The following is a 288,358-nucleotide window of genomic DNA, read 5'->3' as shown; positions in this document are numbered from 1 at the left end:
CAAATAGTCATGGCCTCTAAACCGTCAAGGTGCATACTGGCCCCTATTCCAACTCAGTGGTTTAAAGAACTACTTCCTGTGCTTGGCCCTCAAATGTTGAACATAATGGATGGCTCCCTATCCTCCGTATATGTACCAAACTCTCTAAAAGTGGCAGTAATAAAGCATCTCTTGAAAAAACAAAACATTGACCCGGCCGATTTTGAATATCCTATTCCTCGAACAGCAACAAAAAATAATACTATTGCCCAGCATCTCTCTGCCTTCCTGAAGACAAATAATGTATATGAAATGCTTCAGTCTGGTTTAAGACCCCATCATAACACTGAGACTGCACTCCTGAAGGTGGTAAATGACCTTTTAATGGCGTCAGACCAAGGCTCTGCATCTGTCCTTGTGCTCCCAGACCGGATTTTGACACCACCGATCACCACAATTTTGGGGAGAAATAGGAATCCCTAATTGGTCTACACGGACAAGTTCTTGCCTGGTTTAGATCTTATCTGTCGGAAAGATATCAGTTCATCTCTGTGGAAGGTTTGTCCTCTGACAAATCAATTGTAAGTTTTGGTGTGCCTCAAGGTTCCATTTTAGGACCACTATTGTTTTCACTATATATTCTACCTCTTTCACTGCTATGCGCACGACACACAGCTGTACATTTCGATGAAACATGGTGAAGCCCCAAAATGTCCTACCCTGGAAGCCTGTGTTTCAGACATAAGGAAGTGGATGGCGGCAAATGTTTTACTTTTGAACTCGGACAAAACAGAGATGCTAGTTCTAGGTCCCAAGAAACAAAGAGATCTTCTGTTGGATCTGACAATTCATCTTGATGGTTGTACAGTCGTCTCAAATAAAACTGTGAAGGACCTCGGCATTACTCTGGACCCTGATCTCTCTTTTGACAAACATATCAATAATATTTCAAGGACAACTTTTTTCCATCTTTGTAACATTGCAAAAATCAGTAATCTTTTGTCCAAAAATGATGTAGAAAAGCTAATCCGAGTTTTTGTTACTTCTAGATTAGACTACTGAAATGCTTGACTCTCCAGCTACCTGGATAAAGCACTAAATAAACTTCAGTTAGTGCTAAACACGGCTGCTAGAATCTTGACTAGAACCCCAAAATTGTATCAAATTACTCCAGTGCTAGCCTCTCTATACTGGCTTCCTGTTAAGGCTAGGGCTGATATCAAGGTTTTACTGCTAACCTACAAAGCAATACATAGGCTTGCTCCTACCTATCTCTCCAATTTGGTCCTGCCGTACCTACACGTACGCTATGATCGCAAGACGCAGGTCTCCTTATTGTCCCTAGAATTTCTAAGCAAACAGCTGGAGGCAGGGCGTTCTCCAATAGACCTCCATTGTTATGGAATGGTCTGCCTATCCATGTGAGAGACGCAGACTCTGCCTCGACCTTTAAGTCTTTACTTTAGACTCATCTCTTCAGTAGGTCCTATGATTGAGTGTAGTCTGGCCCAGGGGTGCGAAGTTGAACGGCAAGACACTGGAGCGTCAAACCGCCTTTGCTCTCTCTGCCTGGCCGGCTCCCCTCTCTCCACAGGGATTCTCTGCCTCTGACCCTATTACGGGGGTTGAGTCACTGGCTTACTAGTCCTCTTCATGCCTTCCCTAGGAGTGGTGCGTCACTTGAGTGGGTTGAGTCACTAACATGATCTTCCTGTCCGGTTTTGCGCCCCTTCTGGCTCGTGCAGTGGAGGAGATCTTTGTGAGCTATACTCAGCCTCCCCCCCCCCCCCCCCCCCCACCACTCTAGTCAGTTTGTTATATCTGGTGTAATTCTCCTGTCTTATCTGGTGTCCTGTGTGGATTTAAGTATGCTCCCTCTAATACTCTCTCCCTCCCCTCCCGGAGGACCTGAGCCCTAGGACCATGTCTCAGGACTACCTCGCCTGATGACTCCTGACTGTCCCCAGTCCACCTGGCCGTACTGCTGCTCCAGTTTAAACTGTTCTGCCTGCGGCTATGGAACCCTGACCTGTTCACCGGACATGCTACCTTGTAGCTACAAATAGGATTTGTAGTTCCTAAAAGTTACCTATCAACCAATTTCTCAAGTGACCCCCATGGAACCCTAGCATCACTTGCAGCTCATTGGTGGACTCGATAAGGAAGGCTGTGGTCAGCTAAGTCCAGGAGCCTGAGGATGATTTCACCAGAGTTGCTGCACTCTGATTGGCTGATTTGATTGTCATCTTCCACCTCGGCCTTCCAAGATTGGTCCACACTGCAGCCCTCTGAGATACAAAATAACCTACCTATTTGTAGTTCCATGTACAGCCCACCTATTTCACCCACCCATTTACTGACCTCCTTCTTCAGTATATAGGCAACATCACTGGAAGGGAACTAGCTCAGAATTTCACTCTTTGACATTTCATGTACGTCAAATATTGGAGTTAAATTCTTAGCTAGATGGGACCCAGAGCACTCAAATCAATCAAATGAGAGAGTCGAAAACAGCAGGTGCGGAACAAGGTGCTTTTCGGCAGGATAGAACAGGCGCCTCTGGTAAGACAAGGGGTGGCGGTCTATGTATATTTGTAAACAACAGCTGGTGCACGAAATCTAAGGAAGTCTCAAGTTTTTGCTCGCCTGAGGTTGAGTTTCTCATGATAAGCTGTAGACCACACTATTTACCAAGAGAGATTTCGTCTATTTTCTTGGCAGCTGTCTATTTACCACCACAAACCAATGCTGGCACTAAGATCGCACTCAATAAGCTGAATACGGCCATAAGCAAACAGGAAAACGCTCATCCAGAGGCGGCACTCCTAGTGGCCGGGGACTTTAATGCAGGGAAACTTAAGTCCGTTTTACATCATTCCCACAAACATGTTAAATGTGCAACCAGAGGGGAAAAAAACTCTATACCACCTTTACTTCACACACAGAGACAAGTACAAAGCTCTCCCTCGCCCTCCATTTGGCAAATCTGACCATAATTCTATCCTCCTGATTCCTGCTTACAAGTGAAAACTAAAGCAGAAAGCACCAGTGACTCGGTCAATAAAAAAGTGGTCAGATGAAGCAGATGCTAAGCTACAGGACTGTTTTGCTAACACAGACTGGAGTATATTCTGGGATTCTTCCGATGGCATTGGGGAATACACCACATCAGTCACTGGCTTCATCAATAAGTGCATCGACAACGTCGTTCCCACAGTGACTGTACGTACATACCCCAACCAGAAGCCATGGATTACAGGCAACATCCGCACTGAGCTAAAGGGTAGAGCTGCCGCTTTCAAGGAACGAGACTCTAAGCTCGTTCCTTGAAATCTCGCTATGCCCTCTGACGAACCATCAAACAGGCAAAATGTCAATACAGGACTAAGATCGAATCGTACTACACCGGCTCTGACGCTCGTCAGATGTGGCAGGGCTTGCAAACTATTACAGACAACAAAGGGAAGCACAGCCAAGAGCTGCCCAGTGACACGAGCCTATCAGACGAGCTAAATTACTTCTATGCTCGCTTCGAGGCGAGTAACACTGAAACATGCATGAGTACATCAGCTGTTCCGGACGAGTGTGTGATCACGCTCTCCGTAGCCGATGTGCATAAGACCAATCATATTGCAGTCTGCTGCCTTACAATTGTACATTGATTCAACTTTTTTTATAGTGCAGGGAGACAAAATACACCTCTCAACTCAATCAACTCAAAGTGCAATGTAGCCTAGTTTAATTTCAATACAGTTGTATAGCGAGATAAAGTCAAGTTGAATTTGAAATGTGTTGATTGATCCATACACTTGTATTACAATGACGAGACTGCTTATCATTTTTCTAAGGAGTCGAGGAGGCCTTGCTTATCAAAACAGATCAATGATCACTCACACCGCCAAAGTAGAAGAAGAGAGGATGAGAAGGGGAGCACAATAAAGTTGACCATTGCTATGTAGATTAGTTGCCCTTGGCTGGGAAGCTGATCCTAGATCTGTGCCTACAGGCAAGTAGCAGGGAAGATATGAGGGGGAGGGGTTCTCAATTGTAGACACCTTTAGTTAGTTAATGAGTGCAGGGCTGGATAGATGAGGGTATAAAGACAAGCAGGGAGCTGTGGTTGTCTCTACTGTCACTGCCTTATAGTCACCATGTCTTTCTCAGGAAAATACCAGATGGAGACACATGAGAACTTTGAGTCTTTCATGGAGGCTATTGGTAAGTTTTGCTGTTGGGTTGTACGTTTGATTAGACTTTGGGTGTTAATTTTAGAAGTCGTAGTCCTTTCAGTAATGATGTTCAATGGTGATTGCGAATGAAATGGTTACTTCTGAGGCGTAAACCCAGGTAGCACACTAGTTTCCTTGGATGTTCTGAGAATGGAAGTGAGATGTAGAAATGTTTTTTTATTTTAATTTTTTTTAGGTTCCAGGGAGGTTCTGAGAACATCTTACTATCTTCTCCTGGGAGGTGTTAGTTCTTTTAACAACAAATTATAGGTTATTTTCTGTTTTTAATAACTTTCACTGAATGTTTAATTTAAGACTAAACATTTTGTTTGGGCTAACTATTTTGAGCTTCCAGCACAGATGGGTTTGTTTGAAAATGATTTGTTTAGGCTTAATCATTTATTGTGTCAGTGAGCTTAAACCTATGCTCTTCTGTCCTCTCTCCATTGAATTAATCCACTGTGCTTCCAGGATGGAGTTGTCATGCATTAGTTTTGTAACTCATTGAAAGTGGATAAAAGTAGTCTATTCAAACACTATTTCAACAGGAACGAGCACTCATTAAGATCAGGTGTGGCCAACTACTGTGGTCAACACACTTAACAGATGATGGTGATTGTTGAAGCTGAAAACCGAATGCGTGTTTCAGTAATTCATTTTGTTTTCATATGGCAAGTTTTTAGTGTTCTGAGGACTTGACTTTAACTGGAACTGAGAACCTAAAGAACATTATGCTGAAGTACTGAAATTCCCACAGGAGAACATTTAGTCAGCTGAACAACTTGAGAACATTCCCAATGTAAAATTCCTAATGTTCCTAGAACTTTACCTTCAATTAAATGTTTGAACTTTCAGGAAATATTCTGATCAAATAATGAAATGCCAAGAAAATAACATTTTGTTGAATTCCTTAATGAGAATGTTCCAAAGCCAAGCAACTGTCCTGCACCATTGCCAGAATGTGGTATGCAAAATAACCAAGCCCTAAAACGTATGGTCCTCAGAACGTTATGTGCTAGCTGGGAATGCATTCAATGTTTGCATTCAGTTCATTGTTGCCATATTATAGTGCATCAGAGCTTTACTTCAGCTGTAATAATTCAGTGTTCATGTCCCACTTCATTAAGTTTTTGTAATACTAAAAAGCGCAGTGTATATGACTCTCTCGCTGCCGCAAACTTGTAGGTCTCCCTGATGAGCTTATCCAGGAGGGCAAAGACATCAAGAGCATCTCTGAGATTGAGCAGACTGGAGACCACTTCAAGATGACTGTCACCACGGGGACAAGGATCCTCACCAACTCCTTCACCATTGGCCAGGAGACGGAGCTCGAGTCGCCGACCGGGGAGAAAGTCACTGTGGGTGGCGCATGTCACAACCCAACCATGAGTTTCATACATGTAGCCTGGATATATCCATCTCCCTACATATACAGCCAGTATCTAACTAAACTATAAGTTGAGCTGATGTGGGGTCACTATGGTTAGTTCAGGTCCCAGTGATGTTGTGGGAGGACTGACTTTCTTTGGCAGAGAATCTCCTCTGCTCTCCAGGGACTGGGCTCACAGTTGCAAAATTATAGCAGTTTACGTCTCATAACCAACTCACACACCTGATGCACACTGTCACCCTTTTTTTTCTCCATATATGGCCATCCAACTTGGGCTTGTTAAATTGGTGCTAGTTGACCCTAGTTGGTGACCACTGCTTTCAGATCTAACCATTGACCTCTCCTGTGTTTCAGTCTGTGGTGATGAGGGAAGGTAACAAGCTGACGTCCTTAATTAATGGGATCGAATACGTCACAGAACTTATAGACACAAACATCCTCGTCAACGTGAGTCCGGGGCATATGGCTGGGGGTTCACGAAGCGACACTATTTCAGGGTTAATTTATGCCATTAACAAAATGGGTAGTCTTTAACAGTGTCGTGAATGCAATTCAACAGTTTGCTGCCACCAATGTTCTAATTACATGCTGACCCCACCGCTCGCGTCGCAAAATAAATGTACACCCACACTGCTCGCGCACCTCAGCAAGCGTCTGCGTGGCCAGGTGCTAAAATAGAAATTGGTTTTATTTGTGATGCTCAACGTGCTGCAAGTCTGGCCTCTCCCATCTCCTCAATGGTTTCTAGGAGCATATACCCATGTGTGTGATTGAAAGATTGACTTTGAGGTCCACACTGGTCAGTTGTGGTAAAGTTGGTTGTCAACCGCCATATAAAGAAGGGAGGCGAGGACGATAAACAAATTGGGTTCACTGTTTTCTGTGGATTAATTGTCAGAGTAGACCTTGTGCATTTCAGGTAAAATAACAACCCAATGTTTGTATACCAGGACAAATTAGCTAACTAAATGCTTTTTGCCCCCAAATGAATAACTGTTTTTATATTTCAACCTGCATGTCCTGACCACTTGTGTGGGTGAACAAAATCAATGTGCGAATGAGCGTGTTTGGTCAGCATAGTGTACTGGCATGGATTTATTGAGTGTAATGATTAATGATGCTTTCTCTTTTCAGACCATGACTCTGGCTGGCATCTCATACAAGAGGACCAGCAAACGAATATGAAGATCTACTGCACTCTGGATTAATAAAATGTGAACCCAGCATTGTAGAAATGAAGGCTTTGGTTGTTCCATCTAGTGTGTTGCAATATGGGTCAGAATCCTACCACCATTGGGTGCGTCAGTTTTAAAAGCAGATTCCTCAATTTCCAGTTACTTTTGAAAATCAAGTTTCAGGCATTCTAGTGGCTGTGCTTTTGGACATTGCTTTCACTAGTTCCACCCCAGTGTAGCTGACAAAGGGCTAAAGGTGCACCATTTGAGGGTGACTGGTTTCCCAGCTACAGTGTGGTTGGGAAAGCTAAGGACCCGGGGACTAAACACATCCCTCTGCAACTGGATCCTGCACTTCCTGACTGGCTGCCCACAGGTGGTAAGGTTAGGCAACAACACATCTGCCACACTGATCCTCAACACTGGGGCCCCTCCTGTACTCCCTGTTCACCCACGATGGCGTGGCCACAACTGCGTGGTAAAACACAACTCTCACACCAAGTTTGAGGTGCACCACAACACCAGTGGTAGGCCTGATCACCGACAATGATGAGACCGTCTATAAAGAGGTCAGACCTGGCAGTGTGGTGCAAGGATAACCTCAATGTGAGCAAGACAAAGGAGCTGATCATGGACTACAGGAAAAGGCGAGCTAAACAAGTCCCCATTAACATCGACAGAGCAGATCGCGAGTTTCAAGTTCCTTAGTTCGTTGGTAATGTGGACACCATGGTCCAAACAAACCACGACAGTTGTGAAGAGGGCACAACGTCTTTCCTCCACCCCCTCTGTTGTACACTGCTGCTATTCGATGCATAGTCACTTCACATATGTACAAATTACCTCAACTAACCTGTACCCCTGCACATTGACTCGGTACCGATAGCCTGGTCATTGCTTTTTAAATTTATCTTCTTGAACTGCACTTTTGGGTAAGGGCTTGTAAGTAAGCATTTCACGGTAAGGTCTACACTTGTTGTATTTGGCGCTTGTGACAAAGTTTGATTTGATGTGTCATGGACGTAGGAATCGAAGGGTTGATTTGTCTGACATATTTGTATAATAATGTGAGGTCACTACTACTGCTGGCTGTTGGTTTCTTGACACCTGCCGCCATAGGTTCGTTCATGCTTATTGGCTAGTCCTTCAGGGCCCCGTGTGTGTGTAGAAAATATTACTCATTCTACTTAAACATCCTTTACTCCAACTGTCTTCAGAACCTAGGTGGGGTCATAAAGATGCATTTTAATCTTGCAGATCATCCTGTGTGGTTCATGTCTTACCGCAAGGTCTTTGTGTGGGTTCTCTGCAGGATGGCGTAGGCCTTACACATCATGCAGTGTCCCACCTATCTTCCCTGCCTGCACTGGGGCACCCCTGCCTTCATTGTTACCATCCCCAGAGCAGTGATAGAATGGTATAGTTTACTGTCAAAGTAATACTGAGCCATTTATACTGCACAAATATAAACGCATTGTGTCTAGTCTTTTCATGTGCTGAAAAAAAGGATCCCAGAAATGTTCTCAAAGTGCACAAATTTGTATACATCCTTGTTAGTGAGCATTTCTCATTTTAATAAGATAATCCATTCACCTGACACGTGTGGCATATCAGGACAATAAAAGGCCACTAAAATGTGCAGTTTTGTCACAATGCCACATATCTCAAGTTGAGGGAGTGTGCAATTAGCATGCTGACTGCAGGACTGTCCACCAGAGCTGTTGCCAGAGAATGAAATGCTCATTTCTCTACCATAAGTCGCATCCAACGTCATTTTAGAGAATTTGGCAGTACGTCCAACCGGCCTCACAACCGCAGACCACGTGTAACCACACCAGCCTAGGACCTCGACATCCGGCTTCTTCACCTGCAGGATGGTCTGAGACCAGCCACCTGGACAGCTGATTAAACTGTATTTATGTCTGTAATAAAGCCCTTTTGTGGGGATTGACTCATTCTGATTGGCTGGGCCTTGCTCCCGAGTGGGTAGTACTGGCTCCCAAGTGGGTGGGCCTATGCCCTACCAGGCCCACCCTTGGCTGCGCCCCAGCCCAGTCATGTTAAATCCATAGATTAGGGCCTAATTAATTGACTGAATTCCTTATATGAACTGTAACTCATTCCCCACATCAGGGCTTTTTAGGATTTATGCTGGGGGGCTTCGGGAATGCAAACGTGGTATGTAAGGGACAGGTGGAGTATTATGCACTCGTGGTTAGAGAAGTGAAAGTGCATTTCAGGGAGGGAGTTGACTTGTGTGTCCTGCTCCATCCTTTATTTTGTATCTCAGAGGGCTGCAGTGTGGACCAATCTTGGAAGGCCGAGGTGGAAGGTGACAATCAAATCAGCCAATCAGAGGGCAGCAGCTCTGGTGACATCATCCTCAGGCTCCTGGACTTAGCTGACCACAGCCTTCCTTATCGAGTCCACCAATGAGCTGCAAGTGATGCTAGGGTTCCATGGGGGTCACTTGAGAAATTGGTTGATAGGATTTGTAGTTCCTAAAAGTTACATATTTGTAGTTCCTTGTACAGCCCACTTATTTCACCCACCCATTTACTGACCTCCTTCTTCAGTATATAGGCAACATTACTGGAAGGGAACTAGCTCAGAATTTCACTCTTTGACATTTCATGTATGTCAAATATTGGAGTTAAATTCTTAGCTAGATGGGACCCTGAGCACTCAAATCAATCAAATGAGAGAGTCGAAAACAGCAGGTGCGGGACAAGGTGGCATGTCCGGTGAACAGGTCAGGGTTCCATAGCCGCAGGCAGAACAGTTGAAACTGGAGCTGCAGTACGACCAGGTGGACTGGGGACAGTCGGGAGTCATCAGGCGAGGTAGTCCTGAGACATGGTCCTAGGGCTCAGGTCCTCCGGGAGGGGAGGGAGAGAGTATTAGAGGGAGCATACTTAAAACTTCTTATGGCTGCAGGGGCAGTATTGAGTAGCTTGGATGAAAGGTGCACAGAGGTGCCCATATTAAACGGCCTGCTCCTCAGTCCCAGTTGCTAATATATGCATATTATTATTCATATTTGATAGAAAATACTCTGAAGTTTCTAAAACTGTTTGAATTATGTCTGTGAGTATAACAGAACTCATATGGCAGGCAAAAACCTGAGAAGTTCCACTTCCTGTTTGAATTTTTTCTGAGGTGGCAGATTTTCAACCAAGCTCTCAATGAAATTACAGCGAGATATGGATGAGTTTTCACTTCCTACGGCTTCCACTAGATGTCAACAGTCAACAGAACTTTGTCTGATGACTCTAATGTGAAGGGCCGAAGGAGACAGGAATGAGTAATCACTGCCACGAGCTGATCACGCATTCACCATGCGCCTTCACATGAGGAGGACGTCCGTTCCACCGCTCTTCTGAAGTCAATCTAATTCTCCGGTTGGAACGTTTTTCAAGATGTATGTTAACAACATTCTAAAGATTGATTCAGTACATCGTTTGACATGTTTCTACTGACTGTTACGGAACTTTTGGACATTTCGTCACGTTATAGTGGAGGCGCTTTGTGACTTTGGAATTGTTTACCAAAGATGCTAACCAAAGTAGCTAATTGGACATAAATAACGGACATTATCGAAGAAAAAGCATTTATTGTGGACCTGGGATTCCTAGGACTGCATTCTGATGAAGTTCATCAAAGGTAAGGAAACATTTATCATGTATTTTCTGGTTTCTGTTGACACCAACATGGCCGCTAATTTGGCTATTATTCTGAGCTCCGTCTCAGATTATTGCATGATTTGCTTTTTCCGTAAAGTTTTTTTGAAATCTGACACAGCGGTTGCATTAAGGAGAGGTATATCTATAATTCCATGTGTATAATTTGTATTATCATCTACATTTATGATGAGTATTCCTGTTGAAACGATGTGGCTATGCAAAATCACTTGATGTTTTTGGAACTAGTGAATGTAACGCGCCAATGTAAACTCAGATTTTTTGTTATAAATATGAACTTTATCAAACAAAACATGCATGTATTGTGTAACATGAAGTCCTATGAGTGTCATCTGATGAAGATAATCAAAGATTAGTGGTTAATTTTATCTCTATTTCTGCTTTTTCTGACTGCTATCTTTTGCTGGAAAAATGGCTGTGCTTATTGTGGTTTGATGGTGACCTAACATAATCGTTTGTAGTGCTTTCGCTGAAAAGCATATTTGAAATCGGACACTTTGGTGGGATTAACAACAAGAATAGCTTTAAAATGATATAAGACACATGTATGTTTGAGCAATTTTAATTATGAGATTTCTGTTGTTTGAATTTGGCGCCCTGCACTTTCTCTGGCTGCTGTCATATCGATCCCGGTAGCGGGATGCAGCCATAAGAAGTTAAATCCACACAGGACACCAGATAAGACAGGAGAATTACACCAGGTATAACAAACTGACTAGAGTGGTGGGGGGGGGGGGGGCAAGGCTAAGTATAGCTCAGTCAAGCATTTCAGTAGTCTAATCTAGAAGTAACAAGAACTCGGATTAGTTTTTCTACATCATTTTTGGACAAAAGATTACTGATTTTTGCAATGTTACAAAGATGGAAAAAAGTTGTCCTTGAAATATTCTTGATATGTTTGTCAAAAGAGAGATCAGGGTCCAGAGTAATGCCGAGGTCCTTCACAGTTTTATTTGAGACAACTGTACAACCATCAAGATGAATTGTCAGATCCAACAGAAGATCTCTTTGTTTCTTGGGACCTAGAACTAGCATCTCTGTTTTGTCCGAGTTCAAAAGTAAAACATTTGCCGCCATCCACTTCCTTATGTCTGAAACACAGGCTTCCAGGGTAGGACATTTTGGGGCTTCACCATGTTTCATCGAAATGTACAGCTGTGTGTCGTCCGCATAGCAGTGAAAGAGGTAGAATATATAGTGAAAACAATAGTGGTCCTAAAACGGAACCTTGAGGCACACCAAAACTTACAATTGATTTGTCAGAGGACAAACCTTCCACAGAGATGAACTGATATCTTTCCGACAGATAAGATCTAAACCAGGCAAGAACTTGTCCGTGTAGACCAATTAGGGATTCCTATTTCTCCCCAAAATTGTGGTGATCGGTGGTGTCAAAATCCGGTCTGGGAGCACGAGGACAGCACGAGGACAGCCTTGGTCTGACGCCATTAAAAGGTCATTTACCACCTTCAGGAGTGCAGTCTCAGTGCTATGATGGGGTCTTAAAACAGACTGAAGCATTTCATATACATTATTTGTCTTCAGGAAGGCAGAGAGATGCTGGGCAATAGTATTATTTTTTGTTGTTGTTCGAGGAATAGGATATTCAAAATCGGCCGGGTCAATGTTTTGTTTTTTCAAGAGATGCTTTATTACTGCCACTTTTAGAGAGTTTAGTACATATACGGAGGATAGGGAGCCATCCATTATGTTCAACATTTGAGGGCCAAGCACAGGAAGTAGCTCTTTAAACCACTGAGTTGGAATAGGGGCCAGTATGCACCTTGACGGTTTAGAGGCCATGACTATTTGCATGTGTCAAGAGATACAGGATTAAAAAACTTGAGTGTCTCCATTGATCCTAAGTCCTGGCAGTTCTGTGCAGACTCAGGACAACTGAGCTTTTGAGAAATACGCAGATTCAAAGAGGAGTCCGTAATTTGCTTTCTAATGATCATGATCTTTTTGTCGTAGAAGTTCAGGAATTCATCACTGCTGATGTGAAATACATCCTCTCTTGGGGAATGCTGCTTTTTAGTTAGCTTTACGACAGTATCAAAAATACATTTAGGATTGTTCTTATTCTCCTCAATTAGGTTGGAAAAATAGGATGATCGCGCAGCAGTGAGGGCTCTTCGATATTGCACAGTACTGTCTTTTCCAAGACTTCCAGTTCGGTGAAGCGCCATTTCCGTTAACATTTTCTGGAACCTTGCTTCAGGGCTTTGATATTTTCTGTATACAAGGGAGATAATTTCTTGTGACAAATGTATTTTGTTTTTTGGGGTGCGACTGCATCTAGGGTATTATGCTAGGTTAAATTTAGATCCTCAGTTAGGTGGTTAACCGATTTTTGAACTCCGACATCCTTGGGTAGGTGGAGAGAGTCTGGAAGGGCATCTAGGAATTGTTGGGTTGCCCGAGAATTTATAGCATGGCTTTTGATGATCCCTGGTTGGGGTCTGAGCAGATTATTTGTTGCAATTGCAAACGTAATAAGATGGTGGTCTGATAGTCCAGGATTATGAGGAACAACATTTAGATCCACAATATTTATTCCACGGGACAAAACTAGATCCAGGGTATAACTGTGGGTATAACACCGCCATGTTTAGTTTTGCCCAACCTAGATCGAGGCACAGACACGATCTCAATGGGAATAACTGAGCTGACTACACTGACAGTGCTAGTGGCAGACTCCACTAAGCTGGCAGGCTGGCTAACAGCCTGCTGCCTGGCCTGCCCTCTATCTCATTGTGGAGCTAGAGGAGTTAGCGCCCTGCCTATGTGATAGATACGATGAGAGCACCCCTCCAGCTAGGATGGAGTCCATCAATCCTCAGCTGGCCAGGCTTACCAAGAGAATTTTTGTCTATATTCTTCGTAGCTGTCTATTTACCACCACAAACCAATGCTGGCACTAAGATCGCACTCAATGAGCTGTATACGGCCATAAGCAAACAGGAAAACGCTCATCCAGGGGCGGCACTCCTAGTGGCCGGGGACATTAATGCAGGGAAACTTAAGTCCGTTTTACCTCATTCCCACAAGCATGTTAAATGTGCAACCAGAGGGGGAAAAAACTCTATACCACCTTTACTTCATACACAGAGACAAGTACAAAGCTCTCCCTCACCCTCCATTTGGAAAATCTGACCATAATTCTATCCTCCTGATTCCTGCTTACAAGTGAAAACTAAAGCAGAAAGCACCAGTGACTCGGTCAATAAAAAAGTGTTCAGATGAAGCAGATGCTAAGCTACAGGACTGTTTTGCTAACACATACTGGAATATGTTCTGGGATTCTTCCGATGGCATTGAGGAGTACACCACATCAGTCACTGGCTTCATCACTAAGTGCATCGACGACGTCGTTCCCACAGTGACTGTACGTACATACCCCAACCAGAAGCCATGGATTACAGGCAACATCCGCACTGAGCTAAAGGGTAGAGCTGCCGCTTTCAAGGAACGAGACTCTAACCCGGAAGCTTACAAGAAATCTCGCTATGCCCTCTGACGAACCATCAAACAGGCAAAACGTCAATACAGGACTAAGATTGAATCGAACTACACCGGCTCTGACGCTCGTCGGATGTGGCAGGGCTTGCAAACTATTACAGACAACAAAGGGAAGTACAGCCAAGAGCTGCCCAGTGACACGAGCCTACCAGACGAGCTAAATTACTTCTATGCTCGCTTCGAGGCGAGTAACACTGAAACATGCATGAGAGCATCAGCTGTTCCGGACGAGTGTGTGATCACGCTCTCCGTAGCCGATGTGCGTAAGACCTTTAAACAGGTCAACATTCACAAGGCCGCAGGACGAGAAGGATTACCAGGACGTGTACTCCGAGCATGCGCTGAACAACTGGCAAGTGTGTTCACTTAACCTGTTGAGGACAGAGGGCGGGGGAACTTTGGGGGAAAATCGTGCCCAATTTAAACGGCCTCGTACTCAATTCTTGCTCGTACAATATGCATATTATTATTACTATTGGATAGAAAACACTCTCTAGTTTCTAAAACCGTTTGAATTATATCTGTGAGTAAAACAGAACTCCTTTTGCAGCAAACTTCCTGACAGGAAGTGGAAAATCTGAAATCGATGCACTGTTCTAGGGCCTGCCTATTAATGTCCTTGATATTTATTAGAATAGATGCACTTCATACGTCTTCCACTAGATGTCGACAGGCAGTGAGAGAAGAAATGGAGTGTGTAACTTGATCTGGGGTCGAATAATAGCTCTCGGCATGACGTGTCACCAGTTTCCTGTTTTCTGGAGAGCGAGTGAAGGGACCTGGATTTGCCTTCTGATAAGCTGTCGTTATGGACGACTAATATCTCTGGCTTTGATTTTATTTGATACATGTGACAATATCATCGTAAAGTATGTTTTTTCAATATAGTTTTATTAGATTATTGAAATTTATTCGGGACGTTAGGCGTGTTGCGTTGTGTGCCTTTGTTCAGGAAGGAGAGCTTAGCGCCACTTTGCTAGCTTTCCGTGCTAATTGACTGGAGAAGAGGACATTCTAAATCCAAACAACGATTGTTCCCGACAAAGGACCCCTTGTACAACATTCTGATGAAAGATCATCAAAAGTAGGACCCATTTTATGATGCTATTTCATATATCTGTCGAACATGTTGTACTAGTCGCTTGCGCCCAGATTTTGGGTACTCTCTCGCTATACCTAAGCTGGATGTCGTAATGAAGTTATTTTTAGAATTCTAACACGGCGATTGCATTAAGAACTAGTGTATCTATCATTTCCTATACAACATGTATTTTCTAGTAACGTTTATGAATAGTTATTTGGTCAGAATAGTTGGAGTGTCATAAAAATATCCGCACATTCTGGGAAAAAGATGCTACGTTAGCACAATGTATAACCACTGATTTCAGCTCTAAATATGCACATTTTTGAACAAAACATAAGTGTATGTATAACCTGATGTTATAGGACTGTCATCTGATGAAGGTTTATGAAGGTTAGTGAAAATTAATATCGTTTGCTGGTTTATTCCCTATCGCTAACGTGCCTATTGCTATCGCTAACGTGCCTTGATGAATGAATGCGGTAGTGTGGTAGGCTATTGTAGTAAGCTAATATAATGCTATATTGTGTTTTCGCTGTAAAACACTTAAAAAATCGGAAATATTGGCTGGATTCACAAGATGTTTGTCTTTAATTTGCTGTACACCATCGATTTTTCAGAAATGTTTTATGATGAGTATTTAGGTATTTGACGTTGGTGTCTGTAATTACTCTGGCTGCTTCGGTTCTATTTCTGACTGTAGCTGTGATGGTAGCTGCAATGTAAAACTGATTTATACCTCAAATATGCACATTTTTCGAACAAAACATAGATTTATTGTATAACATGTTATAAGACTGTCATCTGATGAAGTTGTTTCTTGGTTAGTTTGGTTGGTTCTTGGTTAGTTAGGTTGGCTTTGTGCATGCTACCTGTGCTGTGAAAAATGTCTGTCCTTTTTTGTATTTGGTGGTGAGCTAACATAAATATATGTGGTGTTTTCGCTGTAAAACATTTTAAAAATCGGACATGTTGACTGGATTCACAAGATGTGTATCTTTCATTTGCTGCATTGGACTTGTTAATGTGTGAAAGTTAAATATTTCTAAAAAATATCTTTTGAATTTCGCGCTCTGCCTTTTCAGTGGAATGTGGGAGGAGTTCCGCTAGCGGAACACCAGAGCCAGACAGGTTAACCAATTGATTAATAATCAGTGTTATTCTCTGAGTTTGTTGGACTTCAGAAGGAAAATAAATGTAGCTAATGGGTGAACGTTTGTTCACTCAACAAACTTTGCTCACAGTGAGCTGAATGTATAAAAACCTGTTGAGTCTAATTACAATTTCATGTTTGTTTTTGGAAGTCAACACTGTATGTTGGTTCAGGTATATTCCCAGATGTGGAGCAAACTCACAACCCTATTGCAGCTGGTTGCCTTACAATTGTACGTTGAATTGTTTTTTTTAAGACCTGTGCTTTTGCATGTACATTGATTGGTTGATTATCCTTTCTAGCCCAGGGGTTCCGCTAGCGGAACACCCACGACATTCCGCTAGCGGAACACCCACAACATTCCGCTGAAAAGGCAGCGCACGAAATTCAAAAGTATTTTTTTGAAATATGTAACTTTCATACATTAACAAGTCCAATACAGCAAATGAAAGATAAACATCTTGTTAATCTACCCATCGTGTCCAATTTTTAAAATGTTTTACAGCGAAAACACAACATATATTTGTTAGATCACCACCAAATCCAAAAAACACACAGCCATTTCCACCAGCCAAAGATAGAGTCACAAAAGCAGAAATAGAGATAAAATTAATCACTAACCTTTGATAATCTTCATCAGATGACACTCATAGGACATCATGTTACCCAATACATTTATGTTTTGTTCGATAATGTGCATATTTATATCCACAAATCTCGGTTAACATTGGCACCATGTTCAGAATTGCCTCCAAAATATCCGGAGTAATTACAGAGAGCCACGTCAAATAACAGAAATACTCATCATAAACTTTGATGAAAGATACATGTTTTACATATAATTAAAGATACACTGGTTCTTAATGCAACCGCTGTGTCAGATTTTTTTTTAACTTTAGGAAAAAGTATACCATACAATAATCTGAGACGGCGCTCAGAAATACACAACATTTCTCCGCCATGTTGGAGTCAACAGAAATACGAAATTACGTCATAAATATTCCCTTACCTTTGATGATCTTTCATCAGAATGCAGTGCCAGGAATCCTAGTTCCACAATAAATCGTTGTTTTGTTCGATAATGTCCATTACTAGATTCCAATTAGCTACTTTTGCTACGGTCCAGGCAAACTCGGACAAAAACTTCAAAAAGTTATATTCCAGGTCGAATAAACTGGTCAAATTAAGTAGAGAATCAATCTTCAGGATGTTGTTATCATATATATCCAATAACGTTCCAACCGGAGCATTCGTTTTGTCTACAGAGTAATGGAACACATGGTCATATCATGACTAGCGCGCGTGACCAGGAACTAGCATTCTGCCAGACCACTGACTCAAATAGCTGCCATCCGGCCCCACATCACACTAGAGGCTTCATTCCACGTTCTACTGACTGTTGACATCTAGTGGAAGGCGTAGGAAGTGCGAACAGATCCATATCTTACTGGGAATTGAATAGGCGATGAGTTTAACATCAACCAGCCCCAGAATTTCCACTTCCTGTTTGGAAGTTTGCCTGCCATATGAGTTCTGTTATACTCACAGACATAATTCAAACAGTTTTAGAAACTTCCGAGTGTTTTCTATCCAATAGTAATAATAATATGCATATATTTGCATCTGGGACAGAGTAGGAGGCAGTTCACTATGGGCACGCGATTCATCCAAAGTGAAAATGCTGCCCCCTATCCCAAACAGGATTTATCTTATGCTACACCAACATAAGTAACATACATTTTTCTAAAGTAATCCAATCTGTTATTAGTTGGACTTTTTGCATCTCTTACTGAGATGGCTGTTCCAGTTATTATTGAGACTACCTAAATCAAATAGAAGTATTTCCTGCCAGTCATTGTCAGTGCAGGTTGGGGGTGATTAACGTTCTCTGGCTGGATTCCAATTTTTCAAGTTGAATTGTATATTCACTCAACGTAAAATGAAAAGTTGAGTGAACATTAAAATTCAACTTGAGAATGTATGTTGGTTCAGCTATATGCCAAACATTTTTGCAAACTCACAATCCTATTGCAGTCTGCTGCCTTACAATTGTACGTTGAATAGTTTTTTTTTTAAGACATGTGCTAGTTGGACTTTTTGCATCTGTTACTGAGATGGCTGTTCCGGGTATTATTGAGACTACCTAAATCAAATAGAAGTATTTCCTGGCAGTCATTGTCAGTGCAGGTTGGGGGTGATTAACGTTCTCTGGCTGGATTCCAAATTTTCAAGTTGAATTGTATGTTCACTCTATGTAAAATGAAAAGTTGAGTGAACATTATGTTGGTTCAGCTATATGCCAAACATTTTTGAAAACTCACAATCATATTGCAGTCTGCTGCCTTACAATTGTACATTGATTCAACTTTTTTATAGTGCAGGTAGACAAAATACACCTCTCAACTCAATCACCTCAAAGTGCAATGTAGCCTAGTTTAATTTCAATACAGGTGTATAGCGAGATAAAGTCAAGTTGAATTTGAAATGTGTTGATTGATCCATACACTTGTATTACAATGACGAGACTGCTTATCATTTTTCTAAGGAGTCGAGGAGGCCTTGCTTATCAAAACAGATCAATGATCACTCACACCGCCAAAGTAGAAGAAGAGAGGATGAGAAGGGGAGCACAATAAAGTTGACCATTGCTATGTAGATTAGTTGCCCTTGGCTGGGAAGCTGATCCTAGATCTGTGCCTACAGGCAAGTAGCAGGGAAGATATGAGGGGGAGGGGTTCTCAATTGTAGACACCTTTAGTTAGTTAATGAGTGCAGGGCTGGATAGATGAGGGTATAAAGACAAGCAGGGAGCTGTGGTTGTCTCTACTGTCACTGCCTTATAGTCACCATGTCTTTCTCAGGAAAATACCAGATGGAGACACATGAGAACTTTGAGTCTTTCATGGAGGCTATTGGTAAGTTTTGCTGTTGGGTTGTACGTTTGATTAGACTTTGGGTGTTAATTTTAGAAGTCGTAGTCCTTTCAGTAATGATGTTCAATGGTGATTGCGAATGAAATGGTTACTTCTGAGGCGTAAACCCAGGTAGCACACTAGTTTCCTTGGATGTTCTGAGAATGGAAGTGAGATGTAGAAATGTTTTTTTATTTTAATTTTTTTTAGGTTCCAGGGAGGTTCTGAGAACATCTTACTATCTTCTCCTGGGAGGTGTTAGTTCTTTTAACAACAAATTATAGGTTATTTTCTGTTTTTAATAACTTTCACTGAATGTTTAATTTAAGACTAAACATTTTGTTTGGGCTAACTATTTTGAGCTTCCAGCACAGATGGGTTTGTTTGAAAATGATTTGTTTAGGCTTAATCATTTATTGTGTCAGTGAGCTTAAACCTATGCTCTTCTGTCCTCTCTCCATTGAATTAATCCACTGTGCTTCCAGGATGGAGTTGTCATGCATTAGTTTTGTAACTCATTGAAAGTGGATAAAAGTAGTCTATTCAAACACTATTTCAACAGGAACGAGCACTCATTAAGATCAGGTGTGGCCAACTACTGTGGTCAACACACTTAACAGATGATGGTGATTGTTGAAGCTGAAAACCGAATGCGTGTTTCAGTAATTCATTTTGTTTTCATATGGCAAGTTTTTAGTGTTCTGAGGACTTGACTTTAACTGGAACTGAGAACCTAAAGAACATTATGCTGAAGTACTGAAATTCCCACAGGAGAACATTTAGTCAGCTGAACAACTTGAGAACATTCCCAATGTAAAATTCCTAATGTTCCTAGAACTTTACCTTCAATTAAATGTTTGAACTTTCAGGAAATATTCTGATCAAATAATGAAATGCCAAGAAAATAACATTTTGTTGAATTCCTTAATGAGAATGTTCCAAAGCCAAGCAACTGTCCTGCACCATTGCCAGAATGTGGTATGCAAAATAACCAAGCCCTAAAACGTATGGTCCTCAGAACGTTATGTGCTAGCTGGGAATGCATTCAATGTTTGCATTCAGTTCATTGTTGCCATATTATAGTGCATCAGAGCTTTACTTCAGCTGTAATAATTCAGTGTTCATGTCCCACTTCATTAAGTTTTTGTAATACTAAAAAGCGCAGTGTATATGACTCTCTCGCTGCCGCAAACTTGTAGGTCTCCCTGATGAGCTTATCCAGGAGGGCAAAGACATCAAGAGCATCTCTGAGATTGAGCAGACTGGAGACCACTTCAAGATGACTGTCACCACGGGGACAAGGATCCTCACCAACTCCTTCACCATTGGCCAGGAGACGGAGCTCGAGTCGCCGACCGGGGAGAAAGTCACTGTGGGTGGCGCATGTCACAACCCAACCATGAGTTTCATACATGTAGCCTGGATATATCCATCTCCCTACATATACAGCCAGTATCTAACTAAACTATAAGTTGAGCTGATGTGGGGTCACTATGGTTAGTTCAGGTCCCAGTGATGTTGTGGGAGGACTGACTTTCTTTGGCAGAGAATCTCCTCTGCTCTCCAGGGACTGGGCTCACAGTTGCAAAATTATAGCAGTTTACGTCTCATAACCAACTCACACACCTGATGCACACTGTCACCCTTTTTTTTCTCCATATATGGCCATCCAACTTGGGCTTGTTAAATTGGTGCTAGTTGACCCTAGTTGGTGACCACTGCTTTCAGATCTAACCATTGACCTCTCCTGTGTTTCAGTCTGTGGTGATGAGGGAAGGTAACAAGCTGACGTCCTTAATTAATGGGATCGAATACGTCACAGAACTTATAGACACAAACATCCTCGTCAACGTGAGTCCGGGGCATATGGCTGGGGGTTCACGAAGCGACACTATTTCAGGGTTAATTTATGCCATTAACAAAATGGGTAGTCTTTAACAGTGTCGCAAATGCAATTCAACAGTTTGCTGCCACCAATGTTCTAATTACATGCTGACCCCACCGCTCGCGTCGCAAAATAAATGTACACCCACACTGCTCGCGCACCTCAGCAAGCGTTTGCGTGGCCAGGTGCTCAAATAGAAATTGGTTTTATTTGATGCTCAACGTGCTGCAAGTCTGGCCTCTCCCATCTCCTCAATGGTTTCTAGGAGCATATACCCATGTGTGTGATTGAAAGATTGACTTTGAGGTCCACACTGGTCAGTTGTGGTAAAGTTGGTTGTCAACCGCCATATAAAGAAGGGAGGCGAGGACGATAAACAAATTCGGTTTTCTGTGGATTAATTGTCAGTGGACCTTGTGGATTTCAGGTAAAATAACAACCCAATGTTTGTCAGGACAAATTAGCTAGCTAGCTAAATTGTCATAAATGCTTTTTGCCCCAATGAATGTAACTGTTTTGATATTTCAACCTGCATGTCCTGATCACTTGTGTGGGTGAACAAAATCAATGTGCGAACGAGCGCGTCCGGTTTGGTCAGCATAGTGTTCTGGCATGGATTTATTGAGTGTAATGATTAATGATGCTTTCTCTTTTCAGACCATGACTCTGGCTGGCATATCATACAAGAGGACCAGCAAACGAATATGAAGATCTACTGCTCTCTTTGGATTAATAAAATGTGAATGGCATGGAATGGTCTGGTCTCATTATTTCATATCAATGGATAGAACTTCAGGGAAAATTGAGGTTTGAGTTGGATGAGTGACGACCTCAGTGGGATTCAGTAGAAAGGCGTAGTTCCGTAAACAGTACACAATGGCCAAGATGGATTTTCTACATTTGCTATAAAGCAGTCACATTAAAATGTGACCCCAGCATTGTAGAAATGAAGGCTTTGGTAATTCCATCTAGTGTTTTGCAATATGGGTCAGAATCCTACCACATTGGGTGCGTCAGTTTTAAAAGCAGATTCCTCAATTTCCAGTTACTTTTGAAAATCAAGTTTCAGGCATTCTAGTGGCTGTGCTTTTGGACATTGCTTTCACTAGTTCCACCCCAGTGTAGCTGACAAAGGGCTAAAGGTGCACCATTTGAGGGTGACTGGTTTCCCAGCTACAGTGTGGTTGGGAAAGCTAAGGACCCGGGGACTAAACACATCCCTCTGCAACTGGATCCTGCACTTCCTGACTGGCTGCCCACAGGTGGTAAGGTTAGGCAACAACACATCTGCCACACTGATCCTCAACACTGGGGACCCTCAGGGGTCTCTACTTAGTCCCCTCCTGTACTCCCTGTTCACCCACGATGGCGTGGCCACAACTGCGTGGTAAAACACAACTCCAACACCAAGTTTGAGGTGCACCACAACACCAGTGGTAGGCCTGATCACCGACAATGATGAGACGTCTATAAAGAGGTCAACAACCTCAATGTGAGCAAGACAAAGGAGCTGAACGTGGACTATAGGAAAAGGCGAACCGAACAAGCCCCCATTAACATCGACAGAGCGGCTCGCTAGTTTGCTGGTAATGTTGGACACCAAGGAACTACCATGGTCCTAACACACAAAGGCAGTTGTGAAGAGGGCAGAACACCTTTCCCCCACCCCCTCTGTTTTGTACACTGCTGCTACGTGCTGTATCTATGCATAGTCACCTCACATATGTACAAATTACCTCAAATAACCTGTACCCCTGCACACTGACTCGGTACCGATTGCCTCGTTATTTGGTAAATATTTTATCTTGAACTGCACTGTTGGGTAAGGGCTTGTAAGTAAGCATTTCACGGGAAGGTCTACACTTGTTTTTGGCGCTTGTGACAAATTTTGAATTGACGTGTCATGGACGTAGGAATTGAAGGGTTGATTTGTCTGACATATTTGAATAATAATGTGAGGTCACTACTGCTAGCTGTTGGTTTCTTGACACCTGCCGCCATAGGTTTGTTCATGCTTATTGGCTAGTCCTTCAGGGCCCCCTGTGTGTGTGTAGAAAATGATAGTTTCAACTGTTCTGCCTGCGGTTATGGAACCCCAACCTGTCCCAGACCTGCTGTTTTCAACTCTTAATGATCGGCTATGAAAAGCCAACACATTTATTCCTGATTATTATTTGACCATGCTTGTCACTTATGAACATTTTGAACATCTTGGCCATGGACTGGCCACCCCTCATAGCCTGGTTCCTCTCTAGGTTTCTTCCTAGGTTTTGGCCTTTCTAGGGAGTTTTTCCTAGCCACCGTGCTTCTACACCTGCATTGCTTGCTGTTTGGGGTTTTAGGCTGGGTTTCTGTACAGCACTTCGAGATATTAGCTGATGTACGAAGGGCTATATAAAATAAACTTGATTTGATTTGATACTCATTCTACTTAAACATCCTTTACTCCAACTGTCTTCAGAACCTAGGTGGGGTCATATAGATGCATTTTAATCTTGCAGATTATCCTGTGTGGTTCATGTCTTACCGCAAGGTCTTTGTGTGGGTTCTCTGCAGGATGGCGTAGGCCTTACACATCATGCAGTGTTCCACCTATCTTCCCTGCCTGCCAAGATGGTCTGAGACCAGCCACCTGGACAGCTGATTAAACAGGAGTATTTATGTCTGTAATAAAGCCCTTTTGTGGGGAATGACTCATTCTGATTGGCTGGGCCTGGCTCCCGAGTGGGTAAGACTGGCTCCCAAGTGGGTGTGCCTATGCCCTACCAGGCCCACCCTTGGCTGCACCCCTGCCCAGTCATGTTAAATCCATAGATTAGGGCCTAATTAATTGATTTCAATTGACTGAATTCCTTATATGAACTCAGTTAAATTGTCACGTGTTAATTTTATATTTTTCTTCAGTATAGTTATTTGCCTCTTTATTGCTATTGACCACTCCTATGAACTAAAATCGGCTATCTTGTCTATAATGACTAAAGAGTAGACTCACTCCCCACATCAGGGCTTTTTAGGTTTTATGGTGGGGGGCTTCCGGAATGCAAACGTGGTATGTAAGGGACAGGTGGAGTATTATGCACTCGTGGTTAGGAAAGTGAAGGTGCATTTCAAGGAGGGAGTTGACTTGTGTGTCCTGCTCCATCCTTTATTTTGTAACTCAGAGGGCTGCAGTGTTGACCAATCTTGGAAGGCCGAGGTGGAAGGTGACAATCAAATCAGCCAATCAGAGGGCAGCAACTCTGGTGACATCATCCTCTGACTCCTGGACTTAGCTGACCACAGCCTTCCTTATAGATTCCACCAATGAGCTGCAAGCGATTCCTTGGTTCCATGGGGGTCACTTGGTTGATAGGATTTGTAGTTCGGAGCTACCTATTTGTAGTTCCTTGTACAGCCCACCTATTTAACCCACCAATTTACTGACCTCCTACTTCAGTACAATATATAAGCAACCTCACTGAATTGGACCTAGCTAAGATTTTAACTGACATTTAATTGCACAACAACATCCACATCTGAAACATGAAATGAGTGGCTAAGTGCTGTGTGTCAAAAAGTCATCATATTCACTGTGCTGTAACATTCAGCCCAGTGCTGGTAAGTCACTACAATGGACTATGATTTTTTTTGTAATTTTTAAAGCGGTGTGTCTGTTCTACTACTAATTCAATGGACTTTAATCTCCTTCACTGGCTGTCATTATTATGGTCTCATATCACACAAACCTTTGAGCGGATCACCAATAGGTCATTTAGAGTTTTTAATGTCCAATGATGAACCATAAACATAAAATGTAAATGCTGATTGTGATATAATAACTAAATAGGTTGTATCTATAGGCATCTGGTGCGTTTGTAAATTGCCTCCAGTGTGTCAGGGTGCGCTCTGTGTCACTTGTAAATTCAGAGCGTTGTCAGATTGTCTGTTCATAAATTCAGAGTGTTTCGCTCTCGGGGGGCGTTTAGATTGCACAGTGGACGCTCTGGCCGAGGAGTAGGGTTGATAAGAGCATTCTGACCTCACAACAGCAGTCAAGCACCCAAGCTAACTGGCTAAAGTTGGCAAGCTTGCTAGCTACTTCCAGACACAAATGAGAGAACACCTCACTCTGACCATTTTACTCAACCTAGCAGAGCTGGTTAGGCTGTTTTCATGTTATCCAGAGCGTTAGTAAATGTAAATGTGCTGCTGGAAACAATTGAATTATGTTTTTTTGCCAACGTTTACTGATATCAGTCATGCATAGTGAACATTTAAGTAGGAAGCACCAGTGACTCGGTCAATAAAAAAGTGGTCAGATGAAGCAGATGCTAAGCTACATGACTGTTTTGCTAGCACAGACTGGAATATGTTCCGCGATTCTTCCGATGGAATTGAGGAGTACACCACATCAGTCACTGGCTTCATAAGCACATCGATGACGTCGTTCCCACAGTGACTGTACGTACATACCCCAACCAGAAGCCATGGATTACAGGAAACATCCGCACTGAGCTAAAGGGTAGAGCTGCCGCTTTCAAGGAACGAGACTCTAACCCGGAAGCTTACAAGAAATCTCGCTATGCCCTCCGACGAACCATCAAACAGGAAAAACGTCAATACAGGACTAAGATCGAATCGTACTACACCGGCTCTAACGCTCGTCAGATGTGGCAGGGCTTGCAAACTATTACAGACAACAAAGGGAAGCACAGCCAAGAGCTGCCCAGTGACACGAGCCTACCAGACAAGCTAAATTTCTTCTATGCTCGCTTCGAGGCAAGTAACACTGAAACATGCATGAGAGCATCAGCTGCTCCGGACGAGTGTGTGATCACGCTCTCCGTAGCCGATGTGCGTAAGACCTTTAAACAGGTCAACATTCACAAGGCCGCAGGGCTAGAAGGATTACCAGGACGTGTATTCCGAGCATGCGCTGACCAATTTGCAAGTGTCTTCACTGACATTTTCAACCTCTCCCTATCTGAGTCTGTAATTCCGACATGTTTTATGCAGACCACCATAGTCTCTGTGCCCAAGAACACTAAGGTAATCTGCCTAAATGACTACTGACCCGTAGCACTCACGTCTGTTGCCATGAAGTGTTTTCAAAGCCTGGTCATGGCTCACATCAACACCAATATCCCAGAAACCCTAGACCCACTCCAATTTGCAAACCGCCCCAACAGATCCACAGATGATATTGCACTCCACACTGCCTTTTCACACCTGGACAAAAGAAATACCTATGTGAAAATGCATTGACTACAGCTCAGCGTTCAACACCATAGTACCCTCAAAGATCATCACTAAGCTAAGGATCCTGGCACTAAACACCTCCCTCTGCAGCTGGATCCTGGACTTCCTGACAGGCCGTCCCCAGGTGGTAAGGGTAGGTAACAAAACACGAGGGCCCCTCAGGGGTGCGTGCTCAGTTCCCTCCTGTACTCCCTGTTCACTCATGACTGCATGGCCAGGCATGACTCCAACACCTGCATTAAGTTTGCAGATGACACAACAGTGGTAAGCCTGATCACCGACAACAATGAGACCTGACCGTGTGGTGCAAGAACATCAACCTCTCCCTCAACATGATCAAGACAAAGGAGATGATTGTGGACTACATGTCACAACCTGATCTGTTTCCCCTGTCTTTATGCTTGTCTCCACCCCCCTCCAGGTGTCGCCCATCTTCCCCATTATCCCCTGTGTATTTATACCTGTGTTCTGTTCTCCTGTTTTCTTATCCTTCCCGGTTTTGACCCTTCTGCCTGCCCTGACCCTGAGTCTGCCTGCCGTTCTGTACCTTACCCCACCTTACTGGATTATTGACCGCTGCGTGCCCTGATCCTGAGAATGCCTGCCGTTCTGGACCCTTTGCACCCTCTCTGGATTATTGACCCATGCCTGCCTTTGACCTGTCGGTTGCTTGTCACTGTTTTAGAAATAAACGTTTGTTTCTTCGGCACTGTCTGCATCTGGGTCATACCTGAAACGTGATAGTAGGAACTGGCCATGACTGACCCAGCAGACTCGGACCAGCTCCGCAATGCCCTCTCCTCCCAAGCAGCCACCATTGGAAGGCACGAGGAGTTGCTTTGTGGTCTTATGGAAGGGTTCCAGACCTTGGCCTTAACATCACAACCAAGCATTGAACACATTGCTGGAGCAATTCCGTGGGTTGTCTACTATGCAGCCTACCACGACTGTAAACTCCCAACCCCTCAGTAACCCGGCTGTTAGCAGCACCGTCGCCGTGGTTTCCCGGGAACCCCGCTTACCTCCCCCGGAGCGCTTTGATGGAGACTCGGGCACCTGTCGGGCATTTCTCGCTCAGTGTTCACTCATCATCGAGCTGCAGCCCTCCTCCGTCCCCTCGGACCACTCGAAGATAGCGTACCTCATCACGCTAATGTCTGGGAAGGCTCTCACCTGGGCTACGGCAGTATGAGAACAACAGTCTGGAGGAGTTCATGGCAGAGGTAAAGAAGGTTTTCGATGTTCCATTGCCCGGGAGAGAGGCTGCACAGAAGTTACTCCAGCTTCAGCAAGGCTTCCGCGGTGTGGCAGACTAAGCAGTGGATTTCCGCACGTTGGCAGCTGAGAGTGCCTGGATCCCGGAAGCACTGTTTGACATGTTGCTGCATGGAGTTTCGGAGGAAGTGAAGGACAAGCTTGCTGCCCGGGAACTACCGACGGATCTCGACTCGCTCATTGCCTTGACCATTCGGATCGATGGGCAACTATGGGAACCTTGGAAGAAGAGGAGAATCGATTTCACTCGTCCGTCCAAGGATTCCACCTCGCCTCCGAGGTATCCCGTAAGTCCCCGACGGCTCCGTTGCCGAGAGAACCCGAGGCTACCTGAGTTTCCCAGAGAGTCTCCTATGGCTGCCAATTCACCTCTTCCCGAGCCCATGCAACTAGGCAGAGCTAGGCTGCCTCCAGCTGAACGGCTTTACAGTCTTCACACTAAGAGCTATCTGTATTGCGAGACTACTGGTTATTTAATCTCCACCTGTCCACTAAAAAACCAGGCTCACCTGTAGGAGCGAGTATTCTGGTGGGCCATACGAAGAACTTTTCCTCTCCCCTTACTCGCATCCCTTTTCATGCCATGTTGCTGTGGGGGAACCAGTCGAAATCTCTCTGGGTCCTCATCGACTCTGAGAGCTTTATGGATGCTGCCCTGGCTTCCGAGCTGGTTATCCCCACTCAGCCCCTCTCCATTCCCATGGAGAGACATAGTAACCATAGACATCATGTTACATAGTAACCATAGACATCATGTTACATAGTAACCATAGACATCATGTTGCATAGTAACCATAGACATCATGTTGCATAGTAACCATAGACATCATGTTGCATAGTAACCATAGACATCATGTTGCATAGTAACCATAGACATCATGTTGCATAGTAACCATAGACATCATGTTGCATAGTAACCATAGACATCATGTTACATAGTTACCATAGACATCATGTTACTGTCAGGACCCGGTTACGAACTCGGGTCTCCGGTGTGAGAAACAGTCACTTAGCAAACTGAGCCACTGATAGTCGGCAGAACCCAGAAGATGAGGCAGACACAGCAGTACTTGAGACGGTGTTTTAATAAAGTAAAAAGGAAAGTTCTTCAGGCAAAAATATAAATCCACAACGTCAAAAGTAATTCCAAGAGAAAAAGGTAATCCTCCAAGTCAAAAGGTAAATCCACAAGGTAGTAGGTACAGCAGGAAAAAGCCTCAAAAGATAATCAAAAATAAATAAACGAGAACAAAAACAGAGTACCACAAGAGAGTCCAACTGGAGCAACAAATGTTCACAGCATCGCTAGGGCTGGGTGCTAACATTCAAACACAGAGCAAAGAACTGAGGAAAACGAAGGGTTTAAATACATTCAAGGGAAACGAGGCACAGGTGCAAATAATAACTGGAAACAAGGGAAAACAAAAGGGTCAAAAAAGCACAATGGGGGCATCTAGTGGCCAAAACCGGAACAATCCTGGCCAAATCCTGACAGTTACAGAGTAACCATAGATATCACGTCATATAGTAGCCATAGACATCATGTTACATAGTAACCATAGACATCATGTTACATAGTAACCATAGACATCACATTACATAATTAGTAATTATGTAATTCTATAGCGAGGTATAGAGTATAACATCTAATCAGGGAATATATTAAAATGTTCCACTAAGAGGAGAAAAAAGGAGCATAATTTAGATGCAATGATATACTGATATGCTTTAATGTTTTGTGCATCAGCTTTTAATCTTATTTTTATTTATTTATTTTTTTACATCCTGCAACTGGTGTAGTGTCCTTAAGTCTGACCCACCAGCTGGATCTCTCACTGTCTACCATGCAGTAGCAGTAAGCCTGGCCCTGGGATAGTGACCTTGGGTTTTAGATAAAAACCTTGATAAAACATTTTATCATTACTACATTGGTGTAGATATATAATATTGATATAACCTGGTCAGAATCATAGAAATATAATTAATAGACCTATAGAACTAAATTCAGAAGTAATGTCTACTCATAAGTCTTAATGTCAATTATACCATGCATTAGTCAAGTCTCTGAATAACCTCCACAAGGTTCAACCATGTCCATTCTGCTTTGTGTATTTCTATGTTAAACCAGTCTTTAACATAGAGAGGAAGAGTCCATGTTCTCAGGACTACAGGAGCTCTTATTGGTTCAGTCTCAGCACACGCATCCCGCAAAGGCAAAGGTGTTGCTAACATTTACGATAGCAAATTTCAATACATTTTTTTTTTTTTTTTTTTACGTCTGCGTTCTCGTCTTTTGAGCTTCTAGTCATGAAATCTATGCAGCCTACTCAATCACTTTTTATAGGTACTTTTTATAGGTACTGAGTTCCCTGAATTCCTATCGGACCTTGTAGTCATGGCAGATAATATTACAATTTTAGTGACTTTAATATTCACATGGAAAAGTCTACAGACCCACTCCAAAAGGCTTTCGGAGCCATCATCGACTTTGTGTGTTTTGTCCAACATGTCTCCGGACCTACTCACTGCCACAGTCATACTCTGGACCTAGTTTTGTCCCATGGAATAAATGTTGTGGATCTTAATGTTTTTCCTCATAATCCTGGACTATCGGACCACCAAATCAAATCAAATGTATTTATATAGCCCTTCTTACATCAGCTGATATCTCAAAGTGCTGTACAGAAACCCAGCCTAAAACCCCAAACCGCAAGCAATGCAGGTGTAGAAGCACGGTGGTCAGGAAAAACTCCCTAGAAAGGCCAAAACCTAGGAAGAAACCTAGAGAGGAACCAGGCTATGAGGGGTGCCAGTCCTCTTCTGGCTGTGCCTGGTGGAGATTATAATAGAACATGGCCAAGATGTTCAAATGTTCATAAATGACCAGCATGGTCAAATAATAATAATCACAGTAGTTGTCGAGGGTGCAACAAGTCAGAACCTCAGGAGTAAATGTCAGTTGGCTTTTCATAGCCGATCATTGAGAGTATCTCTACCGCTCCTGCTGTCTCTAGAGATTTGAAAACAGCAGGTCTGGGACAGGTAGCATGTCCGGTAAACAGGTCAGGGTTCCATAGCCGAAGGCAGAACAGTTGAAACTGGAGCAGCAGCATAGCCAGGTGGACTGGGGACAGCAAGGAGTCATCATGGCAGGTAGTCCTGATGCATGGTCCTAGGGCTCAGGTCCTCCGAGAGAGAGAAAGAGAGAAAGAGAGAATTACTTAAATTCACACAGGACACCGTATAAGACAGGAGAAATACTCCAGATATAACAGACTGACCCTAGCCCCCCGACACATAAACTACTGCAGCATAAATACTGGAGGCTGAGACAGGAGGGGTCAGGAGACACTGTGGCCCCATCCGATGATACCCCCGGACAGGGCCAAACAGGCAGGATATAACCCCACCCACTTTGCCAAAGCACAGCCCCCACACCACTAGAGGGATATCTTCAATCATCAACTTACCATCCTGAGACAAGGCCGAGCGTAGCCCACAAAGATCTCCGCCACGGCACAACCCAAGGGGGGGCAATTAAGTTTGCAATCGCAACAAATAATCTGCTCAGACCCCAACCAAGGATCATCAAAAGCCGTGCAATAAATTCTCGGACAACCCAAAGATTCCTAGATGCCCTTACAGACTTCTTCCACCTACCCAAGGACGCCAGAGTACAAAAATCAGTTAACCACCTAACTGAGGAACTCAATTTAACATTGTGTAATACACTAGATGCAGTCGCACCCCTAAAAACAAAAAACATTTGTCATAAGAAACTAGCTCCCTGGTATACAGAAAATACCCGAGCTCTGAAGCAAGCTTCCAGAAAATTGGAACGGAAATGGCACTACACCAAACTGGAAGTCTTCCAACTAGCTTGGAAAGACAGTACCGTACATTATCGAAGAGCCCTCACTGCTGCTCAATCCTCCTATTTTTCCAACTTAATTGAGGAAAATAAGAATTATTCAAAATGTATTTTTGATATTGTCGCAAAGCTAACTAAATAGCAGCATTCCCCAAGAGAGGATGGCTTTCACTTCAGCAGTGATAAATTCCTGAACTTCTTTGACGGAAAGATCATGATCATTGGAAAGCATATTTTGGACTCCTCTTTGAATCTGCGTATTCCTCCAAAGCTCAGTTGTACTGAGTCTGCAAAACAGTGCCAGGACCTAGGATCAAGGCAGACACTCAAGTTTTTTAATACTATATCTCTTGACACATTGATGAAAATAATCTCGGCCTCTAAATCTTCAAGCTGCATACTGGACCCTATTCCAATTAAACTACTGAAAGAGCTGCTTCCTGTGCTTGGCCCTTCTATGTTGAACATAATAAACGGCTCTCTATCCACCGGATGTGTACCAAACTCAATAAAAATGGCAGTAATAAAGCCTCTCTTGAAAAAGTCAAACCTTGACCCAGAAAATATAAAATACTATCGGCCTATATTGAATCTCCCATTCCTCTCAAAAAAAAATCTAAAGTTGTTGCGCAGCAACACACTGCCTTCCTGAAGACAAACAATGTACACAAAACGCTTCAGTCTGGTTTTAGACCCCATCATAGCACTGAGACTGCACTTGTGAAGGTGGTAAATTACCTTTTAATGGCGTCAGACCAAGGCTCTGCATCTGTCCTCGTGCTCCTAGACCTTAGTGCTGCTTTTGATACCACAGATCACCACAATCCTTTGGCGAGATTGGAAACCCAAATTGGTCTACACGGACAAATTCTGGCCTGGTTTAGATCTTATCTGACTGTCACGCCCTGACCTTAGAGATCCTTTTTATGTCTCTATTTTGGTTGGTTAGGGCGTGAGTTGGGGTGGGCATTCTATGTTTTTGTTCTATGTTGTCTATTTCTATGTGTTTGGCCGGGTGTGGTTCTCAATCAGAGGCAGCTGTCTATCGTTGTCTCTGATTGAGAACCATACTTAGGTAGCCTTTTCCCACCTATGTTTTGTGGGTAGTTCTGTTTTGTTTCTGCACCAGACAGAACTGTTTCGGTTTCGTTCGTCTCTTTGTTGTTTTTGTTATTTAGTGTTCAGTTTTAATAACGAAAGCATGAACATTTACCACGCTGCGCTTTGGTCCACTGCCTCTTCTTCAGACGGTCGTAACACTGACGTAAAGATACAGTTTGTCTCTGTAGATGGTTTGTCCACTGACAAATCAACTGTAAATTTCGGTGTTCCTCAAGGTACTGTTTTTGGACCACTATTGTTTCACTATATATTTTACCTCTTTCACTGCTATGCGGACGACACACAACTGTACATTTCGATGAAACATGGTGAAGCCCCAAAATGTCCTACCCTGGAAGCCTGTTTCAGACATAAGGAAGTGGATGGCGGCAAATGTTTTACCTTAAACTCGGACAAAACAGAGATACTAGTTCTAGGTCCCAAGAAACAAAGAGATCTTCTGTTGGATCTGACAATTTTTTTTATTTTTTTTATTTCACCTTTATTTAACCAGGTAGGCTAGTTGAGAACAAGTTCTCATTTGCAACTGCGACCTGGCCAAGATAAAGCATAGCAGTGTGAACAGACAACAACACAGAGTTACACATGGAGTAAACAATAAACAAGTCAATAACATGGTAGAAAAAAGAGAATCTATATACAATGTGTGCAAAAGGCATGAGGAGGTAGGCAATAAATCGAATAATTACAATTTAGCAGATTAACACTGGAGTGATAAATCATCAGATGATCATGTGCAAGTAGAGATACTGGTGTGCAAAAGAGCAGAAAAGTAAATAAATAAAAACAGTATGGGGATGAGGTAGGTAAATTGGGTGGGCTATATACCGATGGACTATGTACAGCTGCAGCGATCGGTTAGCTGCTCAGATAGCAGATGTTTAAAGTTGTTGAGGGAGATAAAAGTCTCCAACTTCAGAGATTTTTGCAATTCGTTCCAGTTGCAGGCAGCAGAGAACTGGAAGGAAAGGCGGCCAAATGAGGTTTTGGCTTTAGGGATGATCAGTGAGATACACCTGCTGGAGCGCGTGCTACGGGTGGGTGTAGCCATCGTGACCAGTGAACTGAGATAAGGCGGCACTTTACCTAGCATAGCCTTGTAGATGACCTGGAGCCAGTGGGTCTGACGACGAACATGTAGCGAGGGCCAGCCGACTAGGGCATACAGGTCGCAGTGGTGGGTCGTATAAGGTGCTTTAGTAACAAAACGGATGGCACTGTGATAAACTGCATCCAGTTTGCTGAGTAGAGTATTGGAAACTATTTTGTAGATGACATCGCCGAAGTCGAGGATCGGTAGGATAGTCAGTTTTACTAGGGTAAGTTTGGCGGCGTGAGTGAAGGAGGCTTTGTTGCGAAATAGAAAGCCGACTCTAGATTTGATTTTGGAATGGAGTTGTTTGATATGAGTCTGGAAGGAGAGTTTGCAGTCTAGCCAGACACCTAGGTACTTATAGATGTCCACATATTCTAAGTCAGAACCGTCCAGAGTAGTGATGCTAGTCGGGCGTGCGGGTGCAGGCAGCGAACGGTTGAAAAGCATGCATTTGGTTTTACTAGCGTTTAAGAGCAGTTGGAGGCCACGGAAGGAGTGTTGTATGGCATTGAAGCTCGTTTGGAGGTTAGATAGCACAGTGTCCAAGGAAGGGCCAGAAGTATACAGAATGGTGTCGTCTGCGTAGAGGTGGATCAGGGAATCGCCCGCAGCAAGAGCAACATCATTGATATATACAGAGAAAAGAGTCGGCCCGAGAATTGAACCCTGTGGTACCCCCATAGAGACTGCCAGAGGACCGGACAACATGCCCTCCGATTTGACACACTGAACTCTGTCTGCAAAGTAGTTGGTGAACCAGGCAAGGCAGTCATTAGAAAAATCGAGGCTACTGAGTCTGCCGATAAGAATATGGTGATTGACAGAGTCGAAAGCCTTGGCCAGGTCGATGAAGACGGCTGCACAGTACTGTCTTTTATCGATGGCGGTTATGATATCGTTTAGTACCTTGAGCGTGGCTGAGGTGCACCCGTGACCGGCTCGGAAACCGGATTGCACAGCGGAGAAGGTACGGTGGGATTCGAGATGGTCAGTGATCTGTTTGTTGACTTGGCTTTCGAAGACCTTAGATAGGCAGGGCAGGATGGATATAGGTCTGTAACAGTTTTGGTCCAGGGTGTCTCCCCCTTTGAAGAGGGGGATGACCGCGGCAGCTTTCCAATCCTTGGGGATCTCAGATGATACGAAGGAGAGGTTGAACAGGCTGGTAATAGGGGGTGCGACAATGGCGGCGGACAGTTTCAGAAAAAGGGGGTCCAGATTGTCAAGCCCAGCTGATTTGTATGGGTCCAGGTTTTGCAGCTCTTTCAGAACATCTGCTATCTGGATTTGGGTAAAGGAGAAGCTGGGGAGGCTTGGGCGAGTAGCAGCGGGGGGGGCGGAGCTGTTGGCCAAGGTTGGAGTCGCCAGGAGGAAGGCATGGCCAGCCGTTGAGAAATGCTTGTTGAAGTTTTCGATTATCACGGATTTATCGGTGGTGACCGTGTTACCTAGCCTCAGTGCAGTGGGCAGCTGGGAGAAGGTGCTCTTGTTCTCCATGGACTTTACAGTATCCCAGAACTTTTTGGAGTTAGCAATTCATCTTGATGGTTGTACAGTCGTCTCAAATAAAACTGTGAAGGACCTCGGCGTTACTAGGGAGTTTTTCCTAGCCACCGTGCTTCTACACCTGCATTGCTTGCTGTTTGGGGTTTTAGGCTGGGTTTCTGTACAGCACTTCGAGATATTAGCTGATGTACGAAGGGCTATATAAAATAAATTTGATTTGATTTGATTTACTCTGGACTCTGATCTCTCTTTTTACGAACATATCAAGACTGTTTCAAGGACAGCTTTTTTCCATCTACGTAACATTGGAGAAATCTGAAACTTTTTGTCCAAAAATGATGCAGAAAAATATATCCATGCTTCTGTCACTCCTAGGTTAGACTACTGCAATGCTCTACTTTCCGGCTACCCGTGCTCAACACGGCTGCTAGAATCTTGACTGGAACCAAAAAATGTGATCATATTACTCCAGTGCTAGACTCTCTACACTGGCTTCCTGTTAAGGCTAGGGCTGATATCAAGGTTTTACTGCTAACCTACAAAGCATTACATGGGCTTGCTCCTACCTATCTTTCCAATTTGGTCCTGCCATGCATACCTACACGTACGCTATGGTTACAAGACGCAGGCCTCTTTACTGTCGCTAGAATTTCTAAGCAAACAGCTGGAGGCATGGCTTTCTCCTACAGAGCTCCATTTTTATGGAATGGTCTGCCTATCCATATGAGGGACACAGACTTGCTCTCAACATTTAAGTCTTTATTGAAGACTAATCTCTTCAGTAGGTCCTATGATTGAGCGTAGTCTGGCCCAGGAGTGTGAAGGTGAACGGAAAGGCACTGGAGCAACGAACCACCCTTGCTGTCTCTGCCTGGCCGGTTCCCCTCTCTCCGCTGGGACTCTCTGCCTCTGATCCTATTACGGGGGCTGAGTCACTGGCTTCATGCCGTCCCTAAGAGGGGCGCGTCACTTGAGTGGGTTGAGTCACTGACGTGATCTTCATGTCCGGGTTGGCGCCCCCCCTTGGGTTCGTGCCGTGGGGGAGATCTTTGTGGGCTATACTCGGCCTTGTCTCGGGATAGTACATTGGTTGTTGAAGATATGCCTCTTGTGGTGTGGGGGCTGTGCTTTGGCAACGTGGGTGGGGTTATATCCTGCCTGTTTGGCCCTGTCCGGGGGTATCGTCGGACGGGGCCACAGTGTCTCCCGACCCCTCCTGTCTCAGCCTCCAGTATTTATGCTGCAATAGTTTGTGTTGGGGGGCTAGGGTCAGTCTGTTATATCTGGAGTATTTCTCCTGTCTTATTCGGGGTCCTGTGTGAATTTAAGTATGCTCTCTCTAATTCTCTCTCTCTTTCTCTCTGAGTACCTGATCCCTAGGACCATGCTTCAGGACTACCTGGCCTGATGACTCCTTGCTGTCCCCAGTCCACCTGCTCGTGCTGCTGCTCCAGTTTCAACTGTTCTGCCTGCGGCTATGGAACCCTGACCTGTTCACCAGGCGTTCTACTTTGTCCCAGACCTGCTGTTTTCAACTCTCTAGAGACAGCGGGAGCGGTAGAGATACTCTGAATGATCGGCTATGAAAAGCCAACTGACATTTACTCCTGAGGTGCTGACCTGTTGCACCCTCGACAACCACTGTGATTATTATTATTTGACCCTGCTGGTCATCTATGAATATTTGAACATCTTGGCCATGTTCTGTTATAATCTCCACCCGGCACAGCCAGAAGAGGACTGGCCACCCCTCATAGCCTGGTTCTTCTCTAGGTTTCTTCTTACGTTCCGTCCTTTCTAGGGAGTTTTTCCTGACCACCGTGCTTCTACACCTGCATTGCTTGCTGTTTGGGGATTTAGGCTGGGTTTCTGTACAGCATTTTGTGCCATCAGCTGACGTAAGAAGGGCTTTATAAATAAATGTGATTGATTGACTCAGGGCTGTAATCACTGCCAAAGGTTCTTCAACAAAGAACTGAGTAAAGGGTCTGAATACTTATGTACATGTGATATTTCAGTTTTTTATTTTTAATACATTTTCAAAGATTTCTAAATACGTCTTTTTCCTTTGTCATTTTGGGGTATTGTGTGTAGATTGATGGAAAAAGTCAAGGGGTCTGAATACTTTCCGAATGCACTGTATATTTTGCAGTAAATGCAACCATAGTACAGTAGTAGCAGATACTGTAACTAATAAATCAATATGGTGATCAAACAATTTGTATTATTACAGTATAATTACAATAGTTTGTCCTTAACTTTAACCCATTACCCACTTTCTCCTTTCCTCCACCATGTTCTGGCACTTTCTCTCTCTATCGCTCTTTCATGTTCTCTCTCTTTCTCTCTCTGACTCTCTGACTAGGTGGGGTGTCAAGTAGGATGGCATAAGGCCAGGTCAGCAGCTGTCCCTGTGCATTCATGGAGGTCCAGTACAGACGCAGATGCACATCCCCTGAGCCCCGCCATGCCTCCGCCTGCATATCCATGTCCAGAGGACCTGCGGGAACACACAGTAGCAGAGGGATTTGGGTAGGTTCAAATGGAATCAGATGATATCTCTGGAATCAATAATTAGAATTGCAGCTAATTCTGACAGATTATTATTATTAACACCCAACATTAGCTGCCAGTCATTGCTTTGTAATGTCTATTGCTTTGTAATGTCTATTCCACTAACTTTTAATTCTATAGTTGTGTCCCTGTGCTATCACCTGGAGCATAATTGAGCACCCTGAGACCTTGTTCCTCCTCAGCCAAGTCTCTGAACATCATCTCTCAGGCAGCCTTCCCTGTACAGTACAGCACCAATGGAGGCAGGCCTGCACGGAGAACAGAGATGAGTTACCCCAATATCCATGCAAATCTCCTGTAAATCTCCTGTGTAAGATTTGTGTGATAGTTCAAGTTGCATGTGAATTTCTGTAGTTCGTGTTCAACACTAATTGATTATAACCACTCTCTCACCAGCAATCAGCAGCAGAGAGTAGAAACAGGAAGAGAGCAAGAAGGCATCTCACCAGTGTTGATGAGCGGCACATGATCGATATCGAGTGACCTCTTCCCGGACAACCCAATCTCCTCCACCCCCTCTCTCCTGCTCAGGTCTGCAGGAACACAGCGGACCACCAGCCCCCCCCTGAACCACCACAGATCCTCCCTCAGCATCCTTAGCTGGTCCCCAGACCGAGCCACCAGGAGAAAGACAGAGCCAGGCTGGAGCCTCGCACACCACCTGGTAGATCAAATACATCGGGAAGTATTTATAGTTACTGTACATTTCTGACAATGGTCTGGTTTCTCCACAGATGGATTGACGAACAGACAGAAACAAAGAAAGAACTCACCTGCATGGTCATTATGCGGCCAAAGCCCTGCTCCTAGAGTCAGAAAAGAGGAGGTTGGACATCAGATCAGCTTGCATCCTCGGACTAGAAAGGAACAAGGAGAAAGAGAGATTAGCGCTGATGAGAGGAGAATATGCATTGAGAGGGATTGTGGGTTTTGCCAATGAGAGATGAATGTCTTTTATGATGGAATGAGCATTACACTCAGGAAGAACTAACGCTATCTCGTGTGAATGCTATATTTTGCACGACTAAATGTCTTAAGATCCATCCTGAGATATAGATTAGATGTTGATAGTTGGCCAATTAATGTTGTGTCACAGAATATGTTAAGTGTCATGGTCATGGAATGGGAAAACATGATGATTATTTTTATCAATGACAAACAAATTGACAAACAATATTTTTCATTTTGTGAATGTGTTAAAAGGACTCAGACTTGAAGGAAATTGACAGTATATGACATATTTAAAGGTATCATTAACATATTGTATGACCTATATGGGCAATTCCACAGTAACAGGGGGATGCTGAGACTGTTTTTTTACTTTCACGTGCCATCTCCACACTTTCCTCTTGTCCCATAACCCTTGCTTCATGTACTCTAACAGCAGAGCTGCCAGCTATAGAGGGCACTGACACGACCAGTGCAAACCATGAGGCACATCAACTTCAAACTTCCAAAAAATAACCTATGTAGTTAGACTGTAACACGCTAGTAAACATATCAAGTTAATTATGGGATTTCAAGTTAATTATTTTTTTTTGACAGCCTGTGTTTACTGTAGGCTACGTATATAACAATGTTGACCTCACAATATGTTTTTTATAGCAGAACATTAACTTGGCTCTGTTCTTATCCATAACCACATCCTAGGATGCCTTAGTCACCATGCAGATTGCAGCCTCCACACATGGTGCAGTCAGACAATGCATTATTTCTGGGATTCAGGTTATCACTCATCTCTCTGTTTCCTGTCAACTTATGACACCTGTTATGTCACATTTCAGTGCCACCTTCATTTCTGATTACATAAAAGATATCGAGGTCTTTAGGGATCGAGATAAAACTGGGCAATACGTTTTTCTTCACATACACACTCTCTTCCCTCTCCTCTTCCTTGCTGCATTGCAACCCCTTCCTCATCTCCTTGACATGATCACAGAGCAGATGAAGCATGTTTCCATGGCAACTCCAACGTGTTGGTATCATTTGAGAGAGAGAGAGAGATTGTCATCTTTGGGGCTCCATTAATCTCTGTTACCCTGAAGTACAATTCTCCAGAAAGTTTGTCACGGCCTGTTTTACACGCAGAATCTGTCCAAGAGCAATTAGGGCTCCATAGAGTTATCAGAATGTTCTGCTACATTAGGCTACATCCACAAGGTTTCCAGCATGCTTCTAATTAGCATGATGTCCTTTAATAACAAAATTTGCCCTTGCACTCCTAAACAACGCAATTTTTTGAGCATTTGGCAAAGGTTAAAGTCTACAAAACTTAGTCCACTCTGTTTGTAACATATTCTAGTTTTGTAATTTTTTATTTTGTATTTAACCTTTTTTAACTATCTAGTCAGTTAAGAACAAATTCTTATTTACAATGACGGCCTGGAAACAGAAAACTGTATTCACTGATGAGAAAATTTGCAGAATGTCGGCCAAAATCCATCTCACTCCATCTTCTACCACTTCCAGCCACTGGGCTTCCTCTCACCACCATATTTGGTAGTGAGTGGAAACGCCAACCGAATGCTTCATCTGGTGAAATAGCTGTCTCATTGTTCTATCTGTGGCGAAACTGTCCCTCATGCGCTCAGCTTCTGGTTATCCATCCATATGCTGCGTTCATAAGTTGGAAACTCAGAAAATATTACTGTAAACTGGCAACGAGTAACGAGTTGTGTGCGTTCATGTGCTTTGAACCCGTTGAGAACGGCTTTAGGCTAATGGCAATAGCTATCATGCTCGTAAACAAATTATAGTGTTCAAAAAATATATTAATAGATTGTTTTTTATAAATAATGTTTTGTTGTTGCATATAACTGCTGAAAATGATGTTCCCTTAGTATGTGATATCTGAGTTCAGCATGTGAGAGTCGGAGCCATAGAGATATATAGAGGACTCTTTATTTATTTTTATTTTTTATTATTTTCACCTTTATTTAACCAGGTAGGCCAGTTGAGAACAAGTTCTCATTTGCAACTGCGACCTAGCCAAGATAAAGCAAAGCAGTTCTGGGTATGAGGTAGTTGGATGGGCTATTTACAGATGGGCTATGTACAGGTGCAATGATCTGTAAGCTGCTCTGACAGCTGATGCTTAAAGTTAGTGAGGGAGATGTGAGTCTCCAGCTTCAGTGATTTTTGCAATTCATTCCAGTCATTGGCAGCAGAGAACTGTAAGGAAAGGCGGCCAAAGCAGGAATTGGCTTTGGGGGTGACCAGTGAAATATACCTGCTGGAGCGGGTGCTACGGGTGGGTGCTGCTATGGTGACCAATGAGCTGAGATAAGGCGGGGCTTTACCTAGCAAAGACTTATAGATGACCTGGAGCCAGTAGTGGGTTTGGTGACGAATATGAAGCGAGGGCCAGCCAACGAGAGCATACAGGTCGCAGTGGTGGGCAGTATATTGGGCTTTGGTGACAAAACGGATGGCACTGTGATAGTGCCATCCAATTTGCTGAGTAGAGTGTTGGAGGCTATTTTGTAGATGACATTGCCAAAGTCAAGCATCGGTAGGATAGTCAGTTTTACGAGGGTATGTTTGGCAGCATGAGTGAAGGATGCTTTGTTGCAGAATAGGAATCCGATTCTAGATTTCATTTTGGATTGGAGATGCTTAATGTGAGTCTGGAAGGAGAGTGTACAGTCTAACCAGACACCTAGGTATTTGTAGTTGTCCACATATTCTAAGTCAGAACCATCCAGAGTAGTGATGCTAGACGGACGGGCAGGTGCGGGCAGCGATCGGTTGAAGAGCATGCATTTAGTTTTACTTGCATTTAAGAGCAGTTGGAGGCCACGCAAGGAGAGTTGTAATGGAGGTTAGTTAACACAGTGTCCAAAGAAGGGCCAGAAGAATACAGAATGGTGTCGTCTGAGTAGAGGTGGATCAGAGAATCACCAGCAGCAAGAGCGACATCATTGATGTATACAGAGAAAAGAGTCGGCCCGAGAATTGAACCCTGTGGCACCCCCATAGAGACTGCCAGAGGTCCGGACAACAGGCCCCCCGATTTGACACACTGAACTCTGTCTGAGAATTAGTTAGTGAACCAGGCGAGGCAGTCATTAGAGAAACCAAGCCTGTAGAGTCTGCCGATAAGAATGTGGTGATTGACAGAGTCGAAAGCCTTGGCCAGGTCGATGAAGACAGCTGCACATTATTGTCTTTTATCGATGGCGGTTATGATATCGTTTAGGACCTTGAGTGTGGCTGAGGTGCACCCATGACCAGCTCGGAAACCAGATTGCATAGCAGAGAAGGTACGGTGGGATTCGAAATGGTCGGTGATCTGTTTGTTAACTTGGCTTTCGAAGACCTTAGAAAGGGTAGGATAGATATAGGTCTGTAACAGTTTGGGTCTAGAGTGTCTCCCCTTTTGAAGAGGGGGATGACCTTGACAGCTTTCCAATCTTTGGTAATCTCAGACGATACGAAAGAGAGGTTGAACAGGCTAGTAATAAGGGTTGCAACAATTGCAGCGGATAATTTTAGAAAGAGAAGGTCCAGATTGTCTTGCCCAGCTGATTTGTAGGGGTCCAGATTTTGCAGCTCTTTCAGAACATCAGCTATCTGGATTTGGGTGAAGGAGAAATGGGGGAGGCTTGGGCAAGTTGTGTGCATTATATCATCTGTGACTGCATGGGCAGCGCATGGAGGCTACAACTCATAGAAATCCCTCCCCAGTTCACTACTAAAATGTCGGAAGCATGGTGGAAGCCCTCAGTGGCACTGCCCATGCTAAAATTGCATTTTTGCCACTAGAGGCCTCTATCATTCTCTATGGGTGGGGCTCAGCGATGGCACGAATTTCCCATTACTTTCTAGTTGGAGGGGCCTTCAAGTGGATTATTCCCAGTGGTATGCTGGTATTTGTACATTTACGAGGTGTTATGAACACAGCAATAAACCTCTCAACCGTGTAGCAGTATGGACAGCCTCTTAACGGCCATGACATCTTGATGAACACTGTCCATGTCTCAGTCTGAGTGTTGACTTGAGTTTCTCTCTTGACTTTCTCTGACTTTCTCTCTTCAACATACTGTTACACCACAAATTACTTTATGCACCTAGAGTCAATAATACTGGTAGACTGCGCCATCCCAGACAAATTGTATATATAGGACTATAGGTGGTCGAAAATATGATTACAGCTATTTCCAATACTTTTGATTGATAGATGATGACAGTAGCCTATATCCTTTGCTCCTGTATGGTTGAGTGGCGCAAAAAGGGGCGTTTCTGTCGTGCAGAAGAAGGGGCGTGTCTGGGTTGTTTGGTTACAGCTGATAGTCGCGTCTTCCGCTGCCTCCATCATCAATACGACACCGACTGCGACTATTATCGGGGGAAAAACATCCACTGACAACATTTCATTATCCTTCAGAACCGACCGGAACGGAGCCAAGGGTATGTTTAACGGATAAACGGCTGTTACGATCGTCGTGTCTCGAAACCAACGGTGGTGGTGAAAACAGTGAGTAGGCTATGTTATAGACAGGGCATACGGATGTAATGATTCGATACGGTATCCCAGGCTACATCAAAGCGTCTCAGACAATGACAAATACGTGTTATTTGACTTCAACTATAATCATTTCAATCTAATAATAACTGTTCATGTTTCAGGAAACGCAGTTGTGCGATTCGAATCCTGATATAGTCACGTTGGGATGGAGAGAGAAGGTGGGAGGGATGAGAGATGTGGATAGAATCATGGGTGAGAGTAGAGGAGACCATGTCAGTAGAGAGACAGTGTGTTAGTTAGGCTGCTACTATAGCTTACCCGAGTGGAATTAAATAGTGTAGAAGGACATGGAGTGGGGGTTATAGCCTATCTGGCAGGAGCGACTCATTCTTTCTCTCTCTCTCTCTCTCTCTCTCTCTCTCTCTCTCTCTCTCTCTCTCTCTCTCTCTCTCTCTCTCTCTCTCTCTCTCTCTTTCTTCTCTTCTTCTCTTCCTCTGTCATGTCAATGCATTGAGGGTACTGTTGAATACTGTATACCGTCACACATTACTGTCTGTAATGTCTTGACGACAGGGGAGAGTTAGTGAGAAGAAAAGGCTATATAGGCCTATACTCCTACACCCTTTTGCAGCAATCGCGCCATCTAAATTTCATTGCAGATTGAAAGGTGCAAGAGTAGCCAGATGTAACCTGATGTAGCTGTCAACAATTGTGTACCTACACACACACAACCACACTTCATAACAGCACATACCTCTTTGCCGCCCTCTCACTCACTGCCTTGTAGGCAGGGCCTAATCGCCCACTCAAGCTGCACAAACATACGCGCGCACACACACACACACACACACACACCCATTCACACACACACACACATGTTGCACACGTAAGTCATTTATAAGTTCAGAAACAACCTGAATAGTAACTGAATGTTTGCTTTTCTGCACAGTTTATTGCTCAATCTTGGTCAGGTCGTTATTGTAAAAGAGAATGTGTTCTCAATGTCTTACCTGGTTAAATAAAGGCAAAATAAACATAGGACGTTGCAAACCGTGGTTGCTCCACTAAAATATTTGCGATTATGCTGCGGTACTTAGAGGTAATTTATGGTTTAGTACGGTACCCTGCGTCACCACTTCATTGTTCCAGACCAGCACAATGGGGAGTTAGAGCACTGATTATGCTTTTGGGGCCTACTGTCTCTCTAACTGACAATGAATGGGTGACATAAACCTAAATAGAAACTGATAATTGTGCACGACTTCAGTATTACTTACTAAAACTGTAGTTACACTAAGGTTTTTATTATTTTATTTTATTAGAATTATTTTGCTCTTACTGTAGTAGTGTAGCCCACTCCCGACCGGTCACGTTGTACAGCACCTGAGTGGCGCAACGGTCTAAGACACTGCATAACAGTGCAAGCTGTGTTGATGCTGGTTCAATACCCGTGCCGGCCTTGACTGGGAGACTCATGAGACGACTGTAGGTTTTCGGTTTCTCTCCCTCTAAAAACAGAAATTGTCACACCCTTATCTGTTTCGCCTTTTTTGGATTGTCTCCACCCCCCTCCAGGTGTCGCCCATCTTCCCCATTATCCCCTGTGTATTTATACCTGTGTTCTCTGTTTGTCTGTTGCCAGTTCGTTTTGTTTCGTCAAGCCTACCAGCGTTTTCCCCTCTGTTCCTATCTCTCGATTGTTCCTGTTTTCAAGTTTTCTGCCTGCCCAGACCCTGAGCCTGCCTGCCGTCCTGTACCTTTGCCACACCTATCTGGATTACTGCGCCCCTGCCTGCCTTGACCTGTCTTTTGCCTGCCCCTGTTGGATTAATAAACTGTTGTTAATTCGACATTGTCTGCATCTGGGTCTTACCTGAAACGTGATATAAATAAATAATTCTAAATAGCAAACTGGCTTTATTTACAAATTAGTAACAATGTCACCCGATGTTCAAGAATGGCTTTTTTTCTCACTCATTTTACGTTATATGAAATAATCTCCAAAATATTGTTATTTTTTAAATAAAGCGATTATTATTCATTTTGAATTATATAAAAGCCCCTTGGATATTCTCATTGATATATTATTAATCCTGTTATTAGCAGGACAATATATATTGGTCATATTGGTCATGGCTCCCGAGTGACGCACAATGGGATTGCCTTGCATTTCTCCAGCTGTATCTACTGAAAGCACGCAAGGTTCAAGGCACGAGGGCAGGGGGCATGGGACGGGCCGCAGTGCCGCGCACAGAAGATGGACCTAGCCCATGGGGAAGGGAGGGGGGGGTGGGGGTGGATCCCCACCCAGCCACACTGGGTAGCACAGAGCAACACTGTAAGGGTCACTGTAATGGAGCTGACTAGGGAAACGTTCCCGCTGTTCTTAGTGCCAGTCTGTTCTTAGTCAAACTAAAACACTGTAACTAATAATGGCATCTTTATGCTTTCGTTAATTAAATAATGATCAAAAATACTCTTTCAGAAGCCGATGTTTATTTAGTTATGGATCCATAATGAATTACTATGGGAATAAATATCACTGAATTACAGAAATATTGGAACAGAGTTGTCTAATAAAGGTAAACAAATGGTTGATTACTGGAAAATACTTTTTCAAACACACACGGTCACGTACTACAGTGCCATTATGACTATTAGCAAGTAGTTGGACAATAGACCTGCCTAGAAGGAGGGTAGGGGGAGAATTCTATCGTCAAATGTATTTCTTAGTTAGGTTGGCTGTATCACAACCGGCCGTGATTGGTTGCAATTTCAGTTTAATCTACCAGAAAAGACCAAACAAATAATACAACAAAATGTATTATTATTATGTATCACATCCAATCGTCCAGTCCCATAGGGCAGCGCACAATTGGCCCAGCGTTTCTCTCCCTCTAAAAACAGAAATAAATGTTTTTGCCTTTACAAATATTATTTTGGCCATTATTCAGATTACAATCGCTCACTTTAGTTTTTTTGAAAACAAAATTACCTCCAAAATATTGTTATATATTATCAAGTTGATGGCACAGTCATTTAAAAAAAATATATATATATTTCACCTTTATTTAACCAGGTAGGCCAGTTGAGAACAAGTTCTCATTTACAACTGCGACCTGGCCAAGATAAAGCAAAGCAGTGCGACACAAACAACAACACAGAGTTACACATGGAATAAACAAACGTACACACAATAGAAAAAAAAGTCTATATACAGTATGTGCAAATGGCGTGAGGAGGTAAGGTAATAAATAGGCCATAGTAGCGAAGTAATTACAATTTAGCAAATTAACACTGGAGTGATAGATGTGCAGATGATGATGTGCAAGTAGAAATACTTGTGTGCAAAAGAGCAAAAAAGTACATATAAACAATATGGGGATGAGGTAGGTAGATTGGGTGGGTTATTTACAGATGGGCTGTGTACAGCTGCAGCGATCGGTTAGCTGCTCAGATAGCTGATGTTTAAAGTTAGTGAGGGAGATAAAAGTCTCCAACTTCAGAGATTTTTGCAATTTGTTCCAGTCATTGGCAGCAGAGAAATGAAAGGAAAGGCGGCCAAAGGAGGTGTTAACTTTGGGGATGAATAGTGAGATATACCTGCTGGAGCGCGTGCTACATGTGGGTGTTGTTATCGTGACCAGTGAGTTGAGATAAGGCAGAGCTTTACCTAGCAAAGACTTATAGATGACCTGGAGCCAGTGGGTCTGGCGACGAGAGCATACAGTGGTAGGTGGTATATGGGGCTTTGTTGACAAAACGGATGGCAATGTGATAGACTGCATCCAGTTTGCTGAGTAGAGTGTTGGAGGCTATTTTGTAAATGACATCGCCGAAGTCAAAGATCGGTAGGATAGTCAGTTTTACGAGGGTATGTTTGGCGGCGTGAGTGAAGGAGGCTTTGTTGCGAAATAGGAAGGCGATTCTAGATTTAATTTTGGATTGGAGATGTTTAATATGAGTCTGGAAGGAGAGTTTACAGTCTAGCCAGACACCTAGGTATTTGTAGTTGTCCACATATTCTAAGTCAGAACCGTCCAGAGTAGTGATGCTGGTCGGGCGGGCGGGTGCGGGCAGCGATCGGTTGAAAAGCATGCATTTAGTTTTACTAGCGTTTAAGAGCAGTTGGAGGCCACAGAAGGAGTGTTGTATGGCATTGAAGCTTATTTGGAGGTTTGTTAACACAGTGTCCAAAGAAGGGCCAGATGTATACAGAATGGTGTCGTCTGCGTAGAGGTGGATCAGGGAATCACCCGCAGCAAGAACGACATCGTTGATATATACAGAGAAAAGAGTCGGCCCGAGAATTGAACCCTGTGGTACCCCCATAGAGACTGCCAGAGGTCCGGACAACAGGCCCTCCGATTTGATACACTGAACTCTATCTGAGAAGTAGTTGGTGAACCAGGCGAGGCAGTCATTAGAGAAACCAAGGCTGTTGAGTCTGCCGATAAGAATACAGTGATTGACAGAGTCGAAAGCCTTGGCCAGGTTGATGAAGACGGCTGCACAGTACTGTCTTTTATCGATGGCGGTTATGATATCGTTTAGTACCTTGAGCGTGGCTGAGGTGCACCCGTGACCAGCTCGGAAACCGGATTGCACAGCGGAGAAGGTACGGTGGGATTCGAAATGGTCAGTGATCTGTTTATTAACTTGGCGGCACCTACATATAGTGGCACCTACATGAAGCTGAGTGACTCGCTCATTCATGGCTTTGGATCAAAATAAATAAGTACCAACATTCTTTCTGATAGTCTATAACAAAGAAATGTTTTGGTTATCCTGACCTGGACACCATGTACAGTATTATAATAACCCATTTTGGGCTATTAGCATGACAATATACCTTGACCAACACCTCTCTGTATTTTGATACTTTGTGAATGGGGCCTCCCCAGTGGCGCATCTGTCTAAGTCACCGCATCGCAATGCAAAATGCTTTGCTACAGATACCCGTGCCGGCCGCCACCAGGAGACCCATGAAGCAGCTTTTGGTTTTAATTTAGAATCCTCCAATCCTCTATGTAATTATTGGCAGGGAGTCACGTCATATTTTTCGATATACTGTAGGCCTACCGTAGGCGACATGAGTCTCACTAGTGTTGAGTAATGTGCTGTTAAAAGTGGTGTAGGTCTTATTTATTTAAAGAGCATATTGAAGTTAGAAGCAATAGGACTTGAAGCAATAGCCTACAACTATTTTAGCACCGTTTCGCGCTGCTCTGAGACAAGCATGGGGACTGGTCTTGATAAATCAATGAGATTTTTATTTTCACTGAATCTCCGTTTGGGTATTGGTTAGACTAGAATTATAAAATTAGGGTGTAGAAATGTTATGCTCTTAGTGTAACCTTTATTTAACTAGGCAACTCAGTTAAGAACAAATTCTTATTTACAAGGACAGCCTACTCCTTCCTCCCTGTTGGGGAATTGAACCCCAGTCTCCCACATGCCCGCACAACACAGGGATTCTTTAGCTAAATAGCCAAGTACTGTAGCCTACTCCCGACCGTCACATTGTACAGGGCCATATTTTCCATTCCATCCTAACGGAAACCCAGAGGTTTTTTCGTTTTTCTTGGAATAGAAACACCATAATATTAAGCAAATTAATTAAGCAACATTTGTTAAAATCACTCCCATATACTATGTTCTTACAAAAAAAGGTTTTAAATTCTCTAGTACAGCCACTATTGAAGGCTATCAAATGCATCTCAAAGATGCCCTCTTGTGGTCAAACTAGCACTAACTAGTGGTACCAGTGGTTGGCACTTAAATAACCTGCCATAGAATTCTGAGGCACCACGCAAGCTATGCTGCAGTAGGCTGCAACTTTTAAAGGACGAACCAATGTACTACAACACCATTTGACCGGAACTGTTATATTTTTACACCTTGTATTTCACTGTGTAGTATAATTGTTTAGACAGATGATCCAACCTCTTTCATAGACGTCAATGTAAATATTACTGCCTCTGCCTTCTGCTACCATCTGGAGGAACAGTCTATTTGCATGAGGGTACTTATGAAGAGCACATTATTAACTTCTCTCTCTCTCTCTCTCTTCCTCCTCCTCCGCCTCAGTGTGTGTGCCTCCAGTGCCTCCTTTAGCCCTTGATGACCCACACTGCTTCCCAGTGTGTGAGGCTGAGTGACTCTCTGTCCCCTCTAACCCCTCACCCCTGACCCCTCGTCATGGGCAGTGTGGGTAGTGGAGTGGCAGGGGAACAGGAGTTTGCCATGAAGTCCGTGGGCACTAGGACCACCCTGCCTCGCGCTCCGCCCCTGTCTCGCCGTTGCCCCGCCGACCGTAGCTGCAGCGCCGAACGACTCCCCCCACCCCCAGCGACAGCCTCCGAGGGAACTGCGTCTAGTGAAGAACGAGGAAGTATTAGTATTGGGACCGCAACTGGGAAAGACCGGCCCCCGGACTCTGACACGGACCGTACCGCTATAACTGCATCCAACTGTGACCGGGGGGATACAGGGGTGGGATACAGAAACGGAGCAGGAAGGAGGGAGCGGGAGAGTGGAGGGAGGGAAAGAGAGAGTAGAGAGGATAGGGAGAGTAGAGAGTGGGAGAAAGAGAGGGAAAGGGAGAGGGCAGAGAGGGAGAGAGAAAGGGAGTGGGAGAGGGAAAGAGAAAAGGAGAGGACAGAGAGGGATAGAGACAGGGTAGAGAGGGAGAGGGATAGAGAGCGGGAGAGAGAGAGGGTAGAGAGGACGAGAGAGAGGGTTGAGAGAGAGAGGGAAAGAGAGCCACGAGGAGGGGTTGTGAGTCTGGATGTATGCAGTAACTTGGTGGGACTGGGGGGGAATGATATTGGTACTGGGATGACCCCCCACCAACAAAGAGACACTGGAGGGACCAATACAGACAATCACAACAACCCTCCAAACCACAACCCACCCAAAATCCTGCCTGTCTCTGGCAAACTAGAGCAGGTATGTTCCTTTTCTCAAACAAGTATGTTTGTAGCTAGGGTCATGTGGCGTATTGGTATAGTGAGTTAGTTCACAATTAGATTACAGCAAAACCAGGGTTGTGTGGGTTTGATTCCTGCATGGGACACACATACTCTGCTGTATCCTTATATCATTGCAGTTACATAAAGACTTTATAATTACACTGTTGTATAATTACTTGACTATCTTATAACAGCTGATGAAATAGAATTTGACTTGGTGAAAAGGTCTTACAAATATATATTGCCATAGTACTTCATAATGATTTCTAGTGTTTACTGATTTAAGACATTGACGTAAAGGCTTTAAAGGAGAATAACGGCACATTTCGAAAATCAAAGTGCACACCTCGGTCACTCGGAGAAAACGCTCACTTCAGCTCTAGATAGAACTTAGTTCTGTCACAGGGAAAATACTCCATTCGGCAAGTCCAGTCTATTGTGAGATATGGCATATACATTTTATGTCATAATTTGGGTCAATGGTTCACTATTTTACCTTTTCTGAGATCTCTGCCAAGCAAGGCGGTAACAGCAGCCAACTCATGCAACAACACACGCACGAGGGGGCTCCTCATAAACACAACACCGGCAGTTTTCAAAATAGCCTAAATCAGACTTTAGCACATCACCCGACCCAACACAACACCCCTCAGTAGTAGCCTATTTAATTTGTCTTTTTCAATGCTTTGGAAACCAATCAGAAAATGCTGTGCACTAAAGATGGTATTGTAGCCACACAAACACAATAGAAGACAATTGTCGATCTCATCAGAAACACTGATCACAACCTTTATCTCCTAAATTATGTTGCTGGTGTATTTTGTTAGAATTTTGGAATATATAAGGTTTTTACCAGTTCCGAGTCTATCCAGGCTCGAGTCCCGTAAGCGAAACCACACAGCTGAAGCAAAGTTTCACCCAAATTTGTATTTATTCTTTTAATATATTTTTTGTAATTTACCTCATTTTTTTCTCCCCAATTTCCCAATATTACGATCTTGTCTCATCACTGCAACTCCCTAACAGGCTCGGGAGAGGCGAAGGTCAAGTCATGCATCCTGCCGAACATGACCCGCCAAACCGTGCTTCTTAACACCCGCTCGCTTAACCCGGAAGTCAGCCGCACCAATGTGTCGGAGAAAACACAGTTCAACTGACGACTGAAGTCAGCCTGCAGGCGCCCGGCCCGCCACAAGGAGTCGCTAGAGCGCAATGAGCCAAGTAAAGCCTCCCCGGCCAAACCCTCCCCTAACCCGGATGACGCTGGACCAATTGTGTGCCGCCCTATGGGACTCCCGATCCCGGCCGGTTGTGACACAGTCTGGGATCAAACTCCAGGCTGTAGTGGTGGCGCAACACTGCAATGCAGTGCCTTAGACCGCTGTGCCACTTGGGAGGCGTTTCACCCACATTTTAGATAAGAAAATATCCACCTAGCTTTCTGTCATGTCAACCATCCATCCAAATCAAATAATTCCATGTGTCTGCCTTTTGTCTTTATAAACTTGTACATAGCCTATTCCATGATATGGGGTAATCCAATGAGCAACACTGCAGCTGTTGATTTGCAGTGATCATTATTCATCACATATGCTATAAATAAACAATGCACGACTTTGAAGGAGTAGGGTATTTGATGCATGTTTGATGCAAACATAGGCTGTAAGAATACTTTTTCATTTTATAAAATTAGCCTACATTTTCACATTCTCTTGCTCGCTCGAGGAAGGCAATTTGTCCCTGTTTGCAAACGGAATCTCCTGCATAATTTTTGTCAATTATTGTCATTATTCTACCAATTTGTAAATGTAGGCTCATAATAAATGTAAATAAATCATATTTGATCTACACCAATGAGCATCAATCACATATTGTATCTACTGTATCTATTATATCTGCACAATTTTTTTCTCCCAATGATATATTTGCTGTCAGCTGGCTACTGTAGAAAAGTTACAATGTAATTAAGCATTTGTTACATAAATGAGCCTTTTAGCCCATATGTGTCATCCTAGGAAGTGGACGTTATGTTGCACACTCAGTAGTCTTTCCCGCTCATTTTAGTAAATATACTTTGCTGTAATGATCTGATCACACCATGCAACGAGGGATGTGGCCTACAGTCAAAGAGGGAAGATGGACAATGTTGACAGGCAGGTTAAATTATGTCCAATGGAGTTGCAAGCTTAAAGTGTGAGGCGGGATTAGGTCGGCCCCTTTCCTCTTTGCTTGGCAGAGATCTCAGAAAAGGTACAATTGTGAACCAGCGACCCAAATGTATCACATAAAACATATATGACATATCTCACAATCGATTGGACTTCCCAAATGTACTATTTTTGCCTTGACAGAACGTTTATATTTTTCGTAGATTTGCGTTATTCCACAAAGTTTTCTCTAGCGCTGCAGTGAGTGGGGGCTGTATAACCCTGTGACATTGCTCTGTCTCTACCTCGCTCTCTCTGAGTGAGAGAGGTTCGCACTTTGACAGACAGTCCAACAACGAGGGGGGTTTAGGAACATAGAAATTTGCTGTTATTCCCCTTTAATGTGTTGTTTTGCTAACAGTTTCCTCTCCTGTTTCTTTATAACCATCTCTACCCGTATCGCTCTTTACCCAAATCTCTCTCTCCTTCCTCCCCCTTTCCCTTCAACTCTCTAGAACAACTCCGGGCTGGTTCGTCCTTCTGCCTTCAAACCAGTGGTTCCCAAAAGCTTTCACTCCATGCAGAACCTCATAGGCCAAACCACTAGTGGTGAGGGTAGGGGTGCGGGGGGGCGTAGAGAAGGAGGAGCAGGGGGAGGAGAACCAGGGGCAGTTCCAGAGGCCCTCATTCTAGACCAGGACAGCCCAGGAAGAGGCAGCTGCCGGGCAGAGGGAGCAGGAGGGGGTGAGGGAGCAGGAGGGGTCCAGGGGGGGATGTCAGATTCGGGGAGAAACTCCTTGACCAGCCTGCCCACCTACACAGGCTCTGGGTCGGGCTATGTGCCCCCATCGGCCCTGGGTACTCTCAGTGCTTCTACCAGCCATATCAACAGACTGGGGACCACCGCTGGAGCTGCAGCTGCTCAGGACAAGCTGGAGAAACCAGGCTACCAGGTGGGTAGGCTCTTTTGAACATAATTACAGACACTGCAGTCGACTCCGAATGAGTTCACATTTGATAAGCGTTAACATACTTTTAGCGTAGTGCGGTTTACCAGCAGCAATTCATATACATTGTTTTTACTTGCTCTGGGTATCTGCACCTATCCAGTTTGGAACCAGTCCAGTGTGGACTGTATATAAATCTATGTGAGACTATTCCAGAATGGGCTGAGTGCCTCGGACAGTGGCCACTCCTCTTCAGGAAAGAGCTCCTCATCCTATCAGAGGCTGAGCCACCTGGGGGACACCCCAGCACCCCTTCGCCCCTCGCCTTCCTCTGATGACGTCATCCAAGACCTGGAGGACCGGCTCTGGGAGAAGGAGCAAGAGGTGAGAGGTGAAAGGTCATTTTGTGGTCAAGGGGGATTTATTTGAGTAGATTTCATGGATGTAGCAATTATCATCGCTTCGGTCATTGCCAACAATCCTTCCCTCCTCTCCTGAGCTCTCTCTCTTCTCCTCCCCTCTCCCAGGTGCAGCACATGCATCGTAACTTGGACCAGAGCGAGGCAGCCATCATCCAGGTTTTTGAGGAGAAGCAGCGCGTGTGGGAGAGACAGATGGAAGAGCTGCGACAGAACTATGCCTCCCGCCTGCAGCAGGTGACCACACATTCCACAGCGGCATTAACCAATAAGAATCCACCAAATGTTGTTCATCTCTTCCTCTGTGTACAGGTGACGCGCCGCGCCCAGCGCTCCCAGAATGCCCTGCAGGCCCAGATCACCCGTCTGTCGCAGGACAAGCGGCGCCTGCAGGAGGAGATGCCTGCCTTGCTGGCCCAGAGAGAAGAGCTGGAGAGGAAGTGTCTGGACTTCAGGAAGGAACAGGCCGACATACTGCCACGCCTGGAGGAGACCAAGTGGGAGGTGTGTGTCGGGTGGTGGTGTGTGTGTGTGTGTGTATGTGTGTGTTTGTGCATGGTGCATCGGTATGAACAGCCCCATAACACTGCAGCTCTACCTTACTATACTATATGCTTTCCCTGCTGTGTGGTCCAGGTATGTCAGAAAGCGGGGGAGATCTCCCTGCTGAAGCAGCAGCTGAGGGAGAGCCAGGTGGAGGTGACCCAGCGGGCGGGAGAGATGGTGGCCCTCAGGGGTCAGCTGAAAGAGGCCAACGCTCAGCTGAGAGACCGGGAGGAGGTCATGCTGGGCCTCAAGGACTCCTACACCAACAAGAGCCTGGAGCTGGAGCGCTGCCAGGGAGAGCTGAGGAGGACGCTGACTGAGGTAGCTATACACATACAAACCTGTAAGTCACATTTCTGATGACACAAATACGTGACACTAGATGGGATATCCTGTTGTTTTAGAGTTAGTGTTCAAAATGAAACCGGACCACACATACAGTATATGCACACTAGTGCTGAGTGATTAAACAACTAATTGACCGACGTCAGTTCAATTATTTGAATTCCATTTATTTATTTATTTTTCTGTGAGCTCAATGTGCACATGGCACAGTTCCTTTAGTGACAAATGAGATCCAAACTTAACAGTGTGATGTAGTAGGGAGTTGTTGTTTCCAACAGGACAATATTCTACATAGTTTAGTGCATAAAACGTCGTAATTATTTACAATAACCATAATCCATTGCGCATCTACTTGTCCGGTCTGCGTTTCATTTACGCCTACTAAATTAGGTCCGTGTGGTGCAGACACGGAGAGGGACAGAAGAATGTGTGATCGTGAGGTGATATATAGAGCAGCTGTTGCTTCGCGAAGTGTCTGTACCTGAAAATACATGCTCTAAGTGATTGATAGTTGGTATTCAGCAGTCTTAAAAGTATGCCTTATTCACTTTGAAGAACTACAAAACAGTGATTTTGTCAGACAGAATAGGCAGCAGCTCTATAGAGATGAGATGATGAATTGGAATGATATAATAAAGTCAACGAATAAAACAAATGTACTATACACAACAATTTTATTTAAGTAAAACTGAATAAATGATGGTAGTAACCAGTAATGGGCAGTCACTACTAGGGTTGCACATTTTGGGGAATATTCAGAGGTGGAAACTTTCCGTGGGAATTAACGGGAATATATGGGAATTAACGGAAATATATGCAAATTAATATTAATACCATTTAAATATAGATGTTTTTTGCATTGGATATATTTACCATATCATATGGAGACAGAAACATAAACATTTTACCTTCTCATAAGTAGACATAATTGCAAATGATTAAATCTTTCCGATATAAATTTTAAAAACTATTTAGTTACGAATTTAACTTTAATTAAATCAGTTGACTCTTCACATGGGATGATTTCACTGAACAACAAAAGAAAGGGAATATTGAATGATCCCCAATGATCCATCGCATCACCCAAAAACGTTTTCAACATACATCTGTAAAATGATAGTCTAGAAACTAAAGCTTGGGTTGTCTGCCTCTCAGGCTTCCATGTCTTCTCCCTGGACCTCCTCAATGTCCACCTCTTGAACATCAGACTCTGAAGCCTCATCTTCACTGTCACTTTCCAACCTTGTTGAGGATGGCTCATTGTCAGGCTCAAAAAGCCTCAAATTTGCCCGGGTGGCCACCAATTTTTCAACACTTGTATTGGTCAGCCTGTTGCTTGCTTTGGTGTGTGTGTTCCCAAACAAGGACCAGATGCGCTCGGGGGCAGCTGATGTTGGTGGGATTTGGAGGATGATGGAGGCAACAGGAGAAAGAACCTCAGATTCACAAAGTCCCTTCCACCAGGTGGCTGATGAGATATGTTGGCACGACTGCCATATTGCATCTCCATCCCCAAAGCCCTTGCTTGGAAGTGTACTTCGCCAGACTGCCAAGAACCTTGCCCTCATCCAGGCCAAGGTGGCGAGACACAGTAGTGATGACACCATAGGCCTTGTTGATCTCTGCAACAGACCGGATGCTCTTGCCAGCATACTTGGGGTCCAACATGTACACTGCGGTGTGTATGGGCTTCAGGCATAAGTCTTCACGCTTTTTTATGTATTTCAGAACTGCAGTTTCCTCTGCTTAGAGCAACAGTGACGTGGGCATGGCAGTACGGATTTCTTCTCTTACATCTGCAAGCAGAGTCTGAACATCAGACAGGATGGCATTGTCTCCCTCAAGTCGTGCAATGGCTACTGCTATAGGTTTCAGGAGTTTCGGGCTGCTTACCACTATCTTCCAAAATACATCATCCAGGAGGATCCTCTTGATGGGGCTGTCCATATCGGCAGACTGTGATATGGCCATTTCTTGGAGAGACTCCTTCCCCTCCAGGAGACTGTCAAACATGATGACAACACCACCCCAACTGGTGTTGCTGGGCAGCTTCAATGTGATGCTCTTATTCTTCTCACTTTGCTTGGTGAGGTAGATTGCTGCTATAACTTGATGACCCTTCACATACCTAACCATTTCCTTGGCTCTCTTGTAGAGTGTATCCATTGTTTTCAATGCCATGATGTCCTTGAGCAGATTCAATCCATGAGCAGCACAGCCAATGGGTGTGATGTGAGGATAGGACTCCTCCACTTTAGACCAATCAGCCTTCATGTTTGTAGCATTGTCTTTCACCAGTGCAAATATCTTCTGTGGTCCAAGGTCATTGATGACTGCCTTCAGCTCATCTGCAATGTAGAGACTGGTGTGTCTGTTGTCCCTTGTGTCTGTGCTCTTGTAGAATACTGGTTGAGTGGTGGAGATGATGTAGTTAATTATTCCTTGCCAACGAACAATCGGCCACCCATCAGAGATGATTGTAATAGTCTGCTTTCTCTATGATTTGCTTGACCTTCACTTGAACTCTGTTGAACTCTGCACCCAGCAAATGAGTAGATAAAGCATGTCTGGTTGGAGTGGTGTATGCTGGGCGAAGAACATTCAGAAATCTCTTCCAGTACACATTGCCTGTGAGCATCAGAGTTGCATAGTTGCATACACAGCTCGAGCAAGACATTTATCAGCATTTCTCTGACTACGTTCCTCCAGTGAGTCAAAAAAACTTCTAATTCCAGGAGGACCATGAACTATTGCTATCGATAAGGTCATCATTTTCACCTCAAATAGAAGTAGAGGGACTTTTGTCAGAGGTTGCTTGTTGTGAGCGCTGAGGGAACTTTATGCATTTATGCATCTTTGTTGCATTCTTCACATATGATTTGGCACTGTATTTGCAAATGTACACAGCTTTTCCTTCAACATTAGCTGCAGTGAAATGTCTCCACACATCAAATAGTGCCCGTTGAATTTTCCTGTAAAGATTAGGGAAAAAATGGTAATAAAAAACAAATACAATTCCATGTACAGATAAATAGTTAAACAGTAAGATTAAACAACTCCTTTGTAAGATAAATGTTTTAAAATGAAACATGTATGGAAACAGGTGAATTAACACTCCTCAGTTAGCAGGCTCAAGCAAGCTAAAACCCACATGGTAGCAAAAACTAACTAGCAGAAATTGTTAACAAGTTAGAAATGATTTAAACACACTTTTCTGTATTCTACTATTTACTAGTTAATAAATAATCATGTATGTCATATAAAATATATTCACCCCACCCAGTATTGTAATCAAAATTTATCAGAAAGCATGTAGTCCTTGACTCAGACAGTGTAGTAGTGTGGGCTCAATAGCATCTCATTAGTGTGCAAGATCTTGAGAATCAGCTGTACATGTGATGGAAGAGTGCACTGTGCATGCAGGGGGTTGCAATTCCATTGAATTGGGGATAGTTTAACCAAAATATGCCACAAAACCTAGAATTGCCCGGGCTTAACTTCCCATGGACAATTTCTGGAAAAATTCAAGGAAATTTACCAGAAAGTTTCCAACATTTTGAAACCCAGTCACTACCATCATTGGACTTGTATTAATTGTTTTATTCTGTGTTGTTACAGTATTCAACCCAAAAAATTTAACCAAAATTGAAAACCGGGATTATTTTAAAATGTTTAAATATTTTTTTATACCGAACCAACCTCAAAAAGCACGAATCTCTCAGCACTACTCTATAGAGATGAGATGATGACTTGGAATCAAATAAAACAAATGTAATATGCACAACAACTGTTTTTTTTTTTAAGTACTATGAATAAATTATGGTTAATATGTGATATGCAGTAATACCATCATGGGACTTTTACGAATTGTTTTATTGTGTGTTACAGCATTCAAGCCAAATAATCAAAATTGAAAACAGTGAACCAACCACAAAAAGCTCAGAGACAGCACTAATGCACACTAAATCCTCCTTCTCTTTGTCAGGTGTCTATCCTGAGGGAGAAGCTGGGTGTGTTTGAGGCTGAGGTTCTGGGTCTTAAACGAACTCTGGGGGAGCTGGGCGGAGCGGTTGATCCTGCAATAACACAAACCCTAGCAGCAGGAGGGCTACTCCCCCCCTGGGGGGCTCTCTACTGCCTCCGCACCCCCACTGAGCCCTCATCCACCCCCCTTACCCACACCTCAGATGCCCTGCTCAGCTTTCAGAGTGATGAGGCAAAAGCCCAGAGGCAAGAGACACAGAGACAGGAGAGGCAGCAGCGTGAAGAGGCCCAGTGGTGTGACATGCAGCCACGCCAGGAGGCCCATCTCCGTCAAGAGGCTCATCTCCACCAGGAATCCCAACTGCGTAAGGAAGCTCAACTTCGTCAGGAAGCCTACTTGCATCAGGAGGCCCAGCAGCAGCAGCAGCGCCAGGAGGCCCAGTGGGAGGAATCAGGGAACCTGCGTGAGCAGCTGGAACAGCTCCAGGGAGCCTTACGTCTAGAACGTCAGCAGAGAGAGCTCCAAGCCCACAGTTTTGACCAGGAGCGACACACCTGGATTGACGAGAAGGAGCGTGTGCTGAAATACCAGGCGCAGCTTCAGGTCAGCTATGTGGAGACTCTACAGAAAAACCAGGCTCTAGAGCAACAGGTGGGACAGCTGGGGACCAAACTTACCCCCTCCCCCTCATCTTCCAGCTCCCCTCCCCCACCACCAGCCCTGTCAACCCTCCCTCTCCTGCCCTCCGTCTCTCTCCCTGCCCCCATTGCACTCACCCTCTCACCCCCGCACTGTGAGGACCAGAAAGGCCCCCCTTCCCTCCTCCAGCTGCCCCCACACTGGGCAGGGCCCTCACGCCTGGAGAGGATAGAGTCCACTGAGATTTAGAGAGGCTCCATTCTACTGAATATCAACTTGATTACAAACAACAAAAGACATATTAAACTACAAAACAGAACTGCAACGCAAACTGTACCATTGCATATTGTACAGTTAAAACAACCAATGCAAACTGAACAGCAGAGAACAATACAATAGAGTTTAGACTATGAACACAAACTATAATTGAATACGATACAGTATTAAAGAAAACAACAGAAAAACAAACTGAAAGGCTACATTATAGAATGCAATATAAACTACATTACAAGCAAAGTACACTATATCTGAATATTAAAACTAAACTACTCAATCCTGTCAATGATAAAGTATCCATTGCTTACCAGGCATTCTTGGTGGGAAGCAGTGACACTCAGATGGAAGCAAGATTGGCACCAAAAGTTCCAAGATGAGAACATTCTAGTTTGAATGCAAATAACCATGTTATTGTTCTGGAAGGCTCGGTACCAACCTGGAGGGTAGTTTGCCAAACTGCATGTCTATGATAATGGGACATGAAGCCGGGGAAAACAGAATCATATTTTAGAGGATAATCAGGGGCGATGTTTTGCAGAATGTGCTTGTCTTTTCCATTTCTGGGCCGATGTTTCTCTCAGAAGGTGTGTGAGAGGATTGTGATGAGAAAGTGTCGGAAAGTGAAAATTGTGGATGAAAAATCCAAAGTGGTTTTTAATAGGAGGAAATTAGGAGAATAGTAGTATAGTTGATTGGTAGTTGTTTGGTTGGTTCCATTTCAGCTCATTTCCTGAAGTGGCTTGAGATGAAATGTAGTCGAACTCTGAATGATTCTTCATGTAGATTCAGGGATATTGGAGAACCTCCCACTAGGCACAGATGTCATTTCAACGTCTCTTCGACATTGGTTCTTCGTCATTTCATTGAAACGATGTGGAAACGACATTGATTAAACCAGTATGTGCCCAGTGGGCTGGCTCTCTGGCACTACAAACTGTCCACGGTGACTAAAGATGAACACAAGGGGTCCGCATTGAGCTGTGTCAGACCTCCCCACCAGCAGAGAAAATTACTTGAAAATGACTGTTTATTCCGGGGTCTGCGAAAGAGACACGGGAAACACACTGGCTTTACTCGGATATTGTCATTATTTATATTTTCAGATCATGCTTTTTTGACCCAAGAGTGGGAGGAGAGGAGAAGACCAAGTGACAAGAGTGAGCAGAAAGAATGAGGTGAAAAAAGTGAGGACAGAGCTGAAACTGACTTCATATGTAAAAATAGGAGGCAAGTGAGAGTACAGTAGTGAAAGAATGAGAGGCTTGGGCCAGAGAAAGGCTGAAATAACTTTCACCCACCCAGCCCTTTCAAATCAGCAAGGGTGCCAGTTTTCAAAATGGGATGCATCCCAAAGAGTTAGAGAGCCAGACAAAGGAAGACATTGCCTTCCCTAGGTAGGGTTCAGACTTACTGCACTATGTCCTATTGAGGAGATCAGACCGAAAGTAGACTCGATTAGATGTGAATAGTTTGGCTTTTATGTGTTCATGTTTATTCCAGCATACCAAGATACTGCGTGTGAATATTTAAAGAAATCAAATTATTACTATTACAATTGTTATTATTATTCTTGTGAATCGGACAAGTATTATAAGCTTTTCTTGAATGTTTCTTAACTGTATGAATGCTAGTTTAGATCTACTACATGGTTCAACCATATTGTAAGAATATGTCGAAAATCAACTACTAACAATATCAACTATATCCAAAGCCGTTGTTAGTTTCTTTTTTTGTTGTTGGTGATGTCAATGTAATTACTGTATTGTTTTAGAGGGGAAATTGCCACCAATGTTTTTGTACTTATTTTAACGGTTTGTATTTATGTTACTGTAATGGCTTGATGAAGATCACTCCTGGGTAAAATCAAACTGAATCAATAAAGATGCAAGTAAATAAACATGACTTAATTTCCAATAAGGTTATTATACACAGTGTACAAAACATTAGGAACACCTTCCTAATATTAAGTTACACGCTCTTTGCCCTCAGAACAGCCTCAATTCGTCAGGGCATGGCCTGACTCTACAAGGTGTCGAAAGCGTTCCACAGGGATGTTGACTCCAATGCTTCCAACAGTTGTGTCAAGTTGGCTGGATGTCCTTTGAGTGGTGGACCAACAGTTGTGTCAAGTTGGCTGGATGGTGGACCATTCTTGATGCAAAAGGTAGTGTGAAAAACCCAGCAGCGTTGCAGTTCTTGACACCTTCAAACCAGTGCACCTGGCACCTACTACAATATGATCTTGTTGCCATCTGATATACATTCAGATGTCATAAATCAGCACTGCAGAGTTCTCCCTGTACTAAGCCGTGCCTTGATTGTATTACTGTTGATGATATCTGGAAATGTGCATGTACACCCTGGCCCATCTACTGTTGCTAGCCCCAATTCTGACTTGTGCTCTGATATCTGCTTCACTGATTTCTGCTCTCATAAAAGCCTGGGTTTTCTGCACACTAACACTAGAAGCTTATTACCTCAAATGGATCAATTGAAATTGTGGGTTCACAGCTTCAATCCAGATGTGTTGGCCATTACTGAGACGTGGTTCAGAAAAAGTGTTTTGAATACTGATGTTAACCTTTCTGGTTATAACCTTTCTCGGCAAGACAGATCTTCCAAAGGTGGGGGATTGGCAATCTTTACCAAGGATCACATTCAGTGTTCGGTTGTCTCTACCAAGTCTGTCCCCAAACAATTTGATTTGCTGGTTTTAAGCAATAAACTTTCAAATAACTCTTTGTTGACTGTTGCTGGGTGCTATATTCCTCCATCAGCACCGGCCTGTACCCTACCTGCCCTAAGTTCTCTCCTGGCCCCTTACACTAAGTCTGAATTTGTCCTGCTAGGTTACCTAAACTGGGACATGCTTAAACCACCTGAGTCCTAAAGCAATGGGACTCCCTAAATCTTTCTCAGATGATCACCAATCCACAAGGTACGACTCCAAACACCCAGAAAAGGCTACTCTCCTCGATGTTATCCTCACAAATAATCCTGATAGGTATTAGTCTGGTGTTTTCTGTAATGACCTTAATGATCACTGTTTTACAGCCTGTGTTCGTAATGGCTGCTCAGTGAAACGACCTGTCCTGATTTGTCATAGACGCTTGCTAAAAAACTTTAATGAGCAAGCCTTCCTTCATGACCTGGCCTCTGTGTAGTGGTATAGAATCAGCTTGATCCCCTCTGTCGAAGACACTTGAACCTTCTTTTTTTATATTTTCAGTGGTATTGTTAACAAACACGCCCCCATTAAGAAAAGGAGAATTAAAAGCAGGTTCAACCCCTGGTTCGACCGTGATCTTGCAGAGTTACTCCACCTCAAGAATTGCATTTGGCGAAAGGCTCGGCACACGCATACTCAAGCTGACTTGCTATCGTTCAGGCAAATGAGAAATAAAGTGCACTCAGGCTATCCGGAAGGCCAAAGTTAGTTACTTTAAGGAGCAGTTCTCTCTCTGTGGGTCTAACCCCAAGAAGTTCTGGAAAACGGTTAAAGACCTGGAGAATAAACCCTCCTCCTCACAGCTGCCCATGTCCCTTAATGTTGATGATGTGGTTATTACTGACAAGAAGAACATGGCTGAGCTCTTTAATCACCATTTCATTAAGTCAGGATTCCTATTTGACTCAGCCATTCCTCCTTGCCCGTCCAACATTTCCTCATCTCCCACCCCTTCTAATGCGACTATCCCCGATGCTATTCCATCATTTCCCCCTGCCCCGCAACAAGGTTTCTCCCTGCAGTCACTGAGTCTGAGGTGCTAAAGGAGCTCCTTAAACTTGACCCCAAAAAAACATCTGGGTCAGATGGTTTAGACCCTTTCTTCTTCAAGGTTGCTGCCCCTATCATCGCCAAGCCTATCTCCAACCTTTTTAACATGTCTCTCCTTTCTGGGGAGGTTCCCATTGCTTGGAAGGAAGCCACAGTTCATTCTTTATTTAAAGGGGGAGATCAAGCTGATCCTAACTGTTATAGGCTTATTTCTATGTTGCCCTGTTTATCAAAAGTGTTGGAAAAACAGTCAATAATCAACTGACTGGCTTTCTTGATGTCTATAGTATTCTCTCGGGTATGCAATCTGGTTTCCGCTCAGGTTATGGATGTGTCACTGCAACCTTAAAGGTCCTGAATGATGTCACCATTGCCCTTGATTCTAAGCAATATTGTGCTGCTATTTTTATTGACTTGGCCAAAGCTTTTGATACGGTAGACCATTCCATTCTTGTGGGCCGGCTAAGGAGTATTGGTGTCTCTGAAGGGTCTTTGGCCTGGTTTGCTAACTACCTCTCTCAAAGAGTGCAGTGTATAACGTCAGAAAATCTGCTGCCTCAGCCACTGCCTGTCACCAAGGGAGTACCCCAAGGCTCAACCCTAGGCCCCACGCTCTTCCCAATTTACATCAACAACATAGCTCAGGCAGTAGGAAGCTCTCTCATCCATTTATATGCAGATGATACAGTCTTATACTCAGCTGGCCCCTCCCCGGATTTTGTGTTAAATGCTCTTCAACAAAGCTTTCTTAGTGTCCAACAAGCTATCTCTACCCTTAACCTTGTTCTGAACACCTTCAAAACAAAAGGTCATGTGGTTTGGTAAGAAGAATGCCCCTCTTCCCACAGGTGTTATTACTCTGAACCAACCTCTGATGGTTTAGAGCTTGAGGTAGTCACCTCATACAAGTACTTGGGAGTATGGCTAGATGGTGCACTGTCCTTCTCTCAGCACATATCAAAGATGCAGGCTAAAGTTAAATCTATACTTGGTTTCCTCCATTGTAATCACTCCTCTTTCACCCCAGCTGCCAAACTAAACCTGATTCAGATGACAATCCTACCCATGCTAGATTACGGAGACATAATTTATAGATCGGCTGGTAAGGGTGCTCTCGAGCGGCTAATGTTCTTTACCATTCGGCCATCAGATTTGCCACCAATGCTCCTTATAGGACACATCACTGCACTCTATACTCCTCTGTAATCTGGTCATCTCTGTATACCCGTCGCAAGACCCACTGGTTGATGCTTATTTATAAAACCCTCTTCGGCCTCTCTCCCCCCTATCTGAGATATCTACTGCAGCCCACATCCTCCACATACAACACCTGTTCTGCCAGTCACATTATGTTAAAGGTCCCCAAAGCACACATATCCCTGGGTCACTCCTCTTTTCAGTTCGCTGCAGCTAGCCACTGGAACGAGCTGCAACAAACACTCAAACTGGACAGTTTTATTTCAATCTCTCCATTCAAAGACTCAATCATGGACACTTACTGACAGTTGTGGCTGCTTTGTGTGATGTATTGTTGTCTCTACCTTCTTGACCTTTGTGCTGTTGACTGTGCCCAATAATGTTTGTACCATGATTTGTGCTGCTACCATGTTGTGTTGCTACCATGTTGTTGTCATGTTGTGTTGCTACCATGCTGTTGTCATGTGTTGCTGCCTTGCTATGTTGTTGTCTCAGGTCTCTCTTTATGTAGTGTTGTGTTGTCTCTAATGTTGTGATGTGTGTTTTGTCCTATTTTTACATTGTATTTATTTATTTATTTTAAGCCCAGGCCCCCGTCCCCGAAGGAAGCCTTTTGCCTTTTGGTAGGCCGTCATTGTAAATAAGAATTTGTTCTTAACTGACTTGCCTAGTTAAATAAAGGTTAAATAAATACTACCATACCCCGTTCAAAGGCACATAAATCTTGTGTCTTGCCCATTCACCCTCTGAATGGCATACATACACAATCCATGTCTCATGGCTTAACAATCCTTCTCTAACCTGTGTCCTCCCCTTCATCTACACTGATTGAAGCGAATTTAACAAGTGACATCAATAAGGGATCATATTCACCTGGATTCACCTGGTCAGTCTGTCATGGAAAGAGCAAGTGTTCCTAGTGTTTTGTATACTCAGTGTAGTTTTGTGGTTTTATATTTGTTATTATTTCTATTTGTTTTTTTATTTTAAATTCAGTTTAGTTTCAGTTTTTAGGCCTGATTTGCTGGTTTTTATTTTGTTTTAGTTCTATACAAATACATCTTTAGTTGTTATAATATTTTTGGTTTTAGTGTTAGGGACAGAAAGCATGTGTCGGAGCATAGGAGGGGCCATTTGTGTTATATACTGTAGTTATGTGTGATTTTTGGGATGCCTCTTCTTGCCACTGGGGGCCGGGGGACAGGTGGGGGGTCAGGTCATAGGTTACTTTAGGTTAGGTTTAAATTATAAAGTCAATCTCGATGTGACTTGGATTTAAAAGAAAGGTTTACACCAATCCAATGCTTTAAAAACAATATATATACATAAGAGTGGAGGCTGCTTAGGGGAGGACGACTCATAATAAAACCATGTGTTTGATGTATTTGATACCATTCCAACTATTCTGCTCCAGCCATTACCACGAGCCGGTCCTCCCCAATGAAGGTGCCACCAACCTCCTGTGATACATGAATACATATATACAGTACATACAGTTGAAGTCGGAAATTTACATACACTTAGGTTGGAGTCATTAACTCGTTTTTCAACCACTCCACAAATTTCTTGTTAACAAACTATAGTTTTGGCAAGTACAACAATTGTTTACAGACAGATTATTTCACTTATAATTCACTGTATCACAATTCCAGTGGGTCAGAAGTTACCATACACTAAGTTGACTGTGCCTTTAAACAGCTTGGAAAATTCCAGAAAATGATGTCATGGCTTTAGAAGCTTCTGATAGGCTAATTGACATAATTTGAGTCCTGTGGATGTATTTCAAGGCCTACCTTCAAACTCAGTGCCTCTTTGCTTGACATCATGGGAAAATCAAAAGAAATCAACCAAGACCTCCACAAATCTGGTTCATCCTTGGGAGCAATTTCCAAACGCCTGAAGGTACCGCATTCATCTGTACAAACAATAGTACGCAAGTATAAACACCATGGGACCACGCAGCCGTCATACCGCTCAGGAAGGAGAGGCATTCTGTCTCCTAGAGATGAACATACTTTGGTGCAAAAAATGCAAATCAATCCCAGAACAACAGCAAAGGACCTTGTGAAGATGCTTGAGGAAACAGGTATCTATATCCACAGTAAAACGAGTCCTATATCGACATAACCTGAAAGGCCGCTCAGCAAGGAAGAAGCCACTGCTCCAAAACCGCCATAGAAAAGCCAGACTATGGTTTGCAACTGCACATGGGGACAAAGATCGTACTTTTTGGAGAATTGTCCTCTGGTCTGATGAAACAAAAATAGAACTGTTTGGCCATAATGACCATCGTTATGTTTGGAGGAAAAAGTGGGAGGCTTGCAAGCTGACAAACACCATCCCAACCGTGAAGCACTGGGGTGGCAGCATCATGTTGTGGGGGTGCTTTGCTGCAGGAGAGACTGGTGCACTTCACAAAATAGATGGCCTCATGAGGGAGGAAAATTATGTGGATATATTGAAGCAACATCTCAAGACATCAGTCAGGAAGTTTAAAGATTGGTCGCAAATGAGTCTTCCAAATGGACAATGACCCCAATCATACTTCCAAAGTTGTGGCAAAATGGCTTAAGGACAACAAAGTCAAGGTATTGGAGAGGCCATCACAAAGCCCCGACCTAAATCCTATAGAACACTTGTGGGCAGAACTGAAAAAGTGTGTGCGAGCAAGGAGCCCTACAAACCTGACTCAGTTACACCAGCTCTGTCAGGAGGAATGGGCCAAAATTCACCCAACTTATTGTGGGAAGCTTGTGGAAGGCTACCCGAAACGTTTGACCCAAGTTAAACAATTTAAAGGCAATGCTACCAAATACTAATTGAGTGTATGTAAACTTCTGATCCACTGGGAATGTGATGAAAGAAATAAAAGCTGAAATAAATCATTCTCTCTACTATTATTCTGACATTTCACATTCTTAAAATATAGTGGTGATCCTAACTGACCTACGACAGGGAACTTTAACTAGGATTAAATTTCAGGAATTGTGAAAAACTGAGTTTAAATGTATTTGGCTAAGGTGTATGTAAACTTCCGTCAACTGTACATGCATACCAATGGAGGCTGGTGGTGGGAGCTATAGGAGGACGGGCTCATTGTAATGGCTGGAATGGAATAATTGGAACGGTATCAAACATACAGAAACCACATTTGACTCCATTCCATTTATTCCAGTCCAGCCATTACAATAAGCCTGTTCTCCTATAGCTACCCCCACCAGCCTCCACTGATACATACATACAGTACATACATACTGTACATACAGTGGCAAGAAAAAGTATGTGAACCCTTTGTAATTAAATGGATTTCTGCATAAATTTGACCAAAAATTTGATCTTCATCTAAGTCACAACAATAGACAAACAATGTGCTTAAACTAATAACACACAAATTATTGTGTTTTTCTTGTCTACTTTGAATACATAATTTAAACATTCACAGCGTAGGTTGGAAAAAGTATGTGAACCCCTAGGCTAATGACTTCTGCAAAAGCTAATTGGAGTCAGGAGTCAACTAACCTGGAGTTGAATCAATGAGACGAGATTGGAGATTTTGGTTAGAGCTGCCCTACCCCATGAAAAACTCACAAAATTTGAGTTTGCTATTCACAAGAAGCGTTACCTGATGTGAACCATGCCTCAAACAAAAGAGATCTCAGAAGACCTACGATTAAGAATTGTTGCCTTGCATGAAGCTGGAAAGGGTTACAAAAGTATCTCTAAAAGTCAGTCTACGGCAAGACAAATTGTCTATAAATGGAGAAATTTCAGCACTGTTGCTACTCTCCCTAGGAGTGGCCGTCCTGCAAAGATGACTGCAAGAGCACAGCGCAGAATGCTCAATGAGGTTAAGAAGAATCCTAGAGTGTCAGCTAAAGACTTACAGAAATCTCTGGAAGATGCTAACATCTCTGTTGACGAGTATACAACACGTAAAACACTAATCAAGAATGGTGTTCTTGGGAGGACACCATGGAAGAAGCCTCTGCTGTCCAAAAAAACCCATTGCTGCACATCTGAAGTTTGCAAAAGAGCACATGGATGTTCCACAGCGCTACTGGCAAAATATTCTGTGGACAGATTAAACTAAAGTTGAGTTGTAAGGAAGTAACACACAACACTATGTGTGGAGAGAAAAAAAAGGCACAGCACACCAACATCAAAACCTCATCCCAACTGTAAAGTATGGTGGAGGGAGCATCATGGTTTGGGGCTGCCTCAGGGCCTGGACAGCTTGCTATCATCGACGGAAAAATGAATTCCCAAGTTTATCAAGACATTTTTCAGGAGAATTTAAGGCTACCTGTCTGCCAATTGAAGCTCAACCGAAGTTAGGTGATGCAACTGGACAACGACCCAAAGACAGAAGTAATTCAACAACAGAATGGCTTGAACAGAAGAAAATACATCTTCTGGAGTGGCCCAGTCAGTTCTGACCTCAACCCGATTGAGATGCTGTAGCTTGACCTCCAGAGAGCAGTTCACACCGGACATCCCAAGAGTATTGTGGAACTGAAACAGTTTTGTAAAGAGGAATAGTCCAAAATTCCTCCTGAACATTGTGCAGGTCTGATCCGCAACTACAGAAAACATTTGGTTAAGGTTGTTGCTGCCAAAGGAGGGTCAACCTGTAATTAAATCCAAGGGTTCACATACTTTTTCCAACCTGCGCTGTGAATGTTTACAACGTGTGTTCAATAAAGACATGAAAATTTTTAATTGTTTGCATGTTATTAGTTTAAGCAGACTGTGTTTGTCTATTGTTGTGACTTAGATGAAGATCAGATAACATTTTATGACCAATTTATGCAGAAATCCAGGTAATTGTATAGGGTTCACATACTTTTTCTTCCCGCTGTACATACATATACCATACAGGCTTACACTACAGACTTGTGTTCTGACCTGACAGTAAGAAAAATCGAGTTAGCTACCTAGCTTTTTCCCCTGCTGTTAGCTAGTGATAGCTAGTGAAAAAAAACTAAAACTGAATATAATTAATGATGATTTTATTTTTGAAGTCAAAGATAATAGTTTCAGTATAGTTTCGTTAATAATTTTATTTCAGTTTACTAAAAATATAAGAATTGAAGCTTACCAGTCAAGGCCATGTCAATATCAGCAGTTTTCTGTCAGGAAAACCAGCATTCACCTTTATAATATATGCCATTTAGAAGAGGCTTTTTTACATTTTAGTCACTTAGCAGACGCTCTTATCCAGAACGACTTACCTTTGGAATCAAGCACAACCCTGGCCTTGCAAGTGCCATGCTCTACCAACTGCGCCACATGGGACCCAAAGCAACTTACAGTCATGCCTGCATTTATTTTAAGTAGGGGAGAGTGGGGTAAATTGAGCCATTTTTTACATTCAGCATAACTCGGTCAATCATTCAATCAAATGTATTTATAAACCCCAAACAGCAAGCAATGCAGGCGTAGAAGCACGGTGGCTAGGAAAAACTCCCTAGAAAGGCCAGAACCTAGGAAGAAACCTAGAGAGGAACCAGGCTATGAGGGGTGGCCAGTCCTCTTCTGGCTGTGCCGAGTGGAGATTATAACAGAACATAGCCAAGATGTTCAAATGTTCATAGATGACCAGCAGGGTCAAATAATAATAATCACAGTGGTTGTCGAGGGTGCAACAGGTCAGCACCTCAGGAGTAAATGTCAGTTGGCTTTTCATAGCCGATCATTCAGAGTATCTCTACCGCTCCTGCTGTCTCTAGAGAGTTGAAAACAGCAGGTCTGGGACAGGTAGCACGTCCGGTGAACAGGTCAGGGTACCATAGCCGCAGGCAGAACAGTTGAAACTGGCGCAGCAGCACGGCCAGGTGGACTGGGGACAGCAAGGAGTCATCAGGCCAGGTAGTCCTGAGGCATGGTCCTAGGGCTCAGGTCCTCCGAGAGAGAGAGAGAAAGAAAGAAAAAAAGAGAGAAAGCGAGAAAAAAAGAGAGAAAAAGAGAGAGAGAATACTTAAATTCACACTGGACACCGGATAAGACAGGAGAAATACTCCAGATATAACAGACTGACCCTAGCCCCCCGACACATAAACTACTGCAGCATAAATACTGGAGGCTGAGACAGGATGGGTCGGGAGACACAGTCAAGGGCAGTAGCTGTGCGTGGGTAAAATCACCAGGGAAGCTAAGCTCCCCCCCCCCCTAAAAAGCCATATTACAACCTATGTGGTGTGATAATTGCGTTGTTTGCTCTATAACCTGTTAGTTCATATGCCTTGCCACCATGATATATAGGCCTAAGGCCAAGACAATGAGAAGACACAGTGGCAGAATAAATTCAACCACACCTTTGTTTCATCACAAAACCTGAAAGCAACATCTGTCCGGTGAAGTCCACAAACCATATTGCATGTAACAAACAGTTACATGACCTACAGCATGGTCAAGCAAGTTAATGTTTCAGACATTTTCGGAGTACTAAACAACTGTTGATTTAGAACCACGGAGAGTTACCGCAAGTCGCAAAGAAAACAGGAGCTGCCTCCACTATTCCAGCACCATTTCAATATCATCCAATCCCCTTTGCTTAGTCTAATACAGTGACAACTAAAAGATACCAAAAACGATTTGGTCCAATCAACCAAACCTAAATATGATGTGGCTGTCCATGGTTCTGATTTCTCTCTCTGTGTGTGTGTGTGTGTGTGTGTGCGTGTGTGTGTGTGTGTGTGTGTGTGTGTGTGTGTGTGTGTGTGTGTGTGTGTGTGTGTGTGTGTGTGTGTGTGTGTGTGTGTGTGTGTGCAAGTATAATTTTTTTGGGACTCACCCTACTTGTAGAGAAATGCCAATGCCATCCTCCACTCTTTCATGTTGACGAAACGGTCTATGACTGTCATATAATGCATGCTTTAAGTTTTTGTTGTCCTAGGCTACCTGGTTAAAATGCTTGCTCACTAGCCTAACTTCCTTTCATGGGTGACGATAAGCCAGCTGGTTAACATTAGCCTACTACATCTAGTCCAAATCCCTATCTCCATCCATGGCTAATTTAGGAAAGGGCCCATTTTAGCTAGCTAGCCACCAGAGGACAACGACACAACGAGATGCAACAATTCAAGTTTTTTTTTGTCGTTTTGCTTTTGATGTGATTGGTGTGAAGCCAAATCCAAACTGGCTTCCCAGTTGAGCTCACTCAGTTTAGCTCAAAGCTGATTGGCTATTATTTTATATTGTTTTTTATCAAGGGAGGCCAAATGCTCTCTGGCGTTCAATGCTACGGCGGCAACAATTTCATACCCTTTTTGACCATACAGCCATACAAAAGTGGTTTCTTAGCATAACTTACCCCGGGTATGGGTTAACTTGAGCCATGGGACAGAGTAAATTAAGCTGCCTACACATTTTTTTACTTAATGAAATATTGCCATTACCTTTTAAAACCATTTCCCAAACACAATTCAACGCAATCACAATGATTTTTTGCCTTTAATATTTTTAAGCAACTTTTAACACAGGCTTAACAAATAACAAACCCTTTGAACTTTTTTGGAAACACTTACTGTACCCCAGTCATAATTAATTTGACTTGGTGAAAATCTGTTTGTTTTTTTACCTAATTTGCTTACCACTTTTTCCATGTGGATTCTTACTTCACAGACTCCATGAAATGATTACCTTTTCCTAAATATTTATTAAAATCATTAATTTTGTGATTGATTTCCTAGAAACAATGGTGGCTCAACTTACCCCACTCTCCCCTAGGTGCCATAATCTAATAAATCTGTCAAGGTACTGCTGCTATTCTGATGTAAACCTCTCTTGCCACATCGAAACAATTAACCATTTCGAATTAAGAAAAATACTTTAATTCATAGCAGAGAAGCTGTAAGAACAGCTTTAACATTGTAGGCCTATCTGCTTTTGGCATCATAGTGCTATATTCAGAGCCAATTCATTAGAACTGTCACAAGGTAGTAGCAATCGTGAAAACAGTTGACGCCGTGAAATTTGTTCCTCTTCTCTTTCCTTACATTAGCTAGCTAGCTGGTAGTCAGTGTTTTGGTTAAATGCATGCAAAAGTGGTCCCTCCAGAGAAAAGCTCAAGTGATTGTATCTTCATATATTTCAGACAGTTCGTGTGAGCTCTTCTACAAGAACATTAGCAGGAAGCACGGTAAACTCAGATAGCTTGCTAGCCAACTTTTTGCAAGAAGTTAACGTTAGACCGGTTTCTGTAAACAAAACCTAGCTAGCTAGCGAACGTTCGCTAGCAATTAAGCAACTAACGTTAGCCAGAGAGACCCCATCGTCGGGTCTCTGGCTAGGAAACAACCAAAGAAGTACTACCTAGCTAGTTGGTTATCTTTAGAGATGAAAGGGCCAACATAAATTACAGAATACTGTCATTAGTCGACCGTTTGTGTGTAGAATAGGCTATAATGTGTTCAAATGCTATTATGTAGCTAGCATATGCCTCTAGCGTTATCTAGCTAGCTAACTTGTTGTGTTGTGGAGGAATAGCTAGGCTAACTGAACATGACTGTATAACTCCAGATAGGCTACTGAATGGCATAGTCGTATTTTTTTTCTTTACTGCCATGTCCTTTTTCTTTGTGTTCAATTATAATGTAGTGTGTCATCCTCCTTACGATTTATTGGATGTAGTGCTATGAGTTATATATTGCTTCCCAATATATTGTTTCTTTGAATCAAGTAGGCAATCGTTGTAAATTAACGTGAAACTAAATAAGTGACCCTTTCTAGGACAAGGTCATCTGACCGCTCACAGTGGAGAGAGGTCAAGGGTTATTGCAATTCTGAAGGTAAACAATTTCGTTCAGTCTATAGCTATTACTGCCTGTATAGAACTTCATTGTGTGTTTATGATTCACAACACACTGGCCTTACTCTTCCCCTTGTCACTGTAAGAAATATTTGCTATATGTAGATGTATGTCTTTTTTTACACTGAACAAGAATTGACCTTTAAGGGACAATAAAGATCTAGGCAATTGAATGGAATTATTCAGCATCTCTGTCATACATTCACAGACGTGCTGCCCTATGTGATCAGTAGGGTTGACACTTGTTTTGCTACGCCTGGTTTAGACTGTTGTCTGAAGGATTTTCATAATTCCACCGAGTAAGTTGGTAACCGTAATGAGGAGAGCAATGAAAAGTGTAGATGTTAACACTGATTTTAGTTTATTATTATTTTTTTCAGCAAGTGTGAAGACCATGGTGGTGAATCTCTGCCTGCCACATTTCAAGACCACCATCCAGTGTGACAAGGTACAAAACATTTTACATTGCGTTAGGATTGTATGGACCGGAGCTGACATTATCCCCCCTTCCATGGGTGGTTTTCTAGCGTTGGTTCAATGTGTCGGCTAACAATCTGAACAAAGGTTGTATCCTTTAAAAAAAAAAAATCTAAATATAATTTAACCTTTAACTAGGCATGTCAGTTAAGAACAAATTCTTATTTACAATGACGGCCTACCCCGGCCAAACCCTAACGATGCTGGGCCAATTGTGCGCCGCCCTATGGTTATGCTATGGTTATGCTCAGCCAGTCAATGCAAATGGGGGGGATGCTTCTAATTAAAACATCTAAAATGAGCATTCTTATTGGAAAAGTTCAGATACTCGCTTTCCTCCTCCTGAGTGTGAACCTGGCATCCAGCTGACAAAGCCACTTTTTCTTTTTGTCTCGTCTCACCCTCTTGTCCTTCTTTAATACATCTGTGGTCATGTTCTGTCTTCTGGGTTTTATGGAGAGGAGGAGGAAAAAGAGCTAGGGTGAGAGATGTGCGCTAGAATGAGAGGAAGAGATTGGAAGGAGAGGGGCAAGTGTGGGAGGTTGAATCACAGTTGACCTTGCTCTGTTCCTCGCTTTGTATTATAGGCTGAATGAAACTCTCTTGGCTAGTCCTTATTATTGTTCTGGGAGTGACTCTTCATCCTTTTCACTCTCCTCTTTTACCTCTCCCTCTCTCCTTTCATTCTCCACCTCTCCTTTTTGCCCTTCCTGTCTCCTCTTTCCCTTATCTCACTTTACCCCTCATAACTTCTCTCTTTGACCCTACCTCTCTCTCTCTCCTCCTCCTTTCCATCCCTCTCCCCTTCCTCACTCTTCACCCCTCTCTCTCCTCTCTTCTTTTCCCGCTCTCCCTCATCTAGCTGTGTGCAGATGGGTATGACGTCACCAACCTCCTATCGGCTGACCCAGCAGTCCGGAGGCGGGGTTTTAAGCTGGAGTACTTCCTTCGGCCACCCGTTCAGGTGAGCTGACGCTCTAGAATATTTAGAGATTAATCTTATGACATCACTGTCCCATTCTTCATCTCGTTCTAGAGAAGTGATCATTTTGGGTGTGTGTCTGTCTAATCTTCCCTTTATCTGACCCTAGGTGACACTGCAGTTTGGTTTCCAGGTGGAAGTGTGTCGGGTGGATGTGGAGCTGTGGCCCTGGGGGATGGACCGTGGACAGGCCTGCAAGAGGCTGGAGATCAGCACCAGCTCTGATCCCCCACTCCCTCACAACCACAGCCTAGAGCAGGGCCAAAGTCAGGTCCAACAAGGCCAAGAGAAGGGCCAGCAATGGGACCAAGCCAAGGCCCAATTCAAAGGCCACCAATGGAGCCTCCAGGCCCAACAATGGAGCCAACAAGGCCAGGAGAAGAGCCAGCAATGGGCCCAACGTGGCCAAACTCAGAGTCACACAGACACCAGCCAGGGGGATTTCCGCCTAGTGGGACGCTGTGAACTAAGAGAAGAGACCCATGTCAGTTTCTCCCATCCCTGTTTCCGCCCGCGCCCTCCCTTCCCCTCCCTGCCACCGCCCCCCCGAGAGGGGTGTAGACAAGAGGAGCTGTGGAGCAGGGGGCCGCTCTCACTAGGCTCTGTGAAGCAACTCCGTGTGTCAGTGCCGTATGGTGCGGGTGCCTCCGCGATGGGGCTCAAGGCACTGGCAGTGTGGGGGCTGCCTTCTCGCTGCTGTCCTCCAGAGGAGGCGGAGAGGGTGAGAATAGCACATGAGAATGCTACCCTGAGACCAGCGCCACAGCTTAGCCACTTGGCATCAGCACAGCCTTCACCTGTCGTTCAACCACAGCCGACAACAGCAACTAGGTAAAGTGTGTATTAAATGCTGACTGTTTTCAACACAATATATGATGCAAGGTGAATTGTAATTCTGGTCCTCAAGCCAAAGGCAAGATCTCTGGGACGATAATAATGTTCTGTATTTTTCTCGGTCCAACCCCCCTCCCAGCCTCCTGCAGGTCCCTGAGGATTTCCTGGACCCCCTGACCCAGGAAGTGATGCTGCTCCCTATGCTGCTGCCCAGCGGAGTGTCTGTGGACAGCTCCACTCTGGAAGAGTACCAGAGGAGGGAGGCTACCTGGGGTCGTGTCCCCAACGACCCCTTCACCGGTGTCCCCTTCATCCCTGAGGCACAGGCCCTCCCCAACCCCCACCTGAAGAGCCGCATCGACCGCTTCCTGCTTCAGACAGGGTTAGAGGTCAGGGAGGGGATGGTGGGGAGGCAGGTCCAGGGGGAGAGTCCGCACACCTCCAGGCTCATACCCCCACAGAGGACTGGGGACAGTGGGGACTCTGCTGTCACTACTGCTGCTGCTGCTATAGAGTCAGCCAACCACCAGGGTGCACTTAGCAGGAACAGTGGGACTCTCACACAGACTACCCAAAAACGTGCAGAAAGTGTAAATACTGAGAGGAGCCACTCTACACAGCACAGGGGAACCGGAGCTTTTAACAACAGGGTGAAGAATGGGAATGGGAAGGACCGGTGTGCTGGTAAAGTTGGTTGTAAAGAAGGGGTAGTGGATAGAGTGAGTCCCCAGGATGGAGGGCCAGATTTGGGGAGTAGGAGGAAGAGAGAGCTGGAGGTTTGGGCCACTCTGATCCGCTCTAAGGGAAAGGGTGAGCCCCCCGCGGCCAAAGCAGCCTCTGCTAGTGCTGGTCACGCCAAGGAGCTACTTCCTGACTCGAAAAGACTAAGAACAGACACAAACTCCACTATTTCCACAGGTAAGTGGTAAACTGGTGTAGACAATTCAAAAAGCGTGAGAGCAAAACATCAAGGCATTCATTCTCTTGCTAGTTCAAAGGCCTTTATTGAAGGTTGGATCTATCAAATATTTGAATGTGTCACTCATGAGTGTTGCTGTGTTATTCCTTTTGTTCCAGCCACCATTCCCAGCGGTAGCTCCCATGAGCATTGTTCGTCTGCCAGTCTAGACCATGAGCAGCGTTTGTCTGCCAGTCTAGACCAGGCCCTTCTCTCAGCCCTGCAGGGCCGACCCTCCTTTACCTCCTACACCTCCCAAACCCCCCAGGTCCAACACAAACACACAGACACACCCGCTGACACCCCAACAGGTAGGAGCAGTGGCTAGTGGCTGGTATGAATATGGCTAAGATGTATCTTTTCCTCTGAGTAATCACTGATCTGACAAGGAAAAACAATTCAGTGGAATCCTGTTTTTTCTCTTCTCCAATCCCGTTCAGAAAAGTGATTACTTCAATTAAAATAGAATGGCTGTAATGCTTTTATAAGGTTTTCCATCAACTTCGGGGTTGAGAGTACGAATGAATGACGGGGAAAAGTATTGAGTTGACTAGTCATTAGTTGAACGAGTTAGATGGTTAAGTAGTGGGATGTTGCCTAGTTACCAGGGAGAAAGACACTTAAAACATAGAGAGGCAGTGCAACGGCAGGCTTTTCAGGCCTACTACACTACCAAGGTCTTTCAGTTTGTTATTTTCACCTACAGTATGTGTGCAGAGATGGGTCAAGATGGGTCTTTCTTTATACTGGATCCTCTGCGACTTGCCATAAAAGCGTTATTTCCATTGCTGTAATTCCTGTAGTTTGTTGTTAGCCTTTTTTCAATAATGTTTCAGTTGTTGGAGAGTGAATACAGTGGTCTGTGAGAGAGAAAATAAAAACTGAACAGATACTCATTCAAGGTTATATGTACTGCTCAATACATGTTCTCTTTCTCTCCTTCACCCTCTATAGCTTTTCCTATTTCTCTCCTTCCCCCCCTTCTCTCTCCCCTTCCCTTTCTCTCTCTCCCAGGTGAGAACAGGTGTGGTTCGTGTTCCTGCTCTCTGTCCGTCTACTCGACCTCTCCGTCAGCATACCGCCTGCCCTGTGGTCACTTCCTGTGCCGCCCCTGCCTACACAGGAAGTCCCGCCCACTTGTCACCACAGCAATGCCCAATCACATCCTATGTCCCACCTGCAATATCCCTGCCTCTTCCAGTAACATAACGCGCGTGCATCACTGAATGAAAAAATGTGTGGCATTAACCACTGAACAACCCTACTCACTGAAAACATGTGTGTTGTTAACCACCACCGGACTCCCACTCACTGTACATGCCTGTGCTCTTCACTGCAACTGTGAGGGGTGGACATTGGACGAAACAGATTGCAATGGGACTCTTTATTATCCCTTGGGCCTTGATAAACAAATCCACCTGTCTTGTGCTGCCCCTCTACCCCACTCCCCAACAGAAGTCATTAAAACGTTTACAGACTAAACTGCTTAAATGTATGTTTTTTTGTTTGGTTTATTAATTGTGGCGATGTGGGTCGTACTTGCACCCAAGTGTCATAACTTAAGGAGAGTGTGTCTCTGTTTCTGCTTTATCTAACTTGTCTTGCTAAACAAGGCAATAGTGTAGCGTCACAGCAAGGGCCGCAGCCTTTTGTCAGCTGCCGTTGTATAGATTGATCAGAGAGGAATAGAAAAGTGTGTTGAGTCACAAAGAAAGGTTGGGGGAGATGGAGAATGAGAGAGAACAGAGTGGTCCAAGGTTGCTGTATCTGAGTGGCCAGTACAGAAAAACCTCTTTGCTGATCCTGCCCCCACCCCCCCTGTTTTCAAGATTCAAAATATACTATTCTCCCTCTCATTCTCTTCTCTTCGGCCTTTTCACATTTGGGCAAAAGTCCGTCCTCTCCTCCGTGACCCGGAAGCCGAAAAGTGGTCGAGGAGAATTTCAATACGATGGGAGAGTGTCTTCCCCCCCCCCCCTCGATAACCACCTTTCATCGAGGATAGTCGTGTATCCTACCCGAGTCCTTCGTAGAAGAGTTTTGAAATCTGCCACATCCCGTTTGAATAAGCTATTGTTTTGTAAGAGAAGGACATGTAAATGTTAAAAATTATAAGTAGCATGTTTTTATCTAGAAAATGTAGTGCGCAACTAACTTTGTTTTTATAATTTTACACAGTTATTTTGGGATCCACCCTGTAAAAGTAATTTGCTTGATGACGCACGAGTGGAGGAGAGTCTCATTTCATATTTTCGTCCACTTTCTCTCGATTTACCTTTTTCAAATGTGAGAGAGGACGGAGCAGAGGACGCATGAGTTCAGCTAATCCAGTTGAGAGAAAGGCCCTTGCCTTCTCTATTCCTCTCATCCGTCTCATTGTAAGGACCCTTGAGTTGGTTGCTGAAGGCTAAAACACTTCAAATCTCCAGGCAATCGATGAAGAGTGAGAGGTAGAGAAAGAGTGACAGTGAACAGAGTGGTCCCAAGGCTGACGTGTCATTGTGAGGGAACAAAGCAGAACCATGTGCTGAACTGACCACTGGAGGCCTGCACTAGATCAACATCCCTCTGCTCCCTCTCCTCCTTTCTACCATCTCAACTGACAGAAGGAGGCCAGTACAACATGGAACTTCTCTACACCTGTTTATTCAATCCAATTCAGTTGTATACTTTATTTATTCTACAAGGGCCAATTGTGTTATACAAATCTGAGAAGAAAGCACTGGACATTTTGTGATCCTGAGGCGAAAGAAACGCACACCTATTTAGGCGAGGTGCTGGCTAGCGGAGTAGAACACTTAAAAAAATAAAGGAGAACCGCACACTCTCGGAGCTCAGATGCAAAAATATTTATGCCCAACGTTTTGAAAGACAAGCTGTCTTCATCAGGTTATAATGACAAACACTCCGAGATGACTCATTTGTATAGTGTCAAAAGACACACACAGGTGTCTGTAATCATAGCCAGTTGTGGCCTGATATCATTGGTTAATTATCATATATTAAAATAGCATACAAAAAACATAAATGGATAGCGTACGATCATAGATACAATTTGGCTACATAAGCCTACAAACATTTACAATAGCAAAATCACAAGAATGGCTTCAGATCAAAGTTTACGTTGAGACCATTTTGTGATCCCCACACCGCAATCCTTACAAAGTATAGGAGTTAGGAAGTTGAGGTTGCAAGGGCAACGTAAAGCTGGACAAGTGTCTTGTCCCTGGTTCTCTGTAATGAGTGGCTTGGTAGACAGCAATGCTGGTGTTCTTTCTCTCTCTCTCACTGACACTCATTTTGGGGTTACATGGGCAGAATTGGAGATTGTTTATTTACTAAACATTGAGATCTTAAGGTCTATGCAGACAGACGCCAGTCAAACTAATCTTCAACAGTACACAAATTATGTGTACTGCTGTTATGAGGCTGATAGGCTACAATATATATATATATTTTTTAAACATGCTCTCACATGTAAACATTCCTTTGAACCACCTCAACCACATACTCTTGAAAGTATAGCAGAATGAGGTACTGTACTTATAATGTATAGACCTGTTTTTACGAAGGTATCTTGAAGTGATTTTCTACTTATCAGAGGACCAGCCTCAACTCCCTATCACTCTCGGGAAGATAACAAGAACACAGTTACCCTCCTACTAAGCATCGTTTGCCCTTTTGTATTTCTGAACAATCTGCCTGCTTAATTTCATTTGCTATTTACAAGTTAATCAGCAACATAATGACAGTTTATAAGGAGAACACAAACCTAAGCATGCATCAAGACACTCATCTAGAATACAATAATTAATCTGATCATTTAAATGTCAGTTTGAGATGCAAATCTATATTGGCAGACATGGTTTGCTTCTTCAGTCATCAATAAATAGAAACACATCTCGAAGGGAAACTTATTTGTCACATTGTCCATGGAACACAGTCGCTGTGGTATCATGTTTAAGTCTGTTTTACCTCTTGGACTTTTCTTTCCACATCATGTAAAGTAGTTTATTAAGGAAAACTTTAGAAATATGCCATATAAATACCTAAACAATGATTATGCAATGATATTTTGTTGAAATAAAACCATACTTTTTCCCCCCACTGGGCACAGACGTTAATTCAACGTCTATTCCACATTGCTTCAAATGACGAGGAAACAACATTGATTCAACCAGTGTATGCCCAGTGGGTTGCTTTCATGCCACCTAGCTACCACATACAGGTAACTTCCAACATAAAGGAAACCTCAACATCAAGTGTCTTAATATGGCATTGGCTCACCACGAGCCAGAACAGCTTCAATGCACCTTGGCATAGATTCTACAAGTGTCTAGAACTCTATTGGAGGGTTGTCACTAGTTACCACAGCCACAAAGTCATAACCCTGCCTATTTCTACAATAGATGTTCTATTGTAGATGTGATTTTAAACCTAAACTTAATCACACTGCTGACCTTATGCCTAACCTTAAATTAAGACCAAAAAGCTAATGTTTGTTTTCATGAACTTTTACGATAGCCCATTTTGACTGTGTGGCTGTGGTAACTAGATGTGACACTCAATGAATGGCCAAAGCCATCGATGACGTTTTTCCGTTCATATGTTAAGACTCAATAGCGCAAGAGAGGAAGAAGCGAAGCGAGAGGTTGTACATAGGCCAAAATCTGTCCACAAAAATAAGCCCACGAAGTGAGGAAATTTTGTATGGAGGTCAATGAGAGTGTCGAATTTGGTCAACGAAAAATATACTTACTAATTTGCTACGTGGGGGTTATTTCGTAATGGTTAGGGTGTTACGAATGCACTGATAAACTGGACGCACGTGGCATTTCGGCAACTTTGAAAAAAATACTTTATATCGGAGGTGTGCCTGTTGTCATAGAGCTAGATAGAGGACTCATCAGGGATATAACCCATTTTAGCATGGACATTGCCATTGAGAGATTGCACCATTTTAAAGTAGTCAACTGGGCGGGAATGAAGAAGAAAATTGACTACTTCAAAATGGAGATAGCCTTAATGGCGCTGTCAATGCTGTCACAGACACTATAATGGCAGATACAAAGATATCTCTATTACCCCTTGTTCACACACGTATCTGTCCTCTCATTGGCTAGAACAGCCTTTCTTAAAGTATGGGTCGTCGTGGACCTGTTAATGGTGGGTCGCGACGTGTTAGAGTAAATGTATAATTATTTAATGAATTACTTGAATATTTTTTGACCAAGAGCATCAGCGCACTGTGTTCAGTGCGCTCTCTGCTTAGCGGTGTCAGTTTGGCAGCTACGCGAGTGGGAGGGAGATACCCGTGTGCTTCGCAGTTCACTAGATATTTTTTCTGCAGTTTTCTTGAAGATCACTCCGCGATCCGAACGCTGCAGCGCTGTCGTCCAGCCAATGACTTGTCATTCCCACTCGCCGCTGCCTAAATTTTGACTGGGCTCAGTCACCGTGAAACGCAAATACAGCGATGAGTTTCTCTCTGTTCGTTTCATACAAACTTTGAGAAGTAACGAGGAGCGCCCACAATGTGTTTTGTGTTGGGAAGTGCTTAGTAATGAGTCTCTCAAAACGAACAAATTAAAACGACACGTCCTGACCAAACATCCACAGCATGACCAGGGTTGCCATGTTTATGGGTTTCTCGCAAATTGGACACTTTGAAAACAATGTCGTGGTTGAAAATTGCACCGCGCCCGCCATTGCATTTCTCTTAAATATATATATTTAAAAAATATATATATATATATATATATATTAACTATAACCTGCTGCTGCTGACTATCAGGCAGTGAGCAGGTTGTTACTGAGTGAGAGAATGAATGAAGGGTGAGGAGGGAGGGCCAGAGTGGTGTGTGTGCGTTGAGAGAGTTCTGCAGCAGAGGCAGCTGTGTCAAGGAGTAGTTGCAGCACATCGTGACAACGTTTTACCATTTGTAGCTAGGCTATTTAGGTTTGTTATTATGGATTTGTTATTTTTTCCGTATAACATTAACGCGCTAGAACCGATAACGGCGACAAATCATTGGGAAATGACTTTTGGCGCACAAGAGCTCTTTAGATAAATTCGCTCTGAAATAACATGTTGGCCTTTTCAGGGGCTATAGGCTACCTGCATCTAGCTCAGCAAACCATGGCAAAGTTGACTTACAATTTTAAACCCAGATGTTAGTCAGTATGCCTAGCCTATGCCTATTGAAATAACTCAATCTCGCAAATAGGCCATTAATAACGGTTTGATGTCTTAACATCTGGCACAATTGCCAGAAAAGCTTGGGTCCCAGGAAAACACAGAATTTCTCATTTGGGTCCCAGGCTGAAAAGGCTGAAAAGGGCTAGAATGGTCCCACCAGATCTCACCTAGGCCCGCTTGCCTTCCATTTGTGACTACAGGTATTTCCATGGTTAAGCCTTGTTCACACTGCAGGCCTAAATGCTCAAATCAGTTTTGTTTTTCAAATCCGTTTTGGAATACTGACTGTCCAAACAGCAAGTTACAAGTGACTGTGTTCAGACAGCCGTCATTTGCTGATATGGCTACGCTAATTGTCATTGTAACGACGGGTGTGTGTGCAGTAGTTTACGCTGATTGGTAGGTGCTCGTGCTTCCTATCACTCAGAAGTTATGTAGCAAGCTAAGGTGACAATGCCTGCCATAGACGTTTCCCAGTTCCTTTGCATGTTCAAAATCATAGTGTAAGAACACTTAAGGGGCCTCACGAGTGGCACAACGGTCTAAAGAAGTGCTTGAGGCGTCAATACAGACCCGTGTTCGACCCCAGGCTGTGTCACAGCCAGCCGTGACCGGGAGACCCATGAGGCGGCGCAAAATTGGTCCAGCGTCGTCCAGGTTAGAGGAGGGTTTGGGTTTTGGAATTCCTTGTCCTATAGCGCTCTAGCGACTCCTTGTGGCGGGTCGGGCGCCTGCAAGCTGACTTCGCCAGCAGGACGGTGTTTCCTCCGACACATTGGTGCAGCTGGCTTCCGGGTTAGCGAGCAGTGTGTCAAGAAGCAGTGCGGCTTGGCAGGGTTGTGATTCGGAGGACGTATGGCTCTCGACCTTCGCCTCTCCCGAGTCCGTAGGGGAGTTGCAGCGATGGCACAAGACCAGTTGGTGAGAAAAAGGGGTAAAAGTACAAAAAATAATTATACACTTCTAAAGCCTCAGGATAAGATGATCCAACTTTCAAAATAAGTCATTTTTGGTGAGCCACAGCAGACTACTAGCTTCTTAGGTAGCTGTTTACCTTCCTAGCACATTCACTAATTTGCTTCTAAACAATTAACAAGCTAGTTAGCTACCACATGTTCTTGTCAAACTGTATGCCAAATATATGCAAAATAACATTCTAAAAGCCACTTGAGGGCAATTGAATCAGATTTGACTATCCAGGAATCAGATTTGTATCTGACTTCAAACCACCTACAAAGGTGGTTTGAAATGTGGCTTGAAATATCCGATTGCATGTGCTTTTTGGCTCTTCAGACTGAAGGAAAAAGAATAGATTTGAATTGGATATGCCATAAAATAGGATTTGAGTCACTTCAAACTGCCAATGTGAACACGGCTTTACTCAAGTTGAAGACCGCCCAGGGTACTGCAGGCTGCCATTAGCAACTAAATTAGGCCTATCCTTATAAATTCTTCTGTGTGCGATTGTAAATTAATCAGTTCAATAACATACACAACCCCCACGCAATGGAAGGCATCTACCATCGTCCCCATTCCCAAAAAGTCTCCCCCGACTGAGTTCAACCATTACCGACCTGTTCCTCTCACATCACTGATCATGAAATGCTTGGAAAGACTGGTTCTTAACATCTTACTGGCCACTGTTCACTCCTCCCTTGATCCCTACCAGTTTGTTTACAAACCTCAGGTGAGCGCATCAGTAGTGGCTGTACTGCGGCCCACCTCCAGGAGACGGCGCGGTCGGTCCACTTGATCCGGCTGATCCCTCACAAGTTAAAAGTAAAATAATGGAATTAAGGAATATATAAGTATTAGGATGAGCAATGTCAGAGTGGCATCACTGCGCGTTTCGGGAGGAGTTTCATCCCGGGGGGTATCACCATAGTGAAAAATTCCATGTAATTTCTCAGATTTATGCCTTTTGTCTGTTTCTTCTGCGTTTCATATTTGTTTTATCAATTCATGTGTGAGCTGTGCCAAGAGTTTCCTCTTGAAGGACAATAAATGTGATTCTGATTCTACATCTGGTGTATTAGAAGCAATTATTGGTACCATGGTTGTGTTCAAAAACATTTTTTTATTTACACTAAGATTGACCACGAAGATTAAAATGTTATATTCACTATAGTGGGGGATCCTGTTTTCTGCTAATAATGCCTGCAGTACAGCTGTCGGCCTTGAACTTCCATGCAGTCGTTCTCCCCTGGCGCGACACCATTCTTCCACAAGAAATTCCATAATTTTGTGTTTTGTTGATGGTGGTGGAAAACACTGTCTCAGGCGCCGCTCCAGAAGTGTTCAATTGGGTTGAGATCTGGTGACTGAAACTGCCATGTCACATGGTTAACATCGTTTTCATGCTCATCAAACCATTCAATGACCATAGACCAATAGTGGCCTGCCCAGCCTTTTTATACATGACCCTAAGCATAATGGGATGTTAATTGCTTAATTAACTCAGGAACCACACCTGTGTGGAAGCACCTTCTTTCAATATAGGCAACTTTATCCCTCATTTTTTCACGTGTTTCCATTATTTTGGCAGTTACGTGTACATGAATAATTCATAAAAATTAAACCAGATTAGTATACATGCAGTTTTGAATACAGACTAGATGTTTTCTTCTGCCAGGTTCAAAGCTCTCTTTTGTTGCTCAGATAATTTAGAATTTTGGATGCAAAGACAGACGCTGTGTGACGTCTCTTTCTTTTCCCTCTCCCTTTCCCTCTCATTCCCTTGTTCTCTCTTTCTATTAACTTCAACCCTCTCCAAGCTCTGTGGTGTCCTGAAAACAAGTGACCACCTCCATCCTTCTATTCGTAGGGTCATACAGTCAAGGCCATTATGTGCCAGTTGTATAGACTACCTTGGCCAGGCAGTGCCTATACATCCCACCCCTGCACTGAGTGTTCTGTTATCTAGCTATTGGTTATCTTTGGCTCTGTCCAGAAACATTGAAACAACCTCTAGCCCCTAGCCCCTAACCCCCAGGCCCTTGTGCATGGCTTTGACTTATGCCGATCTAAAAAGGATTGGATAGGTACAGTGTTTCCCCTAGGATGTTCTTCAGCAGCAGTGGCAGAGGTAGCGGGGAATTTTTGGGGTTAACGACTGTGAGACGGTCACTTGTGGTGGGACATTCTACACCAAAATGCATGAAAATGTTGTTTTCTTCCTTTGAAAATCGAGGACAATTTCATTTTATCTATTGATCTCAATGACATCACCAGACAATTCTATGTTAACCCCAAAAATGATTTAGCTAGTGTAACTTTACTGTATCTTAGCTAACAATTATTACAGCAATGTGGAGCTACAGGTGGCCTATAGGCTACATGAAGTTCCGGGGATACGTGTTGTTTCCAAACAGGGCACTGTCTGTCTGCCTAACATTATTGAACAAATTGTTTATTTCTGTTTTATACAACGGGTGGATCTAATCCTGAGTGGTCTTTACCTTTCTCCTTCCTTCTAAATGTGGGCAACCTACAACTCTCAAAGAACATGCAACAACACCATCCTAAAATCAGAGGCAAAACAGAAAAGGAATAGGAAAAACTCAATTGAAAGGACATCATGGTGGCTAGGTTATGCCACACGGGAAGGACAAAGACAAAAAGTCTAACTGAATTGAGAAGCAAAATAGAATGTGGTATGGCTTAGGCTAATGTTAATTTGTAGGGTACTAGGGGGTAACTAGCCCCCCCCCCCTAAGATCGATGTCTAATTGCAAACACAAAACAGCAACGCTTGGGGAAAAAATGGTATGTGGATGAAGGTCATGCTTAGGCAAATTAACAATAAAGAGAAATAAATGGCTACAGTTTACACTTTTTTTTAAGGTATTTCATGAAATGTTGTTTTTAGAAATGGGGTGTTTTTTAAAAGTACCGGGGGTAACTTAGCCAGTACCGGGTTGCCAGTAACCCCTGTAGAAGATTATGGCATAGGGTTTCACACAAGTGTGTTAAAATCCATTTTATGGGTGGGGTTTAAATTCTTTAGTATGTAATACTTAAAAGCTAAGTCTAGTTGTCTAATTTGAATTATTTTTTATAAAATATGGGGGGGAAATGGTGTTGCACATGTCACCATTAAAATCCGCAGTATAAGGAGATTTTATGTAAAGTTCCTCTTTTTAACTCACCTGCACATTCATTTTATTTGTTCTTTCTCCTTTCTTCCTTTTCCATACAGTCCATTATGTACAATTGCACTAAATATTATTTGAATAATGCAAGATTTTAAATCCCAGCCATCTTTAAAATTACATTCAGGAGCAAAAGGTTTTCAATAGTTGTTTTTAATTAATGTAAAAAAAGATTAAATGTAATATTGGAATGGATTATACAGTTCCTTGGGAAAGTATTCAGACCCCTTGACATTGACGTTACAGCCTTATTCTAAAAATGATTAAATCGTTTTTTCCCCTAATCAATCTGCACACAATATCCCATTATGACAAAGCAAAACCAGAATTTTTTACATTTTTGCCAATTTATAAAAGAAATGTAATATGAAATATCATAATTTACATAAGTATTTACACCCTTTACTCAGTACTTTGTTGAAGCACCTTTGGAAGCGATTACAGTCATGAGTCTTCTTGGGTATGATGCTACAAGCTTGACACGCCTACAGTTGAAGTCGGAAGTTTACATACACCTTAGCCAAATACATTTAAACTCAGTTTTTCACAATTCCTGACATTTAATCCTAGTAAAAATTCCCTGTCGTAGGTCAGTTAGGATCACCACTTTATTTTAAGAATGTGAAATGTCAGAATAATAGTAGAGAGAATGATTTATTTCAGCTTTTATTTCTTTCATCACATTCCCAGTGGGTCAGAAGTTTGTATACACTCATTTAGTATTTGGTAGCATTGCCTTTAAATTGTTTAACATGGGTCAAACGTTTCGGGTAGCCATCCACAAGCTTCCCACAATAAGTTGGGTGAATTTTGGCCCATTCCTCCTGACAGAGCTGGTGTAACTGAGTCAGATTTGTAGACCTCCTTGCTCGCACACGCTTTTTCAGTTCTGCCCACAAATGTTCTATAGGATTTAGGTCAGGGCTTTGTGATGCCCACTCCAATACCTTGACTTTGTTGTCCTTAAGACATTTTGCCACAACTTTGGAAGTATGCTTGGGGTCATTGTCCATTTGGAACACCCATTTGCGACCAAGCTTTAACTTCCCAACTGATGTCTTGAGATGTTGCTTCAATATATCCTCAATATATCCACATAATTTTCCTCCCTCATGAGGCCATCTATTTTGTGAAGTGCACCAGTCTCTCCTGCAGCAAAGCACCCCCACAACATGATGCTGCCACCCCAGTGCTTCACAGTTGGGATGGTGTTCGTCAGCTTGCAAGCCTCCCCCTTTTTCCTCCAAACATAACGATGGTCATTATGGCCAAACAGTTCTATTTTTGTTTCATCAGACCAGAGGACATTTCTCCAAAAAGTACGATCTTTGTCCCCATGTGCAGTTGCAAACCATAGTCTGGCTTTTTTGGGGCGGTTTTGGAGCAGTGGCTTCTTCCTTGCTGAGCGGCCTTTCAGGTTATGTCGATATAGGACTCGTTTTACTGTGGATATAGATACTTCTGTACCTGTTTCCTCCAGCATCTTCACAAGGTCATTTGCTGTTGTTCTGGGATTGATTTGCACTTTTCGCACCAAAGTACGTTCCATTCTAGGAGACAGAACTCATCTCCTTCCTGAGCGGTATGACGGCTGCGTGGTCCCATGGTGTTTATACTTGCGTACTATTGTTTGTACAGATGACGTGGTACCTTCAGGCGTTTGGAAATTGCTCCCAAGGATGAACCAGACTTGTGGAGGTCTACAATTTTTTTCTGAGGTCTGATTTCTTTTGATTTTCCCCTGATGTCAAGCAAAGAGGCACTGAGTTTGAAGGTAGACCTTGAAATACATCCACAGGTACACCTCCAATTGACTCAAATGATGTCAGTTAGCCTATCAGAAGCTTCTAAAGCCATGACATAATTTTCTGTAATTTTCCAAGCTGTTTAAAGGCACAGTCAACTTAGTGTATGTAAACTTCTGACCCACTGGAATTGAGATACAGTGAATTATAAGTGAAATAATCTGTCTGTAAACAATTGTTGGAAAAATGACTTGAGTTTTTCCCATTCTTCTATACAGATCCTCTCAAGCTCTGTCAAGTTGGATTGGGAGCGTTGCTGCACAGCTATTTTCAGGTCTCTGCAGAGATGTTTGATCGGGTTCAAGACCGAGCTCTGGCTGGCTGGGCCACTCTGGCTGGGCCGTTCATCTTTCCCTCAATCCTGACTAGTCTCCCAGTCCCTGCCGCTGAAAAACCTCCCCACAGCATAATGCTGCCACCACCATGCTAACAAAATGTGGAAAAAGTCAAGGGGTTTGAATACTTTCCGAAGGCACTGTAACTAATAACATTATATAATATTGGAATATAACATTTAATAACAATAACTCATAACTGAGTTACTGAGTCATAACTCATTCATTAAATGTAACATTGTGGCAACTCTTGTTCTCTGCTATTGTATGACTCTAATTTGTAAATCGGTCACAAATAAAGCTATCCCCAGTAAAATTGGAGCACAACTCATGAGCCTGCTCACTTCACTTCACTTCACTTCACTTCACTTCACTTCACTGCTCACACCTAATCCAGTCCCCACCTGTGACTGATAACAGGAGGAGAGATTTGAAAAGCTCTCTCTGAAAACCTGCCCAGGGACTTCAGTTGAAAATTAGCCGACTGGCTAAAACCGGCACTGTTAATGAAATGTTGATTAATAAAAATTAACAAGAAACTCAAAAACGTAGCTAGCTATCTAGCTATATGACATAAAAAGCTATGTAAAATAGCTAAAAGGCTATAAAGTAGCATTTAGTGTAAAACTGTCAGTCATAAGTGGAAACATTTACAACTGCAATTAAGTTACTTTATCTTTTTTTAATGTATTTTCCCTCAGACGATCTGGTAGTAATATTGCTAGCTAGCACTCCTAGCAGCTTATGCTAACTAGCTAGCTGGCTAGCATTTACTGCTAGTGAAGTTGCTAGCTAGAAAGTTAGCATAAAGTAGGCGAGTTGCCCCCAACACACTCATCCAACATCCTGCTTTACAAAAAAATGATCTACATTTTCCTGGATTATTTATGTTAAGGCTTTCCTACTTGCACATTTATAAATATATATATAGATCTAACTTCATTGGACTATAACTACAACTTTTTAAGATTTTTTTTTTTTTAAATCAACTTACCACAAAATAATTTTGTTGAAATATCTCCAAAAGTTGTGATGACACAGAGGACATTTTTTGTTGAGCAAGAGCAGTGGCAGCCAGGGAAAGTGTTGGGGAAATAATTTGGTGACATCTTGTGGTCTTAATGTGAATTACAGGGGGGGTGGCAGTTACCCCTGGGGGCTAGTTACCCCCTAGTACCCTAACTCCATCACTAGAGGCAAATGTAAGAAAAAACTCTGACGTCAAACAACTTTGAATAACAAACCCATCCCATATAAGTAACGGATAGCATCGAATATCTGTCAGTCATCAGTGAAGCAGCAAGAGGAATATAGGCGCGCTTTTTCTGCACAATTGCAATGCCACATTCCACGCTTCTACTGTGCGTCATCGGACTCCTAGCGTTCTCCTCTGCGTGCTACATCCAGAACTGTCCCAGAGGCGGGAAGCGCGCGTTACAGGACACCGGCACCAGACAGGTAGGCCTACGTTACAGACTGTTCTATTTTCCGAGTCCTCTTTTTAGGCTATATAGGCTATGCTTCAAAGGTAATTACTTTGTGCTGTCCCCCCCCCCCCCCCCCCCCCCCCCCCCCCACCAGAGTAGATAGACTAGGCTACCATCTTTCCATTACGCACCGCACAACTTTATTATAATCCATAGGCCTAAAGGTTTGGAAAATGACCATTTGAAAATTACCGGGTGCAGTAATTTATTTTTCCTAATGCATTTTAGTTAGGTTTTTTCTAATGGTCATACTGTTATGTTGACAACTCATCAATATAGAGCCTCTTTTTTTATACAATTCGGTATTTACACGGTCATAATAAATGCGGAATGGAATTTAGATTGAACCGACATAATTGTAGGCAATTTTTTTTCTTCTTGGTGTTCATCTGTGCTTCCAGTGCTCCTTAAAACACACATAGGCCTACAACAATGAAAACATTTAAAACATTTTTTATGGATAATTGTATTTCCAATACCAACTATTATCAATAATGAAATCATAAACAAATGACACATTGAGGTTCATAGCATAAAAACAATAGAAAGCCTGCTAACTGGCCTCTCCCCCTGAAGTGCATGACATGTGGACCAGGGGACCAGGGCCGCTGCTTTGGCCCCAGTATCTGCTGTGGGGAGGGGCTGGGCTGCTGGATGGGCTCCTCAGAGACAGCACGCTGCTTTGAGGAGAATTACCTGCCCACCCCCTGCCAGACAGGAGGGAGACCTTGTGGATCTGATTCAGGGCACTGCGCTGCACCAGGAGTTTGCTGTGACTCAGGTACAGTAGGTGTCATTGTTTATTTCTGTCTATTGTGTTTCGTCTGTGTGTGTGGTTGTGCGTTTACCCGTTTGTCTGTCTGTCTGTCATCTGCCTCTGTATGTCTGTCTGTTTCTGTCTGTGCAAACCGGTGTATACTTGCACAATAAATGCTATGTTTATATCGCTTTCTAACTCTCATCGTTGTATGTATGTCGACAGAGAGCTGTGTTCTAGATCAAGACTGTTTGGGGGAGAGTCGGTACCACTCTCCTGCGGATCACAGCGCTGGAGCCACAAGTGACTCACCGGAGGAACTGCTGCTGCGCCTGCTACACTTTGCCACCAGGGGGCAAAGTGAATACTAAGAGTAACAATCTCACTCCAGAGATTCGCTTACATGTTGCCTAATTCCAAATCAACCCTTACTAGCATTTGACACTTCTCGTAGATCGGAAAAGATTGAAATGAATTACTTTATTTTTTCAGAAGGAACTTCAAGTAATTGGATAGGTTTTAGCAATATGGTAATTGTTCCACCTTGCCTAGTGGTGGCGATTTCGCCATATTGTTGACCACTACTATCAAAATCTTTTACATCTATACAATACTTAGGCTAGGGGCCCGCGGTCGATTTGGAATCAGGCAAAATGGTTAAACCTCTGACAGAAATAACAGGATAAAATGGATACGAGTTATGAACTGTCAAAGAAAGAGTGTTTTTTCCACCTAACAACGTATATACACATACATACATTGCATATATACGTTTTAAGTTCTACAAGACATTGTTTTTCCTAATGCCTCAATATAAATAGGTCATGTATACACCACAGAAATACAGACATTTAAATATGTAGGAAATAAATCGTTTTCTTGCAGTGTTATAGAATGATCAGATTAATGTTCAACAATCATTGTTGTTAGTATGTGAAGTGCTTGTAGATCACTACATTAATGCAGTGCATTACAGATATTACTATTATGAATCACCATAATACTGAGAATCTCTGCTGTTGTATAATTGAATTAAAGATATCAAGAAATACCTACCAACCAAACTTGTCGGTTGTCTTTTGTACCCAGTTCCAAGCCAGGTTCTGTACTTCTGAAGAGTAATTATACCTGTCTCATAGCTTTGATTTACTGAAAGAAACGGATGCGTCTTGACTGGTTCTACCGTGTGTGTGTGTGTGTGTGTGTGTGTGTGTGTGTGTGTGTGTGTGTGTGTGTGTGTGTGTGTGTGTGTGTGTGTGTGTGTGTGTGTGTGTGTGTGTGTGTGTGTGTGTGTGTGTGTGTGCGTGCGTGCGTGCGTGCGTGCGTGTGTGCGTGCGTGCGTGTGTGCGTGTGTGCGTAGTTTTTCTAGGATGGTATGTGCAGCCAATACCTGGATATTTAATTATAAAGTGCATTGATGGTTAAATGACACCTGGTCTGAGGAGGTTTGAGAAGACACCTATGTGTCACGAACCGGCTCGTAGCCCGTAACAAAGAGGGAGACAACGCAGAGATAACGGAATAACAAAAAGATATTTATTAAATAAAGTAAACTATATACAATTAACAATGGTGTGTGTGTGTAGGCAGTAATCAGTAGTGTAAGTGAGTGGTTGCGTGCATAGGTAGTGATAATGTGGGGTGTTGAGCGGTGCCAAAATAAACAAGCCACAAAATGCCACAACCAAAAATACAGTGTGTCTGCATGGAGAGAGTCTCTCTAATGAATGGGGGAAAGGTGTATTTATCCCTGGGACACACCCGAGCCCAGGTGTGTTCCATTTCACTGACTACCCATCTTATTAAGGAAAACAATAGCAAAGAGAAAGAATTCGGAAGACAGAGTGGGAGGGTCGTCACATGTGATTTTGCAAAAAGGCAATTGCAAATTGCTTTGTGGTGAGTGAGAGTGTGAGAGAGGGGGGTGGAACATATGCAAGTCATTAGCAGTTTACTACTGTCAAACCAGTGTTGAGATGATTTAGCAGGTCTGTCATCGTGCTAAACAAACACTCTTCGTCTATGTTTTGATAGCTCTGCTCTTATTGAGCATGTTTTCCTGGACAAACCAATCAACTACTCACTGTATCACACCATAAAATTCCCCAGGGGGAATTCTACCATGTGAAGATGTCTGGAACTAGTATAGAGTTGGAGTATAGAACTCTTCAATTTATCAGCAAATAGATTTATTAGCAATTTCACTGAGGGGTGTTTTCATACTTTTTTGATGGAACAACAAAATACATACTGAAAAAGATATGAGTTCTATCAACGCCTGTTGACAACACAGCTCAACCTTAAATTGCATTATTTGCGCTATATTGACAGTATAGCCCCCTTTATTTCCTGTGTTGGTTTGGTATGCACTGCCCCCACTTTTACCCTGGCTTTTACCAGGCTGCTCCACCTAGATCTCTGTTTTTGGTTTGCCACCTATATTCTATTATCCATTCTACCATTCTACATGATGTCTCTCGCAAAGCATTGTGAGGTTGTTGTAGTCTTTCATTAAGTTAAATGTAGTAGTAATCGAACCTGTTAAAACCTGCCAGACCAATACCAACAACCCACAGCGATAGGAGGGGGGAGGAATTCGGTATAAATTCTGATGGGTTTCACTTGCTCTCTCACTCCCGCTGTCACCATGGATCTTAGAGTGATGGTGATGCTGCTCTTTCTGTGTGCTCTGGCCGTCACAACCACTGAAGGTAAGGAAGACACTATAATACAGGTCTATTCAACTATATTCTTAGGGGGGGCAGATGTACAAAAGGTAAATTGCAGAGGGGCCGGACATTTTCCACATGCGATTATTCTTTGGAAGAACTATATAAGAAAGCAACGCAACCACCAATAAAGCACTTTTCTTCAAATTTAATGTTGCTAAAACGAGGTAGGAAACAAGTGGAGGGTGCTCAACCAATGAGGTGCAACCAAATCATTTGATCATCATTGAAAAGATAAAGGTGCAAAGCTTGCTCACCATTTTTTTGTTCAAAAGCCTCTTAAAAGTAATGAGGTCCTTTTAAAATGATCTGAAAACTAAGAATCTCAATAAATAACACAAATCGGGTAATGCCAAATTCCACTCTGAAGGAAGTACAGTATGCTTTGAATTAATTTCCCTCAGTCATTAGATTCGTTTTTTGTCACACTCCCTTCTAACAGAGTCCTTGTGAGTATCAGAGATGGAAACAGAAAGCACGTAGGTGTTCCTTAGAGTCGTAGCTTTCGGGAATGTGGTCATGATCTTTTGTAGCTTAAACCATACAAATGCTAGAGCCAAATTCATATGCAGAATATTTGATTAATGTATAGAATTGATCAAAGGGACCATTATAAATTAATAAATGTTCAGGATCTGGCCCCCTGCCACTCTAATTTCTATCATCAGAACATTTTGCAGTAGTTCTTGCTTGAAAAACAAATATTGATATTTGACAAATCAGAACAGCAGTGGCCTAGTAAACAATGACTTTTATCTATTGGTCAGTCATCAAACCATCACTCCTTTGCATAGAACTCAATGAGTAGCTAGCTGCCTTGAATGTTCATTATTTGGGGCTGTGTGAGAGTGGAGACACGAGCTCAGTGGAAATGCTGAAGCTTGTGATGTGTGTGTGTGTGTGTGTGTGTGTGTGTGTGTGTGTGTGTGTGTGTGTGTGTGTGTGTGTGTGTGTGTGTGTGTGTGTGTGTGTGTGTGTGTGTGTGTGTGTGTGTGTGTGTGTGTGTGTGTGTGTACATGCGATTAAGAGAAAGAGAAAGAGAGAATGAGAGAGAGAGAGATTGGCAGTTACTATCATATGGCAGTTATGTTCCCTGAATGGTATTGCCCAGAAGTGTTTATTTGGTGGCACAGGCAGGATTATAATTGTTGGGTTTTATCTGTTGTGATCAGCTTACTTTCAGTTGATACTCATCAACCACTAGGTTGTCATTCAACTGTCATTCTATAGTCACAGTTTAAAACAACACAGGTCACTTGAGTTTAAGGAGAATTTACTAGTCTGTGGTTCTTGGAGCAACCTAAACTACTACTTCAGCTACCTCTCCAACTCCTTGTTCTTTGAAAAAACACTCTACTACCTGTACTACTACAACTATTACTACTATTATTATTACTTTATTATTTTATTACCATGCCTACTGAAGCCACTACTACAGATGTATGATCTTGATTTGAGCCAGTTTGCTACAGCAGGAAAATAATCCTGCAGCAACAGGTAATGTTAATTATTATGTGGATTATACAGTAATTAATGGACATTTGTTTGTAGGGGTTGATACATTACTAAAATTACCAACTATTGAAGCCTTTTTAAACCTTGAATATACTACAGGTTTGCATTTCCTGCTGTGTGGGGAAATTCTCAGCAACACCATAGTGATCATATTAAGATCCTACATCTGTACACCAATACAACTTCCACTACTGCAACTACCACTACCATCACTTAGGCCACTATTACTGCAACTCTTACAACTGATGGTAAACATTGCAGGTGGCATTCCTAAATGCTGTGTGACGACATCTATGGACATTCCCCCCAATGTGCTGAGGAAGGTGGAGAGAGCAGAGATGCAGAGAAGCAATGGTGCCTGTGAGATCAACGCACTCGTGTGAGTTCATCACAGTACTGACTAGAGTAGACTAACTGTAGTATCCCAATTACACATTTACTATCATTGAAAACTGTCATGACATACTAGTGTTAGTGTTCCACTGTCTGATATAAATTATGTTAAAGGTCAGAACAGTCAAAATCATGTTTTTCATGAAATTGGATGATATTTGAAGGTATGATGATCAAATTATGAAAAATGACTGTCACTTCTACATTGATAACATTTTATCATAAAGTTACTGGTCCCCTCCCCCCATGTCAAACACTTAGCTTCATCATTAAGGGGACAAGGTGACATCACCTTAATTCTCATGTTAATACACCAATGGAAACATGATACTCTCGTATCTCTTACCGCCTTGTTTCCCCTTTCACCTGTGTCTGGTGTTAGCTAGCTTCTGGCTAGCTAGGTCTTCACCTAGCATGGAACAAAAAGGGGGGGGTCGTTCAAAACTGACGCAGTTGTCAAGTCAACACACCCGTCAGTGCTGCTGTGAATCGCATCACAAATGACATGCCAAACAGGAGATGTGTATTACATTTGTTTATATCATTTGATGCAATTTCAATGTTATTTGAGTTGCTTTGTGTCTCAACAAATTTGCCGGGGGTAATTTTACTGCAACGCTACTCACTGCATCCAAGTTACTTGACAAAGGCGTTTCAAAAAGCTGTCAGTAAAGACGAGGTCATGAATATAAGCTCCCTGCTCACTCAGCCGGTCTTTTCATACTTCCTGGTAGTTAGCCATGAAAGAAAATGTATTTTTCAGAATGACTGTTCAGGGCCTTTAATAAAGACTCTCTATGTCAGATGGTGACCTGAGACAATGACTGTCTTTTCCCCTCCATTTCCATAGACTGCACGTGAAAGGGAAGAAGCTCTGTGCCCACCCAAAGGTAAAGAGAAAGCTGAAGAGGATGCAGAGAAAAAAGGGCGGAAAACAGAAAAAGCATTAGTGCTCTGTGGAGTGAGGGAACTTTTTAATGTGTGGCTAATCCCTTGTGGACAGACTACGTAAACATAACTGGCACCTGACCAATTTATGCAACACTTTACTTCTAGGTTAACTGAGATTAATGTGCAGCAGCTTGACTTTTCTTTCATGTCTTTTTAGACATTTTCCTTGGTTATCATTATGTGTTTTGGAGGAGTTTTGTAAATGCATTACTATGTGTGTGAGGCAGAAACCTGTGGTGTGTGTAATAAAAGTCGAATACATTTCTGCATGTAATCCACCAACTAATCTATAGCATTCGCAAAACTGTTTTCTACTTATACTTTGTATAAATAATCAAGGGCTGTGATATCTGAAATAAAATCCATACTTATCCCAAAACATTCTTGTGTTGTTGATTTTAGTATGAGCTGCAATATATTCCCTTATAGAAAAACCACATGAATTTCACATGTGATCTAGTGTTTTACATAACATGTGACAGCATGTAAAAGCAACATTTGATAACATGAAACTACACATGTGAAAACATTTGAGATGCAACATTTAAACATGTGATACCAGGAAACTACACGTGACAACATTTGAACGTTTTTTACATGTGAAAGTGAAAATTCGATTGTCATGTGAAAATGTTTTTTACGTGAAAGTGCAAATTTGATTTTCACATCTGAGAGTTAGATTTTCAGAGAAAATTTTCATATGTGAAAATGCTCATTTTAGCTCACATGCAATTTCACAAGTGAAAGTTGAAAACATGTTATTCTACTTACATGTGAGAAAGTGCTGTTAACATGTGAACTCTATATTGAATACATATGATTTTACATGTGAACAACTGACCTCACATGTGTGTCTTTTGTTTTCCCATGTGAACATTTCAATTCAACATGTTCAATATGACCATACCTGGGATTTGAACTCACTATTTGGGATACTTTGATCTTTCTGTAGTGCCACAAAGTTTGAAGCATTCTCAGATGTCCCTGTCACACCCTGACCGTAGAGATCCTTTCATTTCTCTACTTGGTTATGTCAGGATGTTATTAGGGTGGGCATTCTAGTTTTTCATTTCTATGTTGGCCTGGTATGGTTCCCAATCAGAGGCAGCTGTCTATCGTTGTCTCTGATTGGGGATCATATTTAGGCAGCCTTTTCCCACCTGTTGTTTGTGGGATCTTGTTTTTGTGTAGTGCCTGTGAACACTCCATTACTTCACGTTTCGTTTGTTTCTGTATTTGTTTTGGTGAGTTTCATTTATTAAAACATGTGGAACTCTACACACGCAGCGCCTTGGTCCATTTATTCCAACGATCGTGACAGTCCCCTACACATTCATTACCTATAATATATCTCTGCACTTAGCAAAAGAGTACCATCAATTTGAGGATTTTCTGTATAGTGTTCTAATGTTGTTGGAGCATATTATTCTGTTTTAACGCTACTCCTGAATCACTATGATAAATATAATAGTTTTTCTTGAGCGTGTTATACAAAGCTGAGATTTACTTTGAAGGCCAAAGTGTAGGAATACAGATGAAATCAGTGATTGACACAGACATGGTGGCATAGCAGGAATATTGGAATGCTGTGAACCAAGAGGTGGTGAGTTCAAATCCCAGGTGAGGACACCTTGAATAATAATTCATGTATAAACATACACAATGTAGTCAAATATGTGAATTGAAAACACTGTGGCTATTTCGTTATGTTCCGGAGACATCCTAACAACTCATTTTTGTTTGCAGGGCATCATGTGAAAATATTAATCCACATGTGAAAGGTTATGTGAAATATCATCACATTTAAAGTGTTCCAAACCACATGTTTTCACATGATTTCACATCTGAAATTTCACATCTGAAATATAATTGTACATGGGCAAAACCTGTGATTTGTCACGTGTGAAATCATGCAGTCTTTTCGTAAGGGTTGCGTTGCGATCACTGTCAGTCACGCTCATTCTGAAGAGGTGTGCAGGCTTTTGCTATAGCCCTGCACTAACCCACCTGATTCAACTAATTTAGGTTTTTGATCATTTGTTGAGTAGCTGATGTGTTAGTGCTGGACTGAGACAAACACCCAACAATCTCTCTCTCCAGGACCTGGGTTGGTGACCACTGCTTTACAACCTAGCAACAGCAATTAAACCAAGACCACACACAATCATTCTGCTAACACACCAGCTCTGGTGTACAACAGAGGCACGTACAGAGACCAGTACGGACCAGAGGCACGTACAGAGACATATATACAGAGAAAACATCAATGAGCACACATATGAATAAACACAACTGATGTGTGTATCTGGAACACACAGAGGAGTGACGTTTGGTTGTGGTATTAGTCTGTGGGTTACTATGACCTGTGAAAATGCTGAGGAGGTCCAGGAAGGTGACCTTCATAGCGAAGCCAGCTGCTTGTGAGTAAAATGACTTCCCTTACTTAACAGAACTCATTCGCAACTTTGCCAAAGCACATAGATTTCTTGCTAGGGGTGGAGGAGAAAGACCGGATAAACGAGACAAGTAACCTCTGCTTTGGAGGGATTACTCTACACATGTGAAGGAGGAGAACAAAGGTCTACTAATTAGGAAGATACTTTACCTCCAGGACCAAAATGACAAAAGTTTAGCAGCAACAAAACAATATATTAAATGACAAAAAATGCCTCCTCTCCTTCATCTGCAATGATCATAAAACATGTGAAAGCAATATGGTAGATGGATACCCAGGTGTCCCTGTCTTTCACATCAATCTAGACGGAGAGGAGAGGAAGTCACTATTTAGACCCACCTTGGTATTCCATCCTTTCTTCCAGGGAGAGAGATGTGGAGGCTGTGCTTAAGTCTGTGAGGCTGGAGAAGCAGGAAGTAGACAAAGAGAGGAGAAACCACGGCTGGCTCTAGCCTTTAGGAGGCCCTAAGAGATTTGGTTGGGTGGCCCTGCACCAAGCAGGCAATAGTAGTTGTGCCCCCCCCCCCCCCCCCCCCCTTAGTTAATTTCCTGCATTTCTACACATTTTGCCATTGGGCATAGAGAAAATGTTGCCGTTTTAAAGCGAATGTCCTGCAATTCTACACATTTTGCCATGACTTATGCCATATTAATGATATCTCAGTGAGCGTGACTAGCAAAATCAATGCAGGTCCCCTGGCTGATGCACAACCAAATTTCAAACTTACACCTTACGTATTCTACTATTCTAAATCTCAACAGTAAGTTGAGACACCGAATGAGTTCCAATTTTTTAAATAAATTGAAAAAAGTTTATGACGCTTATGCCTGGAGTCGGCCCTGGGAGAGATACTGAGGAGAGGAAAACACAGCCTCTTAGTATAAAAGCTCAGGTCAACTCACTTATCTATCGCCTGCCTACAAACCTGTGTAGACTCAAATGGACTCAGAAAAACATTTTGAGATTTTGTAAAAAAAAATTGAAAAAGCAGCCAAGTATGCTAATATTATGGGAAATGCTGTGATCGTATTATTCAGTTCTATTCACTGAATTTCCATTTCACTTCCGGGTGAATATTGAGATTCATTGCAGCACAGTCCAATCCTTCTTTATCTCATTCTAGATCTTCAAGAGAAAATACAAGTGTGGACTCAGACACAGATAGAAAGAGATTAGGGAGGGGACAAACACTTTTGACTCCCAAGCTCTCTGCCAGCCTGCAGCCTACAGGTTGATCTAACCTGGGACCAGATCAGATATCCCATTTGGGACCAGACCAGACCAGATATCTGGTCCCAGGCTACAAAAAGAGAGGTGCAAAGTTACTGGCTGCAAGAGTAGCATTATAAAACAAAATGACACAATGGCGTCCCCTAAAGGAATTAACAACCACTTGCCTTCATTTTGAAGATGAATCATGACAGTGAGAATTTTACAGCTGGAACAGGTAATAAATCGTGAACTACTGTGTTATGGTGCAATAAAATAATCATAGCAATCCCCGTATTCAGATCCCCTTTCCCTTTCCCTTGATTTATTATATTTACATAAATCCTTATCTGTGTGACTGTGTGTGTGTTATAGTTAGTCGTACTTCAGGCAGTCATTGAAATTCCATGTCATTTTACTTAAAAAAATTTAAAAAATTGACCATGCATGGAAATGAATTGTGAATAATCAAACATGATTCCGGCAAAATGGCATAACGTCTATATTTGGCACTAAACGTATATCTCCTCCCTTCTATGCAAAAAGTAAAAGTAAAGATATTGTTTATAATCTTCCAGAATTATGTAATTCCCTTCGCAAATTTTTGCCTGTTTGAACAGTCCCAGCCCACTCTAATTAACGTCCTCCCCTTTTACCAAATGATCGCGACAAAGCCTAAGTGAAAGCAACCGAGATCATTATATATATTTTTGCGATAACAACTATTCTTGAACTAATGTCTGCCATGTCTACCTCAGCTAATTTACCAGAATCCGAACATTCCGTACGGTTAAAGTTTTTATCTGCTGCGTTCTACGCTGTCAGTTCTTTTTTGATCATTGTTGTGAACAAAACGATTCTCACAAACTACAGGTAAGGTCGTTTCGTCACTGCAATTATTGTGTACAGAGGTTCAACAAATAACATGCTAAATTAACATGACAATTTGAGGCTCAAACAGGCAGCCAGTTATCATGGGTTACCTTCTGCATTGTATTGTTTATAGGCTACATCTTGACATCTTGATTATCCAATAACATTTATTTCCTTGCTTTTAGATTTCCCTCCTACATGTTTCTAGGAATTGGCCAGGTAGGCTATTCTGTATCTCAATTCAGGATTCTTGAGGTAGAAGTTGCACCGCAGATGTAGGATCAGGTTACCTTCCCGTATCATAACCAAATCAAACTGTTGATGAAATAAGAACTGACCATTATCAGTAGCGTAACATCAACTACATCATTGAGTGTGGAATTGCCATCTATTCATAAATATTGATCCCCCCTTCTTTTTTTTCTTCTTTTTTTCAGATGACTACTACAATCCTCATTCTCTATTTTGCTAAAATGAACCAAACAGTTCACTTCCAAGACTTTGACAGAAGCGTTTTCGTCAAAGTAAGTGATTTCCCTTTATTTTCATATTCTGTCTGTCACAGATACATACAACAAAAGGTGAACCACAATGAGCCACAAAAGAAGCCAATGTTAAAAAAAAAATTTGGTGGGGCCATTTGCCAACATGTCAATGTAATAATCTTGATTTAATTAATTTAATACATTCTGGACATACAGATCTTCCCACTACCTTTGCTGTATGTTGGAAACCACATAACAGGACTGGCTAGTACAAAGAAGTTAAGGTACAATGGAGTCTAAATGCATGAGTGAAACGTAATGCATTCGTTTCAGATATCATCTCAATTACAGTCTGTACAATTTAAACAACACTCCCTACTCATAGGAACTTAGGCCTGGGCGCCAAGCACTTTGTGACAAATGCATTTATAAAAAAGCAGATCAAATATTAATGATTGATTGATTGATCCTTGTACAGCTTACCCATGTTCACAGTATTAAGGAAGTTCACCATATTGATGACAATGATCATGGAAGCAAGGCTATTGAGGTTTGTGGCCATTTTCCCACATGTCTACTGCACTGTAATAACTGCTCATCTTTTACAGTTCAGCCTTAAAGTTTACAGTTCAGCCTTGAAGTATTAACATGTTCATTCACATTTCCTCTCCAGAAAAACATTCCCTAATCGTCTTATCTACAGTGTTCTGGCCATAGTTTTTGGAGCTTTGGTGGCTGCCAGGTAGGTCCAATAGATTGCCAACCCTGATATGCTACTAATACACTTTCACACTGTTAACATACTCCTGTCCGGTGAGCTACCCTCCTTCAGATATTACCTCTGAAAACATCTATAGTTCTTCAAAGGAATCACTGATTATCTTAATTACCATTATGAATAAAATGTACTACTTATTTTCTCCAATAGCTCTGACTTGGCCTTTGATGCAGAGGCCTACACGTTCATTCTGCTTAATGATGTCTTCACTGCTGCCAGTGGTGTGTACACCAAGAAGAAGCTGGGAACTGAGGTGGGACACATTGTAGCCACACTATATGTCCTCCATCTGTTTTCCCTATCAACATGTAGACCAGGGCAATTAAGAAGGGATAAAGAATTGATTTCAGCGCGTAAACATACCTTTTTTACCCGCCGTCAAATAAATAATCGCAGAATGGTTCTGGGTATTGTGACAATACCAAGCACCTGGACTACATTCTCCTTACAGGTAGATACTTCCAGTTTTTAGATTTAAGAGATTCTTAAAGAGGCACAGGAGAATACATACATATTTATACGGCAGGTTGAATGAATCTAGTCTTTAGTTTTGCAACAATCGATACATTTACATCCTGCATGTTTACATTCCAGCCAAGTGAGGAAAGGTGAAGTGAGGTGTTGCTGAAAGAGTCACCTGTGTTCTATTGCTTACAATGTATAGGGTCTGAATTTGCAGGATAATGACTCACCTAAACGTGGCCAGGCTACGTGACGTTGATTCATTTGTTTGGATGCCCACCCTTAAAGTAAACACTGCAAAATGCGTAACCTGCCTCTACTGTGGATCACTGGATCTTTAAGCTCCAGCAACACTCTCCTCTTATGGTTGAACATTTGAGGAGTTGAAAAGCGAAGTGTTTTGCGTAATTCGGGATTCACATGAAATAAAGTTTTCTATTTCTTTAAAGGGTCTTGGAAAATATGGGATCTTATTTTACAATGCATTCATCATCGTCATCCCAACTCTTCTGGCAAGTGCATTTACTGGGGATTTACACAAGGTAAATGGATTTCTTGTTTTCTCAGGATAAGCATTGCTTTTAGCCACAGATCTAGGATCAGTTCATTCCCGTCTGTCTGTCTGTCTGACCCGCTGTCTGTGTGTTTGTTTTCCATTGACAGGCCATCACATATGAACACTGGTTGAATGCCCCCTTTGTTTCCTGCTTCCTTATTTCCTGCCTCATGGGGTAAGTCAGTGTACAAATGACTCAAAAAGAAACCGGCAGCGTATCCCTTTTTACATGGCTGTTAAAGGGGGATTATTCCACTTCTGTAATTTGATATGTTGTGGTTCAACATTGTAAGAGCAAGATGTGTCTCAAGGAAGTGTAGTCTCCATGAGGATATCCTTCCTCAACAACCGGAGGCGGAGCAGAACACTGAGACACGTCCCACCTTAGCCATGATGTTGTCCCATTGGGCTCAATCGTTGCCGACACAACTTCCCCTAACAAATCTTAGAACATATTAAGAAAAGTAATGCAAAAGGCCCCTACTACCATTCATTGTAGAGCAATATTTCATAAACATATTAGAAGGGCAAATAGCAGCCAGAAAAGAGGTGTCTCAGTTACATAAAAGGTTTCAAATGACCACTTCTGAACACACGTGGGATGTAAAAGGAAAATGTGAACTAGAAATGAATGTGGTGGTGGAAGATGAATCATGGGAGAGAATTTGTGAAAGTAGTCACAAATGCAATAGTAGCCCAGCGTGGAGGGATTTTGACTGGTAAGTGAAGATGAGATACTTTAAAACACCTTTGTTGATATCGAACATTTGATCAAACAGCTTCAGCACTGTTGGAGTCGCTGTGTTGAAAAATATGAGACCACACACACATCTTCTGGTACTGTCCAAAGTTACAAGGGTTCTGGAAGAGCATTAAAAAAAGTAAGAAGTGAAGACAATCCTAGACATTGAGTTACCACTGGAACCAATGTTCATTTTATTAGGGGTATAATACCTTGTAACCTGGAAGATAAAAAAAACAACTGTACATATTAAGGTCACTGTTAGTGATTGCACAGAAAATGATTATGTTCAATTGGCTTAAACCACAGCCGCCAACTGTAAGTCAACGGGAAAAAATGGTCAATTATGGAAAATATGACAGCCAGGTTGCAACTAAAGATGGATACTTTTCTGTCGAAATGGACTCCCAACAGATTGTACCTTGCCCAATAACTGTATAGACAAAAAGAGGGACATATGTTTGTAGAATAATTCCCTTCATTTAATGACACTGAAATAAACTCCTGTAATTATTAGTATTATTACTTATTTTGGTCCTTTTACGGATGTTTTATTTTTAAACTTAATTTTTTGAATTTCTATTCTTCTTTATTTTGTTTATTTTTATGTCTCTTTCTCTTTTCTTCCAAAAAGTATGATCGTTCACATGGTGTTCTATAATGTATATTTGAACTTGAAAAATAAATCTATGTTTAAAAAAACAAAAGGCCCCTACTAGGGGGTGGTGGTCTAATAATAATAATAATAATAATAAATAATAATCATAAAAATCATATGAAATGTAAGTATACCATGATAAAAATGTTGCGCCTCTGTTTAAGGTTTGTGCTGATGTATTCCATAGTGCTGTGTAGCCACTACAACTCTGCACTGACCACCACGGTGGTGGGAGCAATTAAGGTAAGAAGAGCACATGTGGACCAGTAACATGTGGGTCAATATGTTTGTTCCTAACATTTCGGGGCTGTATTGACACAGCTGGGTCAGGTTCAGTGAGCACAAAATGGGGGGGAACAAAATGTTTTTAAATGCACAATCCTCTTCTGATCATGTCCTTCTCACGAGTCCACATATCCATGAATATCATGCCAAGGCAACTAGTGTATCAAGATCAATTGTTTTCCGCAGAACGTTGCTGTGGCCTACATCGGCATGTTTTTAGGTGGAGACTACCTGTTTTCATGGACAAACTTCCTGGGGTTGAATATTTGGTAAGAGCGGATGAGTTTCCAAGTCGTGACACATTAGCTCAAGAACACTGTTGCTATGCCATTCTGTTGAAGTTATTGCCAATGTCCAACTCTATAGTTCTCTCTTCTCGTCAGTATATCAGGGGGACTTGTGTATTCCTACCTGACGTTCCACAGCAGCAGCAAACCATCCCAAAGCGATGAAAGCGGAATACAAGGAAACAAGGATCAGCTGATCATTCCCATGATGGACGATTCCATAGACAGACTCCCTGTGAAATAAGTGAATAAACCTGTGATGAACCAGGTGAGACATGATGCCGTAGTCTCTTTTTCTGTACTGTAAGCAGTAAACACTGCCTTCATAGTGGAGCAAAAGTTATAACATTTTGTAGACTTAAATTATCATTATGTTAAATTATAATCATATTTTTGACCAATGTTCATTATTTTGTGTTGCAAGTTGAAACCGGCAATTCAATTGTCTTGTCAAGGGTTTAGCTATACTATACGTGTTATTACACACGTAAATAACAATACTATATGTATTATTACACATGTAAATAGCAATACTATATGTATTATTACACACGCATATAGCAATACTATATGTATTATTACACATGTAAATAGCAATACTATATGTATTATTAAACATCCATATAGCAATACTATATGTATTATTACACATGTAAATAGCAATGGCCACTAGTAGTTACTAACCACCTCTTGAAACCAATGTGTGTGACTGAAAGACATACTGTAAGTGTAGTGTATAGAGTTGTATGTTCAATGAGAACATAAACTAGTTTAGTGATGCAGCTCTTACCAATCAATGAACCTAACTATAAACGTGAAGAAATGAAACTAGCTCCTAGATCATGATCAACGATGATGTTTATTGAAGACCAACAAGTACCAACAGTGGACTGCCTATAAAGAGAATCTCTGCTTTAAACACCAACAATGTCATCTCCACAGAGCAAGTCAGAACATTTCCTATCAAGGCCTAAAACACACCAATTCTGACTATGGTCTGTTTAACACGGTGGGAGAGAAAGTGAATTTCACAATCATCTACACATGAACTTCAAGCTCTTGTACTGTAGATCGTGTGCAGTCATTTTTCCCCTTCTCTTTTTCTAACAAACAAGTTAGGGAATATATTAACCAACGAAACATTTTGAAACCAAATAATAAACAAAGAGTTAGAAAAACAAGATATATACATTATACATAATTTGGTGCTTTGACTATCAAATAATAACTGTCGTCCAGTTGAACCTGTACTCTATTAAAAGATTTATAGGACATGTTATCCCACTGGACAGTGTGGTCCATTCAAAGTCTAGTTTTATTTACATTTGTTTGAATTGTAAAGTAAAGTGAATTCAAAGGGAAATCTTTTTTTTTTTTTTTACCATGTCATTGGTTAAAAGTTGGCTGAAAAAAATACAAACCAAAATTCCTTAATGTTAATGACTTTTGGTAAATCCAATCAGTTTTCCAAATTGATTTAACGTCATAACGTTGCATTTTTGTTGTTGTTGAAATGCTGTGGAAACAACATTGATTCAACCAGTTTGTGTCCCAGTGGGATACAACATATTTAATCACATATGGCCAATAAAGGATCTGGGTATTGCGAGAAGCACAAACCTAATCAAACAACCGAAACATAAATTTAAAAACAATTGACCATTGATCATAAAACCTTTACACAATGTTAAAAGATGTAGTGTTGCTAACAAATAATAAAACATCGCCAACGCCAAGCAATCATTACATCCTCTAGACATTTCTCTAGACCGGTCTAATAAGTGGAAACGTTACACTGCAAACTTAATCAATAAAGGCAAAACTTAATAGCAGATAGATACAAGTTCTGCTGCAAAGGTGAGTGACATTCTAATTGCTATTAGTTGACATGGATAGATACTAAATCACTGAGGAAGGACATGATCAATAAACTCTTCAGTGGAATTACTCAGTATGTCCGTACTCGGAGAAAGCTTGTGATAGCAAATCGTTGTCATCAATAATGTCAAATAAACATGATGAAATAAATACCTATGAAGCGTTGATTGCAGAGAAGACTTGTTCATACACCCCCAATGGCGCTACCATGTCCGTATCTCCAATCAGCTAGCATCTTTTAATATAAAAGATGGCAGCACTTCTGACTTTACATACCCTGGCTCTGCATGTCTTCCTCTTCCTTCTGTCCGGCGATGTGATTTGGTTAGAGCAGGGACGGTCAACGCCTGCACAGCCATAGCTCTAACACACCCGGGTCGACTGGTCTAAATGGCCATGATAAGATCACCATTTGAATCGGGTTTGTTAAGAGCTGAGATGGAGCTAAATCTGCTCACTCTGCGGCTCTCCGGGACCCGAGTTGTCCCTCCCCTGGGTTAGAGCTACAGGTCTGGGTGGGATTCGTTTGACAGGTGAAGGTGTCAGAGCTTGGATTCATGTGAAAGCTTGTGCCTAGCTACTACTCTAGATTGGACTTGCAATGGCCACCTCTTCTTCTAACAGTGGGTTGCATCCCAATCGTCTCTACAGTGACTTCCTCCCCTCATCTACTCTCCTTCATCTGCACTGATCTGAAAGAACTAGACAGGTGGAAGCAAGATCCCCTGATAGGCTTCCACCGCATTGCTTTTCCACCTACTGTATCCTGTCACAGTCCAGATCAGAGCATTTAGATACACCTAAGTTATCCTACGTCTGAACGCACCCTGTACCACTCCTTCCATCTGAGCCGAATCCACATATACATCCATTATACGAATACGCACACAATCACAAGCACACAATATGCTTCACACAATCACAAGCACACAATATGCTTCACACAATCACAAGCACACAATATGCTTAAGTTCCCGAAGTAAAAGACGGCAAATAACTCGTTACCACCAAAGTGCAAACAAAACAACAGCAAAAACATTCAAAGTTCCTCTCTCCTCTTTTCTTTAGAAGGCAGAGGAGAGTAAAAACATTCATCAAATAATGACATCTACAATCATAGCAGCCCAATAAGGTAACATTGGAAGCTGGATAAGGTGCTTTAAGCTTGTGCCTGCCCCACACTGCAGGTGGAGGTTCCCTCCACATACTAATCTAAGGTCAGCTTAGCGTCCCCCCCCCCCCCCCATTAATGGTTAAGTATTTGGGGAGGGTAAGCTTATCCTAGATGTTTTTCCCTACAGGCAAACTTCTATCCCAAGCATACTGCGTAGGGAGGCAGAAGGGGATTGACTGGGGAAGATTTCAGGACTGGGATGTGGGCGGGGATTTAGGCAGACAGGTTATTAGCCAGCTCAATGAGCGCCAGGGCACCATGAAGACGCTCCCGTTGCTCTTGGAGACGCCGCCTAGCAGCCCCGCCCCCGTTGCCCTTCTCTTCCTCCATTGGATCCTCCTCTTCTTCCTCGTCTGATTGGAGAAACTCCCGGGGGTCCTGCTGCTCCTGGTCCTCCACCCCACCCGTGCCCTGGGGTTTCCCCTTGGTGGGCACAGGGGCACGCTGCTCACGGGTCTGCCAGTACCTGCCACAACACAGAGACAAGGGGGGGATATGGTGAGTATTGGGGTGTGCAGAACAGGGTGAGATCGCTTGATTTGTTTACTAGTTTTTACTATCCATCTGATCTGCCTGTCCTCCCTCCCTCCAGAGCCACCCACTTTGCCAGCCACTCTGCCACAGCCTTATTGTCCACAGACTGGGCCTTGCCTGGTCCCTTTTTGGGGTCCTCTCTCTTCAAACGGGCATACGGGTGCTTTGGGCAGTGCCGGTTAGCGTGGGTAAAGCGACTGCCACAGGCTGCGGAGGTAACAGTAACATCCGAGTTAGTGTCAATGCTTTTCCATTTGGTAGATTCTGCACCCCATCTATATGAAAGGTCTCAAGGTACCACCTATGTAAAGGGACAAAAGTGACGATCTAGTTGTGTGCTCACCTTTCTTAGAGCAGACAAAGGGCTTCTCTCCAGTGTGCAGACGCTGGTGGGTCTTTAGCTGGCCACTCTGGACAAAAGCCTTGCTACAGTCAGGGTAGTCACACAGGTATGGCCTCTCCCCTGAGAGAGAACACAGATGGGGAGTTGAACTAAAACCACATGCTATTTGTCACATGCTTCGTAAACAACAGGTGTAGACTAACAGTGAAATGCTTACTTACGGGCCCTTCCCTACAATGCAGACAGAAACATTTAGAAATAATAGAAACATTTTAACACGAAGAATAAATACACAATGAGTAACGGTAACTTGGTTATATACACGGGGTACCAGTACCGAGTCGATGTGCAGGGTCAATGCAGATAGTCCGGGTAGCTATTTGGTTAACTATTTAACTAACTAATTAGCAGTCTTATGGCTTGGGGATAGAAGCTGTTCAGGGTCCTGTTTGTTCCAGACTTGGTGCATCGGTACCGCTTGCCGGGTGGTAGCCAAAGGAACAGTCGATGACCTGGGTGGCGGGAGTCTTGGTGTTCCGCCAAATGCAGGTTGCAACACAGGGAACAGCATAGTGTCCTGGTACCTCCCGGGTGGCGCAGTGGTCTAGGGCACTGCATCGCAGTGCTAGCTGCGCCACCAGAGTCTCTGGGTTCGCGCTCAGGCTGGGCTGGGTTCGCGCCCAGGCTGGGCTGGGTTCGCGGCCAGGCTCTGTCGCAGCCGGCCGCAACCGGGAGGTCCGTGGGGCGACGCACAATTGGCATAGCGTCGTCCGGGTTAGGGAGGGTTTGGCCGGTAGGGATATCCTTGTCTCAGTATGTAAAAATGTAATAAAATGTATGCACTCTACTGTAAGTCGCTTTGGATAAGAGCGTCTGCTAAATGACTAAAATGTAGGCTGGCTGTCTGTGTGTCAGGGCCATCTGTGCTCTGCTCTCACCTGTGTGTGTTCTCTTATGGGCCTGTAGGGACTTCTCTCTGGGGAACACACGATTGCAGATGTTGCAGCGGATGCGACTGGAGGAGCTCTCCCCCTCATTGATCAACTCGCGGACAGTGTCAGCACGCGGGCGGCCACGCCGAATACCGTCCTGAAAACAAAGAGGAAACAAAGTTAACTACAGTTTAAATTAATAAATGCATCCTTCTTTACTCTCTGAATACTTAATGTAGACTTACAACCTCATACTTTCAGTTTGGAATGCTGCATTATTCCCCTAGCAATGTTTGTTTTACTAAAACAGTAACTAGTTGTTATGTCGTCTTATACTGATGCTTTATGAACGGCTTCATTCAAAGCAAAAGTTCCCTCAATTTCTAATTCCAACTTCAAATCATTGCTGCCACACATTATATAAATCAACTTGATGATCATTGTCAAATAGGGATATTTGTTTGTTTGGTACAAATGAATGGTGCCAGGGCCACAAGCAGTTAAACATTGTAGCAAGGTGCATGTATTCATCATTCCATGCACATCCGGTTAAAAAATTTTTTGCCGCGCGAGGTGACATCACGTGTGACAGATGTTACTGTAGGAAGTGACTGGGGTTTTAAAATTCATCATGTCACACCGTGCGCGCGGGCGTTTTTCTAAAACACTTTTCCTAGTTGCCGTTTCATTAAAAAAAACGACAATGATTTAGATTACATTTCTCTTTTTGCGTCATTCAATGATTCAGTGTAGCCTAAAGTTAATTTGTATCTGGCCTTTCCGATGAATGTAACATGATCATCTATATTGTAAAGTTGAAACAATGTAACCTATCATTCATTGCAAAAATATTAAATACAAAAAACAACTGAAAGTTACATGCAAATATGCTCATGCATTTATTACGGTATACTAACAGACACATAATTAATGCAAAGTCTAAGTAGGCTATTTGTATAGGCTACTTTCTAGTCAGTAAAACTATCCTAGCCTACTAGATATGATTTCAACTTCAACGCAACGTTATTAGGGTAAACAACTTGAACAACAACCTCCAACTTATCCTACCTTAAACTGGTCAGAGAAGGCAGCCAGGTCAGCCTCGCTGGCGGTGTTGGTCCCCGTAGGTGAGGCAGCCCCGTTCACCGAGCCAGGGCTCAGACTCACATTATGGGCGTTCTCCCCCCACCCACACGGGTATCCCATGAAGTCGCTGAATCCAGGGCTGGTCGGCATCAGGGACGCGCACTTCCTGGGCTTGATCGGGGTGGTCTTGATCACAGACACCAGAACCCTCTTTGGGGAGTCGTTGCAAAAAATTACTTGAGGGTGCTTGTTCTCGGCCATCGCTGAGATGAAGACCGATTTGTTCAAAACTGATAACATCTCAAATTGTATCACAATGGTGTTCAGGAATCACTTTGTCATCTAAAGATAGGCTAAACGCGTTTTTATCAAGTAGCTTAACGTTAGCAAAATAGCCTTCTAACAGAAGTTGGGTTAGGCAGCTATACGTCTGAAAGTGTCCCACCAAATTCAGCTACTCAATCAGGAGTGAAAATATTCTTCATTTCCAGCGACGTAGACAACCGCGCCACAATTCCGTATTAAAAATTGCACAAATATTCATTAATTTACAAAAATAGAAAGTCCGATGTTCACAAGGTCAATGTGGATACAGCTCCTACTTCTGGAAGTCTTTCCCGCGTTGCAAATCGCGCCTGGGCGGTTCATTTGACAAATCAGTTGAAGGTAAATTAAATCCTCCTACCACATGTATGGGAAATAACCTATTACAAGGGTCAAAGCATGAGGTAAATCCGAACGAGAGCAACACAGTAACCAATGGTCATCATCGGAACGTTCAAAGTACGCTCATTGGTTGCTACTTTTTATCCAATGAATGTTTTAAACGTTCTAGAGCGCGCCTTTACAGATTGACAGCAGATTGAACCAATGTGCATAACGCATAAAACCGCTCCAGACACTGAGATGCTTAAACCAATAGCAATGAAGGGCGGTTCATTTTTACAGTGGACTGGGATTGGACCGCTGCGGATCAGAAGCCTCTCCCACGCATAAAGTAGCCTATGTTTGTTTATATTATTACATTTTTGGAACGATTTAAAGGGAACGGGTGAGTCAAAGGCGCCAAAGTTACGTAGGTAGGCCAACAGACCAATTTTGTTGCTAGATTTAGCAATTTTTCAGACTACCCTGGCAACTTTTTTTTCAAATAGCATCTAGCAACAAATGTAGCTACTTTTAAAAATGTATTTGGAACTTTTAGCAACTTTTGAAAAGTTATTCAAACGCTAAAATGCACGCATTTTCCCTCTAAATGACACAAAAACGATTTTCTCTGTCACACACACTCAGTCACAACACACGTCACTGGCTGCAAAAGTGCATTGTGAGTGACGTCAGCAGCAGGCGCTCAGCTCGTGCACAGGCAGCAGCAATTTCAGCAAATTGCAAATCATTGTTGGCTGACTGCAACAGCAGTCAGTCAGTCGACGAGCCTAACCCAATGAATATAGTTGGTCACGAATGTTTGATCTTGAACATAACTTACATCAATTAACATGTCTCAATCAAAATTGTACAGCCAGAAGTACAGAAAAGAGTGGAAGTCTGTACCTGAACAAATGTCAAATCATATTCTTTGCCGAGATGGCCAGTCAATTTGAGTAACGTTATTGTGTAACGTCATTTCGCAACTTTTAGCAACAAATCAACCTGCCTCTAGCAACTTACCCTGAAAATGAGTTGGCAACACTGGGTAGGCCTAATCAAGCCACCAGAGAGGAAATGAAACTGAAAATAAGGTTGCAGTCAGTCATTTAAAACCTATGCCTAGTAGAATAATCCTACACTATACAAGTATTTGCCTATTACATTAGGCCTAGTAAATTAAATTAACCTGTTGTTTATCAGAGGACTGTTTGTAATGTAAGACTGGCATTGTAACGTTTTTAAAAAGATAATGAAAACAGATTCATTACTTTACTTTACTGGTTGTATGTGCACATGGCTCTTATGGGATATTTGCGGACATGTAGGCCTACATGTGTAAAGGAAATAAAGTTCAACAGACAGTGTGTGTTGCCTCCTTTTCCCCCTTCTGGTTGGTGTGCCTCCTCACATCGGATCCCATGCATAATATGTTTTTCTGTGATGAAATATGAGCAAAATGTAAGCATAAATTGTGAACGGAGGTTGTATGGCAAATATTTTAATAGCAACTCTTTCTGAAACAGGTGAGATTGTGTCAGGGCTTTCTAAACAGGTGCAATTGTGTCAGGGCTTTCTAAACAGATGAGATTGTGTCAGGGCTTTCTAAACAGGTGAGATTGTGTCAGGGCTTTCTAAACAGGTGAGATTGTGTCAGGGCTCTCTAAACAGGTGAGATTGTGTCAGAGATTTCTAAACAGGTGAGATTGTGTCAGGGCTTTCTAAACAGGTGAGATTGTGTCAGGGCTTTCTAAACAGGTGAGATTGTGTCAGGGCTTTTCACCCGCTTGGTGGGAGCCCCCCCCCCCACCACGTGGTCACATTTTTTTTTTGTGGCACCCCCTTGACAGCTGAGAGAAAAATGTCAGTTTTAAAGTACATTTTCAGCATAGAGAACATTTTGCAGTTTTAAAGGAAGTTTGCTGCAGCACCCCACCAAAAAAAAATTATCCACAAAAGTAGACGACTGCACCAATAGTTCCTCTGTAAATATAACATGTGCTGTTCTAATTTCCTCTTGAACATGACACTACAGTAGTTTTTCTGCAGTGCAAGTGTGGCCTCCATATAGCCTATGTAGGCTAGGCTAAGCATACTATGCCCCCCCCCCTCCAAATAAATAAATAATAATAATACATTTGGAACTCAGTCCAACTTTAAACTTACTCTTGAAAGTTGTAATAGTAGAATGCACAAAGTGCAATTTTAAAATTGGTGATGGATGATTTAGCATGGTTATTCTCTCCACTGTAGTGATGTAGGGATGTGGTGATGTAGGAATGTAGTGATGTAGGGATGGACGTGACTCCTGATGCAGGAGGAATCCCACCTGAGGCGGAGTCACCACACACCACAAACACACACACATTTGTTTCACTATCCTTGTGGGTACCAAAACATTTCATCCCATTCAAAATCCTATTTTCCCTAAACCTAATCTTAACCCCAAACCCTAAAACTAAATTTAACCCTTACTCCTAACCCTAAATCTAACTCCTAAACTTAATTGTAACCCTAACCCTAATTGTAAGCCTAACCCTAAACCTAACCCATAAGCCTTAAATAGACTTTTTCCTTGTGGGGACCGGAGAAATGTTTCCACTTTTCCAAAATGTCCTTGTTTTACCATCCTTGTGAGGGCTTTTGGTCCCCACAGGGATAGCAAAACCAAACCAAACCACACACACACACATTATGTTCTTGTATCCTCATGGGGACCGACAATTAATTTGTATTTAAAATCCTATTTCCCTAACCCTAAAACTTACCATAACCTTAACCCGTAACCCTAACCACTAACCCCTTATCCTAATTCTAACCCTAATTGTAACACTAAACCTAACCCCTAAACTTAAAATAGTCTTTGAAATGTCCCCATGAGGGAGAGTTTTCCTTGTTTGACTATCTTTGTGGGGACAATTGGGGATTTTAGTTCCCCACGAGGATAGGATAACCAACACACACACACACACAATAGATGGGGGGAACCAGTGAATACAACACATGCACTCAACAATTTCTGGAGGTAATAACATTGATTGATACTGGGAAGATGCATAGTGCAACAGGTGTATAGTTATATTTTTAGTAGTGGTAATGTGTTTATTATACATCCCTCCCATTCATCACAGACCATCAGAGTCAGAGGGAGAAGTGTCTCTGGATGAGTGGAAGGCCCTGCAGAAGCTGAGTCGCCCCAAGGCGGAGTTTAACCTCTGTAAGCTGGACAGCAAGGTGCCGTCCAAGGCATAAAGTCCAAACGCATTGAGGTGAGTGATTCAGATTAGTGCTGCAGAGATTGATCTTTGGCAGGACCATAAATGGATAAACAATTAGGCATTTATTTGTGTTTAAGTTCATGTGTTTCTATTGTTGCTCATATTTGGCATTTCTTCCACTAGAACACAAAGGCGGAGTCTGTTGAGGAAGAGGACAGCCACTTCTCCAGTCTGTGCAGGTCTGCCAGTGATATCACTTCCCGTCTGAAGTTCAACTTTGGCAGCCTGCAGCGCCCCAGTCGAAGGGGGAGAAAGGGGGGACGACTAGTCACCCTGAGAGAGCAGAGAAGACTCAGAGGGTAGGTATCCTATCCTTTAGAAAATATGCTGGAAACCAACTACATATGGGCAGAGGCTTTTTATATTAGTTTTATACAGAGCAGAGCAGTTCTATTAAGTGAACACCAAAGGCAAGGGTTTTTGAAAATGTCTCGGTAAAAAACAGACAAAATTATTTTTAGACAACCATAACACATTTTGTGAGGTGAAGAAACTTCTTTCTAGGAGCATGAAAAGTACTGTACATGTATTATGTATGTGCCTCCCGGGTGGCGCAGTGGTCTAGGGCACTGCATCGCAGTGCTAGCTGCGCCACCAGAGTCTCTGGGTTCGCGCCCAGGCTGGGCTGGGTTCGCGCCCAGGCTCTGTCGCAGCCGGCCGCAACCGGGAGGTCCGTGGGGCGACGCACAATTGGCATAGCGTCGTCCGGGTTAGGGAGGGTTTGGCCGGTAGGGATATCCTTGTCTCAGTATGTAAAATGTAATAAAATGTATGCACTCTACTGTAAGTCGCTCTGGATAAGAGCGTCTGCTAAATGACTAAAATGTAAAAAATGTATTATAATCCTATCCCCTAACACCACTCATGTTCATATGTCCTGTTGTGCTTCTCTCCAGGCTTATGTCCTAGCCCCAAACCCAGATCACCCTGAGGACTTCCCTGCCTTAGCTGTGGGGAGATTAATTATTTTACCAAGACTACAAAGGAATTCCTTTTGTTTGCATTTGGCTCCTGGTGAAATGGGTTGCACTTACATTAAAGAAAAATCTATTCTAACACATTTGGGTGTTATTTGTCCTCCTGCCTTGTGTTCCTATGGAAGCACTGAAGGCAATGTTCAATAAGTCCTGTGACAATAGATGTACTGTTGCAGATGGCTTGTCTTGTCTTACTTTGTTCCTCTGAAGGACACAACAGACCAACACAGGCCTTGCACAGTGGATGCGCATCCTCAGAATATTGGCAGTAATTTTCTGATTCTACAATCGCCACCGTTCGACGACACCCAGCAGGTGATCTACTGCACACCACTGATGTCGGTGTTGGTCTCTTGTTCTTTACACACTTAGTCTAACCAGTTAGTTAGCGGCTTTCTACATTATATGTCCCCCAGTGGTGAGTTTGTAGATACACAGCTGCAGACTGAACATTCAGATAATTCACCACAGCACACACTATGAATATGAATAATTGACTATCCTGTGGTCATCAATCACCATCAATATCCTGTTCTCAATGGCTCTAATGTAGCACAAAGTATACAAGATTAAAAGTACAAAGCTTGAAAATGGTGAGTAGTGAATGGTGCTTGCCAGGGGTGTCCATGAACTGAAAATGTATTTGGTTGCTGTGGTAGCACATGAGCAGGATGTCACCAAAAATGATCAAAGACAATGGTCAGTATAATTGGTGGCATTTTATTTTAGAAAGCTGGTATACTCCATGTGCTCCAAGCAGATATATAATGCACGATAATCACGAATGAGATGAGGCCCCTTTAGGACCATTTTGTATGTAAGACTGATTACAATTGATAGCATGGTTGATCATAACAAGTACAAAAATATTTACAAAGTACAAATACATTTTTCAGTATATCAAAATGTTGACTTATTTACAGTTTAAGTACAGCAGCTCAACAACAAAAAAGACAACCGACTGGAAGCGTCACTGGAGAATGAAAGAAAGCTGGAGCATATTAAGGGTGCTATTCAGTCTGCGTCGCTGAAGAGCTAGAAATGTAAAGATCATTTCTGATTGAACGGACATATGCAGAGTTTACCGTGAACGCAGTCTCCGCTAACGCGGGAACGTTGCCATTCAATTTCAATCGAGCAGGAACGTTGAACATCCGCAATACGGATTGAATAGAGCCAAGTGAAATACAACAAGCGAAATTAGGATTTACAACTCTGGACAAACCATCGATTATTGAAAAGAGGGTGGCATTGTATTACTTCTGTGCATGACATATCTGTCTATAACATTCTGAAAGATGCTCCCCAAAGAGCATACCCCCTAGAGTAGACATGGTGCATGTTCAAGAGGGCCGACATGAGCTTTTCACAAATGATTTCATCTACAAAACACCTCAACTTCCAAACAGCTGGACATGACCTGACCTAGATCATACAAAAGGTTAAGAAAAGTGGATGGTGACTACCTCTGGAGGACCTTCACCAACAAGCAGATTGACAGTCTGATGGTTCAGGATCAGTCTGGATTGCTATGGCAACCCTCTACTAGTATGTAAACAAGCAGGCAACGAATGTGTGAAATGGAACACTATTTCCACTACTTATGGCCAGGACTAGTGTATAGAGAACAGGGTTTCATTTTAAGATGCACACAACCTTTTTTAAATTTTGTTCCATAATAAACAGTGAAATATATAATAAAAGACGTGCCTTTTGATAAAGAGAGTTGGCAAATTAATTCCAAACCAACCAAACATGGTTTACATCTTCAATCATATCTGATAACTCGTTCTTCCCATTCACAATCAGATGCATCATTTCCTCATCGAACATCATCCCTTTATCAAAAATCGACTGGACTGGTTCAAGAAAAATACACCCAGTCCCTTTTAAGAAATGAAAACAAAATCTAAATTTTCAGGAGCTGTGGGGTAGACTGGACTCCTGTAGAACTCTTTTAGAATTCCGTGACCCCAGGCTCAGCGCAGTAGAGGAGCTCTAGCTTTTGGTATGGAGTGACTGAAGGGAGAAAAAGCACACAATTACACCCAGGCAGAGAGAAATGGGACATTCAGATAATACACCGCAAATTCTCAACGATACTACAATGTCTTCTATTCATTAAAGACCCTAAAGAGGGGTTACAAAAACACAATATTCAAGACTTTACTATGCATGCAGTCTGTCTATTCTAATCTTATAAAGGACTTAGAGATGTGGGCAATTAAGAGTGCAGGTTGTCTAGAGACACACAACAGCATAGCAGAGCAATGAGCCATACAAAAAGGGATAGAAAAGGGAAATGGATACCATAGTCTCGTTAAGCGCATTGATTGTAAAGAGCATTGAGTTCTCCGTCTTCTGGACACAGTGCGTCTGTTAGGAGTGAAATTAAAAAGTAAAAAAGGGTGAAAGAAAAATGAAAGGGTTATATGATTGATTCCCCAATGACTTCTCAGCAGAATCGCCAACAGCCAACAAAAGGTTGTCGGGGTCTGAAAGCAAGGAGACAGTGTGAGCAGTAAAAGTCCAGAGAAGTGATAGCCAGTCATCCTCCTGCATCATCCATTCCAGTAGGACATGCAAAAAGACGTAGGGAGTGTAAAAAGCTGGAGAGACTGTTCAATTGCTTGAGCCGGAGTGTCGGAAGCCTAGAGTACAAACAGATATAGAAGGCGTTTGCTCATATGAAATGTAAAGTTAAGCAGACCCTTGGTGTGTGGGGGACCCGCAGAGTAGGAGAGAGTGAGGTTGAGCCCAGAGAAAAGGTTGAGGGGCTTGCCTTCCGAGGGGCCTGCAGCATGTTTATGTTGGGCAGGTTGACTGTGTCTCTACGGCAGCCACTGGGCTCACGGCACACTGGCTCTCTGTCACTGGCCACTACCTGCATGCTGTCTAGAGACCTGGCTAGTCTGGAGTGGCACAGGGAGCTGACGGAGGAGGGAAGGGGTTCATCGAGTCATCATAAACCATGTATGGCTACAGCTCATTCTGTCCAGTTTACTTCACACACTTGTGTCAACTCTTTTCTGTATGACTGAGTAAATATAACCTTCAAACATTTTACAGAATATTCGGCTAACAAATATGAGAAATAGAATAAACTAGATTAGCATTACCTCTGACAAATCCTAACTTGAGTTACCCACACCGTATACAGACTTTCACATTAATATTGCACTGCTGTCGATGAAAGTACTAGTTGGAATTCAATAGCACGGCTTATTGGAGACCTTGACACTAACCTGCCCCCCACACTATTGGCAGGCAGTGAGGTTCTGGTTCTCTTCCTTTTCTCAGAGGCATCAGGGAGATGGGAGGGGTTCACCACAGCTTTATAGCTCTGCCCACTGGACTGAAGGAGAATCCTGGAGCAGAGAGAGATCACATACTTAGAGAACGGACAGACTGGTAGGATTGTCAAGCGCCTGCCGGCCGAGAGTACTTAGCCCCTCTGAACAGAGTGCCGGCCGTAATTTGCAAACCGATGCTACACGTAGAAACGGGCGAACATGATGGCCTTCAGTTGCCAACGGTGGGGGGTCCCTTTAACACACCACGCCGACAGCAAGTGAACAAACGGCCCCATACTGTGCAGCCGGACAATCGGTCTAGTTGAGTTCTCAATCAGGAAGCGTTTAAGTACCTTAAAGACTGCGATGACCTGCTGTGGATGTTTTTTTCTTCTTGTCTGTAAACACACAAACACACCATATTTCAACATCAACAGCAAGGGAGGGAGAAAGACAGACAGGAGGAGATTGAGACCACACAGCTTGGAGATGCAGAGACAGAGAGAGAGAGAGAGAGAGAGAGCAAACAGGCAGCAGCCGCAGAATAATCCAGAACATTCTAAGATGTTGAGCATTAATTTACTCATGGCTCAGAGGAACTTTGGCTCAGAGTTTGATGCAAAGTTGAATGTGAGGCAATATAAGCACTTTGTTGGTTATTCAGGTGCTGGAGGCTTGCCAGAGGTCAAATATAAGCTGGTTGTAGCACTTAAATTAGTAATTGGATCAATATCTGTTTTCACTGACTGCTTTAAGCGCACTATTCAGTTGGGGTGGGAGTGATTTGCATTGGCTTTGCTGATATGCAGCTACAGGTAAAATTATTCCAAAACAGAGATTCAAGGAGTGAAATATATAAGCAGGAAGCGGTTATTACTGGCAGTGCTTGAAGTTAAAAAGCAAAAAAAGGCATTTCCAAAACTTTCCAAGACTGACAAAGGCTCCCTAAGGATCCCTACTCTCCTCGTTTGCAAAAAAAAGTCAGTTGCAGCCAGGGTGTGACAAAACTTGTACCAGAACTCTGAAGGATATTTAGAAGTGTAAAGAAAGGTGAGGATGGTGGACGAGATGGTGGACAGGGGGGGGAGGGGCCCGGCACAAACTCTTGAGGGGGTTATTAAGGTGAGGGGGCACACTTACAGCATTCTCAGTTAGACTCCGGAAGGGGGAAGAGTTTAGGGGACGGGCGGACAGGAGAGCTCAGTGAAATCCTAACCCGTCTATACAGAAATGCAGGATGGAAGAAGGGAAGCCATACACAATCCACCACAGGGCAAGGCTACACAGGGACGAGAGCAGCATGGCTATCAACCATCTAAAGGAGGAGGGGGAAAACATCCAAACAGAACAGAAACAAAAACATGACAGAAAGAAGGATAGACAGAGAGACATCCAGAGGAGAGAATCTCACTCGTTCTTTTTTCCACTGGAACTGGGTCAGGCATAGCCAACAGCAACGCCCGTCCTGAGTCCTACTGTACATATCCACTAGCCTGTAGCCTGGGCGCCAGACCCTTTCCACTTCAGCCAACTGGTTGTTATCTTGATTGACAAGGCAGCAAAGTGGCATTATTAAATGCTGAAACAGTTAGGCACCCAGGCTACAAAATAAAATAAAAAGTAAAGTAGTCTTTTCACCATAGCAGAAAAGGTACCTGCTAAGGTCACCAATTCAAGTCTCACCACCTCCCAAGTTCTTGCATTGATTTTACACAACTTGTTTTCCGCAGCATGCTAAAACTGTTTCCCAAATGGTGGTCTAGTGGCGCATTTCAGAGTCTACCATCTCCGGTGTTTGAGCAGTTATAATCCTAAGTATGGTTCAACATTGAGAGTCAGTAAGGAAACACCAAAGCTTGCGTCGGGTTTACTCTAAAAGACTGACTTCAATGGAGAAGGCAATCAAGGACACGCTGCAAGAACAAAGGCACCTCCACAGCCCTAGACAACTGAAGAAAAGCTTCACACAATGTGGGTTTGACTGTGTAAATACATCACCTAAAAATAACTGGGCTTATACACCTCTTATTCCAGAAGCCCAAATGTCGTCTCGACGAGTGTTCTCACAGTGAACACCCAGGGCATTTGACAATCATGTGCAGGATACACTCTGGAATCTAGAACATAATCTGAGTCTAACTGTGCCTGTGGAAGATACTGGCGGAAAGAAACTTGAAAATACTTGAAAATAATCATTCTCAAGACATGAATACAATAGGCTGATGAAAGTGGCCTATGGTGATTGGACCCTTACTACGACAAGAGTCAATGAGGGATTCTTGCAAGATAAATGTGGGTTTGGTTCAGTAGAGAAGAGGATTTTTAGGCAGGAAGAAGCAAGGCTCGGACAGTGGGCAGGCACTGACCCAGTCACTAACACAATGGAAAAAGAACAGCCATTTTACATTCAACCTGGCCCAACACTTACAACATATTAGGTACAATACAGAGGCCATGCATGTTCAAAAGGTTAAATCGTGCTTTTTTGTTGTTGTCATGCATAGGAGGTAAAAATAGATCACACGTGCCCACAGTCAATGTTGCATTATCCATTTCAGTCCCTTTCACAGAGAAAAACTAAATGGTAGCTAGACTATGCTGGAGTTAAATAATAGGAGGGCAAGGTTTGGGCTTCCATGAACGGCCAATCTCAGAGCATATCGCTGTATCCGTGACGATGGAGAAACCACATTCTGTTGAGCAGCTGTCTCAATCAATAGTATGAGCAGTCCTCGGGAATCCCTGTCTACTGGAGATTCCCAGTTCTCACCCTTGCTAGCCTGTGCATATCAAAGCAGCACGTGCCCGAGCAGGTGACCAAAATCATTCATCACATTATCCACCCACAGGATACCTTATCGTACCGCAGTCACTCAAAAGCCATACATCCATTGGCATGGCGACCATTTAAACAGGAAGAGGAAGCTAGTCAGACAAGAAGTGACATGCACTTACCTCCATGATACAAAACCTCACTTCCTCTCTCAGTTTTTCTCTCAGTTTTTTCCCCCCTCTCTGTCTTGCTCTCTCTGCTACATTTTGAAAGGCAGACAATCCAGACAGCATTCTGGCCACACGGTGCCTAAGAGGCTCCAGCAGTATACTACCGCCTGCCTGCCACGGGATAACAAAACCCACAGCCATAGGTGTTCACAGAGGTCTACAAACTGTCCTCCATGTTGGCACCAAATGTTCCACAACCATAACATTCGCATTTGGATTCTCAGTGGAACATGGCGCCAATTAAAATAGTAAATCTGGCGCTCGTTAAAATAGCGCAGTGTGCCCAGCCCATATGGGCTTGTAAGACACTACTTTCAGTCATTCTACATAGACAATTTTCTCAACATCAACAATAGTCAATCAGTGTTAGAATCATGAATTGCAGCTACTATATAGTTTTGAGGCAGACAATGAAAAATAAACCATGATGACTACAAGACCAAATGCATGGCACCAACAGAACAACAAGTGGACTGTTATTTCAACCCAAAACCTGTATTACAACCCATAGTACATATACCTATATTGGGCCAACTATCATTAGGCTAAAATCAAATCCTTGCCACCCAAGAATGAATGGGGGAGCATGAAATGACATCCAAAAAGGAAACTACAATACCAAATGATCTCAAGTTAGAATCCTAATGAAACCTCAACTTTCTCTGAACATCAATACAATGGATGACTTGGATAACATGACTACAAAGCCTGTTCCTACTCCCCTCCCCTAATTACAATTCTATGAACTTTAAGGACAAAATAAACCCAATTAATCAATTTGATAACTCAACCAAATGCAGGGAATTGGGGGGGGGGGGTTCACTTATTTCAGTATCCTGAAACAAGTCAGTGTGATGCATGATGGGAGTTGAAGGTAGATGGGATACTTACGATAGGGAGCCTGTGGATGCTCTGGCCTGTCTCTTGCTTTTCAGGGCTCGCAGTTTATCACCCTGCGTGATGCCGTTCATCTCCTCATCATCATTATACTGAGGGAGATGAATGACAAATGGTAAGAAAATGAGGTACACAGACAGAGGAATCCATTAACTCACTGTTCCCTCCTTCCTTTCTTGACATTAAGGTTTATTCAATTTCTTGACATCAAAGTAACCTGACAGGATCTCCAAAACTCTTACCAGTTCCGCCTCTTCTTTCTTGGACATCTTGTTCTTGTTGCTGCCGTTGATGGTGATGTCATCAACCCCCGACAGGATCCTGGTGACCGCCAGCTTGCCGTTTTCCTGCTCGTTCATTTTCTCCCGGAACACGTCGCCCTCGGACCACAGACTGCTCTGCTTACTGCAGCATAACGGGATAACAGCATTGAAGTTGTACAACTCCCTACAAAACATCTTTGATACTGATTCAACAATTGATACTCAATCCAAGATGTCCCAGAACTGAAAAACTTAGTTGAATTGGGTGCGTTAGTGCTGGGTTGGAGCTAGTCTGCCTGTGGCTCTCCAGGACTAGAGCTGGTGACCACTGATCTATACAGCAAAAGCCTTCACAACAATGGATTGAATCTAGAGAAAATCAGACACATACTCTTCCACAAAGTTTTGTTGTGGTCCGATGACTGATCCGGGCCGGCAGATACGCATCCAGGCGATGGCCTCAGCCGCAGTCAGGCGGTAGTGCTTCATCATGTAGCAGCCTATCAGGGTGCCTGTTCGACCCAGACCAGCTGAAAAACATTAGGATCAGTGGGATATGTAGTGTTTGATCAGAGTTACGCTGCCAATCTTTCCCATTCATTTGGGACTGAGGCGTGAATGTAATGAAGTAATGTACCTTTGCAGTGAACAGCGATAGCTCCGTCTGCGTTCTCACAGATGTTGAGGAACTTCCTGACAATGGAGTCGTTTGGCGTGCTCCCGTCCACGAAGAAGAGGTCGTGGTGCTCGAAGCCCATGTCGGTGAAACGCTTTGCGTCATACATCTTCTTGTTGAGACGGACGATGGTTGTGATATTGTGTTTCGTGAAGTAAGGAAAGTAGGCCTCGGGGGCATGAAGAGGGTAACCTGGAGAGAACAAAATGTTTTTGTAGAAATTGTTTTACTTCTGCACACCTGAAGTCACATATATTTGTAAACGGCATGTAGGGGGGAAGTGTACGCTTCTCCCCTACAAAATTATCATTCATTTCATAACGTTCTGTGACTGAAATGCGGCATGTTTTCGATGTCCACTTTGCAAGTGTAGCCTACACAGTGTAAGGGAGTTAATTTGCCAGTCATTCTTAGTGGGGAAAAGATCAATGTGGCAGCGTGTTCCACATTGGTATTAAAACATAAAAAATGCAAACATGTCCTTACAGCTCAGATTGAAGAAAGCTAATCTGGAGGGTTTCGACCTACCGTTCTCCATTTTGCTTTTTGGATGAGGACCGCTGAACGCTAGGAATTTTCCAGGAATTATCCAGTTGAAATCTCCATTTTCTGCTCTCTGCAACATAGAAACACAGACAGACAATTACAAATCCTTTGTGTTTACCCAAGTTGCATTCTGAAGTACGATAGCGATAAACTTACCTCGTAATGTTCGTATTCCTCCACATCAAACTGGGAGAAATCAAGCCAGCCAAACTGCAAAGCCTGGAGATACATTTTATGGGAGTACATTTCATTTGGAGCACGGAACACCATGCAAAATGTTTTACATTTCATAAAATGTGCAGCTGCAGATTAACTTGTTAGACTAACATCGGACTGACTGAAGCGTTGTACCTTGTATACGGCGCACAGGCAGTCTAGAATGTTCAGATTGTACATGCAGGTTCCAAAAGAGGCATCTCTGTTCAAAACAGACAAAACAATTACATTTAGAAACTATTCAAATCCATCTGCATAAAGCATTCATACCACATTTATAAGGACTAAATAAAGATCAATTGTGATTGGCACTACTTTCTAATGTGTGCTCTTGAGGAGCTTCTCTCTCTAGAAGTTCTGTGTTTGTATATGTATGTATGCATTTGTGTGTGTGTGTTTACCTGAAGGGTAAGTAGGTAGAGTTCCTGGACACCAGTAGACTGTAGGCTTCCTCTGGCGTCTTCTGAAGATGCATCACCTTCAAACAAACACAGGCCAGCATTACGGAGGACCTACTAATGGGGAACAGCAGCAACATTAAAATGAAGATTCACAAGCACTTTTATTACCCGGTAACATACAATCAATCATTGGTTCAGGGCTATCAATCAGTATGACTTCTCTGCTGGGTGAGAAATACTTACTGCATATGAACCAATAAGATAAGCAGCGTTGGCTTGTTTCTTTTGATCTCCACAGGTGTAGAAGACTATCTTCTTCTTCGCTAGTGTGCATGACTGCTCCAGATGACAACAAAATAACAATTAGCCAATTACATTTAAGTCATTTTGCCGACGCTCTGATCTAGAGTGACTTACAGTTGCAATATGTAACTTGTTGGGCGACCCGACCAAATTCACATAGAAATGTGTGTTATAGATCTGTCATTCTCATTGAAAACATGTCTGCGAAGCGGTAGATCTGTATGTGCGCTATTTTATGTTTTCCGTTCTTACGTTTCTTTTTTGCGTCTTTTACTTTCGGGTTTGTACACCAGCTTCAAAAAGCTGGAAGTATAATATTTTTCGCTATGGAAAATATATTTCACAGCGGTTTAGACTGTACAATGATTCTCTACACTATACTTGATTGTTTTGTCACAAACTGAAATGAGGCGAACTATTAGAATTTTAGTGACTAGGAAATGGCGGAGTGATTTCTGCATAGTGCATCTTTAAGTGCCTTGCTCAAGGGCACAGAGATTTTTCACCTATTCAGCTCGGGGATTTGAACCAGCAACCTTTCGGTTACTGGCCCAATGCTTTTACCTACTACCTGACGCTGCCCATACTGCACATCCCTACACAAAACAATCCTGATCCCTGACTACGACAAAGTACAAAAAAGTATGAATGTATGTACTTGTAAGTCGCTCTGGATAAGAGCGTCTGCTAAATGACTTAAATGTTAAATGTACGACAGACTAACAACATAGCAAGTTGACAACATACAGAACAGTAATAAATTGAAAGGTTTTTCTTTTGTCACAACCTTTCCATATGAGCTTGTCTTACACCAATAGGCCTAGGCCTCCTATAAGTCAGACTATCATTGAGTGTCCAGGACTGGATTAGGAGATCTCTGAACTCAATGCTCTTAGTCTCTCTAGACATCCCGAGTTCCTCCCAAAATTGTATAATATTCCAGTTTAACAATAGAACTTCAGTTTGGCATAGAGGAACTGCGTCACTACCTTATTCGCTTGAATAAAATACTAAATAGTAGCTAGCAAGACGGAGATCACAGAGGTTATTTTTAATGAGTGCATTTCGCAAGTGGCTAGTTTGAATCAACTACCTTCACTAAATCCACTGCAAAAGGTTTTGCCTGCAAACTTTGGTTTCAAATCCCGACGTTCTGGCATGTCTGCCTCGAGATTTGTTGGGAGAGTTGTGTGTCTGAAGAGTACCCACCCCAAATTTTTTCTTCCCTTTATTAAAGTTGCCGAAAGACTCTGGGTTTACCAGACTACAATGCTCTAAAAATCATGAGTTCTAATACCCTGCCATCATTCTCTTCAATAATCTACAAACATTACCCATTTCTGACTAGTGTGACATAACTTCTGTTTGGTTAGGCTGAGAAAACAGTTGACTATCAATTGACCAAGTCCTCTGTCCGTGTGTGTGTGTGTGTAAGGTTACAGAGTTCCTTTACCTTGAGCTTTTTAGTGAGCTTGCAACAGAAGTGATAAAACATGGCCAGGTTGAGCGGGCCAAAGTCTGCATAGAAGCTGGAGAAGAGAGAACACAAGGCACAGGCAGGTTGACTGTTAAAGCGAAGTTTCTTTAGAGTGACCTGCAATGTTCTGAACAATCAATAAATCAGCTCTCCTAAATAGGCCTAAGCCTCTGATGAAGACCTAATGGGTGGAGACAAGCTCGGAAATATGAATATTGTGACATATGTTACACTGTGTGTGAACTATCCTCTTTGCTGATGAACATTCATACTTGGACATCCACATCTGCTATTCATTAATGTTCAACACTTACAGTGCATTCAGAAAGTATTCAGACGCATTTTGTTACGTTACAGCCTTACTCTAAAATTTATTTAAAAAAAAATTTTGTCCCTCAATCTACACACAATACCCCATAATGACAAAGTGAACAGGATTTTAGAAATTTTTGCACATTACAAATAAAAAACAGAAATACCTTATTTACATAATAAGGATTCAGACCTTTTGCTAAGAGACTCGAAATTGAGCTCAAGTGCATCCTGTTTCCATTGATCATCCTTGAGATGTTTCTACAACAAAGTCCACCTGTGGTAAATTCAATTGATTGGACATGATTTGGAAGGGCACTGTCATGACGTTGGCCTGTTGGTCAGGTTTATGACCCCCATAAATACCTTCCCCCCCCTTTCCTCTCTCTCTCTACAGAGTTACTATTGGAAAGCCCTTTGTTAACATAGAGAGCCTGAAAACATCAAAAGGGTGGGGACCAGAACCATATTTCAGTAATCCAACCAGTTGAAAATATGCGTTGGTACTTAAAGAATATGATATCAGATCAGTTGTCATCTGAGACATTATTACTGATGATAGGATGACAAACTGTATCTTGGAAAGTCTACACATTCAAGTTATCAGATTCACATGGAATTGTTGTGCAATTTAAATGTTTAAATATGAAACTATTTGTGAAAAGATTAAATGTAATTTTAGCTTCTAAATGAGAGAATTGGTTTTCATAAGTGAACTAGGCTCAACTCAGTGGCCCCGCCCATGCGAACAGACATTGTTTGTAAACTATGAAACACGCCCTTCTCTCCACCACTATATAAGCCCTTTACGTAAATGTAACATTTGTGTTCCCGAGGACGACGGTCCATACTTTAAAAGGGCTAATCTACAGAACTAAACCAACTTCAGCGTGAGCTTAAAGTATGGCAACTTGGTATGAACTTTGAACTCTTATTCACTAAAGAAGTGATACCTCCTAGCCGTTGAGTGGGCAGCAGCAGCTGTAAACGTGGGGTAGGAAGGGACGGACAAAGTATCTCTTCTACCAAACACAAGACGTTACTACAACGCATCCGTTCTACCATACATTCTTCAGAGGACAGGAAGATCTCTGTTGGGCAACACGGCCTTCCATCTACGACCAACCTATTGAAGCACAGCTCAGAGTAAATATTCCTTGCATTTTCCTTTTCCAAAAGGGTGGTTATTTACAATGCATAAGATTCTGTAGTTACGATAGCATAGCTTTACAAGGTCCGATCAGAGACCAAATTCCTTTGTTCCCCAGTCTTCCCGCGCTTTCATTCAAAACCCAACCACCTTTCTATGTGTAACCAGCCATCATATCTGTTCCGTCCGCTAGGGACGTTTTCTTTTATGACATAATTAGTCATCAATGTATGACCCATCCTGCGTATGTGTAATTCTGTGTGATTGTTTAGGTATTTAGTAAATTAATAATTAAACCAAATTTTGTATTGCTGATTCAACTTGTTAGCCAGGGTTTGTGAAGATAACCAAGAATTCCACGACTTCAGATGAGACTGAATAAGGTGACGATTAAGAATTGACCGCTATTGATGTAAAAGATTACCAGGTCTTTAAGAGTTTATTCGGAAGATAACAGCTCTATAAACATTCTTTCGTGGAGGCCCGACTTTCTAGTTAATTACATTTACATGATTAGTTCAATCAGGTAATATTAATTACAGAGAAATGATTTTATAGAATAGCATGTCATATCACTTAATCCGGCATAGCAAAGCCACGACAGCACACACCTATCTATTGTGGCGTACAGCAGGTAAGCCACCAGGGGGAGACTCGTCGAGGCCTGGTGACAGACGGAGTATACATCACGAGGCGATGGCTCCATCTGCTGGACATACCAGGTCTCGATGGGCTCTCCGGCCAGGACTAATTGGAGCTGATTGGGGATTGGTGAGTAATCAAGGGCTGATTGCTCACCAGCTGTACAAGTCCCATAAACTTGCCAGAAGGGCAGAACACAGAGGAGAGGACTCCTGTATAGTTGGGGACGGTACCAGAGGTAACAGGAGGGAGTTCAGTTTTTGATCCCCACAGGATACAGCAAGACCCAGAAGACGGTATCCCGGAGAGGGTCTCTTGGGGGAGACCCGTTCTTTTCTTTCGGACTATTATTTTAATAAACACTTTTGAAACTGAGCTAATCCTACTCTGTCTGTGTCTGATCTGTGTAAACATTTTGACCCAACCCCCTGGTCTGCCACAAGTGGTGGAGAATGCGGGCATTCTGATAACGTGGTCAGATCAGGGTTGATGTTTATGCAGCATGAGCATGGACGAGTTGATAGCTCAGTTCATCTGGGCCCAACATGCGGCTCAGGAACGAGGAACAGCGGCTACAAAACGTCCGCCTCATTGAGGAAATCAGGAAGCTACAAGGAGGAGCGTCTCCTGAATCACATCCAAATAAGTTTTCAATCAAGCTAACAGAATGACGACATCGAAACCTACCTCTGTACGTTTGAACGGGCAGCACTACGGGAAGGATGGCCAAGGCAGAAGTGGGCCAGTCTGCTGGCCCCGTTCCTCTCTGGGAATGCCCAAAAGGCATATTGGGACCTGAACAATGAACAGGCGGCTAACTGCGACGGACTCAAAATGGGAGATACTCAGCCGCTACGGGTACAGCCTGGCCCATCGGGCTCAACTATTCCACGACTGGAGGTTCGTAGCCGACGCATCCCCCAGATGAGCGACCTACTGCGCGTCACCAGGGGATGGCTCCTAACCGACGTATCCACCCTCTCTATCCTAGACAAAGTGGTCCTGGATCGCTTCCTACGGGCACAACCCCACGACATGAAGAGGGCAGCGAGTCTACGCGCGCCCCAGACCTTGGAGGGCCTCCTGGAAGCAGTGGAGACGCATCAGAACACTCAGGCCCTGCTGAGTGGGAGCCGGGCCGGCGACCCGTTTGAGGAGTCGGAAGGACAGCCCCACTGCGGTGTACCCCGAACCGACAGTCGGCAGGGCCGAAGGACCGCAAACCCGTGGAGAGGCGGCTGGGGTAGGGCCGACCCGCAACCGACGACCCCAGGTAGATGGAGACCAAAGGAGGTGTTTTGAGTGTGGCGCCCGGGGGCACATTGCCTGGAATTGCCTGGCTCGAGAGGAGTCGATGCCATCAGCAAGCCCGGAGGCGAGGTGGGTCACGCAGTGAACTACATCACCTCCTGTTGGGCACACCACAAATCAACTGCACCTATGATCCCGGTGAAGGTTGACGGACACAACACGGAAGCTCTATTAGACTCCGGAAGTATGGTTACCCTCGTAACCACGAGCCTGCTGAACCAGGATACCTAACGTGGTAGGGAGATGTCCATTTCCTGTGTTCACGGGGTAACAAAACGGTATCCAACCATATGGGCCAACATCGTGACGCCACAAGGGAAATGCCAGATGATGGTGGGTGCAGTACCCGAGTTGCCGGTACCTCTCCTAGTGGGACGAGATTGTCCGCTGTTCGCGGCCCTGTGGGGGCACGAGCTGAGGAAGAAGGTACGAGCCGGCCGAAGATGAGAGCGAGGACGACCCATCGCCTGTGCGGCCCGGAAGCAAACGGTTGATTAATCTGTATCTACGGGTCCGGAGTCGGAGGGGGTGCCGGAACTCAACCCCCTTGAGGAACCACAGGAGGAAGAGCCCAGCCTCCTCAATTTCGAGGGGCCAGTCGAGACACCCCCTGGGGGCCAACTGAGGGGACAATTCCGGACGGCCCAGTGGGAGGATCCTAACTTGAAAGCCGCCGCAGCCCAAGTGATAGCGGTGGATGGACAGCTACTTCCGGGGGTGAGTGACTGGCGATACCCCCATTTCCAAATCAAGAATAACCTTCTGTATCAGATGTCACGCCAACATTGGGAACTTCGAGAGGTATTGTTGCTGCCCCAACGGTACGTGGGAACCGTTCTTCAGCTGGCCCACACCCACCTGTTGGGTGCACACCTGGGAATGGAGAAGACCCGGGAACGGATCGCCGCCCGGTTCCACTGGCCGTGGAAGATTACTGTCGAAGCTGCCCGGAGTGTCAAATGACTGCCCCAAAGGCACACTTCCGAAACCCACTGGTCCCCCTACCGATCATCAGGGTGCCCTTTGAACGCATTGCCATGGATATAGTGGGACCCCTGGTAAAAACAGCTCGAGGACACCGGTACATCCTGGTAATAGTGGACTATGCCACCCGGTATCCCGAGGCCATTCCCCTTACGGGCGGCGGTATCCAAGGGAATCGCCCGGGAGCTGTTCCACCTCTTTAGCCGGGTGGGCATCCCGAACTAGATCCTGACAGACCAAGGTACTGAGTTTATGTCCCATCTAATGAAAGATTTGTGTGCTCTCCTGCAGATCCGGACCTCCGTCTTCCACCTGGCAGACGGATGGGCTCGTCGAGCGGTTCAATAAAACGCTCAAACAAATGCTGTGGAAGGTCATCGAGCAGGACGGAAAGAACTGTGACCAGCTACTACCCCACCTAATGTTCTCAATCCGAGAAGTACCCCAGTCCTCCACTGGGTTTTCCCCTTTCGAACTCCTCTACGAGAGGAGGCCACGAGGCCTACTGGACCTCGCCAAGGAGGTGTGGGGAGCCCAACCGACCCCAATACGCAGCGTGGTAGAGCACGTGGAGATGATGAGGGAGCGGATGACAGCCATATGGCCAGTCGTGAGGGAACATATGGAGAAGGCCCAACGCACCCAAGCTTACAATCGGGGAGCCCAGCCCCGAGAATTCCAGGTGGGAGACAGGGTGCTGGTCTTAATCCCCACGGCCGAAAGTAAGTTCCTGGCAACATGGCACGTGCCATACGAGGTGATCGAGAAGCTGGGACCTGTCAATTACCGCTTACGGCAGCCGGGGGAGATGGAAACCCCAACAGATTTACCACGTGAACCTGTTGAAGAAATGGCACGAGAGGACAGCCTAGGTCGTGTTATGGTCAGGACCCAGGACGCCAACGGTACCAGTGGTGGTCCCGAGCAATGAGGACCTCGACCAAGCCCAGAAGCAAGAGCTCAGGGAGCTCGTCGATCAGAACACGGCGGTGTTCCCCCGAGATGCCGGGCCGCATGACCCTCATTGAACACCACATCCGTACCTGGGGAAACGGTACAAAAGAGGCCATATCGGATTCTGGAGGCCCGAAGGAAGGCCGTGAAACAGGAAGTGGAGGCTATGCTAAGGATGGGGGGGGGGGGGTTAAGAGTCTCACAGTGCATGGGGCAGCCCCATCGTGTTGGTGCCCAAACCCGACGGTAGCCTGCACTTCTGTAATGATTTCCGGGGTGTGAACGACAAGCTTGTTCAACGCCTACCTCATGCCGAGAGTGGACGAGCTCATCGACCGATTGGGAAAGGACGGTACATCAGCACTTTTGACCTGACCAAAGGATATTGGCAGGTACGGTTGGCAGCCTCCTCCTGGGAGAAGACGGCGTTTGACACCAGACGGATTGTATCAGTACTGGGTGCTCCCGTTCGGTCTCCACAGAGCCCCGCCCAGATTCCAGCAACTGATGAACAAAGTACTTCGACCCCACCAGCAGTACGCAGCGGCCTATTTGGATGATATCATCATCCACAGCCAAGGTTGGGAAGAGCACCTGACGCGCCTCCAGGCGGTGCTGGACGCGCTCAGACAAGCCGGGTTGACCGCGAACCCCAAGAAATGCAAACTAGGGTTCGAGGAGGTGGATTAGCTGGGGTATTTGATCGGACGGGGGAACGTCAAGCCCCAGGAGAGGAAGGGTCACACGGTACATGACTGGCCCGTTCCACGCACCAAGAAACAGGTCAAGTCCTTCCTGGGACTGGCAGGATACTATAGCCGGTTTATCCCCAACTTTGCGGCTATAGCTTCCCCCCTCATCAACCTAACCAGGGCCCGCCTCCCAAAAACAGTGAAATGGACAGACGAGACAGAAGCGGCGTTCAGCCGCTTGAAGGAAGCGCTGTGCTCCCATCTGATTCTCGTAACGCCCGATTTCCAGGTGCCGATGTTGGTCCAGACGGATGCATGTAATACGGGACTAGGGGCCGTTCTGTCCCAGATACACGATGGGGAGGAGCACCCCATGTACATCAGCCAAAAGCTGATACCGAGAGAAAAAAATACTCTATTGTTGAGAAAGAGTGTCTAGCGGTGAAGTGGGACACTCAATTATTACCTGTTAGGTACCCACTTCACCCTGGTCACGGGCCATGCTCCCCTGGTCTGGATGGCCAGGGGAATGGACACAAACGATCGGGTCACCAGGGGGTTCTTGTCCCTTCAATGCTTCTCTTTTTCTGTTGTGCACAGGTCAGGGGCGAAGCATGGAAACGCGGATGCCTTATCGAGAAGGGAGACATACGTCGCACTGATGACAGTCCCCTCCCCGACCAGAGCTAAGGGGGAGACGTACAGCAGGTAAGCCACCAGGGGGAGACTCGTCGAGGCCTGGTGACAGACCGAGTATACATCGAGGCGATGGCTCCATCTGCTGGACGTGCCAGGTCTCTCCGGCCAGAGCTGATTGGGGATTGGTGAGTAATCAAGGGCTGATTGCTCACCAGCTGTACAAGTCCCATAAAGCTGCCAGAAGGGCAGCACACAGAGGAGAGACTGGGGGGGGAAAGGACTCCTGTATAGTTGGGGACAGTACCAGAGGTAACAGTAGGGAGTTCAGTTTTTGATCTCCACAGGATACAGCAAGACCTAGAAGACGGTATCCCGGCGAGGGTCTCTTGGGGGAGACCCATTATTTTCTTTTGAACTTATTTTAATAAACACCTTTTGAAACTGAGCTAATCCTACTCTGTCCGTGTCTGATCTGTCTAAACGTTTTGACCCAACCCACTGGTCTGCCACACTATATAAGGTCCCACAGTTCACAAGTGCATGTCAGAGCAAAAACCAAGCCATGAGGTCAAAGCTCCGAGACAGGATTGTGTCGAGGCACAGATCTGGGGAAGGGTACCAAAACAATTCTGTAGCATTAAAAGGTCCCCAAGAACATAGTGGCCTCCATCATTCTTAAAATGATGAAGATGCAGAGTGTGCAAAGCTGTCATCAAGGCAAAGAATAATTTGAAGAATCTAAAATGTATTTTGATTTAACACTTTTTTGGTTACTACATGATTCCATATGTGTTATTTCATAGTTTTGATATCTTCACTATTATTCTACAATTTTGAAAATAGTAAAAATAAAGAAAAACCCTTGAATGAGTAGGTGTGTCCAAACTTGACTGGTACTGTATATCAGATAGCACATTAGATTAAATGCCATCCTCTTTCACATTTCATTCTGTAGACTTGGCATATACTGTATGTAAACATTTATTTTCTCAAATGTAAAAGTATATAATTTGTATGGTTTAAGACCGGAACAGTCATATACGCTCGCAGACACCTCCACAATAAACATATCCTCAGCTCCTCTCTCTCTCGTGACACACAGGTGTTTATTTTGACTGGTAGTGTGTGTGTACACACACAGACATATGTGTGTTTCAATATTCATAAACGAATGTAAAAAAATAAAAAATAATAAAAAGAGCAAGCAGTAAAGCTTCATATTACATAATTGCTTTGTAGCACCTACAAATGAAACATTATGGAGTCATACACAGGAGGCCTGGGTAAGGCCAAAATGTCAAATATACCAACATTTATTTATTATTTCTCAATTATGCTTTTACATACATTACATTAAATATATACATTACATTAAATATATGTTAAGCTGCAAAGTCAAAATTGTCTATATTGTAAAAATTCATGAAACCACAAATATGCTTTTTGGTCTTAATTTAAGATTAGGCTTAGCAGTGTGGTTAAGATTTAAAACCTGATTTCATGACTTTGTGGCCGTGCCAGCTATGGTGACCACTTTGCAGCGCTCCAATACATGAGTAATCTCAAATCCAACCAGGGTTTCCCAAAAGCATCGTAGATCATCTTCATTCCATTGAAACTAAATGGACGCAAGATGATCCTTAGTGCTACGAATCTTTTTGGAAAACTCAGCCTGCTTTTTTTTGTCCTGGGGTATAATCATTACTCCAAACAGTTGCAAAACGTTCAGTTCTGCAACCAAAACGATTGTTTCTATTAGACAGATTTGGGTAGGTCCGGCCTGTTTGCTGAACCTTTCCAATAGAAACGCTAGTTTTTGTTGCAAAACAATATGTTTTGCAAATGTTTGGAGAAATGACTACACACCTGGTTTCGTGAGGAATCACTCATATGCCTATGAACGTCCTGTAAGACAAAGCACTTACTTTTCATATGACAGCTCATCATCTATGCAGAAGCAATGTCTGTCAGCTGTGCTTTTTATCTTCTGCTGCAGTACTGCGAAATACAGTTGATCTGAACAATAGAAGAGGGTTTTAAAAGCTTTTTTTGGCACACAGTCGTGGTCTTGGGGGGGGGGGGGGGGGCGTTCAGTGATCAAGATAACTATTTTGCATTATATTCTGTTTGAGTTTCATCATGGATTTGATTTGATTATGGACAGTCAAACAAACATACAATGTACCGTTAGCTACAAATGAATGCGTGTTAATTGTGCCACACTTTGCGGGCAAAACAAATAGCACATGCCAGTTTGAATTTGAATTTCCTTGCCCCCGGAAATGTTTCGACCGACGGATATCAATAGTGCAACAATTTACAGTAGGCAAGGTATGGTTTGCTTTCAGAACAGCACTTACCTTTAATGATTTCAATACTTTTCGTGACATTGTCCTCGGTCATTCTGATAGCGACTTTAGCCAACAATTAGTTACAAGTCAAGCTGAACGGCTTGTTTTCACTGCAGTCTTACTATAAACGCGCCTAAATAATAACGAAAACGTCTGAAAAACATTCCAGCACAATGGCCTACACACGCATTAAAGAAAATCTATTTTCTTTATCCCATTAAACTAAAACGCCCCACAGAAGCGAACAGCAAAATATGGTATTTTCTACCACTCAAAAACCAATAGAAAGTGCAGCAAATATTTTTCTAAAGTAGCATAATGCTTTGCTGTGCAAGGTCTATAAATGTGTCTGTCTCCGTTGAAAAAATATACTGATATGACAAATAAAGCCTCAACTTGCTTAGCGACGAAAAATAACACGCCGCATAGACAGGCTACGTACTCTGCTCAAAAATAGTTTGAAATAGAATCAGAAGCACCACCCACTGCAACAATGTAATGCTCTCGCGCAACGTTATTGGTTCAAGGAAACGGTGAACGCTACACTGTTGCAGGGTTGGCATGCCAATCATTCTACTTCTATGAATGCAGGACTGGGCGGATTCTATTATGTTGAACCACGGGGCACCATACCATGGCCCGTGACGTAAACGGCAAATGCATTGAGGCAGGAGCGCCCTTCTCAAATCTCACAGTAATCTGAGCCACTCGGTCATGTTGTCAACAATGCAACATGGCGAACCGTCCAGAAACATACATTTATTTTCCATCAAATAGCTTATATCTTTGAATTGTCGAACTAGAACTAATGCAGATAATACGTTTTTATCAAAAGCAATCACTTTTGCATGTGAAAACACAGAATCCTACTCGTTACTTATCGTGCTTAATTACGTCCCTTTTGTTTTGAGCTGACTTTGCCGTGGACTTTGAACGGGGCACCTGGTTCACGCCCGGGTGGTTGCCCCGTTCCAAAACGAATGCAATCAACTTTCACCCTGTTAAAACACGCGTATCGGGTGCCCGGGCTATATTAATCGAATTCCCTCATTTTTTAAAGTTCTGCTTGGGAAGACATTCGAGATTCTAATTGGAACGATGCCAAGCCGTTGCTATGAGAATAGATTCGCGTGGCCAATAGAAATGCATCTTCTACTTAGACGGAACACTTCCACTGTAGTCCTCAAGTGAGGGATAGTTAGAATAAGCGATAAGGTTTGAATTGATTGCAAACATTTTCTTACCAAGTTATTACAAAACGACACATGTTTGGTTGGTTATACAAGGCTGTAGGCTAGCCTATCATGCAGGCCTAATATGCATTATGAGGTAGCCTGACAAATAGCCTACAGTAGACCCATTGTTTGTGTGCAAAAAGCGCGCCCATTCTCAATTTAAAATAACAAGTGAGACAATTTCCTTAAGTGTGGTTTGGTTTATAAAAACAGCCACATTATCAGCCTTTTGAATCAGGCAAAATGCATGTATTGTACCCTATCCTCATTTTTGGGGTAAACAGGAATTCTGCATCCTCTGACGCACATGGTAATGATATAAATACACTGTAGTGCACCGTGGCTCCCGAGTGGCGCAGCGGTCTAAGGCACTGCATTTCAGTTTTAAAGGTGTCACTACAGACGACAATGTTTGGTTGGTTATACAAGGCTGTAGGCTAGCCTATCATGCCTATCGAACCGATCCTGGTTCGAATCCAGGCAGTATCACAACCGGCCGTGATTGTCCCATAGGGCGGCGCACAATTGGCCCAGCGTCCTCCGGGTTTGGCCGTTATTGTAAATAAGAATTTGTTCTTAACTGACGTGCGCCGCCCTAGTATGAAAATGCATAAACTGGGGTAGCTGACAACGCATATGTAGCATAGTCAATACTGTAGCTTATGATTAGGAAACGATGTTGTCGCCATTTTAGATAAAAAGCTGCAGGGAAGTCTAATAATCAGCTAAATCATAAAATCTGCATTCAGACACTGCAAGGCCAGCGTAGCCTACGGTCTATGCTCCAAACTCGCTCAATGCAAGCTACGAAGGGTTCATCCGCAGTTTCTTACCTGATACACTAATGTGAATATCTGACTTTAGCTCCGCCTCCTCTTTCTGAGCTGCACGGCGCTTTTTCATCGACTCAGGTCGCCTCTTTTCGCTTTTGCGCTTCATTCTTGCTTTTATGCATGCACTGCGAGCATCTCCAAATGGCACAGTGAGCTCGTCTGCCCTGCGGTTGTTTTAGTTTTCGGTGCTTTATTATGTTGATCCTTGCTCTCCAGCTAGGGTGTCATCCGAAGCGCAGTTGTTTGCTCTTGCTCAGTTTTTCCTTTGGTGACGTTTGTGAACGGGGCAAGCTTATGAATCCCTTTCTCTGACGTAAGACGTTGCCTGCCCTCAGTAGTTACTGTTATTATTATTATGCTGCATTTCGACTGTTTATTTTATTTTATTTATTTAACCTTTATTTAACCAGGTAGGCCGGTTGAGAACAAGTTCTCATTTACAACTGCGACCTGGCCAAGATAAAGCAACGCAGTGCGACAAACAACAACACAGAGTTACACATGGAATAAACAAAACATACAGTCAAGAACACAATAGAAAAAAAAGTATATATACAGTTTGTGCAAATGGGGTAAGATAAGGGAGGTAAGGCAATAAATAGGCCATAGTGGCGAAATAAATACAATTGAGCAATTCAACACTGGAGTGAGAAACTGGAGTGATAGATGTGCAGAAGATGAATGTGCAAGTAGAGATATTGGGGTGCAAAGGAGAAAAAAATATATAATGAGGTAGTTGGATGGGCTATTTACAGATGGGCTATATACAGGTGCAGTGATCTGTGAGCTGCTCTGCCAGCTGGTGCTTAATGTTAGTGAGGGAGATATGAGTCTCCAGCTTCAGTGATTTTTGCAATTCGTTCCAGTCATTGGCAGTAGAGAACTGGAAGGAAAAGCGACCAAAGGAGGAATTGGCTTTGGGGGTGACCAGTGAAATATACCTGCTGGAGCGCGTGCTACGGGTGGGTGCTGCTATGGTGACCAGTGAGCTGAGATAAGGCGGGGCTTTACCTAGCAAAGACTTATAGATGACCTGGAGCCAGTGGGTTTGGTGACGAATATGAAGTGAGGGCCAGCAAACGAGAGCATACAGGTCGCAGTGGTGGGTAGTATATGGGGCTTTGGTGACAAAACGGATGGCACTGTGATAGATTGCATCCAATTTGCTGAGTAGAGTGTTGGAGGTTATTTTGTAAATGACATCGCCAAAGTCAAGGATCGGTAGGATAATCAGTTTTACGAAGGTATGTTTGGCAGCATGAGTGAAGGATGCTTTGTTGCGAAATAGGAAGCCGATTCTAGATTTAATTTTGAATTGGAGACGCTTAATGTGATATAACACTGTAACACCAGTGTTATACTAGACTAGCGTATACACCCGTATGATATATTAGGATAATTGTGTTTCCATAGCCAGGGCTACAGTTTATAAAAGGCCACAATTTCCCGGACCCTAGACTACAAACTTTCCCCCCCATGTGTGCAACTTCTGCAGTCACCTCTGCTCTACGGCTCTATGCCAGTGTGCAAAAGATGACAATGCATGCAATTATGGAACTCCATTTTGGTCTTTGCGTGTCAAAAAAGATACATGTCAAATAACACAATTTGACGTGTCAAATACCACTATTTGACGTGTCAAATTAGCTTGTTGACCAATCAGGACCTGAATATGACTGCACGTCACATAATAATTTAACGCATTCATACATTTTTTTACGTAGTTATTACACATTGATTACACTAACATTCTTATTTTATATGTCACAACCTTGTTTAACATTATCTAGTCTAAATATGGCATGATTCCACCAATTGTAACCTCTGCATAACTTTCAAAGAGGTCCTTTTACTTTGAAGGCAAACAGCAAATTCCACTATTGTGCCTAATCCTTATTGTGGCTGGCTTCACAACACATAACCCGGTCCGGTCGAGCCTCACTAGCCTGATAAAGCTAGCTGGCTGCTTATAACGTTAGCTTTGGGCAACAGGGTTAAGTAGCTGGCTAGCTATTTATTTTCATGAACTGAAGTTCAATTTCAATAGGCGAACAACAAGTGGCGACCTAGCTAATACTTACTCACAATGATTCCTAAATCATTGCTAAGAATAATGAAAATGACTGCAGTTTCTACTGGTCATTGTTTTCAGGCTGGTTGTATTGGTGCTAGCTAGGTACCAAGCTAAAGCTAGCTACCTCAGAAGTTGCAGTCGAACAAATAATGCAATGCTTTATTATAACGTTTTTTTTTTCATGCGTTCGGGTACCTCAGAGCGCCCCAGGTCACCCCATGGTATTTCATGATAATTATTAGGTGGAGGTCGCTAGTTACAATGGTATCTTCAACCTAGCCTAGTTTTTAGCTAGCTGCAGTGCAAGCTAGCTTGACTTGCTATAAAGTTAGATAAACAAGTTGAGGAAAAAGTAACTCAACAAAACAGGTTTTATTATCACCTGGAACAATATATTTATCCTGTCTTGAATGAAAAGGTCATATTTTGCTATCTCCCAAAATATATGCAATCTGAAGAGAGACAGGCTCTCCTCCATCTTGTGTTACAAACACTACACGTCTAAACCCAGATTCTTATTTACAATTATGGCCAAACCCAGACCAATTGTGCTCCACCATATGGAACTCGCAATCACAGCCAGATGTGATACAGCCTGGATTCGAACCAGGGACTGAGAGATACAGTGCCTTAGACCGTTGCGCCCCTCGGGAGTCCAACATCGCGAAACTTCTTGGAATGCTTGCGAAATAGATCAAACAGACCAGGCCAGGGTCAAGTCAATGAGAGAAGTGAAAAATTCTTCCTTGGTTGTTAATTTTCTCAAATCTAAAGGCACAACCTTGATTCGAGCCAATGTCTTAAGTAGTTGAACATGTTATTAATCCAACCTAGTGGTGTAAAGTACTTATGTAAAAATACTTTAAAGTACTACTTAAGTAGTGTTTTGGGATATCTGTACTTTACTATTAATATGCTTGACAACTTTTATTTTCACTCCACTACATTCATAAAGAAAATAATGTACTTTTTACAACATACATTCTCCCTGACACCCAAAAGTACTTATTAGGCTAAGTATATTTAAAACCAAACACTTTTAGACTTTACTAAATCAGTATTTTGGGTGACTTTTACTTGAGTTATTTTCTATTAAGGTATCTTTACTTTTACTCAAGTATGCCAACTCGGACCTTTTTCCACCACTGCTCCAACCTCATAAAAGTGACAAACTGAAACGTTTTCATTTTTGTCAAAAAACAACTTAATATCGAAGGAGTGCCTTTGATTTGACCTGCACACCCACAGTTCGGTGCAAGACGACCATTAGCCATTTTTTGGGACCAAATTCGACACTTTGACCTCCATACAAAAACTCCTTGATCGATGGGCGAAACAACAAAAAACGCCACCTGCTGGAGGGAAACAGATTTTCAGCCGAGTTGGGCCTCTTCCACTTTTGTTCTTCCATTCATAGCCCAATTGGATTCCTATGTCTTCCTTTAACTAATATCTCTGATGGGGCTGAAGGTGGAGACACACATATTGTACAATATGAGGAGGAAATTATAGTCCTAAAAAAGCTTTCCAGTTTCACTGATTCACCACTCACCCACTGGAGATGACTGATGCCATTGTGTCAAAAGCCTCTTGCTTGTTTTACATTGTAAAACAAGGCTGTTCGCTTAACAGGCCTATTTGGAAGTTGATAACATATTTGGTAGCCAACAAGCAGATTAGTATTCTCTTTTTTCAGCAGGAGCCATTTGCGTTCCCGCGATTGTGGTGAATGAAGAAAAAGTTAAGTCTATGTGTTATAAAAGTGATGAACATGTGACAGACACATCTTTCGAATGCCCCACAAGTGTGAAAGAGAATAAGGTGGCCAAAGTCAGGGCTATCCAGAGCATATCATATGCAGCAGCTATTAAAAGGGTTGAGGGTTTGGTGGTGGATAGGCCTTCACTGCAGGCTGCAGTGGTTGCCTTTCACCAGCAGGATCCTGACATTTTAAAGGTGAAGAAGGTGTACTTTGTGGCCTTTATAGCTATGGTGATAAATAGCTCTGCCAAGGTGGAAAGAAGTTCCAGGAAGATAGAAATCATTGTGGAAGCGGAGGAGCAGTTCCTGGGGCAGAAAGATTTCTCGGTGAAGGAGTTTCATGGAATATTGTCACAAGCTGTACAACCCTCTCAGGCCCTGGAGCCTGAGAAGGGAGCTATAAAGAGTTGAAAGAAGGAAGTGGGAGTTTTGTTTTGTCAATGTACTATTTTTATTTGTGTGGATTAAGTTAGTTTCCCTATCGCGTATGGATTTTCTTTTTACCTTGTTTTGGTTTCAACCCATCCAGTTGGGGGCGGCAATACACCTTTTTGGGTTGTAGTCCGGCATAAAACCCACAGAAGAAGAATAATGACAGATTTGCAGTGTGTTCCCAACTAATCCACATCTAGACTATTAAAAAAAAAAAAAGCTATTGATCCACTGTGGCTAAATTATAGGCCTACTCCTGGTGTAGTCTTCTGAATCATTTCATTTCTTTCTGAACAGACAGCAGTACTTCTATAACTTTGGCAAATGTATTTCAATTTATCAGGGGTGCTGCGGCATCTCTAGCACCTTCCCCGCATCTATGATTTTTTTAAATTTAACATTTATTTAACTAGGCAAGTCAGTTAAGAACAAATTCTTATTTACGAAGACGGCCTACCCAGGCCAAACATGGACAACGCTGGGCCAATTGTGCCCCGCCCTATGGGACTCCTGATCACAGCCAGTTGTGATATAGTCCGGGATCAAACCAGGGTCTTTAGTGACGCCTCTAGTGCCTTAGACAGCTGCTCCACTCGGGAGCCCTTCTATAAGTGCAAACGCTGGAGAGATGAAAGTTGGATAATCTATCAGAGCAGAGATCATAGAAAGTGAATAGTGAATGTCATTCTAGTTATGTGAGAGATACAGGCGTGATTCTCTCTCTCACCACAGCAATGGTCATGCATTGGTCTATAGGCTACAATGTTGCGCAAACCATAAACTGGGCAGGCCCAACGCCTCTATGCGCAAAATATTACTCAGCATAATCTGGATATGTGTGCAACAAAAGTTCAACATTCACCTTCTGCCACCATTTATGTCAAGCAGTTTACGCATACAGTTTGATGCATATGTTCGATAAATCCAAAGTATGCACAACACAAAATGCACTGCAACTGCCTCTGCAACGCAATGCTGTAAGGCAAACGCAGCGTTCCATTGAAAATTAATGTATTTCTGGTGTACCAAAACGCAATAATCCTGTCTGTGTAATCGAGGCGTTACACGAATCAATTCATAGAATATCAGGCAAGTTTTCACCTTACTCTTTTTAGGTGTCAGGAGAATTACAGAGGAGGCAACTTGAATTAACTATTTTTATTCAAATGTTTTACATTACAAATGGTGACAATAATTTTTCATGCCAAGAGAGGTATCGAATCCTGGAAAATGGGTTGCGGAACGAAACAGTCCAAAACTGAGAGGTGCGGATCCAGCTGAAATTAAGCACCGATTGCAACTACTTTCCACTACATGACTATTTTATTTCCAATTGTCATTAGCTACCTACCCCCTTTTCTACCCATTGGAGTCCAACGTTGACTACATCCTGGATTGGTCACACTGGGCAAAGACTGACATTTGGCTCCACCAATAACAGATTGTAAATCGTGCTTGTCGTCTTCCTCTCCTTGCATTTATTTAGTCCGGAAGTGTTTTCTTTGGAGACCAAAACATCATAAAGAATATTTTACCTGAATTGTTGCCAATTTCACATGATTGTGTCCTGAAATTTTAACGCTATACTCGTCCGTGTGTTGCACGCGCGGATTATGAGAGCACCATTCGGAGGGGGGAGCACAGCGTGAACTGGTGAGCAGCAATACAATGTAGCTAGAAGCTAGCTATGCATCCTCAGCTAGTATCCATGTTGCTAACTAGCTAGCTATCTAAAACACAGCTGATCTAGCCACTGTTTTACTACTAGCTACTATCCTGTAGTCTTACCATGTAGCCTATTGCTGGATATGTGTTATTTAACAAGTTCTTTTTCATTTTCTATAAAGTAATAGTAATAGCTTGCTTGCTATTCTTCCATTTTAAACCCCCAGGCTAAGTGTTTTACATGACAAGTCAGTAGTAAAGGCAGGCACTGTCTAATGATACACATTGTTGCAAAAAAGCATACGAATCCAAAACCTGCTTGCGCCATGCCAATGATAATGCAAATAAACTCACAATGGATATAATTGATTAAGGTATATCGCAATATATATATACCAATGATTTAAGGCTGAGGGAAGGTAAAGTTTATTCTGATTAATTCGTTTACAAGTCTTGCGTGCTACGTTACAATTTAATCTCTGCTCTCGCTAAAGTTGTATTTACAATGTAGCCTCCTAGCTAGTGAAACCAATAATTGCAGAAATCATCTTACTCACTCACTGTCTATTGGGCAGTATCATCACTGTACAAACACTAGCTAACTACCTTAAGAATAATCAAATGCGTTGTAGGAAACATTAACTAGCTGCTTGCCTTAATACACAAACAGCGATATTCTAGAGACCTACACTGCCCACTATTGTCACTGTCTGTGCTTGACCAATAATAGCAGCTGCTAAATGCATATACAGGAAACACTGTTGTGAGTCGAGATGGACCTTACAGTAGCGTTCTATTTAGAGGAACTGACCACCAGCTGTTCCATTATATTTAGGCACAGATAGTGTCATAGTTGTGTTTGACCATGACTTGTGATGAAAGACCACACACATTATAGAATAGCAGGGGGAAAGATTGTGTTACTGTCACTTTTTGAAGTTCTTGAAATTCATGTAATGGCATATTTTCCTATTATGGTGAAATAGTGCAGATGTTATGTTACAGTGTTGGCTTGAATGAGATCTAATGCAGGACAGTGGAACAGTGGAATGTTTTGGAACTTGACTTGCTGTGATCATAGAGTGGCAGCTCGGTCTTGTCTAGTGCCTTAAGGCTGTCGATTGCTTTATTTCATTTGAAAGGCAAACATTTTGGTTCAGCAGCCTTCAAGAGTTTTGGTAACACTTTCGTAACAGCTTTTATACCTATGTGGCACTACCCTAATTATCCTACACTAGTAACAACATTTGTAGTAATATGTTGTTACATAGGCTAGTACTTTGTGCATTTTGATTAAGCTAATGGACTCACTCTGTGTCCAATAAGTGTTTTAACATGATTTTTCTATGACTACCTCATCTCTGTACCCCACACATACAATTATCTGTAAGGTCCCTCAGTTGAGCAGTGAATTTCAAACACCAATTCAACCACAAAGACAAGGGAGATTTTACAATGCCTCGCAAAGAAGGGCATCCATTGTTAGATGGGTAAAAAGAAGACATTGAATATCCCTTTGAGCATGGTGAAGTTATGAATTACTCTATGGTTGGTTTATTAATACACCCAGTCACTACAAGATACAGGCGTCCTTCGTAACTCATTTGCCGGAGAGGAAGGAAACCGCTCAGGAATTTCACCATGACGTCAATGGTGATTTTAAAACAGGTATAGAGCTTAACGGCTGTGATAGGAGAAAACTGAGGATGGATCAACAACATTGTAGTTACTCCACATTACTAACCTAGTGTGAAAAGAAGGAAGCCTGTACAGGATAAAAATATTCAAAAACATGCATCCTGTTTGCAATAAGGCACTGAAGTACTACTGCAAAATGTGGCAAAGCAATTTAACTTTTTGTCCTGAATAAAAAGTTATGTTTGGGGCAAATACAACACATTACTGAGTACCAATCTCCATATTTTCAAGCATAGTGGTGGCTGCGTCATGTTATGGGTATGCTTGTAATCGTTAAAGACAGGATAAAAAAGAAAGAGAATGGTGCTAAGCACATGCAAAATCCTAGAGGAAAACCTGGTTCAGTCTGCTTTCCACCAGACACTGGGAGATGAGTTCACCTTTCAGCAGGACAATAACCTAAAAAACAAGGTCAAATCTACACTGGAGTTGCTTACCAAGAAGAAAGTGACTTCCTGAGTAGATGAGTTACAGTTTTGACTTAAATCTACCTGAAAATATATGGAAAGACTTGAAAATGGTTGTCTAGCAATGATAAACAACTAATTTGACAGCTTGAAGAATTTTGAAAAGAAGAATGGGCAGATATAGCACAATCCAGGTGTACAAAGCTCTTAGATTTACCCAGAAAGACCGCTGTAATCGCTGCCAAAGGTGCTTTTACAAAGTATTAACTCATGAGTGTGAATACTTATGTAAATGAGATATATCTGTATTTCATTTTCAGTACATTTGCTAAAATGTCTAAAAACATGTTTTCACTTTGTCATTATGGGGTATTGTGTGTAGATGGGTGAGGAAAAACAATCTATTTAATCCATTTTGAATTCAGGCTGTAACACAACAAAATGTGGAATAAGTCAAGGGGTAGGAGTACTTTCTGAAGGCATTATGTGTTGTTTTCTGCATTATTTAGTTTTTAGCTCTTAATCAATGCAAGACATATCTGGTATTTTAACTGTCATGGGCAATTCCATGGTAATGGAATTGCGCTGAGACTCAGATTTTATAATTAAAATCTATGCCTAACAAAAACCATTGATTTCATCGATTAACAAACCATACAGCTTTATGCACAATGAGCACTTTAAAAAAAATACATGGACAATTTGATAAAAACACATTTACTGGAAGAACTGTGCAGATGCAAGGTTTGGTCAAATTAATCAGTATAATCTCCCTCAGTTTGTGACCACGTTTTCCAAAAACGCAGTTAAATATCTGTTACGAATTAAGATTCAAAGATGTCTGCAGAAAGAATGGGGTGTCAGCTCTGACATGACACCTTGAGATAGAAAAATATATATTTTGGTTCTTGAAGTGGATTTACACCTGGTAACAGAATTTCTTCATGGGTTCCTGATCTGTACTACACACATGCATAATTATGGATATGAATGTCATTCTCTTCATGGTGATGTGTCCTAAATAGGTACACAAAGTTAGAAATATGCAATATCCTTTGCATATTTAGGTATTATTCTACACACTTGCTATTATTTTAACGGACTCCGCCACCAAACAAGAACAAATGTGGTTGGACCGGACTAAATCTGAACCAATCATAGACATCTATGTTTTACAAGTTTTGATATCAAAGTACAGCGCACTAGAGCTCAGTATAGTTCAGTACAGTACATTATAGTGTGCTCAAGCTCTACTGTGTACTGTACTTAACTCTACTCCACTCTATATTACTGTACAGTACAGGACTGTACTGAATTATAATGTACTTTTCTTAACTGTACTGTACTTTGTTGTCCAAAGTTGTGAAACCTAGACCTGACCAGACCAAATCTAAACCAATCATGGACGTCTAGATGTTTGGGCCAAATGAAGGCCTGTCCAGATATCTCTGCACGTTGAAATCAAGACAAGGGCGGACTGACCAAATTTCAACTACTTTTCAACGTCCATGGACGTCCGGTGTCGGTCGGTGCTCAGTGGGTGAGGATGCCGGTTACAGTAAATGGAAAGACGGGGCTCATGGGTAGGTGTCAATACGAGCTGGGAGAGGAGACGTTAATTGAAGAGAGAGAGAGAGCGAGCGAGAGAGAGGGGGACGGGTTGTCCAGACTTTTCACGTTCTTGCTTTGACCACCAGACGACAAAAAGGTAAAGAAAAGTTATGATCTGAACATAACAGTATGCCAGTGGAAGGGAGGACAGTACCAGGAGACCCTATGAGCTAAACATAACAGTATGCCAGTGGAAGGGAGGACAGTAGCAGGAGACCCTATGAGCTGAACATAACAGTATGTCAGTGGAAGAGAGGACAGTAGCAGGAGACCCTATGAGCTGAACATAACAGTATATCAGTGGAAGAGAGGACAGTAGCAGGAGACCCAACTGGTTTGTGACTACTAGGATTTCCCATTGTAGCCAATTCAATTGCAGAAATTCCGTTACTGATTTGGTAACAGAATTTCAAGTTTGAATCACTTAATAATTCATAAACAAAATTAATATCAGTAAAAACATAACAAATTTATAGAACTACCAATACCTGTGCACTTACCGGCGCACTTTCATTATCCTCCCTCCTGATGAGGGAGAGAATTGTGAAAATATCTTAGATAAGTGGGTTTGTAGTAACGGAATTTCAAGACATAAGGCAATGTTTCTTAAAGTTACAGAAGGCATAACAAAAATCTAAACGGAATATATATTATATTATTAGCTGGCAGGGGTCTTTACTTCAACATTATTGTGTTTTCATGTATTTCTAATACTTTTTAAGACTTTTCTGGTAGATGTTTTTTAAGAACGGCTTTCCATCTGTTTGACAAGAAATCAAAGTCTGCTTAATTCCTAATTTCTAGGATGGAAAATGTTTGAAGAATGTCTATATGCCTTAATTTCTCAAACATAGACTCTTAGCTTTCATTTTTACACCCAATTTGACATGCTCCTATGGACTTCACATTGGTGCTCATGGGTCCATTTACATGGAAATGACATGTGTTATTCTGTTCTTTTATGTCCTTCTTTCTTCCCTTACCCAGAGTCTCCGTGAGTCATCTATATGGGCCATCTTCTCTCGAAAAATGGTTACCGCCTGAACAAGAGGACACGCAAGCTGCACCACAGGAAGAAGAAGAAGAGGAACTGCTTCCTGCAGGGGCCCTGCATGCTCTGCTTCATCGTCCACGGCAACAGCGGGGGCCTCGACGACGACAACAGCGACCAATTGGAGACCGGTGTCAACGGCGGAGGCAGAGGACGTTGTCACATCAACACAGGTGGTACCGGAATCGGAAGCGCCTCAAAGCTCGCTGGGCGGTACGCTGCTCTCACTTCCCCTGAGGACTGTGCCAAGTTCCTGCTGTCGCCAAGGGAACTAGCCATCTGGGAGGGCCAAGGGAGGAGTCTACTGTCGGCCGTGCCGGCTAAGCTGATTCCACCGCCAGCGCTGTTCCGGAGTGCAGGGATTCCAGTGCCCATAGCTGTGGCTGTTTCTGTGCCTGGTAGTGCCAGTGACTACGCTGAGATGGTGAGAAACTAGAAAGGGTTTATTCCTAGTGCTGCTGAGTTAATTGTTTAATTCATGTAATTGATTGGCCAGAGTCCACTCACTTGATGTCCCAGGTTTGAGTCAGTCCCTGATTTCAGAAGGGAAGGATGAAAATCAACAGACACTATCTGAACAGTTTGCTCTCGTACCGTACACTTCCTGGTATCTCTTCTGATGTCATCTCTGTCGAATCCCTTTCCACGTGGTTCTCTGTGATCTGTGTCTGATCCTTGTTTCTTTCCTCCAAGGTGTGTAAGAGGAAGTGTGCGGAGGTGCAGAGGTGCACACCCTGTAAGCAGCCGCGATGTGCCTTCCCTGTCCCTGAGGGAGGTGTGGAGGATGGAGGAGGAGGAGGAAGTGGGGATGCCTCCTCTAACTCCGGGACTGGCCACTGCCACCTCTGCCCCCTGCCCTCATCCTCTTCCTCCTCATCTTCGTCTGTCGAGGGCTGCTGTGGGATGGCTCTCCATGGCGATTCGCTGCCCCAGAGTTCTGACTCCTCCCCCTGCTGTCCGCATCACCATGACGACTGCCAGGGGAGAGGCAGTGACGTGATTGACACATCCAGCATCAACCGCCTCCCCTCCTCCATCCTGCTTAAGGTCAGAGGTCACCACTAGAGTGCAGTTAATTTGGGAGGCCTGATTGGACGCTTTTATTCTAACTGAAACTAACTGAAATGGGCTGGATGTAGCCTGGGTACCGGTCTGTTTAGCTCCACTGCTTGTACTCTGTGTCATTGCCAAACAACAGGCTGGATGTGGGTGGATACACAACCTGTTAATGTGTTTTCTGTTCCTCTCAGGTGTTCTCCCACCTTTCGGTGAAAGAGCGCTGTCTGTGTGCCTCGCTGGTCTGTAAGTACTGGAGGGACCTCTGCTTAGACTTCCAGTTCTGGAAGCAAATTGACCTCAGTGGCCTACAACAAGTGAGTACAACATTTGAGACATTTTATAGTAACATTTTAATTAAAAATATAAACGCAACATGCAACAATTTCAAAGATTTGACTGAGTTACAGTTCATAGAAGGAAATCAGTCAATTGAAATTCATTCATTAGGCCCTAATCTATGGATTTCATATGACTGGGCAGGGGTGCAGCCATGATTGGGCCTGGGAGGGCATAGGCCTACCCACTGTGGAGTCAGGCCCAGCCAATCAGAATGAGTTTTTCCCCACAAAAGGGCTTTATTACAGACAGAATATGGAACATTTCTGGGATATTTCATTTAATCTCATGAAAAATGGGACCAGCACTTTACATGTTGTGTGTATATATTTTTTGTATTGTTCATGTATTTTAAAGTGTTTATTATGTGACTTTGTTTATCACAGACCACTTTCTCATCAAACTTTACCTTGAGCGTTAATCTCTCTCGCTCTCTCGCTCTCTCGCTCCCTCCCTCTCTCTCTCTGTGTGTGTGTGTGTGTTCTCTCTCTCTCTCTCTCTGTGTTCTCTCTGCACTCACTCACTCTCACCCACCCACACCCCCCTCAGGTAAATGATGACCTCCTGGTGAAGATAGCGTCTCGGAGGCAGAATGTGACGGAGTTAAACATCTCCGACTGTCGTGGCGTGCAGGACCACGGTGTGTGTTCCCTGGCGGCCCACTGCCCGGGCCTTCAGAGGTACACAGCCTACCGCTGTAAACAGCTGAGTGACCTGTCCCTCAGCTCCCTGGCCTTACACTGTCCTCTGCTGGCCAAGGTCCATGTTGGCAACCAGGACAAACTGACAGACGACGCACTCAAAAAGGTTCTCCATCTCTCTCTCCATCTCTCTCTCCATCTCTCTCTCTCTCTGTCCCTCCATCTCTCTCTCTGTCCCTCCATCTCTCTCTCTGTCCCTCCATCTCTCTCTCTGTCCCTCCATCTCTCTCTCTCTCTCTCTCTGTCTCTCTCTCTGTCTCTCTCTCTGTCTCTCTCTCTGTCTCTCTCTCTCTCTCTCTCTCTCTGTCTCTCTCTCTATTTCTCTGTCTCTCTCTCTCTCTCTCTCCATCTCTCTCTGTCTCTCCATCTCTCTCTGTCTCTCCATCTCTCTCCTTCTCTCTGTCTCTCTCTCTGTCTCTCTCTCTGTCTCTCTCTCTGTCTCCCCTTAATCCATCAGTCGATCAATCTGATGCATTAACACTTTGTACAATGCATTTATAACATGTTTATCAGGCTTAACCCTTCTCTTCCCCTCTCTCTTGTGTCCCTAGTTAGGAGAACACAGTTCAGAGTTGAAGGACATCCACCTGGGCCAGTGCTACAGTATTACTGATGAGGGGATGGTGGCTCTGTCCAAGGGATGTCCCAAGCTGCAGAGAATCTACATGCAGGAGAACAAACTGGTGAGTACCCTACCCAGTTTTTAGGCTACAACACAATGTTCCCATTGACACCGGTTGGACTGCAAAACAAGGTAGAGGGCCCGCCCTGTCTCTGTAGTGTTAGGGGAAACGCTGCCTACATGTTTGACTTTAAATCTAGGGAAGGGGCAGGGAAGGGGGAAAAAAGTGTGGATCACACACACTCTGTCTGTCTGGGGCCCTGAAGGCTACTAGAGAACCGTTGAGTGGCGTCTCTGTGATGTGTAATGTGAAACAGCCTAGGTGGGTGATGTTTGTGTGCGTTTACTGTGTGTGTGTGTGTGTTGGATAGAGGGGTTGTGGTGTATTTTTTTGCTGTTGGCATCGAAGGATCGTGATCCCATCTGTTTCAAATGAAAGGCAAATCCCAAACTCCAAGTCAAATCTGTTGAAAACATGCGAAGAGGCATAGACTGAAGGAGAGGACTGCATGCATTTTTGGTTGTGTAGGTTTGATTGCCCTAAGTATGCTTGTTGTGTGTCTGCTGGTGGTGTCGGGGTGTTTTGGGGACAGTCCCTGTTAGAGTGCAGTGTGAGGATGCGCCAAGTCCTTTAACACAGGGGGTCTGCACTTGCACAACAAAATAAAGATGGATATTCTGCACCCCTTGGTTTGTGTGCCAGCTGGCAATACAAGCTATATTATTAATACTCCCTGGACACACACACACACACACACACACACACACACACACACACACACACACACACACACACACACACACACGACACACACATTGGCTGAGGTCCCTGAGCTAGCTTCATGTGGAGGATTCCCAGATTTCCAGCTCATTCCCTCTTGATTCCAGGAATCTCCCAACCAGGTATTCTGTAAAAACCTGAGAATTTGGGTAAAAATCTCGGAACTTTGCATTTCTGGTTGTGGTGGAATCTTGTTCATTTTAGTTGGCTGTCTGTGTTGTACCAGTAGTCACTGGCTCTGACAGCGGCCTGCTAACACTAGAACCCTGCAGTGAGACATCTCGTCGGCGGTTGAACACAGATTTTGGCTTGTGTTCATGTTCTGCAGGGGATTTGGACATCCTGACAACCTGGTTCTCTGGCTTTGAAAGCCTGTTGGATATTTCAAGTGTGTCCACTCCTTTCCTAATGTAGCTTATCAAAAAGCCTCAGAGACCAGAATACTTGATGACTGTCTATTGTATAAGGGCAATTCCATGGTAACGGAATTACGCAAAAACAGATTTGTTCACTTTTAAAATGTATCCAAAACAAAAACCATTGATTTCAAAGTTGAACAAACCATAGAACTTTACGCAAAACAGTGGAGGCTGCTGAAGGGAGGATGGTTCATAGTAATGGCTGGAATGGAGTCACTGGAATGGCATCAACCAATGGAATCCACATGTTTGATACCATTCCATTGACTCCATTCCAGCCATTATGAGCCCCCCTCCCCTACTTTTAACAATTTCCACTGAAAAGTTTACAGAAACACATTCATAGGAAGAACTGTGCAGATACAAAGTTTGGTAACTAAGGTAAAACTAAGGGAGATTTTACCCAAATTCTCTTACCGAACTTGGCATCAGCACAGTTTTTCCAGTACATTGTATTTAATTTTTTTTTTACTGTGTAAATTATTGAAAGTAGTAATTGTGCATAGAGTTGTATGGTTTGTTAAACTTTTTGAAATCAATGCTTTTTGTTTGTCATACATTTTAAAGTGCGAAATCGGAGTCTCCGCGTAATTCCACTGCCGTGGAATTGCCCATAACCCACCCAGTTTGACATGTGTCCCCAGTGATGCACTTATTCCCCAGTGTGAATGTTGAACGATCCCTGACAGTGCCTTCCCTTCACCACTAGAGGTCAGTGGTACTTCACTATTGAACGTGGCCAGCCAAGGTTGCCGTAGCTAGATAAAGTGTGTTCTTTTAACAAAGCCACAGAGGCTGGCTAGAATCCTCTACATTTGTCACTTCCATGAAAAGCTTCTCTGGATATGTATGCATTGAGATGTGCAAAGGAGTTCTGTTTCCAAGTGTATTGAATAGCATTTCATCATAATCCGCCCTCTTTATTCTCGAGCCTAATGGCTTGGTCTTCCTTTCCTCAAAATATTTCTCTCTCCTCTGAGTGATTATGCTCCTGATGAATTAGTCCACTTAAAGTTATTAACAATAGCTCAGTCTGTTAAAATCCCGTTCATCATCTTAATAGTTATGAAAATAGCGATTATAGCGAGGCGAGATATTAATTTAGGTGCTAATGATATTTCAACGGGCAGTATCAATTTCAGACAGTCATTTTTCAGATGTGAGATTGCGTGAAGTTTTCTGGCTTCCTCTTCATATCATGCCGTCGGAAAAAATGGATTGTGAATATTTTTAGGAGTTATGTCTAGCCGCTCTCATTGCTTTGGCCTGATATTGTCATTAAGTTTGCCTGTTATTAAGAAGGACAGGAACACTTTCCGCCCTCTCTCCTCTCCGTAGAGGATTCTCATTCTCTCACAGCGTTGCCTGCTAGAGTTTCTCTCCCCAACTGTTTTGAGGAATCAAATGCAATAGCTCGATAAGTAATTCCCTTTTCTAATTGGACATTTTGGACCAGATTAAAGAATTGATTTAATCTCCGTAAGAAGGAAAGTGGGCAAAATTGTGATTTGTTTACAGTTGTCTTGTAGGCCTAAGGATACATCTCTATATCTCTGGATCCAAATGTGGCTGCTGGTTTTCATGGTTTCTCCTGTGTTTAGCTCGAAAACATAAATGAACTATTTTACATTTACAGACTTTTTTTTTTAAGTGTGAGACTGAGGATCAACATATTTTGACTGAGTCATAGGTGCCCTATGGAATCTAGCCTATGAAGTGTTTTGATGAGAGGATTTAGTTGACTGCGTAAAAACAAGTCTTGTTTCCTAGTGAAATGTTTCTTATCTGCTGTGTGTAGCAGTGCAGGCCTCCTCTATGAGAATAGGACATGTTCGGTGTCTCTTTATCCTTCTCCCTTTCTCTCACCTCATTTTTCACTGGACAAATTCATCTTCCTCTGAGGTCATAGTTTAGAAAGCATTGTCAGTTCTTCTCTCTCTTATCCCTGGTCTTCTGCCCTCTCCCTTCTCTCTCTTTCTCTGTCCGTCTGCGGGAGATGCGTGTACAGTTCCCTCTGTCCTGTGGGGTTAGGAGGCCAGGCACCGGCAGGTCTACTCTGACATCTGAAGCCTTTACGAAACATCTTTTATCACAACGGCCCCCAATTCACTCACTGACAGGTCCCTCTCTCTTTCTCTTTCTCTCGCTCTCCTGCCTCATCTTTCCCACTGCCTCCCTTCTCTTTTCCTGTCCACCCCCCCCCCCCTTCCCCTAATGTAATGTAACAGGATCCTGTCCCTTTCAATCAGTGAGGAATGGAGATGATCCATCGACTCTGGTGTTCTGTCCTTTTTCCTTTCCTCCTCCTCCCCTCCTTTCTGGCCTTCTTCTAATTGAATAATTAAAAAAGCCGGAGTACTTTTCTGTGCTCTCTCTCTCTCGCTCGCTCGACTCTCTTTGGCTCGAGGCTTCCTGCTCTCATCAACATACAGTATCTAGTCTGGAAGTCTTTAACAGTTTAGGAAAAAAAAGTGAATCCTTTCACGAAGGGAGTCTGTCACACTAAGCTGATGAAGTATACAATTCTCTTTCTAGCTAGCCTATTTAAAAAAAACACAAAAAAACCCTACATTGAGTGTTGTAAGGAGGACTATTCTTCCGTGTGTAGAAGTCGAGGAATAATGACTTCTATGGCCTGTGTGACTGGCTAGAGTCACTGCTCTCACCTTCCGTTTCCCTGTCAGATCTCAGCTAGTTAGCCTGGTCTGGCTGGCTGTGGGTGTTGGCCAGTGGAGTCTGTACAGACGCAGAGAATTACTATTTTTGGGCTCCTGTGATTTCTCAGGTGAAGCTCTGATGGTTGGGTCTTGATCTCTTTTTTTATTTTTTGCTCTCTATTTCTCTCTCGCTCTCTTTCCCCCACCCACTCTCTCTCTCCCTTTCTCTCCCCATCTCCCTGACAGCTCTCTGTGTCCACACAGTACTTAGGTGAAATGGCTGATTTGAACCGCTGAATGTTTCTCTCTGCTTAGGCTGCCGTGTGGGAGGAGGAATAGAGAGAACTTTCCAGAAGAAGTTTGTCGGACTAGAAAAGTGTTTTGTTTTTAAAATGGGATCACCTCACCTGTGTAAGTAAAGAATAAAGTGGTGTGTGTTCATACTCTATTTATCTTGTCCATATTTACTGAATCTCTGCCATTGTAGGGATTGTTTCAGTCTGTTTTCAGACGTTTTTTTTGAGCTCTTGTTGTTTTGCCTTTCATATTCTGTTTTGTCTCTGTCTGCCTCAGAGGACAAAGACTTATATAATACCAAACTCCTCCTCTTCTCATATTAATGTGTCCTTGGCTAGGAGAGAGACGTCCCCGGAAGTTGAGCTGAGAGTTTTGTCAATACAGACAAAGTATTGTGTAGGCTTATCAGCTCAACAGATCGCACCCATTCTTCTACATGAATAATTATATTCCATTAGTTCCTTACAATTGCACAGGAGTATCGCAATTTTAGAAACGTTTAGCCACATTTTTTTATCCCTCTTCCTTTGCTTCTCCTTCCTCTCCTTTCCTGGTGGAATAAAAGCGCGTTTCTTTAATTCTCCAGCGAAAATCACTGATTTGCAAAGTTTAACAAACCATCCAACTCGATGCACAATGACTACTTTTAAAAATTGACACAGAAAATATGACAAAAACACGTTTACTCAAAGAACAGTGCAGATATAGTTTGGTAACAGAATGACGGTAAAATCTCCCTCATTTTATGTGACCACGTTTAAAAAAAAAATCTGTTAAATATATATATATATATATGTACTCCGAATTAAGATTGAAAGATATCTGCAGAAAGAATGGGGTGTCAGTTATGATATGACACCTTGAGTTTGAAAAACATCTAATTTGGTTATTGAACTGCAGCTGAGTGATTCCTCACAAAACTATACCATTTTTTTGTTGTGATTTTCGAGTGTAATCCATAGAATAGTCATTTGGAGGAAGGATTGTTGACATATATTTGACATTTGTATGTAAAAGTAATATAATGAAATGTGCCAAATAATTTTTTAAATATATTTTCTATATGCATGTGTATTTTATTATATTCATACATTTATGTCGAAAAATAGATGGAAACATACAACTCATATTACACAGCAAGCGGTAAAGCTTCATATGACACCAATATTTGCTTTGTAGCACCTACAGATGAACCATTATGGAGTCTGAAAGGGGGCCTGGGTGAGGCCAAAATGGCGCAAATATGCCAACTTTAATTATTTCAAAAATTATGTTTTTAGATACAAATGTCAACAATTCTACCTCCAAAGGACTAGTCGTCTATGGATTGCATTTAGTAAAAATCCACAAAATCATGGCCTTTTTTTGTCTGGGTATCATGAGGAATCACTTAGTAAGTGACGTGGATTAACACCCGGTAACAGGATAATAGTAACAGAATGACATCATGGGTCCCTGATCTGTACTATACAGAAATTCATATTTATTAACGTCATTCTGTTCATGGTGATCCATAATGAATAGGTACATGCAAAAGTAGAAAAATTTAATATCATAAATGTCTTTCACAAGATTGGACAGTACAGCACAGTAGAGTACTGTGCTGTAGAGTTTATTACAGTGCAGTAGAGTACACTAGAGTGGAGTACAGTATAATTGACTGTGTTGTGCTTTCCAGACTTGTGAAACAGACGTCTATGATTGGCTTAGATTTGGACTGACCAAATTTCCACTACTTTACGACATCCGTGGACTTCCGGTGTCGGTCGGTCTTCAATGAGCGAGAGGGCTGGTTACAGTCAATGGAAAGAGAGGGGCTTATGGGTAGGTGTCAGTGCCGGGAGAGGTGACATTAACTGCACAGAGAGAAGAGTGGGAGGGGTTGTACTGACTTTAAAACTAACAAAAAATATGTGACCACCACGCGATAGAAATAGAAAGAAAACAGTTATGAGCTGAACATAACAGTATGCCAGTGGAAGGGAGGACAGAAGCATGTGACCCAACTGTGGTTTGTGAATATTATGAATTTCGAATGTAGCCAATTCAGCTGTTACTGATTTTTCTTTTTGGGGGGGGGTCATTCTGCTACCAATCTGGTAACAGAATGACAGTTTCTAATCACTTAATAAATCATAAATCAAATTGTTATCATTAAAAACACTATAACTAATTATTAGGTCTACCTTTTTGCTTCTTACTGCTTCTGTGAACTTTCATTATCCTACCCCCTCACGAGGGAGAGAAATGAACAAATATCTTAAAGTTATGTGGTTTTTAATAACCGAATTATGACACTAGGCAATATTTCTTTAACTTACAGAAGGCAAATATTGTCTGCAAAACTCAATAGAAATGCTGATATTATATAGTTGAAGAGGTCTTCAACATGATTGTGTTTTGAAGTATTTCTAATACCTTTTTTAAGACCTTTTTCTGCTCAATGTTTTCCAAGACCCCCCTTTCCATCTGTTTGACCAGAAATCAAGGCTTTGCTTATTCTTGCTTATTCTTTGCTTATTTTTTAGGATGGAATATGGTCGCACATTTGATGTACTGCATACCTTATTTTATCAAAAATATAGAACTCTTCGCTTTCATTTGACATCAAATGTGATGTGCTCCTATGAACTTGAACTTCACATGTTTGTGCTCATGGGGCTTTTTCCATGAAAATTCCCCATAGGAACTGTCTGTCTTGGACTCGCTCCTGGGAATATGTGTCTGTCTGTTATTTTTATATATATAAATATAATACAGCTATAACCGTATGTGTGTATAGATATATACACACACACACACGGTTTTGATTAACCGGTTTTAATTAGCTTACATGTGTGTATGTGTAATTGGAATTGGAGATGACCTGCAATAGATTACCATGTGCCCTCAATTTAGCTCTAATTACTTGCATATATCCCTTTTTTTCTCCTTCATATATCCTCTCCTTTTCCCCTGAAATCTGTCCATCTTGGCTAATCCTCGTCGCCTGGGAGAGGGTGGCGTGTGACGGCTGTGTTTGTGTGAACAGAACTCCGAACAGGGACCACGGAACACTCAGGGTGACGTGGTGTCACTGTGACTGGCGTCTGTTTAGCCATTGGTCAGTCACATACACCTCATATCCCTCCCTGATAGGTTGACGGCTTGTGAACATTACAGGGTAATTAAAGCCAGAGAAGTGTTTGAGGTCATCACGGTTCAATAACAGTCCAGTGCAGGATGATTAGTCAGTGATCTGTGTATTTATGCTACATCAGATTTAACTAGCTCGAACAAAGGGAGAACCGGGGAACAGGAAGTGGTAACAAGTGCTGTCAGTTATGGGGGACCTGTTCTGACATGACACCCCCCTGGCTAGTTTAAACACTGAGAGACACATGGGAAATATTGGGCAAGCCAGACGGATTTTTCTCCCTCGCTGAGAAGTTGTCCCGGGAAGTATTTTGGATTGATTAGAGATAAGTAGAAACATCCCAACCTGCGGATGGGAGGAACGCTCTCCACAGCCATCTTCCCTCCCAGAGGAAACAATCCAGTGGCGTTCTGTGTGACATGGAGGATCCGTCTACTTTGGCTTGAGCATGACGGGATGACACGACACGCTACTGGACCTGAAGTATTACTAAGGACAGGAAGTGACCTGTTGGATGTGGGGTCACAATGGGCGGGGGTCTCCTACCCGCGTGAATGGCTGAGTTCACCAGCGGGCCAGCTTGTGTCGGGACCCTGCCGTTCAGATTGAGAGCGGGTCTAAGATGACACAATCATGTTGACGTCATACAAAATCATTATACCAATCAATAATGTCGTTTCATACAAATGATATACATAATGAGAAACTGCTGTCAATTTTATCTTGACTCCAACTTCACCTTTATAATATTATTGACTTATTTATTTCTTGGTCTTGAAATTTCGTCACAGCTGTTGCATATATAGGAGGGCTGTATTTAGATTTTTTTGTCAGAATGAAATTGTGATCTGAAAGGAAGGTTTAGAAATGTGCCTTTTGAGTCAGTAGGAGGAGAGAGAACCGTGTCGTCGTGTTTACGAGTGGTGTTTTTTTGTTGTTGTTCGGTTAGTGTGATGTGTTGTCCATTTTTTACATTATCCACATGCGTCCATTCCAGACCATAGATGAGATGACCGTAACCTTCTCCCATATAGACGTTACGTGATTTGTGCTGCTATGTGCCCAGTCCCTCTGTTCTTCGTCTCTTGTCGCTCTTTCTTTCGCTCTTTCTTTCTTCTGCCCCTGTCTCCCCCACCCTCTCGCTGTGATTGTCCATCTGTGAGGTAACCACCAGTTAGAGCTGCTGTGTTTCTGAGCTGTAGGGATGCTGGTCCCTGTAATGATGACTATCAGGCAACACAGGGGACCAGGCTATCAAACGTCCCCCCACTCCCCAGGTGCTCGAGGTGGAAATTGCCACTATTTTCTCTCTCTCGCTCTCCTCCCACATCCCTTTTTTCCCCCTCCACTTGCTCTACCTTTACTTCTCGCCCTCTTTCGTATACCCTCGCTGCTACACTTTCTCCTATCCATGTCTCTCCTTCACCTCATCTTATTTCTCATTCTGCCTCTCTCTCCCCCCTCTGTAGTCTTTGACGTCTAGCTATGTATCCCTCAGAAAGCATGTGAAAGCCGTGTCCTGTGGTTATGAGTGAGGACCATGTTTGAGGGACATCCAGTTGATCATCTCTCAGGTTCACAAGTCATCAGGTCCATTTATTGAATGTTTGCTGTGCTTCCATTGACGGCCTGGCTGGCTGGATCCAGACACGCTGCTGTCGATATGTTCACCTCGCCGTCTGGCCTTCAACAACAAAAAAACGCCGGAACAGGAGAGGACAGAAGCAATGGAGAGACGCCAGGCGAGGAGTTTTGTAAATGTCAGATCTGGCCTCTAGATATGAGTGTCTGTGGAGTGAACTTTCCCTTAAAAGATGTTCAGGGGATTACACGGTGACCGTCCTTCTCAGACAAAGACCCTGGTTGGAAGAAAGGACCGTGGTTTAAAAAGGTTCCTTTGTGGCGACAGGAGATGGCCTAGTGCGGTTCTTCAGGTTAAGGTTTGGTGTTTGTTATGTAGCTGGTGGACTCTTTCTAAGCACAGATCAGACAAGGCTGTGCTGTTTTTCTCTTTGTTACAGAACAAACATGGACCCAGCTCGCTAAGTTGCTTTTGAACGATGAAACACCAAGGTTTTCTATCACCGTGCACCTTTGCCAGGTCTTCTGTGAACCTCTGTCTCTGTTAAGTGGTTGACACCTCTTTATTCGCGATACCCGTCTCAGTCACTTGAGTGATTTGTCTTGTGCCCTGTCAATAATGTAAAGCAGAAATACCTCAATTCACTAAACATCACCGACCGTGATCGATGATATCTTTCAATCCAACATCTTGTGTCCACTTGAGCCTGTTTGTTATAGCTGTATTTAAACTCTTATATAGCTGATAGGCCTATTTGTTTACAGGTGGGCCTACAGTTAAAATCTGGGTAAAGGGTTGCTGGGAGCTCAAAAGAAAGGAATCAAGTTGAGAGTCTGTTCATCCACTGCAGCTGAGGCTGTTGTATCATACCTTGACCTGCAGATGGTGCCGTAAGAATGGTTCTGAACAGGATATCAGTGTTGCTTCGATGACTACAGAGAGTAGTCATTTCAGTATATGAAGACTGGAAACATGCCTAAAATAAGCATCCATTTGGCCTTAAGTTCATCTTTTGGCTTTTTAGCAGCACAAAGTGGAACCGAAGCACATTTTTCAACATCTCCAACATAAATAATGGGGAGGAAATTCTCTGGGACAGTGGACCGACTCAACCCTGAGGATGAACAGATCGTGTGCTGTATCACTGGTTGCTGCAGCATAGCCTGCTAACTAGGATATACAGTATTCTAGGAGTATCACTGTAGTATTCTAGGAGTATCACTGTAGTATTCTAGGAGTATCACTGTAGTAGTGTCACTGTAGTAGTATAGGAGTATCCCTGTAGAAGTATCACTGTAGTAGTTTAGGAGTATCACTGTAGGAGCATCACTGTAGTAGTGTAGGAGTATCACTGTAGTAGTATAGGAGTATCACAGTAGGAGTATTACTGTAAGTAGTATGGGAGCATCACTGTAGTAGTATAGGAGTATCACAGTAGTAGTATCACTGTAGTAGTATAGGAGTATCACTGTAGTAGTATAGGAGTATCACTGTAGTAGTATAGGAGTATCACTGTAGTAGTATAGGAGTATCACTGTAGTAGTATAGGAGTATCACTGTAGTAGTATAGGAGTATCACTGTAGGAATATCACTGTAGGAGTATCACTGTAGTATTCTAGGAGTATCACTGTAGTAGTATAGGAGTATCACTGTAGTAGTATAGGAGAATCGCTGTAGTAGTATCACTGTAGTAGTATAGGAGTATCACTGTAGTAGTGTAGGAGTATCAGTGTAGTAGTATCACTGTAGTAGTATAGGAGTATCATTGGAGTAGTATAGGAGTTTCACAGTAGAAGTATCACTGTAGTAGTATCACTGTAGTAGTATAGGAGTATCACTAGTAGTATCACTGTAGTAGTATAGGAGTATCACTGTAGTAGTATAGGAGTATCACTGTAGTAGTATAGGAGTATCACTGTAGTAGTATAGGAGTATCACTGTAGTAGTATAGGAGTATCACTGCAGGAGTATCGCTGTAGTAGTATCACTGTAGTAGTATAGGAGTATCAACGTAGTAGTATAGGAGTTTCACAGTAGGAGTATCACTGTAGTAGTATAGGAGTATCACTGTAGGAGAATCACTGTAGTAGTATAGGAGCGTCACTGTAGTAGTATAGGAGTATCACTGTAGGAGAATCACTGTAGTAGTATAGGAGCGTCACTGTAGTAGTATAGGAGTATCACTGTAGGAGCTTCACTGTAGTAGTATAGGAGTATCACTGTAGGAGCATCACTGTAGTAGTATAGGAGTATCACTGTAGGAGTATCACTGTAGTAGTATAGGAGTATCACTGTAGTAGTATAGGAGGATTACTGTAGGAGCATCACTGTAGTAGTATAGGAGTATCACTGTAGGAGTATCACTGTAGGAGAATCACTGTAGTAGTATAGGAGCGTCACTGTAGTAGTATAGGAGTATCAGTGTAGGAGCTTCACTGTTGTAGTATAGGAGTATCACTGTAGGAGCATCACTGTAGTAGTATAGGAGTATCACTGTAGTAGTATAGGAGGATCACTGTAGGAGCATCACTGTAGTAGTATAGGAGTATCACTGTAGGAGTATCACTGTAGTAGTATCACTGTAGTAGTATAAGAGTATCACTTTAGTAGTATAGGAGTATCACTGTAGTAGTATAGGAGTATCACTGTAGGAGTATCACTGTAGTAGTATAGGAGTATCACTGTAGCATTATAGGAGTATCACTGTGGGAGTATCAGTGTAGTAGTGTAGTAGTATCAGTGTAGTAGTATAGGAGTATCACTGTAGTAGTATAGGATTATCACTGTAGGAGTATCGCTGTATTAGTATAGGGGTATCACTGTAGTAGTATCACTGTAGTAGTACAGGAGTATCACTGTAGGAGTATCACTGTAGTAGTATAGGAGTATCACTGTAGCAGTATAGGAGTATCACTGTGGGAGTATCACCGCAGTAGTATAGGAGTATCACCGTAGTAGTGTAGTAGTATCACTGTAGTAGTGTAGTGGTATCACTGTAGTAGTATAGGAGTATCACTGTAGTAGTTTAGGAGTATCACTGTAGTAGTTTAGGAGTATCACTGTAGTAGTATAGGAGTATCATTGTAGTAGTATAGGAGTATCACTGTAGGAGCATCACTGTAGTAGTATAGGAGTATCACTGTAGGAGTATCACTGTAGTAGTATCAGTGTAGTAGTATAGGAGAATCACTGTAGTAGTATAGGAGTATCACTGTAGTAGTTTCACTGTAGGAGTATCGCTGTAGGAGTATCGAAGTATCACAGTATCGAGTATTACTGTAGTTGTATGGGAGTATCGCTGTAGGAGTATAGGAGTATCACAGTAGTAGTATCACTGTAGTAGTATAGGAGTATCACTGTAGTAGTATAGGAGCATCACTGTAGGAATATCACTGTAGTAGTATAGGAGTATCACTGTAGGAATATCACTGTAGTAGTATCACTATAGGAGTATCACTGTGGTATTCTAGGAGTATCACTGTGGTATTCTAGGAGTATCACTGTAGTAGAATAGGAGAATCACTGTAGTAGTATCACTGTAGTAGTATCACCGTAGTAGTATAGGAGTATCACCGTAGTAGTATAGGAGTATCACCATAGTAGTATAGGAGTATCACCGTAGTAGTATAGGAGTATCACAGTAGTAGTATAGGAGTATCACAGTAGGAGTATCACTGTAGTAGTATAGGAGTATCACTGTAGGAGCATCACTGTGGTAGTATAGGAGTATCGCGGTAGTAGTATAGGAGTATCACTGTAGGAGTATCACTGTAGTAGCATAGGAGTATCACTGTAGGAGCATAGGAGTATCACTGTAGGAGCATCACTGTGGTAGTATAGGAGTATCGCGGTAGTAGTATAGGAGTATCACTGTAGGAGTATCACTGTAGTAGTATCACTGTAGTAGTATAGGAGTATCACTGTAGTAGCATAGGAGTATCACTGTAGTAGCATAGAAGTATCACTGTAGGAGCATAGGAGTATCACTGTAGGAGTATCACAGGAGTATCACTGTAGCTATATCACTGTAGTAGTATAGGAGTATCACTGTAGTAGTATCACTGTAGTAGTATAGGAGTATCACTGTAGTAGCATACGAGTATCACTGTAGGAGCATAGGAGTATCACTGTAGGAGTATCACTGTAGGAGTATCACTGTAGGAGTATCGAAGTATCACAGTAGGAGTATTACTGTAGTAGTATGGGAGTATCACTGTAGTAGTATCACTGTAGTAGCATAGGAGTATCTCTGTAGGAGCATAGGAGTATCACTGTAGGAGCATCACTGTGGTAGTATAGGAGTATCGCGGTAGTAGTATAGGAGTATCACTGTAGGAGTATCACTGTAGTAGTATAGGAGTATCACTGTAGTAGCATAGGAGTATCACTGTAGTAGCATAGGAGTATCACTGTAGGAGCATAGGAGTATCACTGTAGGAGTATCACAGGAGTATCACTGTAGCTATATCACTGTAGTAGTATAGGAGTATCACTGTAGTAGTATCACTGTAGTAGTATAGGAGTATCACTGTAGTAGCATAGGAGTATCACAGTAGGAGCATAGGAGTATCACTGTAGGAGTATCACTGTAGGAGTATCACTGTAGCTATATCACTGTAGTAGTATCGAAGTATCACAGTAGGAGTATTACTGTAGTAGTATGGGAGTATCACTGTAGTAGTATAGGAGTATCACAGTAGTAGTATCACTGTAGTAGTATAGGAGTATCACTGTAGGAGTATCACTGTAGGAGTATCACTGTAGGAGTATCACTGTAGGAGTATCACTGTAGTATTCTAGGAGTATCACTGTAGTAATATAGGAGAATCACTGTAGGAGTATCACAGGAGTATCACTGTAGCTATATCACTGTAGTAGTATAGGAGTATCACTGTAGTAGTATCACTGTAGTAGTATAGGAGTATCACTGTAGTAGTATAGGAGCATCACTGTAGGAATATCACTGTAGTAGTATAGGAGTATCACTGTAGTAGTATCACCGTAGTAGTATAGGAGTATCGCCGTAGTAGTATGGGAGTATCGCCGTAGTAGTATGGGAGTATCGCTGTAGTAGTATAGGAGTATCACTGTAGTAGTATAGGAGTATCACTGTAGGAGCATCACTGTAGTAGTATAGGAGCGTCACTGTTGTAGTATAGTAGTATCACTGTGGTAGTATAGGAGTATCACTGTAGTAGTATAGGAGTATCACTGTAGGAGCATCACTGTGGTAGTATAGGAGTATCACAGTAGGAGTATCACTGTGGTAGTATAGGAGTATCACTGTAGGAGTATCACTGTAGGAGCATCACTGTAGTAGTATAGGAGCATCACTGTTGTAGTATAGTAGTATCACTGTGGTAGTATAGGAGTATCACTGCAGTAGTATAGGAGTATCACTGTAGGAGCATCACTGTAGTAGTATAGGAGTATCACTGTAGTAGTATAGGAGTATCACTGTAGTAGTATAGGAGCATCACTGTTGTAGTATAGTAGTATCACTGTGGTAGTATAGGAGTATCACTGTAGTAGTATAGGAGTATCACTGTAGGAGCATCACTGTAGTAGTATAGGAGTATCACTGTAGTAGTATAGGAGCGTCACTGTTGTAGTATAGTAGTATCACTGTGGTAGTATAGGAGTATCACAGTAGGAGTATCACTGTAGTAGTATAGGAGTATCACTGTAGGAGCATCACTGTGGTAGTATAGGAGTATCACAGTAGGAGTATCACTGTAGTAGTATAGGAGTATCACTGTAGGAGCATCACTGTGGTAGTATAGGAGTATCACTGTAGGAGTATCACTGTAGTAGTATAGGAGCATCACTGTAGTAGTATAGGAGTATCACTGTAGTAGTATAGGAGCGTCACTGTTGTAGTATAGTAGTATCACTGTGGTAGTATAGGAGTATCACTGTAGGAGCATCACTGTAGTAGTATAGGAGTATCACTGTAGGAGTATCGAAGTATCACAGTAGGAGTATTACTGTAGTAGTATGGGAGTATCACTGTAGTAGTATCACTGTAGTAGTATAGGAGTATCACTGTAGTAGTATAGGAGCATCACTGTAGGAATATCACTGTAGTAGTATAGGAGTATCACTGTAGGAGTATCACTGTAGGAGTATCACTGTAGTATTCTAGGAGTATCACTGTGGTATTCTAGGAGTATCACTGTAGTAATAGAGGAGAATCACTGTAGTAGTATCACCGTAGTAGTATAGGAGTATCACTGTAGTAGTATAGGAGCGTCACTGTTGTAGTATAGTAGTATCACTGTGGTAGTATAGGAGTATCACTGTAGTAGTATAGGAGTATCACTGTAGGAGCATCACTGTAGTAGTATAGGAGTATCACTGTAGTAGTATAGGAGTATCACAGTAGGAGTATTACTGTAGTAGTATGGGAGTAACTCCTATACTACTACAGTGATACTCCCATACTACTACAGTGAATCACAGTAGTAGTATCACTGTAGTAGTATAGGAGTATCACTGTAGTAGTATAGGAGCATCACTGTAGGAATATCACTGTAGTAGTATAGGAGTATCACTGTAGGATTATCACTGTAGGAGTATCACTGTAGGAGTATCACTGTAGTATTCTAGGAGTATCACTGTGGTATTCTAGGAGTATCACTGTAGTAATATAGGAGAATCACTGTAGTAGAATCACCGTAGTAGTATAGGAGTATCGCCGTAGTAGTATGGGAGTATCGCCATAGGAGTATCACTGTAGTAGTATAGGAGTATCACTGTAGTAGTATAGGAGTATCACTGTGGTAGTATAGGAGTATCACAGTAGGAGTATCACTGTAGTAGTATAGGAGTATCACTGTAGGAGCATCACTGTGGTAGTATAGGAGTATCACTGTAGGAGTATCACTGTAGGAGCATCACTGTAGTAGTATAGGAGCATCACTGTTGTAGTATAGTAGTATCACTGTGGTAGTATAGGAGTATCACTGTAGTAGTATAGGAGTATCACTGTAGTAGTATAGGAGCGTCTCTGTTGTAGTATAGTAGTATCGCTGTGGTAGTATAGGAGTATCACTGTAGTAGTATAGGAGTGTCACTGTAGGAGCATCACTGTAGTAGTATAGGAGTATCACTGTAGTAGTATAGGAGTATAACTGTATTAGTATAGGAGTATCACTATAGGAGTATCACTGTATTAGTATAGGGGTATTACTGTAGGAGTATCACTGTATTAGTATAGGGGTATCACTGTAGGAGTATCACTGTAGTAGTATAGGAGTATCACTAGTAGTATCACTGTAGTAGTATAGGAGCATCACTGTAGTAGTATAGGAGCATCACTGTAGTAGTATAGGAGTATCGCGGTAGTAGTGTAGGAGTATCACTGTAGGAGCATCACTGTAGTGGTATAGGTGTATCACTGTAGGAGCATCACTGTAGTGGTATAGGAGTATCACAGTATGAGTATCACTGTAGTAGTGTAGGGGTATCACTGTAGGAGCATCACTGTAGTAGTATAGGAGTATCACTGTAGTAGTATAGGAGTATCACTGTAGTAGTATAGGAGTATCACTGTAGTAGTATAGGAGTATCACTGTAGTAGTATAGGAGTATCACTGTAGTAGTATAGGAGTATCACTGTAGTAGTATAGGAGTATCACTGTAGTAGTATCACTGTAGTAGTATAGGAGTATCACTGTAGTAGTATCACTATAGGAGTATCACTGTAGTAGTATCACTATAGTGGTATAGGAGTATCACTGTAGTAGTATAGGAGTATCACTGTAGTAGTATCACTGTAGTAGTATAGGAGTATCACTGTAGTAGTATCACTGTAGTAGTATAGGAGTATCGCGGTAGTAGTGTAGGAGTATCACAGTAGGAGTATCACTGTAGTAGTATAGTAGTATCACTTTAGTAGTATAGGAGCATCACTGTTGTAGTATAGTAGTATCACTGTGGTAGTATAGGAGTATCACTGTAGTAGTATAGGAGCGTCTCTGTTGTAGTATAGTAGTATCACTGTGGTAGTATAGGAGTATCACTGTAGTAGTATAGGAGTATCACTGTAGGAGCATCACTGTAGTAGTATAGGAGTATCACTGTAGGAGCATCACTGTAGTAGTATAGGAGTATCACTGTAGGAGTATAGGAGTATCACTGTAGTAGTATAGGAGTATCACTGTAGGAGTATCACTGTAGTAGTATAGGAGTATCACTGTAGTAGTATCACTATAGTAGTATAGGTGTATCACTGTAGTAGTATCACTGTAGTAGTATAGGAGTATCACTGTAGTAGTATAGGAGTATCACTGTAGTAGTATAGGGGTATCATTGTAGTAGTATAAGAGTATCACTGTAGTAGTATCACTGTAGTAGTATAGGAGTATCACTGTAGTAGTATCACTGTAGTAGTATAGGAGTATCACTGTAGTAGTATAAGAGTATCACTGTAGTAGTATCACTGAAGTAGTATCACTGTAGTAGTATAGGAGTATCGCGGTAGTAGTGTAGGAGTATCACAGTAGGAGTATCACTGTAGTAGTATAGAAGTATCACTGTAGGGGCATCACTGTAGTAGTATATGAGTATCACTGTAGTAGTATAGGGGTATCATTGTAGTAGTATAAGAGTATCACTGTAGTAGTATCACTGTAGTAGTATCACTGTAGTAGTATCACTGTAGTAGTATAGGAGTATCGCGGTAGTAGTGTAGGAGTATCACAGTAGGAGTATCACTGTAGTAGTATAGGAGTATCACTGTAGGAGCATCACTGTAGTGGTATAGGTGTATCACTGTAGGGAGCATCACTGTAGTGGTATAGGAGTATCACAGTAGGAGTATCACTGTAGTAGTATAGGAGTATCACTGTAGGAGCATCACTGTAGTAGTATAGGAGTATCACTGTAGTAGTATAGGAGTATCACTGTAGTAGTATAGGAGTTTCACTGTAGGAGCATCACTGTAGTAGTATAGGAGTATCACTGTAGTAGTATATGAGTATCGCTGTAGGAGCATCACTGTACTAGTATAGGAGTATCACTGTAGGAGCATCACTGTAGTAGTATAGGAGTATCACTAGTAGTATCACTGTAGTAGTATAGGAGCATCACTGTAGTAGTATAGGAGTATCACTGTAGTAGTATAGGAGTATCACTGTAGTAGTATAGGAGTATCACTGTAGTAGTATAGGAGTATCACTGTAGTAGTATCACTGTAGTAGTATAGGAGTATCACTGTAGTAGTATCACTATAGTAGTATAGGACTATCACTGTAGTAGTATAGGAGTATCACTGTAGTAGTATCACTATAGTGGTATAGGAGTATCACTGTAGTAGTATAGGAGTATCACTGTAGTAGTATCACTGTAGTAGTATAGGAGTATCACTGTAGTAGTATAGGGGTATCACTGTAGTAGTATAAGAGTATCACTGTAGTAGTATCACTGTAGTAGTATAGGAGTATTGCGGTAGTAGTGTAGGAGTATCACAGTAGGAGTATCACTGTAGTAGTATAGTAGTATCACTGTAGTAGTATAGGAGTTTCACAGTAGGAGTATCACTGTAGTGGTATAGGAGTATCACTGTAGGAGTATCACTGTAGTAGTATAGGAGTATCACTGTAGTAGTATAGGAGTTTCACTGTAGGAGCATCACTGTAGGTGTATAGGAGTATCACTGTAGTAGTATAGGGGTATCACTGTAGGAGCATCACTGTAGTAGTATAGGAGTATCACTGTAGTAGTATAGGAGTATCACTGTAGTAGTATAGGAGTTTCACTGTAGGAGCATCACTGTAGTAGTATAGGAGTATCACTGTAGTAGTATATGAGTATCGCTGTAGGAGCATCACTGTAGTAGTATAGGAGTATCACTGTAGGAGCATCACTGTAGTAGTATAGGAGTATCACTAGTAGTATCACTGTAGTAGTATAGGAGCATCACTGTAGTAGTATAGGAGTATCACTGTAGTAGTATAGGAGTATCACTGTAGTAGTATAGGAGTATCACTGTAGTAGTATAGGAGTATCACTGTAGTAGTATCACTGTAGTAGTATAGGAGTATCACTGTAGTAGTATCACTATAGTAGTATAGGACTATCACTGTAGTAGTATAGGAGTATCACTGTAGTAGTATCACTATAGTGGTATAGGAGTATCACTGTAGTAGTATAGGAGTATCACTGTAGTAGTATCACTGTAGTAGTATAGGAGTATCACTGTAGTAGTATAGGGGTATCATTGTAGTAGTATAAGAGTATCACTGTAGTAGTATCACTGTAGTAGTATAGGAGTATTGCGGTAGTAGTGTAGGAGTATCACAGTAGGAGTATCACTGTAGTAGTATAGTAGTATCACTGTAGTAGTATAGGAGTTTCACAGTAGGAGTATCACTGTAGTGGTATAGGAGTATCACTGTAGGAGCATCACTGTAGTAGTATAGGAGTATCACAGTAGGAGTATCACTGTAGTAGTATAGGAGTATCACTGTAGGAGCATCACTGTAGTAGTATAGGAGTATCACTGTAGTAGTATAGGGGTATCACTGTAGGAGCATGACTGTAGTAGTATAGGAGTTTCACTGTAGTAGTATAGGAGTATCACTGTAGTAGTATAGGAGTTTCACTGTAGGAGCGTCACTGTAGTAGTATAGGAGTATCACTGTAGTAGTATATGAGTATCGCTGTAGGAGCATCACTGTAGTAGTATAGGAGTATCACTGTAGGAGCATCACTGTAGTAGTGTATGAGTATCACTGTAGTAGTATATGAGTATCACTATGGTAGTATAGGAGTATCACTGTAGTAATATCACTGTAGCAGTATAGGAGTACCACTGTAGTAGTATAGGAGTATCACTAGTAGTATCACTGTAGTATTATAGGAGTAAAACACATTTTCATCCAAAACTACTATCAACATAAATGCATGATTCAAAGGAAAGTTGGTTACATCCAAGCATTTATGGAATGGATTAGGATTCAAGTTTGACTTAGTTACAGTTGTGTCTTTGCTTGGTAGTTCTGAGTCATTCCGGGCCTCCCATCTCTCCTCCGGCCGGCAGATAGTCACGGGGTCCTGACCCTGTGCCAGGGGGGTATCCAAATGATTAATGGGCTAGGCCCCTCCCCACACTTTACCCCATCCCTCACCCACGTATCCACCCTATGATGGGTTTTCCTTTTGTTTTACAATGGCAGCTCTGATGACATCATCATCTAAAGCCGGAGTTGGGAGCGCCCTTAGCCTGGCGGTGAGATGGAAGTCTTTAGTGCTCTGGGATGTGATGGTCGGTGATAAATGGCTCTGGGTAAACTGGAATCTGTAGAGTCATGGGAGAGGAGAAAGGAGGAGGTAAAGAGACGTGAAAAGACTGCTCTCCTTTCACCCCGTCTTCCCTCTCTGTCTCCTTTCTCTCTTCGGTACTTCTCCGGCTCTTTCCTCCTCTCTCTTTCTCTCTCCTGTCTGTCTGCTGATTGAGAGGCCAGAGTGGCTCTAACCACTGGCTTCATTACTAATGATAGATGTGAAGTAGAGGTGTGTGCCTGTCTGAGTGAGTGTGTGTTGTCTTCCTCTGCCTCCTCATCCCCTTTCGTCTTCCTCCTCCTTCCCTACCCTCCGTATCTCCACCGTCTCCAACAGTGAACGTGGGAACACCCCCTTCTGCTAATGTGTTTGGTTCTGTGCGGGCGCCTGGTATTGGTTCGATCTGGGCTGTAATGAATGTGTTTAATAAGCTGTGTGGGTCGATGGGCTTAATGAAGGTGTGACAGACGACTGGCCAGGAGAGCGCTAACATGTTAACGAGACGCTAACGAGCCAGAGGGGTTAACGAGGTCACGGTAATCGGTCTCTCTCTCTCTCTCTGTCCCGTTTTTTTGTCTTTTCGTGTCTCTTGCTCTCTCACAGTAACATATAAGATAGGCTATCTTTTGAAAGAGAACTTGGCTTCAGAAACCTTTTTTTTTTTTTTTTTTTTCCAAGGACCCTGCTTCTGAGAAGAGACGTATTTTCAAGGTCCCTACAATGTTTTAAATGGCTGGACTGTGGAGGGTTGGCTGTCTGTAGGCCTTCTTTTCTACCAACCAGGGATTGACAGCAAGGAAAGTTTGGCCCACGGTTGCTGTCAAATATGAAATGTAATGTAGAATGTTTGGAACACACTGTTCTCAGATATTCTGACACGGAACTCTGAGGAATCCATGGTCACTCATTTATACAATTGTCACTTCGGGGATGTCTACCTATACTGTATTGTCCGTAGGTTACATTCTGTGCATTGCAAGGGAGGTGAGGCGGTTGTCATCGTCCATTGGTCCCCCATATTGACCTACGTAGGACTGCCCGTCTACCCATACTCCTTTGCTCCCACCAAGGACCAGTAACTCACCAGAGACAGTGTGACTTCCTGAGCCTCATATTTCTCTGGCGAGTGTAACACCCGTTATGAGGTATAGCATCTGGACAACCAATCGATTAATGGAGCACTTAGCCAGGCTAATTAACAGCTGTGTAGGACTGGGGGGGGTCAGAGAGAGGGAGAGTGAACCTAGATAACCCTGTAGCATATCTCTTACAGGAACCCTTCCAGCCGGGCCTCTAGTCCCTAGGCGCTGTTGGCTTTATAGACGCTGTAGTATGCCGAGTTGTGATTTACTGCCTGCCTGCCTTTTTTCTACAAGGTAATCATCATGACAGTGACCACCACCAACGTTTTATGTGAACCAGTGGTGTAGTGGAGGGTAAACGCACGTTTTGCAGGAAAATGCATTGGAAATATAGGGAGCGCTACTTTACTCCGGGCGAAAGTCTTCTTTTTTTTTTTGCGTTTACCCACCTATTTCGTTTTTTTTTTTTACCGCTACGTCACTGACGTGAACGTAAAGCTGTTCCGTGGCAGTGGTAAGCTACAGGGCGTGCCAGCCCTGCGCTTTCTTTGACGCTGTTCTTCTTTTGCCAACTTTATTTCTCTCGCCTTTATTCACCTCGTCTTTCCTTTCAAATGGTTCCTCTGAGAGACGGGGGGGTGCTCCACTCCTCCCCTCAGCCCGTCTCTTACCTACGGCGGGTTATTTTGGGTTAAGCTGAATCAGTTCCCTCAATTAAAAGTGCATTTGGTTATAGTGAATTTGCTCCATAGGGCACAGATGAAAGAGAGCTGGGCGCATTTTGTGTGGATTGTGGGCGTGGTGTGCGTGTGTGTGTGTGTGTGTGTCGCGGTCTGAAAGCAGCTGATTTACATGTAGATAAATCTCCATAGATATGATGTTGTCATCGAGATGCAGGTGGCTAAATCCTCGGCCCCCACCCACGCCCCATTACCTGCAGGAGATGGCCTACTTTCACAGACAGTCAGGGAAGGAAATATGAACCATGACTGCTTAAATAGTGTGTGTGTGTGTGTGTGTGTTTGCATCAGCTTGTTGGACAGCCACAGCGGTCAGATGATCTGAAAATGCCATAAATATGAACCAGTGGCAGGTGAAGGTCTGTGTTTGTGTTAGCTCTACTGTTGGGAATTAACGATGGCAGCAGTTCTAGCTGAGAGACCGGCGGAGACCAGTACACAGACAGGGCTATCTTTTATACAACTACTGTACCTCTCTCCTTTGATTCAATTAGAGAATAAGGTACTATAGCGTCAGTACTATGCCCACTACCATATGAACCAGTGGCAGGTGAAGGTCTGTGTTTGTGTTAGCTCTACTGTTGGGAATTAACGATGGCAGCAGTTCTAGCTGAGAGACCGGCGGAGACCAGTACACAGACAGGGCTATCTTTTATACAACTACTGTACCTCTCTCCTTTGATTCAATTAGAGAATAAGGTACTATAGCGTCAGTACTATGCCCACTACCATAATGCTGTAGTTTTTAATAGGCCTAAGGCTACTGGATTCTCTCTCTTCTCTCTCTCTTTCTCCTGTACCGCTCTGCATTGATCTCCTCTCTTCCTCGGTATATCCCTCCTGTGTATAATCCACACTGTGCTCCTGTCCCTGTAAAGCAAATGCACCCTCTGCCTATTTCCCCCTTTCTTGTCATCTCTCTGAAAAGCTGGATATACCAGCTCCCGAGTGGCGCAGCGGTCTAAGGCACTGCATCTCAGTGCTTGAGGCGTCACTACAGACACCCTGGTTCGAATCCAGGCTCTATCACAACCGGCCGTGATTGGGAGTCCCATAGAGGGGCGCACAATTGGCCCAGCCTCGCCCGGGTTTGGCCGGTGTAGGCCGTCATTGTAAATAAGAATTTGTTCTTAACTGACTTAAATAAATACAAATATACCAGAGGAGTGTAGGATTGCCACATCGACAGCATGCAGATAACACACATGGACACACACACACACTAGGGATGTGACAAATGGGGCATTTTGTTTTCTTCTGGCTTTCTGTTAAAACAAACAAGTTTATTCAATTCAATGCGAATTGACAGTGCAGATGGTCTCCATCATGCTTCGCGGGTAGAGAATTGTATACATTTATACTGCTACAAAGCTTGAATTTGCGAGAAGCTAACCACAGGTAGATGGCTAACTAGCTACTAAATTAGCGAACCGAATGCACAACTGCAAAGCATTTGGAACAATTCAGACCGTTAGGTTGTAAGATATCTAGCCGGCAAACATTTTAAGTTGTGAATTCCATACTGTAAGCAGATCACCTGGCGCGTGCTGCACAACAGTGAGTGACTGACAAGGCTCCGGTCTCACGTCGTTGTGTGCTTGTAAACAAACACCACGTGACTGGGGACTATCGGTAAGCTTCATAATGAAGAATTATGGGGACCGTTGAAATGAAGAATGCGAACAACCCGAAATGACTCACAGCTGTGTTGGCTGTCAAAGGTACTTCCATTAAGTATTCACTTTGGGTTGTGAAGACCGTATTTATAAAAAAATAAATATATATTTTAAAAAACGTAACCTTTATTTAAACTAGGCAAGTCGGTTAAGAACAAATTCTTATTTACAATGAAGGCCTACCCCGGACAAACCCGGACGAATCTTGGCCAATTGTGCAATCAACACATCTTTATTTTAAGTGTTTTTTAAAAATCATTTGGATGATTTTCCACAACAATCAATCACTTTGAATTTGTGGAGCAGCTTGTGTAGATCCCAATTGAATCCCCTTTTTTCAATGTTATTTAAAGGAAGCAAAATGTGATGACTGCAAGGGGCGTGGAGACTTTCACAAGCGACTTTGTAAGAAGAGATCGTGCCTACTTCTCTAGGGCACGGGGGGAAGTGAAGCTGATTAGGCTAGAGTCTTGTATTGCAACAAACTCAAACCTCATGGCCATCTAACGCCTAGTGTCTTCTCTGTGTGGTTACTTTACACCCACTTGATTACTCTCTATTAGTTGACTTAACACCAGCACAGAGACAGACAGAGAGAGAGAGAGTGATGGATAGTGACAGAAAATAACATAACACAGTGTAAGACTACGTGAGATGGAGAGAGCGAGAGTGTGAATGAAGAGAGAGAGAGAGAAACAAAGAGAGAGTTGCAGAGAAAGTCAGACACAGGGAATGAGCTCGAGAGAGCGACAGAAAGAGGAAATTAGGTTGGACAAAGACAGGAGAGGGTGAGCGAGAGAGAGGGCGAGGGAGGGAGCTGGAGGAGTGAAGGCAGCAGGCCGCTCATCCCTGTTGGTCTCGTTATCCTTTCGGAGTGACACAGGTATCATCAGAGAGAGAACAGCAGCGTGCCTCTGCAGGGGAACACACACACACACACACACACTGCTAAGCGTCATCTGTAAATTGATGCAGCTACCGGAACCAAGGAGTGGTGAACACACTAATTGAACCTTTCCTTCATGATCAGAGAGGGAGAAAGAGAAGGAGCGAGACTATAGAGGAAGGACTTGCTTTCCTCCTGTCAGGTTGGAAACCTCTCTCTCTCTCGTCAGCCGTGTGCATATTAGTGAGCAGGAATCAGTGAGGTTTGCTGACAGGAGGAATTAAGAAGCTCATTTATTAGAGTTCTTCACTGCCGGGGCTGTTACTGCACGACCCTGGGAGGCTGTCTGTGCATGTTTCCCTCTCTCTCAATAAAAGTATTATGATAATGACAAATTCAACACACCCCATTTTTTTTTCTCCCTCTCTCACTGGCCCGCTCTCTGCCTCTCCGCTCTTTCTCTCTGTCTTCTCATGGCCTCTCTCTCTCCCCCCCGTCTCTGAGCAATAAAGCCGATTATTTATTTCCCTCTCGTCCCTCTGCAACTCTCAGGTCTCTTTAAGGGAGTCTGGGACAGAGAGCTGATATTACTGTATGTGTGTCGGCGTCGTCTTTCCCAAACGTCCTGTTACGGGTTCTTACCCGCTCGCACTCCGATTGAAACTTGCTGATTCTGAACCAGAGGGACTAATAGAAGGTTGTAGCTGGGATGTGATTGAGCTGTGAGTGGAGAGGAGTGGGGAGGCCGAGGAGAGGAGTGGGGAGGCCGAGGAGAGGAGTGGGGAGGCCGAGGAGAGGAGTGGGGAGGCCGAGGAGAGGAGTGGGGAGGCCGAGGAGAGGAGTGGGGAGGCCGAGGAGAGGAGTGGGGAGGCGAGGGGGGAGAGGAAAGACAACTCTGAAAAGTTTGGAGATTGAATTACCTGCCAGTGCAAAGTGTGTAGTCTGTTTGCATTGCAGATACTCTGTGGCAGGTCTCAGTGCAACCTAGCAAATGTATGACTCTCAGGGTGATGGTAGAACTAGACTAGACAGAGTGTAGGTCGATAAAAAGAGCTCTTCAGTTCATCCCATAAGAACACATGATGAGAATCTGAATGGTTAGAAAGTGTCCAGTCAGCCCATTCAGTTCACTGCCCACCGTTGGCCCACTGTCTCCAAATGAATAGAAGAGGAATCGGTATGGCGTACTGTCTCGTCTACTCTACCAGCTTCCAAGGGTTTCTGCCTCCGGGCAAGTTAATGGAATTACTCTTCGACTCCGATTTTTCACTTTATAATGTATGCCAAACCAAAAAAAACATTGTTTTAAAAGTTTATCAAACCATACAACTCTTTGCACAAGGGCTACTTTAAGCAATTTTATATAGCATTTCACAAAAAAACACATTTACTGGAAAACCTGTTGCCGATGCAAAGTTTGGTAAGAGAAGAACAGTAAAATCTCCCTCAGTTTTTTTTAATGTGGCCAGGTTTTTTTTAAAAGTCTGTTAAATTTATACTCTGAATTAAGATTCAAAGATGTCTGCAGGAAGAACAGGTACGTTTTTGGGGGGATTATTGAACTACAGTAGGTGAAGTGGATTTACATCTGATAACGGAATGACATCATGGGTCCCATGATGTACTATACATCTATATATCTGTACTATACAGAAATGCATAATTATGGATATGAATATCATTCACTTCATGGTGATGTATCCTGAAAAGTTATGCAAAGGTAGAAATATGCAAATATCCTTCTTTTGCATAATTGGGTGTTATTCCACACAGTCTGTTTATTGTAACGAGCTCCGCCCCCAAACAAAGTCCAGACCAGGCCAAATCTGAACCAATCATAGACGTCTATGTTTCAGAAGTTTGGACATGACAGTACAGCAGAGTACAATAAAGTAGGTATGTACATTATACTATACTGTACTGAACACTACTGTACTGTGCTGTCTATGATTGGTTCATATTTGCTCTGGACAGGGCGGACTGACCAAATTTAAACTACTTTTCAACTTCCGTGTGGGCCGGTGCTCAGTGGGTGAGGATGCTTGTTACAGTAAATGGAAAGAGGGTAGGTGTCATGGTGGGTGTCAGTAAGAGCCGGGAGAGGTGACATTAACGGGAGATTGAGAGGGAGGGGTTGTCCAGACTGTTTTCAGTCTTGCTTTGACCACCTGACGACAGAAAGAGAAAAAACTCTGTTATGAGCTGAACATAACAGTATGCCAGTGGAAGGGAGGACAGTTAGCAGGATACCCTATGAGCTGAACATAACAGTATGCCAGTGGAAGGGAGGACAATAGCAGGAGACCCTATGAGCTAAACATAACAGTATGCCAGTGGAAGGGAGGACAATAGCAGGAGACCCTATGAGCTGAACATAACAGTATGTCAGTGGAAGGGAGGACAGTACCAGGAGACCCTATGAGCTGAACATAACAGTATATCAGTGGAAGGGAGGACAGTAGCAGGAGACCCTATGAGCTAAACATAACAGTATATCAGTGGAAGGGAGGACAGTAGCAGGAGACCCAACTGTGGTCTGTGAATACTATGATTTCCTTTTGGAGCCAATTCAATTGCAGTCATTTTTTTGTTAATGAGTTAATGAGGGATCAAAATGAGAAAATAGGCCTATTTTTAAGATATGTGGATTTTTAAAAGCGGAATTACAAGGAATGTTTCTTAAACTTACAGAAAGCAAATACGTTCTTCAAATCTAAATCTAGGTGTTCATATTAGTTGGAAGAGGTCTTTACTTTTGATGTATTTCTTTTTTTTTTGTGTGTTTTTTTTACCCGTTTTTCTCCCCCATTTCGTGGTATACAATTGGTAGTTACAGTCTTGTCTCATCGCTGCAACTCCCGTACGGACTCGGAAGAGGTGAAGGTCGAGAGCCGTGCGTCCTCCGAAACACGACCCAACGAAACCTCACTGCTTCTTGACACAATGCCCACTTAACTAGGAAGCCAGCCGCACCAATGTGTTGGAGGAAACACCGTACACCTGGCGACCGTGTCAGCGTGCACTGCACCCGGCCTGCCACAGGAGTCGCTAGTGCGCGATGGGACAAGGACATCCCTGCCCGGCCAAACCCTCCCCTAACCCGGACGACGCTGGGCCAATTGTGCGCCGCCCCATGGGTCTCCCTGTCACGGCCGGCTGCGACATAGCCTGGACTCGAAACCAGAATCTCTAGTGGCACAGCTACTAGACCACTGTGCCACTCGGGAGCCCGTTTTGATGTATTTCTAAAACCTTTTAAGACTTTTTCTGGTAGATGTTTTCTAAGACCCTTTTTCGTCAAAGTCACTTGAAATCATAGCCTTTGCTTATTCCTAATTTTTTGTTTGGAAAATGGTTAAACTGTATACAGTGCATTCTGAATGTATTCAGACCCCTTCACATTTTGTTACGTTAGTCTTATTTTAAAATAGATTGAATGCATGTTTTCCCTCATCAATCTACACATAATACCCCGTAATGACAAAGCGAAAACAGGTTTTAGAAATGTTTGCAAAAAATAAACAGAAATACCTTATTTACATAAGTATTCAAACACTTTGCTATGAGACTTGAAATTGAGCTCAGGGGCATCCTGTTTCCATTGATCATCCTTGATGTTTCTACAGCTAGATTGGAGTCCACCTGTGGTAAATTCAATTGATTGGATGTGATTTGGGTAGGTGCACACCTGTCTATATATTGTCCCACAATTGACTGCATGTCAGAGCAAAAACCAAGCCATGAGGTTGAAGGAATTTTCCGTAGAGCTCAGAGACAGGTTTGTGTCAAGGCACAGATCTGGGGAAGGGTACCAAAACATATCTGCAGCATTGAAGGTCCCCAAGAACACGGTGGTCTCCATCATTCTTAAATGGAAGAAGTTTGGAACCACCAACACTCTTCCTAGTTATGGTCGCCCGGCCAAGCTGAGCAATCGGGGGAGAAGGGCCTTGGTCAGGGAGGTGACCAAGAACACGGGGGTCACTCTGACAGAGCTCCAGAGTTCTTCTGTGGCGATGGGTGAAACTTCTAGAAGGACAACCATCTCTGCAGCACTCCACCGATCAGGACTTTTATGGTAGTGGCCAGACAGAAGCCACTCCTCAGTAAAAGGCACATGACAGCTCGCTTGGAGTTTGGTTAAAGGTACTTAAAGGACTTTCGGAACTTGAGAAACAAGATTCTCTGGTCTGATGAAACCAAGGTTGAACTCTTTGGCCTGAATGCCAAGCGTTACGTCTGGAGGAAAGCTGGCACCATCCCTACGGTGAAGCATGGTGGTGGCAGCATCATGCGGTGGAGATGTTTTTCACAGGCAGGGACCGGGAGACTAGTCAGGATCAAGGGAAAGATGAACGGAGCAAAGTGCAGAGATATCCTTGATGAAAACCTGCTCCAGAGAGCTCAGGACCTCAGACTGGGGTAAATGTTTACCTTCCAACAGGACAACGACCCTAAGCACACAGCCAAGACAACGCAGGAGTGGCTTCGGGACAAGTCTCTGAATGTCCTTGAGTGGCCCAGCCAGAGCCCAGACTTGAACACAATCGAACATCTCTGGAGAGACCTGAAAATAGCTGTGCACCATCCAACCTGACAGAGCTTGAGAGGATCTGCAGAGAAGAATGGGAGAAACTCCCCAAATACAGGTGTACCAAGCTTGTAGCGTCATACCCAAGAAGACTTGAGGCTGTAATCGCTGCCAAAGGTGCTTCAACGAAGTACTGAGTAAAGGGTCTGAATACTTATGTAAATGTGATATTTCAAAAAAATACATTTGAATACATTTGCTAAAAAATCTAAAAACCAGTTTGTGCTCTGTCATTATGGGGTATTGTGTGTAGATTGAGGGGGAGGGGGACAATTTAATCCATTTTAGAATAAGGCTGTAACGTAACTGGAAAAAGTCAAGGTCTGAATACCTTCCCGACTGTGCTGTATTTGCATTAATTTCTCAAATATAGTCTCTTAGCTTTCATTTGACACCCAATTTTGACATGCTCATTTGAACTTCACATGTTGGTTCCTTTAAGATGGAAATGCCCCTTACTGAAAGGCTCATGGTGGGTGTCTAATGTAATAGTCATGTTTTTTGAACATGTGGGCCTTTTGTAACAGTACTGTAGGTAGAACAGAATAGATGTTAAGAGTTATTTACAGAGTGCTCAGAATGAGACTGGTGCCAGATGAAACCTTTCCTCATCAGTACCTATTTCAGAGGTCTACATATTTAGTTTGTTTCATTTTAAGGATTCACTCTGATTTGAATTCATGGATTTCTGTGAATGAACAGATTATCTATGAAAGTTCTGTCTGTGCCTAATTTGTCATACAGATGAAACTCAAGACGTAAATGTGTCAGTAGGCCTTGTAGTCTCCTTCTCGTTAAAACAGCCTCGACACACACTCACATTTGTCTGCGGCGTTCAGTGAGCTCTGTAGTGGTCCAACGGAGCAGTGTTGACAGTCTGCACTTTGAACATGATTTATGACTGAGTAGAGGGATGGAAAAACTTTTTATCAAATGTTCTACTTAGAATAGATATGGGTCCTCACCGTCTTGGATGATGGTGGTTTTGAGTAACACCCCCTCGCTCAGAGGGAAGTGTGCGCAGTATATATACACTGCTCAAAAAAATAAAGGGAACACTTAAACAACACAATATAACTCCAAGTCAATCACACTTCTGTGAAATCAAACTGTCCACTTAGGAAGCAACACTGATTGACAATAAATTTCACATGCTGTTGTGCAAATGGAATAGACAAAAGGTGGAAATTATAGGCAATTAGCAAGACACCCCCAATAAAGGAATGGTTCTGCAGGTGGTGACCACAGACCACTTCTCAGTTCCTATGCTTCCTGGCTGATGTTTTGGTCACTTTTGAATGCTGGCGGTGCTTTCACTCTAGTGGTAGCATGAGACGGAGTCTACAACCCACACAAGTGGCTCAGGTAGTGCAGTTCATCCAGGATGGCACATCAATGCGAGCTGTGGCAAGAAGGTTTGCTGTGTCTGTCAGCGTAGTGTCCAGAGCATGGAGGCGCTACCAGGAGACAGGCCAGTACATCAGGAGACGTGGAGGAGGCCGTAGGAGGGCAACAACCCAGCAGCAGGACCGCTACCTCCGCCTTTGTGCAAGGAGGAGCACTGCCAGAGCCCTGCAAAATGACCTCCAGCAGGCCACAAATGTGCATGTGTCAGCATATGGTCTCACGAGGGGTCTGAGGATCTCATCTCGGTACCTAATGGCAGTCAGGCTACCTCTGGCGAGCACATGGAGGGCTGTGCGGCCCCACAAAGAAATGCCACCCCACACCATGACTGACCCACCGCCAAACCGGTCATGCTGGAGGATGTTGCAGGCAGCAGAACGTTCTCCACGGCGTCTCCAGACTCTGTCACGTCTGTCACATTTGCTCATGTGCTCAGTGTGAACCTGCTTTCATCTGTGAAGAGCACAGGGCGCCAGTGGCGAATTTGCCAATCTTGGTGTTCTCTGGCAAATGCCAAACGTCCTGCACGGTGTTGGGCTGTAAGCACAACCCCCACCTGTGGACGTCGAGCCCTCATACCACCCTCATGGAGTCTGTTTCTGACCGTTTGAGCAGACACATGCACATTTGTGGCCTGCTGGAGGTCATTTTGCAGGGCTCTGGCAGTGCACCTCCTTGCACAAAGGCGGAGGTAGCGGTTCTGCTGCTGGGTTGTTGCCCTCCTACGGCCTCCTCCACGTCTCCTGATGTACTGGCCTGTCTCCTGGTAGCGCCTCCATGCTCTGGATACTACGCTGACAGACACAGCAAACCTTTTTGCCACAGCTCGCATTGATGTGGCATCCTGGATGAACTGCACTACCTGAGCCACTTGTGTGGGTTGTAGACTCCGTCTCATGCTACCACTAGAGTGAAAGCACCGCCAGCATTCAAAAGTGACCAAAACATCAGCCAGGAAGCATAGGAGCTGAGAAGTGGTCTGTGGTCACCACCTGCAGAACCATTCCTTTATTGGGGGTGTCTTGCTAATTGCCTATAATTTCCACCTTTTGTCTATTCCATTTGCACAACAGCATGTGAAATTTATTGTCAATCAGTGTTGCTTCCTAAGTGGACAGTTTGATTTCACAGAAGTGTGATTGACTTGGAGTTACATTGTGTTGTTTAAGTGTTCCCTTTATTTTTTTGAGCAGTGTATTTTTTTGCTAGGGACGCACGCACACACATACTTGCAGCCAACTATACCTAAACACCGCTGTCTTTCAGAGAGCTCAGCGACTGTAGATTCTCCCTCTAACAGATCTGATGTTTGTTTTTATTTAAAGCCTATAAGCCTAACATTTTCATGCCTATCAATTCCTATTAGTAATTTCCCCAGACAGACACCGGCTGGGTGGCACTAGGACGGGTTCATCTGGAGTTGTACCACACACCTGACATGAGGCTGCGCTGTAGTCTCCCTTAAGGCTTATCTGTTCCATGTCTGTGACCCCTATGTGGTTCGCCCGTGTGTGTGTGTGTGTGTGTGTGTGTGTGTGTGTGTGTGTGTGTGTGTGTGTGTGTGTGTGTGTGTGTGTGTGAGAGTGTGCGTGCTTTATATTGTTTTGTTTTTTCGACATACAGAGCATGTCATCAAAGTCACACTCCAGATCATATATATGCATGTCATGTGTGTTTGTGTGTATTAGAGCTGGATGATATGGACAGATCCATGTCACGTAAGTTGACTGAATTATCACAATTACGGTAAATTGAATGATACGTTTCTAACATTAATGTGCATCACAGTATTTTTGGAAATATTAGCCTTAAAACTACTACTGCTACTTTGAATGTTGTAGCTATCAGTAGTTCCATTAACAATCACCCATATTAGCACACTTATTTCATTTCAAACTTCATAGTCCTCTAGCAGGACCCTATAGGTTATTTATCGTAATGAACGATATCAGCATCCGTGCCTTGCGTTTACGATGCTCCACCGCTGGTTCTTGTGTTGCGCTAACAATGCTACCTGCCTTACGTAAGTGCCACTATCATGCTACAATGTGGCGGCATTTACCTTCTCTAGGCCTACTTGTTACTGGAATTTGGGTTCACACATTCTCGTCAACACAATGCAATCTCGTCGCAGTGAGGCGGCATTGTATTTTCAATTTGCATAGAATACTAACACGGAACCCAAACCGGCTGCACGCGTGCGTCATCGTGCATAAATTTATTTTGTTCCCCCACAACAAACGCGATCATGACACGCAGGTTAAAATATCAAAACAAACTCTGAACCAATTACATTAATTTGGGACAGCTCAAAAAGCATTAAACATGTATGGCAATTTAGCTAGCTAGCTTGCACATGCTAGCTAATTTGTCCTATTTAGCTAGCTTGCTGTTGCTAGCTAATTTGTCCTGGGATATAAATATTGAGTTGTTATTTTACCTGAAATGCACATGGTCCTCTACTCCGACAATTAATCCACACATAAAACGGTCAACCGAATCGTTTCTAGTAATCTCTCCTCCTTCCAGGCTTTTTCATCTTTGCACTTATATGGTGTTTGGCATCTAAACTTTCATAGTATTACCACGACGACCGGCAAAACAGTTAGTCTTTCAATCACCCACGTGGGTATAACCAATGAGGAGATGGCACGTGGGTACCTGCATCTATAAACCAATGAGGAGATGGCACGTGGGTACCTGCTTCTATAAACCAATGAGGAAATGGGAGAGGCAGGACTTTCAGCGCGATCTGCGTCAGAAATAGGAATGACTTCTATTTTAGCCCTTGGCAACGCAGATGCTCGTTGGCACACGCGAGCAGTGTGGGTGCAATAATTCAATAACATGGATTTCAAAATTTATTTTGCAACTCTCGCGCACGCGACGTGTCCGGTCTGGTCAGCATGTAAGGGCACTTATTCAAGCTGAAGCATTACAGATTCCGGAGTAGAAATTTAAAGGTCATTTCTGATTGAGACGGTTTTTATGTGCAGCAGTTACCGTGAATGCAGTCTCCGCCAAAGCGGGAACAATGCTGCTACTCGCTGTTTATTATCTATGCATAGTCACTTCACCCCTACCTACATGTACAAATTACCTCTAACCTGTACCCCTGCACACTGACTCGGTACCGGTACCCCTTGTATATAGCCTCGATATTGTGTTACTTTTTATCATTTTTTACTTTAGTTTATTTGGTAAATATTTTCTTAACTCTACTTGAACTGCACTGTTTGTAAGTAAGCATTTCACGGTAAGGTTGTAAGTAAGCATTTCACGGTAAGGTCTACACTTGTTGTATTTGGCACATGTGACAAATAAAGTTTGATTTTATATAAATTGGCTAACATGCATATGCAGCTGTCATTTTTAAACCTACAATCTAGCATACACCTTTCTATCTACACACAAAAAATATATATAAACGCCACATGCAACAATTTCAAAGATTTCACTGAGTTACAGTTCATATAAGGAAATCCGTCGATTTTAAATAAATTCATTCTGCCCTAATCTATGGATTTCACATGACTGGGAATACGGACATGCATCTGTTGGTCACAGATAACTTAAAAGAAAAGTAGTGGCGTGGATCAGAAAACCAGTCCGTGTCTGGTGTGACCACCATTTGCCTCATGCAGTGCGATACATCTCCTTCACATAGAGTTGATCAGGCTGTTGATTGTGCTCCCGAGTGATGCAGCGGTCTAAGGCACTGCATCTCCGTGCAAGAGGCATCACTGGAGTCCCTGGTTTGAATCCAGGCTGCATCACATCCGGCCGTGATTGGGAATCCCATAGGGCGGCGCACAATTGGCCCAGCGTCGTCCGGGTTTGGCCGAGGAAGGCCGTCATTGTAAATAAGAATTTGTTCTTAACTAACTTGCCTAGTTAAATAAAATAAAATAAATTGTGGCCTGTGGAATGTTGTCCCAATGCTCTTCAATGGCTGTGTGAAGTTTGCTGGATATTGGCAGGAACTGGAACACGCTGTCATACATGTTGATCCAGAGCATCCCAAACATGGTCGATGGGTGACATGTCTGGTGAGTATGCAGGCCATGGAAGAACCGGGCAGATGGTAGACAGCCCAGTACAGTTGAAACCGGGATTCATCTGTGAAGAGAACACTTCTCCAGCATGCCAGTGACCATTGAAGGTGAGCATTTGCCCACTGAATTCAGTTACGACGCCAAACTGCAGTCATGTCAAATCCCTGGTGAGGACGACAAGCACCCAGATGAGCTTCTTTGAGACGGTTTCTGACAGTTTGTGCAGAAATTCTTCGGTTGTGCAAACCCACAATCTCATCAGCTGTCCAGTTGGCTGAAATGCTCATGAACACGGATGTAAACACATTTGTGCACCAAATTTGAGAGTCAGCTTTTTGTGCGTATGGAACATTTCTGAGGTCTTTTATTTCAGCTCATGAAACATGGGACCAAGACTTTTACATGTTGTGTTTTATATTTTTGTTCACTGTACATGCTTTTATTTGGGTTCTTTCTCAAATTATATAATTGATTGTTTATTTTAAGCCTGCAGATAGTTACTTCAAATGAGACAAATCACATTTTATTTGCTACATACACGTTTAGCAGATGTTATTGCAGGTGTAGTGAAATGCTTGTGTTTCTAGCTCCGACAATGCAGTAATATCTAACAATTAACAACAATACACACAACCTAAAAGTAAAAAGAATGGAATTAAGGAATATATAAATATTAGGATGAACAATGAGATAAGAGATGAGTAAAGCAAAAATATGAAAACATTATTAAAGTGACTAGTGTTCCATTATTAAGTGGCCAGTGATTTCAAGTCTATGTATATGGGGCAGCAGCCTCTTAACGTGCAGGGTTAAAACATTGAATTGACTGACAGAGGGAGCTAATGAAACACTAGCTTCCTGAGCAGGCACATTGATTTTTACAGTATTAGCTGGCTAGTCGACTGTAACGTTGGCTAGCTTTCAATAGATTGTCTAAATGGTCCACGGAGTTACCACTTGCTATGTACAAGACCATTCATAATGCATGCTGCATATTTCAAGTGCACTCAAACAGATATTTATCTTATTTCAGTCTTTGGTCGCTAACGTTAGTTCCTCTTAACACTCTGACAGCAGATCAGAGGCTGTGTTTACATCTTAGATAGAAGCAGGCCATTGGCTGCTTTCATCACCAGGGGTACAGGAGTTCTGAAAGTGTGCAACAATTGAAGGTGCTGACACATTTTACAATCATATACAAAAATCAGTTCCTTCTTCGACGTAGGTCGATCTTTCACTGTTTTCGGCATTGGCCCACCACCTATGGGGGTCTAATGTGTGGATAATGTCCTTGAAGGCCTTTTTCCACCGTGTTGAACGAAACCATTTTCTTTTGCTGTCTTTGGATATGGCGTCCATGCGCTTCTTCTACCCGGCGATGTGCTTTTTGTAAGTTTAGTAGTCGGCTTTGATGGGGTTGGTGATGAGGGCCCTGCCCCAGCGCTCGTGGTCACCAGCCGTGCATAGGTGAGAGGGTGGTGTACCCAGGTGTGGGAGCGCAGAATTTATGTATTGCCTGCTTTTGCTGTTATAGCAAATCTAGCAAATTACCTCAGTTAATCTTTGGGTTCCCCTTTATCGTTGGGTCCGTTTGTCCAAATAATCTGCCATTCTCACTCCTTTTCTTCTCCGTCTCTCTTATCGAACTAAAAAGTGGAAGAGGTCACATGTTACCACCCCAAAAGTTAGTAGGCTATATGACCCCTCCCTCTCATGTCAAGAGAAGTGTAATTGTATCTCTTCACCTCACTCGCATTGTGGTTAAGCAAACAGTGCACATTTAAAAAACGAAAAAAGAGATTAGATCGTTATAGAGTACAAACGGTTCTAACGGTATTGACAAATCTGACCGACGGTACCGTCAAATATCCCATTTTACGGTGTATATGGTACATCGCCCGAGCCTGGTTCCGAGCGATGTGATTGGCCAGACAGGGATGAAAGGGTGATTCCACAGGTGGAGATCCTGCTGTTCTGGAAAGGTGGATTTAAAAGGAGACTTTTCACCTGTATGATAAAGACGTGGGTGCATACGCACGCACACACACACACACACACACACACCCTCAGGCTAGGATGAAGAATCCAGGATGTGGACCTAATGCTAATTTGCTAGCGTATACTTCTTAGTGTTCTCATGCCTAAGGGCTCTTCTCCTGAACATCAGACACTGCACACTTCATAGTAGCTGGTAACTAGCAATAGATAATCCACTAGATCAGAGGAGGAATTAGAAATGGGGCCATGAATCTGATCTCTTTTGTTGCCCCCGTTGTATGTGTGTCTAAAGAATAAGAGTGCTAAGTAGCCAAGAAATAGCCTGTCTTAAGTAGCTTGAAAAAGCCCTTACTTTTCAGCTAACAATGTGCAGAACTTGGTAGTAAATTGGAGACGGCTTTCTTCCATTCTATCAGCCTTCTGACCTAAACACAGCAGATACAAAGACTGTTCTCGCTCTTTCTGTCTCGCTTTCTTGCCCTCATTTTCTCTGCCCCCTCTTTCCTGTCTGTCTCTGTTTTTCTCTTCAGACAGAGCTGGTTGTTTCACTATCTCTCTCTCTTGCTCTCTCTCTCTCCTTTCTCCTCCAGTGTCTGTCCACTGGCGTTAAGCCCATTAGTGTCCGTGTCGGAGCCCTGTGAGAGCCTGCCTAGCTCTCTGTTCACGCCCTGACCCCACAAGCCCCTGGTCTGAGCAGAAAGCCCTGTGTGACCCGCCACGGACACACAATCACACAAACACAGTACAATACATTACAAGACACCTCCTCTCATCTCAGACCAGGACCTGGAAATCGCTTTCTTACCTCGTTGGTTGTCTGGACGTTCCTGTGAAACGTTAGCGGTTTCTTTTGTCCGGTCAGATGAAAGGAGGAGAAGGAGCGGTTAATATATGCGCAGGCCAGGCGACACGCCTGCTTGTTGTTCTCCATCCCTCCCTCTTTCCATCTTGCCCTCCCTCTGTGCCATTCTTTTGTATCGAGGTGAGGAGAGGATGCTGGGGTCGGCATGTCGGGTGAACTCTCTCTCCCGCCCCTTTTTTCTGTTGTTCTTTTGTTCTGGGGTGAGGAGAGAGGATGTGGGGTGAACTCTCCGCTCTAATCCTTCTAGCCGCCAAGCGTTTGTCCCGGTCGTCATCTTCAACAATGGCTGTCTGGACGGGAAAAGCTGGGAGCCAACATCCATACCTAGCCTCCCCCAGCTGTACTCTACTCTACCCAAGCCCTGTGCTCCCTCCACCTGCCTCCCAAGGCCTCGCCCGGCCCTCCTCTGCCTCCCTATGCATTATCAAGACTCCTTCCGCTGAACCCAACCACCCCTTGCCTTAACTAGCCTAACCCCATGAACCCCTTACTTCCCTTAGCCTCCCCTACCTCTCTACCCCTTACCCCAGCATGTATCTCCCTTAGCTTTCTACCCCTTACCCCAGCATGTATCTCCCTTAGCTTTCTACCCCTTACCCCAGCGTGTATCTCCCTTAGCTTTCTACCCCTTACCCCAGCATGTATCTCCCTTAGCTTTCTACCCCTTACCCCAGCATGTATCTCCCTTAGCTTTCTACCCCTTACCCCAGCATGTATCTCCCTTAGCTTTCTACCCCTTACCCCAGCATGTATCTCCCTTAGCTTTCTACCCCTTACCCCAGCATGTATCTCCCTTAGCTTTCTACCCCTTACCCCAGCATGTATCTCCCTTAGCTTTCTACCCCTTACCCCAGCATGTATCTCCCTTAGCTTTCTACCCCTTACCCCAGCATGTATCTCCCTTAGCTTTCTACCCCTTACCCCAGCATGTATCTCCCTTAGCTTTCTACCCCTTACCCCAGCATGTATCTCCCTTAGCTTTCTACCCCTTACCCCAGCATGTATCTCCCTTAGCTTTCTACCCCTTACCCCAGCATGTATCTCCCTTAGCTTTCTACCCCTTACCCCAGCATGCATCTCCCCTACCTCTCTACCCCTTACCCCAGCATGTATCTCCCCTACCTCTCTACCCCTTACTCCAGCATGTATCTCCCTTAGCTTTCTACCCCTTACCCCAGCATGTATCTCCCTTAGCTTTCTACCCCTTACCCCAGCATGTATCTCCCTTAGCTTTCTACCCCTTACCCCAGCATGCATCTCCCCGACTTCACCCCCCCCCGCCGTACCCCAGCATGCATCTCCTCTTTTAAATTATCTTTAAATATTGCACTCAAAAAGATGGGTATTTCAAATGTTATATTATCAGCTATGTACAGAGTTTTGGCAATGTGCAAATAGTTGTAGTACGAATAGTAAGGGAAGATAAATAAACCGATACATATTGGTGGTATTTACAATGTTTGTGCTCCACCCTTTTCTCTTGCCCTTGTCTCGTGCTGCTGTGATTGCACAATTTCGCCTAACAGATATGGGAGATATATCCATTTTTGATTTGTTTTCAAATTCTTTATGGGTCTGTGTGATCTGTGGGAAATATGCATCTCTAACTCTCTTTCTTAATTTTGGGTCAGTTACAGTGGTCAGGTATTTTGCCACTGTACTCTTTGTTTAAGGCCAGGTGGCGTTCCCGATTTGTGCCGTTTTTTTGGGTTGATTCCCTCCAGTGTGTCTAATAGGTTATCTCTTTGCTTTCACAAAAATGCGTTGGGTCTAATTGTGTTGCAGTCCTAGGGATCTGTTTCTGTGGGGTCTGTTTGTGAACAGAGCCCCAGAATCAGCTGGCTGAGGGGACTCTTCTCTAGGTTAATCACTCTAGCTGTGGGCTTTGGGGTGAAATGTGTGGACGTTTGCTTCCTTTTAGGTGGTTGTAGAATTGAACAGCTCTTTTCTGTATGTTGATAACTAGCGGATATAGTCCTAATTCTCCTGTTACATGCGTTGTTAGGGGTTTTGTGCTGTACAGACACAGATTCCATGGTAGCAATTGGGGTCAAATTTGGTTTATTTGTGGATTGGGGTGATCAGTCCTTGGGGAGTTGGGGAAGATGCCTGAGCCGAGGAAGATGTTAAAGAGTTTTAAGTATAGCCATTTGGAATTTGTGATCTGTATGTTTTATCATTTCATTTAGGATACCATCAATATCAACAGGCCTCTTTTGGGGTTGGAGGGTTTTGTATTTTGTCCTGTAGTTCATTCAATGTAATTGAAGAATCCATTGACTTCTGGTCGTCTTTAATAGCTGTGTGGTTGGTCATGTATATGTTTTTGTACTTTGTTACAGTGTCAACGCGTCTAATCAACTGGCTACTCAGACTATTTGCATTGCCCCCCCCCCCCCCCCCCCCCCTGTCTTTTACACTGCTGCTACCCTCTGTTGTTATCATCTATGCATAGTCACTTTAATAACTCTACCTACATGTACATATTACCTCAACTAACCGGTGCCCCCGCTCATTGACTCTGTACCGGTACCCCCCTGTATATAGTCTCACTATTATTATTTTACTTCTTACTTTTATTTCTTATTCTTATCTGTATTTTTTTAAACTGCATCGTTGGTTAGGGGCTCGTAAGTAAGCGTTTCACCTGTTGTATTCTGCTCATGTGTTTTAATAAAATTTGATTTGAAAAAGATTTTGAGAAGTGGTTTATCTATCTCCATTTTGGATATGTAGCTCTTCGTGTTGTTGTTGGTTTAGTGTGTTCCACTTTTCCTAGAAGTGGTTATATTCTATGCATTCTTCAATTACATTGAGCTGATTTCTGACGTGCTCTTCCTTATTATTTTTTTGTTAGTGTGTTTATGTATTGTTTTAGTGTTTCACCATGGGGAAGGTGTAGGGTCAGGGTTTCTGGGTTTTTGGTTGGATATGTTTCTCAATTTCTTTCTCAGGGTTTTGCATTCTTCATCAAACCATTTGTCATTGTTGTTCATTTTCTTTTGGTTGTCTGCTTGACATTTTTAGATTTGATAGGGAAGCTGAGAGGTCAAATATACTGTTTAGGCTTTCTACTGCCAAGTTTACACTTTCACAATTTCAGTGAAACATTTCAGGAAGTCGTCTAAAAGGTATCGGATTTGTTGTTGCCTGATGGTTCTTTTGGCAGGTTTCTACACTACTTTCCATCTATAGTTTCCTAATAAATAGCATGCGGTTTGTTCGGCTTTGATGCCTCATGATTGAGTATTGCTCTGTTCAAGTAGGCTGTGATTTTGCCGTGATATGATAGGGGTGTCAGTGAGCTGATTGAACGCTCTGAGAGACTCTGGGTTGAGGTCTGTGATAAAGTAATCTACAGTAGTACTGCCAAGGAATGAGCTGTTGGTGTACCTACCATAGGAGTCCCCTCGACGCCTACCATCGACTATGTACAGACCCAGCGTGCGACAGAGCTGCAAGAGTTGCGACCCATTTTTGTTGGTTGTTTTGTCCTAGTTGTGTCTACGAGGTATATTTGGAGAGGAATGCTGTCACCTTCAGGTAGGTGTTTGTCCCCATGTGTGCTGAGAATAACAGGTTCTTGTCCATTGCTGGTGTTTAGGTCACCACAGACTAGTATGTGTCCCTGAGCCTGAAAATGATTTACCTCTTACTCTAGGATGGAGAAGCTGTCTTCATTAAGGTATGGGGATTCTAGTGGGGGGATATGGGTAGCACACAGGAGGACAATTTTCTCTGCGATAATTTCTTTTAGAATTTCTAGCCAAATGTAAAATGTTCCTGTTTTGATTAATTTAATAGAGTGGATTAAGTCTGATCTATACCAAATTAGCATACTCCCTGAATATCTTCCCTGTGTAACATCTGGTAGTTTAGTGGATGGGACTACCAGCTCTCTGTACCATAGGGCAACAAGTGGGTCCATCTCCTCTATACCATGTTCCTTGCAGGATGACAATGTCTGTATTTTTTTATTTATTTGGGGAAGTCTGGGTTCCTGCTCTTTAGGACAAACCTCAGACCTTGTATATTCCAGGAAGAGATGGTAAAATCTCTCTCTTGCTCTCTCGCTTGCTGTCTCGCTCATGGCCTTTATACTAATTGACAGGTCTAGGGTCAGTAGATACAAGGAGGAGGGGGGCGGAAGGCATTTCAAGAAAATGTGTGCGTGTTTGCTTGTGAGAGAGTTTCTAGCTGTGTCTGTTTGTGTGTTAAAGTATATTTCTCTGTGTGTGAACTTTTGTATGTTTGCATACAAACCCACTGACCCATAGTATGTGTGTGTCAATGAGGGTATGCAAAGTGGAAGTGACCTCCCGTTCTGTGACAATGACCCAGAGCAGGGCAAGGGTTTCAGCTGAGTTCAGCTCAGGTCAGTGGTGTCAGATCAGACGTGTCCCTGATCAGAACAGAGACTCATGCCAGGGGGTCACTCCTTGTTCTGGGGGTTTATGCCCTCCTGCTGGTCCTTGGTGCCCCTTCCCTCACCCTGGCTTGTCACAGACATGCTCTGACATGGAGTGACACTGAACCCCTGGACCCTGACGTCTGGGAACTGTCTGGGGCATGTCTGGGCCCCGTCAAGGCCTGGGCTCAGCAATAAATAATCTGCCACTCTTGGAGGACAATGGAAGTTCAGTAGAATAGAAAATGTTCCTTTTTATTATGAAAAAACTGTACTTTGTGTGAATGCTTTTAATGCAGTACTTTTCACAATAAAGAATAACTTTTCTATTGAATTTCCATTGTCCTCAGTGTGACAGGATCAGCAAACACTCCTGCTTTGTCATTCCCGTCTCATTCTTTTCATTCTTTTATTGTCATCTTGTTTTTTATTGTGAAATCTGATGGGATTTTGTCGTTTGGTAAAACAAGGTAACACCTATTGCTGGTCCCCAACCATATATTGTCTCTCTCTAACCTTGGTCTGTGCAAGGTGAATGCACAATATCGTTCCATACAAATAGATTTTGAGGAAACTGTATGGTGTACAATGGTAATTATTAGACCTGGGTTCAAATACATGTCTATTTAAGTATTTGTGTTTGAGTATTTTCAAGTAATGTGGCCCGAATCAACTACTTCTATTGAAACTATTTGAAATGATTTTCAAATTATTTCATATACAGTTGAAGTCGGAAGTTTAAATACACTTAGGTTGGAGTCATTAAAACTCATTTTTCAACCACTCCACAAATTTCTTGTTAACAAACTATAGTTTTGGCAAGTCGGTTAGGACATCTACTTTGTGCATGACACAAGTCATTTTTCCAACAATTGTTTACAGACAGATTATTTCACTTATAATTCACAATTCCAGTGGGTCAGAAGTTTATATACACTAAGTTGACTGTGCCTTTAAATTGCTTAGAAAAGTCCAGAAAATGATGTCATGGCTTTCGAAGCTTCTGATAGGCTAATTGACATCATTTGGGTCAATTGGAGTTGTACCTGTGGATGTATTTCAAGGCCTACCTTCAAACTCAGTGCCTCTTTGCTTGACATCATGGGAAAATCAAAAGAAATCATCCAAGACCTCAGAAAAACAATTGTAGACCTCCACAAGTCTGGTTCATCGTTGGAAGCAATTTCCAAATGCCTGAAGGTACCATGTTCATCTGTACAAACAATAGTTTGCAAGTATAAACAGCATGGGACCATGCAGCCGTCATACCGCTCAGGAAGGAGACGCGTTCTGTCTCCTAGATATGAACGTACTTTGGTGCGAAAAGTGGAAATCAATCCCAGAACAACAGCAAAGGACCTTGTGAAGATGCTGGAGGAAACGGGTACAAAAGTATCTAAATCCACAGTAAAATTAGTCCTATATCGACATAACCTGAAAGGCCGCTCAGCAAGGAAGAAGCCACTGTTCCAAAACCGCCATAAAAAAGCCAGACTATGGTTTGCAACTGCACATGGGGATAAAGATTGTACTTTTTGGAGAAATGTTCTCTGGTCTGATGAAACAAAAATATAACTATTTGACCATAATGACCATTGTTATGTTTGGAGGAAAAAGGGGGAGGCTTGCAAGCCGAAGAACACCATCCCAACCGTGAAGCATGGGGGTGGCAGCAGCATGTTGTGGGGGTGCTTTGCTGCAGGAGGGACTGGTGCACTTCACAAAATAGATGGTATCATGAGGCAGGAAAATGATGTGGATATATTGAAGCAACATCTCAAGACATCAGTCAGGAAGTTAAAGCTTGGTCGCAAATGGGTCTTCCAAATGGACAATGACCCCAAGCATACTTCCTAAGTTGTGGCAAAATGTCTTAAGGACAACAAAGTCAAGGTATTGGAGTGGCCATCACAAAGCCCTGACCTCAACCCTGTGGGCAGAACTGAAAAAGCGTGTGCGAGCATGGAGGCCTACAAACCTGTCTCTGTTACACCAGCTCTGTCCGTAGGAATGGGCCAAAATTCACCCAACTTATTGTTGGAAGCTTGTGGAAGGCTACCCAAAACGTTTGACCCAAGTTAAACAATTTAAAGGCAATGCTACCAAATACTAATTGAGTGCATGTAAACTTCTGACCCACTGGGAATGTGATGAAATAAATAAAATCTGAAATAAAGCATTCATTATTCTGACATTTCATATTCTTAAAATAAAGTGGTGATCCTAACTGACCTAAAACAGGGATTTATTTTACTAGGATTAAATCTCAGTAATTGTGAAAAACTGAGTTTAAATGTATTTGTCTAAGGTGTATTTAAACTTCCGACTTCAACTGTAAATAGCCTAATATTTGAAAGTATTTTCAAATACCTGTGTTAAATGCATGGGATTCTATTTGAGTCGGTGTATTTGAGCATTTATTTCCTTATCCATAAAAATATTCAACTGCTTGTCTTTTCATCAACATTTTTTTTTAAATACTTACTTCCAAATGTCTTTGAAAGTAATTAAATGACCTTGTATAGTATTTGATCTCAGGTCTGATAAATATTGAAGGACAGCAATGCCATGAAAAGCCAAGCACCTGGCCCGGCCTCAGCATTAGACTTTGTGGTGATATGAATTGGGAGGAAAGAGGATCTTTAGAAACAGGACTGTTTGACGTGTGACTAAATAATGTGAGGTGAGAGCATAGAGACTAGAGGTACTGTAGGCCTTGGGTTTGTCTGAGAAACTGCAAGACTTCTGTTAAACCAACAAAAGATAGTGTGAATGAAAGTAGACTGGCTGAGGGAAATGCATTCTTCTCGCTCGCTCGCTCGCTCTCTCTCTCTCTCTCTCTTTCACGCTCTCTTTCTTTGCATCTGTCTGCTTAACTTTCACAATCACGACACTCATTTCTAGAGAGAAACCAAGTATCTTTCACAGTGAATATTGACGTTGCTTATTGCTCCACAACATGTTATGGCGTAGCCTGCTACAATGCAAGGTAAGACACATGGTGTATTTGTAGTAGTGTTCTCTGTAGCTGTGTAGCCTGTGTGAGTGTACAACACAGCCTCTGCCAGTCCAATGCTGTAGTAGTGTTCTCTGTAGCTGTTTAGTCAGTGTGAGTGGACAATACAGGCTATGCCAGTCCAATTGGGCTGCAAAGCAAGACTAATGACTCTGGGTAACTCTGCCTCTGAAGGATGGAGCTGTCCCATTTCACAGACTGTGTGTGTGTGTGAGAGAGTGTCAGTTTGTGTGTGTGGCGATCTATTGATGAACCCAGGAGAGTTGTGAGGATGACAAGCAGATACCAGATGTGCGTCCACCCATAACGTGCCCACCCTCTCCCCCTAAATGAAGACGTACCACCTTTGAGCCACCTCATAGCCGCACACCTGCCCACACTCCTGTAGAGGGATGGAGGAGAGGGGGGAAGAAAATGGATTCCTATAATTGCCACCCTATTTAATGAGCTAATTAGGCACAGTGTTGCAACCTGAGGCGTTATTGAAATGACTCGGTCACAGTTCAGTAAAGCTTCTAATAGAGAGAGAAAGGGGAGGAGAGAGAGGGAGGATAGGGGGACAAGTGAGTCCAGGCTGGATCAGTTGTGTACAACAAGCTCCCCACTGTACCCTCATCAGTCTTGAGTTCTAGAGCTGGACAGACAGACTGAACGCTTGGAAGTGTGAAGCTGCAAACTGACCACCGTGCTCTGATTTCAGGCCCTCTGGGCTGCCAGGTCTGGACTGTGATAGAGAAGTAGAACCAGAGTTTACAGCAGTCATTCTGGGTTCAACCAAAAATGCATTATGGTCTTTGAACAACATTACACTAAATTAGACAATATAAAACGCATTGTTTGTCTCTGGGCAGCAACATGGTGTCCAACTCTATAATTTGTGTATGTATGCAGGTGCTAGCCTGTTTTAAACACTTCAAGCTATAGTTCGGTGTGACAGTCTTTTCCCTCCACTCAGCAGTAGCTGTGTCTGGAATATCCCGTGAACTCACAACCTCTCTCGTTAGGAAACATTAAAATGACATCTGATCGCCCGTTGCTTTTCAGAATTGAATTGTGTGTTTCCAGAATCCTCCGGTGTATCATACTGTAGGAAAATGGTGGTGGAGTGGAAAACCGGGAGGGGAGACTGAGCTGACCATGTCTCTCTGACTTATTTGGTTTGGTGAGACGTTTCACACTGCAGTCAAAGCCACTGTTAGTAAGGGTTGTGAAAGTGCTCAGCTGTTAGGGGGGGGGGGGGGATTCCAACCCGAGTTAAGCATGTGCAAATGGAACTTAATTTTTTCGGCACATTTCTCTCTACCAATGCCATTCACCCTCTATTCGTTTGGGCTGGAGATCAGAGACATTAAGTTGTGGCAGAGTTGTGTCTAAAGAAGTGTCTGAACTTGGTTTAATTCCCTCGTAATTCCCTCACCTTTTACGCGCAATGAAATGACGAATAAGGTTGAGCAACCTGACGGTTCCAAGTGGAAAAGCATCTAGTTAGTTTTTCCGGAGAGAAATAACACCGTACTCCATGCAATGTAATTGAACAAACTGGTAAGAGTTATTGATAAGAGCTCGATAACTGAGTAAGTCGTTTGGATAAGGGGATTGTAAATGGAAATGACAATTGTTTTAGATTTCCATTTTAGAGCGCTGGAGACAAATGTGAAACCAGTCACATGGCAGCAAACTGAGGCATATCAAAATAGCAGCTTTTCCACAGTGAGATTTATGAAATGCTGGTCTTATAACTTGCATATATGCAATGGAGAGACCCAAGCTATAGCCTTCTGTAGCCATGCACAAATGACAGTATAGCACCAACCTGCCAAGTTGATTTTATGATTTCTAGAATGTTTTAATTACAGTACCAGTCAAAAGTTTGGACACACCTACTTATTGAAGGGTTTTTCTTTATTTCTCCTATTTTTTACATTGTAGAATCATACTGAAGACATCAAAACTATGAAATAACACATATGGAATCATGCAGTAACCAAAAAAGTGTTAAACAAATCAAAATATATTTTATGAGATTCTTCAACGTAGCCACCCTTTGCCTTGATGACAGCTTTGCACACTCTTGCATTCTCTCAACCAGCTTCAATTGGAATGCTTTTCCAACAGTCTTGAAGGAGTTCCCACATATGCTGAGCATTTGTTGGCTGCTTTTCCTTCACTCTGCGGTCCAACTCATCCCAATTGGGTTGAGGTCGGGGGATTATGGAGGCCAGGTCATCTGATGCAGCACTCATCACTCTCCTTCTTGGTCAAATAGCCCTTACACAGCCTGGAGGTGTGTTGGGTCATTGTCCTGTTAAAAAACTAATTATAGTCCCACTAAGCACAAACCAGACAGGATGGCGTATCGCTGCAGAATGCTGTGGTAGCCATGCTGGTTTAGTGTGCCTTGAATTCTAAATAAATCACAGACAGTGTCACCAGCAAAGCAACATCACACCACCTCCTCCATGCTTCACGGTGGGAACCACACATGTGGAGATCATCCGTTCACCTACTCTGCATCTCACAAAGACACGGCAGTTGGAACCAAAAATCTTAAATTTGGTCTCGTCAGACCAAAGGAGAAATTTCCACCAGTCTAATGTAATTTGCTCGTGTTTCTTGGCCCAAGCAAGTTTCTGCTTCTTATTGGTGTCCTTTAGTAGTGGTTTCTTTGCAGCAATTCGACCATAAAGGCCTGATTCACACAGTCTCCTCTGAACAGTTGATGTGAGAGATGTGTCTGTTCTTGAAATTTTCCGCATTGACTGACCTTGTCTTAAAGCTTATTTGAGCTGTTTTTGCCATAATATGGACTTGGTCTTTTACCAAATAGGGCTATCTTCTGTATACCACCCCTACCCTGTCATAACACAACTGATTGGCTCAAACGCATTAAGAAGGAAGAAATTCAACAAATTAACTTTTAACAAGGCACACCTGTTAATTGAAATGCATTCCAGGTGACTACCTCATGAAGCTGGTTGAGGGAATGCCAAGTGTGCAAAGCTGTGGCTACTTTGAAGAATCTCAAATATAAAACATATTTGATTTGTTTAACACTTTGTTTTGGTTACTACAAGATTCCATATGTGTTATTTCATAGTTTTGATGTCTTCACTATTATTCTACATTGTAGAAAATAGTCCAAATAAATAAAAACCATTGAATAAGTAGGTGTGTCCAAACTTTTGACTGGTACTGTATATGCCCAAGCTTTTCACTGTATTTATATATATATTTTTTACAATTTGTGTCGTGTTAAATATTAATAGTAGTAGTCACTGTCAGTTATACCTACTGTACATACATTCATAACTGTCACTTTAGTGTTAGTCTGCTTTTACATTTGTCATCATTCTATCACATTGTTAGATTACCTTTTTTTTCTTCTGTCACACATTTGTGTGGTTGTTCTTGAGGATCGCTAGCAATAGTGGATCATATTAGGCTAACGTATTACACATTGTGCAATATTTGAATCATTATGGAAGGCAGACCACATGTAGCAGTTTAAACCTGGAGCCTGGCGCACGGTTCACGACGACTGGACCGTTGTCATCACAGTTCCATGATTTGTAAATGGTTATCGGGGTAGATTTGTAGGACACCTTTCTCACCTGCCAATATTTCATGGATTAAACAATTGAATATGGCAACTTTCAGGATGACTCAAACCAATGTATTTTTTATTCAACAAGTGGGAGTGTTTTCAGTCGTAGAATTAAATGTATTCAACGCGTGCAAGGAAGCTACGCCTGCAAAGCGATTACGCACCTGCATAAGGTAAGTCAATACCAACTACTGAGAAGTGCTTAGGAAGGGTGTACATTTCCTAAGTCTGAATCGGGCCCTTTGTTAGTAAAGCTGTAGAGGAGATTGGTTTTGATCATGTTTGGGTTTAGCAAAAATTAGCATGACATTTCCTCTGTGTGATCATTTCCATCTCTAATGCTGTCGCTAATTTGTCAAACATCTGGTTTTAAAGACCGTAACAGACTAGACTAGTTTCGTTTACATGTTGGCTCATTATTAAGGGATATTTCACTTCAAAAGAAAGGTTTGATGTTTTCATGCCTGCAAATGTAGAGCTCGACTATAGACCACTTTTGAAGTATAAGAAGGCCTCTCAAACTTTGATTTTGTAGTTATTTTAAGAGTTGGTAGTTTAGTAACTTCATGGACTGTGACTGAGCTGTTGTTTTAATGGGGAATTAAAAAAAATCTCCCCTTAATTTGACCCGGGAGGGAGAGGTAAATTAGATCTGACCCACCTGTTAGTGAACCCATGGCGTTGATATTTCCACTCACTTTTAACCCCTCCCCTAAAAAGTAAAGAAAATACGAGAAGAAAACACTTGAATAGAATTTTAATTTGTTCCCTTAAGTTATGTAAATAACTCAGCAGCTGTTTGAATTTGAGCGTTAAATTGCTTACCCAAGCATTACAGTGTAGGCTGTATGTAAATGCAGGTGTGCACAAATTGAAATTCAATAGCCTTCTCGTCAGCAATGGATGCCTGACCCCACTACTGCTCTCCCCCTCTCCTCCTCCCCTGCCTCTGCCCTCCAACCACCCCTAAGTGGGTCTTTAATTTAAAAGTAAGCGCATTAACTTTTCAAACACCGGCGAGATAAAGTGCCTCTTCCCAACAAATGAATAAATAGCTAAATAAATAAACCAGGGAGCGAGCGACGATTCTCTCACACACACACACACACACACGCAGATCAATAAACAGGGCTATTGAGATATCTCCTGAGGTCTGCGTCTAGCTCTGTGGAAGTCCTGTGACATTTTTATTTATTTATTTTTTCCAAGAGGCGGTAAATCACAGTTCACCCCCAGGCTGTTAGGCTGCTCTGTGCAGGTAGTTAACTTAGCGTGTGCGTTGTGTTGTTGCCGCTGCTGTGTTTTATTAAGGCTTTCTGAACAGTAAACATGATTGGGTGTTTGTATGCAGTTGGTATTGCAGAGCGGTTTATTCTGGCTAATTACTTGCCTGTGGAGGAGAAGAGGATGGAAATGAAAGCGGGATTGAGATGAGGGCTAACCTTCTCCAAGGGCTCTCTCAGGAGCCGACGGGCTCTGTCGTCCACCGCTCTCCTTCAACTGTTATTGCCCTAAGACAAGAACCACAGCTGTCCTCCCCAACGGCACCTCTGAACACAAAGAATTCAACATAACGTTCGCCTTCCACTTGTTGCCGTCGTTAGTACAGTCATGTTCATACAACATACAGAATAAAAGACCCAACTCGACCGATGTGACATGCATTACAACACACCCACCTGTCCTAACATCCAAAATATGTGTTGTGTTTTAGATATTCAAGTTTCAACCACTGCACTGACCGCAGGTCTCACCTCAGAGACTTAAAAATATTTTGGGTTTACTTCGTTTGCTCAGCTTTTGAAATGAGAGGCAGCAATTATTTTCAACTTTTGAATTGTTTTCCCTCTCCTACCCCCTTTTTTGTGTCGTTACCTTTCTGTTTCGGCTCGCTTAAAGGCTCATAAATACCTTATCAATACTTACGGAGTGAAATTTAAGACTAGAAGGTATTGGATAATTTAGTGGTATTTGATATATAAGAAGTTATATTGAGCAGTGTAGCCTATGTGGTTAGAGCGTTGGGCCAGTAACCGAAAGGTTGCTGGATTGAATCCCCGAGCTGACGAGGTAAAAATCTGCCGTTCTGCCCCTGAACAAGGCAGTTAACCCACTGTTCCCCGTTAGGCCGTCATTGAAAAAATGAAATTGTTCTGAACTGACTTGCCTAGTTAAATAAAGGTTACATTTGATTAAAAGAAGGTATATTCCATAATGTTGTGGTATTTGATTATAAGGAGGCATTGGGTGGTGTAGTGGTATACAGTAATGCAGGTAGTTGCTGATGGACAGGTATTGGCCTGCAGTGATATCGACTGACTTATGCTCAGTCTTAGCCTCGATACTAATGGGAAGAACAGCATTTTGCGTCTCTGGAGGGATTTGATTCAAGCGAGGCAGCGACTACATGTTTTTGTCCATTTTAAACATGTAACCATGCTGCTGTTTTCGAAACGTTACGATAAGACGTTTCATTTGATTGTTTCTTTTTTTCCCTTTTAGTTTCCAAACTGCCCCTGATCCCAGCCCTGTTCACTCTTAATGGCTTTCCCTGTGGAAATAATATCTGTTCATTTTATGGGTTAGGATCAGGCTTTTTAAGTATCTTCTAAATTGGAGGACTGCTTTAATGCCGTCTCAACATTCTGTTTAGATGCTCAATTAGATTTGTAATTGCTCCTGGGGCGTGATTACGTTTATATTGGCTTAGCTCATTAATGCACAGCGTTTCTACTCTGCGGTCAGCAACACCGTAAAAATGAAATTAAACTCTTCATACGCTGGGCCTTGGCTGGGCAGGGAGTACATCACTAAAGGGCAAAGAGACGCTGTAAAATCGCAGCTTCAACCTTTAGGAAGGAAGGATTTACAACCATATCTACAGTGATTTTCTTCTGGGCTCTTTTTCAGGCTGAATTCAGCTTAAAGATCATATTCAATTACTAAATGAGTTGTAATATGTAATTCTACGCAATTCAGGTACTTTGTCATGTCGTCATTTAGGATCAGTTACAAAGGACAGTGTAAGTGTACGCCATAAAGGGTTAACGACTTTTAGACCATAATATGTTGGAGTCTACTGGCCATGCATGCAGACTAGTCTCCCATGACAAAGAGTGTCATTATTGGAAGCGCAGACAATGAGTTGGTGGGAAAAAAGGAGAACAGTAAAAAAGAGAGAGGGGGTGCAAAAGAAGATAATGAAGAGCTTAGTAAAGAGGAAAATCCTCTCCAGTCATTCAGAAACAGTTATGAGAGGTTTTGTACACTGATAACAGCCGTTGAAATCCTGGGGTGGGCCAACCTAAGCATTTTTTCCGGGATGGAAAAACGCTTTCAGTGTCAACTTAAAGACTAAAACGAGATATAAAGTATGTAGAAAAGATAGAGTAATATATATTTTTGTATAATATAGTCTTTGAGAACTAACAATCATAAAATAAAAGCTAGATAGTCAGGGAGAATAGAAAATTCCCAAAACAATTCATTTAGCTGTATAGATTGTGTTATGTTTTGAGCAAAAGAACACCGCATCAGCCATGGCAAAATGCATAGAATCGCAGGACATTTGCTTTGAAACGGCAACATTTTCTCTCGGCTGCATGGCAAAATGTGTCGAAATGCAGGAAATTAGCTTTAAAACGGCAAAGCTGTATTCTCGGCTCCGTGGGGAAATCGGCTTAAAAATGCACTCATTTCTTTACACGGCCAAGATGGGGGCCTCTAAAATGTTCTTTAAAATTCAGCTGCGCCAACTGGCCGACCACGCAACCTGCCACGCCCCCATCTCCTTAGCCCCTTTTTTAATACAGAAAAAACCCAGAGTCTGATATTATTGCTCTCCCTTTCTCTCACTTTCTCTCTGTTCCTCTCTCTCTCCCACTTCTCTAATTTTCTACTTCCCTTTCTGTTCTTTTTTTCACCCATTCTTTTTGTCATCAGTGTGTGTTCAGTGGCCTGTGATCTGTGTTTGTCTTGCGAGGCCTTGTCCTCTCTGGGTCGATGCTTGAGAGAATACAGTAAAAGAGGCCTCAGCAGAGACAGATGAGATGTCTAGACGGTAGGATCCAGGTTTCATTTGGCCATGCATTCCTCCAGGTGTTAAAATAACAGCACTGTCTGGAGCCTTCTCTCTTTCTCTGGCACGCTCTCTCCTCTGTCAGCCCACAGTGTGCCAGGCCAGGTGTTTTATGCCGGTTTACTCCGACTCTTTGGTAATTCACGTCTGTCCGTCTGGCCGCTGCTTCGTTAGTTTACCACGGGATATTTGGCGACACTGACTAGCTATTTAAACCAACAGAGACACCAGTAACATCATCATTACTCGTGGCGGACATTCTTGGTGTAATGGAACGAATCAACACAGTCCAATGGGTATATACTCCAAATGAGTATGGTTTTATGGATGTTGTCTCTCCATGTGTGCCAGGGAGAAGAACGGAATACATGCTTTAGATTGATCATTTTAATGACTTCCATGTGTAGTTGTGCCAAAAGTTTGAGGATAATTAAACCTCCATTCTATTAAGGAATGCAAAGGAGAACGTTAACATGGAAGAGAATGTACCGAACTCTGTGGCTCTGGTGCCAACACCTCACCCATAGTACTACTGCTGGGAATGGAGTCACCCATAGTACTACTGCTGGGAATGGAGTCACCCATAGTACTACTGCTGGGAATGGAGTCACCCATAGTACTACTGCTGGGAATGGAGTCACCCATAGTACTACTGCTGGGAATGGAGTCACCCATAGTACTACTGCTGGGAATGGAGTCACCCATAGTACTACTGCTGGGAATGGAGTCACCCATAGTACTACTGCTGGGAATGGAGTCACCCATAGTACTACTGCTGGGAATGGACTTTGTTAGCTCGGGGGGCAGGTGGAGGGCACACTCAACAATGATTTCCTTATGTATATGTGTTTAATTCTCAGATTTTGTTTTCCAAACTGAGTCCTGTCAGCCTGAAGTGACTGAACAATGGAACCTACTGAAATGAAAGTAGTTTTTTTTGTTTCGATCATCCCATTTTTTTATTACTTAAAACCTCTTGGCAATAGGGGGTGCTATTTGCACTTTGTAATAAATTCGTTCCCAAATTAAACTGCCTCGTACTCAATTCTTGCTCGTACAATATGCATATTATTATTACTATTGGATAGAAAACACTCTCTAGTTTCTAAAACCGTTTGAATTATTTCTCTGAGTGAAACAGAACTCTGCAGCACATTTCCTGTCAGGAAGTGAGATTTCAGAAATCGAGGTCCCTGTTCTGAGGTCAGTTTATAAGTCCCCATGTAAGCCATCGGGCTACATGCACTGCATACGCCTTCCTCTAGATGTCAGTAAGCGGGGAGAATTTGAATGGAGTGGATTGCGCAATCTGGGGCCCTATATAAGACCGTGGAACGGAAGTACCGTTCTTTTCAACGGTGCGCCTGGCGCATCAGGGACATCACAATGGCCTCCTGCAAAGCTTTCGTTTTAGCAGTTCTGTATCTCCGGTCATGTTTTTATTCGTTATAGTTGTTAAAGACATCATAAGGTAGTTAATTTAAACCGATTTATAGCAGTTTATATCAGTTTATTGCGATTTTCCTGGATTTCTTTGTGATGCGCTTTCACGAGTTGGACACCTCTCCAGTGGGTGGCTAACGTTAGCGGCTATTTCGACAGGACAAGAGGACATCTTTCAACCAAAAGACGATTGTTCTGGAGAAAGGACACCTTGCCCAAGATTCTGATGGAAGCTCAGCTAATAGTAAGCAGTCTTTATGCTGTTAATTCGTACTTATGTTGACAAATGTCAAATAATAATTCCGCCATGAATTATGGTGCGGTCTCGCTTTAGCGCACGCTGTATTGCGCAGTAACGTTAATTAAAAAAATCTAACACAGTGATTGCATTAAGAACTAATTTATCTTTCATTTGCTGTCCAATCTGTATTTTTTAGTCAAGTTTATGAATAGTTTTCGATTAGATTAGGTGCCTCTCCAAGATGGCGCCGGACAGATTGCTTGAAGTTTTGGCCACTAATCACATTGTATAACCACGATTTGTGCCGCTAAATATGCACATTTTCGAACAAACTCTATATGCATTGTGTAATATGATGTTATAGGACTGTCATCTGAAGAATTCTGAGAAGGTTAGTGAAAAAATTAATATATTTTGGTGGTTTATACGTTATCGCTATTTTTAGCTTGAATCAATGCTGTTGTGATGTTTGCTATTGTGGTAAGCTAATATAACGCTATATTGTGTTTTCGCTGTAAAACACTTAGAAAATCTGAAATATTGTCTGGATTCACAAGATCTGTGTCTTTCATTTGCTGTACGCTGTGTATTTTTAAGAAATGTTTTATGATGAGTAATTAGGTAATACACGTTGCTCTGTAGTTATTCTAGTCGCTTTGGTGAGAGTTGTGATGGTGGCTGCAATGGTAAACTATGATTTATACCTGAAATATGCACATTTTTCTAACAAAACATATGCTATACAATAAATATGTTATCAGACTGTCATCTGATGAAGTTGTTTCTTGGTTAGTGGCTATTTATATCTTTATTTGGTCGAATCTGTGATAGCTACTGATGGAGTAAAAAACATGTGGAGTAAAAAAAGTGGTGTCTTTTGCTAACGTGGTTAGCTAATAGATTTACATATTGTGTCTTCCCTGTAAAACATTTTAAAAATCAGAAATGATGGCTGGATTCACAAGATGTGTATCTTTCATCTGGTGTCTTGGACTTGTGATTTAATGATATTTAGATGCTAGTATTTACTTGTGACGCTATGCTAGGCTATGCTAGTCAGCTTTTTTACTGATGGGGGTGCTCCCGGATCCGGGTTTGGGAGGAATTAGAGGTTAATATTCTATCTTTGTGGACTAGCACTCATTTATATGGATGGAGAGTTGATATCTTATGCGATGGGCTGAGAACCTCCTCTCTCTCCGTGTGAGCGAAGTCCTATTCGTGAATTCCTGTGTTTGAGGTCCGTAGCTCGTCCATAGCTTTCTGTCCGTCTGAGGAGCTGTGAGGTGGACACTATTGATGATGATCACATTCTGCTCTGGGCCAAGCTGAATTTCCATCACTCCTGGTGTTTTTCTTCCCTTCATTTTGGTGGAATTGCACTTTACTGCATAACGGGAGTTAATATTTCTCGTTGAAGTAACAAAATTCCTTGTTTTTTTCAATGCAGAGTGTGTTTGTGTGCACGCACCCGTGCCGCATTACTCTCCCTTGCCAACTCTGTGGCGCTTGCTGAAAATCCCCTTTAATATCGGAGTCTTTTCTGGCTCCAGCAGATGCTCCGGGGGAAGCAAACATAAACAAATAAATTGTCATGTTGAATAATTCTATGAAATTTTCATAAACCTCTTTTCATCCATTTGGCGGCCAACTTATCTCCTGGTGCAAGTTTTGGCTCCCGGTCTGTCCCATAAGTGGGAAATCATATGATGGCGCCACACTGTACTTGTAATCTACTCTTGATGGTGTTCAGGGGAAAAGGGCCTTTTGAACTCTGTCTAGTCTGCTTTCAGTCGTCTACATCACAGTCTTTATTGATTTTCTCTTTCATCGCCAGGGGCACATATAGAAGCAGGGAAGCAAAATGCCATTTCAAAGATCAGCCTGATTGTTGTAATATTGTTGATTAGGCTATGTTTGTGTTGGGCCTATCAAAGGAAATTCATTTTGGTACAACTGTGGAGAAAGAAGGTCAATCAAGCCAAACTCTGTTGTATTGATGTTTTCTTATTGCAGAGTCTTTGGCGGTTGCAGTATGAATACAGCCCTTTGTTTAAGTTTCTGTTTTTATAGAACATCTAAGTCTGATTTTAGATTGAATTCTCCGTCAAGCTGTTTTATTCTCTATTCTTACTGTTGTTGTACTGATGTTTCTTTTTTTTAATGTTTGTCATGGGTGATTATTATATATATTTTTTGTAGTATTTATTTTGTATTTTCAATCAGAATTATTACATGACTTCAGTGAGGTAGATGCTTGCTGTCCAATGCATGCAGTTCTTTTCTACGATAATTCTAAGCTTGAATACTTTTCATTTTAAGCTTTGAGTTGTCCTCGGTCTTTGTTGAATGTTTTTAGTGAAAAGCATAGAAAATGCATTGAGTGGACAGTGTCTGGCTTAGCATTTCCTTGTTTTGAAACTCTGGTCTGGATAAGAAAAAGAGAGAAGTGCGGTGAAGACAGAGTGGACCAAGCACACGGTCTTGGCACAGCTTTAATCGATTGCCGGCGTTATAATGAAGAGGAACCTGGTCTCTATACACAACAACCAGTGAAAGGGAGGATAGAATGTCTGACTGGCTCTTAATGTCGCCTTTGTGCCACAAAAGCCGAGGTGTTCTAGTGTGTGCTTTCCGAATTGTATTGTTGATGGTGTGTGTGTTTTTTTTTTTGTTGTAAAGTTCTTTTTGAATAGCGTCTAGCTCACACAAATATAAATAAATAATACTTGTGTTTTATTGAAATGTTCACGATTTTGTTACGTTACAGCCTCATTCTAAAATGTATTAAAAAAAAATATTCTCATCAATCGACACACAATACCCCATAATGACAAAGCAAAAACAGTTTTTTTTAGAAATGTTAGCAAATGTATGAAAAATAAAAAACCAATACCTTATTTACATAAGTATTCAGACCCTTTGCTATGGTCCTGTTTCTTATTGATCATCCTTGAGATGTTTCTACAACTTGATTGGAGTCCACCTGTGGTAAATTCAATTGACAGAACATGATTTGGAAAGGCACACTTCTGTCTATATATTGTCCCACAGTTGACAGTACATGTCAGAGCAAAAACCAAGCCATGAGGTCAAAGGAATTGTCCATAGAGCTCCAAGACAGGATTGTGTCAAGGCACAGATTTGGGGAAGGGTACCAAAAAATGTCTGCAGCATTGAAGGTCCCCAAGAGCACAGTGGCCTCCATCATTCTTAAATAGAAGAAGTTTGGAACCACCAAGACTCTTCCTAGAGCTGGCCGCCCGGCCAAACTGCGCAATCGGGGGAAAAGGGCCTTGGTCAGGGAGGTGACCAAGAACCCGATGGTCACTCTGACAGAGCTCCAGAGTTCCTCTGTGGAGATAGTTCTCCGATCAGGTCTTTATGGTAGAGTGGCCAGACGGAAGCCACTCATCAGTAAAAGGCACATGACAGCCCGCTTGGAGTTTGCCAAAAGACACTTAAAGGACTCTTAGTCCATGAGAAACAAGATCCTCTGGTCTGATGAAACCAAGATGGAACTCTTTGGCCTGAATGCCAAGCGTCACATCTGGAGGAAACCTTACATCATCCCTATGGTGAAGCATGGTGGTGGCAGCATCATGCTGTGGGAATGTTTTTCAGCGGCAGGGACTGGGAGACTAGTCAGGATCGAGGGAAAGATGAACGTAGCAAAGTACAGAGATCCTTGATGATAACCCTCTCCAGAGTGCTCAGGACCTCAGACTGGGGCGAAGGTTCACCTTCCAACAGGACAACGACCCTAAGCACACAGCCAAGACAACGCAGGAGTGGCTTCGGGTCTCTGAATGTCCTTGAGTAGAATTGAACCCAATCGAACATCTTTGGAGAGACCTGAAAATAGCTGTGCAGCAACACTCCTTATCCGACCTGACCGAGCTTGAGAGGATCTGCAGAGAACAATGGGAGAAACTCCCCAAATAGTTGTGCCGAGCTTGTAGCGTCATACCCAAGAATATTCAAGGCTGTAAACGCTGCCAAAGGTGCTTCATAAAAGTACTGATTAAAGGGTCTGAATACTTATGTAAATGTGACTTTTTAAAATGTATTATACATTTACAAAAAAATCTAAAAACCTGTTTTTGCTTTATCATAAAAAACGATTTAGTCAATTTTAGAAAAAGGCTGTAACGTAACAAAATGCGGAAAAAGTCAAGGGGTCTGAATACTTTCCGAATGCACTGTGTGTGTGTATATACAGTTCCAATCAAAAGTTTGGACACACCTTCTCATTCCATGGTTTTTCTTTATTTTGACTATTTTATACATTGTAGAATAATAGTGAAGACATCAAAGCTATGAAATAACACATGGAATCATGTAGTTACCAAAAAAGTGTTTCAACAAATCAAAATATATTTTATATTTGAGATTCTTCAAATAGCCACCCTTTGGCTTGATGACAACTTTGCGCATTCTTGGCATTCTCTCATCCAGCTTCATGAGGTAGTCACTTGGAATGCATTTCAATTAACAGGTGTGCCATGTTAAAAGTTAGTGGAATATTTTTCCTTCTAAATGCGTTTTAGACAATGAGTTGTGTTGTGACAAGGAAGGGGTGGTATACAGAAGATAGCCCTATTTGGTAAAAGACCAAGTCCATATTATGGCAAGAACGGCTCAAATAAGCAAAGAGAAACGACAGTCCATCATTACTTTAAGACATGAAGTCAATACGGAAAATGTCAAGAACTTTGAAAGTTTCTTCAAGTGCAGTCGCAAAAACCATCAAGCTCTATGATGAAACTGGCTCTCATGAGGACCGCCACAGGAAAGGAAGACCCAGAGTTACCTCTGCTGTAGAGGATAAGTTCATTAGAGTTACCAGTCTCAGAAATTGCAGCCCAAATAAATGCTTCACTGAGTTCAAGTAACACAAACATCTCAACATCAACTGTTCAGAGGAGACTGTGTGCATCAGGCTTTCATGGTCGAATTGCTGCAAAGAAACCATCACTAAAGGACACCAATAAGAAAAAGAGACTTGCTTGGGCCAAGAACCACGAGCATGGACATTAGACCGGTGGAAATCGGTCCCTTGGTCTGATGAGTCCAAATTTGAGATTTTTGGTTCCAACCGCCGTGTCTTTGTGAAACGCAGAGTAGGTGAACGGATCATCTCCGCATGTAGGAGGAGGAGGAGTTATGGTGTGGGGGTGCTTTGCTGGTGACACTCTCTGTGATTTATTTATAATTCAAGGCACACTTAACCAGCATGGCTACCACAGGATTCTGCAGCGATACGCCATCCTGTCTGGTTTGAGCTATCATTTGTTTTTCAACAGGACAATGACCCTTACACACCTCCAGGCTGTGAAAGGCTATTTGACCAAGAAGGAGAGTGATGGAGTGCTGCATCAGATGACCTGGCCTCCACAATCAACTGACCTCAACCCAATTGAGATGGTTTGGGTTGAGTTGGATTGCAGAGTGAAGGAAAAGCAGCCAACAAGTGCTCAGCATATGTGGGAACTCCTTCAAGACTGTTGGAAAAGCATTCCAGGTGAAGCTGGTTGAGAGAATGCCAAGAGTGTGCAAAGCTGTCATCAAGGCAAAGGGTGGCTATTTGAAGAATCTAAAATGTAACATATATTTTAATTACACTTTTTTGGTTACTACATGATTCCATATGTGTTATTTCATAGTTGTAATGTCTTCACAATTATTCTACAATGTAGAAAATTGTAAAAATAAAGAAAAACCCTTGAGTGAGTAGGTGTGTGTGTGTGTATATACACTACCTTTCAAAAGTTTTGGGTCACTTAGGAATGTCCTTGTTTTTGAAAGAAAAAAAAAAGAAAAAAGTCCATTAAAATAACATCAAATTGATCAGAAATACAGTGTAGACATCGTTAATGTTGTAAATAACTATTGTAGCTGGAAACTGCAGATTTTTTATGGAATATCTACATTGACGTACAGAGGCCCATTATCAACAAACATCACTCCTGTGTTCCAATGGCATGTTGTGTTAGCTAATCCAAGTTTATAATTTTGAAAGGCTAATTGATCATTAGAAAACCCTTTTGCATATATGTTAGCACAGCTGAAAACTGTTGTTCTGATTAAAGAAGCAATAAAACTGGCCTTCTTTAGACTAGTTGAGTATCTGGAGCATCAGCATTTGTGGGTTCGATTACAGGCTAAAAATGGCCAGAAACAAATAACTATCTTCTGAAACTCGTCAGTCTATTCTTGTTCTGAGAAATGAAGGCTATTCCATGCGAGAAATTGCCAAGAAACTGAAGATCTCATACAACGCTGTGTACTACTCCCTTCACAGAACAGCGCAAACTGGCTCTAACCAGAACAGAAAGAGGAGTGGGAGGCCCCGATGCACAACTGAGCAAGAGGACAAGTACATTGAAGTGTCTAGTTTGAGAAACAGACGCCTCAAGTCCTCAACTGGCAGCTTCATTAAATAGTACCCGCAAACACCAGTCTCCACTGTTGACGTTAAGAGGCGACTCCGGGATACTGGCCTTCTAGGCAGAGTTGCAAAGAAAAAGCCATATCTCAGACTGGCCATTAAAAAGAAAATATTAAGATGGCTAAAGAACACAGACACTGGACAGAGGAAGATTGGAAAAAAGTGTTATGGGCAGACTAATCTAATTTTGAAGTGTTTGGGTCACAAGGAAGAACATTTGAGACACAGAAAAAATGAAAAGATGCTGGAGGAGTGCTTGACGCCATCTGTAAAGCATGGTGTTGGCAATGTGAGGGTCTGTGGGTGCTTTGGTGGTGGTAAAGTGGGAGATTTGTACAGGGTAAAAGGAATCTTGAAGAAGGAAGGCTATCACTCCATTTTACAACACCATGGCATATCCTGTGGATGGCGCTTAATTGGAGCCAATGTTCTCCTACAACAGGACAATGACCCAAAGCACAGCTTCAAACTATGCAAGAACTATTTAGGGAAGAAGCAGTCAGCTGGTATTCTGTCTATAATGGAGTAACGGATGTCAACCCGATTGAACTGTTGTGGGAGCAGCTTGACCGTATGGTACGTAAGAAGTGCCCATCAAGCCAATCCAACTTGTGGGAGGTGTTTCAGGAAGTATGGGGTGAAATCTCTTCAGATTACCTCAACAAATTGACAACTAGAATGCCAGAATTCTGCAAGGCTGTAATTGCTGCAAATGGAGGATTCTTTGAAGGACACTATTATTATTTCAATTAAAAATAATTATTTATAGCCTTGTCAACGTCTTGACTATATTTCCTATTCATTTTGCATCTCATTTCATGTATGTTTTCATGGAAAACAAGGACATTTTCAATGGTAGTATATATACGTTAGTGTACATATACATGAATAGATAGAAGCCTTCCATTTAGCCTATATTTTCTGCAATGCAAAGATGAGAATCTATTATTTATATATAGATTATTTATATATATATAATTATATCTATCTCTATAAAAGATGATCATCCTTGAAAATATAGAAACCTTCCATTTCGTCTATCTATTCACTTGTTCAATTCTGTCACTAATTTACTGTTTTTTGTAGTCATTCAAAATAAAATCTCTTCTATATTGCAGTATTTTCAACCATTTTTGTCCATATGTTGTTGGATTTCATGTCTCGCCAAGATAAAAGCAATTATTGTCCAAAGCCCTTCGCCTACACAGCTTTAATTGATGGCAGGTTGTTTCCAGGAACCTAAAATGGCTGTCTGCTTAAATGAAAAACCTTTTGGACCAGTTAATTGACGGAGGTGGCAAGACTGAATCTCGGCGTGAAAGAGGGGGCAGGGGTCGTGTTTTTAATGCAGAATTTTTCATCATAAAAGAAAAAGAACGCATAAGAAATATTTAAAATGCTTCTTATTGTAATAATAAGCTCTTGTTGTCCAATATAATGCCAGTTTGTGAATGCAGGAATTGTATCAGCAGACAGAGCTTTGACTGATGTGTAGCCACTTTTCGCCTGTACTTTTTTCGGTGTACTTTTCTCTGGTAAACAGCTATATTAACTTGAAGCAAAACCGTCTATGATAAACATTAGAAATATGATGTATATGTATCTTTTTTGCACAAAAGACCTTGCTTTTTTATTGTAAGCTAATTAACTTAGCTAGCTGTCTGTGTCTGCTAGCCAAACAGTGTTGCACTTCTGTTGTCATCTGATGAAAATGAAGCTCTTTTTTGCCGAATGTGTTGCACAAATGTATTTTGTGTTAAGGAAAACTAGTTGCACACCCCTGATCCTATGAAATGTTATTGGTTGCATGCACATATTTAGCAGATGTTACAGCGGGTGTAGCAAATAAATATGTGTGTTCCTAGTTCCAACAGTGCAGTAATATCTAATAATACATAACAACACACACTAATCTAAAAAGTAAATGGATGGAATTAAGAAATATAAAAATATTAGGACGAGCTGTGTGTGTGTGGACAGAATATGCAGTATATCTGAAGAATAGTATATGTACAGCAATAGTTGAATAGGATGGCCTTGACTTGAATACAGTATATACATATGAACCTGGTAAAACAGAATGTAAATATTTATTAAATTATCACTCTATTATAGCAAATAACCACTGTTGACTTTCAATACAAAATGCAAGTGAAATGGTTTAAGACGCAGTTTGTTTGACGGTCTGAGTTTTGAAAATGCTGATTTTTTTCAACCTAACGCGACCCTTGGGGGAAGCATCATTTTGCATTGGAAGTTGATTTTTAAAGCGGCATTCTAATGTTTCCTACAGGACACCTTGACGGAAGTGAAATTGAATTTGCCCGTCTCTGACCACGTTGGAGGTCTCTCTCATTAACTCCTCTCCTCTCTCATCAAGTCCTCATAATGTCCACATGCCCCTCTCTTGACCTCAATTTCTCCCTATTTGTCGGCGATATCGGGATCGAGTTGCTCAATTATCCCTAATGTTCCTTCATTTTGTTTACATAACTCAAACCCTCGGGTGTGTCTTAATATTCGGGGACTTGAAATGACTCAACTGAACTGGCTCACCATTAAGCCTATTTCAAATGACAGTTTGGAGAGTTTTATTGTCATAATAAAGTATTCATAAAGTAGCCAAAATGTTAATTGAGCTGATCTCTGCCCAAGCTCTTTATTTGACAGGATATATTCAGATTAAGTTCCCCCCCCTATTGATACTTCATAAACACACATTTTCAGTACTGTATTCCTCCCAGCACATTGTTCAATGAATAAACCATTTATGCAGCGCCATTTGTCTTCCCACATTGATTCAAAGTGAGGCGTTTAATATTTCTGCTCTGTGTCAGAAAAGGCAACTGACAACAGAGAACAGAGACTGAATGGCCTCTTCAGTGTATCCCTGATTTTTTGGGAGATTTTTTTTATTTATTTTACCTTTATTTAACTAGGCAAATCAGTTAAGAACAAATTCTTATTTACAATGACGGCCTAGGAACTGTGGGTTAACTGCCTTGTTCAGGGGCAGAACGACAGATTTTTATCCTTGTCAGCTCGGGGATTCGATCTTGCAACCTTTCGGTTACTGATGAGGTGAATGCTGTTGGATTATTTCTCGCCATACTATCGATATAACACTTTATTTGAAGGTCTGCTTATAAACTGCCAATAAAGAATTATAAACAGTAACCATTAGTTTAAATTAGTAACATAAACAGATATTTTCATCGACACACACAAAAACAGTTGATGTATCTACCTCACCCATAAAGATCCTTAGTGTGCTGTGTTTCCTTTAGGATTTTCTACACATTTTGCCATGGGGCAGAGATGCTGAGTTGTCAGTTTCAAAGATAATTAGTCCCCCCCCCCCACCCTTCATTGTTTTGTTCAGCACTTTCCTGAAATGGTTCTGGCCTTTACACTATATATACAAAGTTATGTGGACACCCCTTCAAATTAGTGGATTTGGCTATTTTAGCCACACCCGTTGCTGTGGCCCACCAATCTCCATAGAGAAACAATGGCAGTAGAATGGCCTTACTGAAGAGCTCAATGACTCCACGTGGCACCGCATAGGATGCCACCTTTCCAACAAGTCAGTGTTGGCACTGTTTGTCGGGAGCTTCATGAAATCAGTTTCCATGGCTGAGCAACAAGCCTAAGATCACAATGCCAAGCATCGGCTGGAGTTGTGTAAAGCTCACCACCATTGGACTGTGGAGCAGTTGAAATGCGTTCTCTGGAGTGATGCATCACGTTTCACCACCTGGCAGTCCGACAGACAAATCTGGGTTTTGCGGATACCAGGAGAAAGCTACCTGCCCCAATGCATAGTGTCAACTGTAAAGTTTGGTGGAGGAGGAATAATGGTCTGGGGCTGTCTTTAATTGTTCAGGCTCCTTAGTTCCAGTGAGGGGAAATCTTAACACTACAGCATACAATGACATTCTAGACAAAGACTATTGTCAGATGAGCTGTTGTCAGATGGTGTCTGTTTAAACAATAAATACGTCGTAGCAAATAGATGGAAATATTAGATATATGGATAGATATTGTTGGGGTTGCATGTTCGATGTATTGCTTTCGTGTTTTGTGGGAGTTGTTGCTGTCCTGCACGACTGGTCAAGGTTACGCATTGTGGTCAAGAAGCCTAGTCATGGTTCAACATTTTTGTTTTGAGTTCAGGATTTTCACAGCCACATTATCAATAAGCTTCTTTTATTATTGCCACTTTGCAGTTCGACTTATAAAAGGTGTCTTTCACATCGAGGCGCACGCACACAAAATCTTACTCGGGACACGATGAGAGTTTAACGTCCCCTAACAACTGATTTTTAGACGATGCCAGTCTGGCCTCTTACCCTCTCCTCTCCCCATCCTCCCGTCCACACTCCTCCTTTTAACCCCTAGTAATTGATTTGGGGAGAGTTTAGCATCGGGAAGAGAATGAATGTGGCAAGGCCTTCTCCTTTCATTTCCAAGCCCCCTTTATTTCGTCAACCCCCCCCCCCCCCCCTTGTAATTTGGTTGATATTCAAAAACCTCTGTCTGTCTTCTATTCCACTGTGGCAACCCCCCTCTCCTTCTCACCCCATCTTTTCATTTGTTTACATTTTGAAAGAAGAGTTCTAATATTTTTCTACTTATTTTACCAGAGGAGTCTGAGGCCATCCATTTTATACTGTGGGAACTTCGGTGTTGGTTTGTGTGCGTACCTGTGCCTGTGTTTTGTTTCTTGCATACTGTCTCCATAATGGTTGTTCTACGTTGTTGCCACAGTAGGTACCACAAATGCTCACCGGTTGTACCCATGAAGAGGCTTATGGAAATGTTTTTTCCTCCCTACACCTCTACCTCTCTCTCTTGGTCTCTTCACCTCTTTCTTTACCCCGCTCCTCATCCCTCTGCTTGGGGAGCGATAGAATGAGGAATCTGGCACCAGAGAGGTCCTCCTCCATTCCCTTCTTCCTCTGTCTCTTTCTCCCTTCCTACCTTCTTCCATCCCCTTCTCCCTTCCTACATTCCTCCATCCCCTTCTCCCTTCCTTCCTATCTCCTTCTCCCTTCCTACCTTTCTCCTTCTCCCTTCCTACCTTTCTCCTTCTCCCTTCCTACCTTTCTCCTTCTCCCTTCCTACCTACCTTCCTCCATCCCCTTCTCCCTCACTCCATATATCTTGTTCCTGTACCAGCGGAACCCAGGCTCCCTTTTTCCCTCTATCGCTTTCTCCATTCCTCTGTATCTGTAAAAATGCGTTGGGGGTTGATAGAGCGAGAGATGCAGCTGTGCTCTGAAGTGAAGTTCAGCTCGTTTCGTGGTAAAGTTTTAATGTTGCCCGTAGCGACGCTCGTGGCCATTCACCTTTAATATTTAATGCAGCAATTAGAAAGGTTATGGCGGTGCTAGTGAGCACGTTGATTACTCTCTCTCGCTCCCTGTTTTCCCTTTCCTTTGTCCCTCTCGCTTTTTTGGCTCGCTCTCTACCTCTCTCTTCCTTTCTCTCTCTGTTTTCCCTTTGTCTCTCTCACTTTTTCACTCCTTTGCTCTCTGAGATCTGTTGTTGCCCACCACTAGTAGGCATCGTGATTTACGTTATTGGGGTCAAATTCAGAATGTAGCAGCGACTTAAGAAAGAAGAACAGCGTGATGCTGGATCACATGGAAATTGATTTGATCTTTTGAAGTCGTTTTGTAGATTGATGAAGGACTTCAAACGTTACTCCCTTTCATGCTGACGTACAGCTAGCACACCCTAGACAACCCAAACTCTGCTTACAGAAAGTGAGTAGTACCTAGTCATGCAGAATAGCATGGATTCCAGTATCTACCTTTTTCTAGACAGGATATTATAGAAGTACATCTAGAACATCCAACATAGTTTTTGGAGTGTTGGGCCACTATCATTCACATTGGCCAAAACAGAAAATATAATTTTTAGCCTAAAGATTTCTTTATTCAGAGAGAAGGCACAGCCACGCTAACCCATTTGGACCAAAGTCTTTGTCATTGCTTTGTTTCTAACCACCTAAGTAAAACTAAACTCTCAACAGTATTTCCTTCTGAAACCACATGTGGTGTTATAACGGTAACTGCCAAAATAATGGAAACTCTTGAGTAAATGACGGATACAAAGTATATTGAAAGCAGGTGCTTCCACACAGGTGTTGTTCCTAAGGTAATGAAGCAATTAACATCCCATCATGCTTAGGGTCATGAATAAAATATTTTGGCTACTCTGGCTATGCCGCAATAGGATGAACATGCCACCATCCACAGGGCACGAGTGGTCACTGAATGGTTTGAGGAGCGTTAAAACGATGAATCCATATGCCAAGGCCATCTTGGTCACCAGATCTCAACCCAATTAAACAGTTATGGGAGATTCTGGAGCGGCGCCTGAGACGGCGTTTTCCACCACCATCAACAAAACACCAAATGCTGGAATTTCTCATGGAAGAATGGCGTTGCGTCCCTTCAGAAGTCGCAGGCACTTGTAGAATCTATGCCAAGTGGCTTGTGGTGTTTCCTTTATTTTACCTGTACTTCTTCATCTTAGTAAAACACTTTCCACCAACTTTCCATTATAGTGATACAGTGGTTTGAACACAAGCTGGTATCTACACTACGTTGCCCTGCAAATGCTTTTCGATGTTTATCCTTACCCTCCAAACGGTTGGAAGATGGAAAATGACAAACAACCCAAATCGTGCCCATTTTTAAAATGTCCAAGTTTTTGGGTGAGTGAGTCTGGTGTGTGTGGAGGTCAGTTTTAAAACCGAAGTGGATATACTCGTCTCCTGATGGCCATTAGAGAGTCAGGGTTTTATTCAACTGTGTGTGTGTGTGTGTGTGTGTGTGTGTGTGGTGTGAGAGTGTGTCTGTGTTCAGGCTTTATTAGGCTTCGGCAGTGTTTGGACAGGCGGAAGAGCAGCACTAATAGGAGAGAATGATGCAGAAATGGACAGAAAGAGCCCTTTGGGCTTTCTAATTTTCTTGCTCTTTCACCCTCTGACTTTCTCTCTCTGTCAGTCTCTCCTACACACGCTCTCCCCATTCCTTCGCCCCACTCTCTTCCTCTCTCCCCTTGTTCTTTCTCCCTTCCATCAGCAAAAGACATTGCTTTCTCAGCCGTGGCTGTCAAACAAGCCAATAGTTGCTACGCTAATTTCGCTCTTCTTGTTTCTTTCCCATTCTGTTGTTTCTCCAAAGCACTTTAACTCAGCGGGAGAAGCTTTTATGTCAGTGATTAGGCCTACTCCTTTATGGTAATGCTCCTTAGTTTTAGTTCAACCGTGATCGCCCTCGCTCCCAACTCCCCACTGTTTCTCTCTCTCTCTCTCTCTGCGCTTTCATCTCTATCTCTCTCTCCCTTTTTTCTCTCTTAGGTATTGTATGACACCTAGCTTTAATGGTTACTGAGGTGAATAGTAATGCTCTGAATATGATCTGATAGTGACCACTGGGTATGCCCTCTCTCTTTCTCTCTTTTTTCTTCCTCTCTTCCTCCCCACCCTTTTTCGACCATTTTCTTCCTCCCTTTCTTTCCCCCTCTCCCTTGGGCCCCAGATGTGATCTACCTGGCACAGTCCTCTCCTCAGTGAAGATGTGATTGTTGGAGGAACTCAACCAAAAGTAACACTAAAAGGTTTTTAATCTTTGGAAATTCACCAAAGTTGTTCCCATTTTCATTTGAATGATTCTGAAAGGGGTTTTGAAACACATTATCAGAGTGTCGTCCTCTGAAGTTTTGAAGGTGAGAAGCTGAGAAGCGAGGTGGGTTTGGCTTATAGGCATGGCCGTAATAATGAGCCTATACCCCAGTGCTGTGGACTGGGAGAGTTTCAAGGTGCTTGGTCTAACTCACACTAAGTCAGACCAAGTTCTTGTTATTTGACCAAGTTGTTTTTTGTCTCACACACTTAGCTGGGGCTTGAACTATTTATGATTCGCGCTCCAAAGATTAAGCTGAATCCTGATGTTTTTACCATAAGTGTTTGAGTAGCCTCCTCAGTGTGTAATGCTAGAGATGAAAATGTGTTCAATCATAGAGTTGGCCCTGTTCTGTTGGTTCGGCTTACTGTCCATCAGGAGGGAATGCGATATTGGAGAATGTTCACACCTCTGACTTTTGACCTCTCCAATCAATCAATCAAGTTTATTTTATATAGCCCTTCGTACATCAGCTAATATCTCGAAGTGCTGTACAGAAACCCAGCCTAAAACCCCAAACAGCTAGTAATGCAGTTGTAGAAGCACGGTGGCTAGGAAAAACTCCCTAGAAAGGCCAAAACCTAGGAAGAAACCTAGAGAGGAACCAGGCTATGAGGGGTGGCCAGTCCTCTTCTGGCTGTGCCGGGTGGAGATTATAACAGAACTATGCCAAGATGTTCAAAAATGTTCATAAGTGACAAGCATGGTCAAATAATAATCATGAATAATTTTCAGTTGGCTTTTCATAGCCGATCATTAAGAGTTGAAATCTCTACCTTCATTGTTTCACTTCATCCATCAAACATTCATCGCCCCCCCAGAAACAACCCATGCATGTTTCATAGCTGCAGTCCACAACCACACATCAGACCATCCACATGAAATCATCTTTCTCCATTTGCTCTGCGACACATCGATCATTTATAGCTCCTTTTTCCTTCTCCTCTGGCTTTGTCATACCTCCTTTACCGATCTGAGCAACACCTGGTGAGGGTGCGGGACGTGCTGAGTTGCTGTGTCTGCTCTATCACCGCAGGGGTTTCGGAGGGTCCCTGAGTCAGGTGGAAATTGTAAGCTAAAAATGATTACTCTCTGCTGTAGTTCTACAGGTTATTGTATGCTCCCGTATGGTTTAGTTGCAGTATTGCAGGCAGGCTATTTGGGAACATACAACAATGTGCTGTATTTGACTGGACTTCCTCTCTCTCCCTCTCTCTCCCCTGTGTACAGTAGGTTCACTCATACTTTCTACAAGCTGCCTTTCATTGTGTCCCTCAAGCTGCTTCCATGTTATGGGTCCCCTAGGCTTTGTCAATGTCCGTATTTGTGCTACGGTTTATTCAGTCCCCTCTGATTGCCCACACAAGGTTAAACACCGTAGGAACCTTCTTTCCAAAGGGACCTTTTATTCTCAGACTTAAAAGCCCACTAGCGATCCACCTCTGCTTTCTCTCCTTTCGTGTTCCCCTCCATTGTTGTTCTCCTTGTTTGTTGTTTTTAGAGGGAGGGTGTGTGTGTGTGTGTGTGTGTGTGTGTGTGTGTGTGTGTGTGTGTGTGTGTGCGCAAACATGACTCGTTCCTTGGCTCCACGTAATGTGTGTGTATTTTTGTGTCTGAGTGTGCAGATATGTCTCAGTTCCTTTGAACGTGTATGTGTTGTGGTGGAGACCCCCCTCGACTAGGGCTGTGGTGGTCATGACATGTTGTCAGCCGGTGATTGTCATGCAAATAACTGCCGGTCTCAAGGTAATTGACCGTTAATCAACATAAACACTGTTGCGCATCTCCGGCTTCCACGCATAGTCTACAAGCCACTGTTGTGGACCTTTTTGGAACAGCCACTCTTTAAAAAGTCTAATAAATACATTTGATATAGCCTGCCCTACACCATTACAATAAATCCATGATTTATTTTAGGTAGATCTAAAGAAACATTATGATATGAAGGAAAGTTAGCCTATTCAGAAGAATGGAATGGCATATTCTGAGTCGCTCATGCAACTTCAGTTGTGATACAGATGTTAGGCTATATGTTTTGATTTTAATAGGTTCTAAGGCTGCACTTGAATGGCAAGTGCGCCCAGGCGGCACGCACTTCATCAGTCTCGTATTCCCAATTAGACGAGCACTCGATCATTTTGTCACCCATCAAACTATTCTCAATTTAATCTGGTCTTTACATATAGCATGCTAATACTTGTGGAATTATTTTTTATTTCGACCCCCCCCCCCCCAAAAAAAAATCATGTCAAACCTAGCCGGCACTGGTATGGAGGTTATGTCCGGTTACGTTTTTAACATGCCAGGTAGGCTACACCGGTTGTAAAGCAGATTAATGTGCTTCATTTTAAGGATTGACAAATAAATATAGCAGCATGAGAAATCTGGGATCCTCTTTTAAATAGTGGCCAGACTAGGTTCTGTTTCACTTGGCTCTCTGTAGGCTATGGGCTCTCCAACCATATTCCAGGGGGTCTTGGGCCTTTTAGGATGCGTGTAGAGTTTTTTGGCCACTTTAGTTGTGGTACAAACCTTATCAAAACGTATAGGTCTATGGGCTAGGCTACATGATGCATATGACTATGATTTGAAATGAATTTTGATGATTCTATTTTTTTGTTACCTTTGACTGCACACGCTGGGCATCATTCACAAGTGATCATATTCTCACCCATCAGACTATTCTCAACATAATCTTGTCTTTACATATACTAAATAATATACTTTGTGTGAAATGAGTTTTGATTTAGAATGGGCCGTTATCATGCACCTGTCGGAACAGGGGCAGGTGGTAAAGAAGACATGTCATCCGTATGCATTTGAATAGCGAATGGAGGACGCTTTTCCCGCGGTTCATTTTCCAGGTAGGCTACTCTGGTGGTAAAGTGACGCGATGTGCTTAAAATGAGGAAAGGCGAGGTATAGATATAGTACGCCGAGCCTATAGAAAGCTGATGGGATCCTTTTTTTTAAAAGAAAGGCCATCAACGCAGTATTCTCATGCAATTGCGTAGCATAGCCTATAGAAATGTTACGCAACATGGGCTTATAGGAACATTTATTTCATTCCATGAGTCAACCAGCTATGAGGGGCTGGCTCTGCGCAACAGGGGATCCTATTCAAGTCAAACTATGAATGCCAGGGCTCTCGTGGAGTGTTTGATTAGATTTTTGATTTGCATTGATGTCAGAGTGATTAGAGGGACAATAGAGCCCTGAGTACCCGACATTAGCGACTGGCCTTTAGCACGTTTGGTAGGCTACTAAAGACCATCAGCGGCATCAGAGCGCAGTTTCGGAGAAGCCTAGTTACCGTGACTCAACGGGTCACGTGGAATTTGACTGCGGTCATGAATCTTGACTGCCGGTTGTGGTGGTATTACGGTCACCATATCAGCCCTACCCTCGCCCCCCCCCTTCCCCACCTGTATTGGTTGGTGTTGGAGCTAAATGCAGTTAGAAACATATCTGAGTACCAAAATGCCACAGTTACCTGCAGGCTACGGGAAATAAATAACACGCACAGGAGAGGAGATGGGTTCTGATATGGTGTATACGTACGTGTGTTCTCCATTCTCCTGTGGTGTGTGTGTGTGTGTGTGTGTGCCAGCCTCATGCAGTATGTGTTTGGTGCAGGGCAGAGGCTGCTGCAGGATTAGAGCATCAAAGTGGCCACTGGGGCAATATCAAAGTCTTAACCCCTCTACATTAGTCATGTACTGTAAATAATCCAGACTTTATTGGCCCTGGCTGTGTGTGTGCGCGCAGACCAAATCAGCAGAGAAGGAGGGTTAATAATGTATCACCGTATCCTCTCTCTGTCTCGCTCTGTCTGTCTCTCTCGCTCTCTCGCTCTCGCTGTCTCTCTCTCGCTCTCTGTCTCTCGCTCTCTCTCTCTGTGTGTCACTGACGCATGTTGCCACACAGCTTGTGTGCCTGTGTTCAGTGTAGACTCGGATCTTTCTGCCATCCTTGGACGGGCCGCCTAAGCGTTTTTTCAATGTGTCTAAGACCAAAGGTGTTAAAATCCCCCCCAGATAAAAAATATAAATGCAACAATCTCAAGTATTTTGTCGAGATACAGTTCATATAAGGAAATCAGTCAATTGAAATAAATAAATGAGGTCCTAATCTATGGTTTTCACGACACTGGGGAGCCAGGCCAATCTGAATTTGTTTTTATTACAGACAGAAATACACATTTTATTGTCCGCAGCACAAGGTGCTATTTAATCTGCTTCTTGATACATCCACCTGACAGGTGTGGCATATTATCTTGACAAAGGATAAAATTCTCAATAACAGGGATGTAAATAAATTTGTGCTGAACATTTTAGAGAAATAAGCTTTTTGTGTGTGTGGAAAATTTCTGGGATCTTTTATTTCAGTTCATGAAACATGGGACCAACACTTTACATGTTGCGTTTATATTTTTGTTCAGTGTTGAACAGATAATGGACCTATTATATATTTTTAAATAATATAATCTTTGAGAACTAACAATCGCCAAAATAAAATAAAAAAAATAAAATAAAAATGAGTTTAGCAGTATTGATTTTATGTTTAAGCAAAATAACACAGTGTTGTGTGTGTTGGCCAAAATGCATAGAATTGCATGAAATTAGCTTTAAAATGGCAAAATGTTCTCTCGGCTCCATGCCATAATATGTAGAATTGCAGGAAATTAGCCTTAAAACTGCAACATTTTCTTTCAGCTGAATGACAAACTGCGTAGAATTGCAGGAAAGTAGCTTTAAAACAGCAAATATATATCAGCTAGGGGTGTGACGTTTAATCGAAAATTGAGATCGTTAACATTTAGGAAAAAAATCCCTAACTGAAAACTTCTATTACATTAAAATCACAGTGCAGTTATCACAAATACCTAGCGCATCAATGTTGTAATGTTTAGTAGGAGATGATAATGATTCTTCTAATTATTTGCCACAGATATAAAGTGCTCTGCACGTTATCGTCGTAAAGCTGGAAAAATGGCAGAGCGTGAGGCTGTTCTTAGGGCCAAAGAGGGTGCAACTCAATATTAACAAGATCTTCTAAATGTTTCATACACTCAGTGTATTTGGCCTTGAAGTGACCACTCCGATCTGCCCGCTTCGTGCAAGTCCGTGTGAATGCGGTGACTTTACAGCCTATGCTTAGTTTTATTTGAATGTTACCACCCACCAGCATGGTGTTATTAATTAATCGGAAACAGCTGCAAAGTTATTCCTATTCGCGACTGAGGCAAAACAGCCTTGTGTCCACTTGGCCTCCTGAGCCATGGAGCAAATTAAAATAGGGGGTGCAAACTTATGTTTTTAAACCTCCACTTTTTTTATCAGAACATTTTCAGAATCCGTTGGATAATTTGTCACTTATTTTTGAGCTAGTCTGTGTTAAAAATATATACAGTGCCTTCAAAGTATTCACACCTCGTGACTTTTTTTTGGTGTGTTAAAAAGTGGGATTAAAATTGATCTAATTGTCATTCTTTTTTGTCAACGATCTACACAAAATACTATACTAAATACTATAATAAATTATGGCAAATAAGACACAAATATATCTTGAGTAGATTATATTTTTTCAACCCCCTGAGTCAATACAGGTTAGAATTACCTCTGGCAGGGATTACAGGTGTGAGTCTTTCTGGGTAAGTCTATAAGAGACATTCCACAATTGGATTGTGCAACTCCAGTGTAAATTTAGCTCCGTTCCTTTTCTTCTTCTTTTTTTATCCTGAAAAACTCCCAAGTCCTTAACGATTACAAGCATACCCATAACATGATTCAGCCACCACCATGCTTCAAAATATGGAGAGTGGTACTCAGTAAAATGTTGTATTGGATTTGCCCCCAAACATAACACTTTGCCACATTTTTGCAGTATTACTTTAGTGCCGTGTTTCAAACAGGATGCAACTTTTTGAATATTTTTTTTACTGTACAGGCTTCCTTCTTTTCACTCTGTCATTTAGGTTAGTATTGTGGAGTAACTACAATGTTTTTGATCCATCCTCAGTTTTATCCTATCACAGCCATTAAGATGTAACTGTTTTATAGTCACCATTGGCCTGAGTGGTTTCCTTCCTCTCCGGCAACTGAGTTTGGAAGGACATCTGTATCTTTGTAGTGACTAGGTGTATTGATACACCATCCAAAGTGTAATTAATAACTTCATGCCTTTTTTTTTTTACCCATCTACCAATAGGTGCCCTTCTTTGCGAGGCATTGGAAAATCTCCCTGGTCTTTGGTTGACTCTGTTTGAAATTCACTGCCCGACTGAGGGACCTTACAGATAATTGTATGTGTGGGTACAGAGATGAGGTAGTCATTGAAAAATCATGTTCAACACCTACTATTGCACACAGAGTGAGTCCATGCAACTTATGTGACTTGCTAAGCAAATTTTTACTCCTGAACTTATTTAGGCTTGCCAGAAGAAAGGGGTTGAATACTTACTGTCTCAAGAACATTTTTTATTAAGTTATAAAAATTCCACTTTGACATTACGGGGCTTTGTGTGTAGGCATGTGACAAAAACATCTACATTGAATCAATTTTAAATTCAGGCTGTAACATATCAAAATGTAGAAGAAGTCAAGGGGTGTGAATACTTTCTGAAGGGACTGTATGTGACTATTTTATAAATGGTATAATTGTGTGATATGATAGCATTTTGCAAACCCCGTCGCCCCAAGATGAATGGTTTTGACTACTAAAATTTTACTTCACCACACACCCCACTTCTTTTATTGGTGTAACGTTAGAAACCGCAAGTGTCTATCCAGATCATGAAAAGACACCCGCGAAAGAGAATCCAAGGAACTTAGTTGCATGTCATTTACGGCTTGCATGATCATGAGTAACGTAATTGTATCATAATTGTATCATTTCACTTCCCCTGTGACAAAGCATGGGCTGACTTGGCTTTGCTGTACCAAAGCATGCCAGCAGCCTACCTACCAAAGGTTGCACCATGTCCATTAGAATGTAGAAAAATGCATACCAGCTACCTTTCAATAGTTATTCATATTATATACAAAAGTATGTGGACATCCCTTCAAATTAGTGGATTCGGTTATTTCAGCTCACAGATGTATAAAATTGAGCACACAGCCATGCAATCTCCATAGACAAACATTGGCGGAAGAATGCCGTACTGAAGAGCTCAGTGACTTTCAACAAGGCACAGGATGCCACCTTTCCAACAAGTCAGTTCGTCATAGTCCTGCCCTGGTGGAGCTGCCACGTTCAACTGTAAGTGCTGTTATTGTGAAGTGGAAACGTTTAGGAGCAATAACGGCTCAGCTGAAAAGTGGTAGGCCACACAAGCTCACAGAATGGACTTGCGTCTTTCTTTTTCCCCAACGCAGTTAACCCAAAACTACGCCCGTTATTCAGAGGGACGTTCTACTATGCTCCCAATTGCTAGCTAATGTCTCACTCACAGGTGATCAGCACAGAGACAGTGGCCTTCCAAGGTAAGGATGGAAAGTAATTGAACAATTAGCTGCCTACCGTAATGCAGGCCTATTATAATCATGTTTGGTAACATTTGCACATCTATTTATTTTTAGAGTTTCAATGAGTTGTAAAAATGTCTCAGAACTCCGTCAATTGAAGGTCAGCTAAGTTTTCCTAGACTACTTAACGTTACTAGCTCGGTATTTGAAGTTGTTGTATTATCATTAGTAGTCTATTATCAGATAAAAGTATATGCTTATTATTCATAATTTCTCAAATATTTATTAGTGAATCATTCAGTCGAATACGCTATGCTACAGCCATTGAATCTGTCGTTGAGCGTTAAGGGACGTTAATGGCTAGCTCTATGTTATTATACATTATGTTATTATATTTATCAATCTTGAAGTAGAAGGGCAAATGTTATTAATCAGTGACTGAAATTTCACGCTATGTGATATTCACTTCCGGACTTGGAGAGCACTCAAAGCATTGTAGAACATCTCTCTGAATAACGAGGCGTGGTTTTGGCTTAACTGCGTTGGGAAAATGAAAGACATGAATGGACCGCCGAGTGCTGAAGCGGGTAGCACATAAGAATTGTCTGTCCTCTGTTGCAACACTCACTACCGAGTTCTAAACTGCCTCTGGAAGCAACGTCGGCACAATAACTGTTCGTCGGGAGCTTCATGTAATGGGTTTCCATGGCCGAGCCGCTGCACACAAGCCAAAGATCACCATGTGCAATGCTAAGTGTCGGCTGGAGTGGCGTTAAGCTCGCCGCCATTGGACTCTGGAGCAGTGGAAACGCTTTCTCTGTAGTGATGAATCGCGCTTCACCATTTGGCAGTCCGACGGACAAATCTGGGTTTGGTCTGGGTTTGGCGGATGTCAGGAGAACGCTACCTGCCCCAATGCATAGTGCCAACTGTTAAGTTTGGTGGAGGAGGAATATTGGTCTGGGGCTGTTCATGGTTCGGGCCTTAGTTCCAGTGAAGGGAAGTCTTAACGCTACAGCATACTGATCAATGACATTCTAGACGATTCGATTTTGGGGAAGGCCATTTCCTGTTTCAACTTTGAAACTGCATTAACTAACATCGTCACTGAGTGGGTGGGAGAAAGCACTAAGGTGAGTGCCGTTGGTTCAGTATAACACTTTCCTGAACCAACACTTGCACTTGACTTTTGACTTAAAGCTACTTTATTGAGGAAAAGTGTATTTACTATGCCTGTAATATGTGCTTGTCCCAGCTAGCTATCTTAAGATGAATGCACTAACTGTAAGTCGCTCTGGATAAGATCATTTGCTAAATGACTAAAATGTAAATGGTAGGTAGCCAGGACTGCAGTAGATTGTTTTAAACGATAAAAAAATGTCAGTTTCAACATGAAGCAAATTTTTATTTTCATTTTTTACTTCTGTCACATCCTTAATCTCAGCTCCATGGAGAAATGTGTAGAGTTGCAGGAAATTGGCTTAAAAATACAATACACCGCCGAGATGGAGGCCTCAAATCTTCTCTTAGACCCTTTTTGATCCAGAAACAACCCTGGAACTGTTTTCATATCAGTGAGTGCATTCCTGTCTGAGTGTGTGTGTGTGTGTGTGTTTGCCTCGGTGTGTATACATCTGTGTGTGTTTTGAGCAGGATTGTATCTGAGTGTAGGCATACTACTAAACCAAGGTTTTGCTGCTTCCCCTTCCCACATCACACAGATCCCCACGGATACCATATCTCTGTGACATCCCCCGCTGGGCCGTCTCCCCAGTTGGCCTATCCCATAATATTCGATTTTTATGCATCCTTCTAATGCCGTCTTTAAGACTCCCTCTCTCCATCCCTCTTTCCTCTGTCTTTTGATCATCATCAGACTCTGGATGGGGTAAGGCTGCTTTGTGTACTAAAGGGCGTACATGTTATTCTCTCACACACACACACACCTACTAGTATGTATAACCGGCATCATGCAGTGTGTTAGCTTGTCTGTGCATCTTGTCAGTGGTTTATTTGTTCGGTATATAGTACAAAGTCTCTTCCTTGAGCCGTTACTGTAGGTCCAGATTGTTTGGGCGCACTTTCTCTCTCTCACACACACACACACACACACACACACACACACACACACACACACACACACACACACACACACACACACACACACACCGCCAATACAATAAACCCACTGCCGTGACTTATTGTCTAAATATGTGAGTGTGTGTATTGTGTGTTACGGTCCCAATAAAGCCTGTGTGTCTCATGCCTGGTGTATTAGTGTCTAGACTGATCCTTGGCTCCTGTCCATCTCTCTGTCTCTCTCTTTCTCTGTCTGTCTCGCCCCCTCCCTGTGTTCTGCTCCGTTTCAATCCTGCGAACCGCGGTTCTCTAAGTCTGCACAGAACCTTCACACACACACCTGGGGGGGGGGGGGGGGGGGGGGGGGGGGGGTTAGGATTAAACTGGGGATGAAATGAAACTGATCCAAAGTCAGTGTGGTATTTTCCATAAGGTTAGGGACAGCGTCATCGTGGTGCCGTTACTTTTCTGATAGAAATGGCTCCAACTCACACGTTTAACCACTGCACGTTCGCCAGTGTTTTTGTCAAGTCGATCTTTTCCGAGACAATCGTTTGCTGACATAGCATTAGAATTGACGTGGCCAATATGGCAGTAAATGAGTGTTTGACGATGACCCTAGGTCCAATTGTGATATGATTCGCTAATTAGACACACACACACGAGAGAGGCCATTAGCTGCCGTGCAGGCCGTGTTAATGGTGCACTCTCCAGTTTAACAGCTGCCCTTTCCCATTCATTGTCAGCTGTAACAGTTATGGGAGAGATAATGTTCTAATTGTCTCAAGCCTGTTGTGTTTGGAAGAAATGGACAGTATCTGTGGATTCATGTTGAAATCTCAGAGGTTATGTTTAAGCAATAAGGCCCGCGGAGGTGTGGTATATGACTAATATACCACGGCTTAGGGCTGTTCTTAAGCACGACGCAATGCGGAGTGCCTGGATACAGTTCTTTGTCGTGGTATACTGGCCATTTACCACAAATCCCGAGGTTATAATATTGCTATTATAAACTGGTTACCAACGTAATTAGAGCAGTAAAAATAAATGCTTTGTCATACCTGTGGTATACGGTCTGATATACCATGGCTGTCAGCCAATCAGCATTCAGGGCTCGAACCACCCAGTTTATAATGCAAATTATACCAGAGCGTTGTTGAATCGTCGTTTCTGATAGGCTAGAAGGGCATTCTAGTATTCAAAAACATAATCATGACGCAATATAAAGCACTGCACATGCAGACTGTATTTGCTACAAAGTTACAGAAAGCTAAACCAACAGCTACACACACCGAAGTTGAATACATTGTAAGCGCAGGTCCGAAGAGGAAAAACTTAGCTAGCGAACTAGCATTCATTTGTTTTTGCAGAGACATCTGATGACCTAATGTGATGTATGATGGGATGAACATACATTTCTCCGGTCCTTCAATGTTTCAGTCATGACGCAAGTGGTGCTATGCTGTCAAATCTGTGCTGTCTCACGTTTCTAGATTGGCCACCTGTTTTCAGCAATGGATATTGTTGAATTCGGTTGTCATGTTGGCATGTTTGCTAGGAACAAACTATTTAGCTAGCTTCTAGCTTAGAGTGTTTGATATGCAATGCGATCTCCTCGTAATGAACAGTGGTGTCCTGACGATAAGGCAAACGTTTCTATGCCAGGCAAGATCGCATGTCATTAGCTCATTGTTATGGATCTATCCAAATGAATTTCACGATAAAACGAGCTTAAACAAACGCAAATGCAGCTACTTTGCTTTTATTCTCGCTGCAGAGGTTGACGCGACTGTGTCCGCTGTAGTTGGCTGGCTAGCTAGCTAGCAAGAAATAAGAACATTGGCACACAGCATGGCAACGGAACAAAAATAATGAACAACTGGGTCGCATCTCTGGCAATGGACTATTTAAAAAAATATATAAACTATCAATGAAAGCATGTTATTTCTACTGGCAAATGTGTGCCTTAGTATTGTTTTCTTTGGCAACTGTGGTATAAGCAGGATAAACACCTCCGTTCTGTACATTACCTCAGAAAAATGTACGCCACCAAGGGACTCCGCCTCGTCCCCGCTGCGTGGTCCATTATTTCCAAGGCAATGTACAGAACGTCAATGTTTATCCCTTACATATACGATACACCATCACCCACTCCCTCTCTCTCCTGCTCCATCTCTTTGTCTTGTCTCTCCCCTGCCTCCTGTCCCTCTATTCTGTATGTATCACACGTACACACCATTGTTTACATACGTACTACTGAGATATTCTGTAACAGCTACACTGGGGCTGTGAGTTTGAAACGGACACAGTGAGAGCATGCTGGACACATTATGTACGGTGTGATTAGCTACACAATGGAGAATACAGACACAATGGGGAATAGGCTACATTGTGGAAATGACAGTGCATTTCTCATATTCACCTGCTTGCTGGATGTTGTGTATGTATAAGTAAGACATCCCAAGGTGCTACCTGTCTTACTCCAGCTCGAGGTAAGAAACTACTCCGGCTCTCTCACTGTATGAATACAGCATATTTCCTGTTCAGGTCCTCCCATCACTATCTCTCCTCCCTCCTGCATAATCTCTGTGGATGTGCTTTGGTCTGACTACCCAATGGAACAGGCCTATAATTCCCTGGCCCTGTCACACGCCTGCAGTCTACTGATTCTTTGCTGCTCTTACAGGCCTTCTGAATAAATATGTATGTATGTGTGTGTGTGTGTGTGTGTGTTTCCCTGTGTCTGTGTTTGTTAATATAGGTCTTGAAAGCATGTGTGTGTGTGCACTCCTAATTCCTGAGGTTGTCACCAGCCCCGCGGCCCACCTCTAGGTCTAGTCATTAGGCCCTGCCAGGCCGGGGCCACATGCCCAGAGGCGATGAAGGCAGAGGGGGCTGCTGGCTTCAGGTGAGCCCCACATTTTTCTGACCTATGGTGACACTGATAAGGCAGAGGGGATGCGGTGTAGATTTGAGCAGCATCGGAAAGGAAGGGAAGCGAGAGGGGGACAATGTCTCGATGGCTGGTGGAACACACACATCCGTTTCAGGCCCAGTGAGTCTTAGTGTTTGATGTTTTAATGCAGTGGTTCCCAAACTTTTTATAGTCCCGTACCCCTTCAAACATTCAACCTCCAGCTGCGTACCCCCTCTAGCACCAGGGTCAGTGCACTCTCTCAAATATTGGTTTTTGCCATCAAATACACTATACGATACGTGTCAATACTTTGCCCCTTGATAACCAGCGCACTTCTGTATGTTTTAAAAGCGTTACATGGTCGCTGCCCATATCATTGCATAGTGCAGAAAATACACGAGAGTTATTGGGCGTTTGTCACGAGAATTGTGTTCTCAATGTTCATAAACCCAATTCAATTAAACTACTGAGTCTGCAACCCAGGATTTGTAAGATACTGGTTGAATGAAACAGACGGAGGCCCCAGCTATGATAGTCAAAATGTTTAATCACGGGCGCGCAAGTTCGTTGTACAAAACCATTCATTTTATACTAGCTCCTTACGCACATACTTTTGCACACAAACATTAGGTATCCTACGCACACACTGTCCCACTACCCAGCCGACAAAGATTTTGGGAGACCGTGAGAATCACTCCCCGTCCTCCCTCAAGATAGGGAGACCGTGGGAAGTACTTCCCGTCCTTTCCCCAATCTTTCAGAGGCCTCTAGCCAGGTCGGCACCGAATTCTGCTAAGACAGTCTGTGTTTAAGATACCATAGAGACATATTGTTATATTGTCTTACCCTAATTCTGACTAAAACTACACACATAATTTATTATAATTTTACTGACTAACACTACACACATCAATAATTATAATTTTATGATTCTGATCAATTTCACTGTCCTTTATATGGTTTCAGGGTGGAATATTCTAATCATTCATTTAAACATATAAATTCCATCAACAGCGTTGCTTTAACAAAGTTAACCATTTTCACTGTAGTGTCCAAAATAGTCTTTCAAGCTGTCAGGCATTCCCTTGGCAGCAAGAGCCTCTCGTGGATGCTGCAGTGTACCCAAGTGGCGTCGGGAGCAACTGCTTGCACAAGCATTACCACTCCATTATGTCTCCCTGTCATGGATTTTGCGCCATCAGTACAGATACCAACACATCTTGACCACCAAAGTCCATTTGATGTCACAATGCTGCCCAAAACTATAAAAATATCCTCTCCTGTTGTCCTGGTTTCCAGTGGTTTGCAGAAGAGAATGTCTTCCTTAATTGACCCCCCATAAACGTAACGGACATATACCAGGAGTTGTGCCAGGGCCACGTCTGTTTACTTATCCAGCTGTAACGTATATAATTCACTGGCATGTATGCGAAGCAGTAATTGTTTCAAAACATCTCCTGCCATGTCACTGATGCATCGTGAAACAGTGTTGTTTGATGAAAGCATCGTCTGTATGGTTTTTTGGGGCCTTTTCCCCAGCATTGTCCCAGCCATATCCGTGGCAGCAGGAAGAATTCAGTCCTTCACAATAGTATGGGGCTTGCCTGTCCTAGCCACTCGGCAACTCACCATATAAAATGCTTCTAGCCCCTTCTTATTAATGGTCTATTTTGCTTTAATACATGTCTTACTACTCGAAATTCGTCTTAATTCTCCCTCCAAAAAGTCCCGCGGCTTATTTTTCAAATTGGCGTGTTTTGTTTCCAAATGTCTGCGTAAGAGTGAAGGTTTCATCGAGTTGTGAGATAGTACTTTTGCACATATAACACACTGTGGCTGAGGAAAGGCACTACTCCCAATATAAGTGAACCCCAAATCAATGTAGTTCTCATCATATTTGCGCCTCTTCAATGGTCCAACGTCCCCCGTCTGTTGTTCGGTGCTGTCCCGGATAAGGGGGCAGTAGCTCTTCGGCTGCAACAGATTCACAACCGTCAGTGTCCATACTAGCTGGGCTAACATCAAATGTAGAATTACTGATGCTAGCAATAGATGTGCTCGTGGAAGCAGAACAACTTGTCTCGTCGACAGGTGCAGGTGTTGTACTGCTGGTAGTAGCAGTACTACCAGTAGAGCTGGTATGTGTCTCTATGGACGCGGGCCTTACACTTTTTTGAACCATTTATCAATTTTCGAGCCAACGGAATGAGCAGCAGCTACGTTTGGCAACATAAGGGCTGTTAGTGGAATTCCCGCGAGAGAGTAACGGTTAATGTGATTGGATGTTAATGATTTGACGAGGCTACCTGTATTTGACATTGTGTTGTTATTTCGCTGAACACTAGATGGTTTAATTGTATTTTTGGCAGTAAAACGGGGCTACTCAGGCGAGAAAACAACCTCACCCATATGTATAGCCCCATTGGAAAATATAAATGGACTGGAATTTATTTTTTGCACGTACCCCTGGGGGTTTGGGAATACCTGTTTTAATGCAAGTGTTTGGAGGGGGCTACATCTAGTAAATATCCAGTGTGTGTGTGTTGTAGTTTACCAGGTTAATAGTCCCTCTGTAACCCTGGGTAATTGAAAGTGCATTGAGATAGGAAATATTTATGTTCTGGTCTGGCTGGACCCCTAAGACTGCTAGTGGGGATCACACACGCTCACATGTATCTAAGCTTACGTGTTTAGAGCGTAGGACTTTGTCTCTCCTCCGTAACATAAACCGTGTACTGCTGGACCACAGGTTCTATCCACTGGAGGAGGGGAAGTTTCTGTAGAATCCATGTGTAAATGGATATAATCTCTCAGTAAATTGACCCCGTCTCGGAGGACATTTTCTCCTAAATCAAGACATGCTCAGTCCTAGCTCTATGATAATATCTAGTATTAGCATATATACAGTACCGGTCAAAAGTTTGGACACACCTACTCATTCAAGGGTTTTTCTTTATTTTCACTATTTTCTACATTGTAGAATAATAGTGAAGACATCAAAACTATTGAATAACACCTATGGAATCATGTAGTAACCAAAACAGTGTTACACAAATCAAAAAATATTTCAAATCAAAGTAGCCACCCTTTGCCTTGATGACAGCTGTGCACACTCTTGGTATTCTCTCAACCAGCTTCATGATTAATGCTTTTCCAACTGTCTTGAAGGAGTTCCCACATATGCTGAGCACTTGTTGGCTGCTTTTCCTTCACTCTGTGGTCCAACTCATCCCAAACAATCTCAATTGGGTTGAGGTCAGATGATTGTGGAGGACAGGTCATCTGATGCAGCACTCCATCACTCTCTTTCATGGTCAAATAGCTCGTACACAGCCTGGAGGTGTATTGGGTCATTGTCCTGTTGAAAATCAAATGTTAGTCCTCCTAAGCGCAAACCAGATGGGACGGCGTATCGCTGTAGAATGCTGTTGTAGCCATGCTGGTAAAGAGTGCCTTGAATTCTAAATAAATCACAGACAGTGTCACCAGCAAAGCACCCCAACACCATCACACCTCCTCCATCCTTCATGGTGGGAACCACACATGCGGAGATCATCCGTTCACCTACTCTGCGTCTCACAAAGACACGGCGATTGGAACCAAAAATCTAATTTGGACTCACCAGACCAAAGAACAGATTTCCACTGGTCTAATGTCCATTGCTCGTGTTTCTTGGCCCAAGCAAGTCTCTTCTTCTTATTGGTGTCCTTTAGTAGTGGTTTCTTTGCATCAATTTGACCATGAAGGCCTGATGCACACAGTCTCCTCTGAACAGTTGATGTTGAGATGTGTCTGTTACTTGAATTTTGAAGCATTTATTTGGGCTGCAATTTCTGAGGCTGGTAACTCTAATGAACTTATCCTCTGCAGCAGATGTAACGTTCCTGTGGCGGTCCTCATGAGAGCCATAGAGCTTGATGTTTTTTTGAGACTTCACTTGAAGAAACTTTGAAAGTTCTTGAAATTTTTCGTGTTGACTGACCTTCATGTCTTAAAGTATTGGACTGTCGTTTCTCTTTGCTTATTTGAGCTGTCCTTGTCATAATATGGACTTGGTCTTTTACCAAATAGGGCTATCATCTGTATACCACCCCTACCTTGTCACAACACAACTGATTGGCTGAAACGCATTAAGAAGGAAAGACATTCCACAAATTAACAAGGCACACGTGTTATTTGAAATGCATTCCAGGTGACTACCTCATGAAGCTGGTTGAGAGAATGCCAAGAGTGTGCAAAACTGTCAAGGCAAAGGGTGGCTACTTTGAAAATCTGAAATATAAAATATATTTTGATTTGTTTAAAACTTCTTTGGTTACTACATGAAAAACAATGAATGAGTAGGTGTGTCCAAACTTTTGTCTGTGTGTATAACACACACACACACACACACACACACACACACACACACACACACACACACACACACACACACACACACACACACACACACACACACACACATATGTATGTATACCAACCCTATGTATGTACATACATACATATATACATACAGTGCATTTGGAAAGTATTCAGACCTCTTGACTTTTTCCACATTTTATTACTTTACAGCCTTATTCTAAAGTGGATTAAATTAATTGTTTTCCTCATCAATCTACACACAACACCCCATAACGACAAAGCGAAAACAGGTTTATATACATTTTTGCGAACTGAAATACCTTATTTACATAAGTATTCAGAACCTTTGCTATGAGAATCAAAATTGAGTTCAGGTGCATGCTGTTTTCATTGATCAACCTTGGGATGTTTCTACAACTTGATTGGAGTCCACCTGTGGTAAATTCAATTGATTGGACATGATTTGGAAAGGCACACACCTGTCTATATGAGTTCCCACAGTTGACAGTGCATGTCAGAGCAAAAACCAAGCCATGAGGTCGAAGGAATTGTCCGTAGAGCTCAGAGACAGGATTGTGTCGAGGCACAGATCTGGGGTAGGGTACCAAAATAGTTCTGCAGCATTGAAGGTCCCCAAGAGCACAGTGGCCTCCGAAGTTTGGAACCACCAAGACTCTTCCTCGAGCTGGCCGCCCTGCCAAACTGAGCAATCGGGGGAGATGGGCCTTGGTCTGAGAGGTGACCAGGAACCCGATGGTCACTCTGACAGAGCTTCAGAGTTCCTCTGTGGAGATGGGAGAACCTTCCAGAAGGACAACCATCTATGCAGCACTCCACCGATCAGGCCTTTATGGTAGAGTGGACAGACGGAAGCCTGTCCTCAGTAAAAGGCACATGATGGCCTGCTTGGAGTTTGCCAAAAGGCACCTACAGACTCTCAGACCATGAGAAACAAGATTCCCTGGTTTGATGAAACCAAGATTGAACTCTTTGGCCTGAATACCAAGCGTCAAGTCTGGAGGAAACATGGCACCATCCCTACGGTTAAGCATGAGGGTAGCAGCATCATGCTGTAGGATGTTTTTCAGCGGCAGGGACTGGGAGACTAGTCAGGATTGAGGGAAAGATGAACGAGTCAAAGTACAGAGAGATCCTTGATGAAAACCTGCTCCAGAGCGCTCAGGCCCCCAGACTGGGGTGAATGTTTACCTTTCAACAGGACAACGACCCTAAGCACACAGCCAAGACAACGCAGGAGTGGCTTCGTGACAAGTCTCTGAATGTCCTTGAGTGGCCCAGCCAGAGCAAAGAAAAAGCCATATCTCAGACTGGCCAATAAAAATTTAAGATGGGCAAAAGAACACAGACACTGGACAGAGGAAGTCTTGGCAATTTCTCGCATGGAATAGCCTTCATTTCTCAGAACAAGAATAGACTGACGAGTTTCAGAAGAAAGTTATTTGTTTCTGGCCATTTTGAGCGTGTAATCAAACCCACAAATGCTGATGCTCCAGATGTATTTTAATTTTTTTTCACCTTTATTTAACCAGGTAGGCTAGTTGAGAACAAGTTCTCATTTGCAACTGCGACCTGGCCAAGTTAAAGCATAGCAGTTCGACACATACAACAACACAGAGTTACACATGGAATAAACAAAACATAGAGTCAATAATACAGTAGAACAAAAGAAAACAAGAATTCTATATACAGTGAGTGTAAATTAGGTAAGTTAAGGCAATAAATAGACCATGGTGGCGAAGTAATTACAATATAGCAATTAAACACTGGAATGGTAGATGTGCAGAAGATGAATGTGCAAGTAGAGATACTGGGGTGCAAAGGAGCAAGATAAATAAATAAATACAGTATGGGGATGAGGTAGGTAGATAGATGGGCTGTTTACAGATGGCTTATGTACAGGTGCAGTACAGGTGTATAGGTGCAGATACTCAACTAGTCTGAAGAAGACCCGTTTTATTGCTTCTTTAATCAGCACATCAGTTTTCAGCTGTGGTAACATAATTGCTAAAGGGTTTTCTAATGATCAATTAGCCTTTGATGCACCTGTACTGACCGCGACCCAAAAAGATCATCAAGGACAACAACCACCCGAGCCACTGGCTGTTCACCCCGCTATCATCCAGAAGGCGAGGTCAGTACAGGTGCATCAAAGCTGGGACCCAGAGACTGAAAAACAGCTTCTATCTCAAGGCCATCAGACTGTTAAACAGCCATCACTAACATTGAGTGGCTGCTGCCCAACATACTGACTCAAATCTCTAGCCACTTTAATAACTAAAAATTGGATGTAATAAATGTGTCACTTTAAACAATGCCACTTTATATAATGTTTACATACCCTACATTACTAATCTCATATGTATATACTGTGCTCTATACCATCTACTACATCTTGCCTATGCCGCACTGCCATTGCTCATCCATGTATTTATATGTACATATTCTTATTCATTCCTTTACATTTGTGTGTATAAGGTAGTTGTTGTGAAATTGTTAGATTACTAGTTAGATATTACTGCCCGGTCGGAACTAGAAGCACAAGCATTTCGCTACACTCACATTAACATCTGCTAACCATGTGTATGTGACCAACAAAATTTGATTTGATTTGACTTGGATTAGCTAACACAATGTGCAATTGGAACACAGGAGTGATGGTTGCTGATAATGGGCCTCTGTACACTTATGTAGATATTCCATAAAAAATCAGCCTTTTCCAGCTACAACATTCATTTACAACATTAGCAGTGTCTACACTGTATTTCTGATCAATTCAATGTTATTTTAATGGACAAAAAGTGTGTTTTTCTTTCAAAAACGAGGACATTTCTAAGTGACCCCAAACTTTTGACCAGTAGTTTATGTATATATAAACATTGTATTTGGAAGGTTGCACCATTTTGTGTGTGTGTGTTGGAAACATAAAAGTTAGATGTTTCGACTGACTGTCATTTTATGTAGATGATAAAGGGGAACACACCCACACACCCATGGCATCATTTTCCATTGGTTTACGCCCCCCCCCCCAAAGCTTAACTGTGCTATACAGAGTCTTAGCAGTGTCTACAGTTACCCAGACCTGTAATAGTTCCAAGATTAACATCAAAGACCTGCCTTTCTAATCAACACCAACACGATCAATATCCTCTCAAAGAAATACAACATTGGAGTAACAGGAGGCTTGTCTCTGCCGACTGAGAAGTCAACTCTTTCAGCTTGATCTCCCGTTGGTTGTTAAAGAGCTCTGTGTTCCAGCCAGCTCTTTGTCCATAAACACTGCTCAAGTCGACAGAGAATGGAGGTGGCTCTCTCTCTCTCTCTCTCTCTCTGAAGGCTCTTAAAGTACACACGCACATGCTACTCGTGTGGGTAGGAGGAGTAAATTCGGAAGGCTTGTCAACAGAACAATCCAATATAGAGGTTTAGCGAGGACTATACTTTGACATTGGGGAAACTTCTATATGTGGTCTATTTATAAAAGGCAGACCGAGGATCAGAGAATCCTCTTCAACTCAACCCTCCGTGTCAACATGCGTTGGTTGGCGCAGGGAAAATAGCTTTGAGGGTCGGAAAAATAATGCCTTCCAACACTCGACGTGAAGAATGTCAATTGGGACTGATCACTCCATAGTCCATGCACCACCAATTTTATAGCAGCTACCTGCTGATGCACACCTGGGCTTTTGTGCCAGAACACTCACCAGACAATCCACATGCACATCACAGTAGACTACAATGGAGAGGCGAGGGCTGGTTGTGCCCATTTTAAGCAGTTGGATGGTAAGATGTCATGGATTTCAATGGATGTCTATGCAGGGTAACTACAGCACGCCATTGATTGTGCTTCTCTCCAGTGTGGTGAAATGATAGCCTGCTTTGTGATAAGGGATACATTGGCTGGTTTTCCTCCAAAGTAGCGTTTGATATCCCTCTGTTTGACACTTTACAAAGCACTATTGATCCTCAGGGATAGGCCTACAAGAACTGCTCATACTCATCTCTAAGCCATGATTTGGTGTGTGTGTGTGTGTGTGTGTGTGTGTGTGTGTGTGTGTGTGTGTGTGTGTGTGTGTGTGTGTGTGTGTGTGTGTGTGTGCGTACGCTGTGTCTCTAACGAACACTCCCGCACACTTACAGTACACATGCACACACACAGTCTCCGAGGAAAGTAAGTGCTGAGGGCGTCATGCAAATGACAGGCAATTTTTGCTTTGTGATTCACGCTCCACAGGGAATCACGGGATCAATCACCGTAGCGATGATCGCCCATGCAGATTCTAGCTAACGCTGGTAGCATCAGGGTTGTTGACATTGATAGAAGGAGATGGGAGTGTGTGTGTGTGTGTGAGAATAGTCTATTGTCAGATCTCACTCTGTGTGACTTTGTTCCCAGCTACAAGAAGTGCAAGAAGCTGTCTTCATGTCCAGAGTCGATGTTCCAAAGTGGACGGTAGTTGATCTCCAGTTGTGTAAGAGGGAGAGATGGGGAAGCTATCTTATAGATTTTTACGTTTGGAAATTGACTAGGGTCTAAAGTTGAAATATTGATCTTGGGCTGAATTTCAACTTTTCCAGACAGTTGTAAAAGGCACCGTGCTCCCAACCCTGCCTTCATTTTTGATATGATAGAATGATCTACATTTTTATGCTCTGTGATAAATTGACGTTGAGAAAAAACTTTTTTCAAATTAGGGTCTAGCTTACTTTTTCTGTTGTTACTCAGGTTTGACCGAAGTCCTTTATGGGTTCATTGGGTTCCAGTTAAAGAAGTGCCAGTAGCAGTAGCAAACTGTGGGTGAGTCAAAGTGCTCAAAGCAAAGTTCGCTTCGCTCTGTTGCCTCTTCAGTGAACGGTTTGTGTTTGTTCCTGGTGTGTGAAAGGTGTGACCTTTCTGTCAGACAGGGGCCTGGGGTCCCCCTGGTCTGTTTACAACACAACACAACGCCAGCCTTCCTTCTCCCCCTGCTCTGCTGCCTCTTAAAGTTAGTTACCTTTGTGCACAGAGATGGACAAGAGAGACAGACAGAGTACAGAGAAGGGAAACAAAGAAACTGAAACGGTCGAGAAATAACAGTCATGGAGAGGGAAAGCGAGGAAGAGGAGAACGAGGGAAATAAACACGGCCCTCGTGTTTACCCGTAGCCCTTGAACGCCACCAGCCCACAGTGGGGCATCGTGGGTAGTCAAGTGGTCAGAGGATTAGTTGTGTCATCACGTACAGCTACCCACGTTGGCAGGTCACACAAACACACAAACACACACACAAACACACCAACAAACACACATGCACAGCCATCAACAGGGAAAGATTTCCTTGCTGGGTAGATGAGGGGTTGCTAGGTGGCCTGTCAGAGCACCCACACAGGGGACCCTGCTGTTTTTCCGAGAGGGACACACAGACATGTTGTGATGTTTAGTGTGGTTCACACCTAGGCCTCCCTGAGAGGGGTTAGCAGAGCTCAAGTGGCAGTTGAAGTTTGAACATTTTCACAGTAAACAAAAAGTTCGACCAGCATTGTAAAGTTCAGTGTTGGGATGAAGTTGTGTTTGAGTGACGGGGGCAATACTCTAGACAGGCCAATGTCAGCAAACAACTTCACAGTTCATCAGGAGCTGTGTGTGCTGGCTAAACTATGTTCATATATTCTACGAAATGTAGCCTTTTGGGTTCCACAGTGTTTACAAAAAAACAAATATGCAATTTAAATCTACACTGCAGGCTATGTGCGAATCATGTGGCGTACTGTGTGTGTGTGTGTGTGTGTTTTGTATTACTGTATTGTAGATCGTTTACGTTGGACCTAGCTTGCATTGACTCTATGTACTTACAATAGGGAAGTGTTCATTTACCTTTTCGCCACCTCCGTCTTTTCAAATCAATACTAAGTGTCCATGTGAGTTCTCTTCTCTTTTGTGTGTAACTGCTCCTTCATGAAGCCATCATCACCACTATAAACAAGGAGATATCCATCCTAGGAGAGTGTTTATGAGTTGAAATGATTGCTCTGGGGAAAAAATAGCTTTGATGAGAATCATCCCACTTCAACATTTGGCTTCTGTGTCAGTTTACGAGCGTTATCAGGAAGCCCCGAAGCTGCTTGGAGTGCTTTAATAAAACCCTCTTAATAAATGGACCGATGTAGACCGGCTGGGTTTCAATTGGTTCAACTATAGCGGGTTTCCCGCTCTTGTCCCGCGGGTTTAGTTGGGTTTCTGACGGGCGCGGCGGGAGAAGTCGTGTCGTTTGACTTTTAAAGGACTGACATGCACACACGACCGGATCCGATGTTGCGTGCATGTGGATAATGCGGTAGCACCTGTTCAATACTTCACGAGGCTCTGTGTGAGCTGCCATCGACAGGTTTTTAAATACCCACTTTAGACTAGGAGTCTGCTTAGCCCAGCATTTTCTCAACGACACCCCCTGCAGTTGGCTAAATGGCAACCTCCTTCCCAAACCTAGCTCAGGGACTGACTGGAACAAAACTGAACCCTTCAGACTCTGAATGAGGCCATTAAAAACCAGATCCCCTCCTAAAAGGCTTTCAGACCTCTGTGAGCTAGGCACTCCATCTGCACTCCTCTTTTCATCTTTTTAAATCAAGACCCGAGTGAGAGTCTGAGGAATGGGGTGAGCATGAAGAGGAGTGAAGGGTGCAGAGATGCTGTTCCCTAGTGTTTTGCACGCACACATACACACACCACTTTAACGGACGGTACAGTTCGTATGAAACCGTGCCCATCCTGCCCTGTTACGCTCTGGTGGGATAGGATTCTCCTCTCTCTGTCTCCCCACTCACCTGTTATGAGTTAACACACACACACACACACACACACACACACACACACACACACACACACACACACACACACACACACACACACAGCTCTGATGGACAGTTTGAATATGGCCAGTCCATGATTTGTTTGCCTTGGTCCAGACGGCAGTCATTTAGGAATCATGTCAGTATGTTGGTTTTGATTCTGTTGGTACTCAAACTGAAAATGTTTTCCTGATGGTCTATTGGCAGAGCGAAGGTTTGCTTTTAGGCCAACCTGCTTCATATGCCAGCTGTGCAAATCATGTCCCGCCTGGATGCAGAGTACTTTCCAATAGAAAAATACAGAAAAAGACTTGGGGTGCATCTCGATAGTCTAAACTGATCACCTCTTCATCATCTGCACTGATCTGAAAACGTACAGTAGGAAAAACCTCCATCTTTCTCTCGCACTCGGTCTCATTCCCTCTCCTTCCACGTATGGAGCACAGAACTATATTATATTTATATATTTTATTATATTCTATTTCAAATGGATTGCAACGTACACTACATGACCAAAAGTATGTGGATACCTGCTCGTCGAACATCTCATTCCAAGATCATTGGCATTAATATGGATTTGGTCCTCCCTTTGCCGCTATAACAGCCTCCACTCTTCTGGGAAGGCTTTCCACTAGATGTTGGAACATTGCTGCGGGGACTTGCTTCAATTCAGCCACGGGCATTTGTGAGATTGGGCTCAGATATTGGGCGATTAGGCCTGGCTCGCGGTCTGCGTTCCAATTCACCCCAAAGATGCCCGATGGGGTTGAGGTCAGGGCTCTGTGCAGGCCAGTCAAGTTCTTCCACCCGGATCTCGACAAACCATTTCTGTATGGACCTCGCTTTGTGCACAGGAGCATTGTCATGCTGGAACAGGAAAGGGCCTTCCACAAACTGTTGCCACAAAGTTAGAAGCACAGAATTGTCTGGAATGTTGTTGTATGTTGTAGCGTTAAGACTTCCCTGGAACTAAGGGGCCTGGCCCAAACCATGAAAAACAGCCCCAGACCATTATTCCTCATCCACCAAACTTTACAGTTGGCACTATGCACTGAGGCAGGTAGCGTTCTCCTGGCATTCGCCAAACCCAGATTCGTCCATCGGACTGCCAGATGGTGAAGTGTGATTCATCACTCCAGTGAACGCTTTTCCACTGCTCCAGAGTCCAATGGCGGCGAGCTTTACGCCGCTCCATCCAGCCGAGACTTGGCATTGCGCATGGTGATTCTAGGCTCGTTTGCGGCTGCGCAGCTATTGAAACCCATTTCATGAAGCTCCCGAGGAACAGTTCTTGTGCTTCCAGAGGCCTTGGTAGTGGGTGTTGCAACTGAGGACAGGCGATTTTTACACACGGCCCCGTTTTGTGAGCTCGTGTGGCCTACCACTTTGTGGCTGAGCTGTTGTTGCTCCTAGACATTTCCACTTCACAATAACAGCACTTATAGTTGACCGGGGCAGCTCTCGCAGGGCAGAAATTTGACCAACTGACTTGTTGGAAAGGTGGCATCCTATGCGGTGCTACGTGGAGTCATTGAGCTCTTCAGTAAGGCCATTCTACTGCCATTGTTTCTCTATGGAGATTGGTGGGCCACAGCAACGGGTGTGGCTAAAATAGCCGAATCCACTAATTTGAAGGGGTGTCCACATACCTTTGTGTATATATAGTGTATCACTGGCCAACTCCGACTTCCGTTCAGATCATTGCTTTGGAATGGATTTCTATGAGCTGTATGTCCTTTTCATCTGTGGGAGTGTTTCTATACAAACCCAATTTTGAAATAGAAGAGATGAATATAGCTTCACATTTGGCTTCATTTGAGGACTTTGTTGAGGCAAGACAATCATGTGTGGGTAACTTCAGTCTGAGCAGGAGTAATGGATGGTATGTTGGCTGAGCAAAGCAGAGACTGATGAGCCTCCTCTCTCTTCCTCCTCCTCCTCTCTGTCTCTCGCTCTCCTTGGTGTTCCATCTTCCTCTCCCTCGCCCTGATAACCTTTAAGATAACAAAAAGGCGACGGAGAGAAAAATGGGGCAAAAGTATGGAAAATGCGACCGAGTCTTTGGCCTAAAGACCGGAGTGAAGAGAGAAGAAATATGTTTTTCCTGCTTTCTCTAATTAAGACGGATTTCGACCTGGGAACTAGGTGAGGGGACACGCTGGCCAATCAATGTTGTTTCTGGATAGAGAGCCAGACAGACGAGGATAAAGCAGGCAGGACAGTCTGAGGTGGTCCCCCTTTGACATAGCTGCGTCGCATGATGTTTAAGAGATGTCAGAATCGGACTGATTTAACATGGGAGAGTCTCTGATCAGCAGTTGTTTAGTACAGAGGTCAATAGCAGTATGTGTGTCTGTGTGACTGTTTGCTTTGGTCATATCGGATGTGATTAGAAAGAGTCTTTGCTTTGAAATGGGCGGCAGGTAGCCTAGCGTGTCAAATACGCAAGCTGGGGGGAAAAACACATTTTGCGTGTACTGTATGTAACAATAAAACATTTTTAAATTGTGTGTTTGTTTCTAAGAGAAAGGGGTGTGTTTGAGAGAGACTTTTCAGTGTTTGTGTGCGTTTGCAAAATTGTGTGTGTGTCACCGGTTACACTGAGGTTCTCACAGACCGTAATCTTAATTTGCTTCCCACCTATAGCCGTTTAAAATGCTGTTGACCCTGGAGTAGTAAAGACAACCAGTGTTCCTGCAAAGCCACCTTCCGGATCATGTTCAGTAGGGCGACAACATTTATTCAAACCTTCTGAAACAGGGAAGTTTTGTTTTTCCAAGATCTTCAACCCAGCTGGTAACGGCATGCTGGACAAATGACCGATTTCGCATTCAGATCTGACACTAAGGCTGTTTGCCATGCTCAGTGGCCAGTCCAAACCCGGTCTCATCTGGGACAGTGGAAATGATGTGCATTCTTTTATCTTTCATTATGAACATGATTCATGGGGTGCATCACAATAGTCTCTGAGACGATGCATCTTTTCAGTGTGAACACAGTGGGGAAGCTGGGAACGTGTGTGTGTGTGACTTTGTGCGTTTGTGTGTGTGTGATGTGTGTGCAGTCTTTTGTAGAACAGTATACCAGAAACCCATGGGTTCCTCCTCTCACGTTTCCCCTCCTCGTAATGCTCTCTCATAAACATCAAAGCAGCACGTTGATTTATATGGAAAACATCCCATTTCAAAGGGCATGTCTGGCTTTATTAAATGAACAAGGATATTGGTATTTTGTGTTATTAGCAATGTCAGCACTATATGTAATCTGAGAAGCGCTCAACCAGGGCTAAACCCCAAAACAAACACACACACACACACACACACACATGTTTGTTTTACTATCTTTCTGGGGACCAAACAATTGATTCCCATTCAAAATCCCATTTTCCTTAACCTTAACCACAAAACCTAACCCTAATTATAACCTTAACCCTAAACCTGATCCCTAAAATAGCATTTTCTCTTGTGGGGACTGGCAAGGACTTCTGGTCCCCACAAGGATAGTAAAATCGAACACTCACATTGTTTCCATGGCACTGCTTTAGATCAGCCTTTGCTGTATACTTTAGTTTGTCTTGCAACCTAGTGTGGGATAATATGGATCTGTAAGTCTGCAGTCCCGTGCCTCCGCCTCCCATCTTCTTTCTTCGGTCTCTGTGGAGTTCATGCAGGACCTACTGGAGCGATACGGTTTCTTTTCCTATCCTCCCTTTATCCCCCTTTTTCACCCTAGTGTTCTCCTCTTCTTTCATCTTTATATTGACCAAAATGTTGTGTGTTTTGGGATTTAAATGAGAGGGGAACAGGGAGAGTCAACAAGCCAACTGAATACAGAGCTGTTTTTTGTTGTTTGTTTCCTTTGTGTGTTCTCAGTTTGATGTCAGTGGAGAAACGGACAGTAATCTCTCTCTCTCTCTCTCTCTCTCTCACTCTTCTTGCCCCCCCCCCCCCCCCCCACTCTGTGTTTGATATATATTAGCATGCAACTTCATAAGATGGCCAACGTTTACCCGTGTGTGTGGGTGAAAGAATATAACTTACGGTGTGGAAATGAATGCAAGCTATCGTTCCCATCTTTCAGAGAGCAGATACACCCTGCTTAGCAAAGGAAAAATGCTCTCATTTTCGTCAATGCCGCTCTCTGAAGAATTTGTGTGGAATCCATATTGATATAGTGAGAGGGACCGGGACAATGTTCACCCTGCGTATTGATCATCAATCCATAACGAGCTGTTTGCGTTTCCTCCTCTGTGAAAGGATGGAGACGGACTAATCCATCATAGCTCCGCGCCCCGAACCAACTGCCTGTCCCAGTCCTTCAACCGCTCCCCCTTTTCTTTTTATTCCTTCGTTCGTTCCCTCTCCTCTCTCTTCCAGCAATTCAAGTCAACTTCAAAGGGAAGGAGAGGCATTGAATGTTGACACAGTGATAGGGAGAGTGCAGTGACAGAATATCTGATGGGCATTAAATATAGAATGGAGCTAATCACACACAAAAGACCAGGACACCAGGTTTTGACCTCTAAATTAATTATTTAAAAAAAAGTATGTTTCTGTTGAAAAAGCAGAGACAGAAATACTTACTAGATACAGTACTAACTCTTCGTGTCAGGCTTCTAGGCACACCAACATTAGTGTTGTCAGACACACAGCTGGTGCGCGAGGGTAACTCCAAAATGCTTCCAAATGTTTTGGTCGACTTTCTCTTTGAAAAAGCTCCAGCACGTTGAAATGTTAACCCTTCCGCTCCCTCTCTCCTCTGTCAGGTGACTGATAAGTCGGTGAGGGCGTTTGCCGAGCACTGTCCCGAGCTGCAGTTTGTGGGCTTCATGGGCTGTTCTGTGACATCACTGGGAGTCATCCATCTTACTGGGGTGAGTAGGCTTCATAAAATGGCCAACGTTTACCTGTGCGTGCGGGTGAATGAATGCAAGCTACGGTGTGGAAATCAGGTTTTCTATTTTTTTGTAAAACATTTTTCTACTAATGTCTTGTAAAGTATCAAGCAGGCTGTGAACACCTGGCTAAATTAAGGTGGAATAAGTACATACATTAGCTGAATGCCGAGGAAAGTAAGTACTCTGTAGAAGCAGTTTTTATATTTAGAAATGAAAGTTATTATTATTGAAGTGTTTTTTTTTGTTTTTTTACGAAGGGCATGCAACTTTTCTGTAATACGCTTTAACTACAGGTCTGAGTGTTTTTGTAACTTTCAAAGTAAACTTTAAATCTCCTGAAAGTGTAATGAGACGAATCCTAATACAACACCCTGCTGTTTCACTATTACCATGCTAATGAGAAGGGCTTCATGGTTAAAGATATCGCACACACACACACACAGTCACACAGAATGTCAATTATCAGGTAATCCTGTGTTTTTTTGTGTTTTCTGTTTCAGTACTGCTATTTCCCCTTTTCCACCTGTAATGAATTGATCTTTGCCTGTGTGTACGTTGGCGTGTGTGCCTCCTCAAATGCAATTACACTTATGTTAATGAGAGGAGAAGCCTGATGCTCTGCCTCATTATTAGATTAAACAGCAGATGAATTTATTTTTCACGGTCTGGCCGATCAACCGAGCTGTTTGCTTTGACCTTGGGCACGCCGCTTCAGAGAAATATAATGACGCTAACAATTCATTATCATATTAGCATACCTGCAGGTAATTGGGGGAAGTGAACCCACGCTAGATAAGTGAAAGTTATCCCTGTGTGTTCATGGAGGTTACTGTTCATTAGAACATGAGGTAATTGTGTAAACCAAGAGAAGACTTAGTTCCATGACATATGTTCAGTGTGTGTTTCTGCGTTTGACACCTTACTCTTCAGTTTCCTGGTCGCACACCAGCACCATAGTAACCCCCCCCCTCACTCTCTCCCTCCTTTTCTATCTCTCTCTGTCTCTCTCTCTCTCCCTCATTTTCTCTCTGTCTCTCTCCATCTCCCTCCTTTTCTCTGTCTGTCTGTCTGTCTGTCTGTCTGTCTGTCTGTCTGTCTGTCTGTCTGTCTGTCTGTCTGTCTGTCTGTCTGTCTGTCTGTCTGTCTCTCTGTCTCTCTGTCTCTCTGTCTCTCTGTCTCTGTATCTCTCTCACCCCGTCCACCCTCTCGTTCTCTCTCTGACTAATCAGAGGTGGTAATTATCAGCGTTTCGACTTGGATTCCTCGCCTCATTCAGTCTCGTTCAGCAGCCATTGGAAATATTCTTCCGTTTTGAAATCGTTGCATTTCTGATTACTCCGAGGACATCTGCCATCGCTCCGTCTCTCCTCTCCTGGCTCGTTCTGTCTATTGTCACGCTCGCTCATATCAGTGACGTTCTTACAAACACTCCTGAGTTATCAGGAAAAATCCATTACTTTTATCAACTTTTCTTGTATTGGTTACTATTAATTTACCTTTGATAGACTTTGTAGCCACTTCTGAGAAACGACGTTGCGAGCGGGATTCAATTAAAGTTCAATTTTTTATCAAGTGAGCTGCCAATTCAAGTAGTTCACCACAAGGGTGTAGAATAAAATATAAATTTTTGTAGCAGTAATTAAATTGTGGGCAATAAAATAAAATATGCTCCAATTGTATCTATTTTAGGGCCATGGAAACTAACTGTTTTCTGTGTTAACATTTGTTTTGTGATATACAACCACACAACAGAATATCTGTCACACAACAAAGGGATACATCTTAGGCACCGAAGGCTTGTGGCGGTATTAATGGTTGTGTTGACGTTGGTTGTCACATCCCAAGGCATGGTAATGGATACGGGATCAGGGTGTGTGCGTTCGTGCGTCTTTCCCGGTGGCCTCACTCGTCTCGTTTTACTTCTCTGGTCTGCTTGGTGGATCCTTCACCAGATGAATGTTTTCCTTCATTTGTCTGTGTGCGTTAACCTCCCAGATGAATCGTTCCCCTTTTTAGGGTCGAGGGGTCTCTCTTGAGTAAGGTCAAAGATCAGACCACAGAGGTGGAGCCGGAATGAATGAGGTCTAAGTGTGTGGTTGGACCAACCCAGCTGGAGTTTGACCTTTTTTTTGTTTTAATGACTGTGTGTAAAGTGTCTGTGCGTGCATGCCCATGTGAGTATTAACAACAGTATCGAAGTTAAACACGGTGAAAAATGACAGTGTGAGATTTCCTCTCTCTCCCTCTCTCTCTCTCTCTCTCTGACCTCTCTCTCTCTCTCTCTCTCTCTCTGACCTCTAGTAGCCTAGCCTGCGATCCGCTTCACGCTTCCTTTGAAAGCCGAACTGAGACGCAGCTGAGGCCATCCCCCTCCCCACATCTAACAGTTTCATTATCAAAGTAGAGAGGGGAGAAAACGCCCTGACAGACGTCCATTACACTGACCCCTCCAACCCTGTGTATGGAGCTAATGGTACATCAACACATCCCTCTCTGTCTGTCAAACGCACAGCGCTCATTTGGAAGTCATTAACTCAAGGTCGTCCATATCAAACTCTGTAAGAGTGTTGTTCAGGGCCAGAAAGCCTTCACTCCCCTGCCTTAGATGTCTCAGTGATGGGCTCCACTTTTCCACAATGCCCTCATACATCACATCAGCCTCCCCAGCGCTGCAGAATGTGGAGTGTGGAATGCCTTTGTGTGTGTGAGACTTCTCAGGAGAGTGGCGGCCAGAGACCAAACAAAATGGGCTGTTTCTACAATGTCAGAAAGGAGCCATGCTGGAAACAGGAAATGGATGTGCCCTTTTTTTTATTTGACATTGTGTCTCTGGTATTAATTTGAGACTTGAAAGACGAGTTATTTTAAAATGAGCTGGCCCGTCAAATAACATTTACGCTGAGCAAGGGCTGGTGAGGAGGAGATTTTTACGGTTTTCTCGTCAGGGTTGGGCTCAGTTCAGAGTTTGGGAATTGACTCCCATTCAACTCATGAGTTGAAATTCAAATTGAATTGGCCACACCCCACAGGATGTAGAATTTGAATTTGAATGACGGGAGTAGAATTGAATTCAGTGCAATTCAAATAAATTCCACTCAGTCATCGAACATGAGTTTCATTTGAAACAGACAGGTCACACTTCCAGATACCAAATAATACATCACTTTTCCCTGGAAACAATGTTCGTATACTCTTTTAACCTTAGTGCTTATATTTCCACCACCCATTTAATTTGTTTGGGTGAACTTGTGGGTTAAACTAATGCATTCTGGAAAATGTAGTATTTCCGCCATTTTGAACCAAATTTAAGTGATTAATGAAATGTAAGGACTTAGAATATTTGCATTCAAGTTTTTTCCCCCCTTGATCGTTCATTTTAAGAGTGTCCTGAAAATCAGCTGTTTCAACAATATTTTATATGCATGTATATAACGACATGTTTTATGTACAAGATATGTATTTGTATCGACTACACCTAATATAGCATAGAAGAGGCATTTGAATTTCTCTGAATTTAATTATTTTTCCAATTCAAATTGCAATTCTGTGTCCTGTATACTAATTGAATTCAAATTCAAGAATTGAACTGAAATTTGAGGTATTCTTCATTTAATTCTGAATTGAGCCCAACCCCGATTCTGGTATTTACCAAGAGATTATCTGATAACAATGGACAGGTTTTGACACTTACTTTAAGTAGCATTATAATCACTTATTTTTCATTTTTTAAACATTATTTATGTGTGTTTGTGTGTGTGTGTTTTTAGAGAGGGAAACAGAGGCAGAAAAATAGTGATAGTGATGCACAGAAAGAGGCAGGCAGGTAGGCAGGCACATGCACCCCATGTAGGACTCACCTTCTCTGGGGTTGGTGGAAGCCTCTGGTCCCTTATCTCCTCTCCCTGACTGGAACAGACAAATACATAATCACAGTGTGCCCCCTGAGCCCTGCGAGCCAACCCCTCACTCCGAGATAAGACCAGAACACACATAGGTCTGGGGGAGAGGAGAGGAGGGGCGGGTGGGGAGAAGACTGAAGGGAGACAGGGCATGAAGGGGTGGGGAATTATAGAGTAATAATCATTTTATTCACAGCCATCGGGTGGAGAAGGGAGAAATGGAGGATGTATAATTTTGGTGGTGCTTCAAGAAAAATAATCCTTTCCTTTTTGGATAAGACTTCCAACCTGGGGACCGACAAAAGACGGGGGTGTACGGAGTGAGGGTGTGTGTGGGGGCGTGGGGTGCTGCTAAGTTAAGGGTTAAATAGCTTTTCCATATCTTCTGTGGCCTTCGAATCAGATGGGGAATAAGCTCTGCCCAGCACTAAGACTGACTGACTTGTATTCTATAGCCTGGAGGTGTGTTTGTGTGTGTGTGTGTGTGTGTGTGTGTGTGTGTGTGTGTGTGTGTGTGTGTGTGTGTGTGTGTGTGTGTGTGATGGTGGAGGTATTGTGTGGTATGTGGGTGCAGAGGTTGTGTGTTTGGGGTGGTTGTTCATTTCTTAATAAGTGTGTGTGTGTGCATCCGTGGAGTACAGAATGAGACCTCTCTTTATCTATGGTGTTACCGGTCTGTATCTTCTGGGTGTCAGTGGTGTACAGAATGAGACCCCTCTCTATCTATGGTGTTATCTGTCTGTATCTTCTGGGTGTCAGTGGTGTACAGAACGAGACCTCTCTCTATCTATGGTGTTATCTGTCTGTATCTTCTGGGTGTCAGTGGTGTACAGAACGAGACCTCTCTCTATCTGTGGTGTTATCTGTCTGTATCTTCTGGGTGTCAGTGGTGTACAGAATGAGACCTCTCCATCTATGGTGTTATGTGTCTATCTTCTGGGTGTCAGTGGGGTCAGACTCTTTGTGACTGAGTGATGTCACGTCCTGGTAAGCCCTGGTCATTTGGCTTAGTGCACTGGAGAGGAACTGACCCTCTCTCTCTCTCTCTCTCTTTCTCTGTGTGTGTGTGTGTGGTATTTCCATGTCTCACCTCTTCCTATCAGCTATTTAAAGATCATTAGGCATATGAATGGGACTAGAATTTAGGCTCTCTCTCCGGACCTGTACAGGTCGTCGGTCGCTACACGAAATACAATTTAAAATAGTCTATAAATGAAGATAATGGTTCAGACGAATTAAACTACTCGTACAACTCACTGGCTCCACTAGGGCCCAGTGTTTGCGAGAGCATGTGCTGTGTGTGCAAAAAAGTAGAATTACAAATGGTAAGATAAATAACTAAACAGATAAATATATGGCCTAGGTTTTATTTACTTTAGTGTTTGTTCTCCACTGGTTACCCTTATTGCACACTGCGGTATTTCACCTGACGGATACAGGAGCTTGTCTATATTTGATATGTTTTCAAATGATTTTTGGGTCCTTGTAATCTGAGGGAAATATTTGCCAGGAGATTAGGAAGTGAAGCTCAGTTTCCACCTCATTTTGTGGGCAGTGGACACACAACCTGTCTGCTCTCGAGAGCCAGGGCTGGCTTTGGCAGCCTCTTTCAATGTTAAGGCTATGCTGACTGAGTCTGTACATTTGTAAAAAAAAATCACAGTGGTCAGAGTCTGCCACTGTGTGTTTAGGGCCAAATAGCATTTACATTTACTTTTACTTTGAGGTTTTGTAATGCTTTCCCAATAGGTAATATCATATTTTTTTGGGTTGGTTGGTTATTATTTGGTTGGGTCCGAGTGCTGTCTTGAGGCTTTGTTGGGTTGGTAGTGATTTGTGAACTTGCTTTCAGGACTAGCTGGATGAGGGGACTTTTCTCTGTTAATCTCTTGGCATTTCAGGGCTTTGTAGTGGTAGGAGTAGGGATCGCTTGTTTTTAGGTGGTTAGAATTTGATGGCTCGTTTTTTAATATTAATTAGTATTGGATATTGGCCTAATTCTGCCCTGCATGCACTATTTGGGGCTTTTCTCTGTACTCTAGGAATGCTTTTGCAGAATTCTGCATGAAGGATTTAAGTTTGATGTTTGTAAAAAAAAAAAAAGCATTGAAATCTTGATTGGTTAGTGGACCCCATACTTCATATCCATATAGGGCAATTGTTTTAATTGTACATTTGAATATTTTGAGCCAGGTCTAATTGGTACGTCAATTTGACTTTTGATTGGGTAAAAAGCCATTTAAAAAATATATAATTATTGTCATTGGTCTTGCTCTTTTTCACCCCAGTATCTCTACTTGCACATCATCATCTGCACATCTATCACTCCAGTATTAATTGCTAAATTGTAATTATTTTCACCTCTATGGCCTATTTATTGCCTTACCTCCCTACTCTTCTACATTTGCACACACTGTACATATATTTTTCAATTTTTCTTTTCTTTTGTGTTATTGACTGTACCTTTGTTTATGTGTAACTCTGTGTTGTTTTTGTCGCACTGCGTTGCTTTATCTTGGCCAGGTCGCAGTTGTAAATGAGAACTTGTTCTCAACTAGCCTACCTGGTTAAATAGAAGTGAAATAAAAAATACAAAAATAAATAAAACATTTCAAAAGGTGCATATTCAGTACATGTACCACAATACAGACCATACTAATATGATTATCTATAAGAAGTTATACTTGACAAAAGAAAATAAATAATAATAATGGAAAAGAGGACAAGACGGCAATAGTTATAATAGAGTAGTATCACTGAGTAACAGACAGACAGGACAGTAATATAAAAAGGAGAAGGGGGGGGGGGGGGGGGGGGGGCTTGGATCACTCTAGTTGGGTGTCAGAAAAAGGGTATTCTCTATAGGTACCCATTTTATAAATACATGTTTCACCCTGAAGTCTTAAAGAATGGGTTATCCTTTCCATTTCATAAATCTCTTTAGATTTTGGACAACCGCTGGGTTGAAGCCAATTTGTAACAAATAAATACTTTTCCTGCCAATGATACCAGCCGATATAACACCTAATACAGCGGTCTTAAAATGGGATTTCTGCTTCAAAAACTTGGCAGAGGTCCCTGTACACCAAGTCCCAGAAGTTGCTCAACTTTGGACAGGACCAGAATATATGATGGTGGTTACCTTCTTGTTCTCCACACTGCGTCCAACAGTCACTGGCGGCGGTGACTCCGGCTTTTTAACGTAACGTTTGGGGGTTCTGAAAAAATTTGAGGTCACTTTCCGCTTAAATTCTCTCCAAGAGTTAGAATTTGTCACTATGAGTACCTCGGTACATATTGCACCCCATTCTTGGTCTGAGATAACCTTCTCTATTTCTATCTCTTATTTACTTTTCAAATACAAAGAGTCACAATCATCAGTTGAAACCAGGTTCTGGTACAAAAGGAGGATACTGTTGGTGACAGGATCTTGATTTTGAGACCTCGTCAGGAACCGTTCTAGTGTTTTTGGGGTGCTGGATGATAGCCCAGTCTTTATGCTTCTCTAGAAAGTGTCTGATTTTGTAAGAATGTATACACGTCTGTCCTAGGTAGTAGGCTTGGGTGGTGTACTGTATACCGGGGTATTTGGAAATAGCCACGGGATGGTTTTTCAATACCGTTGAAACTATTTCTTTGAAGTTTTTCAATACATTGTAATATTTGTAGCCATTTCAGTAAATACCTGCAGTCAACTTGTGCTATGCGTTAGGAGACAAAGAAGATTGCGTTCTTATTTCACCTGTCACATTATTTTACATTACGAAGCCTACTTAGTTCCCCAGCACAGTTGAGCCAGTCACCTGTTTTGTTTGTAAATAGCACAACAGGAAAAACGGGAGCAGGCGAATACAGCTGTGTATTGACTGGAGTCATGTTTTATATTGAAAGTCAAGTGTTTTTTTTGGCTTCAATAGAGTAATCAGGGACTTCACAGAACATACATGAGTGCAACACATTCGACATAAGCTTCATTTTCATTGGATGACGACAGAAGTGTGACGCTATTTGGCGGGCAACCATACAAGTAAATGAGCTTACAATGAAACAGCAAGGTCTTTTTTTCAAAAACGATGCATGGCCATCATATTATTGTAATGAAACAGGCAGGGAGCAGGTCTCGAACCCTCGACCTTCTAGCCCGAAGTCCGGCGCGCTATCAACTGTGCCGCAAAAGCATGCTCAAGCGGCAGAGTCGATTTCCGCGCTTATAAACCCAGGGTCGTTACACTACTCCCTCCTTTCAAAGAGCGCGTCCTCGCGCTAGCTTGCGACTTTACGTCTTACAGGAACGCGCTCACCGGCCAAGCACACGCACTGTCGTGGATGCGAGGTCCGATCACTTCTGACACCAGTGTAATGAAACAGCAGGGAGCAGGTCTCGAACCCTCGACCTTCTAGCCCGAGGTCCGGCGCGCTATCGACTGTGCCGCAAAAGCATGCTCGAGCGGCAGAGTCGATTTCCGCGCTTATAAACACAGGGTCGTTACACTACTCCCTCCTTTCAAAGAGCGCGTCCTCGCGCTAGCTTGCGACTTTACGTCTTACAGGAACGCGCTCACCGGCCAAGCACACGCACTGTCGTGGATGCGAGGTCCGATCACTTCCGACACCAATGTAATGAAACAGCAGGGAGCAGGTCTCGAACCCTCGACCTTCTAGCCCGAGGTCCGGCGCGCTATCGACTGTGCCGCAAAAGCATGCTCGAGCGGCAGAGTCGATTTCCGCGCTTATAAACACAGGGTCGTTACATTATTCATGTTTAGGCTTATCATAGAAAGAATGTAGCTAGCTGATAGAATTCCTGTTTGTGAATTCTCATCCGAGTTTAGAAGTGCAACTGAAGCACAAAATGAGTCTGATGCCGAGCAGAAATTACAATAAGAAGCATTTTATCTTTTTTTCTCCCGCGTGAAAAAGCGCAGAATTATGCGTTAACACGACCCCTAGTTTACTTGCCATCTAAGTAAGTGTCTGAATTATTAAGGGCATCATATTGTGTTAGCTTTCTGCCGTGTTTGAGAAGGCAAAGCCCTTTGGGTGAGTTATTTGTACTGCTGCCCCTGCTGTCTTGATTTCATTGCGTTTTTTCTCCTCTCCGTTCTCGGCCTGTTTGCTCCTCCCCCTCTTCTCTGAGGCAGGCCCGTTGCCTTAGCAACTCCAGACTCCAGAGCCAGTACTGCGTGCATCAAAACGTTGTTCATTTGCACAATGTCTCTTGTTCATATTCGCTTGTAGATGTCCAAACTCACCAAAAATGGCATTTGGTAGCTCCTACCTATATATGTATAACTTGAGCTAGATTGCCTGTCTTTGCAATTAGTTTATTTTTGTTTGCGCTCGTTAGCATATTTAGCTAGCATCCTCCATGCCAATTCGCTATTCTGGTAATAGAAGCCCAATGGGTTGTGTTTTTTTTGGCGGCCCCTTGTGTACTAAACTGGTAATACCGTAAATCCCAGGGTGAGAGGAGGACGGTATGACGAAATGAAACTCGGGATACCGCCCAACCCTACTAGGTAGGCCAAACTCACTCTGTTTGCTGCTGGAATGACTTTAATGTGTCTCCATGGAAAGGTTGGTGTATGAAAGACAGATTAAATCCAGACCACCCTTTTATAACCTGAGTCAGAGATGGTACAACGTTTTGAGACTGACGGGTATATGGATATTTTCTGAACCACTCTCCAAATCTTAATTTTGAACTGAGACCAGGTGCTTAGCTCATGTTCTCTGATATTGGAATTGGAAAATGGAAGAGCTGCCGGGGTATTGAAGTACAAAAGGACTTCTCAATGTTGAGCCATCGAGACCCACTGTCATCAACAAGCCAGGCAGTCAATGGTTTAAGTTGAGCTGCCCAGTAGTAATACTTAATTAAGGTTGGGCACAACTAGGCCACCTGACTGTTTAGAGAGTTGCAGTGTTTTTAATCACACTCTTGGGTGTTTTTCTTACTATTATAAAACGTGTGATCAATCAATTCAGTAGGTCAAAAGTAGAGGTAGTTATAGGGATAGGTAGCATCTGAAATGGGTATACTGTAGTAATCTTGCCAGGATGTTAATTTGGACTGATTTTACTCCCTACTAGATAGAGGGGGCAGAATGTTCCATCTGTCCATATCTGCTCTAATTCTATTGATACAATACATTTTAGTGTAATTTGCTTCATACAAATTATCTAGACGAGCAGGTATGGTAATTCATAAATATCTTATACTACAATATGGCCATTTTAAATGATAGCAAGGCCTTTGCTTGCTGTGAAATATCGCCTCCTCTTTTCATGGCCTCTTTGTCAACATTTACTTTGTACCCCGAGTAATGACCAAACTATTTAATCATCTACATGGGATGGATGCCTGTGGCTAAGATAAATAGAGGAGAATGTCATCTGCATATAGGGAAATCTTATGTTCCTCTCCACCAATCTTAATACCTTTTTTTAATATCCTCTTCATCCCTTATCATTTGGGCTAAAGGTTCAATACAGTTATCAAACAGTAGGGGGCTCAATCCGCAACCTTGTATTGTCCCTCTATCCAGAATAAAATAATTGGATATAGCACTGTTTGCATGAACTGAGGCTTTTGGATTTTAATAAAGTATTCTTATCCACAGGGATGCAAACTAGTCATCTTTCAGCGAAATTCGCCGTTTTGAATCCAAAATAGTTGACCTACGTGTTCGTGTCGATCCGATGAGAAAAGTTTGGATGACTACTGGCTGTATGCAAACGAGTGATGCGTGTTTTGAGCAATACTGGCTGTATCCAAGGCTCAGACAATTTAGTTTAGTTTATTAATTCGACCATTAAAAAAAAAAACAAGCACACGTAAAACTTAAAAGCCATACATGCACATGAATAAAATCATTGAGGATAACACACAATAAAGTCTGGGACTTATTTCCATTGTGGTCCTCAATAGTTCACACAACAACAGAATGCAGCGCGCGACTGAAGAGAGAGGAGACAACCAATTTGCTAGTTTTTCAGCGTCAGCGCAGGAGAGTGGAAATGCAGTTTGTCATTTAATTTACAGCAGCGCGTCCCCTGAACGATAACGAAGAGGTAGGTGAGAAGCCTGACCACGGAGACAGGGGTGAGAAGGTGACGAAGCGTACTTCATGAGCTGTAATCGAAAAACAACTGGCATTTGGAAAGTTTGAGGTGAAGGAGAAAGGGGTGTGGACCAAGTATTGTTAGCATTGTTAAGTATCTTGCTAGCTGGTTCAGATTATCTGTTTGCTAGTCAGAGACATTATGGGCATTAGCCAATTTAATTGATCAAATTGAGTTTATGGGGTGAAAATTGGCTGGCTAATAAAGTCAGACCGATAACGTTACAAGGTCAGATGAGCTAACGTTAGTAATCTAACCAATTCGCTACGACTCCTTGCCGTCCCTCAAGTTATAACGCGTTAGCTGCTTACTGGACCCTGGCAATCTGTGTGAAATATTAGTAGTTTGTTCGTTAGCTAACTATAACTAGTTATCTGTGAACTGTGTTTTCCCTCTACAGTATGTGGTTAATTTTCAGAATGAGAGAATTAGGTGAAAATGAGGCGTTGCTTGTTATTCAACAAGTGTAGCTGGAGCTGGGCCTGGCTTAAACTGGACGTCACTATAGAAGGTGAAAGGAACACCACACACTTTTTCAATACAGTGGATAAGAAGGGGTATGCCAGGTGTACTCTGCCTGAAAGAGATCAAGTATGCCAACAAAGGGTATCATGCTCTGCTGGCACATTTGTAGAACAGATGTCCACAGGTAGAAAGTGTACAATGTAATAATGTGTAGCCCAAAGATATTGCTTGTGTTGTGTTGAATTTGACAGTAACACGTGTGTGAGGTTGGGGAGATTATTTAAAAAGAAAACAATTCAGTGAACGTTTTTCGCACACATGTAGCCTTGTGCACTTGATCGATGTCTATAGTGGCCACTATAATAGAGCAAAAAGAGAATGCCGGTTTGTTTCATTCTATTTCTACTTTAAGATGTTTTTTTCCCAAGTGCAATATTTATGTGTGTGGTCACAAGCGTTCTATCATAAAGGCTGTCATGGCTAACTGCGATATTAGTGTATTGTTTTTTTCTCATTTGCAGTAAAGTCTAGGCAACAAATAACATTGGATTGCTTTCTTTACATTTTTTAGCTGTGAGTTAGGTTCACATGAACCACTTTTTATTTTACACACAGAGACTGATCTTGAAGATCATATTCTTTGTTGTTTAATTAGTTAACCTGCATTTCCCCCTAGCAGGGATTTTTTGCATGTTTCAGTGCAACAAAAAAAAGTGTCATCTTTTTGGACCCTCACCAGTTTGCATACCTGTATCCAACTTAGAAACCTTGTCCCGAAACCGAATTTGATCAATGTCTAGGCTAGAAACTCCCAGGAAACCCGGTCAAAGGCCTTTTCTGCATCCAGAGAGAGGACCACAGCTTCATCTCCTACTCTCCGGGAGTGCGCCATGATGTTGAGAAGCCTGTGGATATTATTTCCTGAGTACCTCCCTGTTATGAACCCTGTTTGGTCCGGATGTATGATAGTGCTGACAAATCGCTTCAGTCTGTGACAGTATGCTTGTTAAGCTGCAGTAGTCACAATTCAGGAGCGAAATAGGTCTATAAGATCCGCATTCTGTAGGGTTTTTCACTTCCTTGTGGATAACAGTAATTCATGGGGGTAGCATTATATGATGATATATGCGTCTATCAAGATAGATTTCAAAGATTTTACTGAGTTACAGTTCATATAAGGAAATCAGTCAATTGCAATACATTAATTAAGCCCTAATCTATGGCTTTCACATGACTGGGAATAGAGATATGCATCTGTTGGTCACAGATACCTTAAAAAAAAGTAGGGGCGTGGATCAGAAAACCTGAAGCATGAGGTGATGGTGGCAGATGAATGGCATGACAATGGGCCTCAGGATCTTGCCACTGTCTGTGCATTCAAATTGCCATTGATAAAATGCAATTGTGTTCGCTGTCTGTAGCTTATGCCTGCCCATACCATAACCTCACCTACACCATGGGGCACTTTGTGCACAACGTTGACATCAGCAAATCGCTCGCCCACACGACACCATACACGCGGTCTTCGGTTCTGAGGCTGGTTGGACGTACTGCCAAATTCTATAAAACGGTTTGGAGGCAGCTTATGGTAGAGAAATTAACATTCAATTATCTGGCAACAGCTCTGGTGGACATTCATGCAGTCAGCATGCCAATTGCACGCTCCCTCAACTTGAGACATCCGTGGCATTGTGTTGTGACAAAAATTCACATTTTAGTGGCCTTTTATTGTCCCCAGCACAAGGTGCACCTGTGTAATGATCATACTGTTTAATCAGCTTCTTGAAATGCCACACCTGTCAGGATGGATTATCTTGGCAAAGGAGAAATTCTCACTAAAAGGGATGTAAACAAATTTGTCCTGACATTTTGAGAGAAATCTGCTTTTTGAGCATATGGAACATTTCGGGGACGTTTTATTTCCGCTCATGAAACATGGGACCAACTCTTTACATGTTGCGTATACATTTTTGTTCAGTGTAATAGTATAGGAGAGACTTTCAGCAAATGTCTTATAGAATTCATTTGTAAAGGACTCAGTGTTTTGATTTATCATCACTTGCTTAATTTCAATTTCTGTGATCGGCACGTCCATTTCTTTCTTCTTCCTCTGAAATAGGAGGCAATTTAACGCTCTAAAGAAAGCCCTTAATCTCCTCCACATTTTTGCATGTATCACGTGTTTTACACATCTGCAAATGCATCACAAATATGGCTGGGTTTTGTTAGAAAAGTATCATTAATGGTAGGTTTTATTTTCTTTATAGTAGATGCAGCCTGGTATGCCAATAGACGACAAGTCCCCTTTCCACTTTCATAATATTTATGTTTTAAGAGCCTTAGATTACATAATTTTCCAGAAAACAGCTTTTTAAGTTCCACTCTTGCCACTTTCATCTCCTTTAAGATGTGGGATTGCTGCTGCTTATGCTGCCACTGTAATTCACATGTTTTATTTTCAAGCGTGGCTGTAGGCCTCACTTATTTTTTTTATTTTTTTACAGACGCGAAGTCAATTATACGCCCTCTCAGGTACGCTTTGGCACACTCCCAGAGAGTAACAGGTGACATTTCAGGCAAAGCTTTGATTTCAAGCTGTTGCTTTGTCTCTGATTCAACAAATACCTTCAATTCTATATCATTCAGTAATCCAGTGTTAAAGAGGCATCTTTTAGACATTATATTATTTCTTATGTCCCATTGGAGACTCACTGGCCGATGGTCGGACAGTGATGGGTAGGTAGTGATGGGTAGGTAGTATGTCGCACTTAGTTATTATTCTTTGGGAAAAAAAGTGTTGTGTGGGCTAGAATAAAAAGTAGGATGCACATGGTGCCAGATATCCAGCCTTAACACAGCTATTCTTAAGTGCTTTACTCATTTTGGAGAGAACGTTGGTTGCAGGAAGCTTGTCTAGATTGTTTGACGTCACACAATTAAAATCCCCTCCGATTATAAGCACCCCAGTTGCCTTATCCAGAACTGCAGGTTATTATCAGTGGGAGCATAAACATTAAGTAAGGAGGCATCTGTCCCCCCCATTAATCAAAATACATCTTCCTTCAGTATCTTGAAGTTGAGAGGAATGAGAAAATTGAACCATCCTCTGTATTAGAATGGCCACCCCACACCTACCTGACTGATGGCAAGAAAAATAACTTGGTCTATGATCTACAAAGTTTCCGGTGTTCTATACCAGATAAATGTGTTTTTTGTAGAAAGACTACTTGGCACTGTTTCAGCTGCGTTTTGGATTTTCTTTCTCTTGATTTGACTATGACGATCTTTCACATTATCACTCATTATCACTCACAACTTTGTGCATTCGTACTAGGTATATGTGTGTATGTATTTATGTATGTATGTGTGTGTGTGTGTATGTATATAAAAAAGAAGTCCCTAGGACTGTCTCACCCATTTACAGTATTCAGCGCTGGTCTTCCCTTGACTGCCCAAAAAGTTGAACTGCGTCTTGGAGAACGACCTGTCTCTCTCTCCGTGCCACTCCGAGCTCCGCCTCCAGCAGTGTGCCATCCAATGCGCTGTCACTCCCGTTCCATCATTTCCCATTCGGACAGGTTGATGTTGATACCCAGGGGGCGGAGTCCTTCTGCTTCTGCTGCTTCCCACACCGAGTTGAAGACCTGTATCCCGCTCAGCTTTGCCGGGTAGGGAGACTGGAACCTGATTTTTTTATTTATTTTAACTGTCATGATACCGGTGTATCCTTTTTGTTTGCGTTGTACTGTTGAGTTGTAGTTATTGTCAATGGAAATTCTCATTTCCTTGTTGCACAGGTCCTTCTTGTTCCATGCTTTTAATATCACCATCTGCTTTGTTTGAAAGTTCAAGAATTTCAACACCAAGGACTCGCTGGGGTACTTGCTTCGGTGTCAGGCACCGGTACGCCCTTTCCAGCTGTAGGTCAAGTTCAGGTGGAAGTTTTAAGAGTTCTTACCGAAAACCTTGGACCCAGTTCAATGTCTCCAGTCTCGGGAATTCTTTTAGATTCCGTAAATTTTCGCGTTTGATCTTCACAAAAAAGACTTGAGCTGTTTGCTTCAAGTTGTTTCAAGTTCAAGTTGTTTCTCTCTCGTCAGCAGGTAGCTCAGTAGTCTGCCATTACGGGAACATCCATTCTCCGTTTCGTTGATCCTGTGCTCTGCCTCATTTATTCGTCCGTCCAGCCTGGTGACTTATTGTTTGAAACCAGCCACGGAGATAGATATTTTCTCCAGATTTCCGTTCATCTCTCGAAACTTGCATATATCTTGCAGTATTGCCTCCACACCATTAGCAGTTGAGCTAATGCTACTGTAGTTGGTGATGACGGCGGTTCCTCAGAATCGTCAGGTGTTGGTGAGGGCTTCAGCATCTTTCTCAACTAGTTGTTTTCTGTTATGTTCAATCTTTTTATACTGATGGTTTTCTTATGTGTAACAACTCCATATGTGGAGTGTGTCACATACGTGGTAGTCAAAAAGTATTTTCAAACCCAACTTCCATTTTCAATGGCAGGGGTAGCGCTTGTCTAGAAAGATGCCATCGCTCGAGTGATGTCACAGGAAGCCCTTAAAAGCCCTTCTCGCTTTCTCTTTCAGTTCATTGGCAGCCAAGCAGAAATTACCCATATAGCTTATTTTTAAGCCCAGATATGAATAGACTTTAGTGTGTTCTATGTCTTTCATTCTAACTATGAAGTTCTGTTTTAAGCCTTAGGATTTGGATGTTTTTTTGAAAATCATGTTTTTTTGTCTTGAAGTTTGTCAGGGATATTTTGATTATGTTGTAGACCCTCTTTTGTGGATGACAACAGAACTAGATCGTCTGCATACAGCAGGAATTCAACTTTCGTGTCATACAGGGTGAGACCAGGTGCTGTAGACTTGTCTAATAATTTTCCCAATTTATTTATATACACTGAGGGTATAAAACATTAGGAACACCTTCCTAATATAGAGTTGCACACCCTTTTGCTCTGAGAACAGTCTCAATTCGTCTGGGCTCTGACTCTACAAGGTGTCAAAAGCATTCCACAGGGATGCTGGCCCATGTTGACGCCAATGCTTCCCACAGCTGTCAAGTTGGCTGGATGTCTTTTGGGTGGTGGACCCTTTTCGATACACACGGGAAACTGTTGATCGTAAAAGAAATAGCACCGTTGCAGTTATTGATACACTCAAACCGGTGCCCCTGGCACCTACCACCATACCCCGTTCAAAGGCACTTCAATCTTTTGCCTTGCCCATTCACCCTCTGAATGGCATCCATACACAATCCATGTCTCAATTGTCTCGAGGCTTAAAAATCCTTCTTTATCCTGTCTCCTTCCTTTGTCTATAACTGATTGAAGTGAATTTGACAGGTGACATAAATAAGGGATCATAGCTTTAACCTGGATTCACCTGGTCAGTTTGTCATGCTTTGTACATTTTGTATATGTTAAATAGAGTGGGGGCTTAGAATACATCCCTGTATTGGCATTCAATTTGTATTGCACATTTACTGTTTGTATACCTAGGTTTGATCAAATCATATCTTTCCCCCAACACCACTTTCAATAAGTTTTTAGAGGAGACCTTCATGCCAAATGGAACCAAATGTTTTTTTCAGAAAGACAAAGCAGGAGAGGATTTTTATGTTGGTTTACTTTGGTGTCAATAAGGGAGTTGAGGTTGTAAATATGATCAGATGTTTGGTAATTCGGTAAACATGTAATTGGGCTCTTGCTGAAGACACGATAAGGAAGTCTTGCATTTATAATACTACAAAGTACCTTCCCCAGGTTACTGTTCACACAGATGCCTCTAATTTTGGGATAAAAATGTATCTCTACTCTTAAAGGGTTTTGAGTCAATTTCAAGTGTCAAGGATATAGCCTACACTTAGATTGAATAATTGTAAGATGGCCAATTGGAATTTTTCAGAACTGTGTTTAATTATCTTGTTTAATATGCCATTGTTACCACAGGATTTTGTCCTCAATTCCTGTTCAGTGATGTGGAAATCTAGTGGATTTTTTAATGAAAAATTCAAATTTCTGCAATTTGTCATGGATATGTTCGGTGTCTCGGGCCTTGGTGAGGTTGTACATACGGTTTTAAGTTGACTAATCCATACTCTATCTCCATTTTGTGTCTCCAATTATTATGTTTTTTGTTTGTTGAGTGATTTCCAATGGTCCAAGAAATAATTTACATTTATGGACTCCTCAATTAGGCACAGTTGTTTTCGGGTATGTTCAATCTTTTTATACTGATGGTTTTCTTATGTGTCACAACTCCATAGGTGGAGTGTCACATACGTGGTAGTCAGACAAGGCAATTCAGTTCTTAAACATAGCAAATGCTCCAAGTCAAACACTGGCCATAAATACTGGGGAAGATAGTATTTTACCCCAGGGCAGAGAGAGCTTCAAACCTTAATCATAATTAGGGTTCTGGTCCAACGATTGCAACAGAGCTTCAGCATGTTTCGCTCTCCTGTGTGAATGCCACTGCATGGCCTATGTTCTGCTGCAGCCCTATTTGCAGCCAGGTGTGCAGCTGCAGTCAATTAAGTCTCTGTGGAGAGCTGCCACACCTTGTAACAAGTCAGTTAGCCACCAGATGGGGACAAAAGCGGGCCTGTCCCATCCTTACACCCCCATGGATGCTCACAAATGTGAACCACCACCTGGAATTTGGTACGATGTTGCAGGATTTGAAATTGTGTTTTTTTCCCATTGGATCAAAGTAGAGACTCAGAGATAGAAAACGGTATACCATATACTGCAGTTGAGGAACAATAGCAAAGTAATTCTGCTTTGAAAGTTGATGTACTTCAAACCCCACTTTTGAGAAAATGGCCCTTGAATATTTTGGTACACCTACTGGAGAGCTCTTCTTTGTCTACACCCATTCAGCGTCGTTCACATCATCTTAAGCCTTAGCCCCACCCATCTCTTAGTGCATTCACTTGTGAGGCCATGTGCTGAACATATAGTGAGTAGTGTAGTAAACAACGAAAGATTTCAAGACTAGAAGTGGTAAAAGTAGTATCCATCTCCAGGTAAAAATACACTTTATGTAGTCCTTGGCCTATATCCAAATCTGACTTTGGTGCAGGTTATGTTGTACTTCACATTGCCGTTTCTGGTAAACACACTATATCAAATAAAATCTACGTTTCTTTGTCACATGCACAGGATACAGAAGGTGTAAACGGTACAGTGAAGTGGTTACTAGCATAGTAGCAATATCAAAAACAGGAAGTATACAGATAAAAAATATTTTATGCTTTAAATAATTATTAGAGGACGCTTACCCAGACACACTTGTATAAATTGATGAGCCATGTGAAAGAAATGCTATAATCAAATGTATTTATAAAGCCCTTCTTACATCAGCTGATGTCACAAAGTGCTGTACAGAAACCCAGCCTAAAACCCCAAACAGCAAGCAATGCAGGTGTAGAAGCACGGTGGCTAGGAAAAACTCCCTAGAAAGGCCGGAACCTAGGAAGAAACCTAGAGAGGAACCAGGCTATGAGGGGTGGCCAGTCCTCTTCTGGCTGTGCCGGGTGGAGATTATAACAGAACATGGCCAAGATGTTCAAATGTTCATAGATGACCAGCAGGGTCAAATAATAATAATCACAGTGGTTGTCGAGGGTGCAACAGGTCAGCTCCTCAGGAGTAAATGTCAGTTGGCTTTTCATAGCCGATCACCACCCCTAGCCACATCTAGCTAAGTGGATGGGTCACTATTAGGGTTGGACATTTTCCATGGGAAGTTAAGCCCTGGAATTTTGCTAAAATGAATCAAAACAGTTAGCTTCTAACAGTGAACCTTTTTTTGTGGGATACACAAGACAATTCTAGGTCTTGTGGCATATTTTGATGAACCTATCCCCAGTTCAATGGAATTGCAACCCTTTGCATGCACAGTGCATTCTTCCAACACATGTACAGCTGATTCTCAAGATCTTGCACACTAATGAGATGCTGTTGAGCCCACACTAGTACACTGTCTGAGCCTAGGACTACATGCTTTCTGGTAAGTTTTGATTACAATACTGGGTGGGGTGAATATACTTTATATGACATACATTCTTTTTTGTTAACTAGTAAATAGTAGCTTACACCAAAGTGTGTTTAAATCATTTCTAAAATGTTAACAATTTCTGCTAGTTAGTTTTTGCTACCATGTGGGTTTTAGCTTGCTTGAGCCTGCTAACTGAGGAGTGTTAATTCACCTCTTTCCATACATGTTTCATTTGAAAACATTTATCTTACAAAGGAGTTGTATTTGGGTTTTCTTTACTCATTTTTTCTAATCTTTACAGGAAAATGCAACGGGCACTATCTGATGTGTGGAGACATTTCACTGCAGCTAATGTAGAAGGAAAAGCTGTGTACATTTGCAAATACTGTGCCAAATCATACGTGAAGAATGCAACTAAGTTGCAGAATCATCTGGCCAAGTGCATAAAGTTCTCTCAGAGCTCACAACAAGCAACCTCTGACAAAAGTCCCTCTACTTCTATTCGAGGTGAAAATGATGAATCAGACACCTTATCGATAGCAACAGCTCATGGGCCTCCTGGAATCAGAAGTTTTTTTGACTCAATGGAGGAATGTAGTCAGAGAAATGCTGATGAATGTCTTGCTCGAGCTGTGTATGCAACTGGTTCACCTCTGATGCTCACAGGCAATGTGTATTGAAGAGATTTATGAATGTTCTTTGCCCAGCATACAGCCCTCCAACCAAACAATCTTTAACTACTAATTTGCTGTATGCAGAGTTCAACAGAGTTCAAGTGAAGGTCAAGCAAATCATAGAGAAAGCAGACTGTATTGCAATCATCGCTGATGGGTGGTTGAATGTCCGTGGGCATGGAATAATTAACTACATCATCTCCACCCCTCAACCAGTATTCTACAAGAGCACAGACACCAAGGGACAACAGACACACCGGTTTCTACATTGCAGATGAGCTGAACAACGGAATACCTTCAACTGAAATTTGTCTTTCGCATTTAACCCAACCCCTCTGAATCAGAGGGGTCTTCAGCGCCCAGGGAACAGTGGGTTAACTGCCTTGCTCAGGGGCAGAACGACACATTTTTACCTTGTCAGCTCGGGGATTCGATCCAGAAACCTGCAAAAATAATGCATTTGTATTAAAAAAATTATATTTCAAATACCTTTCCTCTGAAGTAGTGACGTACGACATACGCCTAGCCTCGTTAAACGGGTCACAAATGTTTAAGTGTCTCAGTGTTTAAGGCATAAAACTTAGTTGTTTGGATATCTATGTTTTTGATTTGATAATTTCCTTAATTCTTTCTTCAGAATTTTGCATTCTTTGTCAAACCAGCAATTCTTAAAAATGTACATCTGTTTTTTTTGCTGTTCTTTTAAATATATATACTTGTTTTAAAATGTAATCCTTCAATACAGTAAGGGTATGATACTTTTTGGGGGATTTCCAATAGTGGTAGAATTTCTTGACTTATGATTGCTTTTTGGAATTAATTTGTGCTGTTTTGGGCCCATCTACAGTTAATGATTTAGGGATGTTGTACAGCTTGCTGGGTTTTGTATATTTTTCATTGAAATTCTCAGTCCTCTTGAGGAACACAGTGATTTGGTTGTGGTCAGACAGAGGGGTCAGGGGCATAGCTGCGGGAAGTAGTTTGGGGGTGGGGGTGCAATTCGTATTTTTTTTGTCTAGTGGGGTTTGCCCGCGCTATATCGGTCCGCTAATACAGGACTAGTAAAGGCCCAGTGCACTATTTTTGTGAAGATTATTCATTTTTTATATATTTTTTTACTACTACCTCAGCACCCCTACTTTTCGCAGCTATGGTAAGGGGTTTAATTGTGAATGTACTAAAAGAGAAATGGTCCATATCTGTGACCATATAATCAATTGTGCTACTGATCAAGAGATGAGCAATAGGTATGTCTTCCTGAAGCGCATGTGTCAAACATAAGACCCACATGCCAAATCCGACTTGTGGCGATTTAATAAGGTCGAACCATGACGTCAGTGATCTTCAGTTTGGAGCTCTAGAAAGAGGCACAAATTCCCGACTTGGATTTTTGAGTTGGATGACCATTGAAAACGTATTTTCCCAGTTGTAGCTCATTTTATTTCTGAGCTCCCAGTTGTCTTAAACTCACTGAAGTCTGAGATTTCCCAGTTACGAGTTTCCAATTGTTTTGAACAAGGCAGAAATCATGATGGATTGACAGCATGGCCAATCTATTCAACCTTTTCTGCCCCATCTTGTTGAAGCTTGGAAAAGAGATCCTTAAACCCAGACTTGGACCACACACCCACTCCACTGAATAGCAAGCTAGTGATTGCTTTGCAACGCTTGCAGTTAGCCACTGATTCCTCCCAAACCACTCATTGTTGGATTTGCGATTTCCAACTTGTTGTATAATGTTTATGTCCAATGGCCAATGAGCACCGATACGTTTTGTCTATAATTTCTCTTCATTATGACAAGATTGAAAAGGATTTGCCAGTAGATTGTCGACTTGATTCATGATGATGACTGCTTGCATGCTAAGATTTTGAAAGTATGATGTTGACGTGATCAGTCCAATCAAAGCTACGGTATATATAACGTGATTTGACATCATTTTATCTGTGGCCAATGACCTTGAGCTTTCTTGGATGGGCACTTCTAATGTAAGTCTATGGCAGCACCCAAGGGATTTGACTTTTAAAGCTCTACCCGTAGATTTTGCGGTGACGTAGTGTCCCCATGAGTGACGGAATACTGAGCCAATCACTGCGCAACTAGAGAACATTACCGGCCGCTACACTTTGTATTTTCCACTGGCTGCCCCGCCACCACAGAAAGCACTGAGCTAAGCTGAAACACCTGCATTTTGGAGCTGCGTTACTCAAGAAAGAAAAAAAGAGACAAAGTTTGTAAGTGGCTTTATCCATAATAAAGCACTGCGCTACCTTCTTAACAACACTATCAACAAGTTAGGTCCTACAGGCCCTAGTTTTTTCGCACCTTGACTACTGTTCAGTCGTGTGGTCAAGTGCCACAAAAAGGGACTTAGGAAAATTGTAATTGGCTCAGAACAGGGCAGCGCGGCTGGCCCTTGGATGTACACAGAGAGCTAATATTAATATTAGCATGTCAATCTCTCCTTGCTCAAAGTGGAGGAGAGATTGACTTTATCACTATTTATAAGAGGTATTGACATGTTCAATTACCCGAGCTGTCTGTTTGAACTACTGACGCATAGCTCGGACACCCATGCATTGGGGCGGCAGGTAGCCTAGTGGTTAGAGCGTTGGACTAGTAACCGAAAGGTTGCAAGATCGAATCCCCGAGCTGACAAGGTAAAAATCTGTCGTTCTGCCCCTGAACGAAGCAGTTAACCCACTGTTCCTAGGCCGTCATTGAAAATAAGAATTTGTTCTTAACTGATTTGCCTAGTTAAATAAAGGTAAAATAAAAATACCCCCAAGACATGCCACAAGAGGTCTCTTCAAATCCCCGAGTCCAGAACAGACTACAATGAGCCATGACTACATGGAACTCAATTCCACATTAAGTAACTGATGCAAGCATTGAAGTTATATAAAAATACACCTTATGGAACAGCGGGGATTGTGAAGCAACACAAACATATGCATACACACACGATAACATGGATTTTGTACTGTCGATAATGTATTGGCTCCTACTCTGTATTGGAGTAGGGGCCTGGGTGCCCTTTTTTAAATGGTATCAACTGCCTTAATTTTTCTGGACCGCAGGAAGAGCTGCTAATGGGGATCCATAATAAATTTAATCAATAAATAAAAAAATGTATTACACTAAAGAGGTGGGGCTCAAATCAAGTGGAGCTCCACAACAACATTTGAGCAGTAGCCTTAGCTGGCTACTCAGCTAGGCCGACAATTGTTTTGGAATATAAAATACAGCAATGCTGCATTCAACCAGATGGGTGATCCATGCAAATTGGGAAAAAAATGTACGTTTAAATGTTACATCAACCTAGCTGCGTTTTTTTGTCATTTCGAGTGAAATACTTTTTGATTAGGGTTGCAGTATATTATGCACATCTGAAAGCATAGCAGCAAAGGCTGGACCAGTATTATTTTCCTCTTTTGTTTTAATATGTTAAAATGCTATATACAGCATCCTATGTACATAAGTTAACTTTATAAAGGGCCATATGTTTTTCTAATAAAACAATGGCCAGTTTGGGTCGAGGGTGTATGCATGTTTGTTTTGTAAAAAACAAACATAATAGAATATGTCTGGCCCGCAAATTATTATATATTCTTTTCAATATGGCCCATGCACTGATTTGAGTTTGACACCCTTGTCCTAAAGAGTCTCCTCGTACCCTACCATTGACAATGTACAGACCCAGGCTTCGGCCACGCTGCAGCAGAGTTTTTGTTGATGGTGGTGTCATAATTATTTCTGGGGGGGCATATTCAAGTGATTAAATCAATTGTGGTCAATTATAAAGTTGTCTCCCCGTGTGCTTTTTGAATCGGGAAGAGTTAAGGTCACCACATACCAGCACATTATCTTGGGTTTGAAGATTGCATATCTCTAAGTCAAGGTCAGAGAATATGTCATCTGAATAGTAAGTAGACTCCGAGGGCGGTACATATATAGCACAGAGAAATACATCTCTCTGTGAGGGATTTTTATTTTCAACAAAATGTGATCGTTTCCCAATTTTAGGAATTTCTGATTCCTGATTTTCTCTCTATCCAGTGTTTGTTGTTTTTGTGATTGTACAATGAGCTCTCTGTAATTACATGGACAGTGGGTAGCTACATCGGCTCTACACCATGTTTCTGGCAATAATATGCCTCTCTTATTATTGATAACAATAAAATCAGGGTCTCTACCACTGAAGTATATAAACCCTGTATTGCTGATGCTATGTATTGGCCATTGGCTGCTTTGCGTGCTGTTGTCTGTGCACAATCATGTTTGTACCCTGTTTTGTGCCGCTACCATGTTGTCCTGCTGCCATGTTGTGTTGCTACCATGCAGTGTTGTCATGTGTTGCGGCCATGCTATGTTGTTGTCGTTTTAGGTCTCTCTTTATGCAGTGTTGAATTGTCTCTTGTCGTGATGTATGTTTTGTCCTATACATATATATATTTTTTTTTTATGAATCCCAGCCCACGCCCCCGCAGGAGGCCTTTAGCCTTTTGGTAGGCCGTCATTGTAAATAAGAATTTGTTCTGAACTGACTTGCCTTGTTAAATAAAGTTTAAATAATTTTTTTTTGAGAGGCTTTGAAGCCACTGGTCAGCCATATTAGCACTCCCCAGTAGGAGTAGTCCTCCATAGTAATGAGTGGAATTCTACAGTGTTCAATTAAATGTTTCAAAGACAAAATTACATGTATTTAACAATTTGTTTTGTAGTGGGGACAGTAACATTAGTGATTTCAAAGAATTATACTTTAAGGATTAAAAACAAATATATATATTTGTATGTTTAGATCACATCATTTAGAAGTATGCAATAAGGTGTCCGTAAGAGAACACATGTAGCAAAAGCGAATGTAGACATTTAATACATGCATTTCTATAGCTTACAAGATATATCTTTTTACGATAGTTAGGGAGTGCCAAGATGTAGGGACGGTGGATTCAGCACAGTGCCCCCTATGAGTTATATAGTGTGTGTATATAAATCATTGGTCTCTACTCTTCAGGCCAAATGCTGAAGACTTTGTTTAACCTTTATTTAACTAGGCAAGTAAGTTAAGAACACATTCTTATTTACAATGACACGCACACATGCTGAAGAATAAAGGCCCTGGATATTCCAGCAGCTGATATCGAAAGAACTGATTCCAGCAGCTGATATCAAAACAAATCAAATAACTCTCTATCTCGCTCCCCTCCTCTGTCTCTCTCTCTCCCCTCCTCTGTCTCTCTAATCCTGTGTGTGCTGGTATAGATAACAGCCTGTGGCCAGTGGTAGGGGGAGGGCAGTGAGAGGGCTGGACCAATAGAGGGTCATTTACTCTCCAAACCACCAATCTAAATGACCACATGCATCACAACCCGTGCACACACTCATCACACTACGCACGCACATCACATACAAACTTATACACCAACAGCTGAGAGAGAGAAAGGGAGCGAGAGAGACGAGTGCAAGCGCGAGAGAGATTTGGCTTGATGCCAGAGGGATAGCCCTGCCACAGCTCTGCTCTCCTGACTGAAACGGATAAGAAGAGCGAGGGAGGGAGAGAGAAATGGAGAACAAATTCATATCATTATTCAGTATTATTATATCCTTGTTGTTAGGCATTTGACCCAGAAAGCTGACTAGTGTGGAATGACCTGTGCGATATTGTGTGTCTCTCTCATCTGATGTGCTGGTGTTTTGAATGTGGACCAGCGACACCTCTCTCACTCACACCTCCACCCTGCCCCTTCACTCTCCTCTCTCACACCTTGGTAAACAAACAGAAGGTGTCCTGTCCTCTCACCATGCAACACCTCTGGAAAGAGAGCGTGCGAGACGGGAAACACTACACCTAGCATTGCTTTGCCCTTGGTCAACTCTTTAAGACAACTCATGAAGACAACTCTTGTTATAAGGACAACTGTTGTTCAGCCCATGCTGGTCATAGCTGTGTGCTCCTTGATTCCATAGTTGCCATATTGACTTTTCTCTTACTAACAAACCTGTTTAGTTACTCCTCTTAGAAAGTGTGGCATGGTCACAACATTCAGCCTAAGTTATACACAGTCTCTGTGATTATTACTAGCCATGCCAGCTCTGTCAGTCCTAACCACCTTTGATCTTGTAGCCTGTAAGCTAGTTATGTGTCTATGGCAGGAGTAGACTGGGCCGGTCACACAGGTCTTGGACTAGAATCAATGACCTCATAGTTCAGGGTCCAGTATTCTAACCATGCCATTTCCTTTCCATGTGGTATCGACTATGGTCCAGCTTCCTATCTGGCACATGACGCTACACAGTTGGTCATGGCACCGTGCACTGGCAACACACACACACACACACAAACTCTAATCTAAAGTTTCCGAAAACTCTCGCCCCGGTTTGTTTAAAGGTGAACCATTAAAAAATGTATTTCATAAAATGTGACATTTTCTATTTGATCCCTGACCTGTGCTCTCATTTCCTGCTTTTGAGACGTGTTTAATTATGGAGGAGGCAGGTGGGAGCCAACCTCACCAGCTGGTCCACAAAAACATAGAAAATATATTTGAACTGAAACTTACCACATGATACAGACTTACAGTAAAGGAATGGAGAGTTAAAAAAAAAGATGTTACCATAATAATTGAGACTAACGGAACTGTGAATTAAAGGCTAGATACGCACAGTTCAGTTGTATTTATATATCAGTTACTGGTTAGAAACCTCTTTTTTCCCCCCTCATAATGTGATGCTCTGTAGCGTTTGCTAGTCTCCATGCTCTGTGGTAACTGTTTGGTTTGTTATGACTAGCTTCACAAGGAGTCTGCACAGACATGTATTCCCAAAAATATTCTCACCAAAATGATTCAAAATAAATAATGTCTATGTAATTTATATATATATATATATATATAATAAAAAAGATTGAATGAACTGAGTAAAAAAAAATATATATATAATATATATACAGTACCAGTCAAAAGTTTGGACACACCAGGTTTTTCTTTATTTTTACTATTTTCTACATTGTAGAATAATAGGGAAGACAACAAAACTTGGGGCTTCTGAGTGGCGCAGCGGTCTAAGGCACTGCATCTCAGTGCTAGAGGCGTCACTACGGACCCTGCTTCGATTCCAGGCTGTATCACAACCGGCCGTGATTGGGAGTCCCATAGGGTGGCGCACAATTGGTCCAGTGTCGTCTGGGTTTGGCCGGGGTAGGCCGTCATTGTAAATAAGAATTTGTTCTTAACTGACTTGCCAAGTTAAAATAAGGTTAAATAAATAAAAATGAAATGACACATGGAATCATGCAGAAATCAAAGAAGTGTTTAAACAAATCAAAATAGATTTTATATTTCAGATTCTTCAAATTAACCACCCTTTGCCTTGATGACAGCTTTACACACTCTTTGCATTCTCTCAACCAGCTTCATGAGATAGTCACCTGGAATGCATTTACATTAACAGGTGTGCATTGTTCAAAGTTAATTTGTGGAAATAATTTCCTCCTTAATATGTTTGAGCCTATCAGTTGTGTTGTGACAAGGTAGGGTGGGTATACAGAAGATAGCCCTATTTGGTAAAAGACCAAGTCCGTATTATGGCAAGAACAGCTCAAATAAGCAAAACGAAACGACAGCCTATCATTACTTTAAGACATGAAGGTCGGTCAATCTGGAAAATGTCAAGAACGTTGAAAGTTTCTTCAAGTGCAGTCGCAAAAACCATCAAGCGCTACGTTGAAACTGGCTCTCATGAGGACCGCCACAGGAAAGGAAGACCCAGAGTTACCTCTGCTGCAGAGGATACGTTCATTAGAGTTACCAGTCTCAGAAATTGCAGCCCAAATGAATGCTTCATAGAGTTCAAGTAACAGACACATCTCAACATCAACTGTTCAGAGGAGACTGCGTGAAACCACTAATAAATGACACCAATGAGAAGAAGAGACTTGTTTGGTCCCGTGTGGCTCAGTTGGTAGAGCATGGCGCTTGCAACGCCAGGGTTGTGGGTTCATTCCCCACGGGGGGACCAGGATGAATATGTATGAACTTTCCAATTTGTAAGTCGCTCTGGATAATAGCGTCTGCTAAATGACTTAAATGTAAAATGTAATGTAAATGTTTGGGCCAAGAAGCACAAGCAATGGACATTAGACTGGTTGAAATCTGTTGTTTGGTCTGATGAGTCCAAATTTGAGATTTTTGGTTCCAACCGCCGTGTCTTTGTGAGACGCAGAGAAGGTGAACGGATGATCACCGCATGTGTGGTTCCCACCGTGAAGCATGGAGGAGGAGGTGTGGGGGTGCTTTGCTGGTAACCAAGAAGGGGAGTGATTGAGTGCTGCATCAGATGACCTGGCCTCCACAATCAACTGACCTCAACCCAATTGAGATAGTTTGGGATGAGTTGAACCGCAGAGTGAAGGAAAAGCAGCCAACAAGTGCTCAGCATATGTGGGAACTCCTTCAAGACTGTTGGAAAAGCATTCCAAGTGAAGCTGGTTGAGAGAATGCGAAGAGTGTGGAAAGCTGTCATTAAGGCAAAGGGTGGCTATTTGAAGAATCTCAAATATAAATGATTTGTTTTAACAATTTTTTTGTTTACTACATGATTCCGTATGTGACATTTCATAGTTTTGATGTCTTCACTATTATTCTACAATGTAAAAATAAAGAAAAACATTTGAATGAGTAGGTGTGCCCAAACCTTTGACTGGTACTGTGTATATATATATATTTTTGTCACATACATCAGATGGGTGCAGTGAAATGTGGTGTTTTGCAGGTTCAGCCATAATAGTACGGCACCTGGAGCAAATTGGGGTTACGTGCCTTGCTTAAGGGCACAGCAACAGGTTTTTCACCTTGTCGGCTCGGGTATTCAAACCAGCCCCCTTTTGGTTACTGGCCTAACTACTAGGCTACCTGTTACCATTTATATTTTCCCTCTCTTTTTTCCTACTGTAAATGTATTGATTAATGAACAGACTTCCATGCGGTGTTAACCTCGAGCTCCGCTCATCATCTCACACGCTGGAACAGAAAACACCGAATTTTTCCATAATTAAAATCATAAACCCAAAAAGCTGATTTTTTTTTTTTCTTTCTTCTCCATGGCAATAGTTCACTGGACCTTCGGTTTCCCAATGTGATTAATACAAAAGTGAGGAAAATCTGGCGTGTGCGCGTGCGTAGGCTGAGCCCAGAGCAGCTGTGTTTCACAGGTTTGAGTGTTTTTATTAACACTGTGAATAATCAGCCAACCCTTCCTGCCAACTCACAGGAGTGAAACTGCTACGGTAAAAAGCAGCGCCAATGAGGAACAACATGCCAGAACACACTCTCTCTCTCTCTCTGTGATCAGTGTAATGAATTAGTATCAACTCTGATCTTATAACTGGAAGTGATTCATTATCCTGATGCATATAGGCCCAAAACTCTATTCATTATATTCTATCAACAGTGAGACAACAAATACTGTCACTCCTTTCAACGTGATGGATTTTTTTATTTTCTTGACATAGATTTTCTTTCTTTATTTGAGGGATTTAGGGATATTTTTCGATCCGCATTCCAAAATGTAGAATTTTACCCCATTGTGGTTTTTGGAGTTTAACAAAGTTAGAGTCTCAGCCGTGACTGTGCTACTCTCCTCGTTTATGCAGACCTATGCTAATTCACTCGCATACAACCCAGCTGCACATCGGCCAATCAGAACTGAGGGTTTGTTGCCCTGGTTTCTCGTTGGATAATTCACATCAATGGCTGGGTTTCCACTGGCTGGCCAAGAAACTCTATTTGGGCAAAGATAAGCATATTTGAAGACCGAATTCCACTTTTGAAGTTGTGCTTCAGTGTTGGCCCCAGAATAAATAGCCATACAAAATGGTGTGTGTGTCCGTGAGAGCGTGCAGGCGAGCCTTTGACATTTGACATCACAAGAGAGAGGATGTTAGACGGAGACAGTGAGTGAGAGGTTTGTCTTATAGTCATTTCTGCGTTTTCTTTGTTTTGCCAACAACGCAGCCATATCCCCCCCCCCCCCCCCCCCCACCCACCCACACACACCAGCCACTCTATGAATAATTTAACCCTTCAATCCAGAGTCGATCACTGGGGAACGCTTTAGGATATGTATTTATCAGGTGAGCCTTGATAATGTTTGTAAATTATTATTTTGTACTGAGTTTACATATGGAATGCTTCAAATTATGTGCTGTTGGGACACCATATACATAATGAAAAATATTATATTATATCTTTCGGGTATGCGTGTTTAGGGGAAACCTACTCGTTATGGCGGATCCCATGTCTGATCCTGAATCATATTGCCGGGTGTCTGTCTCCCTCTGTCTGTCTCCCTCTGTCTGTCTCCCTCTGTCTGTCTCCCTCTGTCTGTCTCCCTCTGTCTGTCTCCCTCTGTCTCGCATCTGCATCTGTCTCGCATCTCCCTCTGTCTCGCCTCTGTCTCTGCCTTTGTCTCTGTCTCCCTTTGTCTCTGCCTCTGTCTCGCCTCTACCTCTGTCTCTGCCTTTGTCTCTGTCTCACCTCTCTCTCTCTCTACTGATCTACAATGGAGGATTATTCACGGGCTATCGCTACCTTGATCCATCAGTGGGGAGGAGGTGTCTGTTCTGTAGGGAGGAGAAGACAGTGAAGCATCTATTTATCTTCTTCCAGGTTGGTAGGGTTGTTTTCTGTCCTGGGTGGGTGGTGTACAGGCCTAGGGTAGGGGTTGACTGTGAAGCTATATGTTGGAGGGCCTAGGTATACCGTAGCCAACAGGCAAAGGGACTGTCTAGTAAACTACCTGTTGGGGCAGGCAAAAATGGTGTGGAAGACCAGGAAAAATGAGATGTGGGGGAGGAGGGTGTACAGACCCCAGAGCTGTGCTGCTTTGTAATCCGTTGCAGGGGTGTGGGGTGTTAGGAGGGGGTTCTATGTACAGTGGGGGGGGGGCTTGGTTTGCTCGCTCAGTAGAACATTTTTGTCCACCTCTGTAGGTGTCCATGTGACCAACACTAAGCTCTATGCATTCTAATTATGACTGCGACTACGGTTCCTCCCTGTACTGTCAACCCCGTGTGTGTAAAGCCACTGTGAACTCTACGGTTAATGCATCATGTATTTACCAGGCCACATGGTTATGTCGGATGTTTTTCAGACTGCACGGTCTCTGGCAAATAAAAAGAAGACACACTTCTGTTTCCGCGTGTGTCAAGTGAGAAGCAGATCCAGGGATTCTCCAGGCTGCCCTGCCCTACTCTTCCCACCTCCAGTCTGTCTTGACTAGAAGCCCACAGAGCAGACAATGATACCTCTAATCTTAATACCTACTGGAAGCTTGTTTTGTGTTTAGCCATGACTGTGACATTTTACACCCTGCTTCCCCGTTGTGCGTTTTAGAAATGGTATATGTTTTTAATAATACTTATTATCCGGCCTTCCTGGTGCGCACGTGTGTGTGTGTGTGTGTGTGTGTGTGTGTGTGTGTGTGTGCGTGTGCGTAGGCTTATCCATCCTCCTTCCCGAGTGTGTATCGGAGAAAATATACCTGTGTTATTACTTGTTGAGTTGGTAATCCTCTCGTAACTTTCTTGTGCTGAAGGACTCTCTGTGCAAATCAAATGTTATTCGTCACGTAAGTGCAGACTTTACCGTGAAATGCTTACTCACGAGCCCTTTCCCAACAACGCAGTTAAGAAGGAAAAATAACAAATAGATCAAATTCAAATACTAACACAAAATAACAACGAGGCTATACACAGTACAAGTGTCCTGGGGTACGAGGTAGTTGGGCTGATTGATTGAGGTCATATGTACACGCAGGTTTGGTCAGGTGATTGATTGAAGTGCTATGTATATGTATGGGGGGTGGGGTGGGGGTGAAAAGCAGAACACGTGTGTCTCTCTACTGACCTCTATCTCTGTCCTCTCTCCTAGCTGCGTAACCTGAGCAGCCTGGACCTGCGGCACATCTCCGAGCTCAACAACGAGACCGTGATGGAGGTGGTCCGGAAGTGTAGGAACCTCAGCTCCCTCAACCTCTGTCTCAACTGGAGCATCAACGACAGGTACACACACACACACACACACACACACACACACACACACACACACACACACACACCTACATATCAAACTAATGTTTTATGAGTTTAGGGCTTACATACTGTAGCTCCCTCACTTCTCATCTCAGATGTGTGCATTCATATTTCTCTCTGTGTGTGTGTGTGTATGTGTTCCTGGAATCATAGCCATTTTCCTGTAGTGAAGGCAGCATATCGTCTATGCTCCTATATTATGAATGTGATGGTGTGTGAAATTGCTGTCGTGAGCTTTTCATCTCTTGGACTCTGGTTCTGTGTTGATGACAGTTTCTGTGTTGCACTGATGTGTTACTGTGTAGGGGGCTATTTGTCAATCGCTGGATATTGCTTCCTCTAACAGTGCGTACCCGCTGAACATGTTAGGGGGCGATGAAACACCGGAACCCATTCATTTTCAATGGAGAGAAGTCAAGTGGGCGGGGGGGGACCATCGGGCAGTGCAAACGTTGGGCGAGGGAGCGTTAACAGGGCGGGACCAAAGAAATGGGGAAAGCTGAACTTGATGCAAATAGTCAGCGATATCACGGCGCAATTGACAGATTTGAAGCTCACCATAGCTTCCAGCCCCTACTGGATTGGCTGTTGATACTTAGCACTAGCTAGCCTGCTTGCTAGCATCCACATAATGACCGTATGTTACTTCTCTTGCGCTACAGGTATTGATATTCATTACGCTAGTTTCTATAGTCAGTCAAGTCTCAGGGGCTGGAGGAGAGTAGAGGAGGTGGAAAAAAAGACTTCAATAAATGGAAACTCAACTCTGACATGGGATGGGATTTCTGTGTTATGACACATGTTTGATGCGTTGTGGGACTGAGTCAAGCCAGTTGGCTCTTTCCCAGTTCTAGACCAGACGTGCACACAGATTTTGTTCCGTGGCAGAGAGCGAGGGGGAAGGAGAGAGAGAGAGAGAGCGAGGGGGAAGGAGAGAGAGAGAGAGAGCGAGGGGGAAGGAGAGTGCGAGGGGGAAGGAGAGTGCGAGGGGGAAGGAGAGTGCGAGGGGGGAGGAGAGTGCGAGGGGGGAGGAGAGTGCGAGGGGGGAGGAGAGTGCGAGGGGGGAGGAGAGTGCGAGGGGGGAGGAGAGTGCGAGGGGGGAGGAGAGTGCGAGGGGGAAGGAGAGCGCGAGGGGGAAGGAGAGCGCGAGGGGGAAGGAGAGCGCGAGGGGGAAGGAGAGCGCGAGGGGTAAAGAGAGAGGGGTAAAGAGAGAGAGAGGGGGTAGAGTAAAGAGAGAGAGAGGGGTAGAGTAAAGAGAGAGAGAGGGGTAGAGTAAAGAGAGAGAGGGGTAAAGAGAGAGAAGGAGAGAGAGAGAGAGAGAAGGAGAGAGAGAGAGGTAAAGAGAGAGAGAGAGGTAAAGAGAGAGAGAGAGGTAAAGAGAGAGAGAGAGGTAAAGAGAGAGAGAGGAGAGAGAGAGAGAAGGAGAGAGAGAGGGGTAAAGAGAGAGAGAGAGAGTGGGGGAAGGAGAGAGAGTGGAGAGAGCGAGGGGGAAGGAGAGAGCGAGGGGGAAGGAGAGAGCAAGGGGGAAGGAGAGAGCAAGGGGGAAGGAGAGAGCAAGGGGGAAGGAGAGAGCAAGGGGGAAGGAGAGAGCGAGCGAGAGAAGGGGGGAAGGAGAGAGAGAGTGAGAGCGAGGGGGAAGGAGAGATAGAGAGAGAGAGAGTGCCAGGGGGAAGGAGAGAGAGAGAGAGTGCCAGGGGGAAGGAGAGAGAGAGAGAGAGAGCGCGAGGGGTGAGGAGAGAGAGAGAGAGAGAGCGAGGGGGAATGAGAGAGAGAGAGAGCGAGGGGGAATGAGAGAGAGAGAGAGCGAGGGGGTATGAGAGAGAGAGAGAGCGAGGGGGAAGGAGAGAGAGAGAGAGCGAGGGGGAAGGAGAGAGAGAGAGAGCGAGGGGGAAGGAGAGAGAGAGAGCGAGGGGGAAGGAGAGAGAGAGCGAGGGGGAAGGAGAGGGAGAGAGAGCGAGGGGGAGGGAGAGAGAGAGAGAGCGAGGGGGAAGGAGAGAGAGAGAGGGAGCGAGGGGGAAGGAGAGAGAGAGAGGGAGCGAGGGGGAAGGAGAGAGAGAGAGAGCGAGGGGGAAGGAGAGAGAGAGAGGGAGCGAGGGGGAAGGAGAGAGAGAGAGCGAGGGGGAAGGAGAGAGAGAGAGCGAGGGGGAAGGAGAGAGAGAGAGCGAGGGGGAAGGAGAGAGAGAGAGCGAGGGGGATGGAGAGAGAGAGAGCGAGGGGAAGAGATGGAGAGAGAGAGAGCGAGGGGGAAGGAGAGAGAGAGAGCGAGGGGGAAGGAGAGAGAGAGAGCGAGGGGGAAGGAGAGAGAGAGAGAGCGAGGGGGAAAGAGAGAGAGAGCGAGGGGGAAAGAGAGAGAGAGAGCAGGGGGGAAGGAGAGAGAGAGAGCAGGGGGGAAGGAGAGAGAGAGAAGGGAGGAAGGAGAGAGATATAGAGAGAGAGAGAGAGAGAAGGGGAAGGAGAGAGAGAGAGAGAGAGAGGGGGAAGGAGAGAGAGAGAGAGAGAGGGGGAAGGAGAGAGAGAGAGAGAGAGGGGGAAGGAGAGAGAGAGAGAGAGAGAGAGGGGGAAGGAGAGAGAGAGAGAGAGAGAGGGGGAAGGAGAGAGAGAGAGACAGGGGGACGGAGAGAGAGAGAGACGGGGGGACGGAGAGAGAGAGAGACAGGGGGACGGAGAGAGAGAGAGACGGGGGGGCGGAGAGAGAGAGAGAGGGGAGGGGGGAGAGAGAGGGGGAGAGAGAGGTGGGTGGGGAGGAGAGAGAGGGGGGGGGGGAGGGTGAGAGAGAGGGAGAGAGAGGAGAGAGAGAGGGGGAAGGAGAGAGAGACAGGGGGGAAGGAGAGACAGAGAGAGGGAAGGGGGAGAGAAGGTTCTGGCAGGTTTTTCCTCATTGGCGCTTCCAATTCTCTGGAATGATTGACAGACTCAAATAACCCGCTGGCTGGATTCATGGATCACGTCCCAAAGGAGGGAAAAGGTGAAATAAGATTTTCCTTTTGGGAGGAAGTGGGAGTTACTGTAGAGAGAAAGAGAGAGAGGGAAAAACCAACCCTTTAGAGGCATGACTTTGGTGGCTTGAGTAAACCATCTCTTGTTTTATTTATATATATATTTTTAATATATTGATTTATATCTGTTTTATGTATTGATGTATGGCCCTGGCAGCAGCCTACCTGCCTTGAGGTATAGCAGGCTGCTTTTGGAGTGTTAACACACTATTGAATTTACTATGCAGCCTAGATACAATGGCTGCAGCTTCCTCAGTTTCTCAGCTCTGTACCAGGTTATGCATCTATGAATTTGCTGGGGATGTGGTTGGACTTGGAGGGTTATGGTATTCTAGTATACTCCACCAATAAAAACATAAAAAACATGACGTGTGCCAGATTACTCTGAGGGGGCCGCGAGACGTTACCGTCCTTCACCCCTTACACACGCACACGCTCACACACACACCGGCCCTATGCCCTATAATGACATGAACTGGTGGTGGAGCTGGGGGGCGAGGGGTGTGTACAGGATTATTGGGGCTACGGCTGGGGATGACAGAGCGAGTTAGAGGAGAGAAAATGAGTGACGCAAGGCAAGAGGGGAGAGTTTACCACCTTGATTTCCCCAGTTGCAAGGTGTATAAATCCTAGGCTGTATGACTGTATATCAGGCTGTATATCAGATGTACTGTATAACCTACTGCGCTCGATCTGCTGCTGAGTGCCCAAGGGCCCAGAGAGCAAATCAAATTGATAATCTGGTTTACTGTTATGAAATGCCACATATCTCAGAGAGGTGAGAGAGAGATTGTGTTAGGGTGTCTGTTTGACAATGAGATTACATCCATGGGTGTGTTCCTCTCCTGGACAGGCCTAGTTTAGCATGTCAGAATGTAACGCTGCAGTGTACGGGAGAGACTGGCGAGGGAGAGACTGGGGAGGGCGAGAGAGCCTACGGCGGGGAGGAGCCTATATGCTTACCTACTTACTCACGTAGCCGACGTAAGCTAGTCATTTAAGCGTGTTAACCCTCGCAAGGCTGCCGGCTCAGACGGCATCCCAAGCCGTGTCGTCGGAACACGCGCAGACCAGCTGGCCGGTGTGTTTACGGACATATTGTTCCCACTTGCTTCAAGATGTCCACCATTGTTCCCGTACTCAAGAAAGCGAAGGGAACTGAACTAAATGACTCTCGCCCCGTAGCACCCACTTCTGTCATCACAAAGTGCTTTGAGAGGCTACTGTAGTTAAGGACCATATCTCTTCCACCGACACCATAGACCCACTACAAATCAGATGCCGCCCAAACAGATCTACGGACGACGCAATTGCCGTTGCACTGCACACCGCCCTGTCCCACCTGGACTAGAGAAATACCTATGTAAGATTGCTGTTCATCGACTACAGCTCAGCTTTCCACACTATAGTACCTACGTTATACGCCACTATGTGTGGACAGTATATGCATTGAAAAGGTGTGTACGTCAGTAGTTGTATAGGATGAGCCATGGCTAGAATACAGTCTATACATATGAAGCGGGTAAAACAGAATGTCAACATTATTAAAGTGACCAGTGTTCAATGACTATGTAGTGTACAAAACATTAGGAACACCTGTTCTTTCCATGACGTAGACCGACCCGGTGAATCCAGGTGAAAGCTATGATCCCTTATTGATGTAACTTGTTAGATCCACTTCAATCAGTGTAGATGAAGGCGAGGAGACAGGTTAAAGAAGGATTGTTAAGCCTTGAGACACTTGAAACATGGATAGTGTGTGTATGTGCCATTCAGAGGGTGAATGGGCAAGACAAAATATGTAAGTGCCTTTTGAACGGGGTGTGGTAGCAGGTGCCAGGCGCACCGGTTTGTGTCAAGAACTGCAACGCTGCTGGGTTTTTCACGCTCAAGTTTCCCGTGTGTATCAAGAATAGTCCACCACCCAAAGGACATCCAGCCAACTTGACATAACTGTGGGAAGCGCTGGAGTCGACATGAGCCAGCATCCCTGTGGAACGCTTTCGACACCTTGTAGAGTCCATACCCCGATGGATTGAAGCTGTTGTCAATATTAGGAAGGTGTTCCTAATGTTTGGTATACTCTGTGTATATATAGTGAGTTTACACAACCCTAAACACTGTCGTGCGTGGAAAGCCCAGGAGGTCGTTTCTGAGATACTGGATCCGGCATGCCTGGCACCGATGATCGTACTATGCTCGCTTAGGTCACTCGTTTTGCCCAGTCTAATGCTTTATATAGCAAGCCACGGCCAGGTTACTCACTGTCTATAGTAGCAATTCATTTTCGTGAACGGGGTGGTGTACCTAATAAACTGGCCACACACACACACACACACACACACACACAAATATATTTATATATTTATTACCTTTTTGGATTGTGTGTATTGTTTTGTATTGCTAGGTATTACTACACGGTTGGCGCTGGAAACACAAGCATTTCACTGTACCTGCGATAACATCTGCAAATCTGTGTACACGACCCATAAACTTTGATTTGATTTGATGCGCGCCTACGGCTGGGGATGACAGACACAGAGAGAGAGTTAGAGGAGAGAAAATGAGAGATGCAAGGCAAGAGGGGAGAGTTTACCACCTTGATTTCCCCAGTTGCAAGGTGTATAAATCCTAGGCTGTATGACTGTATATCAGGCTGTATATCAGATGTACTGTATAACCTACTGCGCTCGATCTGCTGCTGAGTGCCCAAGGGCCCAGAGAGCAAATCAAATTAGTAATCTGGTTTACTGTTATGAAATGCCACATATCTCAGAGAGGTGAGAGAGAGATTGTGTTAGGGTGTCTGTTTGACAATGAGATTACATCCATGGGTGTGTTCCTCTCCTGGACAGGCCTAGTTTAGCATGTCAGAATGTAACGCTGCAGTCTAAGACAGACTGCGACGGAGAGGGAGACGGAAAGGGAGACGGAGGGAGACGGAAAGGGAGACAGATAGAGGGAGACAGACAGAGGGAGACAGACACCCGGCAATATGATTCAGAATCAGACATGGGATCCGCCATAACGAGTAGGTTTCCCCTAAACACGTGTGCCGCACACATGCGTGTACACAGTGCACCCGCACTCTATGAAAGCCCCCACTAGCAATCAGTCATCTAGCAGAAACCGTTTCCACCCGTGCCTCCCCCTCTTCCACATCCCATCTCTTTACCATTCCCCTTCCTGCTGCTAGATTACCACTGTGGTATTTGGCGGGCTTGACCTAGACAAGGTGTTTGTGTGTGGAGGTAAACAGGTGCAAAATGACCTCTTATTTCCAGGTGTAATTTCCCCCTGATGGGGACATCAGATAGATAGAGCCCATGAGGTAGGTGTGTGTGTGTGTGTGTGTGTGTGTGTGTGTGTGTGTGTGTGTGTGTGTGTGTGTGTGTGTGTGTGTGTGTGTGTGTGTGCTCGTGCGTGATGAAATGAGGTGTCATCAAAAATACAGGACACAAGGGGAGGTAAAATACCCTGGCAGTTTATCCCCCCCCTCTAACGCCTTCTCTCCACCTCTCAAACCATTGTGCCTCAACACTCGACCAGTGACTGTCTGACAGGGACAATGGGAGGTCCTTCTTTGCTACTCTTAATTTCCTGAGAATTGTAGAACATTTCGTGTGATGACCCGAAGCAGGTCAACACTGGCGGCCATGTTGTTCTCACCGTGCCAGTAATGTTACACAGAGAGGGAGAGAGATAACGAGTCAAATAGAAGATGATGAAACAAAGGGATAGCAGTCAAAGTAGAGACGGTGTGTTTAACATATCAAAACATTACCTCAGCCCAAACCGTCTCCTCCTGTCGAGAATAGTAGAGAGTTGTCTGTAAAACTACAATACTACTCGCGCTAGACACTTGTTACGTCAGTATGTCTTAGCGTTAACCCTGCCTGTGTTCGTTTTAAAGTTGGATTAGTCGTAGGTACAGGATACAGATGGTATACGCCGTCCAATGAAATGCTTACCTGCAGTTTTCTTTCTCGGACAATACAACAACGATACGAAATCATAAAAGATAAGAACACGACGGTAAAGTAAGTAGCTCAGTGGAATAGAATAAACAATGAA

General features: G+C 42.9%; 10 protein-coding genes, 1 long non-coding RNA gene and 1 pseudogene across 28 annotated transcripts; 9 read left to right on the top strand and 3 right to left on the bottom strand.

The window, feature by feature from the left end:
- The first annotated feature begins 4,130 nt into the window (after positions 1-4,130).
- LOC120055407 (fatty acid-binding protein, liver-type-like) lies at positions 4,131-6,783 on the top strand. The gene is made up of 4 exons (XM_039003273.1): positions 4,131-4,197; positions 5,394-5,566; positions 5,953-6,045; positions 6,733-6,783. The coding sequence occupies exons 1-4, from the start codon at positions 4,131-4,133 to the stop codon at positions 6,781-6,783; spliced, it is 384 nt and encodes a 127-aa protein (XP_038859201.1).
- Positions 6,784-19,061: 12,278 nt separating this feature from the next.
- Positions 19,062-21,777, top strand: LOC120055396 (fatty acid-binding protein, liver-type-like). Its single transcript, XM_039003263.1, has 4 exons — positions 19,062-19,145; positions 20,342-20,514; positions 20,901-20,993; positions 21,685-21,777. The coding sequence occupies exons 1-4, from the start codon at positions 19,079-19,081 to the stop codon at positions 21,733-21,735; spliced, it is 384 nt and encodes a 127-aa protein (XP_038859191.1). The 5' UTR covers positions 19,062-19,078; the 3' UTR covers positions 21,736-21,777.
- Positions 21,778-27,539: 5,762 nt separating this feature from the next.
- On the bottom strand, positions 27,540-38,494 carry LOC120051749 (annotated as a pseudogene).
- Positions 38,495-49,377: 10,883 nt separating this feature from the next.
- On the top strand, positions 49,378-59,427 carry LOC120051738 (leucine zipper putative tumor suppressor 3-like). The gene is made up of 9 exons (XM_038998626.1): positions 49,378-49,711; positions 50,039-50,127; positions 52,813-52,930; positions 53,033-53,250; positions 53,461-53,628; positions 53,772-53,900; positions 53,976-54,167; positions 54,300-54,530; positions 58,540-59,427. Exons 1-9 carry the CDS (start codon positions 49,378-49,380, stop codon positions 59,425-59,427), a joined length of 2,367 nt encoding a protein of 788 aa, XP_038854554.1.
- A 13,007-nt stretch (positions 59,428-72,434) lies between these two features.
- ubox5 (U-box domain containing 5) lies at positions 72,435-77,971 on the top strand. Of its 2 annotated transcripts, XM_038988918.1 has the most exons (8): positions 72,457-72,569; positions 73,160-73,218; positions 73,619-73,686; positions 74,578-74,679; positions 74,807-75,528; positions 75,671-76,449; positions 76,609-76,800; positions 77,444-77,971. In XM_038988918.1, exons 3-8 carry the CDS (start codon positions 73,633-73,635, stop codon positions 77,713-77,715), a joined length of 2,121 nt encoding a protein of 706 aa, XP_038844846.1. In that variant the 5' UTR covers positions 72,457-72,569; positions 73,160-73,218; positions 73,619-73,632; the 3' UTR covers positions 77,716-77,971. The 2 variants fall into 2 exon arrangements, with proteins under 2 accessions (XP_038844838.1, XP_038844846.1); XM_038988910.1 differs by lacking the exon at positions 73,160-73,218 and having other exon boundaries at positions 72,435-72,569.
- Positions 77,972-90,271: 12,300 nt separating this feature from the next.
- LOC120055386 (arginine vasopressin) lies at positions 90,272-92,279 on the top strand. The gene is made up of 3 exons (XM_039003254.1): positions 90,272-90,437; positions 91,043-91,247; positions 91,449-92,279. Exons 1-3 carry the CDS (start codon positions 90,318-90,320, stop codon positions 91,592-91,594), a joined length of 471 nt encoding a protein of 156 aa, XP_038859182.1. The 5' UTR covers positions 90,272-90,317; the 3' UTR covers positions 91,595-92,279.
- A 1,581-nt stretch (positions 92,280-93,860) lies between these two features.
- On the top strand, positions 93,861-97,186 carry ccl27a (chemokine (C-C motif) ligand 27a). Its single transcript, XM_039003246.1, has 3 exons — positions 93,861-93,934; positions 95,729-95,846; positions 96,711-97,186. The coding sequence occupies exons 1-3, from the start codon at positions 93,871-93,873 to the stop codon at positions 96,808-96,810; spliced, it is 282 nt and encodes a 93-aa protein (XP_038859174.1). The 5' UTR covers positions 93,861-93,870; the 3' UTR covers positions 96,811-97,186.
- Positions 97,187-101,126: 3,940 nt separating this feature from the next.
- On the top strand, positions 101,127-111,341 carry LOC120044259 (UDP-N-acetylglucosamine/UDP-glucose/GDP-mannose transporter-like). Of its 4 annotated transcripts, none has more exons than XR_005476537.1 (15): positions 101,127-101,349; positions 101,535-101,568; positions 101,787-101,873; positions 102,051-102,118; positions 102,313-102,384; positions 102,508-102,576; positions 102,763-102,865; positions 103,524-103,616; positions 103,738-103,805; positions 105,195-105,273; positions 105,502-105,584; positions 105,699-105,870; positions 108,782-109,152; positions 109,247-109,403; positions 110,498-111,341. XR_005476537.1 is itself a non-coding variant. In XM_038988880.1 (13 exons), exons 1-12 carry the CDS (start codon positions 101,213-101,215, stop codon positions 105,844-105,846), a joined length of 1,041 nt encoding a protein of 346 aa, XP_038844808.1. In that variant the 5' UTR covers positions 101,127-101,212; the 3' UTR covers positions 105,847-105,870; positions 106,545-108,694. The 4 variants fall into 4 exon arrangements, 2 of the variants coding, with proteins under 2 accessions (XP_038844808.1, XP_038844801.1); XR_005476538.1 differs by having other exon boundaries at positions 109,247-109,420; XM_038988880.1 differs by lacking the exons at positions 108,782-109,152; positions 109,247-109,403; positions 110,498-111,341 and adding an exon at positions 106,545-108,694.
- Positions 108,713-112,319, bottom strand: LOC120044281 (zinc finger protein 367-like). The gene is made up of 5 exons (XM_038988890.1): positions 111,532-112,319; positions 110,470-110,620; positions 109,532-109,651; positions 109,257-109,395; positions 108,713-109,120 (listed from the first exon to the last, which is right to left on the bottom strand). Exons 1-5 carry the CDS (start codon positions 111,847-111,849, stop codon positions 108,868-108,870), a joined length of 981 nt encoding a protein of 326 aa, XP_038844818.1. The 5' UTR covers positions 111,850-112,319; the 3' UTR covers positions 108,713-108,867.
- A 752-nt stretch (positions 112,320-113,071) lies between these two features.
- Positions 113,072-116,533, top strand: LOC120044289. Its single transcript, XR_005476540.1, has 3 exons — positions 113,072-115,466; positions 115,599-115,774; positions 116,372-116,533. It is a non-coding gene; the product is annotated as an uncharacterized LOC120044289 (long non-coding RNA).
- Positions 116,534-117,151: 618 nt separating this feature from the next.
- On the bottom strand, positions 117,152-138,888 carry cdc14b (cell division cycle 14B). Of its 13 annotated transcripts, none has more exons than XR_005476525.1 (16): positions 138,631-138,736; positions 136,137-136,227; positions 127,504-127,579; positions 125,991-126,083; positions 125,748-125,824; positions 125,482-125,548; positions 125,287-125,349; positions 125,113-125,200; positions 124,546-124,776; positions 124,300-124,438; positions 123,888-124,050; positions 123,640-123,737; positions 120,099-120,143; positions 119,698-119,820; positions 118,763-119,382; positions 117,152-118,471 (listed from the first exon to the last, which is right to left on the bottom strand). XR_005476525.1 is itself a non-coding variant. In XM_038988816.1 (16 exons), the coding sequence occupies exons 1-16, from the start codon at positions 138,734-138,736 to the stop codon at positions 118,432-118,434; spliced, it is 1,566 nt and encodes a 521-aa protein (XP_038844744.1). In that variant the 5' UTR covers positions 138,737-138,888; the 3' UTR covers positions 117,152-118,431. The 13 variants fall into 13 exon arrangements, 11 of the variants coding, with proteins under 11 accessions (XP_038844744.1, XP_038844715.1, XP_038844738.1 ...); XM_038988816.1 differs by having other exon boundaries at positions 118,763-118,828; positions 138,631-138,888; XM_038988787.1 differs by having other exon boundaries at positions 119,163-119,382.
- Positions 138,889-144,378: 5,490 nt separating this feature from the next.
- Positions 144,379-281,421, top strand: fbxl17 (F-box and leucine-rich repeat protein 17). 2 transcript variants are annotated; one of them, XM_038988757.1, is made up of 8 exons: positions 144,379-144,550; positions 149,266-149,753; positions 150,023-150,376; positions 150,580-150,702; positions 151,274-151,531; positions 151,977-152,108; positions 248,879-248,986; positions 281,128-281,421. In XM_038988757.1, exons 2-8 carry the CDS (start codon positions 149,286-149,288, stop codon positions 281,338-281,340), a joined length of 1,656 nt encoding a protein of 551 aa, XP_038844685.1. In that variant the 5' UTR covers positions 144,379-144,550; positions 149,266-149,285; the 3' UTR covers positions 281,341-281,421. The 2 variants fall into 2 exon arrangements, with proteins under 2 accessions (XP_038844685.1, XP_038844695.1); XM_038988767.1 differs by lacking the exons at positions 248,879-248,986; positions 281,128-281,421 and adding an exon at positions 156,151-156,331.
- Positions 281,422-288,358: the final 6,937 nt, after the last annotated feature.

The sequence above is a fragment of the Salvelinus namaycush genome, chromosome 1, assembly GCF_016432855.1.
Source record: "Salvelinus namaycush isolate Seneca chromosome 1, SaNama_1.0, whole genome shotgun sequence".
Classification (NCBI taxonomy): domain Eukaryota; kingdom Metazoa; phylum Chordata; class Actinopteri; order Salmoniformes; family Salmonidae; genus Salvelinus; species Salvelinus namaycush.
Note: the sequence above shows the minus strand (reverse complement) of the source record. Positions and strands in the feature narration are given on the sequence as shown.

Excerpts from the sequence above, each read along its gene's own strand:
- ccl27a (XM_039003246.1), top strand. The coding sequence starts at position 93,871 with ATGGATCTTAGAGTGATGGTGATGCTGCTCTTTCTGTGTGCTCTGGCC. Across the intron at positions 93,935-95,728 it reads GGCCGTCACAACCACTGAAG|GTGGCATTCCTAAATGCTGT; the intron begins GTAAGGAAGACA and ends TAAACATTGCAG. Across the intron at positions 95,847-96,710 it reads TGTGAGATCAACGCACTCGT|ACTGCACGTGAAAGGGAAGA; the intron begins GTGAGTTCATCA and ends CCATTTCCATAG.
- LOC120044281 (XM_038988890.1), bottom strand. The coding sequence starts at position 111,849 with ATGTTATCAGTTTTGAACAAATCGGTCTTCATCTCAGCGATGGCCGAG. Across the intron at positions 110,621-111,531 it reads CCTTCTCTGACCAGTTTAAG|GACGGTATTCGGCGTGGCCG; the intron begins GTAGGATAAGTT and ends CTTTGTTTTCAG. Across the intron at positions 109,652-110,469 it reads CCATAAGAGAACACACACAG|GGGAGAGGCCATACCTGTGT; the intron begins GTGAGAGCAGAG and ends GTTCTCTCTCAG.
- LOC120051738 (XM_038998626.1), top strand. The coding sequence starts at position 49,378 with ATGGGCAGTGTGGGTAGTGGAGTGGCAGGGGAACAGGAGTTTGCCATG. Across the intron at positions 53,251-53,460 it reads TGGAGAAACCAGGCTACCAG|AATGGGCTGAGTGCCTCGGA; the intron begins GTGGGTAGGCTC and ends AGACTATTCCAG. Across the intron at positions 53,629-53,771 it reads TCTGGGAGAAGGAGCAAGAG|GTGCAGCACATGCATCGTAA; the intron begins GTGAGAGGTGAA and ends CCCCTCTCCCAG.
- LOC120055396 (XM_039003263.1), top strand. The coding sequence starts at position 19,079 with ATGTCTTTCTCAGGAAAATACCAGATGGAGACACATGAGAACTTTGAG. Across the intron at positions 19,146-20,341 it reads GTCTTTCATGGAGGCTATTG|GTCTCCCTGATGAGCTTATC; the intron begins GTAAGTTTTGCT and ends GCAAACTTGTAG. Across the intron at positions 20,515-20,900 it reads CGACCGGGGAGAAAGTCACT|TCTGTGGTGATGAGGGAAGG; the intron begins GTGGGTGGCGCA and ends CCTGTGTTTCAG.
- fbxl17 (XM_038988757.1), top strand. The coding sequence starts at position 149,286 with ATGGGCCATCTTCTCTCGAAAAATGGTTACCGCCTGAACAAGAGGACA. Across the intron at positions 152,109-248,878 it reads ACATGCAGGAGAACAAACTG|GTGACTGATAAGTCGGTGAG; the intron begins GTGAGTACCCTA and ends CTCCTCTGTCAG. Across the intron at positions 248,987-281,127 it reads GAGTCATCCATCTTACTGGG|CTGCGTAACCTGAGCAGCCT; the intron begins GTGAGTAGGCTT and ends CCTCTCTCCTAG.
- LOC120055386 (XM_039003254.1), top strand. The coding sequence starts at position 90,318 with ATGCCACATTCCACGCTTCTACTGTGCGTCATCGGACTCCTAGCGTTC. Across the intron at positions 90,438-91,042 it reads AGGACACCGGCACCAGACAG|TGCATGACATGTGGACCAGG; the intron begins GTAGGCCTACGT and ends CTCCCCCTGAAG. Across the intron at positions 91,248-91,448 it reads AGGAGTTTGCTGTGACTCAG|AGAGCTGTGTTCTAGATCAA; the intron begins GTACAGTAGGTG and ends GTATGTCGACAG.
- ubox5 (XM_038988910.1), top strand. The coding sequence starts at position 72,467 with ATGCAAAAGTGGTCCCTCCAGAGAAAAGCTCAAGTGATTGTATCTTCA. Across the intron at positions 73,687-74,577 it reads CCACCATCCAGTGTGACAAG|CTGTGTGCAGATGGGTATGA; the intron begins GTACAAAACATT and ends TCCCTCATCTAG. Across the intron at positions 74,680-74,806 it reads TCCTTCGGCCACCCGTTCAG|GTGACACTGCAGTTTGGTTT; the intron begins GTGAGCTGACGC and ends ATCTGACCCTAG.
- LOC120055407 (XM_039003273.1), top strand. The coding sequence starts at position 4,131 with ATGTCTTTCTCAGGAAAATACCAGATGGAGACACATGAGAACTTTGAG. Across the intron at positions 4,198-5,393 it reads GTCTTTCATGGAGGCTATTG|GTCTCCCTGATGAGCTTATC; the intron begins GTAAGTTTTGCT and ends GCAAACTTGTAG. Across the intron at positions 5,567-5,952 it reads CGACCGGGGAGAAAGTCACT|TCTGTGGTGATGAGGGAAGG; the intron begins GTGGGTGGCGCA and ends CCTGTGTTTCAG.
- LOC120044259 (XM_038988880.1), top strand. The coding sequence starts at position 101,213 with ATGTCTGCCATGTCTACCTCAGCTAATTTACCAGAATCCGAACATTCC. Across the intron at positions 102,119-102,312 it reads GCTAGTACAAAGAAGTTAAG|CTTACCCATGTTCACAGTAT; the intron begins GTACAATGGAGT and ends ATCCTTGTACAG. Across the intron at positions 103,806-105,194 it reads CTTATTTCCTGCCTCATGGG|GTTTGTGCTGATGTATTCCA; the intron begins GTAAGTCAGTGT and ends CCTCTGTTTAAG.
- cdc14b (XM_038988779.1), bottom strand. The coding sequence starts at position 138,736 with ATGAAGCGCAAAAGCGAAAAGAGGCGACCTGAGTCGATGAAAAAGCGC. Across the intron at positions 125,350-125,481 it reads GCCTGTGCGCCGTATACAAG|GCTTTGCAGTTTGGCTGGCT; the intron begins GTACAACGCTTC and ends ATGTATCTCCAG. Across the intron at positions 120,144-123,639 it reads GCATCCACAGGCTCCCTATC|ACAAGAAGAAAAAAACATCC; the intron begins GTAAGTATCCCA and ends GTGTGTTTACAG.